Source organism: Podarcis vaucheri (genome assembly GCF_965113315.1).
Source record: "Podarcis vaucheri genome assembly, chromosome: 4".
NCBI classification, from domain to species: domain Eukaryota; kingdom Metazoa; phylum Chordata; class Lepidosauria; order Squamata; family Lacertidae; genus Podarcis; species Podarcis vaucheri.
Genome location: NC_138762.1, coordinates 21,983,260 through 22,271,617, shown reverse-complemented (window position 1 = coordinate 22,271,617; position 288,358 = coordinate 21,983,260). Strand labels below are relative to the sequence as shown.

At 42.1% G+C, this 288,358-nt stretch overlaps 2 protein-coding genes and 1 long non-coding RNA gene across 3 annotated transcripts; 2 read left to right on the top strand and 1 right to left on the bottom strand.

Moving 5' to 3' along the window:
• The first annotated feature begins 51,916 nt into the window (after positions 1-51,916).
• On the top strand, positions 51,917-55,699 carry LOC309530679. The gene is made up of 2 exons (XR_014218840.1): positions 51,917-52,227; positions 55,278-55,699. It is a non-coding gene; the product is annotated as an uncharacterized lncRNA (long non-coding RNA).
• A 37,701-nt stretch (positions 55,700-93,400) lies between these two features.
• DYNC2H1 (dynein cytoplasmic 2 heavy chain 1) lies at positions 93,401-253,865 on the bottom strand. The gene is made up of 89 exons (XM_082219683.1): positions 253,446-253,865; positions 251,338-251,508; positions 243,690-243,825; positions 243,022-243,140; positions 241,670-241,814; positions 240,286-240,518; positions 239,225-239,359; positions 239,013-239,126; positions 237,751-237,862; positions 237,212-237,336; positions 236,094-236,269; positions 234,639-234,834; positions 232,963-233,058; positions 231,792-231,932; positions 231,601-231,699; positions 231,012-231,151; positions 230,646-230,874; positions 228,984-229,111; positions 228,013-228,128; positions 227,337-227,464; positions 225,641-225,790; positions 224,034-224,239; positions 223,218-223,373; positions 223,014-223,128; positions 222,449-222,619; positions 220,266-220,648; positions 219,897-220,029; positions 219,236-219,353; positions 218,610-218,722; positions 218,405-218,524; positions 217,367-217,517; positions 215,818-216,020; positions 214,849-215,031; positions 214,087-214,269; positions 213,123-213,346; positions 211,064-211,179; positions 210,147-210,346; positions 208,065-208,329; positions 207,397-207,604; positions 205,836-205,965; positions 204,568-204,723; positions 203,300-203,559; positions 202,229-202,475; positions 199,771-199,922; positions 197,992-198,136; positions 197,232-197,334; positions 196,064-196,231; positions 195,822-195,952; positions 193,437-193,685; positions 192,506-192,614; positions 191,637-191,750; positions 191,127-191,269; positions 190,265-190,343; positions 188,339-188,493; positions 188,054-188,191; positions 186,666-186,779; positions 185,181-185,341; positions 184,417-184,540; positions 183,707-183,828; positions 182,232-182,318; positions 181,568-181,694; positions 178,827-178,968; positions 178,196-178,305; positions 177,448-177,546; positions 176,225-176,348; positions 174,258-174,421; positions 171,506-171,625; positions 169,850-169,984; positions 168,481-168,624; positions 166,167-166,256; positions 158,368-158,433; positions 156,913-156,963; positions 156,004-156,081; positions 154,638-154,769; positions 151,171-151,243; positions 149,932-150,092; positions 148,363-148,488; positions 147,601-147,711; positions 146,529-146,684; positions 145,212-145,287; positions 140,771-140,982; positions 139,915-140,019; positions 124,106-124,222; positions 115,769-115,978; positions 115,506-115,595; positions 107,533-107,642; positions 104,702-104,783; positions 99,499-99,615; positions 93,401-94,416 (listed from the first exon to the last, which is right to left on the bottom strand). Exons 1-89 carry the CDS (start codon positions 253,647-253,649, stop codon positions 94,258-94,260), a joined length of 12,915 nt encoding a protein of 4,304 aa, XP_082075809.1. The 5' UTR covers positions 253,650-253,865; the 3' UTR covers positions 93,401-94,257.
• Positions 253,866-255,508: 1,643 nt separating this feature from the next.
• Positions 255,509-269,722, top strand: DCUN1D5 (defective in cullin neddylation 1 domain containing 5). The gene is made up of 9 exons (XM_082221525.1): positions 255,509-255,982; positions 261,243-261,334; positions 262,594-262,664; positions 264,280-264,371; positions 265,098-265,206; positions 265,289-265,393; positions 266,177-266,279; positions 266,952-267,027; positions 267,126-269,722. Exons 1-8 carry the CDS (start codon positions 255,906-255,908, stop codon positions 267,005-267,007), a joined length of 705 nt encoding a protein of 234 aa, XP_082077651.1. The 5' UTR covers positions 255,509-255,905; the 3' UTR covers positions 267,008-267,027; positions 267,126-269,722.
• Positions 269,723-288,358: the final 18,636 nt, after the last annotated feature.

Below are 288,358 nucleotides of genomic sequence, written 5' to 3'. Positions count from 1 at the left end.
ACAAAACAATCAACTGATTCCAGTTGTCAGGGATTGTTGTCAGGGTTGAATCCTGACATCTCTAAGCCAGGGGCCACCCCACATGTTGCGGCATCTAACCCCGTGAATTGATAACATTTCCAGAGGCTGCCACTTAAAGGCAACATTTCACGAGCCCTTGTCCACATATAGCAGATTCTATATGTAACTTTGGATCCCAACTGAAGAATACTTTCAGAGGGCCTACGTGCAAGAGATTCAGCTCCTATGGTGTGTGGGGTGAATAATGTTGAAACATTTTTGTTTTGTTGATTGTCTTGAGATTGTTAACTGCATAAATCAGTAACTGTAAGTTTTATATCTTCCATCGTTTCTTCATAACCCGTATTAGATTGGCCTTAGTTACAAATCACCCTGGAACCTGTAAGGAGATGTGCATCCCAAACCTTTGCATGTGTTTACTCAGAAGTAAGGCTCGCTGAGTTGTATGTGGCATATGCTTAAGTAAATGTGTGCTGGATTGCAGCCTGAAGAATTTAGCATAGGATTAGGCTGTACAAACTTTTAACAATCAGCCACGGAGCCAACATTACCCAGGTCTGACTCATGAAGCTAATACAGGCATGCATCCCATGCTCTTTCTTTCTTTCTTTCTTTCTTTCTTTCTTTCTTTCTTTCTTTCTTTCGCCAGTGGAATTTCTATACTCCCTATGGCAAGTTACCCTAACCCTAACCAGAGGCCAGGCAGACAGCGTCAATTCCTCTAGGTGAATATGTGTGTGGATATAAACAACAGCTGGGGTGGACCAATTCAGGGAGCCATTTCTGTTCTCATGTTCAGTTACAAAGGATAAAGAGAAAAAAAGTGTTCTTGTGAACCTGATGTTGGAAGCCACCTTCCTCTCCTGTCAAACTCAGCCTGCAAGGCGTAAGGGAGATAAAGATCAGATGCGTCCAGCTCTTTAAATTCAATGTCCATTAATTTCAAGGTGGCTATTCAGAGTAAAACTTAACTGAATATCACCCTGGCTCCTGGCTCCTCCAGTGTCCTGATGCAACGTCACACACAATCTCCCTCACAAGTTGGCGCCTCCGGTCCTAACTTACTCATGCTCAATAATTCCAGTCAGCTCTTCCCCAACTAAAACAGCCTTTCTCAACCTGTGGGTCCCCAGATGTCATTGAACTACAACTACCATCACCCCCAGCTAGCAAGGCCAGAGCTCAAGGATGATGGGAGTTGTAGTCCAACAACATCTGGGGACCCACAAGTTGAGAACCACTGGACTAAAACTTAATTGAATAGCACGCTATGCGTAGAACATAGAATCGTAGAATTCCAGAGCTGGGAGGGGTCCAAAGGGTCATTTATTCCAACCTCCTGCAACATGCTGGTGTAAATTAAGCCAGGAAAAAGTTGCATCAGATCCAAACCCTGTTCAGCTGTGGGGCAGCAGTTGCTGCTCTAAAGGAGCCGGGCAGAGGGGAAACAAGCCTTTAAAACAGGATTCTATGCTGGGCTGCCAGTTCACATGACTGTACTGAATGGGCTTAGGATCCAGCTTCATCCCTGCTCTGTAGTCCTGCTTCTGCCATACCTCCAGAACACTCCCTTTTGAGAATTGCACCAGCTTCAATTGAGCCAGTTTCAGTTCAGCTGGGGAGCAAATTATGCCAGTGTACCTTCAGCAGGGGACGTGGGTGGTGCTATGGGTTAAACCACAGAGCCTAGGACTTGCCGATCAGAAGGTCGGCGGTTCGAATCCCCACAACGTGGTGAGCTCCCGTTGCTCGGTCCCTGCTCCTGCCAACCCAGCAGTTCAAAAGCACATCAAAGTGCAAGTAGATAAATAGGTACCGCTCCGGTGGGAAGGTAAATGGTGTTACCGTGCACTGCTCTGCTTCGCCAGAAGCGGCTTAGTCATGCTGGCCACATGACCCGGAAGCTGTACGCTGGCTCCCTCGGCCAATAAAGTGAGATGAGCGCCACAACCCCAGAGTCGGTCACGACTGGACCTAATGGTCAGGGGTCCCTTTACCTTTACCTTTTTACCTTCAGCAGACCTTGGTCAACTTAATGCCAACTGAGCCTGTCTGAGCCTGAAATCAAGCAGCTGAGCCAGGGATCCCAGTGCATCCTAAGCCGCTCATGCCAAAGGATCTTGCCATAGGATTGCCTCCTAAACAAATATCTATGAATGGGTGGTGGGGTGTTGTTGTTTTTAAGAAAACACCTATAGGCAAAAAGCATGCAACTCAACAGTTAAAGTGCCTGAAAGCTCAATCTCAAAAATGCACCAGAAACCTGCATATCTTAATTCTTATAATTAAGGAGGAAACCATCACTAATTTTCTCCAGAGTTTTCTTAATCAGACAAACGGACTTGCGGTAAAGTAAGGTTAATATCAGGCTTCCGTTAATTTGCAGGTGGGGAACCTTTGGCCCTCCAGATGTTGTATTGCATCATCCCCAGTCAAAATGGCCAGTGGTCAGGAGGGATGGGAGTTCTAGTTCAACAACATCTGGAAGGCGACAGGCTCCCCATCTCGGAGTTAAGGCGTATGCGTAAAACGCCAGTAAATTGTACACAAGCCTGAACTCTAGATCCTCTTTCATGCTGGCAAGATCACGGAGGTTAATTAATGGGAAGGGAACTGGAGGGACAACGCGGAAAGGGCCTTAATTTCCCTGTTGCTTCCTGCCGCATCATCGAGAAAGAATTAGGGGGTGTGTTGGTGGGGTTGCTAGGCAACAAATTATATACAGTTCCACACTCATTCCTTCCTTTCCCTATACCAGCCTTAGCCCTGCATAAATCTCGCCCTATATTGAATTTAAAGAAGAGGCAGCTTCAAGCGACACATTGTCGGCAGATTGGGAGGGTGGCCAGAGAACAAACTGCCCCTGCAAAGCTTGATTCTCAGTTGTTCCTCAGGCCAGTCTAGCTGCAAACTATGACACTAAAGCAAGTTGTGGGTCAAGGTAGTTTCTGTTCCTTTCCCTTTCTATTGATTTCGTAAATTTTTATTGATTGATTGATTGATTGATTGATTGATTGAACTTATATGCTACCCTACATCTGAGGAACACAGAGTGGCTTACATTACTTATGGGAGTTACAGCTAAGGAGAAACCTGAGCTTGATATAAGAACAACAACAACAACAACAACAACAACAACAACAACAACAACAAATTTTATTTATACCCCGCCCTCCCCGGCCAGAGCCAGGCTCAGGGTGGCTAACACCCATAAAAATACAGTAAAAACATAATAGGGGAAGAAGAAGAAGAAACAATTTAAAATACAGGTTAAAATACAATTTAAAATGCAGCCTCATTTTAAAAGCAGCCCATAGATCACATAAAGGGAGGGAAACATAAGGGTCAGACTGAGTCCAAACGGAAGGCCAGGCAGAACAGCTCTGTCTTGCAGGCCCTGCGGAAAGAAATCAGATCCCGCAAATGGACTTTACTCTGTTTAAAGTCAGGTTCATTATACGCCTTTAGGCACTGAGCAAAAATGTTCTTCAACCCAGCGTTTGGCTAATTAATATTCTATAGCCTTTAGGTAAAAGGTAAAGAACCCCTGGACAGTTAAGTCCAGTCAAAGGCAACTGCTTTCAGGTCGAGGGAGCTGGCGTTTGTCCACAGACAGCTTTCCAGGTCATGTGACCAGAATAACTAAATCACTTCTGGCACAACGGGACACCGTGACAGAAGCCAGAGCACACGGAAATGCCATCTACCTTCCTGCCGCAGCATTACCTATTTATCTACTTCCACTAGCATGCTTTCAAACTGCTAGGTTGGCAGGAGCTGTGACAGAGCAACAGGAGCTCACCCTGTCACACGGATTCAAACCACTGACCTTCTGATCGGCAAGCCCAAGAGGCTCTGTGGTTTAGACCACAGCACCACCCTCATTTTTTAACTATAGCCTTTACATGTGTTTGTGGGAGGGGATTATTAGGGGGTTTTTTGGTGCTTCTATCCTGTATTTTTATCTTGTGAACCACCCTGAGATTTTTGGATGAAGGGTGGTATATTAAAACAAACAAACAAACAAACAAACAAACATTATTTGTGACAGTTACCCTTGCAGCTATATAGTAATTGCATTCCTAACATAAGTTCTATTACTACTACTACTACTACTACTACTATTATTATTATTATTATTATTATTATTATTATTATTATTATTCCCAACCTTCATTGTGAGGTCCCAGTTCTCACATCACGGGGGTGAGGGTGCGATGTTTCACAGATTACCTTGTACCTGGGTACAAGTTGTCTGTACCTGGGTTCAGCCACTCCAAGAGTCTACACATTTGTAGTATCTTAGAATTGGAAAGGACTCCAAGGATCATCTAGTCCAACCCCTGCAATGAAGGAATTACAGCTAAAGAATCCATGACAAATGACCATCCAACCTCTGTATAAATACCTACAATGTAGGAGAGTCCGGTAGCCTCTGAGGGAGTCCACAGTGGCACACTTTGGTCACTAAAATTTTAGTGGTGCCCTGCACAAAGCCAAAATTTGACACACCCCTGCTTCTCATCTTCCATGCTGCTCAGTTCACGATGTTCTAGAACCCTGCAGCGCCCTCTAGAGTTAGCTCCCAGTGCGATGGAACCCAAATCCGCCTCTGGAGCCCAGTCACATCTGAATACCAGTGGATGGGCTTTGCAAGTGGGAAAAGTGCTGTTGCATTGTTGTCCTGCTAGAGGGCTTCTTATAGGCGTCTGGGTGGCCACTGTGAGAACAGGATAAGCATAAGATCTACCAGCCTAAAAAAGTTACATAGAAACATAAGACACTGCCTTATAGTGAGCAGACAATCAGTCCACTCAGCTCAACTGGCAGCAATTCTCTCCGGTTTCAGACATTCCCAGCCCTACCTAGAGAAGCCAAGACTTGAACCCAGGACCTTCTGCCTGCAAAGCAGATACTTTGCTCCTAAGCTACCTTTCACCAATCACACCCATGACTGGTCCTTATACAAACATGAAAGCTGCCATGTGAAGCTATAGTCGTCAGGGGATGCCATGCATGTATGAACCACCATTCTACAGGATTCACCTTGTTGACTTGAATGGGATGTGAAGCTGGAGGGTAAAAAAGAAAGAAAGAAGCATGTAGCAAGCTGCCAAAGAACCCCATCCCAATAGCAACAGAATGGCTTAAATCTTGATTCTCATGGCTCAGCCACGTCCCACTTAAATGCCCGCCATAGTGAATGTGAGACACGTGCTGATTACAAGATTTGTGCTGTTGGAGAGCCAGCAGCAGGCCTGTGGTTCAGACGTTAAACTCAGCGGCTGCCGTCAGTCTCTGAGACATTTAACTCGTTGCCAATTTGTAAACTGCTCAGCGTCTATCGGAGAGGATGGAGTTTGGAGAACAGAAGGTTCAGCCAGGCAGAGACGATGAAATGAGCTATCGTTTAAAAAGAGGAATTGCATGACTAACGGTTTAGGAGAAGAGGAGAAAACAAACCACTTCATCTCCCCAGCCCTCCTTCAAACTGACAAAGAAATATTCACAATGCAAAATGTATCTCAGGAAAGTAAATGGTAGACATGGGTACCGTTATTTAACTTCACTTCCACACACCACGGGGTCACCATTGGAGTCCTTGATCAACGCTTGTTCTTTATTTCATTTGGCTGCTCCCACCAAATATACAGCCACGATCTCGATTGCTTCTTTACAATGAGATTCTGTGATGAAAGGGTATTGAAAGGCTCAGCTCTTGGGCTTCTAGCTCAACAACCCCATTCATGAAACAGAGCACAGAAGTATGGAGGAACAGATGGAATGAGGATAGAAGCAGGATAGAATCGCTAGACCAATCTACCTGTTTGTCCATTTGATGCTTTATACCTGAAGGAGTGTCTCCACCCCCATTGTTCTACTGAGTCCATTGCCGAGGGCCTTCTGCTGCTTCCCTCACTGCGAGAAGCCAAGTTACAGGGAACCAGGCAGAGGGTCTTCTCGGTAGTGGCACCCACCCTGTGCAAAGCCCTCCCATTGGATATCAAGGAAATAAACAACTATCTTGACTTTTTGAAGACATCTGAAGTTTTTAATGTTTGTTTTGCTGTGCTTGATGTTTCAATTTGTTGGAAGCTGCCTAAAGATGGCTGGGGCAACCCAGGCAGATGGGTGGCATATAAATAACATTTTTTTTGTTGTTGTTGTTCTGTTTGCAACATTCAGTGAAGCTGAATGTTGGAAGATTCAGGAAAAACAAAAGAAAGTACATCATCAGACAGAGCATTGTTAAACTCTGGCATTTACTCCCATAAGCTGTAGCAGTGATGGCCACCAACTTGGGTGGCTTTGAAAGAGGATTAGACAAATTTGTGGAGGGTAAGGCTCTCAGTGGCTTCTAGCCACAATGGCTATGTTCTACCTCCACTATCAGAGACAGAAGGCTTTGCAATACCAGTTGTCAGGAATTGCAGAGTGATGTTTCTCTCAGGTGATTCTTGCAGGCTTCTCGGGGGAATCTGGTTGACCACCATGAGCACCAGATGGGTCTTGAGCCTGATTCAGCAGGCTTTCCTGATGGACGTACACCACACTGGCTCACACTGGTACAACCCAGGAAAAGCTTTCCTGTTCCTGTCAAGCAGACGTGCAAGAAGAGCAAAGGGAGGTGGGGAAAGATAACTTTTAGCATCTTGGACTTTGGACCTTGCATTAAGTCCACCTGGGGGCTGGAGTTGGTCACTTTGGTTTGTTTGTTTGTTTGCTTGCTTGCTTCTTTCCTTGTTTGTTTGTTTAAAAAGATATGCCAGACAGGGAAAGGAGGCATAACTAAAGATAGGGAGAGATCTTGCTGATTCAGGGGTGAAGCCAGAGCAGAATCTGGAGTGACAGATTGGGTTGTTGATGTTGTTGTTGTTTTAGTCGCTTAGTCGTGTCCGACTCTTCGTGACCCCATGGACCAGAGCACACCAGGCACTCCTGTCTTTCACTGCCTCCCGTAGTTTGGTCAAACTCATGCTGGTAGCTTCAAGAACACTGTTCAATCGTCTTGTCCTGTCTCCTTGTGCCCTCCATCAGGGTCTTTTCCAGGGAGTCTTCTCTTCTCATGAGGTGGCCAAAGTGTTGGAGCCTCAGCTTCAGGATCTGTCCTCCCAGTGAGCACTCAAGATTGGGTTGAGTTAATTGCAAATAACCTTTTGCCATTCTAGCTCTAAACATCAATGCCTGTTCAGACCCTGGCACTGACTTCCAGACGCTACTGATTTTTAACTGATGGGCCAATAGAAGACAAGCAGCAAGCAAGCGATTTATTATGGTCACAGACCAGGATAATTCAATACAATGATAAAAGGCACATTGAGGGGCAAATACAAATAATTATGCAATTAAGCAAGCACAATGATTTTGTCCTGATCAGCATCGAGGTCAGAAAAAAACCTGGTAGCCCTCTTAGTGGCACAAAAGGACACATTCTTTAAACAAATGAGCACCAAGTTTGCAGGAGATATAACTTTCTTTAGAAGAAGAATTAATCTTTCTCTACATTCACTATACGGGTTACAATGTAGGAGGACCTGTTCAACAAATTCTACTGCTCTATCTCGACACAAATTCGTCCATTCATTAGTCCAGGACTTATTAATTCATCTATTTAGCAGTGCTGATGGCAGCACATTGAAGCAAACCAGAGTTAATGCTGTTGTAGAATTTCAGATGGTTAATGTATACAGATACAAAGCTGTGGTGATTCCCTAATTTATAGGAGAACAAGTTTTATTGGCTGAAGTTCTCAGTTCCTGTAGATCTAGGTCTACTAGTCATGGAGCAACCAAAAGTGGAGCCTTCTGTGACCCATAATTTCCCAAAACACCACAAGAAAAGCCCAGTCTGTGTTCCTTGGGAAGTTTCTGGGCCCAACCCCTGGGTAGGAAACACAGCTACCTGGAAATGGGTACTCAAACCAATCAAAAGTAAAGCTTGAATTGATGCCCTCAACTGCTGGCCACATTTACATTTCTTAGCAGCACTTGATAGCTATCTCTTCTATTTTCCTTTTTTCCCTTTTTAATTTTTTTTATTTTATTTGCTCAACACATAACAACAACAACAACAACAACAACAAAAAGACCATATTACACCATAATAAGAATATCAGCAGCCACACATTACATAAAGAATTAATATAAATTCCATAATCCATAAACTGTAATGGTCTCTTCCTTTTAAATCTGACTTCCCATCTACTCCATAAATCTAATTACCGTTCTTTTCTGCCAATACAGTGGTACCTCAGGTTAAGTACTTAATTCGTTCCGGAGGTCCGTTCTTAACCTGAAACTGTTCTTAACCTGAAGCACCACTTTAGCTAATGGGGCCTCCTGCTGCCGCCGCATCACCGGAGCACGATTTCTGTTCTCATCCTGAAGCAAAGTTCTTAACCCGAGGTACTATTTCTGGGTTAGCGGAGTCTGTAACCTGAAGCGTATGTAACCTGAGGTACCACTGTACATGTTATTGCTATCATCTCAAATCAGTTCAAAACGTATTACACCATAGATAGCTATCTCTTCTTAGTGCTCTCACGTTCTTTTGTTCAAAATAAAAAAATTCTTTCCAGTAGCACCTTAAAGACCAACTAAGTTAGTTCTTGGTATGAGCTTTCGTGTGCATGCACACTTCTTCAGATACATCTGAAGAAGTGTGCATGCACACGAAAGCTCATACCAAGAACTAACTTAGTTGGTCTTTAAGGTGCTACTGGAAAGAATTTTTTTATTTTGACTATGGCAGACCAACACGGCTACCTATCTACTACTGTTCTTTTGTTCGTCATTGGACAAGTGGGATCTGCAGCAAATTGTTGCAGTGTGAACTTCTCCCATTCTGTGTCCCATCTATCCATTCTGCCTCTCCCTGGTTTTTCACCCCTCCCCATAATCCAGCATTCTGTGGCCACTGAGCTGTTTACTGTCTCTGATTCCCACTCCCAATTTGGGTTGTTCCCCCACCCTTTATTTTGTTTTTCTACCTCTGCAAATCTTGGGGTTTCCCCAAGTCTGCTCGCTCCCCTTATGCATAGATGGGACCATTTTAGCAACAGAAGGTGCCACACTCATAGAATAAGTTCAAAAACCTGTATATATAGGATTTATTGTGCAGCCTAAAAAGCAGAGACATCACCTTGCCAACAAACATCCATATAGTTAAAGCTATGGTTTTCCCAGTAGTGATGTATGGAAGTGAGAGCTGGACCATAAAGAAGGCTGATTGCCGAAGAATTGGTGCTTTTGAATTATGGTGCTGGAGGAGACTCTTGAGAGTCCCATGGACTGCAAGAAGATCAAACCTATCCATTCTGAAGGAAGTCAGCCCTGAGTGCTCACTGGAAGGACAGATCCTGAAGCTGAGGCTCCAATACTTTGGCCACCTCATGAGAAGAGAAGACTCCCTGGAAAAGACCCTGATGTTGGGAAAGATGGAGGGCACAAGGAGAAGGGGATGACAGAGGACGAGATGGTTGGACAGTGTTCTCGAAGTTACCAGCATGAGTTTGACCAAACTGCGGGAGGCAGTGGAAGACAGGAGTGCCTGGTGTGCTCTAGTCCATGGGGTCACGAAGAGTCGGACATGACTAAACGATTAAACAACAACAACAGTTATCTAGCCAGACTTGCTTCTGGATTGCATCCACGGCTACTGGACACAAAGACTAAATTCTACCTCTACTGCCATTATGCTTCTGAATACCAGATGCTGGAAATTGAAGGGGGCAGAGCAGAGTGCTGTCACTCTGAGGCCCTACTTATGAGCTTCCCACAGGTATCTGGTTGGGGTCTGTCAGAATAGAGCACCAGGCTAGGTGAGCCATTGGTCTGATCCTGCAAGTCATCCGTCTTATGTTCTTATGCTTATCATCTCCTCCCAGCCTGAACATTTTGAGAGAATTCTACGAGAAGTCACCAGTTTCATCGGCGGCGTCCATTCTGAAGGAAACTTACCACCAGGGATGGGGGATAAACCTGATCCGATTTTCATTTCATGGCAAACCTTCCTCAGCTGAACTTTCCAAAAACACAGACATCCTTTGAAACGGGCACTTCTCCAAATTTTGCAATGCTGTTCTCCAACCACTGGGATAAAAATGTGCATTAAAAATGCATATATGAGTGAAACGAACACATACAAATTATTTATATGGGGGAAAATGGCTTAGCAAAAAAGGTGCAAATTGGGAGAAACGGGAACCTAAATGAGGATGAATTTTCACGAGGACTCAAAACAAAAATCGCAAACCAGTGTGGAAATGCTGAGAACTGAACTCAAGGGTGGAAAAATGAGAAACTGAGAGAAACCAAAATTGACTGCTGCCCCCACCTCTACTTTCCACACAAAGGTTGCTTTGAACTTTCCAGTGCTTGGGGAAAGACCAACACAAGAGTCATAAAAACTCTTAAATTCTAAAGAAAACTGCAGATAAAACAGAGGAGGGCTGTTTTCCCTTGTCCAGATGAAAAATGACAGTAACTCTGATAATGAAGTAGCTCTTGGGCTGCATCTCATCTATCTTGCCAACATTCTGCTTTCTTTGTGCTGACCCGCCTCTGATGCAATACCACATAATGGAAAGTCTGGATGTGCAGAGGGGTAAAGGATGTTCTTGGGTTCTTTCTTTCTTTCTTTCTTTCTTTCTTTCTTTCTTTCTTTCTTTCTTTCTTCTTACTTTATTTGTTTTCTTTCCAACCAGTTGCCCAAAGGGAAATACCAACCAACTTTGGTATTTGCTATCAAAATAAAATCAATACAGTCATACGTTGGGTTATAGATGCTTTGGGTTGCGCGATTTCGGGTTGCGCACCATGCCTAACCTGGAAGTACTGGGTTACTTCCAGGTTTTGGCGCTTGCGCATGCGCAGAAGCGCCAAATCACAACCAGCGCATGCACAGACATGGTGCTGTGGGTTGCGGACACTGCAGGTTGCGAACGTGCTTCCCACACGGATCACGTTCACAACCCGAGCATCCACTGTATCTAAGAACAGCCAATTATATTACTATTATGATTATTGATTGAATTTATATATTACCCTATACCCATAGGTCTTAGAACGGTTCTCAGAATAAAATCAAAATAAAACCACAAAATACATAATCAAAATAAAAACAACAACCCAATAACCCCCGCCCAAAAAACCCCCCACATTTTAGGAAGACACAAGATTTACCCACCTGGGAAGAATGGCAGATGAAGTTGATGGACTATAAGGAACTGGCGGAAATGACTGGCAGAATCTGAGACCAGGGAGAAGAGTCGGTGGAAGAAGATTGGAAAAAGTTTAAAGACTATTTACAGAAATATTGTAAAATTAATGAATGTTAGAAAAATGTTGGAATGAAGTTATATGGCTTTAGTAGAAATGTTATAAGGAACTAAGTATAAAATTAATAGAGTATTAAAGGAAAAAATAAGGTTACAATGTGTTAAGATAATTATAAGATAGAAAACAGAGGAAGATGGAAAGGAATTGCTGAAACAATTAACAGAAGTGGAATACAAAAAGGGAGGTGTGAGGAGGTCGTTGAAATAAGTGAATGAAAGATAAGATATTGAAATTGTTTGATGTTGATTTGATGTTGTTTGATGTTGTTTGATGTGTTTTTTGTTTTATTTTGTTAGTTTAATGTGTTAGTGTTATGTAGTGTTTTTGTATTGTACTGAATTGTTCTTTTTTTGTAGTGTTTAAATTGCTGGAAAAGTAATAAATATTATTTAAAAAAACAAAAAACAAAAAAACCCCACATTTTAAAAGACCATAGGATGTCAATAAAATCAACCAAAGGCCTGGTTTCAAAAGGAAAGTTTTTTGCCTGGTGCCTAAAGGTGTATAATGAAGGTGCCAGGTGAACTTCCCTGGAGAGAACATTCCACAGACAGGGAACGACTGCAAAGAAGGCCCCTCTCTCATGTTGCCACCGTCTTAAGGAGGAGACACACAAAGGAGGGACTTAGAAGATGATCTCAGGGTCTGGGAACGTTCATATGGAAAGAGGTGGTCCTTGAGGTATAGCAGTCCTGAGCCGTTTAAGGCTTTAGAGGTCAAAAGCAGCACTTTGAATTGGGCCCAGAAACTAATTGGTAGCCAGTACAGTTGGACCAGGATGGGTGTGTTATGCTCAACCTGTCTTGCTCCAGTGAGCAACCTGGCCACTGAATTCCGCACTAGCTGAAGTTTCTGAACCGTCTTCAGAGGCAGCCCTATGTATAACACATTGTAGTCATCTAATCTTGAGATTACCAGAGCATAGACAGGCTACCCCTGTCCAGATAGGGGTGTAGCTGGGCCACCGGCCAAAGCTGACAGAAGGCACTCCAGGCAACTGAGGCCACCTGAGCCTTGAGTGACAGCAAAGGATCCAGGAGTACCCCCAAGCTAGGTACCTGCTCCTTCAGAGAAAGTGTAACCCCATCAAGAGCAATTGATCTCCCACCCATCTCGTCTAGGGAACCACCCACTAACAGTGCCTCAGTCTTATTTGGATTGAGTTCCAGTTTGTTGGCTCTCATCCAGTCCATTGCCTCACCTGCAGGTGCAAAGGAGAAATAGAGCTGAGTGTCATCAGAATACTGCTGACAATGTACTCTTAAGCTCTGGATAACGCCACCCAGCAGTTTCATGTAGATATTAAACAACGTAGGGGATAGGATTGAGCCCTGTGGAACCCCACATTGAAGGTTCTATGGGGCTGAAAAGCATTTCCCAAGCAACACCCTCTGGGAATGACCATCCAAGTAGGACTGGAACCACCACAAAGTAGTGCCACCAACCCCTAGTTTGGACAGTTGCTCCAGAAGGATACTGTGGTCAATGGTACCAATAGCCACTGAGAGGGCGAGAAGAATTAACAGGGACATGTTTCCCGTATCTCTCTCTCAACAGAGGTCATCATACAAGGTGATCAAAGCAGTTTCTGTGCCAAAACCGGGCCTAAACCCCAATTGAAATGGGTCCAGAACATTGGTTTCTTCCAAAAGCACCTAGATCGGTCTATGACCACTCACTCCAGAACCTTACTCAGGAAAGGGAGATTAGCAACTGGCTCTGGTAGTTAGTTAGGTTTTCTGAATCCAAGGAAGGTTTCTTAAGGAGTGGTTTTACCACTGCCTCCTTCAAACAGACAGGTTATATGTCATATAACTAACAGACTGCAGGATTTGTGGATGGCATAGCCGAAATCATCAGAGCCACATAGAAATCTGCTTACTCTGTCAATTCATTTCATGAGAATTTATATATACAGTATATTTATATAAAGCCTTGCTGGATAGGACCAAAGGCTTATCTCGTCCAGCACCCTGTTATCACAGTGACCAATCAGATTCCCATGCAAAATTCCTCTAATATACATTTTTGCAAAGCGATTTTCCCTAATGTAATGGATTCATTTATCTTTTCCCATTCATCTTTTCCCATTCATACGAGTCCCAAAAATGTCCCCATTTAAAGTTCTTTCCAAGCTACCTCACTTCCCTAGCATAGAGATAGACCACATGTTTGGCAAGTCAAAAAATTGTTTACTTACAAAACTCTTCAAAAGTCAGATTAATGTGCCTTTAATTACAGCAGTCAGAAAACATGCACAGGCAGTCAAAATGTTGCTTAGTTACAAAAGGTAATAGTTTCTAAATGATGGGTATGGAGAAAGGCTAGTTTCAGATTCCATTCTGATGTGAAACAAAAGAGGCTAGTTAAAGCAATGTGCTGGAGCAACCGACTCAGAGATACCAAAATCCACATGGAGAGAGAGAGAGATGACAAAGGCTTGGTGACCCATTTGCTCTCAAGGTGGGAAGTGATGTAGGATAAGCCTGGCAGGACAGTGTACTCTATGGTTTAACTCCTTCGTGCACTAACTAGATTCAAACATGCTAGAGTTATACAAGGCTAGAAACCTACATGCAGAAGGTCTCAGGTTCAATCCTTCGTCTCTCCAAGGAGGGCTGGTGGGACCCCCTGCCAGAGACTTCAGAGAGCTGTTGCCAGTCAGTGTAGACAATACTACACTAGATGGATAAATGTTCCAACTTGGTATATGGGGACTTCCTATATACTTTAGTCCAGTCTCCTTGTAAACGTTTCCTGTCTGAGTTCAAACAAAAGCAAAATAAATTTCTAGTTGCCCTAGAAATCTGAGAAGCAACTTTAACCAATTTCTGCAATAACACACCTTCCTACCTCCAGATTTGAGCTTGCCGCTTTCACCGCCTTTAAATGTCATTAAAACCACATAATGCGGCAGCTCTGTGTATGGAATAGCTTCCATAGGATTGATTTTATTATATTTTCATACAGGGGAAAATAACAACAGTAAAGCTGGAAAGAAAATGAACAAGCAGACTCAGCCTAAGGCCTGACTGTGCCTGGAACAAAGGACCGACAGCAGGCGGGGAGCAGAAGCAGAGCACTGCAACTGTAAAGAGAAAAGGAAGGATTCCTTCACTAGCAGCAACCTAAGAATGCAATCACTTCTTGGCTAACTGCTACCCCCTACCTGGTACTGCAGAAACCTGCACTCGGATATGATTTCTAGGAAGCAGAGCCAGGCAGGATGTATTACACTTTGGGTCCAGGCAGGATTCAAACCAGGACATCAGTGAGGAAGGAGGGCAACTCCACCAAGCCTGTTATGATTCTAACAGCTATCAAGGCAGCTGTCTGGGGCAAGATCCACATAGCAGGAGTTGGCTTGCTAGCCTGAGTGTTGTTGACATCAACTCTGCTAGATCTGGTCTGGGTTGGGTGGGTGCTTGCAAGCAATTGGGGTCCATTCTCGCATTAAGGGTGTTTGAGAATAGGATAATGGCTAAGGCTGTTGCTTGAATAAGAAAGCATTTTTTAAAAATAATATTTTATTAAGTTTTATCAATAGAAAAGTTTAGAAAAATTTAGAAAAATACATAGAGCAAAAAAAAGATACAAATTACAAAATACAAAGATACAGACATTAAACACAAAAATAGAGAAAGGAAAAAAAACACATATACAAAAAAAAACCAAAAATCCCTCTTTCTTAGTTTCTCATCTTTCATTAACTTATTTTCCTGACTTCCTCACGTCTCCCATTTTTGTATCCCTTTTAAAAATTGGTTCAGCAAATTCATGACCTATTAGTTTATCTATTATTAATCCCATCTTACATTTTACCTTGTTGCTAGAACCTCTTCAATTCTTTTCAATGTCATCAGCATTCAAAAATTTTACAACATTTCTGCAAATAAGTTTTAAATTTCCTCCAATCTTCTTCCACCAACTCTTATCCCTGGTCTCAGATTCTGCCAGTCATTTCCGCCATCTCCATATAGTCTATTAGCTGCATCTGCCATTCTTCCAGGGTAGGTCTTGTGTCTTCCAATGCTTTGCGATGAGAATTCTTGCTGCTGCTGTAGCATACATAAAAAAAGTTCTATCCTTCTTTAACACCGATTGGTCAACTATGCCCAGGAGAAAGGCCTCTGGTTTCTTCGGGAAAGTATATTTAAATACCTTTTTCAGTTCATTATATATCATTTCCCAGAAGGCCTTAATCCTTGGGCACGTCCACCAAAGGTGGAAGAATGTACCTTCAATTTCTTTACATTTCCAACATTTATTATCAGGCAAGTGATATATTTTTGCAAGCTTGACTGGAGTCATGTACCACCTGTACATCATTTTCATAATATTCTCTCTTAGGGCATTACATGCCATAAATTTAATCCCGGTGGTCCACAACTTCTCCCAGTCAGCAAACATAATATTATGTCCTATATCTTGTGCCCATTTTATCATTGCAGATTTTACCATTTCTTCCTCAGTATTCCATTTCAACAGCAGTGAAAGCTTTGAAAAAACTCAATATGGAGGCTAAATGGCCAAAATATTGGGAAATTTTAGAACAGGAAGGTGACAAATTGAAATTGCAGAGTTATGACAAACTTAAAGAGAAGGTGCGAGACTGGTTACATTATTTTCAAATTAGAGAGGTTTATAACTTGGACAAAAAAATTGGTTTCTAGGTGGAAAAATCAAAGTTAGAAACAGAATTGTTAGAACCCAATGCTAAGATACTTTCAAGAATGTATAATCTGCTGTTGAAATGGAATAAGAAAGCATTTTGTCACGGCTTCGGTAGCTCGTGGGTGGTGTTGTTTGGCTAAAATTGGGGTGATGGCTAAGATGTTTAGTTTTCGTCCAATTAAGGCTAGAAGCCAGTGGCCAGCAATATCAAAAGCAACATGATGGCCAGAAACAATAAGAATGTGAACAACTTTATGGAATAATTCAAAACATCAAAACTAACAAACTGAAGTCTCTGAAAGTCCTTAAATGAATACAGTGACTACATAATCGCATGAGCACTGTTCCAAAGTATTTTACATTATATCTATTCGAAAAAAGATTGGTTAATGAAGAAATTACATATCTTTCTACTTACAAGTGTTGAACTAATTGGCTGATGAAGAATTCAACAAAACAGTAGTTGTTATCCGGAAACACTGTTCAGCAGAGTTCAGAGTTGGGCATCAGAACTGGACATTTGCTGATTATACAAAGCTTCACAGCTTGCTCTCCGCCAGGTAAAGTCTGGCACCGTGATTCATTTAAAGATTTTCAGAGACTTCAGTTTGTTAATTTTGATGTTTTGAATTATTCCACAAAAGCCAGTGTGGTGTAGTGGTTAAGAGCGGTAGTCTCGTAATCTGGGAAACCGGGTCCGAAGTCTCCACTCCTCCACATGCAGCTGCTGGGTGACCTTGGGCCAGTCACACTTCTCTGAAGTCTCTCAGCCCCACTCATCTCACAGAGTGTTTGTTGTGGGGGAGGAACAGAAAGGAGAATGTTAGCCGCTTTGAGACTCCTTAAAGGGAGTGAAAGGCGGGATATCAAATCCAAACTCCTCCTCCTCCTCTTCTTCTTCTTCTTCTTCTTCTTCTTCTTCTTCTTCTTCACATTGTTATTGTTTCTGGCCATCGTGTTGCTTTTGATATTGCTGACTCATATTTTGCAACATAGAAGCCAGTGGTAATTGGCGGCGGTTATGATTGCTCCAATGCCCAGGTTGGAGATTATGATAGATATAATGAAAGGGTTCATTAGTAAAGGAGGGGGTTTGACCAACATTTTCGGGGTATGGGCCCAAGAGCTTTATTAGCTGACTTTACTAGTAGATAGTATGATGGGATCATGTTACAAATAGACTAATTGGGATAAATGTAAGTGAGTACATGTCTAGGACTAGGCTGATGTTAATATCTATGTTAGGGATGTTGGTTCATGCTAAGTTGGTTGTGGAAGATTCTATGCCTTAATTTATTAAGATGTCTGAGGGATAAGGCTGATTCAAAATGCTAGCTGGACTGCAGTTTTTGCATATGACATGTTGTTGTTGTTTAGTCGTTTAGTCTTGTCCCACTCTTTGTGACCCCCTGGCCCAGAGCACGCCAGGTACTCCTGTCTTCCATTGCCTCCCGCAGCTTGGTCAAACTCATGTTAGTAGCTTCAAGAACACTGTCCAACCATCTCGTCCTCTGTCGTCCCCTTCTCCTTGTGCCCTCCATCTTTCCCAACATCAGGGTCTTTTCCAAGGAGTCTTCTCTTCTCATGAGGTGGCCAAAGTATTGGAGCCTCAGCTTCACGATCTGTCCTTCCAGTGAGCACTCAGGGCTGATTTCCTTAAGAATGGATAGGTTTTATTTTCTTGCAGTCCATGGGACTCTCAAGAGTCTCCTCCAGCACCATATTTCAAAAGCATCAATTCTTCGGCGATCAGCCTTCTTTATGGTCCAGCTCTCACTCCCATACATCACTACAGAGGTACCTCAGGTTACATACGCTTCAGGTTACAGACTCCGCTAACCCAGAAATAGTGCTTCAGGTTAAGAACTTTGCTTCAGGATGAGAACAGAAATTGTGCTCCGGCAGCACGGCAGCAGCAGGAGGCCCCATTAGCTAAAATGATGCTTCAGGTTAAGAACAGTTTCAGGTTAAGTACGGACCTCCGGAACGAATTAAGTACTTAACCCGAGGTACCACTGTACTGGGACTAAAGGGATAGGGTTGATAGCTGTCAGGATCGGGTGTGCTAGAATGAATAGCTGAGTGTATATAGAATGAACATAGCTGAGTGTATGAGAAGGCTGTGCATACTACTTTCACATGGATGTCAGTTGTAACCTGGAGGACTTGTGCTAGGAGTCTGCTTTGCCCTCCTTCCTCCAGTGATGGCCAAACTTGGCCCTCCAGCTGTTTTGGGACTACAACTTCCATCATCCCTAGCTAACAGGACCAGTGGTCAGGGATGATGGGAATTGTAGTCCCTAAACAGCTGGAGGGCTAACTTTGGCCATCACTGCGCTTACACCCTGGAGCGAGTCAAGTTGGTCTTAATCCCAGCTCCTATTTGCCCTGCCACACCTTCAAGGCGAGGAGGGAGTTGCTCCTGGTTCCTATCCCCTCCAAGCCACAGAACTCTGAGTGAGTGGCTCAAGTTCACCAGAAAGGTTATCCATACCCTTTCCCATGGATCACAGAGCCCTGTGTGCAATCGCTGGACTCAATAATCACCTGAAACGTGCCACACCATTTCCTGTTCCCCGTCTCCCTTTCCTGTACACACCTGTAGTGCAGTGTTGAGTTGGCAAAAAAAACTTCCCCAGCTGCAAGCCATTTGCAGCTGAAGAAAAAAAATCCCTACTGGATCCCGCTATGCCAACCAGCCAATTTCACACTGCATACTAGGTGAGTTATCTAGGTGCTGTGACAACCTTTGAAGAAGGAGGTGGAAAGGATGGAAGGCCCTTTTATAGCTTCTGCCTTCCTCCACCCCACTGCTGGCAAATGACAGCGCATCAGGAACCAGAAGTGGCTTCCTTCCCCACTTCCTCTCTCACCACAAATGGGTTCCTGCTCAGACTCTTTCATGGGGGAGTGATAAAAGCAGAGCCCCTCCTGGGAAATAAAGGGGAAGTGTCGTGCTTCCCTGTGATAGGTTATCAGTGGGTTATATTTAGCAGGTGAGGCACATGAACGTGTGAAATTGCCCTGATTTGTGCAGTTTCTCAAAGCGAGAAATCCTAAGGGGAGAAATTGCTTAAGCAGGTAGAACCACGGTTCCTCCAGATATATTTGTTATGACCCAAGGGGATGCAATTTCACTTTCTGAAAACCCAGGAAATGAAAAATGCATATTCCTTACTAATATGTGTCTAGCTATGAGTGATGTCAGCTGAAGGAAGGCTGTAAGAACAGAAGGCAAAGATTAATGGCTGCTCTTATAAATCTGTTGCTTACATTATTGAAAAGATCAAGCCACACCAGGCAAGGAAAAAAGGGTGTGAAATCGTAGAGTCAAAGTTCAGGGCAAGAAATAAAAATGAGCCACGTGAGAGCAGCTAGGGAACTGAACACACATATTGAATTGGGAGGATTTGCACAGTGGAAACTCTTTGAATTCTCAAATATTGCCCTGCTTTGCAAGTGGCTTTTTAAAAAGAAATGCTTTGGGGGAAGGTTTTAAACACAGTTCTTTAAAGTACATGGCACAGATTGTACTATCAGAGCCTGCACACACAGCAGTCTTGACTGGTGAGAGGCTTCATCAGAAACAAACGTGCAGTAGTCAAAATATTGGCTAAAAAGATATTCATACAGAATATCCATCCTGCTTATAAACCATATAAATATACACAACTTCCACTTTGCTGCATTGAGGAAGAGACTACTGAAGATTCCAGTCTAGCAGCTCTGTGAGACTAGTTGCAGATCTACACTCATGGTTTATAACGTTAAGGAATCATTTTCATAACATAGATGGGCACATTACGTTTTGTTTGTAACGTTAATAATGTGTTATTAAAATGTGGCAGCAGAGTGTTGCAGAGCAACCAGAAACTGGAAATAGGGAAGCTGCATAATTATGGACAAAACAAAGCAAGGAATGTTTTTAATTTACCTTTCAATTATTATCTTGTACGTGCTTTTAGCTTTCTATGTTTTATTCCTGCTCCTTTTAATTTTGGAGAGCCGCCTTGATTCCCAGTTCTGGGAGGAAGACGGTATATAAATAAAAATAAAAATAATAGTGATGATGATATTTGCTGTCCAGTCAGGGGCTTACAAAGTAATGAAATGCCTGTTCTGGATCTGTGATGACACGGGACAGCACTGAGCACACAGCAACTGGAGGTTGTAAATTCATTAGTGCTCTTTCTAATTATATAATGGGCCTCTTGTCAGAGAAACAATCTTTATTAATGAGGCATCTGTATGGCTTTGCCTCGGGGGGTCTTAAAATGTGACAAGTTGACTACATGCAGCATACCAGCCTGTTAGGACTAAAAACTTTTTTTACAAAGCTCATAAGAAGAAGTCATAAAAAACATGTTTATGATCCAACCTTGATTACACTGGCATTTATGGGGGGTACAATAGGATCCCTATGACCTGTCACAAACTGCTGCTGCTGTTGTATGAATGCTAATATCACAACGAATGCTCATTCTAGAGGTATTGGTTCAGGGCGGAGGAAATAGGCATCCTTCACCTTTCCCAACCTTAGGTGTCCACATGTTGTTGGACTACAACTCCCATCATCCCTAGCTGGCAGGACCAATAGTCAGGGATGTTGGGAGTTGTAGTCCGACAACATCTGGGAACCCAAGTTTGAGAAAGGCTGCACTAGCACATCACCTGAGGGCTGACAAATGTGCACACCTGCTCTTCTCTGTCTTCTAATGTTTAATAATGCAAAATACACAATGTTTTGCCATTGTGTTCTGAATCTTACCACCCCTGAAACCAGAAGTGGCTCATCTGATAATTTTGTTATCAAGAAACGCATATGGAGCAATTTTAAAGGAATTTTAAAGATTATAATGTCAGATTATATCGCTCAAGATGACAGGAGCTTTACCAATGAAGATTTCTAACTCCTTAATGGAGAATGCTACTTAAAAACACACACACCAAAAAACCCCACCCTCTACCGAAGACTGTTAGGCACAGTCTCCATCAATCTCTACTGATTAAAATGATAGACTTTGTAAGCAATAGTCCATTAAATGAGTTCAGTGTGGGGAAAGTTGGAAATTGATGCATTTTAAAAGATTAGGGAGATCACAAGTTGGAAAAAAGAGCCATCCTTTGCTTTCTATGGCCCAACAAGAAATCAACAAAAGCAGCTACCGTTTAGTCCAAGAGGGCAATCCATGACATTTCCAATGCAGCAACAATCAACTTGCAAAATGACAACACTAAAAGAGAAGAGAAAACCACTTTCTTGGTGCTATTAATGGTCAAACTGGTTGGAAGATGGAGCAAGCAAACACAAAACTCTTTGAATGCGTTCCATGTTCCCTGGTGCTAAGTTAATTGCATACAGAGCCATTCTAAATATAAGAAATCAGCAGGAGGTATGTTGGCTTAAATTAAGATGGCTTAAATTCAGCAGGGATAAATTCACATTAAATAGTGAATAGTTTTCATGAGAATTTAAGAAAAAAAAGGAAACCAGCAGAAATGCTGCCAAAATATAGAGAACTGAATTTAAGATTGGAAAAGCAAGAAACTGAGAGAACCAAAATTGACAGATTCTTTCATCCCCACCCAGGACATAACTTTTCCAAGTAATTGTTCCACCACTGAGCTTGTGGCCTCCTTGTGGCCAGGAACAACTCAGAACATTTTATTGTGTGAGTACAAGATGGCGCCCATCTCCCCTATGTTTTGCAGGGAAGAACTCAAATCATTTTTTCGCCCATCGGAGCTGAGCAGAAGAGAGACTGCCCATCTCTGCTTAGCAACCATTTGTTGTTGTTTAGTCATTTGGTCATGTCCGACTCTTCGTCACCCCATGGACCAGAGCACGCCAGGCACTCCTGTCTTCCACTGCCTCCCACAGTTTGGTCAAACTCATGCTGGTAGCTTCAAGAACACTGTCCAAACATCTCGTCCTCTGTTGTCCCCTTCTCCTTGTGCCCTCAATCTTTGCCAACATCATGGTCTTTTCCAGGGAGTCTTCTCTTCTCATGATTTGGCCAAAGTATTGGAGCCTCAGCTTCAGGATCTGTCCTTCCAGTGAGCACTCAGGGCTGATTTCTTTCAGAATGGAGAGGTTTGATCTTCTTGCAGTCCATGGGACTCTCAAGAGTCTCCTCCATAATTCAAAAGCATCAATTCTTCGGTGATCAGCCTTCTTTATGGTCCAGCTCTCACTACCATACATCACTACTGGGAAAACCATGGCTTTAAGTATATGGACCTTTGTTGGCAAGGTGATGTCTCTGCTTTTTTAGCAACCATTAGCATGTCTTAAAGAAGCCCTGGCAGCCTTGAAGAGCACCTTCGTATGTTCTGTTTTCTTGGCAAATCAAGTTTGGCAGCTCCGTGGCTTTGAGAAGGTATTACATTTCATGCCTGCAGCTATGGAATGAAAGCGCAAATTTACTGAGGGGTTATGCCATCGCACCATGCTGAATGGCACCCCTCCTAGTTCATCATGGCTCTCGTAGGTCTGTTCTGCGCAGATGAGCCTAGAACTGGCTTTGAAGTGTGAGATTGAAAATGCATGCCCTGACACCAGTAATTAATGACAGGTTTATAATATTTGCGAACGACAGGATATTACAGAGGGGAAACACCGAGATGGTGGTGGAGAATGATATTGCTGAACAGCTACGGTAATTAATGGAATACTTTTAGAAAGATATAGCCCCTGGTTCAGCATTGATGAATAACCTGTCAGATCCCGAGTTGTCTTCAAACGAAATGTGACAACGGAAGCTGAGTTTTAGCTCTGAATCCATAGCCGGGATGTCATACTAAAGTTACTCCCTTGTAAAACACAATAGGCAAGTGAAGGTTTTCATGCTTAGATTGCAGTCTTTTTAAGGAAAGGAAAGGAAAGGAAAGGAAAGGAAAGGAAAGGAAAGGAAAGGAAAGGAAAGGAGAGGAGAGGAGAGGAGAGGAGAGGAGAGGAGAGGAGAGGAGAGGAGAGGAGAGGAGAGGAGAGGAGAGGAAAGGAAAGGAAAGGAAAGGAAAGGAAAGGAAAGGAAAGGAAAGGAAAGGAAAGGAAAGGAAAGTGTGTGCGTCTAGAAAGAAACAGCTTCAGTTCATGTACAGTTTTAAGCCAAACCATGGCTTAGTGTGAACATGTGAGCAAGTGGGGAGCACAGGTGGAGGAGAGAAGGGGAAATCCCATTGCACAAGTAGAAGTCATTCTGCTCATATAATTATTTGTTGAATGACACCCGCAGTTTGCAAGATATCCCTTCTGATGTCACAGGTTATGTTGGGGCACAATGCTTGTATCGTGCACAATTGCCAGTGAAATACGCATTTGTATTGCTTGTCCAATCCAGCTAGACTTGCTCAGAAAATGTGCAATATGGTACATGAACAGCATGATGGGGAGTGGGAAAGTAATGTGATATCATGTGACATCAGTGCTCTCTCTCTCTCTCTCTCTCTCTCTCTCTCTCTCACACACACACACACATACACACACACACACACACACCAATCAAACACTCAGCCAACCAGTGACTCTATAATAATAATAATAATAATTTATTATTTATACCCCACCCATCTGGCTGGGCCTCCTCAGCCACTCTGGGCGGCTTCCAAAAACATATTAAAATACTGTGATACATCAAACATTGAAAGCTTCCCTAAACAGGGCTGCCTTCAGATGTCTTCTAAAAGTCTGGTAGTTGTTGTTCTCTCTGACATCTGGTGGGAGGGCGTTCCACAGGGCAGGTGCCACTATTGAGAAGGTCCTCTGCCTGGTTCCCTGTAACTTGGCTTCTCGCAGTGAGGGAACTGCCAGAAGGCCCTCGGTGCTGGACCTCAGTGTCCGGGTAGAACGATGGGGGTGGAGACGCTCCTTCAGATATACTGGACCTAGGCCATTTATTGCTTTAAAGGTCAGCACCAACACTTTGAATTGTGCTCGGAAACGTACTGGGAGCCAATGTAGGTCTTTCAAGACTGGTGTTATATGGTCTCGGCGGCCACTCCCAATCACCAGTCACATGTTCTCTATTACACTCTTCCATAATTTCCATCATCTACCAAATGGTATCCAAGCAGAACATTGTGATCAGCCTAGAGACCATAGATACACCTTATTTTCTCAGAAACAACCACTGCTTATGGGTTGGTTTTTTTAAAAAAAAAATCCTAGCTCCATGGACTCCTATTTAAAATGTGTCTGAGCAAAGAATTAGCTTCTGTCTGTACCATGAACAGTTGAGCAAAAGAGGAAATTTCAGCAAAGAAATAACCCAGCATTGTTTACATCTGAGGAAGACTAGTTTCATGGACCACACCCTTGGCAGCTTGGCAAAGGCTGGTATAAACCATTTAACATGATTTCCCTCACTGCCACCTACAGGTATTGATCACCTGACAGTCTGCAGTCTCCAAATGCCTCATCATCGAGTTACATTCCTTAGCAATAACAGCAACAGCGAGCTAAGTGTTAATTTTGTGTCACTGTTTATCTTTAATCTGTCCGATTCGTGCATGCACAAGATTACTCATGCAAACACCTTGTCATAAGGCACACTTGAGCAGCACAGGTGACTTCATTTAATTCTTCAAAATTCGTTCTCCAATTGAGACACTTAATGCCCCACTGTGTGTCTCCTGGTTCTGCTGTGTTCTTGGCGATGGAACATCCCACTCAGACTTTCCCCACATGCTGAGGAAACTCTTAAAGTTTCAGCACGCAGGTCTCTTAACTGGCTGCACAGATGAATTGGAGGAGAAAGCTATTAAGGGCTACTAGCCATGATGACTCGACTCCACAGCTGAAGGTTGTAATGCTTCTGAATACCAGTTACTGGAAGCCACAGAAGTGGAGAGGGCTTTTGTGCTCAGGTCCTGCTTGGATCCTTGCTTCCCCATGGAGCAATAAAGGAACATGCTGGTTATAAAAATCCTTAGATCTCTTATCCCTAGATCTGCACAGACCTTCTTCTCCCATGAGTACACATACCACCCAAGAGAGGGACTGAAAAGATGATGCTACCCCTACCCCACCCTCAGCGCCAATTTTCTCACTGGCCATGTTCCCAGTTGGATGTGCATTTGGTGATACGGTGGTGATAGGGGCTTGGGAGATGCAGGCACACAGGACTCTCCCTCTGTGCGCATGCAAGCACATCTTCATGCTAACTGCAAGCGCGTCAATCCCCGGGGGCAGGTGTGCCGACCTGAATAAAATATTGTGGGGGCAGGTAAGCCCCGCCCTGCACAATCGATCACAAGATACACCATTTGAATAGCCATGGACATCAACTTTGGGGGGCCCTGGCCCCCTCAAATATTATATTGTGGAGGCAGAAGGGATCTCGGCCCCTAGGAGTTGGCTCCTAGGACTGGGGGCATGGCTGGAGAATGTGTGGAGATGGGAATAACAGGGTGATCATGTACCCTCCCTTGTGTGTCTGCAATACACAAGCAAAGGAAGGTTTCAGCCAGGGATGGTGAACTTCAGGTTCAAATGCTGTCCTCCAGTCCTCTCGGTTTGGCTCACAGGGCACTGTCCTTCAAAGACCATGTTCCCATTCTGTAGGGCCTACCCCTCGATCATGCTCTGTTAGAGGGATTTTGACTAGCTCGAATGTCTCCTGCCTGCCTGGTTGGAGAGATGTGTCTGTGTTGTGGATGAATATGGATGCCTCTGACATTTGCATAGCTAGAATGTAGCCGGATGTGCAATATTAAGAGTCATACATGTTGCCCACCCACTTTTGCCTCTGTCCCTGCCCATCACTGGCATATGGTCCCTGAAATGTTTGCCCACAATGCAGGACAGCCCTTCCCATTTTGCTGTCTGAGCTGAAATGGAAAGGTCCCACCCCACATGGCTGCCCGCCCCCCTGCTTACTGGGGTTACATGGCTGCAGCAGCAGCTTCTGGGTTCTGGTGATAACCCCACCATCACTACCACCACCACAGGAGAAGTGGTAATGGCTTCTCCTCACTTCTTTGGCAGCAGTGGGCACAGGAAGTGCCCATGGCGGCACCAGAGCACTGAGGAGAAGCAGTGACAGTGGTAAGATTTCGCAGGGCTCTCGCCAGAACTTGCCACTACTGCTTTTCTTTGATTCTCTGGTGGTGGCATGTGGGGGTCTGCTGCCCCTTCAGGATTCCACTGCCCAAGGCAGATGCTACAGTCAGCATAAAGTGTAAAGCTCTTGTGCTTTCCTTAGCTTAGTATTTCCCAAACTTCAGTCTTCAGCTGGTTTTGGACTACAGTTTCCATCATCCCTGACAGCTGACCCTGCTAACTAGGGGTGATGGAAGTTGTAGACCATAGAGAGATTCCAAGGCAAGAGGGGAACACTCTGACAAAACATCCACCACACCTCATCCCTCTGTGTAGAAAGAGTCTTTAGTTCCCATTTGTCAGTAACCTACCTGAATGAGTACTAGCTTCCAGCAGTGAGCTCTATAGCCCTTCCAACAAGGCTGAACTGAAACAGATCTAGAATAAGTTCTGAAAACTAAGCTTGGGGACAAGTCATCAGACAATTTTGCTTCCCTGATTAATTCCCATGCGGGAGCTTGCAACTTGAGCTCTCCCTTCTCCTTCTCTCCACTTTTTTTTTTAAGCATTCCCAATCTGACTTTTTTCCTCTCAGCACACTGGAACAGAGTTTAAAGTGGGTTAACCATGTTGCACCAATCCTGAGGGTATGCGCAACAGTTAAAGAGTAACCACTTAATTAAAAGTCAATTAAGAGTTCCCATAGCATTGAAGGAAAACAAATGAATATAATGGTGCTCCTAAGTGAGAGGAAAAAAGGTTAAAGTAATTGTTTCTGCTGATAGGGCTCTTTCAAGCTTCAGCTAAGTGCTGTGGGTAACAGGAGACATGGCAAAGTTGGAATTAAAAGGATGGTTCAATGCTCACTTCCAATCAAACCAGAAGGGTGAGAAGTCTTTGCGCTAGAGGAATAGTATCATTCATGCTGCTCAGTCATCTAACCAAAAGGGCTGTGTGATAAATTCAATTCTGTTTGCATTTACAGCCAAATCTACCAAATTTGCACTTTCTGAAACACTGTGAGGACTAAAACCCAGCCATCCTTTGAAATTCGCAACTCTCTGAATTTTGTAATGAGTTCTCCAATCAAAGAATGTTCACAAAAATGTATATTTTACAGGGGACATGCATAAAAACGAATGTATTTGGGTAAATATCATACAAAAACACCTTATATTAGATGAAATATTTCCATTCTACTCTCCTATTTCCATGCTCCAAGGATCATTTCACAACTGTTCCTCTTTCTGCTATCTCTGGCCTGAAGAACCATCTAGTCAGATTTTGCAGCTTCAACCAGCTATCCTTCAATTTCACTGTCTTTGAACCACTCCCGCTACCCTAAAATGTAAATACCATCATCACCAATGGCCCCACAATTGTGGAACGGAATATTTGGTCTGCTCTAGTGCCCAACTACTCATCTTAGGTTGTTGTAAGCTTGTGCTCAACATCCTAGTTGGATTTTGTGCTGGCCATGTTAAGTTACCCCACTGTTTCCCAGCAAAGCATCCGAGGCATTTGAGAGACAGAACAAATTATGGAATGCAGGTTGGTTGTCAAGGTAGCGGAATATGAAGCAGTGGATCTGTCAAGGGGTTTGAAAATGTATTAAGATGCAGATTGGAAAACAAGATTCTATTTAGTTCAGCAATAATGAAATCAGATGCAACACACTGACATGTTGCAATACCAATTCTGAATTTAGCCTTGATCTGTCTTCAACTGGAGTTGTTAGAAAGGCTCTGTCTTAAGAACACGAAAATTGCCTTGCTGGACAGATGAAAGGAAAGATGGCGGCCTTCCTCACACAGACATGATGTCACCTGAAAGCTCAGTAAGAGTTTGGTGATGCAGTGCAATGGAATTCCACCAGGGTGCTGACCTGTAGCCTTCTTCTGATTGGTTGTGGGTACCACTAGCCAGAAAGGGATGGAGTCAGCACTTTGTGGGGGGGGGGCTGTTGGAAAGTGAGAGGAAAGAGAGAGGAGAGTTGGGGTTCTTGGAGTTCAGCGGGATAGGAGTGCAGCTCCTGAGCTGTGTTTGTAAGATCCACTCTGAGGAAAATATATGTAGCCAGAAAAGGAAGTCTCTGAGCTTTGTTGGAAAGACAGTGATTCGTGTCTTTTTCAGAGTATTCATATAAGAGTTAACTGGCACTGGCAAGCTGAATTTGAGCAAGAAGTTGAGGTCTACTTGGGTCTCAATTCAGTGAGAAGGAGAGAGGTCTTCTGGAAAGAAGAGAACCCCAAACCAGTTAGGAGGGGTGTGGTGATCCCCTGGGTCAGTTATACTCCTAGAGGAGCCTTATAGAAGGCTGGGGAACTGACAGAAAGTCTCACCTTGTTTAAGGACCCAAGTATTAAGGCCTAAGCTGTAACCTCTATACAATTAAGTTTAAGGTACTGAAGTGAACTCATTGAAAAGAAGCTGTTTCTATACTTGCATTCACTGAAAATGGTCCCAGAGCAAAATAAGACAATTACAAAATTACTTGTTTTGCAAAAATAATAAATAGTAAAACATAATACATAATAAACAGAACATTACAATAATTATCATAAATTTACATGAAAACATAAAATAGCAGCAATATTAAAAACAACACCTTATTTCCAAACCCTTCGAAAGCCCCTTTTGTGTGCACACCAAACGAATTGTTCTGAATGGTGAGTGCTTGAAAAGGTGGCTCTCAGGATAGAATCCTAGCATTTGGGAAGATTAAATGAGGTGACCTGGATCCAAGCCATTCAGGGCTTTAAAGATTAAAATCAACACTCCAAATTGAGTTGGAAAACCTACTGGTAGGCAATGCAAATGGCGCAAAGTTCTGTATTCAGGTTTACTGCCTTCTTCCAGGAGGCAGTAAGAAGAAAGGACCACCCCTTCTCCACACACCATTAGTAATTTTCATGTATTGCCATCCAATCCAATCCAATGCCATTGGAAATCTCGATGACTTCCAGTTAACTTACTTCCAAGTGCAGTTTATATCAATGTCTGGGAATAGCAGGAGAGAGAGTGTTGTTAATGATCAGCCTCCTGCCTGTGGGCTTCCTATGAACATTTGGTTGTCCACTGTGAAATCAGGATACTGCTCTAGATAGGCTCTCTAGATAGAAAGGCAGAGTGGTGTAGTGGTTAAGAGTGGTGGACTCGTAATCTGGTGAACCGGGTTCGTGTCTCCGCTCCTCCACATGCAGCTGCTGGGTGACCTTGGGCCAGTCACACTTCTCTGAAGTCTCTCAGCCTCACTCACCTCACAGAATGTTTGTTGTGGGCGAGGAAGGGAAAGGAGAATGTTAGCCGCTTTGAGACTCCTGAAAGGGAGTGAAAGGTGGGATATCAAATCCAAACTACTCTTCTTCTTCTTCTTCTTCTTCTTCTTCTTCTTCTTCTTCTTCTTCTTCTTCTTCTTCTTTGGCCTGACCCAGCAGGCTCTGCTAATGTTCTTATGCTCTTAAAAACCCCTATGCATAGGACTGCAACCTTCCTGTGAAACCCTGTGCACACTTACTAAGAAGTAAGTCTCATTGAGCTCAGTGGGCCTTATAGCTGAGTAAACAGCTTTAGTCCTCCTTTTCTTCCCTATAATATGGAAAGCTCTAACCGCACATGAAGGCTTCACTTTGCAATTCTGACAAGAACTCACAGACCAGACTGACAGAAAAGTCAGCATTATCTAAGATTCCTGACCTAACAATGTCAGCCTGGGGAAAATTCGGGTCACAAATGGTTGACAGGAAGAGCAGTGGCTTCAAATGTCAAAGTTTTATTTATGTATCTGAATGCGGTATTAACTTCAGCTTCACCACACCCAAATGCACTATTTCTCTCAGAGCAGTTGCTCAGGAAAGCACACGAGAGGGCTGGCAATCCTACAGAAAACCTGGTTCCAAACTGTTTTAGGCCACCTTTGAAGTTTCATTCACGTAAAGAGGAGATTATGCTGATGATTACAGATCCCAGCTGGTATCCGTACTAGATTTTTTCAAATTGTTCATCGCTTTGAGCTGTTTTCATGGAAAGTGGATTCTTAAATTTGGCCATAATGATGATGATGATGCTCACAAGGTGACCTTGGGGCAGTCGCTCACTCTCATCCTAACCTATCTCACAGGGCTCATGCGAGGATAAAATAGGGAGAATTATATAGGACACTTTGAGCTCCTTGCAGGAAAGGCAGAATATAAATGCAATAAATTATTATGGTTATGGTTATCTGAAGTTCTACCCCACCTTTCGCCATATGCACTCAGGGTGGGTTGCAACGGTATAAAAACAGTTTAAACAATTTACTATGGGGTGGGTGCTAAAGATCTATATCCCGAGAGCCAAATGGGTCCATGCGATTGCACTTTCCATTGAAATGAATGGAGAGCACCCCACTAGCTCTTAGCCCAATGCACTTGTGGGGTGCTCTGGATCTGGGCACCTTAGTGTAAAATTCTTAAATGCTAAATGCTCTGTTAGAGACACGTTCTCTCTCTCTCTCTCTCTCTCTCTCATTGCCCACCTGAACAAGGTATGCTGAAGTCAATTCTAGTGTTGCTTAGAAAATGGAGCTATCATGGTTTCTATGCGGTAGAATATGCGTCAGAATAATGCCTGTTAGTTCTGTGCTAATGTGAACTGCCTTTGCATAAAGCCCAGGGAGAGCTTAGCTTTAAGAGGCTCAGATCTATAAAGATCAGACAATGGAAGTGATTAAATTTCCTACCACTTCCAAACTCTGTGGACTGGATGTCAAGAAAACACAGAGCTGAGAGGCAACGGGGGACCCCTTTCTCTTGTACATTATCTTGGCGGCCGTATGAAAGGCAGAAATAGCGAACGCAGAGATGACTGACATGTTTATACAAACCCGGGAAGCTGAGGGATCAACCCCCCCCACCCTCACCCCCACCCCCACAAAAATGGTTTCACAGCTTCAATCTTTTTGAAAAATCTTATTCCATAAAGAGAAAGTGCTGATAAAACAAGTTTCGCTCAGGGCTCTCCTCCGCAGTCTAAAAGGAGCAACACGATATAACACCCTTCCTTTCTGTGCAGGGAATGTCATTACAAGGCCTGTAGCTTGACAGTCGCAAATGGACATGTATTGAGGATCACATCAAAAAATAGAAAAACTTCAGGTCATCCAAGGGATGGCTGGAACCTTTGGCCAAGCACCCATTCTGCTATTAAATACTTGTCATTGGATTGTTATATATAGTCACAAAACCACAATATAACACCCCCCCAACACCCATAACAGTTATCTAGTTGTACATTAACATGGTAAAAAGGTAAAGGTAAAGGGACCCCTGACGATTAGGTCCAGTTGTGGCAGACTCTGGGGTTGCGGCGCTCATCTCGCTTTATTGGCCGAGGAAGCCGGTGGCCAGCATGACTAAGCTGCTTCTGGCGAACCAGAGGAGCACACGGAAACACCGTTTACCTTCCCACCGGAGCAGTACCTATTTATCTACTTGCACTTTGATGTGCTTTCGAACTGCTAAGTTGGCAGGAGCAGGGACCGAGCAACGGGAGCTCACCCTGTTGCGGGGATTCGAACTGCCAATCTTCTGACTGGCAAGTCCTAGGCTCTGTGGTTTAACCCACAGCGCCACCTGCGTCCCTTAACATGGTACTTATAGTCAAAGCTGTCAGGCAGTTAATAGATGATAATGTGGAGAAAGCACTTAAGTTTACAAATTTCAGTGAAAGGCACAGTTACCTGCAGGAACAAGTGAGGAAGCCTTGTAGCAGCCTCAACACATCTGTTTGCAAGCTTCCTGAGAATAGGGGGCCTTTACCCAGTATGAGAACACCTGTGAAGCAAAGGAGACTGTTCCGTTATATAAAAATATATCTATTGCATGTAGGTTTGTTTGGGGATAAAGTGTTCAGTCTGTAAAAATTGATCTGCCCAGGGATCAAGTGGGAAGGTAGTAGAATTTTCAGATCTTGTGGATGAGGAGTCATACAGCCCCAGGGTATATCTGATCACTAATGTGCTTTGGTAGGCAGATCAAGGTGTAATCTTGGACTAAAGATCAAATGCTATTCTAATGGCATCAAGGGTGCTGTTCTAACATAGTAGTGAGCTGATAGGGAACTTTTCGGCTAGAGGGAAAGTGGATGAAGTTTAACCCTATGTTCATTTAACTGTACTTTTTGCTCCAACCTCATCTCAAGGGCACCATGTTGGCTCCCCCTGCTGTAAATATTTTCCCCCTTTTTAATTGCCTCCTATGGCTGAGGTCTCTTAACCAACAGCTCACCCCTGCTGCTTCCTTGGCTAACAAAGATGTGTGCACCATTTTATTTGTGACTTGTGATTGTTTTACTGATGATTTGTTAAGCATTCTATATGATTTATGATTTATTTGTGATGTTTCATTATGGTGTTTTTATCTTTTATTTGTAAGCCGCTTTGGGATTTATTTGAATAAAAAGCGGCATAGAAATAAAATCAACCAATCAATTGCCTAATAGAAAGATTTTTTTAGTAAAGCAATCTAATAGCTTAGAACAGTTAGATCAGTGACACTTAACTCTTTATGGGTCATGGGCCCCTTTGACAATCTGATGTAAGCTATGGACTTGCTCCACAGAAAAATGCACACAAACCATACAAAGAACATTCTGCATACAATTTGTTTCATTGTATTTCTGGGGGAGGGAGGGGATTTGAGCTGGTTCATGGACCCTTGAAGTCCATCCATGGATCCCCATGGTCAATGTTCAAGGCTATTGGAAGGGCACCCTTTATCTAGGGGGTGGGAGTTCCATTATTCAAGAGCATTTCTCCATGGACTTTTAGCTATTCATTAATTTATTTTTGCCTATATTGACAGAACAGATGGAACGGAATGCTTCCTGGCAAAACCAAGTCAACAAATGCACGTCTCCAAAACTTTCTAAGTTCCATATTAGATATGGCAGAGAGTCCCGTCTAAAATATATTTATAATAGCCATGCTTCTTATTAGCTGCACAGTGTTCAGTGGTGGGAAGAGCCCACTTCATTCCACCAAAATGGAATCCAAAGAAGATGCCTCATTAAAAAAGAATTATGCCATCATTTTAAATTGATATAATAGGATTTTAAATGAGTTTGCTACCAACCTCCTTCACTGCCAGAGGACGTGAGACTAAATTAACACTTGCAAAGTGCTGTGAGATCCTGGGAGTCTCAATATTATCTCAGTGCAAAGCATTAATATGATAATTCCCTTATCCTACAAAATTCACCCCTGACTTAACTTCAATAGGTCTACATACCGGTAGGTTAGAGAAATCTGCCAACAACAACCCAAAAGAGGAAAAATGCAATAATGAGCATTACCATTAATTTCCCTTGGAACTTTGGCTGCGTACACAATTTATCAGCTTAAAATGCATTGAGGTCTCTTTTGACGTTTGCTATGTTTCACATTGCAACTGCATGTAGCTGTACACATGAGTGTGGTTTAATGAGCTTCTACCTGTAAGTCACCTGCTCTCTGTCCACACCATTGGGTGGAGAGGGGGCAGGGACGTCTTCCCCCACCAAAAAACCCCTCCTATTCATGAAGCTTCCATCTGTGCATGTAAGACCACCCATTCGTAAGAAAGGTACCTTTCAAAAGTATAGACCTTAGCTTAACTGAGAACTGAATGTGGCCTAAGTTTTCAATTCAGATCAAAGCTGATTTCAGGGGAAACAAAACAAGCCACAGAACAGTGGCTAATGTTGTCTGTACATAGCTTCAAAAACCAGCAACAGGATGCAGAGTAAACAGTAGTGTGGACACAGCGTTTCCATTTCAAGCAAAGAACCTTTATAAGAACTTGTTGGACTCCAGTTTCATAAGAACACAAGAGTCCTTCCAGATCAGACCACTGGTCCATCCATTCCTGTATCCTTGTTTCATAACATGCCTCTGAGAAACCTACAAGGTGGGAGCCTTCTTGGGTGGCTGCTCCCCAGCAACCAGCACTTCTATTTCCGGAGCCTAGAGGATGCATATAACCAACATCACCAGCAGCCATTTCCTCCATGAAACTATCTAATCATCTTTTAAAGCCAGCCAAGCATGTTCACTGTCTCAACCTGCTCCCCCCCCAGGGCATTTAAACCAGGGACAAGTCAAACCTGAGGGTCAGCTGCAAGTTTGAAGGGGGCCTGGGCAAGGTGCCCTCTGTGACATCGGTGGCAACGCTTGACCTTGGTTGCTGGAAATGCTTTGCCCGCCATCTCTGCTTGTCCACAGCAGAGGAGGCAGTGACTAGCAGTGCTATTCTGGGCTCCTAACCTTGCTTCCACCATCACTGCCAGTGGAGGCTGCACTACTGGGGCAAAAGCAGCATTGCTCCACCAACTGCAGGCTGTTTTGCAAAGCACAGTGCTGAGCTGTTTAGAAGTGTGTACCAATAAAGATATTTTCCTTGGGCTAAGAAATTTCCACCATCTCTTGCACTTTAAACACAAACAAAAACCAGTCTGGGTAATGCCCTGAGCCAAATATAATTGCATGCAACTTCCATTTGCCTGTCAGGTTCCATTGTGCATGTGCTGTATGCCTTTATTTATTTACATTATTGGTCTACGGCTCTTTATACAACTATATCCCAGGGTGGTTCCAATCCCTGATCATTTGCTGGCTGCAATAGTTCCTGTCAAATCAATAAAGATTCACTCCTAAGTTATATGCATCATAATCTCAATATGAAATACTGAAATACACAAAAATATGTTCAGTATATGGCTTAAATGTTTGTTCAGAAGTCCCACTGCTGTAGGATTTACTCCTTAAGAGAGACTTCCTTCCTTTCGATTATACCTTTCCCTAAGCATATATCCACTGCAGAAAGTTCTGTAATTCTCTCATAATAGCCTATGTCACTGCAGGAATTCTGGTTCTCCCTCTCTCTCTCTCTCTCTCTCTCTCTCTCTCTCTCTCTCTCTGTGTGTGTGTGTGGTCTGCAAAGCAACCTCTGAAATTTCCTTAAAGCTACAGCTCTAAATGTAGACTCTAATAAGTAAATCCCACAGAGTTCAATGGGACCTGCTTCTAAATAAACATGAGGCATTATCCAGCCAAGATTAAGCACTTTTAAATACTGTTGCTGTACATGAGGGAGATTTATTTCATTTCGTTTTGTTTATTTTTACATCCATGCACCACCTCCCTGTCTTACAAGTGCTCCCAAGGCAGGCTGCAGTATTAAAATAAATAAATTTGATAATAAAGAACACTCCAGCAACAAAAGCAATAAGGGGGCACAAGCAACAAAACAATCAAAATGGTGGCATCAAAACAACAATAAAAATCAGCAGCATCGAGGAATGTAGAAGAGTTTAGCTTTCTTATTTGAAAGAGAGAGACAGAGGCCCAGTGTGGTGCAGCCATTTCAGAGTGCTGCTGACCCTGGAGACCAAGTTTCAAATCTCCACTCAGCCAAGAACTCACCAGGTGACCACAGGAAAGCCACTGTCTCTTAGTCTAATCTACCTCAAAGGCTTGATGTGAGGACAAAATGGAGGGAGAGGGAGAACCACCTGAAAGGGGAGGGTATAAATGTGCCAGTTAATGAAACAAATAGATAAGTTTCATCTCCCCAAACTTTCAGGAGATCTTCTTACATTGCGTAGCCTGCATGTGAATTCTTCCCTGATGCAACTTTGAGCACATATTTGTAGGATAAGCGTCACCTTTTCCCTATACCCAAAGAAAAGCAAAATCAAAATGCAAATTGCTTATTAAAAACACACACACAGAGAGAGAGAGAACCTCATTAAGATGCCAACAGCAAAACAGAGGCGGAAGGCAAACCACTCCAGAGAAACAGTCGCGGTTCACGTGTTTGCAGAAATCTGACTGAAATGATGCCATGTTGCTTAGAATATAAATTAATGGCAGTTATTACAATCAAGGGCTGTAGCGTTCAAGAGCCAGTTTTATGATCTGATCAGGTACATTGCAATTTAGATCTTGCGCTCTCGCCATTGCTGTTTGTCATCCTCCTGCCTCTTCGATGCAAGCAGCTTGATCCTGGTGTCCCAGCAGACCCTGTCGCCATCTGCATCTGTTTGCCTGAAATAGCTTTGAAGCTGACAGCCTAAAGAGTGGAACAATTAGGGAGAAATCATAATGGGACATGAGTAAGGATGGAGGGAGGGTGCTCCAAGATGCTCCATTAGTTTCTCCATAAGAGCTATGTTCCATAGTCTATCCTGCCATGCCTCCAATGAGAGCCAGTGTGGTGTAGTGGTTAAGAGCGGTAGTCACGTAATCTGGGAAACCAGGTTCGTGTCTCCGCTCCTCCACATGCAGCTGCTGGGTGACCTTGGGCCAGTCACACTTCTTTGAAGTCTCTCAGCCCCACTCACCTCACAGAGTGTTTATTGTGGGGGAGGAAGGGAAAGGAGAATGTTAGCTGCTTTGAGACTCCTGAAGGGGAGTGAAAGGCGGGATATCAAATCCAAACTCTTCTTCTTCTTCTAATGTTAACTTAGTAGTCAGTGTGTCGACTTGAATAAAATATTGAGTCCCGCCCTGCATAAATGATCACATGATGCAGTGCACACACACCATTTCCCCCCAATTATTTTTATTAATTTTTTCCAAATATCTTAAACACAACACAGCTTAACAATATTATTCTCCTTTCAATCTATATCTTATCTGAATTAACTTCCCTCCACCCCTCTTCTGGCTTCTCTACATTGCTCTTACTTAAGCGTGATTACTATATATACATTCTATAAATGTCTATAATTCCTTAATAAATTTTTGTATTATACTTTAGACATACATTCCTTATTATATTACAGCATTACATCTTGTGGTCTAACCAAATGTTTACAATAAACATTACGAGTTTTATTTCGGTCCTGTGAGTGTCTTTATTTATGTACAGTTTTCTCTAAGTATACCATAAATTTGGACCATTCTTTTTGGAATTTCTCATCGTCCTGTTGTCGGATTCTTCCAGTTAACCTTGCTATTTCCGCATACTCCAATACTTTCTGTTGCCATTCTTCAATTGTCGGAATATCCTTGCACGCACACTATTTGAATGGCAATGTCCATCAACTTTGAGGGGGCCCAGCCCCCTCAAATAATTTATTGAGGGGCTGAAGACACCTCAGCCCCTAGGAGTTGGCTCCTAGCAGTTTTCCAGTATTGCATTCATTTATTTCTAGCTGCAGACATGAAAAGAATCAGTAGGTCCTTAAGCAGGAAATTCTTATGCTCATCTGAAAACAGCTTTAATACAGCTTGCCTTGAATCAGGTTGTATCACCTGTCCTGCAATGAGCGCTCACACCTTCCTTTGTGAGAGGCCTTTGCGGAACCGCACACAGCACCTCAGTCTACGTGGGACCCACCAGCTGGTTGGGCTGGCCTGCCTCCCTATGCTAGTCATTGGAGGTTCCCGCCAAACCTCAATTAGCCAATCAGCACTGCAGGGAGGCGGGGCCAGTTCCTTAAATAGGAGCTGGAGCCAGCAGCAGCTATGCAATTGACTCCGGAGCTTCACCCACCCAACCCTCCCTTTGTTTAATGTTTGCAGGTTAACCATTTTCCTTCCTGTTCAACGGGTGCTGCTACGGTCTTTGGATGGTTGTTGTTGAAGAGCCGGGAAGGAATTTCCCTGCATTGGCATGTTTGGCCTTCCCCATAGCAATTTGTCACAATTTTGGCGGTTTTAGGACTCCTTTAGTCTATCTTCCCTATATGGGGGGTGAAGTGGTGACTCACACCCCCCCCCACGGCAGCGATTCCAGGGTCCCCTCTTAAAGGGGTTTGTATATTGGAGTCACTGGCCATACACTGAAAGGTTGTCAGTGAACTCCCCTGCATTGCGGGGATATGGGGTGGGAGGCCAGCATACACAAGCGTCTTGCTGTGCACCCTCCCATATCCCATTCACCCTGAGGAGCCCCAATTCCCCCGGCTGGGGGGCTGGGAGGGATGCACGCCCAATGCCTAAGCCAAGGTCTTCCTACATCTGAAAGGTTTAATAAAGTTGTGGCCAATTTTTTATTCCATAACACATTGTCACGAGTCATTATTCCTTCTGGTGGTCTCTCGGGCTGGGAGGGGGGTCTCCACCTGGACACGCAATAGAAGAAACGTCTTCAAATACCATTTCTCGAAATAATGGTACAGGTTTTCAGCCCCACCACATCTGAAAATATGTACCTGACCTCTCCAACAAAAGGACTTCACCTGTGGCATTTCACAGATGTGCCGTGCCATCTGTGAACTGTGTCAACGCTATTTTCATTCTTGTCAACGCTGGTTTAAAAAGGTTTAAAAATAGTTCTGGTGCTAAACAGCTTCCAAGATGGTGCCACAAAAACAAGTTTTAAAGTTGTTTTTAAAAAAACCTGAAAGGATGCCCAGAGTAGGCATGAACAGTGAGCTTTCCCAGCCACTTAGTCTCTACAGATTTACCCGAGGAGCCTACATTTCAGAATCCATTTCCTGCCAATTCTTTTGGGACAAACATTTTGCTAGCACCATGCTGCTTGCAGCCACAGTTTGCTCTGACATCCTTGCACCAATAAAACCTGAGGGAGCCCTGGATAGGTGTTCTGAAATGCAGGCATGCTTTCCTCCAATCTGTCTACGCAGCACAAGTCAATGCGAAAAGGACAGTCTCCCCCAGCTCTGTTGGCCCTTTATATCAGGGAGTGTGTTTGCCAGCTGATATTTCTTCTCTTTTTTATCAGAGGGTGGAAGGAGGATAAGCCAGAGCGCCAGAGGGACTGAAATCCATTTTAGATAAATGTGTCAAATAATGTAAGTCTTCTTTGCCTCAAAATTAAATCACTATGGAATTATATTTTGAACATTACTCCAAAGGCCTACAAGGCTTTGATATGTTAAATTCTGGGGACAAGCGGTTGATGTTGAAGTTCAACGTGGGAAGGGAAATTGTGTGGATAAGAAAAGAAACACCATGGGGGGGTCTTTATATTCAGCATGTATGCCCTAGAGTGGTAGACCATGGTTGAGGCCAGTAGCTATTTGCCTAGCAAGGAAGGGCCACAGCAACAACCTTCCAGTGGCAGCACTGCTGTCAGATACCAGGAGAAGGATGTGGTGGCAAAGTCAAGGCTGTGCAAGTGCACCAGTTGAGCCAATCCAGCACTCCTGCAGATGGACCCACACAGTCCCCACCTTGCTGCTTCCTGTCCTCTACCCCTGCTGTTAAGCAGCAGCGACACCACTGGTGGGAGGCTATTGCTGCTGTCCACACACACTCCTGGTTAACATTGAGAAGGGAAATGACACTCGAGTGAATTCACACTGGAAGGCGTGCACTACACATTACAGTGGTACCTCAGGTTACAGACGCTTCAGGTTACAGATGCTTCAGGTTACAGACTCCACTAACCCTGAAATGGTACCTCGGGTTAAGAACTTTGCTTCAGGATGAGAACAGAGGCATGCTGGCAGTGGGAGGCCCCATTAGCTAAAGTGGTGCTTCAGGTTAAGAACAGTTTAAGGTTAAGAACAGACCTCCGGAACGAATTAAGTTCTTAACCCGAGGTACCACTGTACTGACTCTCAATTTCCAAGCTGCGATTTCACACTTAGCCTGTGTGGTTTTCTGCCATCTACCTGAAATTGCAAAGTATGCCGACATATTTATAGCTATGCTGCTGCATCATAAGCTATTCAGTCGATCAAAATGCCCATTACGTTTATCCACTATCATAATTTCCTTTGCTGCCAATGTCAAGGAACTGTGAGTGGATTCAAGAGTGCCTTTTGAAAGGAGCATGGCTGCAAAAGGCTAACTGGGAACAGAAATCATGTTTCTTGGTAAGACCAACAAATTGGACAGAATGGACCGGAACATGAAAACAGACAATGGGAAGTGACACTTGACATTCCTAGGAAGCGAAAGAGTGGTAATCTGGCCACAGAAAATGAATTCATCTGAAATAAAGCTGAAAGCTGAAAGGTTCATAAACTGACCTCAGCACCATGGACCAAAGAACTTGTCATACAAGTGTCTTCTGTGGGAATCAAAGATGCTCAAGTTTACCTCAGGAGGCATCTCTGGAATTATACTCTCCATAATATGAGGCAGGATTAAAAGGCAGAGAAAATGGTTAAACCACATAAGAAAAACCAAAAAGGGTTTCATGGTCAGAAATTGGGAGCGGTTTCAAGCAAGCAAGCCCTCCGTTGTTTTGCATATCTTGAAATAAGGATCTTAATAAAGAACCGAGAGAATTAACTCATTTTGAGAACTGAACTTTAAAAATAGGGAGCATCTGTTGCCAAAGAATTACAACTTATTTTTAAAATTCAGTATCAAACCTGAGCAAGTAAAGGGATTTAATATTAAGTGGCCACAAAAAATAAAGAAGAATGGAGTTTTATTATTTGTTTGTTTGTTTGTTTGTTATTAAATAGGTCAATATACAGGAAAGAGCACATATGTTTATTGAAACATATCAGTTGTAGGGTTTTGTTTTGTTTTCATTTACTCCTACTTCATTTTTGTAGTCGTTTCTAAAAACACAACAGTTTTACAACAGTGTTCCATGCTTCCTGTGTTTATCACACTGGGTTCCTAACTGCAGAAAGTTGAGATGTTAATTTGCTTAATCAGGGAATACCATTTTATTTACTTGAGCTCTAGGCAGGAAACCTTTATGCACAATAAACTGGGGTAAGGGAAGCTGGTATAAATCAAGCCATCATAAATTTACAACAGATCCAAACCCCTTTTAGCAGAGTTGATGCTGTTGCTCTGCCCTAAGCCTGGCAGAGGAAGCAGCCTTTAAAACAGTGTTGCATGCTGGGTTAGCAGGTCATGTGACAGAAATGAATGGACTCAGGATCCAGCCAAAGTCCCCACTCTCTCGTCCTGCCCTCACCATGCTCCCAGAATGCTGAGCCAGAGATCTGCTGCCAGTGGCATAGCATGGGGGGCTGTGGCCCCAGGCACATTATTGGCAGGGGGAGCGACCAGGCGCCCCCACAACAGGCTCTCACCACAGCCTGGCTCCAGTGTGTGAGGGAGCTGCCAAGGCAGTTTTCTTGCACCTAGCCACTGCTCCATTCCCGGGTCATGTCGGACCTGGGGGCAGAGTGAAGAAGAGTCAGTAGCAGCTTCACAACCCCTCTCCTCATTTGGGCTGTGTTGCATGAGTGTGTCCCCCGCTCTGCTTTGGGGGGCAAGCTTCAGCCGGCTCCCTCCGCACCCCTTGAGGGTACACCCTGTGTGTCCACCCCAGGCAGCAGTTGTGGATGCTCTGCCACTGTCCGCTGCATCCTAAGCAGCTCACCTGGTGGATCTTGCCCCAGGATTGCCCCATTAGCTTCCTTTCCAATCCGCTTGATGAGAAGTACTTTGTAGCTGAACCTAGAGTGGCCATGTGTCCTACTTCACAGAGGATGGTCCTCTATTTGAAGGACTGCCTGGTCCAAGTCCATTTTAAAGGTGAAGAACCATCAGAAAGAAGAGCAGGAAAGCTCCTGGAAGTTGCTCATCAACAGCTAGGAGCACCTGAGAGAAAGGGCCACGAGTACAAGTTGAAGAGGAGAAAAAGTCTCTAAGCTTTTGGCAATTTGGGGGGGGGGGTAGAAAAAGAAGGACCCCTTCCTTTAAAACAAAAAACAAAAACTAGGATGGAGAATCATGGCCAATAGGAATTGGGACTGGGAAATATGGAACTGGGTATGAATTACCGAAGACATAACAAGTAAATAATTGTGGACGAATACGCTGTTAAGATGGACTGCAAGAAGATCAAACCTATCCATTCTTAAGGAAATCGGCCCTGAGTGCTCACTGGAGGGACAGATCGTGAAGCTGAGGTTCCAATACTTTGGCCACCTCATGTGAAGAGAAGTCACCCTGGAAAAGACCCTGATGTTGGGAAAGATGGAGGGCACAAGGAGAAGGGGACAACAGAGGACAAGATGGTTGGACAGTGTTCTCAAAGCTACCAGCATGAGTTTGACCAAACTGTGGGAGGCAGTGGAAGACAGGAGTGCTTGGCGTGCTCTGGTCCACGGGGTCACGAAGAGTCAGACACAACTAAACGACTAAACAACAACAACAAGGCTGTTAAGAGTTGTTGGAACCCTTGGAGAGAAATTTATCATACAGTGGTACCTCGGGTTAAGTACTTAATTTGTTCCAGAGGTCCATACTTAACCTGAAACTGTTCTTAACCTGAAGCACCACTTTAGGTAATGGGGCCTCCTGCTGCTGCTGCACCACCGGAGCACGATTTCTGTTCTCATCCTGAAGCAAAGTTCTTAACCTGAAACACTATTTCTGGGTTAGTGGAGTCTGTAACCTGAAGCGTATGTAACCCGAGGTACCACTGTATTGGATTAGAGAAAGACTATTTTTGACATTTAGCAATGATAATAATGGAAGAGTTCCTTTTGGACTTTTTAGATTGAAAAAAGAATGAACGAACTTGAGATACCTGAGATTGCAAATTGGGAAAACACTGCTGAGCATATTGAGAAGCAGCTGGATATTCTCTTGGAACACAGCTAGGTGTTTTCCTGAAGTGTATATTTTGAATAGTCTTTCATTGGCAGATAGAGAATCTGAAGCATTTCACACTTCTTTTCCTTATTTCTTATTTTATTTTTATTTTCTATAACTTCTAATTTTCATTTCCTCCCCCTCCACTAACTCTATCTATATTTATGGTCTGTCTCTTTTTATGTTTCCTATGCCATGTTAATGAAGATACACACAGGAAGGTGCAGGATGGAAGACGAACAGCCTTGTGTGAAGGTCAGGGTAGGGACGATCTCCCAGGGTGGGAGGCTGGGGAAAGAGGGGGACGGTCCCAGGTGAGAGCTGAGAGGGCTCACCCTCCTTTGGGTGGAATAAGGGTAAAGTCACATCCTCTTCCTCATCCTGTCTTTTTTCTATCTTTTCTCTCTGTTTCATTTTTATTTAGATTAGTTTGGCTTTTATTGTATTATATGCTGGACCATAAAGAAGGCTGATCGCTGAAGAACTGATGCTTTTGAATTATGGTGCTGGAGGAGACACTTGAGAGTCCCATGGACTGCAAGAAGATCAAACCGATCCATTCTGAAGGAAATCAGCCCTGAGTGCTCACTGGAAGAACAGATCGTGAAACTGAGGCTCCAATACTTTGGCCACCTCATGAGAAGAGAAGACTCCCTGGAAAAGTCCCTGATGTTGGGAAAGATGGAGGGCACAAGGAGAAGGGGATGACAGAGAATGAGATGGTTGGACAGTATTCTCGAAGCTACCAGCATGAGTTTGACCAAACTGCGGGAGGCAGTGGAAGACAGAAGTGCCTGGCGTGCTCTGGTCCATGGGGTCACGAAGAGTCGGACATGACTAAACGACTAAACAACAACAATGCTGAAAACTTTCAATAATATGTTGTGTGTGTGTGTACACCCACACACCCAGGAACACCTGAACAGCAGATTGAGCAGATGCAGAGTTCCACCTCTTCACAGCCTTGTTCCTCACTATGGTGAGATGCATTGTATTTCTATTTAGAGTGATCGTTTCCAAAAATGCATCAACCCCTGCAAATTAGCATATGCATATTGTATATAAATCTGCATCCTCTTTTGCCCTGCTTTTTAGGGAATGTGTTTCCTCCTGCTCCCTCCCCCTCCTGGATGCCCAAGCGCGCCACCCAAACATAAACAGATGTCAGCTTGATAATAAAAATAATCCCTTTTTTATTATCTGCTGGGACCGACACAGCAACAACTGTCGATTCTTATTTTCTCGGCGTTGCTTCAGCTGCGAGGTGCCTGACAGGTATGCACTTTGTCTTCCTCATTTTTCCTTCTTCCCTGACAGCATCCTATTTGCATAGACACTTGTAGCCGGACGTCGAGGGTGTCCTTAGGAAGATATCCTGTTTAACTCATTTGCTTTGTGCGGCACGCAGCGCAAAAGGTGCCAATTAGAAGGCAGCGGGAGGCTAAGAAGATCCTGTCTGTCAGCTTGGTTGGGAGAGAGAATTTGTTATTAATTATTAAGGCTGCTCTGCCATGAAAGTATTCGCTCACAAAACACCTGTGCCTCAATGAACAGAGCGAAAGGAAGAGATCATGGGAAGGGGGCCAGGAGGAATAAAGAACTTCCTCCAGCATTGAAATATACTCTTATCTCTCTCTCTCAAGGTCCATTCTCATTAGCCACCTTCTGCTTTGCTCAAGCCCAGGAAGAATGTAAATGGAGCCCTGCTGGGTGAGGCCAAAGCCCATCCACTGTCCAGCATGCCACGTCCCGTTTAAGAGATGCCTCACTGAAGCCTGCCTGCAGGACACGAGGGTCAGGATGCTGTCAGCAGCTCCTGGCTGGTTGCCCAGGAAAGTATAAAGGCAAGGAACAGTTTCTTACCGTACTTTTTTATTTCAGTCTTTACCGAGAAAGGCTATAGGACCCAGCCTCTTGGATAATGGCATTGTCCTGAGTGAATCTCCACCCTGTTTCTCCCACGTCTTCACTCGTCACTTCTGTGGGTGCCACTAGGTGCCCTCTGTCTTTGAGTTCTTTGCTCTCCTACTTTTAAGGCTCGCCGGGTTCTGGGAGATGGTGATTCTGGAATGCTTTGTAATGACAATGTGCCAACCAGCTGCTCTGACTCTCCCATGATTTCCCAACTTTCCCCCTTATCTGCCTCTGAGCTGTGACCTCCCTCAAACCCCTGTTGTAAACCTATACTGTCTTCTACCTCCCCCTCCCTGGAATCGTCAGGATGGGGAGGTGGTCTCCACCATTCCTCCTCTGCCCAGTCCCTGACAATGAGTGCAACAACTTTTTATTTTTCTTGTTCCTCGGCAACTGGTATTCAGGAGCATGCTCCTAATCCTGGAAGTTACACATAGCCATCATGGCCTAGTAGGTAGTGGAGGTGGTCAAGTATCAGGGATTGCAAATAAAGTAAAATCCAAACTGTACTAAAGTCCACCTTTCAGAGACTGCCCTGCCTTCATTCCCATCCCACTGTGCTTTGGGTCTTCTGCTCCTAATCCACCAACCTTGATAGTGATCTGTATCTGACCCAGAAGATTCCCCCAGACCTACCAAATTCTGCCCTCCTCTGATTTGCTGGAGCTGTTTTGGGTTTGTCAGCTCTACTCAACCATGCTGCTAACTGCTCAACCATATATAACATTTACGCCCCACTTTCCTTTCAAGACAACTTGAGGCAGAGCTGCACCATACAAATAACAACAACAACAACAACAACAACAACAACAACAACAACAACAACAACAACAAATTATTATTATTATTATTATTATTATTATTATTATTATTATTATTATTTATACCCCGCCCATCTGGCTGAGTCTCCCTAGCCACTCTGGGCGGCTCCCAATCACATGTTAAAAACAATACAGCATTAAATATTAAAAACTTCCCTAAACAGGGCTGCCTTCAGATGTCTTTTTAAGATAGGATAACTGCTTATTTCCTTCACATCTGAAGGGAGGGTGTTCCACAGGGTGGGCGCCACTACCGAGAAGGCCCTCTGTCTGGTTCCCTGTAACCTCACTTCTCGTAATGAGGGAACCGCCAGAAGGCCCTCGGTGCTGGACCTCAGTGTCCGGGCTGAACGATGGAGGTGGAGATGCTTCTTCAGGTATACAGGACCGAGGCCATTTAGGGCTTTAAAGGTCAGCACCAACACTTTGAATTGTGCTCGGAAACGTACTGGGAGCCAATGCAGATCTCTCAGGACGGGTGTTATGTGGTCCCGGTGGCCACTCCCAGTCACCAGTCTAGCTGCCACATTCTGGATTAATTGCAGTTTCCGGGTCACCTTCAAAGGTAGCCCCACGTAGAGTGCATTGCATTCCCCCCAAAGCATATGAATTCCCCCAAAGCATATGAGAAACCGTAATTTGTTAAGGGTGTTGGGAATTGTAGCTCTGTGAGAGGGTGGAAATACAGTTCCTAAAATTCTTTGAGGGGAGCCACGTGCTTCAAATGTATGGTTTTAATCTGAGTTTGGAATGCTTGGTTAAAACCACAGTATGTCATACCTCTCTCCCATCACCATGAAGTGCTAGCATTAAATGTGCCTCTATTCTCACATTTAAACGTTTTGTGCCAGTGTATCGCTTTTCTGCAATTTTGTAGTAAGCCTGTTCCTCACACCTTCTTTAGCACTTTCTGTATTTATATAACAGCTGTTTATCTGTGAACATTTCATTTGACGAAGCTTAGGGATGGTGCCACAGCAGAAACTGAGAGGGCAAGGGAGGAGACTAGTGGAATCTAAACACTCATGGGCAGTGCCTGTCAAAGCATGGAATCCAATCCATTTTACACACACACAAAACACACACATATGCACACACCCTGTGTAAACTTGCCCTGAATGATTCCAGCCTTGAATAATGTCTGGTATCCACTGACGATTTGCATGTATGAATGGGTAACCACAGTTATAATACCAAGCACTTTCATATTGTCTTATATCCCCGCAAAAACAAATGCATTTCTCTGGAGATGGTTCCCCATTGCAGGGCTGAACCTAAACGTTCTCTCCATTTTTGCCACCTCAGCCACAAGTGATGGTAATAGTGGTGGTTGGGGCATTTTGGCATTGGCGGCATGCGTGTGTTGACAGCAGTTACCGAATCTGGGACAAAATTTGGGACCAAAACTCAGCTGCAGCAGAGGTTGTCCATGTGGCTGCTGATTGGTTCTCACAATTTCCCTTGGAATGACACTATGGCCAAATTCGCACCATACTTTTAAAGCACTACAATACCAATCAAAACAGTGATAGTTTCCCCCAAAGAGTTATGGGAGCTGTAGCTGTTATTAGGTGCAGAAAGTTATTAAAGGTGAAGGTAAAGGTAAAGGTCGCAGACGACTCTGGGGTTGCAGCGCTCATCTCTCTCTCTATAGGCCGAGGGAGCCGGCGTTTTTCCACAGAGAGCTTCCGGGTCATGTGACCAGTATGACTAAGCCGCTTCTTGCGAACCAGAGCAGCACACGAAAATGCCGTTTACCTTCCTGCCAGAGTGGTACCTATTTATCTACTTGCACTTTGACATGCTTTCGAACTGCTAGGTTGGCAGGAGCAGGGACCAAGCAACGGGAGCTCATCCCGTCGTGGGGATTTGAACCGCTGACCTTCTGATCAGCAAGCCCTAGGTTCAGTGGTTTAGACCACACGCTTATTCCACTTGGAGAGCTACAATTCACAGAGTTGTTTAACAGCTAATCCCTCTTCCCAGAGAACTTTGAGAATTTTAGCTGTTAGTCTTTAAGATACCTCAAGTCGATTTTCTGGTACCTTGTTTCTGGTACCTTTTCAGGAGGGCCCTATTTTGGCAACTGCTCCAGGGCCCAGGGCCACCTTAAGCCAGTCTAGTGCAAAGACTAGTATCATTCTATCCTAATCCAGTTATTATCTGGGAAGAAACGGCAAAGGACAAGGAAAAAATGAATTAATCTAGAGGCAGGCATGTCACCAAGTATTATTCTACCTGTCACCTAAAGCCATTTGCACAGGCCAGTAAATATATGGGATCCACATTGCTAAATGCTTTGCTTGTTTCCCTCTGCTGTGAGTCAGACATCTCTAATACAAATGGCTGAGAGGCTGCCTTAAGCTCTGACACAAACTGCTTCTGCAACACTGTCTTGTGACAATGACCAGGAAATGAATTTCTCTGAAACAGTATTCACTTGCTGTTTGGCTTAAATTTAGGACAGCCGTGCTCTCTGGACAGAATTTAGTGTTCTGCAACTACAGAAAATGCGGTAATAGAATTAGATGGTAGAATTTTGGACTCTACCACTTCAGATTTCAGTGAGGGGAGTTCTTCTTAATGCTGCCCTGATTTTTTTTAAAAAAATAGAAGCTTCCCCATAGTTGTCACATCAGGGAGAGGGTGATTCTAAAGGAAGGATGGGGAACCTGTGGCTCTCCAGATTATCTTGCTTCTCTCATCACCCCCAGACCATTCGTTGTGTTGGATGAAACTGATGGGAGTTGGAATCCAACAACACAGTAGCTAAGCTGAGGAACTTTTTCCTGCCAGAAGTACTGATGTCCACCAACTTAGATGGCTTCAAAAAGAATTGGGAAAATTCATGGAGGATATTGTGATTGATAGCTGCTAGTCACAATGGCTATGCTCCACTTCCACAGTTGAAGACAATTTATCTCATTTTGCTTTAGTGGTGAAGTAGACAGAGACTTTGTTTATGCACCAGTCTACGTGAAAGCTTTGCTCAGACCTGCTGCTGAACAGAAAGTGGTTGGGACTGTTGGGATTTCATTCCCCCGTTGCAGGATGGATGTGTGATTGTTTTCATCACATGTCTGTGTTGACATTCCATGCTGTTGGAGTCATGAGAACGGAAATTCAGTTGCACTGTTCCATTATGTTGTACTTTTGCTTTTCTGCTCTCTCGGAGATGAAGAAGGAGAGAGGAGCCATGATTTCCTTTGTTCTGTTTTGTACATAATAAAGTAGCTTAGAAATCCACACCTCCAATGCCTAGCTTCTGCTTGGACTCTGCTATTGTATTGTGTGCCTATATCTTCAGATATGTGTCACATATCTCTTCGTTGGGAACGAAGAGTAATGAATCATCCCAAGGGTCACTGGCGGAAATGACTGGCAGAATCCGAGACCAGGGAGAAGAGTCGGTGGAAGAAGATTGGAAAAAATTTAAAGACTATTTACAGAAACGCTGTAAAATTAATGAATGTTAGAAGGATGCTGCAATGAAGTTATATGGCTTTAGCAGAAATGTTATAAAGAATTAAGTAAAAATAGACTGTTAATGGGCCAAAGAAAAAAAAAAAGGTTAGATTGTGTTAAAATAAACTATAGGACAAACACTGGGAAAGATGGAAAGGATTTGCTGAAATAGCTAATTGAATACAAAAAAGGGAGGTGTGAGGAGGTCGTTGAAACAAGTAAATGAAAGACAAGATATGAAAATATTGGATGTGTTTTTAATTGTTTCTGTCTTTGTTTTGTTAAGATAAGCAGTGTTTTTCTTTTTTTGCTTTTTATGTATTGTATTGTTTTGCTTTGTTTAACTCTTTTTCTTCTTTTTGTAATTATTAAATTCTTAATAAATATAATTTTTTTTAAAAAAAAAAAACATCCCAAGGGTCACTTGTGGGGGACAACGTAGCTGCCTGGTGTTCTCTAGCTGGTGCAAGAAGCCCAGCGAGGTCTGTCTCTGTGTACTCAGGCACCAACAGGGACTGGGGGCCAGAGCATTCAGTCACACTTCCTCCCTTCAAATGGTCACGGAATATATAGAGACCATGAGGAGAAGCTCAGCAGATATTTGATTTTCCCAACCACTAAGGAGCTCCTGGAAGCCCATGGTGGTCTGAGTTGCTTAGCTTGATCAGGACAGGAAATAAATGTGGTTGGATTGTCCTGTGTTTTGATGGTAGGGTTGGTGGTTCAGAACCCCTAGTCTGCAGGCCTAATTTGGCTCCGTAGGCCTCCACATTTACTCCATGCGGCCATTTTGGCCAAGCCACGCCCATGTGTGTGACATACCTGATGCCAGGTGCAAGCATGGCTGTGCCCCCAAAAGCATTTACACCTCCTTCTGTGGAAACATGTTGAAGAAAAGATGGAGAATAAATAGTTTTCAACCTTTTTTTTCAGATCTAGCTTGGAAATGGTGGGGTGGTAGTTGCCTTCACGCCTTCAAGTCCTTTGTGGTTTATAAAAGCCATTTGTGGATTCCTAAAAGTACACCTTCTTCCAACTCTTCCTTCCTGAAAACTCATAACAAGTAGGTCATAGCTACAAAGGGGGAAGAAGGAGAAAATGTAGCTTGAGTTCCTGCCTGGAAGTTGTATCAGCAGCCAAAACTTACACTGTTTGTTATAGACCCTCGAGAGTCAAGGTATTTGACCTGCCCCATTTCTACCAATCAGTGGGATTTTCAAAATTTCTAGACTTTAAAATAGTTCTTTACTGTGAAAACACAAAGGGCTGCAAAGGATGAAAGGTCTCCCTGTAGTGTGAACTAACATGCCTGCAGAACCTCAGTAAAGGGAAAAGTGTGTTTTGGAAGCAGGCAGCTGGGAGAAGAGCAGAAGACATGTAGAAATACTTCAGCAGAGTCTCTGGGCCAGTAGATAAATTCCAATTTTAAAATGGAAAGAAGAAGAAGAAAGTACTATAAGTGCAGGTTTGTATATGGTGAGAATGGTCTTCCCTTATATCCTGGAGCTTTCTTTTAAAAGGCTTAAGAGGACAAATGCATGCAGGAAGTCCTTTGGAGAGAAAGGGCAACCCAAATGGTCAAGGTGATACAACAGCTCCCCTATGAAGAAGGGTCACAACATTTGGGGCAACATCACCTTGCCAACAAAGGTCTGTATAGTTAAAGCTATGGTTTTCCCGGTAGTGATGTACGGAAGTGAGAGCTAGACCATAAAGAAGGCTGATCGCCAAAGAATTGATGCTTTTGAATTATGGTGCTGGAGGAGACTCTTGAGAGTCCCATGGACTGCAAGAAGATCAAACCTCTCCATTCTGAAGGAAATCATCCCTGAGTGCTCACAGGAAGGACAGATCCTGAAGCTGAAGCTCCAATACTTTGGCCACCTCATGAGAAGAGAAGACTCCCTGGAAAAGATCCTGATGTTGCAAAAGATGGAGGGCACAAGGAGAAGGGGACGACAGAGGACAAGATGGTTGGACAGTGTTCTTGAAGCTACCAGCATGAGTTTGACCAAACTGCGGGAGGCAGTGGAAGACAGGAGTGCCTGGCGTGCTCTGGTCCATGGGGTCACGAAGAGTCGGACACAACTAAACGACTAAACAACAACAACAAAAGTATAGAGAATAGGTGAGTAAAGGATGGCATGGTAGAAGGGTATAGATTTATGCATGGCATGGGGAAAAGTGGATAGAGAGAAGTGTTTTTTCCCCTCCCCATCTCAGAACACTAGAAATCACAGTCATCCAATGAAGCAGAATGCTGGAAGATTCAGAACAGGTAGAAGAAAGGATTTCATCACAGTGCATAGTTGAACTATGGAATTCAGGAAGGGAGGGCCTCCAACTTGAATTAGACAAATTCCCGGAGGATAAGGCTAGCATGTGGCTACTGGCTACAGTGGCTTGATTCGACCTCCACTGTCAGGGGCAGTAAGTGTCTTCATTTCCAGAGGAAGAACTGTGAGGGGAGGGAGACTTTGTGCTGTCCACCAGGAAATGGCTTTTTCCACCTGCCTTGCCCCACCCTTCAGACCACGACAGCAGAAGCATCTTGGAAGAGAGAAGAATTTAGGGATTTTTAAATTGATTTTAAATATAAGTTGTGTGCCTTTTTTATCCATGTGATCCTTTTACACGGTTTCATGTAATATGGCATTTTATGCATTGTGACTTGCTGTTATTTTTATCGATTGTAGTTTGGTAGTTATTTATTGTAATTGTTAATAGTGAATTTCTGTTTAGTTATTATTTCTTGATATTTAATTTTATTGTGTGCTATTGAATAGTGAATAGTACTTAGTTTATTTGATATAAGTCGTTTATTTTAGTCGTTTATTTTACCACTGTACACCCAGCTCCAAATATGTGTGCAACAATCATAGGTATGCATATATATCAATCCTAAAGATACAGTGGTACCTTGGGTTACAGACACTTCAGGTTACAGACTCCACTAACCCAGAAATAGTACCTCGGGTTAAGAACTTTGCTTCAGGATGAGAACAGAAATTGTTCTCCGGCGGTGCGGGAGACCCCATTAGCTAAAGTGGTGCTTCAGGTTAAGAACAGTTTCAGGTTAAGAACAGACCTCCAGAACAAATTAAGTTTTTAACCCGAGATACCACTGTATATTTGTCAGAGAGTGAAACTCTATAGAGACATTATAGTTCTTGTGTTCATCAACATGGGATAAGGGACTGGGGATGCCCTGAGCAGGCTGCCTCCCAACATTGTGAGCTACCATCTCCCCCCAAGAACCAATCTGGTTGCTTGTGCAATACACAAATGTGGCCCTAGGTGAGTGTCTGAAGGCAGTTCATATGGGAGCTTTTGTGAATATAAAGGTTCCCATACAATCCGGAACCCCAGTTGTTTGGGATTCCAGATTCCATAATTATGAACATGGGAGCTATAAGGCCTGTGTCAGGCTTGATTCTTTATATACAGGTACACTGTTTCCCTTCCTTATTCTGCACACTACACAGGAAGGTCACTTAGATCACTGTTCCACACAGCTCACAGGAGCTCTTGCAGGAGCTCTCCAAGTTCTCAGACAGGAAACATTCCTAGCCCCACCTGGAGATGCCCAGGGATTAACCTGAGGCCTCCTGCAGGCACGGTATCAGCAGCGACTGGTGTGGTGGAGCAGAGACAAAGAGATGCCCATCTGACGCCAGCAGCCCCACAGATTATCTGTATGGGGATACGATGCAGCGGGGCAGTGATGAGGTCAGGAGCATGGGATTAGCTCCACCAGTGCACCCACACAGTTCCTGACCTCATTATTGCTCTGGCCCCATTCAAGCCCCACTCAAGTAAGCTGTACCACTGCCAAGCCAGGAGAGTAGCTCTGCCCGTACTTGCACCAGCCTCTACTGCAAAGCATCTGTTCTATCTCTGAGTTACAACTCTTCCAGATACTCTTGGATCAGGGCCGAGATCTTCTTCTTTGGTGATCACTCATAGCCAAGTAAGTTTGTCTTCCATAAACATGGTTTTAAAAGTGAGTCCGTAAGTGACTGTGGAAGCCAATTCTGGATCCCCACGTCCTTCCACAGTGGGGTTATAGGTTCCCGGGCAGGAGGTGATCACAGTGAGGGTTTGCCAAGCGTGCCTTCCTCTTAGCACCTTTCACCTTTTTGTCCTGAGATTGAGCGTCTTCAAAGCCGCTCAACAGAACACCTTTGGTAAAGGCTGTTCTCCAATTGGCCAGTGTTTCCCAGTTGTTGGTGTTTATACTACATTTTTTTAGATGTGCCTTGAAGGAGTCTTTGAACTTCTGTAGTTGACCACCAGCATTACACTTACCATTTTTTAAATTTGGAATAGTGTAGTTGCTTTGGAAGACGATGGCATCCACACAACATGACCAGTCCAACATGGACCACTTATAAATGCCATCTCCAACTCCTTGAAAGATTCCATCAACAATGTCTCCGAAAAAATTACACATCACCTGGGAAGACAGGCAAACTAATGCCAGTGTAGTGGAAGAACCGAATAGATCAGGGTGGGTATAGGTGGGTATCAGGGCACAGATCTACACCCACTCTTGTTCTTAACTACGTTTTCCTTGGATATTACCCAATGGAGCTTAATTCATATCAGCGAAACATCATGTTTCCTCCTATCAACATCTTTTTTGACCCAACGTCTAAATTAAGGGATATTTTTATTGCCATCTTTAAGGCCCCAGCCCAGCCAAAACCAAAAGCCTCTGATATGATCTGCAATCATCCATCAACAATCTCACAAAGAGCCAATCTGGCTGCTTAAGTGGTACAAAAATATGACTCTGGGTTTTTGGCATTTCTCTTTTTTAAAAAAACACACACAAATAAACACACATATTTGTCAGGTTAGTGCATGGAATAACTCCTCTGTGGCTGAAAACAGAAGTTTTCAGCAGAAACTGCAACTCATCCTTAACTATGCGGATGTGAACATTCTGTTCTAATATGTATGGTAAAAAGTTATAAAATTGGCGGGACTGAACGTTTAACTGCCGTAACTGGGTATTAACAGACAATAAACCGCACATCATTTATAGAAAACTCAGCTGGTTATAAATTCCAGGATTTATGGCCATTTTATAGCATCTATAATGAATATGAAGCTGTGATTTTGCATTCAAATTAGGCATGTAAGAAGCCATTCAGAGAACTGTTTACTGTTTTCATTAACACCAGGCTTGCATCCCCCATTCACTACTGCTTGGAGATTGCGTTGGGGGACAGCCTGCAACCTTCGCAGACTTCCCTACTTCCTTATAATCCCTCCATCAGTTACCAGATGTTAGTGACAACTAAATCATATCTATAGCACCAGCTGCTCTGTTTTTCAGTCCATTGTCCAAATTACAAGGCTCAATGAGGTATGGAAGGAAACACGGCGTCTTTAGGGAGCACTTCTTGCAGTTTCAAGAAGAGCTTCAGGGGAAGGCATGAGATGTACCCAACCCTTCCATCACCTCCTAAATGTTCTCTAGCCCACCTTGTGTCTGTGGTTAGCAGCTAGGCAGACTGCAAGATGCAGAGCCAATTGAGGTGGGGCAGGAAGGGTATTTGGTCTGGGGTCTGAAGCTGAAAAGGGGGCTTCCAATTTGGACACTTGCCCTTTTGGGGGCATTTGGTATGTTTTACAACTTGGTCATCAGGCCAAATTGTGACACAATTGTACAGATTACAGCTGCAAACTTAAACAAAGAAGTGATGTGCTTTGGTAAAAGACTTCATTTTGTTTTTCAACTGTTGTCATCAGATGTTTAATATCAAATGTGGCATTGCATAAATATGAGGTTTTATTTGCACAGAGAAAGCCTATAAATGCTCTTGTTACATAATAAAAGAATAAAATTACACATACACCCCCCCCCCCCGTCTTGGGCCTTATTTTGTTTTTGTGTGCTGCCACTTTTTATTATGGAGCCTTCTCCGTTAAGTGAAATACCAAGCAATTTTTAAATAATAATTAAGAAATCCCACCCCCCCAAATCTCAAAGCTGCACCCTTTCCAATTCCATACACTCTTCTGAAATCCATTTAGATGTATGTGAGGCTCCTCCTGGGGACATTTATATCTATCCCTCGTTCTCTGGAACAAGGGAAAACACAAGATGGCTGTGCAACAGATTGCACAAGAAGCAGCTGTTCGCTCAGCAACCTTCCACTAACACAACTGCTGTGTTGGATTCCTTTGTTGAGTAACCTGCAAACTCTGTCCTCCGTTTCTGCAAGGGGTCTTGTGCTAGTAGACAGAGAACATTGCCTACAACCCATAGTTCCTGCCAGAGGGCAACTGAAATGCCCTTTCTGCCTACTTTTTCCCCCCTTGGCCATGAGCTGCATGCAAAATAGGTCAAGCATTTGTGGCAGGCTGTCATATATCTTGCCAGCAGTGCTCAGGAAACAAGCCCCGTGAACACAAATGGAGTTTCAATGCATCCAGCAAGTCTTCCCGGGTACCTAATATTTTCTCTCTTGCTTCACTTTCATTAGGTTGATCCTGGGGTGACTGACAAATTCAGCTCTCAATAAATACAGCAAAAGTGACACAGCTAAAGAGAGGCAAGGTTTCTGTAATCAGATAGATATTTATTCACATAAATCTGAAGGGTGTTAAGCTTTATTATTTCTCAAGCAGCCCCCATGAGAAAATGCACAATGCGGGATTTGGATGACCCATGCATGGTATGTCCTGGTAAGGACCAGAAGTTGCTTTCTGCAGTGAAAATGACTTCCCAGACGATTTCCTGCTTCTGCTGTATAGCGAAGGTCACCATGACATGATACTCTCCATCTCTTGACTGTTTGCTCGTTGTTTTAAGCTGCCCTTACATGTTTATATTTCGAACATTACCAACTGTTTGGCTCCTTGAATGGGAATTTTGCATGTCACAATAAATTCCTTTTGCTGCTAATTTGGACAATTCATTTATGACTCCTTTGGCAGAACAGAACATTTTGTGTGTCCATAAAAGCCCACTTCATTACAAAATTGTCCTCTATAATACATTTGTTGATCATATTTCCTTGGTATTTACCTACAGTCACAGCCCTATTTTCCTGTAGATTTATCCCAGATTTATCCCAGGAATGGGACACGTTTTGCAGCCCAAGGGCCACTTTCCCTTCTGGATAACTTTTTAAAGGCCACATACCAGTAATGGGCGGGGCCAGAGACAAAAGTGCGTGGATCAATGGGTGTAGATTTTGCCTTTGTGTGATAGGCTAGTTTCTACACATGCTTGCACTCCCCTCTCTATCCCCCATGCGGAAAAGCAAGAGGCATTAGCAGAATTCAAGGCTACATTCCACCTAGGCAAAAACACTTTGGGTATAAAGCAAGACCATTAAGGGGTGTGGCCTGGGTTTAGGAGGTGTGGTCTAGAGAATGCCCTGAGAGGCCTGGAGGGCCACAATTGGCCCCCGGGCCCAAGCTTCCCCATCCCTGGATAAAGGGCACCTGTGGGAGGGATTCAAGGGTATTCTAGGAAATTTAGGTTTGCAGCATCAAAGTAGATTAAGGCACTCTGTCATCCCCGCACAACAAATCCACTTTATAAAAGAAACAGACCTTTAGCTTTCAGGGAAATGATGGGGAAATGCATCAGAAAGTGTTGAGTGGATGAATGATTGATGGGAAGATATATAAACACCCCATAAGCAAATTGGGATGCATGCAGTTTGAGTACTCATTGTTGCACAACCTCCCTGCAATGACATCAGAGCAAATGTTCAATAACAGCTGGATATAAGCTAACCTCTCTTTGCTCAAGCGAATGAGGATGAATGCTCAGTACATTGGAGAATCCCTTAGGTATTCCTGATCTCCCGGTCCTCCCTCTCTCTCTCTCTCTCTCTCTCTCTCTCTCTCTCTCTCTCTCGGCACTGCAGTATACATTCAATGATGCATGTTAGCAGTTCAGAGTTATTGTTGCATTTAATGATAGGAAGGCAATTTAGCATTATACTAGTCATCATGCAACTCATCGGAAACAGACTTAAGCAATTAAAATGCAATTCCAGGGAGCAATTCCAGCATGTGCAAATACAGGTGCATTGGAATCCCTGTGTTTGCCTTGAAAAGCATTGTGGCTTTGGGCATATTCTGAACAAATGCATACAAAAACACACCTCACCTCCATTTCCTCCGTTCTGTGGCTAAGAATCTTACCCTGGATCACGTGAAGGCAGAGACGGTATCTGGAGGGCATTTGCAGCCCCTAGCAAGCAGTCTTTTCCCATTCAAGATCTGTGACTACCAATCACAGAATCCCCAGTAGGAAAATATATTGTACCGGGAATCTGGAATTGTCCCCTCCTTGCCTACTTTTTCCATGCACCAAGGTAAGTTTCCTTGTAGTCAGCATTGACCTAGACTAGTTCTGTTAGCAGTTTTGAGATACTGCATGATAAGGTTGCCCAAGTTAATTAACCTCAAGGAGAGAGCCAGTGCAAGCTGACAGAGGTCTAAGGAGAGGTGAAGGAACAGAAGGTTAAAAAGGTTGCTCCCTCAGAGTGGAGAGAACAACCTATTAGGAGCAGCAAGTGGAAGGGAATGAAACCTGGCTGCTGCAAAAGATTACTGTTTCCTCCTGAAAAAAAGCAAACGTAGCTGTGCTGGACTCATAAAAAGAAGGAAAATCCCAGCATCCCTGACTCTGTGTAACACTCATGAGGAAAGATGGAATGGGAAGAAATTATAAGAATAGGTGCCAACACAATGCCTTCCAGATGCTAAGTACTACAACACCCATCAGCCCAATTAACAGGGATGATAGGTGTTGTAGTTCTGGAAGGTTGATCACTGCTGGGTCTCAAGCAGAGGTCTTTCTTATCAGCTGCTAACCAATCTAACATGCTAGGGATTGAACTTGAGAATTTTTGCATTCAAATCATGCACTCTTCCACCAAGTTATGGTCCCTCACCCAGTTGTCTTTTAAGATTGAGCCCACTACTAGGAGACTCCACCAACCACAAGATTTGCCTTGTTAGGAAGCAACCCATTCAGTTATGGGACCATTCTGTGTCTTTACAGTTTAACAATATTCAGGTCTGAATCAGAGCTACAGTGGTACCTCGGGTTGAGAATTTAATTTGTTCTGGAAGTCTGTTCTTATCCTGAAACTGTTCTTAACCTGAAGCACCACTTTAGCTAATGGGGCCTCCTGCTGCCGCAGCGCGATTTCTGTTCTCATCCTGAAGCAAAGTTTTTAACCCGAGGTAATACAGTGGTACCTCGGGTTACAGACGCTTCAGGTTACAGACTCTGCTAACCCAGAAATAGTACCCCGGGTTAAGAACTTTTCTTCTGGATGAGAACAGAAATTGTGCTCCAGCAGCGCGGTGGCAGCAGGAGGCCCCGTTAGCTAAAGTGGTGCTTCAGGTTAAGAACAGTTTCAGGTTAAGTACGGACCTCCAGAACGAATTAAGTACTTAAACTGAGGTACCACTGTATTTCTGGGTTAGCGGAGTCTGTAATCTGAAGCGTATGTAACTCGAGGTACCACTGTATTAAACCTGCAGTTCTGTTTCCTCACACTGATTATGATGGGGAACAGCTACAACTTTACATCCTTTTCACAGAAGTGGATGAAATTTGCAGGCAAAGGAGCCCCTCCAGACTGAATTAAGCTCCCAAATTGCAGGCAGATCAGTCAAGGGGTTTTCATGCAGGCAATGTGTAGCTGTATTTATTTTTTAAAAGAAAAAGCCTATGACCTTTTTATTTACTGTGAAAATGGGCACAATTTGAAGGCACAGATGTTCCTTCCAAATGGATAAAACCTGCAAACTTTCAGGGCAATATGTGCAGTGGTTCCCTCCACAAACTGTAGATTTTATTATATGGGTAGGTGGGTGTGGGTGGGTACGCACATGTATGTGTGTAGATTGATCAATTGATAGAGCGGTAGATAGTTGAAGGAAGCAAAGGGCTTGGGCCAATGCTTGGGCCAATGCAAAGGGCTTGGACCTGCTCTCCACCCATTGCTTCCTTCACCCACTTGTATGAACTAACTTCATTTAACATTAAATGTTAAATTCTATAGGAATTAAACATGTAATGTTAAATTCTATAGAATTACATGTTAAATTCTATAGAATTACATGTTAAATTCTATAGAATTACATGTTAAATTCTATAGAATTACATGTTAAATTCTATAGAAATTTCACTTCCCAGTGCAAGAATATTTAGCTCACACACATCCCCTTTTTGTCACCTACAATTAGCATCAATAATTTTTAGGATGTCATTTCTGCTCAACCTTACTTGGTAGAAATGTTCCAGTGATTGCAGTGGGACATGTCTGTAAACATGTCTGAGACTGGGCTGCACAGCAATCTTGATATGAGCATTTTATCTAGGAAATACATTTTCTCCCAATGCTTTCTTCTTCTTCTTCTTCTTCTTCTTCTTCTTCTTCTTCTTCTTCTTCTTCTTCTTCTTCTGTCAAGCACAGTCTTTTCACGCTGAGCTGCCATTGTGATCAAACAGATGGAGATTTGCAAATGATCTTGATGGCCGTTGTATTTTTTTTTTATCTTACTGAACTATTTTCTGAAGTATTTTAACCAGCATATGGCAAAGTCACTTTCTATCAAATAAAGGGATGGGGGAAGTGGAGGAAATAAAGAGCCGAAGAACAAAGATGCTCTACCTTCTGCCATTAAAATTAGGATAAGTAATGCTGCTACATATTAAATCAGACTCCTTTACAGCAACAGAATTTGCTTTGTAGTCACTCTAAAAAAATATGCAAACTTATTAAATGAAAGCATGCATTTAGTTCCTTTTGAGCTCTTCTCTATGCAGCAACTGGGGATATGCATCAGCTATGTCTCCCACTGGCTGCTACCAGTGGACTGGTGCCAGAAACACTCCTCTGATGTGGAGTTCTCCCACCTGTCCACCCAACATGTGAGTGGGTGGAAATGTTGCTGGTGGAATCCCCACGGGTGGCAAACAATGGAAGGCCTCAAAATGGGGCTTTCCAGGAGTGGAGAGGGAGTGGGGCTGAGGAAGCTGACTTTGAGTGATGGCATCAGACCCAAACCTTCCTGTATGCTTATGAAACATGGACCACTTATAAACCTCTTCTGTGGAGGTTTTTGGCTCAGAGGATGATCTCCAAACCATCCTAAATAGCTTTGCAGAAGCTTATGAACAGCTTGGCCTATCACTCAATATCCCAAAAACCAAAGTGCTGCACCAACAAGTACAAAATAACCCCTCTGCAGCACCACAATTCCAACTCAGTGGTGTAACGTTGTAAAATGTTGATCACTTCTCCTACCCAGGCAGTTATCTTTCCACAAGGGCCAACATTGATGCCAAGGTCCAGTGTCGCCTGAGCTTTGCGAGTGCAGCTTTCTCCCAACTGAAGTGCAGTGTTTGAGGACCAGGACATTCACAGGGAAATCAAAGTGCTTGTTTACAAAGCTATTGTACTGCCAGCCTTACTATATGCTTGTGAAACATGGACCACTTATAAACTCCAACTCCTCGAAAGATTGCATCAAGGGTGTCTCCGAAAAATTTAAACATCACTTGGGAAGACAGGTGAACTAATATCAGTGTACTGGAAGAAGCAAAGATCACCAGTGTTGAAGCAATGATTCTTCAACATCAACTTCGTTGGACTGGTCATGTTGTGTTGATGCCTGATGATCGTCTTCCAAAGCAACTACTCTATTCCAAACTTTAAAATGGAAAGCAAAATGCTGATGGTCAACAAAAGATGTTTAAAGACTGTCTCAAGGCAAATCTTTAAAAAATGTAGTATAAACACCGACAACTGGGAAACACTTGCCTGAGAGTGCTGCAATTGGAGAACAACCTTTACCAAAGGTGTCATGGGCTTTGAAGTCACTCGAACTCAGGATGAAAGGGAGAAACGTGCTAGGAGGAAGGCATGCTTGGCAAACCCTCACCGTGATCAACTCCCTCCCAGAAACCAATGTCCCCACTGTGGAAGGACGTGTGGATCCAGAACTAGCCTCCACAGTCACTTATGGACCTACTGTTAAAACCGTGTTTATGGAAGACCATCTTACTCGGCTACTGTAATCAAGGAAGAAGAAGGAGGAGGAGGAGGAGGAGGAGGAGGAGAAGGAGAAGGAGACTGCAATCTGCCTACTCCATGCCCCATTTTTTACCCCAGCCATTATGTGACTGTGGATGAGCAGTGGCCCCAACGTGCAATAAAAACCCAGCCAGTTAGATAGGGAAAGTGTGAGGATTTCTCCCTAAGCCTTCTGTTTTATCAGGATGAAAAATCTGTGCCCCAGCATAGGACTGTGTGGCCTCAGCTATATTCTCCAGAGTCAATATTACTTGCCTCGGCAGGTGATGGGGTTGTCTCCAATGCCGTGTATCAGGAGAAAAATGATAATTCCTTTTCAGCTTAGCCTCACTTAAAAAGGATCCACTTCAACAAGGAGCAGACAGGGGTGAAAACTTGATTCCTGTTATAAATCGAAGGATTGTTATTTACAGCATAAATAACTAGAGAAAGAACATAATGGATGAAACCCATCTGAGTTGCAGGGAGGTTTTTTATTATTATTTTGAGCTAAGTAAAAGTGAAATGATGCACTGACTCATTATCGGGAAATATTTCAGTTAATTCAGAGAGATCCCCATTCGGAAGCGACAAGGCCATCTCAAAGGCTGCCATCAGAAGAAAGCAATGGCTCTTTCATGCTTCATTTTTTGCTCCCCATCACAATATGTTCATGTCCAATGGCACTCTTCTTGATAATCATAAATTTAAAAATGAATTGACCTTTTTAGCTGCACTAATAAAACAGACTTCCTTTCTTATCCTTCATGCAAAATTCTAGGACCATAAACCTACCCGGGGTGCACCTTTCACGATGCAACTTACATATAAGTAGACCTACAAGATATTCCTTCTATGATGCTGCAACAAATTGTCACTTGCACACCATCAACACCACACATACACACACGACATAAAATGCTCTAGAAACATTGGATTTTGTGATTGGAGTGTGTTTATTACTCCAGTCAATGTTAGCAAGAGAAGGGTAGGAAAGTACCCTGTCATTTTTCCATAGACAATTTCATACTAAAAAAACAAGCTTCCTCCTTCTTCTGCCTCCTCCTCATCATCATAAATAAGATGGTTATTTCCACTGCACCCTCCATCCATGGTATCTGGCAGCATCAACCAAGGATGGTTGAATCAAACTTTTTCTGGACATTACCCATTTAGCATGTGTTCATCATAGGTCCACTCTGTTCCATTTCTGTAATAAGCTAAAAAAATTAAAACAAAAACTCCATGAAAATTTACATTTAAATGATATTTACATATTTAACCATATATTTAAATATTTAATCATATATTTAAATATTTAAACATATTTTCTCTCAAAATTAACATATGTAACAAGTAGAGCCTTGTACTCAGAAGGAAGTCTTATTGAGGTCAAGGGGACTGATTCCCAGTCCAGTCTTATGCTACCATCTGAACCACACTTACCTGGGAATAAGTCCTCACAGGACTCACTTCTGAGTCTATAAGGTTAGGGTAGCAAATGTATTTTGATACTTCTTTATTTGAAACTGAGAACTGTGTTAGGAAGTGCAGAAACCCATAGATAACTAAGCACATCAGTTTGGGAGATGCAGCGTGTAGGTCCATTCAGTCATACTGAAAGTCAGAAAGACTGGGTTCCTCAAGCTTCCCCAGTGTCAGTGGCTATGACTGTGAGGCATTCTAAGCGTGAGCCCCCACACACTATTTGAAATACTGTTGTAATATTGTGGAGTCATATATCTGCATTGTTCTCACTCTGCTCATCCTACGAGGCCTCTGGGAACAATATTTCAAGGTGTGATTGTCCTTAAGATTTTATGGATTATTTTAACGGACTATCAAATACCAGGCACCAAGACTTTTAACGTAGCTTGAGCAACTTTGCTGAGGATGACTGCTTCTCCCATTAATGATTAGTTCGTCTCAGGAGAAGATTGTTCCAACATGAGACTGGCTGGCTGATCACTTTATAAAGGGTTGTTTCAATAATCATTTCATGTTGAGCGAGAATAGAGAAGTGAATTCATGCCACTCTTTGATTAATGGAATAACGATGAAATGCTTCATTCCAACAGACAGAACAACGAGTTCCAGTGATGGAGCCATAAATGTTTTCAAACTAAAGAAAATTCTTCAGCTTTAAAAAAACTGCCTCCCATCCTTGGTCCCTGGAGCTCAATGTAGGGCTCTCACAGCAACCCTGAGAAGTAGGGTAGGCTTGGTGTGGAGACCTGACTCTCCACACCAAGATGTGGCGGGTCCTCATCTGAGACATGTTGTCTGCAGATGACACAGCCTTGACAGTTCACTCCAATGAAGCTCTCTACGGAGTCTTATCAGCTCTTCTGCCCAAGCCTGAAGGGAATTCAGTCTTAGCATCGGTCTGATGAAGACCAGTATCCTGAATTGGGATGTTGCCAGCACTCCATGTATCAGCATACTCAAGGTGGTAGATGATTTTGCCTACCTGGGCTCCTGTCTTGGGCCCGGTTCTGTCTTGGGCCCGGTCTTATTCAACATCTTTATCAACGACTTGGATGATGGACTCAAGGGCATCCTGATCAAATTTGCAGATGACACCAAACTGGGAGGGGTGGCTAACACCCCAGGGGACAGGGTCACACTTCAAAACGACCTTGACAGATTAGTGAACTGAGCCAAAACAAACAAGATGAACTTTAACAGGGAGAAATGTAAAGTATTGCACTTGGGCAAAAAAAATGAGAGGCACAAATACAAGATGGGGGACACCTGGCTTGAGAGCAGTACATGTGAAAAGGATCTAGGAGTCTTGGTTGACCACAAACTTGACATGAGCCAACAGTGTGACGCTGCAGCTAAAAAAGCCAATGCAATTCTGGGCTGCATCAATAGGAGTATAGCATCTAGATCAAGGGAAGTAATAGTGCCACTGTATTCTGCTCTGGTCAGACCTCACCTGGAGTACTGTGTCCAGTTCTGGGCACCACAATTCAAGAAGGACACTGACAAACTGGAACGTGTCCAGAGGAGGGCAACCAAAATGGTCAAGGGCCTGGAAACGATGCCTTATGAGGAACGGTTAAGGGAGCTGGGCATGTTTAGCCTGGAGAAGAGGAGGTTAAGGGGTGATATGACAGCCATGTTCAAATATATAAAAGGATGTCATATAGAGGAGGGAGAAAGGTTGTTTTCTGCTGCTCCAGAGAAGCAGACACGGAGCAATGGATCCAAACTACAAGAAAGAAGATTCCACCTAAACATTAGGAAGAACTTCCTGACAGTAAGAGCTGTTCGACAGTGGAATTTGCTGCCAAGGAGTGTGGTGGAGTCTCCCACTTTGGAGGTCTTTAAGCAGAGGCTTGACAACCATATGTCAGGAGTGCTCTGATGGTGTTTCCTGCTTGGCAGGGGGTTGGACTCGATGGCCCTTGTGGTCTCTTCCAACTCTATGATTCCATGATTCTAGGTTCAAACCCCAGCCCCGGCTCAGCTGGTCCTGGAGGCAGGGACTCCTCTGCAGGCTGGGATTCCTCAGGTTCAGCCTCTGAATCCGATTCCCAGGCCATCACAGCAGCCAATGGCAATGGCTCACCTCTCCAAAAGGGTACGGGAGAATGTGATGCTTATCAGCCAACAGCAAGATGAAGGTCTACCAGGCTTACGTGTTCAGCATGGTAGTGAGACATGGGCAACTTACTCCCACCAAGAGTGATGCCTTCCACATGCACTGTGTCAGGAAGCTTTAGGGCTTCACACAACAGGACAGAGTCTCAAACAAAGATGTGCTTTCCCAAGCCAACATTCCCAGCATGTTCACACTTCTGTATCAGCTATGTCTGTGCAGATTTGGTTATGTACACAGATCCCCAAGGACATGCTCTATGGGGAGCTGGCTGCAGGTCAGGCTGCTTGGCAGGCCAACTCTGCAAATGTGCTATGAAAGCTGGCGACATTAACCCTGCCATGTGGGAATTCCTTGCAGACAACTGCAATGTCTGGAGACAGACAGTCAGGCTGTGCATCCATAGTAGTGACCAGAGGAGGAATGGCTGCTGGGAGGAGCGCAGAGAGATGAAACGGCATGGTGCATTTGCAGCAGCACAACCGGACAACTTGGTCTGTCCCAACTGCAACAAAACATGTCTCTCTCATAGAAATCATGTTGCAATAATCCAGCCAACATGTAACTAAGGCATGTTTTACACCTCGCAATCGGATTTATTCTGGGCTAGTTTGAGGGTCCAGTAACACTTTGTCAGGTGTGCATGCAGGAGCCGGGCCCTGTGACCAATAGGACTTTGCAGGACTGGGGCCTTCCTAAGTTTGTTCTGTAGAGGCAAGGCCGATTGGTAACTCACAGCACCCGGTGGCAAGAGCCGGGAAGGGATATAAGGTCAGCATTTTCCCTTCGGCTCTTTGCCACAGCAACATGTTTCCTGCCTTGCTGCGTTTGACAACTTGACTCCTTGCTTCTTGATCCTCAGACCCTTGACTTTGTGTCTCCTTGCTTCCTGACTCTCAGACCCTTGGCTTCTTGGCTCTCAGCTCTCTGACCCTCGGAATATGGCTTTCTGACTCCTGGCTTCTGGACTCCCGTTCCTGCTCCCACCCTGCCATCTTGCCCCTGGTTCCGACGTCCCCAGCCAGGACTTTGATCGCCCTTGAACTGGACCGTGACACACTTTAGGTTGGAGTTTCATGAGTGGACTGCTCAGTCTAATTTTGTTCTTCAGAAACCAGTGGGAGGGAGCAATTTGAATTGGGGTTACAGCACGATAGGAAGGGGGTCCAACCTTTTACTACTACATAGTGCAGCCCTGATACAAATCTCTCCCCCCTCCCCAAGCTGCTGTTAACTTGTACCATGGCCCCAATGCCAATACTCCACCCATAACAGCTGCTTTTTGCATGGCAAATCTGTGTTGGGAGTTCCAGTTATACAACTCCAGGTTATTGGCCACAATACTCAGCTGAGGGACAAACCTGACCATCTCTACAAGTTGTGAGATATACCAGGCAGGAAGAAATGTTGCCAGGTGGTACTCTAACAGCATAGTCTAACAAGCACCGTAAGAACACAGCCCTGTATGAGTCTACTGAGAAGTGAGTTCAAGGGGTCTTCATCCCAGGGATATGTGTACTTATAGGACTGCAGCCTAAATGCAATTTCAACAGTGCAGGACTCGACTAAGTCCAGTTAGGGAAACTTTGGCAAAATCCTACTTTGCTTCACTCTCCCACTGATTCTTATTTCTCAGGGGGGAAGCACACCTGGGTTCCTCTCACGTAGATGAGAATACCGGCAGCAAATGTAATTAACCGAACATTTTACACTTCTCTAAACATGAAGCTTCACAAAATAATTTATTTTCTCTCTAGTGCTCTTGTTGGCATTCTATTTTTTTCCCCTTTCCCACTTAAAATAGATTTGGATTGCTCTCTTCCATATGTAAATCAGATTTGGATGCCAAGATCTGAGCTCCTACACATGATTGCACTTCACTTTTTCAAGGAGGCCCTCAATCGTTGCATCTCGAGTGATGATGAACGGAAATGCAGGATCCCCTTTCCCAGAGCTGTATCCCTGAGTGACCTGGGGGAAGGGCTGTAGCTCTGCAGTAGAGCATCATCTTAGCATGCAGATGGAAGCTCTTGGGTTCAATTCCTGGCACCTCCAGGTAGGGCTTGGAATGACTCCTGTCTGGAACCCTGGAGAGCTGCTGCCAATCAGTGCAAAGCGTGCTGAGCTAGGTGGAACAATGGCCAGACTTGGAGAGAGCCAGTGTGGTGTAGTGGTTAAGAGCGGACTCGTAATCTGGTGAAGGGGGTTCGCTTCCCCGCTCTTCCATATGCAGCTGCTGGGTGATCTTGGGCCAGTCACACTTCTTTGAAGTCTCTCAGCCCCACTCACCTCACAGAGTGTTTGTTGTGGGGGAGGAAGGGAAAGGAGAATGTTAGCTGCTTTGAGACTCCTTTGGGTAGTGATAAAGCGGGATATCAAATCCAAACTCCTCCTCCTCTTCCTACCTCATTATTTCTTTTCTAAAGTAGTTATCTGTGAGCTGGTTTAGCCTCATGTCTCCAATTTCACCTCGGCCCCCAAAAGTGCAATCGGGGGATAATAAGATCGTCAAAAGAATCCCTGAAATAACATAGAAGAAGTTCCTCAAGCACTTAAAATGCACTTTATGAGCGCTAAGGCTACCGTCTAGCCAAATGTTAGTACTTGTAAATCCCACTGATTTTCATAGGACAGATTAAAACCTGATCTGAACTTTCTCAGAGCAATCAATTAGACTTGCACTGCGTAATTTTGAGTGGCTCAGAGAAGTATTACAACACCAGGAAGAGCTTTCTAACAGTAAGAGCTGTTTGACAGTGAACTTCCTTGGGAGATGGTAGACTCTCCTTCCTTGGAGGGTTTAAGAAGAGGTTGGATGGCCATCTGCCGTGGATGCTTTAATTGAGATTCTTGCATTGCAGGGGGTTGAACTAGATGACCCTTGGAGATCCCTCCCAACTCTACAATTCTATGATTCTAGTATGTACATTGCTTACTCTATTACAGTACTCTTCACCTGTGCATCCATGGAGTCCTTGCATGTAGATGCTGCCTCGTTAAGCTGAATGAAGTGAGTCAGCCCAGGCATGCAATGGAATTCATGTAGATTTCTTTCTCCATTGAAATTCTTGGTCTATACAGCACTTCTGGAGGTAGGGACGCAAACAAGCTTCAAAGCCTCCTTTCTTCAGTCTTTGTTCAATGCTGGTTGGTTGCCAGTAAGTTCTGTATGGCAAAACTGGGAATGTCAACTTCATTGCCTTTGTTACTAAGAAGTGTTTCCCCTTCCTTCCCTTCCGAGTGTGGGCAATGAGAGGACTGAATTTGCACTCAGTTCCCAGGTAGCCAGATCTGATTGGTTATGCGGTGACATCAAGCAGTCAGTCTGAAAGCAAAGTCCTCTTATTTCCCCTATTCAATATCCTTGTTGCCAATGCAAGAGGAGGAGGTCCATCTTCCCTCCAACCAACGGAGAGAGGAAAAACAATGTATGCCACTCTGAACGTCTTGGTGGGAAATAAATGTAAAAGTATAAACAAACAAACAAATCTCAATCCACACTGTTCATTTCAAAGTCTCAGAATAATCTTCAAAGGGGGAAGTACTTATAAAAATATATTTATGATGTTACTAAAAATCACAGCAGCTTTATAATTTGATTAAGAATGTTTAATATCTCTATATATTATATTTGTACTGGCCTGTTGTCACACTGTAGTTTGTGTGGCAACCAGCAGATGGTGCTAGCCCTGTAACTAACAGCAGGCAATGTCTCCAAAACGTGGGTCTCCAGCTGTTTTTGGACTACAATTCCCACCATCCAAGGTCTGCTAGCTCAGGATGATGGGAGTTGTAGTTCCCACGCAGCTGGAGACCCAAGTTTGGGAAACTGTGACAGAGTAAGAGGAAAGAAAGGTGGAGGCTGAAGGAGGAAAGGAGTCTGAGGCAGAGGAAGAGGCAATGACTGAGGAGGAGACAGAGAGAATGGAAGGAAGACTATAGGGCCTGTTTTACGGACAGATAAATCAGTCAGTCCAGGGGATATGGACTTGCCAAAGACCACAAAACAAGATCACAAAAAACTGAATTTGAGCTAAGTGTAATGTAATTGCTAAAAATGAAAATGGGATTTGAAGGAGCATTCACTGTGACTCTTAATGAGACAAAAGGAAATACCTACAGGCAATATTCTGTTTCCTTGTTCTATATCTATATCTATATCTATATCTATATCTATATCTATATCTATATCTATATCTATATCTATATCTATATCTATATCTATATCTATATCTATATCTATATCTATCCACACACACACACACACAACCAGCTCCCTGTATTGTGGTCAAATATTGGTTTTCTGATTAAAAGAATTCAGGCCTTTTTGCCAAGATTTAAATCACGTTGCAGTTGTGGTTAGTGCCCCACTTTACAAATTACAAAAATCTACACAGGCTAACCTGCAACTCATATTTTAACCCTAGAGAGTTTTTTGGTTCCAGCTTCCAAAAAATTAATGATGCACTCCACATCGATTTCAACAAAAACTTATCTCAGGTGCTTACGGTATCAACTGCAAGAAGCTGTTCCTTTGGATCTTCTGATAAACAAATAAAGAACCATAATGGTTTATTACCTCACTCTCGTTCTTCTCCTGGAGTATACCCTGAGCGACTAGACATTCCATGAAATGCATTTACCGTTTTATGGACTACCAGATAATCCTGGGAGCCAAATATACTTCAGGTGCAACTTGAGATAGAATCCATGCAAAAATAACACATTCCTCTCCAGTAATTTCCCACAGCTTTTAAAAGTGTAGATCTTTACCCCCACAAATGCTGTTTTGTGAGCTTCGCAGTAACGTAGGACTTGCTTGCATCTAAAGGCAGCTTTTCATTTTCATTTTTTAAAAATCAAAATACAGTTCCTCCAGCAAGAATGGTTGTTAACATGCCAGAGCATAAATAATCACCTCAGCGCTTGGAGTATACCACACTTGATTATACGCCTCTCCTGCTCCAATAAGGCCATTTCCCCCTTTTATTTTCTTTCTTTCTCGTAAAGCTTTGTATCGGCTTTCTCTGATTGTGTACCACCACCGCTCATCTCTTTGAGGAGTCCTGGAAGATTGAAGCATGTCCTTATTGTGGAAGGTGCTAGGCAGGAGATTCCCCTCAGGATTAAATAAAATTGGATAACGGGAAACGGGGATGGCAATTATGCAGCAGAGTCGAAGTCGTTTGCATTTCAACCAGCTTTTCAAATACTGTTTTTTTGCTGGACCTTTTCCACTTGCCAATATGTGAAATGCAAATGCGTCTCAAAGATTACCTGACCTCGAGTGAAATCTGTTCCAGCTGCCCTAGGAAGATACAGAATTGGGGCCTTCACACTTGGTCGCTCCCTGCTTTCCCCGTACAGCTTGCCCAGAAAAGCTGAAGTTCCTGTGCACAGGAAGTCCCTTTCTTCACAGATGGAAATTCACTGCCTCGTTTGCAGAAGCTTCACTTGAGTCCCCGGGGAATTCCACAGAAAGTGAAAAGTCAGGCGCATTTGCCGACTCCTTTGATGTAAAAGTGTTTCTTTGTTTTACTCTAGTTTATTCATAGACCTGTCAACACCCCGTTCATCAAGGGCATGTAGCAGAATACAATATGCTAAGCAAAACGTACCATTCAACCAATTCTACTATTGAAACATCCCTCCGTTATCACGCACCAAGGAAGGGGCATAGCTTAACAGTAGGTATCTACTTTGCCTGCAGACGCCCACAGGTTCAACACATGACATCTCCAAGTATGAGCTTACCTGTGTATTTGGACATAAACCAAATATTACAAAAGTGCCGCAAGGAGTTTCCTTTTCTGCCATCCTCCCCATCTATTAATGTAGTATCGGCCCGGACACTGAGTTCCAGCACCAAGGGCCTTCTGGCAGTTCCCTCATTGCGAGAAGTGAGGTTACAGGGAACCAGACAGAGGGCCTTCTCGGTAGTGGCGCCCGCCCTGTGAAACGCCCTCCCTTCAGATGTCAAGGAAATAAGCAGCTTTCCTATTTTTAAAAGACGTCTGAAGGAAGCCCTGTTTAGGGAAGCTTTTAATACTTAATGCTGTATTGTTTGTAACTCTCGACTGGGAGCTGCCCAGAGTGGCTGGGGAAACTCAGCCAGATGGGCAGGGTATAAATAATAAATTAATAAGAAAACTATTAATATTGCTAATATATATATTCTTTTAAAAAGATCTCATATTTAATTTTCATTGAAACTCTTACCTGGCAGCCAGTTTTACTTGTTGTTGTTGCTAAAGTTTGTACATGACACATATTTTTTGTTCTTTTCAGTCATTTGTATTTTCTTTGAAAGAGGCCATTTATTGTCTGCATGGCTGCTTTCTTTTAAATATTTTAAAATTCAGTAAAAGCCTTTTAAAGGTTTTTCTGATCCCACCCCACCCCACCCCCCAAAAACAACCTTTCACTTGTCATTTTCAAATAAATAAATAATTTTTTGACCATACCCATATTTTCATTTTGCCTATATCCAGTCCTATTTTGTAGAAAATGGGGTGCCAGAACTCACCATCAGCATTCCCCGCTTTCCTCTTTCTCTTTGAATGGCAATGGGATTTTCCTGAGAGGTGTTGGAACTGGGTTCTGGTGAGTTCCGACTGAAAACAAGCCCTCCTTATAGCAATTTTAATAATTAGGACACACCCACTTTCACATGAGGTGCCCTGAGGTCAATGTGGCCCTCGGCTTGAAAAGTTTGCCATGCCCCGCTTTACCAATTATGCTCTTGTGCTGCATGAGATAAGCAAAACGAAATCACTGGCTCAATCCCTTGCACAACGGGAAGCGTCAGAGGTGGGATGGCTTATCTGTGGCACTCCAGATGTTGTTGGACTTCAACTCCCATCATCCTTCAGCACTCGCTATGCTGACAGGAGCATAACAATATCTGGAGGGCCACAGTTTAGCCACCTATGTGCTACAGAACCAATGCGCAACTGGCACTAATGGCTACTTTTCCTGCAGCTCACAGTTTTTTGAGTCCAACCCCTAATGACTTTGGAGCTCATCCATGAAAGCCACTTACATAAAGTCTGTACACAAAAACATAGTGTGGACCATATTAAGCCTTCATTCAAACGGTGTACAATCTTTATGGAGAAAATGGGCGCAGATGAGTGGCCTAATCATTTAAGTAATGAGAATTTTACACTTATCTAAGGAGATTTATGAGGACAATTATCCTAAGCAGGAGTTTCCAGAATGAGAATTATTAGCAGTAATAATTAACCTGCAACGGGAGGGGGAAAGAGAGACTGATTTCTCAGTGTGTTGGCTTAATCATAATTGAATGAATGACTAAATCTACCATTCTGAATATTTAAAATAAATTTGAACTCATGTTGATGATAATTATGACTAATGGAAAGGGAGGAGAAGAGAAAAATCCACACAACTTTGCACATCTAATGGGTTACCTTCCTGGGAAATCTGAGAACAGCAAACTTGAGCATTTGTTATGTGGCAAATCAAGTTGGTAGGGAACGAACGGCATCTTGGTATTAGACACAGTACATCCAAACTTTCTTCATTGTTTCTGTTGGATCCGCTCATTAATTTAAATTTAACCCATCCCTATTCCAAAAGCTTCAGGTGAGCAACCCACCCACCACCCCAGCAAAAGAGAAGAACATTTCATTCCCTACTCTACTCCAGTTGAACCCTGGTCCCCAAAGGTGAGCCTTAGGTCACTTTCAAAAGGTGCTGAAAATTCACCCTTTTCCATGGGATGGAGCTCCAGAATTTAGTTGGGAAAGGGCAATTAGAGAAGCACTACTCTTTATGATGTTTGAGCCTAACCACACAAGTTATGAGGATGTGACAGTAGTTCTTGAAGATTTTTGTAAAATATACAGAGACTGAACTATTTGGTATAGCTGATCATCCTCTCCTTCAGAGGACGGGCCATAGCTCAGTGCCATTCACTTGGCATGAGAAGGTTTCAGGTTCAATCCCTGGTGTCTCAAGACACGGCTGAAAATGACTCCTGCCTGAAACCCTGGAGAGCTGCTTCTGGTCAATGTAGACAATACTGAGCCAGACAGAAAAATGGTCTGACTCAGTTTCAGAATGCAGGATGTGTGCCCTCATTTAGAATGTTTTCTTTGTGTCACTTGTCTTCTTTCCTCATGAAATACTTTTGCACATGGGTTTATACTCTCTTGGCCTTTTGTAAACAAAAACAAAAGCAAACAAACAGTGCGGTAATCCTCAAATTCCATTGGCACCTTCCAGCTCTGGAGAAGACCCAAACCCATTCAGCTCGCAGTGCCCAAAAACTCCCATGCTGAGAAAATGAAGTATCATCCAACCTTTAAGGCGCAGAGAAAATGACCACAGTGATTGTTTGCTCAAACAAATACAGTAACTGCGTCTGGGAATGTAATTTAACAGCCGTGTTCGGACATTTCCTGTCATCCATCAATTACCCGGTCAGCAAGCAGAGCTGTTTTCCCACGGAGAAGGCTTGTTATTACCACACTAAATGGGCTTCTGCTTGCTTAATGCAGGGGAGACACTGCCGGGCTTCAGAAAGAGAACCAAAAGGAAATATTTCCGCCTTTCCAAAGTGGCAAAGTGAGCATGGAATGTCAATTTCCTTCCTCTTTTCTGATTCACATCCAGTTTCTGAAATATAACCTTCCTTGAACTATAACAAATTGCAAATGGAAGAGATGTATTAGTTCTTCGTGAGCCACAGATTCCCCCCCCCCTTTCCTTTTCTGTAACACATTTCAAAAGCAGGGCATTAGTCAGTTTTAAAATACCAAATGATAGGATTTCTATGAACTCCCCAGAGCCCACATCAGGCCACTATTTAATTCCTTGCCACGACCTTCCCTTCTGTTCTTGTGTTCACACAAGCTCTACCCCCTGCCCAAGTCTTCCCAATTACCTTCTTCAGCCTACTGAAGAAATGCATTTTTTCATGTTATTTCCCTCAAAGCGAGGCATGTTTAGCCTGTCCTAAGTGGCTTGTTTGCTGCTATGGGGGAACAAATAAGGCAAATTCGATGGGTGAAAATGCATCACTGCCCAGAGATCAGATGTGAAAGGTTTTCTTTTAAATGGGGTCCAACTGCTTCTATGTACTCCTCTATAAGTGCATGACTGAGCATCAAAGAGTTTAACTGGTTGCTTCTTTGTGTGGGGGTGGGTGGGTTGGGATTGCACAATAAACACACATCTGTCTCCAATTTGTTGCACACAGCCTGCTTGCTGTGTCTTACAGTTACCCCTTTATTGCAAGGTCACACTTTCACCGCAAGCAAATCACATTTTCTGGACACTCCAAGGCCACATGTCACACTTCCTCGGGGTGTTCTGTTCATTGCTCTTCTCACTGCTGTGTGGCTATGTACCAACTGTGATTCATTTGATGATGGATAATATAACCCTACCACCTTAGGAACATTGGAAAGTACCTTATACGGAGTCAGACAGACCATTGGTCCATCTGGGCCATTGCTGTCTACTTTGACTGGTGGTGGCGCTTCAGACAGAGGTCTCTCCCTAAGACGCCATGTGCTTGACCACTGAGCTACCTCTTCCCTACTTGCGGCCAGTGATTTTTTCCTGGGGGGACTTTCCTGGGCTTTTGTGAATCTAAGTCTGGCTTCATTGAGGGGCAGTATTTCAATATGGGGTGAAGTGGGGTAAAGTGAGGGCTTTGGGGTGTTCTTACTGTATCTTACTTTTGCATTTCTTTGTAAGCATTTGCTGCCATTTGCCTCCCTTGTTTGAAGCAATTTTATCTCCTACTTCACTGCAAGGGTCAAGCAGATCAGGAATCACGTAATGAGTGAGATTACAGGTGAAACTCAAAAAATTAGAATATTGTGGAAAAGTTCATTTATTTCAGTAATTCAACTTAAAAGGTGAAACTAATATATGAGATAGACTCATGACATGCAAAGCGAGATATGTCAAGCCTTTATTTGTTATAATTGTGATGTTTATGGCGTACAGTTGATGAAAACCCCAAATTAACAATCTCAGAAAATTAGAATATTAAATGAAATCAGCAAAACGAGGACTGCAAATAGAGCAATATTGGACCTCTGAGAAATAGAAGCATGCATATGTACTCAGTACTTGGTTTGGGCCCCTTTTGCATCAACTACTGCCTCAATGCGGTGTGGCATGGATGCTATCAGCCTGTGGCACTACTGAGGTGTTATGGAAGACCAGGAAGCTTCAATAGCAGCCTTCAGCTCTTCTGCATTGCTTGGTCTCATGTCTCTCATCTTTCTCTTGGCAATGCCCCATACATTCTCTATGGGGTTCAGGTCAGGCAGGTTTGCTGGCCAATCAAACACAGTAATCCCATGTCCACTGAACCAGGTTTTGGTACTTTGGCAGTGCGGGCAGGTGCCAAAGTCCTACTGGAAAATGAAATCAGCATCCCCATAAAGTCTGTGGAAGGAAGCATGAAGTGCTCCAAAATCTCCTGGTAGACAGCTACGTTGACCCTGGAATTAATGAAGCACAGTGGACCAACACCAGCTGATGACATGGCTCCCCAAATCTCTTTTCTGATGAGAGCAACTTTTGCATCTCATTTGGAAACCAAGGACCCAGAGTCTGGAGGGAAAATGGGGAGGCACACAATGCCAGATGCTTGAAGTCCAATGTGAAGTTTCCACAGTCTGTGTTGATCTGGGGAGATTTCTCTGAATCTTGAGACTTCCCCCCATCCCCTCCATGGATCCTATTGCCAACATTTCCAATTGCATATTATTTCATAGTCTATATTTTGTATCTATCCATAGTATTTGTTACACTACAAGTGAGGTTTAAATCCTGCAAATGCTTTCATCTGCTTACAGTGGTCTCCTAAATAAATTATATTCTTTCCCATTCTTTCTGAAAGTTTTTGTCTTCTTGGTTTCTCAGCTTTCCAGTCAGCTTTGCCATTTCAGCGTAGTCTAGCAGCTTGGTTTGCCCTTCTGGTAGGGTAAAACAGCCAAATTTCAATAAGGGGGAGAATTCCCTTCCTTCCCTGATCACCATAAAACAACAGTCTGTGGCTCCTACTAGCACCCATCATTGTCCCATTGACTTCTGCATGTAGAGCTTGCCCAAATGAACATAGCTTACTGCATTGCTACCCTTCTGATATTATCCACACCGATATGCCTGTGAAGGGGTAAATATTCATTTTCTAATTACATATACACTGTTTGCTGATGAAGGTTACAGGGAACCAGGCAGAGGGCCTTTTTGGAACGCCCTCCCAACAGATGTCAAACAGATAAACAGCTATGTGGTTTTTTAAAGACATCTGAAGGTTGCCCTGGTCAAGGAAGTTTTTAGTGTGTGATGTTGTATTGTGTTTTTATTATTTTTTTGTTGGGAACTACCCAGAGTAGATGGGGCATATAAAATTGTTGTTGTTGTTGTTCCTGCTTTAGTCCCCAGAGCCAGATTATAGATGGCAATCTTCTTCCACAAGATATGCAAGTTTCTCAGTTTTTTAGTTTTAATTCTGACATTTCTGTTGGATGTGGGGCTTTTTGCTTTGATTTTTTTTTTTTACAACTTCGCAATCATATAGGTGAAAACTTGTCCTAATGTGGATAACAAACATCTAATTTTATCCTGCAGTCATTCGCTTTTCTGAAAGATAAACCAGCAATAACCAAGTATAAGCTTTTTGTGCACTCAGTGGTTTTTGCCTTCCAGGATTTGGAGATCTAAGAACCATTCAAACATCATGTAACACAGGACTTCCTACCACACCATACTTTATATGATGATACAAATAGAAACTGTATTCAGGGCCAGCCCAAGAGACATTGGCACCTGAGGCGAACCACAAAATGGTGCTCCCCCTCCCTGCCAGGGAAGAAGAGGTGAGTGAAGCTCTACATTAGGAACAAGGATGGAATAATGATTGACATGGGATCTGCTGCTCTCGTGGGTTCTGCCTCCTGAAACATTTGTCTCACCTTACCTAATGGGTCAGCCAACCCTGACTGTATTGCCTGCAAGTTCTTAACCTTTTAGCAGAATCTTAAAATAAATAGCACGTTTCTTTACTTTACACATGTGCAGTTGCTTGGAGGCCCATCTAATCCAGGATCCTGTTCTGACAGTAGCCAACCAGATGCCCAGGGGAAACCTACAAGCAAGACTTGAGCATAAGAGAATTATCCCTTCCTGTGGTTTCCAGCCACTGGTCTTCAGAAGCATTCCTGCATCCGAAAGCTAGAAGGCTTTTGTTGAAAGGCAACCCACACAAAACTAGCTTCAAACTGAGCAAGTCACTACATTTACTCCAAGATCTCTTTCCTGTGTCAACCAGAGTTCAACCAAGTATTTGCAAATTAATTTAAGGACAATCCAACTGGTAAAAGCTAGGAAAAACTCAGGGTGCTTTCCCACCCTCCAGAAAAATTGCCCCTTCTCCTCATCATAAAAGGTAAAGGATCCCTGACAGTTAAGTCCAGTCATGAATGACTCTGGGGTTGCGGCGCTTATCTCGTTTTACTGGCCAAGGGAGCCGACGTTTGTCCGCAGACAGTTTTTCCGGGTCATGTGTCCAGCATGACTAAGCCGCTTCTGACGAAACAGAGCAGCACACAGAAACGCCGTTGACCTTTCCGCCGGAGTGGTACCTATTTATCTACTTGCATTTTGGCATGCTTTTGAACTGCTAGGTTGGCAGGAGCTGGGACTGAGCAACGGGAGCTCACCCCGTCGCGGGGGTTCGAACCGCCGACCTTCCAATCGGCAAGCCTGAGGCTCTGTGGTTTAGACCACAGCGCCATCCACATCTCCATTACTCCTCATCATAACAATATGTTATTATTGAACCAGGCTGTGAGTTGCCTTTGCTATCTCTCCATGCATATGCAGCCACATACCGTTGCATCATCAGTTCCGTCGGACTACAAGCCATTACTATGCATCCCACCACCTTGATGACTATTATGCAAATTTGCTGATGGCTCAGCTGCACAGCCTAGACAAATATTTATCATGCTTAAAGCCTCCCCTTGCAAATGGCAAAGCAGAAGGTAGGGGCCATCTAGTCATTTATCATGATCTGTTAGACTAACTCGCTGCCTTGACATAGGGGAACATCTGGGCCTGCTGTGCTTTGTTGCCACCTTCCCTTGTTGTTCTATAATAAGGAGAGGTGAGACTCATCTGCTGTCGTTGTCTGTTAATAATCTCACAGCTAATGACTGCCACATTAAGAGAGGCTGCTGTTAAGGTTCTGATGACAGCGATTTCTGCACGGGCCACTTCGATGATTGCATGTTTCCAGCACCGTGAAGAAATGTGTCAAAATGAGTTTCCTTTGCCCAGTATTAAAGAGCTGTGATGTCATGGGCTTTGAACGACAGGCCTAAGAAGAGACACAGATGGACTTCACCATGCTTGGACCCAGAATCAGATTTTAGGGGCCGTGTTTTGGAGCTAAGAGCCAACGTTGGCCCCATAAATAATGGTCTTAGGAGCAATCCATTGTATGGGGCTTTTCGGTTTAAATCTCCATCTGCCCAGAAAATCTTCAGACTGCTTTACATCAATGAGACTTACCCTTTCAGGAAACAGACCTAGGCAGTGTGGAGTCAATTGTTCTTATTTCCCAAAAGGGTTTACCAAAGGTGAGATGTGGATATCCCTGTTTTTGTACAATTCTGCCTTTTGCCTTTGAGCACATGGAGTTACCATGTGCTTCCTGTTTTCCTACTGTGTTTAGCATTCCTAGAAATTTGGCTGCAATTTCTCATTCCTCGCTGGTTGCGTAAAGGAAAGGGAAGTAATGCTGGCATTCCAGAGAAGTGTAATCCAGGCATAAGAGGAGAAGAATGGGAGATATCTTGGTTCCTTGGAATGCTCACCAGGATTGTAAGGTTTTATTTGGGCCGGGCCAGTAAATTATATTGAATATTTATTAATGTATTTTTATGTATTTATTTCATAAAATGTGTATACCACTTTATTACGATAGGAGAAAACCCAACAACCTCAATTCAGTTTTCAAAAAGAATAAAAATATCAGTCAAAAAGAGTAAAAATCTACTATTTTAAACATTCAAAAAATAATTAAAATCAACCATAAGCCAAAAGCCAGATTAAAACACATGTCAACATTCTACATTTCTGGATAGGTTCGCCCAGTGTTTTTCCCCCCTTCTAAATAAATGTTTAGGGGTACTCTCTTTTTGACTCAAGAAATCCACCATTTTATAGTTCAAATCAGGGGAAATAAATACAGTAAATGGACAAAAGGTCAAAGATTCACAAAATGTTTAGGGGTATGTGTACCCCCAGAAAAAAAGCACTGGGTTTGCCTAAACAAAAATGTTTTTAGCAGGTGTCAAGAATAGTAGAGTGAAGGCTCTGGCCTGATATCAATAGGCAGGGAATTCCAAATTTTGGGTGCTGCTGATTCCACAGTTGCTTTAGCTTCTTCTTCCTTGTTCAGGAGAAATACTATGAATGTTTGGGCACGGGAAGCAGACATGGTGGCATCAGTCTCTGGTTCCCAACCTACACCTATGTACATGTCTGCAGAGAGTCCACACACAAATGTAAACACACCTAGATCACTCACTATTATTATGGCTGCATACAGAGACTCTTCACTAAAGATGGGTGTGTTTGTCAATTTCAGTTTCTCACACTTTCTCGTTTTTCCAGTCTTAATTTCATTTCTCCCCACCATTTTCACATCAGGTTGCAAATATTATTATTTTAAAGCCTTCATGAATAATGTGTATGCATTTTCATGCGCAGCTCACTGCTGAATGCATGCATCTTTGGTATAAGCATTTTTGCAAGCAATTTCCCCGATATAATGCATTTCTGTGCATTATTTTCACAAATATAAGCATTTTTGTACAGTACCTACATTTCCCTAATATGATTTGGTACTTGTTTGTGAGTTTTGAAGCATAGCTACACAATCAGAGGAGAGAGAGAGAGTGAGATGAATGATTTTTGAAAGAAAAAGGAAATATTGAATATGCTGTGATTTTTTAAAACTTAAGTAACTTTTCCCTTTCTTCATTGCCACAAGTTCCAGTCTGGGCTAAACATCTCTGTAAAATTGCTTCGGTAAGAATTTAATTTCCCTGTTCACTAGTTTTATACCATTTAATTAAGGAGCAAATTCTCCATCACAACTTGTCTTAAAGAAAAATATCTCAGCCCAAACCTCTTTCAAGAGTGGGAGGGAATCTCTCTGCAGCTCAAAGAGATTTGTTCCCCTAACTCTCTTGCAGTTTAAGAGAGAAAGAAGAGGGGCAGGAGGAGGTTGCTTCTAACAGTAGCAAGCTGTGAATTTTTAATATATTCATTACCAGGGAGAATTGGGGCATTGTTGAAAAAGTATTTCACAAGCGTCTATGTATTTTATGGCTGCCTAGTACTACAGTTGGTGTGCTGCAGAGGTTGGAGTCATGGATTAGGGCTGAGGAGACCCAGGTTTATATACCAGTCTGGCCATGAAAGTCAGAGTATGGCCTTGAGCCAGTCACAATCTCTCAACTTAACCTCCTTGCAAGATTGTTGTGAGTATAAAATGGGCGGGCAGCATATAGACTACATTGATCTCCTTGGAGGGACGCTAAGACACTTAGAAGTGAGGCCGTGCTAGGGAACTTAGCATTTTTTGTTTAACAACTAGATATTCTGGGGGAATGTTAGGAGGGGGAACCCAGATTAGATAACCATATTAACCCATATACCCCCTGAAGTCTGGTACGGGCAAGGATAATGACTGCATAGCTTGACTCTTTGTCCACATTTTCTAAAGGTGTGTGACCATGTGAGCTGGTTTAGCTTCTTTTCAAAGAAGGAGATAATCACCCTGTATGTAAATGCTTTGCATGTTCTTTGGCATGGTAAAAATATAGCACTTATCACAGTAGTGGCCTCGCAAACAGCCTTTAAGTGCTGTTTGCTTAGCTGGAAGCAGATGCCACAGGCTTTGACAAAACAACCCTGCCCCATGGTTTGCAACTCTTAAAGGGCACACCTGGGGCTGCATTAGGAAAAACAGATGGACAAGATGTTATAGCGGCAAGAGCTAATTGGACATCCCACTGGTGGATGCTTGAAGTAATTGGGGGCTTATTGTGACATATGTTTACCTTTTCACTCGTGTTAAAGATATTGTTTTGCTACTCACCATGAAATAAGCTACTGGCCCTGCGATTTCAGCACCTGCAATTCTTCTTTGAATTTTCTGTACAATGTGGACGTAATAAAAAACATGCCTTTTCTTTTTTTTTTTTTTTTTTTTGCATTGACTCCTCTTTGTGTGTAAATATCCTGACCTTCAGAAAATCGCCGCCATCGTGTGAGCAATTAACCTTCAGCTGAAAATGGCCCCGTTGAGAGTCAACTACGGAAAATTATTCCAAACACTGCTGCACCATGATGGCTTCCACATTTGGAAGCCAAAAAGCAGCCGTGGTCCACTGCAAACCATGGGCTGAGATGCATTCAGTTCTGCTTCTCATGCATTCAGTTATGCATCTCCCCAGACTGAGCAGCATAATACCGTCAAGAAGCATGATGTTTCGTAACTTTAAAAGGAATGGGGTGGGGGGTGGCCTGCAGGTAAGAAATTGCAAATTGTGAATACATTGGAAGGGTATCTTTGCCTGCATCTGTGCAAGCTCTAGAGCAGAAGTTGGCAACATTTTTTAGCCACAGGCTGGTCCACTCTCCCTCAGACATTGTGGCGGGCCGGGGCTGGAAGAAGGGGCAAGGGGGGCAAGTAGCCCTCCTCCCCACCCCCCAGCTCCAGCCCCAGCCCCAGCCGCTGCGCTTACCTTCCCAGGGGTTGCCGCTGGCACCACCACCATTGCTGCTGCTTTTCGTAAGTAAGTAACCAAACCAAACAAACCCCTGTGTTGCAAAGAGAACGTCAGCAATGTTACATACGCTTCAGGTTACAGACTCCGCTAACCCAGAAATAGTACCTCAGGCTAAGAACTTTGCTTCAGGATGAGAACAGAAATCGTGCTCTGGCGGCGCAGTGGCAGCAGGAGGCCCCATTAGCTAAAGTGGTGCTTCAGGTTAAGAACAGTTTCAGATTAAGAACGGACCTCCGGAACGAATTAAGTACTTAACCTGAGGTACCACTCTACATTATTACATGAGCACTGTTCCACAGCATTTGATATTTTCATTTACATACATTCATTCGAAATAAGATGGATTTATGAAGCAATTGTTTATCGTCCCACCACGCTGACGAAGAATTCTATGAAACAATAATCAATATCCGGAATCGCTGTTCAGTGTTGGACATCGTATTTGCTGAATACACAAAGCTTCACAGCTTGTCTTTCATCATACAAAGTCTGGTGCCTCGCTTCATTTAAAGACTTTCAGAGACTTTGAGACTAAAGATTTCATTTTGTACTTGTTATGGTTTGAAGGAATTCTATAAAGATTGTCTATAGCGTATTTACGTGGTCATCATGTTGCCTAGACATTTCTGAGCTTCTCTTGGGTAGGTGAGTGAGCTTGTCCGCTCTGCTCCACTCTCTGGCCCACAGGAGCACCAGGGCGGTGGCAGTGGTGGAAGGAAGATGAGTGGCATGAAAGGGCTGCCTCTGGAGAGGGGCTGCTTAAAATGGCTCTCAGCCAGCTCTGCCCAGCCCCCTTCCTCCTCTAGGCAGGGCAGGGAGAAGCCAGGAGGAAGGGAGGGAGGGAGGAGGCGCCGCCGCGGTGTGTGTGTGTGGGGGGGGGGAATGGAATGGTGCAGGAGGGGGAATGGCGCAGCCCGAACGAACAGAATCCCTATGCCAATCCACGGACAGTCTGTGGGCCGGATCCTGAAGGCAATTGGGCCTGATCCAGCCCCGGGCCTTAGTTTGCCGACCCTTGTTCTAGGGATGCTGGAGAATTAGGATGAAAATGGAAGAGGAATGGGAAATTGCCGTGGTTCTTGCATTCACAATATAATTGTTGTTCTTTTCAAGTCTGCAAACAACACGTGATTAACGGCTGGGGCTTTTTCCACATTGTTTTGACTTTCACTTTACATTGAAATGAATTCGAATTACGTAAGTTAAGTTAAAAGGTGAGACAGATCATGAGTGTGGTGTTTGCTCAAACCAAGCTGCAGCTCAAGGGAAGCAGTTGCTCACTGTCACAAGTGGAGGTTGTATCGGCAACTGCTGTCTTCACATTTCACTCAGTGTAACTCTCATGTCATCTTGCTGGTGCCAATCAGAGGCACCATCTTCTCAAGTTGCGAGGAGCCAGGGAGTGGATCCAAACACCCTCTGAACACCCAGCCCCCTCAAAAAAAAATAGGGGGGACTGAAACTGCCTCAGCCATGTTTTGTTTATGCTTGACTCTCCCCAAAATATGAGTTGTGTAGAATATCAGCTCACTCTCACCAACCAGACCCCTTGTACAGTAGCTGGAATCTGCCCTGTCTTTCCTTCATCAAGTTCGATACAAACTCTCACTCTAAGCTATAAATGTGGTTTATTCTGGTTATAAAAACAGCCATGACTTTCAGCTCAGAGTTATGATTTCAGCTTGTTAGATTTAGACACCTCTATAATTAATCAAGGCTTTGGCTACAGCTATATGCATCGTGTGTGCATTGCTTTCACTTAGGCCTTAGGAAATTTCTGAGAATATGTTTGCCAGTTTCACAATATGACTTATCTGGAATCCAGGGCAATAGGGCTTTTTTAAAAACACACACACAAAAAAAAAAACACCATTCCTCCCTTGCGCTACCCGCCATGAGAATTACTCCTCCCTATATGAAGAAGAGGAAGAAGAAGAGGAGGAGGAGGAGGTGGAGGAGGAGGAGGAGGAGGAGGAGGAGGAGTTTGGATTTGATATCCTGCCTCAAAGCAGGTAACATGCTCCTTTCCCTTCCTCCCCCACAACAAACACTCTGTGAGGTGAGTGGGGCTGAGAGACTTCAAAGAAATGTGACTAGCCCAAGGTCACCCAGCAGCTGCATGTGGAGGAGCGGGGAAGCGAACCCGGTTCCCCAGATTATGAGACTACCGCTCTTAACCACTACACCACACTGGCTCTCAGAGGCAGCTGCCTTCTCAATACCAATAGCAGCTTTGGATGGGGGGTAGCAAGTTTGTTTTGCTTTTTGAGACTGGTAAAGACAGCACAAGGCATTGTACGGCTATTTTGAATGTATCTTTGATGCTTATGTTCTGTTTTTAAAGAGTTCTGCAAGTAAAAGTTTCAATAATATTTTCATGGGTCTGGACAATGATTTCTTCCAAAAGGAGTCAGTTCTTATGCTTCCAGTTACTTCAGACTGGAATGTTAATATCTGCAATATAGTGGCCTTCCTTTTAGTGGATAAACGACTTGCTAACATTTACAGTACTCTAGTGACCTTCTCAGAAGGATTAGTGAAAGCATCCAAAAGCTAAGAGGAGAGTCGTATTTAAAGGTGGATTTCAAATAGCCACATATTACCTAGATAATTTGCCCTTCTAAAAAGTCTACTGATATTCATATGGGGTGAGCTGCTCATAGCACTGACTTAATGCTGTTTGTGTGTGTGGCTCGCTAATTGAATAATTCACTCAAACGCCAGTGCTGCTCTTAAGAGAGGGATATCAGTAGCAGCTGGAAATATTGCAGTAGCTTTAGCAGTAGATACTTCTGGAGGGATTGAATCTGCTGTATATAAAATAGCAATCTTAGGATATATTCAAGAATCAGCTCGCTCACTCTTTTTTAAAGAGACCTTGCCCTCTTAGCAGGGCTGCAGCAGGATCAGTTGCCAAAAGAGACATAGCAAGTGAGATTACGGACTTGTCTACACTCGTAGTTTTTAACGCTAAAAATGAGTTTTAAAAGGGCTATGGTAACCATATAGCCATATGACTTTTTTTTTTAAGTCAATAATGTGTTATTGGGATGCAGGTGGTGCTGTGGGTTAAACCACAGAGCCTAGGACTTGCCCATCAGAAGGTCGGCGGTTCGAATCCCCTCGACGGGGTGAGCTCCCGTTGCTCGGTCCCTGCTCCTGCCAACCTAGCAGTTTGAAAGCACATCAAAGTGCAAGTAGATAAATAGGTACCACTCTGGGGGAAGGCCACATGACCTGGAAGCTGTATGGCAGCTCCCTCGGCCAATAAAGCAAGATGAGTGCTGCAACTCCAGAGTCTGTCACGACTGGACCTAATGGTCAGGGGTCCCTTTACCTTTAATGTTTTATTAAAATGTGACACCAGAGGGTGCTGCAGAATTCTCCCTGTCAAATAAATGGGTAGACCTTAAAGGAAGCGAAAGAGAAACAAAAGCCTATATGCTTTAGAACGATATCAAGAACATCGTTCTAGGAATGTTTAAAGAGTAAGCATAGATCCAGTCTGGGTGTTTTGTTGTTTAACATCCAACCAGGCAACAGGGATGAAATGAGCATTACCATGCATTGGAGCAGTCCTTGACCAGTCTGTCCTTTCTGCCTCTCGCTTATCAGTCCAGGAGGTAGAACTGCCAGTTAGGTACCTCCTCTTGAGCCTCAGTGTTGCTAGTGGCGGGGGGGGGGGCAGGGACAAAGCTAGAATTGGTTTGTGAGGTTGTGTCAGGGACCGTGTTGAGGAGGACTGCACTGAGGAGGAATGGTGGGAGCCACCCCTCCCCCTGATCCCGAATCTTCCCAGGAGCAGGAGGACAGTATAGATTTGGTAGAGTGGTTTGCAGAGGGGCTTAGTTCAGAAGGCAGAAGCTGGGAAATACTGGATGGGGAACACCTAAGAGAAGAAACACTGGGAGAGAGAGGGTTAACAGATTCACAGTCATTGGACAGCATTCCTCCACCGCCCTCCCCAAGGTCGAGAAGAGCTGAGAAAGTCTCAGAACAGAAAGCGCAGGGGGTACAAGCTCAGATTACAAGACATAGGAGTGACATAGATTAATAGGGACAGAGGGGGTGTAAGCCTTAATTGGGAGCACCACCATTTCTAGGGAGATGTCTTCTTTTGTCTCTCATTGTGATTATTAAATAATCAAACTGGTATGACGTTCCTTTCGTCTGATCTTCTTATTTACTTATTTACTACCACAGGGGAGGAAGCCTATTCCCCAAAGCCTGACAGGTTGCTACTTCTTGGGGGGGGCGGAGCTCAAGCCTTGTGTTCTTCAGTGTGGTTCCAAGATGGATACCAGACCAGAAACTGTGTAACAGAAACCAAGAGTTGTTGCTCGTCTTACTGGTATAGGCTACATACCATTACACTGCCAGTAACTGATTCTGGATCCACCTGCCGTTGATCTTTGACGGAACAAGTAGCCTTGACGCCAAACGCTCTTGAATCCGCTTGTCATTTCCATTTGAGATTTGCTTTTAGGGGATGTTTTTCCCTTTTGCCGGACTGCAAAAATCAGCCACAGGCTAATCTGCTTGGAATGTCAAGGAACCCTGGGCTGACGCCTTGATGTATGAATCGTCTATGCTGATAACTCTCCGCTGGGCTTTGATGAATGCATAAAGAGCTGGCGGACGAGCAGAGGTTTTGATTAACTCTGCCAGCCTGGGCATACTTAAACTTCAGCGCAATTGTGTATTGTCAGCCCGCTTGTCTCTTGTGTGCTGAATTCTCATCTAAGCTCTTAAAAAAGAAAAAGAAAAAAAGAAATATCAGTTGGAAAATGCCAGTTTCTCTTTCAGGCTGGCTTTTAAAATGAAGTCTGAATCAGGCATAATTTGCCTGGGTAATATTTTTCTTTCTCTCCAAGTAGCTTTGAAATCAAATTACCTTTAATGTTTATCACCTCTTGTATTCACATTTCCATTAATACAGTTTTCCTAACGAAATGAAAACGTTTCTCTGCCAAGCACATCCTCGTAGAAAACAGATAGTTCCTGTACGTAGCTCTGTGTTGCAGGGACCAACAAAGGCTGGCGGTTAATTTTCATTATGGGGGGGGGGGAGGAGGTGGTTTGAACATTCTGGATGCCAGTAAAACCAGCCTTTTATTTGAGTTGCATCATAATTAATGAAGGCTTTCAGATCATAGCAATCTGTATTGTTTTAGGGTCTCAACCTCCCTTGCTCTCTCAGATGTAACTCTTGGATCGTTGGCTTAAGTTTTCCATTCCAAGTTGTAATAGAATCAGAATGGGAAGGGACTTCAAAGGACATCTAGCTCAATCCCTTACCGATGCAGGAAATCCACGGCTACAGCATCTCTGATTGGTGTCCACCCAGCCTCTGCTTAAAAGCAATGGAAGGTCCACCATCTTCCAAAATAGTTTGTTCCACTGTCAAATAGCATGTGCCACCAGGAAGTTCTTTGTAATGTCTAGCCTAAATCCTTTGTCTTGTAGTGTGTGTCGGGATCTCCGCTCGGCCAAGCTGATAAAGCTCATTTTCCTCTGGTCGAGTACTTCAGAATCGCCCCCCGACGTGATTAACGACCTGAGCCTTTGATGAGGCCTCAGGCACATTCCCATCCAGCAGAGAATCCAGCAGCATGAGTGATGAGATTTATGGCTACATGGCTAAAGAGTTTTATTTCTCGCTATGCAGACAGCAAAGAAAAATACATCTTCTCTCTATGAAAGCAGAGAGCAACTGAACAAAGGAACAAAGGAACAGGAAACTACTAACGTCACATCCATCTCCCGTCTCCCGTGAGACTTCCAACAGTATGGAATGTGTGGAATGTAAACAGAGTCTTGTGACTCCAAAGCACTGCTCAGTGGCAAACAGAAACTAACAGTGTGAACCCATGGGTTTGAGTCCTACCCTCTGGAACAGAGGTGGAGAAACTTTTCTGGCCAGTGGGCCAGATCCTTATGTCTCCACCCCCGGGGCTTGCTCAATTCCCTGACGCCATAGTGATGTCAGGTGGCACTGCACTTTGATGCCTCCAACCTGTTGGGACGTCAAAGCCCAGTGCCACCTCTCCACTCACTGTTCTGTCCTTTGGCTTCTGTCTTTGTCCACGCCTCCCTCCTTCCAGATGAACATACGATGATGCATTGCGTCGTTCCATCGATTCATTTAACTCAGAATTGCACAATCTGTGCAGCAACTCTCCAAGTTTTCAAGTAGAGAGATTCTTCCTAGCTCTGTTACACAAGATTCTATTAACAGAAGATGCCAGGGACTGAGTCTGGAACCTTGTGCATGCCAGGCTCTTCCTGTTCTTCTCCAAATCATTCACTTGCCTTGGGGAACCCTGGGAAATGTAGTTCTGTGAGGGAGGCTGTGGATCTCTTACTGTAACTCAGAATTCTCACTACCTTTACCAAACTGCAGTTCTTTCGAGGAAGCTGTGTCAGTTGAACTGATATGAGGATATGCCCTTAGAGAAGATTCAGGTGCTTGACAAGCTACTTTTGAAGTTATGCAGAACACCTATGTTTCTCCAGGCTAGAAATATGTATGAATTTCTATATGTGCTTTTTAGACATAGGGGTGACACATCGGCTCATTCCAGTGTATTTCTGCAGCACATATTCGGCTCTGAAGTCTCTTGTGAACTACTTTCATACTATCAATGTTTAATGCTGTTGACTCTGAGTGACTGCACTGTGCGAACATCTAAATATTGCAGAGGTTTGCTAGGTTGCATCCTTTTTGTTGACTGAGAAGCTCATTAAGGACATCAGACAATGGATCACGGAATCCACCACGGTTCATCCTACCTGTGGCAATGACAACGGCAAACAGAGACGCAAAGTTCGAGGCTGCACGTTGAAGCGTTTGGAAGATGTCAGGTGAAATTTGTTGCACACCATGTTCTTCATGCCTGGGTGGATCATCTGGTAAAAACCACTTGCATTAACAAATTGCTTTATCGTATGCTATGTTGCTTCTGATTTTATGCTCTGTTAACTCAACTGAAGATTAATTAATACCAGTTGAAGCCACAGACACTTCCTGGAGAAAAGCTGTCTTCATAGCAGCCTCCACTAGAGCACGGGCGTTCAGCTGGCAGACCAAGACCCATAGTGGAAAACTGAGGAAGCAGAACTATGGACTGCTTGGACTACTGCAATGCGCTCTACGTGGGGCTACCTTTGAAGGTGACCCGGAAACTGAATTAATCCAGAATGTGGCAGCTAGACTGGTGACTGGGAGTGGCCGCTGGGACCACATAACACCGGTCCTGAGAGATCTGCATTGGCTCCCAGTACGTTTCCGAGCACAATTCAAAGTGTTGGTGCTGACCTTTAAAGCCCTAAATGGCCTCGGTCCTGTATACCTGAAGGAGCGTCTCCACCCCCATCGTTCAGCCCGGACACTGAGATCCAGTGCCGAGGGCCTTCTGGCGGTTCCCTCATTGCGAGAAATAAGGTTACAGGGAACCAGGCAGAGGGCCTTCTTGGTAGTGGCCCCTGCCCTGTGGAACGCCCTCCCAGCAGATGTCAAGGCAATAAACAACTATTTTACTTTTAAAAGACAACTGAAGGCAGCCCTCTTTAGGGAAGTTTTTAATGTCTAATGCTGTATTGTTTTTAATATTCAGTTGAAAACCACTCAGAGTGGCTGAGGAAACCCAGCCAGATGGGCGGGGTATAAATAATTATTATTATTATTATTATTATTATTATTATTATTATTATTATTATTATTATTATTATTCTGGATCAGACTCTTTGTCCAGCTCACCCACCAGTTTCCACTTGTGACTTTCTGCTTCCTTCCTAGGTCACAGGCAGAGGTTTCCTCATCTTCTTCCAGATCTTCCAGGGATTAGACCTATGTTGTACCACTGAGTTACAGTCCTTCTCTCTACTTGAAGAAACAACTATTTCTTGAAGGAACAACTATTTCTTGTTTTCTGGATCTGTACTAAGTATCAATACAGACTCTTGATGATTTGGGATAAACAGGGGTCTAAGGTAGAATATCTGTTCTAATTGCTCATGTATTTTTCTCAGATGCATGTGCCCAACTTTGATATATTTTACATAAAATACATAAATAAATTTTAAACTGAGTTGCCCCATAATTTTCTTCATTATAATATGATTAAATGTGAGTGTCCTCTTTTCCCACCCAACAATTGACCATCTTTTGCTTCCAAAGTGTGTTTTTTTAATATCCAAAATCTATTTCATTTCTAGCAGTCCTCTCAGTGCTGTAGAGTTAGGATTAACCAGTGTAGAGTTAACCGGTACCATCAAACGAAAGTGTCAAGTACTGTTAGAAGTATTAAAACTACAGTGGAATTAATTACCTTTGTAGAGGACCACAGAGTCGGGTCAATTAGATTGGCCCATGGTAATTAAAGTCTCAGATCTCGCCAGACCATCCTCCACGGGCAGTTCTTGAGAAGCAAAAGTGTCCAGCGTTCAACTCAAGGCCTTCTCTGTGAAACAGTAGGAGCTCATCAGGAAAAGCTGTCAAGATCCTACAGTCAATGTTAATTCCTTGAGTGACCTCCATTCTGGCGTAGGCAATTGCAGAATGTACAGGCTGTTCCATTACTTCTGAATGGCAGCGCAGGTGTCAAGATAAAGCAAAGCCCCTCCCTTTTCCTTACCTCTTCTCGTGCTGAACTTCTGCTTCTTACTCCTTAACTGCTCCATTTCAAAGGCTTGACAACTTGACAGGAGTATTACAGCAAAACCTCAGCATTACAGCTATCTCAGGAAGGAAAGTGGTTCATAATTTCAAAATGCCTGGAACTCTAAAAGTTTTCCCATTCAAAGGAGCGAGGGATGAGGCACCAGGCATTCAAACAAGGCTGCATTTAGTGCTATTTCCCTTGGAGGGAAATAGAGGCAAGGGAAGGGGAGAGGGGGTTGCTTTGAAAGTGAAACTGTGGCAGATCTTCCAAGTGTTCCTATTTTCCAGGGACAGTCCCAGATTTACAAAAGCCATGCTGGTTTCTGATTTGACCCCAGATTGTCCTGCCTTTCCTCAGGACGTCCCTAATTTCATCAGGGAAATGTTGGAGGGTATGGTAGGACGTCCCTGTTTCCTCGGAGAAATGTTGTATGGAGTTATGTGAGATAAGTGTGTGTGTGTGTGTGTGTGTGTGTGTGTGTGTATATATATATTGTGTGTGTGTGTGTGTATATATATATATATATATTTGCTTTCGTAGATTTTCACGGGTATAGGAATGCAGGTTTTGGTGTCTTCGGGTGTCTTCCCGTGTAAGAGTCGGGGTGTCTGTGCGACGTTTCGACGAGGTCTCACTCGTCATCTTCAGGCTGGTGCTTTCGGCTTCTTGTTTCGGCTTTCTTGTTTCGAGTGAGACCTCGTCGAAACGTCGCACAGACACCCCGACTCTTACACGGGAAGACACCCGAAGACACCAAAACCTGCATTCCTGTACCCGTGAAAATCTACGAAAGCATATATATATATATACTGGAAGCCACCCAGAGTGGTTGGGGCAACCCAGCCAGATGGACAGGGTATAAATAGTAAAATTATTGATATTCTTATTATGGAATAGGACATCCTTATTTTCATCGGATAAATGTTGGAGGATATGCTGTGGCAACAGGGAGAGAAATTGTGGTTGTGATGGGGACAGTGGGGCCCCTCAAACCTGCCATTGACCATTTCCTATTTCCACTGTGCCCAGGACTGCCCATTTGAGAATTCTGTGTCCTTCTTGCATGCACTCATAGCTTTGGGTTAGAACCAGTTGAAATTAAAAGAAGGTTTTATCCAGCAGTAGCCCAGGTGGCTACCCTATATTTCATTTGAAGACTCACTAAGAGCAGAGGTGCAGGATCCCAGACCTAGAGCCCAAGGCCCACACTTACCAGTGTCACTGCTTATAGTCTGCAAAAGAAGCTTCGAGAGGGTAAATAAGTAAATAAATAAATAACTTTCAACATTTCTACTATAATTTGGTAATATATCGGCAGGCATATATTGCTTACAAGTGTCTGAATATGTTTGCAGAATTCAGGACCAAAACACGCTTTCGGGCTTGAACAGAATTAGATTCTGCTAAAATGGATTGAGCAACTTGTTTCTGCACATTACATGCTGGGAACTAAGTCTATGTTGCAATAGGCAGGTTGAGACGCACAAGCTCCAATGAGCTATTCAGTATATGAATCTGTCCATGTCAGCCTTAAATCTTATGTTTAATAAACTATGCAGTATAATGCCTCTCTGTATCTCATCAAACAATGTTAGCCAAGATGAGATGGATGGAGTGACAGCCTATGATCAAATATATTTTTAAAAACCCATGTATTGTTTTCTGCATCCTTGTTTCCTTTTGTCAATTCCCAGTTTATTACTGACACCTCAAAAGGACTCACATATCTAGTTGGCATCTTCATTTCAACTACCAAAATGATCAGCAATTGAAACAGAAAGGTGTTGATGCTGAAATGCCACCGCCAGGCTGACACTTCGCTGAGAATAATCAGGAACAGAGGGGTTTGAAATCCAAGTTGCTGCTCCAAGCTCTCTACTGACACTATGACACCAGCTAGCATTCTGTTCACAGTTGCAAAGTCAGTGGACCCTGAATGCTAAAAATTCATTTGCAAGAAGAGAAGGGAAGATTTTCCGCAAACTGTGCCTGTCAGAGAGACAACCTAAGCTATATCATGTTTCAGGCCCTTGACGCGCAATACAAAATACTCAATAACCTTTGGGAAATGCTAGAACATGTTTTAGCCAAGTGAACATATTTTGTAGAAGTTCCATCACAAAAGTCCTGATAGCTTTGAAGGCAATGAAGCCTCTAGAGCTGTACCAACTTATTCCACACAGGCTAATATTATGCCTTGTCTTTGATCCATGTGCTGCTTTCATGAATCAGGTATAGTGGGGGCTGCTCCTAGATTATATTAGTTGTTGTTGTTATTTCTACACCACCCTTCATCCAAAGATCACAGGGCTGTTTACAATATAAAAAACACAAAACACATATCATAATATCATAATAACATACAAAAACAACAACACCCTCACAGTATTGTTATTTATTACTACTTAGAAGCAAAATAAAAAAATTCCTTCCAGTAGCACCTTAAAGACCAACTAAGTTAGTTCTTGGTATGAGCTTTCGTGTGCATGCACACTTCTTCAGATACACATGCACATGAAAGCTCATACCAAGAACTAACTTAGTTGGTCTTTAAGGTGCTACTGGAAGGAATTTTTTTATTTTGACTATGGCAGACCAACACGGCTACCTATCTGTACTTAGAAGCAGTGAGGCACACTGTTGAGATGGTGCAGTTTCTGAGTAAGCTCAGTAGCTGTTCTTCTCCATCTCAAAACTCATTTGCTGATGCAGCTAAAGGTAAAGGACCCCTGGACAGCTGAGTCCAGTCAAATTCGACCATGGGGTGTGGCGCTCACCTCCACTTTCAGGCCAAGGGAGCTGGTGTTTGTCTGCAGACAGTTTTCCTGGTCACATATGTGGCCAGCAAGACTACGGTAAACTGCTTCTGGTGCAATGGGACACTGTGACGGAAACCAGAGCGCATGGAAATGCGGTTTACCTTCCTGCCACAGTGGTACCTATTTATCTACTTGTACTGGTATGCTTTTGAACTGCTGGGTTGGCAGGAGGTGGGACAAAGCAATGGGAGCTCACTCTGTCGTGCGGATTCAAACTGCTGACCTTATGATTGGCCAAGCCCAAGAGGCTTGGTGGTTTAAATCACTGATGATGCAATAGGTCATTGGAAGAGAATCTAGATCTCTCTGAAATGGCAGCCCACAGCCGGCTTTGTTGGGTTAGAGTGCATTCATTATTTTTCATTTCCCCCACCCTCTACCCCAAAGTGAGGCATGTGATGTAAGAAGAATCTATCATTTTAATCTGGAGCTTATTAACATTCTCCTTAATTTGTGGATTTGTGTTCTAAATGTATTCAGATCCTGACTGGAATTCAGTCCAGTCCAGACATAAGTCTTTCTGCTGCAGGAGTCAGATAAAACAATTAATACACAGCACACGGAAGAATCTGGTTACTCACAAAACACACTCAAACAAAATAGCAACTGAAAAGCTACAAATGTTATTTAATGAGAGATTTATAATAAATATAATTGACATATATATATTTTCAGTAAATATATCAACATGACCTGTTTTTAAAATTTGTACCTAGACAATTCTAAGGTTTTTATCTTTTGCATGTGCACAAACAAATATACTCTTTAAAAAAGTGACAGCTCATAAAGATGGAAATGTAGAAGATGGAAAAATAAAGAGATCACAGGAATTTCAAAGACCAAATCTGCTAAAATACTGTAACACACAGCTTGAAATAGAGAGTATTACAACCTTGAGAATATGTAGAGTTGTGTGGATGATGTTTCGTAAACCACATGAGTAAAGAGTTAGTAAAGTTAACGGAAAGACTCTGCAAAGTACTAGTGATGCACAACCTTGATTCGTTTTAATGCCAGGATGCACAAAATGAATGGAGGTTGCACAGCACATGAATTCAATGGATTATGCATAATGGGCACAATCCACAGAGAAATTCAGGCCCCACTGAAATCCATGGGAGTTGTGCAGTGACGCTACTAGGTTTTCATGTTCAGATTCTGCTTATTTGAATTCAGCTTTTGCAGGAGAACTTCCTGGTGGATTGTGCTGCAATGAGTGATGTGTCCATTGACTAAAAAAGAAGTATTTTTAAAAAGTAAAATTTAAAAATGACCAAGACTTAAGTTATGCTGTCCGCCCATTGGAATGCAGTGTGAGAATTTCTTATGTACAGCTATTTATATAATCTTTGGATTTTTCACATTCTGGTTTTAAATTAACTTTGCAAACAGAGACAATTCTTATATAACAGAGCTCTATCTGGTGGCTAGCAGCAAGAACATTTATAGTCTTCCTTCTTCTTACTGATTTTTCAAAAATAAAGCAGCTCCACACTGGATCCACTGATTTTGGCTGCCTCCACATGGAACATCAATGTTTGTCACCACGCAATCCCTCTCAGCACTGGTGTAAACTGGCAAAGAGATGCATTCATCAGGAGAATAGGACCCATAAGCATTCTGTCAAGGAAAAAAAACCAATCCATTTGAATGCGAAGGCGTTAGATGAATTAATCTCATGACGCTCACGGATGTAAAGGCCAAGTGTGACCAATTCCTTTATGTTTAGATATCAGAAGAGAACTTGAGTAAGAGAGAGCAGAGTAGGAATGGATATGTCAACTGCTGGAAAGCCTTGCTAGCCAAATGCATTCAAGGTCACTACCAATTACCAGGACTCATTTCATACAGGGTTGTGAAATTAGGTAAGAATGCCAGGAACTCAATGAGGCTGACACCTGTGAAATTAGTCTCCACAGTTAGCAAGAGGGTCCTCGTGTGTGCACAGGTCTTTGATTTAAGGATGTGCAACCTGAATAATGCAGTGAATTGGGGTGATTCAGGTCATGGTTTCACATTACTGATTAATATGGTGTCTTTAGGTTGATCAAGGGCCTCGAAAGCTTCTGAGCCACTCTGTGGCTTGGGTTTTCCAAAAAGTTAAGCACACGGCATTTTTATTCTATTTTATTTTCTGCGATATATGATCAACCAGACTGGTGAAGCAGCCAGAGTCTGAGAAGGGAAGAGGTGGAGGTGTGTGCAAGAGAGATGTTTCATTTTGACCAGGTGTGAGGAACCTTTGGCCTCCTCAGATTTTGCTGAACTACAAGTCCCATCATCCCTGGCCATTGGCTACACTTGCTATGTCTTATGGGAGTTGTAGTTCATCAACATCTGGAGGGCCAAAGGTTCCCCACACCCAGTTTTGACAGACGGGTCTAGTTTAATCACAGAGAATTATTTTCTGAGGCCACTAAATCGGTGATTTAGGGGACAGATGTTAAAGTAAATAAACAGAGCAGGGCGTAAGTAACAGAGTGTGATTATGGGAGCAGCCTGCTTCTTTCCCAGTTATGCTTCTTTCTAAAAAACAATGAAAAATAATAACACTATCTTTTAAAAAATAAATAACACAATTCTATAAAAACAAGCCTTGCTGAATTCAACAGGGATTACAACCAGGTCTACAGCAAAAGAAACAGATTTGATAGGTGTGAACTGTGCCCCAATCATTTTATCCACCCTCTGTTTTCTAGTATGTCCCAGAAATCTGTGTTTCCTTTTCTTCAAGGACAAAGCAACATATATTTTTTCTGCAATAAAATTACCAGTTTATACTTTCATAGTGAAAACCCATGTTTAAGGAAATTAGCATGTAGCACAAATTATTTGAGACTTCCAAATCTGAATTAAATAAAGATTATTACTTTAATTGGAAAGTTGTATGGAGCACAATTCTTAATGTTCAAGGTTTTTAAAATCTAATTCTATGCATTTAAATAATATTTGGGATTTGTTTTTCTTTACGTATATGTAATACCAAACAACCCTTGTACACCGTTTATAGAACATTCAGTTTAAAATGTTATTTAAGGGCACATTCAAAACTTCTCACTTTGCTCCTGGCAAATTAGTAGCAATTAGGAGTGTGCACCAGCATCAGGATTCCTAACTTCCTACCCCTTGTGGATAGGAAGTGGATAAACTGTGCAGGTGTGGTAGCCCGTCTAGAGTAGATTAAGCCAGCCAGAAACATTCCACTGGGTGCCTTTAAAGTTGATTTTTAATGGAAATGTGTATGCCTCTCTTTTTCCCCCCTAGCAGAATTTGGAGAAATTTGCAGGCATGGTTGTCCAGTGCGAGCTGTAGTCGTTCTCCTTCAAGGGCAACATTACAGTTTCCTTATGAGCAACAGTTAAGGGAGTTGATGGTTAAGGGTATATGGAACAGTTAAGGGTATGCTGAGCCTGGAAAAGAGGAGGTATCTTCAAATATATAAAGGGCTGTCAATGGAAGATGGAGCAAGCTTGTTTTCTCCTGCTCCAGAGGGTGGTACCCAAAACAATGGCTTCAAGTTGCAGGAGATCTGACTAAACACCAGGAAGAACTTTCTGGCAGTAGCAACTATTTGACAGTCTCTCTCGGGGGGTTGTGGACTCTCCTTCCTTGGAAGTTTTTAAGTAAAGGTTGGATGGCCATCTGTCATGGTTGCTTTTACTTGAGATTCCTGCATTGCAAGGGATTGGACTAGATGACTCTCGTGGTCCCTTCCAACTCTACAATTCTATGATTCTATCATCACAAATAATATAGGACAGATACTGTAGGTGTGTATGAGAGAGAGTGGTAATAAATTATGGTAGACTAAGATTAAGCAATTCACTTTGGCAGAGTCAGAGAGAGGCACACACGCAACTAGGGGCTCACTTGAGTATACGAGAGAAGCAGGCTGAGCTAAAAATAAAATGAAATAACTCAGCTTAATTAAAAAAAAAGACTCATATACAAAGTCTCAAATCTAGAGGGGGCAGAGGAATGAAACTCTACCAAAAATGAAAGTACAGCAAGGTAAAAACGGAATGAAATAGAAACACAAATAATTCCAGCATTAAACTGAAGGGAAGAGTGCACTGTAATCACTGTGATCACTGCACTGTGATAAAACTTTGCACCAATTCCAATGAGAAAAGGATATTAAGAACAGACTGAAAAGGAACATTAATGCACCAACCCTACATACAACTAAGGTGTGTGTGTGTGTGTGTGTGTGTGTGTGTGTGTGTGGAGAATAGAACTGCATTTAATAAAACTGCACAAAAGTACTCAGACCAAAAAAAAAGAATGGATTTTTTAAAAAAGAAATTGAAAGTGTGGAGATAGGAAGAAAAGCTCAACCTAGTTCACTGAAAGCTTTTGCTTCTCACAATAAAATAAAATAGCAGTTTATTGCTACCAATTTGAAACAAGCCTTTTTGGAGACTCCTTTGACATGAGGGACCTTGCACAGATTCTGCTGTGGGAAAGCCCCAAAGGCTCTGAGACACTCCCGTTTGACCCACAGTTCATACAAAGCACATCTCCAACAACAATACACTTTACTGAGATCCAGTAGTGAATGCCGTTGTCCATGTCTTTGTATCAAATGTTCTTTTGATCTGCCCTTGCTGAGGTTTCCCCAGCTGATCTCTCAGAATTGCATTTAGGTGAAGTCTTATGGGATCATAGGAAGATTCTACACATCTCAAAACTGTCTTTGAACCAGTCTTGAAATTGCTTCTACATGTGCGCCAACATTGTTAATGGAAAATAAGATACCTGAAAATCATGACTTCGTTAAAAAAAATCATATAAAGATTCTTATCAAAGTGTTATATTCAGACTATAAACACAGGAAATACACACAGCAGCCCAAAAATCTGAGGGTCAAATAAATGCAGCTATGTGTCTCCTTTCCCTCAACTTAAACAAAAAGGGATAGCAGTTTTGAAAGCAGAAGGAGGTAGGTGTATGGAAGGGCTGCACAGTCTATTTCTTTCCAGCACTCTGTCAACTCAAAAGCACCCCAAACATGCTTTCCCCCTTCTGCAGAAAATATACAAGGTCCTTTTTCCCTGAGAATGAGAAAACAGGTTGGGGTGAAAAAGCAAAAGTGAGGTCTTGAGCAAATGAACTGCCATAGGGCAAAGAGTAAAATACTCCCTCCCTGTTCCTTACTGCAATATTCAATGCTGTTTTTAATTAAGAAAACACTAGAGGGAAAGAGTCATATGACTGCATATCACACCTAATTTAGTTCAGATTTCAGTTTTATGGGGAAATAAACTGCAGACAATCTGGCAATAATTATTCATCTGAGGTTAATTGGGAGAGTGTGATAAATGGCAGACAATGAACAAAAGTTATTCTTCAGGGCAGTTTTCTTCCCTAAGGATTTATCAACCAGTCATATGAAAAAGTCTGGAGTGCTATACTATATTCATCTAAGAGCTCTGTGATATTCAACAACTATTGATTAGCCAAATACAGTGCTTTTTTTCTAAAAAAAAAAAAAAGTTTAGGGGTACTCTCATTTTTCAACTCATATTAAAATACTGCCCCTCAATGAGGCCAAACTTAGACTCAAAGAATATTTAGGGGTATGTGTACCCCTGCATCCCCACAGGAAAAAAGCACTGGCCAAGTATGACTTGCACCTTGACAGACCGCTGTGTATACTTCCAGTTGCTCCTTGATTATTCCAAAGGCTGACACCTATTGTTTGGTTTCAGCCTGCTCTTGTCCACACAATTGTTTCTGCATCAGTACATAGGGAGATACCTGTATGACTGAATTGTTTCACTATGTAAAGCTAATGCAGCTGTGACCATCATGGTCTAGAAAAGCCTTAATATATCTGGCTTATTACATGATAGGAAAATTAGTCATTCATTCTATTCTTAGGGACTCTTCCTAGGGTTGCCATATTTCAACCTTTTGGGAGGAAAGTTGTTGAGCTTTTTATTATTATTATTTGTCAAAGCTGTTGAGCTATTTATAAGAAAAGTTGCCAAAATCTACACTTCTGACATGGGTTGCCTGGACACTGATTCTGACTACCATATTCCTGCTAAGTCCGGGAAATTCCGGATGTATGGCAGCCTTATCTTCACTCAATAATTATTTGCATGTTGGAATCAACTTTGCAGATTCTTTGCATGAAATTGTTCAAACAAAAGTTTGTATAAAGCTACAAACAGATCATAAAAAATAATTGGGAAATTTTACTGAATCAAAGTAAGCTGAATGTGATCCAGGCACATATGAAGCCTTGAGACTAGCTCAATAGGTGAATAGCCACTGAAAAGAACTAATTTAAGGTAGCATCAGTGACTTAAAAAAATAGTCATGAAAACTGGCTCTGGTTATGCAATATGGCTTTTGTGGTTAGTCTGGTTAAATGTTCCCAGCTAATATTTGAGGAAATGAAAATTATATTAACCTATACCAGGAATAGAACTCTCTATTTACAGGTCCACACTGCAACAACAAAGGGCGAATGAGCACCATGTGTTCTATGAAAACCTATTTCCTCTTCCCGAGAAGTATAGCTTTAGATAAAAAGAAAATCCACTTTTGAAGATATGAAGAATGGAGCTTATTAAACTGCAAGGAATCTGACCTCTTTTTTTTAAAGCAGGTCAGACGTCATACTGAAAACCTATTACAGCAAAGGAAACCAATTACAGAACTTAAAGTTTAGGACCCTTAATAATGAATTACCTGTGGAATCCAGGCCATGTAACAAGGGAGCACAGAGGACACACTGGGAGAATCATGCTGGTTTTCTGAAAGTCGATTTCCATCAAAACTACAGCCTTCCAGTTGAAGGCCACTGATCTGTCATGGAAACACATAAAATATTCAAATGTGTGTTAGGGATTGAAAATGTGAGCAGTGATCGTGTTATATCTTAGCATAGGCTAAAGCAGTTCTCTGAATGGTTCATGTAAATAACAAAAATCAGCTGGAAATAGTACAGAACAGAGTAGGAAGTGTGATTACAAAGTATGTTCTAGAATAAAGGGCACTTCCTATGTTTTGGATACAAATTCTTTATTATTGCTAGAGAAAAAATATCAGTCTATGTCAGTACTTGTGTCAGTGGCAAGTGTCAGGGCACTAGAGTAATGGAAATAGAGTAGCAAGAGCCAAATAAACATTAACAATGTCACATAAAGAGGAGAAAACAAATGCTCAAATAGGCATGGCTTTCCATTGAGAGGTTTGACATTCACTTTCAAAGAACGAATTCAGTTACTGCATGTTTTCTGCAAGTCATTGAAATGTTTGCCACTCTACTATGTGTAGAAATAATGCACAAGGGGAATGAATAAAAGAATAAAAGAAATCTTAAATGTACAAGGTCTGCTGCTCTCTTTATTTTTTTTTATTGTGCTAACAAATCCGGCACTCTAGAATTCTAGGGGTGGTGTGTTTTGAAAGCTTCATTTTAGCAATTAATTACTGAAGCAGCACATACAATTTCTGAAGGAAGTTTCTTATTCCTACATTTAGGGGAAGCTAATTTTTGCTGAAATTAATAATAAAGTAAATTGTATTTTTTGTCATTGGCATTCCCAGCTCCATATTTTTTTTGAATCAATTTCAATATGATTCTCAAAAGCAATGTATATAATAAAAAAATGTTGCCACTTGCCACTGTTACAGAGCTCAGTTCAATGGAAGTGCTGCACATGCCCCTCAAAACTGTGTATCATTTAGTTTCACACTGGAAGGGAGCACATTTAATAAGAGGACCCTCAAACCTACTTTGTCATATTCAAGTAGATCCCCAGTTGTTTGTTCCAAGGATGCTCCCCAGACTGATTGCTGAACATGAGATTTTCCCTGTGACAAATGAACCACCTTAATGCATGCCTAATTAATCCTATGGACTCTGTGTCATGTCAAATGCAGGTAAACACCTCAAATTCAGCTATTAATTATCCTGCGCGAATAATGAGCTATCTCCAGCAAACATGCTGCTCTAATTAAAATAAGCAACCTTGTTTGTATTTCCTTAGAAATCCAAGGTCAATCCCTGTGGTGTACATAGTCTTAAAGCATAATCTTGACTGGTGAAGTCACCTTTTGTGACTGGGGTGGGAAATGGAATTGCTATTACTCATGGCAGATCATTAACTGCACTTTTTGTTCTTCAGTGTCACCTGCGCTTATCCCAGACATGAATTAAGATGACCTTGCAAATTTAGGTTAAATGTCAGCTGATAAATCAATTCTCTCTCTTGCACCCCCAAGTTGTACAGCTTTTTTTAACCTAATCAGAAGGCAATCCCATGCCTCTCCTTTTCAAGATACTTTGACCCCATGACCTACTGGGGGAAAAGCCTTCTCCCTCCTACCTGAGCTTTAGCTAGCATCACTCCCTTTATCTCTCACTCCTGTATCTCCATGAAGTTGGATAAGGCCAGTCAAGGCCCACAATATGGAAGGTTGTGGTGGAAATAACTGAAGACATAGAGTTGGAAGGGACCACAAAGGTCATCCAATCCAACCCCCTGCAATGCAGGGATCATTCACCCAATGTGGGGCTCAAACCCACAACCTTGCGATTAAGAGTCTCATGCTTTAGTGGCTGAGCTATCCTCCAGAATACGGGGGGAGTTAGTTAATTCTCTGTTCTGAAAAGAAACCCCTTCCCACCCAAATCAGCAGTAAATCTCCAAACCCAGCCACAACAAGGCTCCAGCGGTAACAGTGAAATCTCAGGAAACTGCCTCTTAGTATTCATTCTTCTTAATATTCATTTATGAGACAGGGAGCCACTGTGTCCCAAGCCTCTCACTTCTTTCTGCCTTTCATATTTCATGAGTCTTATGCACCTACAGCTCCTGGGAGAGCTGAAAACCAGCTATTTGCATGTGAACTTTTCCTCCTCTTGGTTTATTTAGTATCTTTTTGCTTATGTTGGGTTTAAACATCCACCTCATAATCCCTTGTACAGCATGTCTTTTCCTATCTCTGTTGGGAATTGTTTTGGGCAGATAAGTCTGCATAATTCTATTCTATTTTCAGTATTTCTGCTTCCATCCATAAGAACTATTTTTTACTCTGTCAACCATTTTGAGTAAATAAACACATTTAAATGTAATACAGTGGTACCTCGGGTTACAGACGCTTCAGGTTACAGACTCCACTAACCCAGAAATAGTACCTTGGGTTAAGAATTTTGCTTCAGGATGAGAACAGAAATCGTGCTCCAGCGGCACGGCAGCAGTGGGAGGCCCCATTAGCTAAAGTGGTACCTCAGGTTAAGAAGAGTTAAGAAGAACGGACCTCCAGAACGAATTAAGTTCTTAACCTGAGGTACCAGGTTGTTCTTCTAATTCCCTGTGCAGTCAAGGTAATATAGACATTTATTGGCCATTGCTATATTCCCCTGACTTATCTCACTGCAAAACCTCATTGCTTTGTGTGTGTGTGTGGGGGGGGTCCTTGTTGGATCCCCAGGCAAATTTTGTGCCACTAGTCCTTGTATGAGGACTGGTGCCATCCAGGACAAATAATGCAGCAGTTTTGCCTTTACTGCTGGGAGTTGGGAACATGGAATGGCAGATAAGAGGCTATGTCTTCCTGCTGCTACCTTGACTGACTGTATGTACAGGCAGGCGGACAGAGGACAGAAATGAGGGAGAAAGAAAGAGCTCATCCCTTTTCTTTCCTCCTACGATTCAAAGGAAGGAATGATTTGCAGCACTAATGGAAAAATAAAATACTGTTGTGCCTTAAGTAGCAATGCAGCCTTCATTATCATTATTAGATAAATTTGCTCACACACATCAAGCTTCACTTTATTTCAAACAAATGTGTAAGCTGGCAGATTGCAAAGAATCTCTGATTTTCAGGGTTCAAGTTCTCCCCAGTAGGAACTGAATGATCATTAAGTGCGATCACAACTCAACTGGAAAGCCACCAGGAAGGCACAGCCATGCTTCTCTTTAGTTTATACAGAGCCAAGAGTCTGTATGGTTTTAATATTTGTGTGTATAAGCAGCACATCTGATGTTTGCAAAGCTTGAAGTCATAACTTGGGATATATTTTCTCTAAAGTCTTTATATTCTGTTTTCACTAAATTCATACTACTGCTAAAATGTCATTGGGAAAATCTATTTTTCATTTCCCAGTGATTTAAAATGATCACAAAAGGCATGTATTTGCATATGGGCATGAGATGTGTCAGGGTAGAGTCTCTGTCCAAGTAATTCTAAATGTCATTAAAAAGATATAATAATGTACAAATTGACTCTGAATCAAGAATTCCTCATAGCCTTAATAGGAAGGAATTGTTACCCTAATCATGCCTTGAGGTTATCTGGTGAATTAATTATCCATTTCAGGATTGGAAATCCCTCTGGACCAAGCTGTAAACTTGGTTCAGGTACCTGACTAATGAGCACCTGCACTTCAAATTGTCTTTCAGAGAGGATCCCAAAATTGTTAGGTGACCTTTACAGATACACTTGAAAACCGTATCAGAAGTCTGAATGTCTGAAAAATGCATTTGTAATTGTTGACAATCCGCTCTCAGATTTACAATCTGCAAGTCCTAGCCTTCATTAAGCCACAACAAATGCCTTTGCTCCTGTCAACTGGTCTTTTTCTTAATCAGTTCATTTTTAATCTAAACATCCTCTTGTTATGCATGGCATGCTGTCCCCCACAACCCCTCCCTGAGGATTCTGCCAGTCCTTGAAGTGTTATTTCTGCCTCAAGGTGATGACTTCTGCCAGGCTTCTATTGGCGCCAGGAGTAACAGTTGCTGAAGTGACAAGCTTTGTTTAGTCATTTAGTCGTGTCCGACTCTTCGTGACCCCATAGGCCAGAGCACGCCAGGCCCTCCTGTCTTCCACTGCCTCCCGCAGCTTGGTCAAACTCATGCTGGTAGCTTCGAGAACACTGTCCAACCACCTCGTCCTCTGTCGTCCCCTTCTCCTTGTGCCCTCCATCTTTCCCAACATCAGGGTCTTTTCCAGGGAGTCTTCTCTTCTCATGAGGTGGCCAAAAGTATTGGAGCCTCAGCTTCAGGATCTGTCCTTCCAGTGAGCACTCAGGGCTGATTTCCTTCAGAATGGAGAGGTTTGATCTTCTTGCAGTCCATGGGACTCTCAAGAGTCTCCTCCAGCACCATAATTCAAAAGCATCAATTCTTCGGCAATCAGCCTTCTTTATGGTCAGCTCTCACTTCCATACATCACTACTGGGAAAACCATAGCTTTAACTATACGGACCTTTGTTGGCAAGGTAGTGACAAGTGACAAGCTTACCTTTCTGCAATACTCACATGTTACAGCCAGCAGTGATCAGTGGAATGGCACAGGCAGGGCAGCATTGCACACCTGGCTTCCCACCGCTGCTGCTAACCGAGAAGGGTGGGGTATGGGAAGCTCAGTGTGGTGCAACCATTCAGATGTTCCTACTATTGCATTCACACCACATTGAGCTCCCTGTGCCCCATCTCTCCCGCCTTTAGTAAGCAGCAGTGATGCTCAGTGTTGGGAAGACAGAGGTGCAACACCATCAAGCTGGTTACTGCTGCCTATAGAAAGCACCATTTACCAGAGAACCACTCTAAGAGGAAAGCATCATAAAGGAACGGAATTTGGTTTGTGTGCTACAGCAGTGGATTCTAGTAACATTTTCTGTGGCCCCCATACTCAGCTTTTTGAATAATTTCTTCTGGAGACCTGCATGTTTGTCTTCCAGAAGTGGTGAAAAATGTTATTGGCTTTTGGTTCCCATAGAAAATAAGAGAGTGTCTAGGGTAATTAGGTAACCCACCACATGTTTGGGGACTGGGTAGGCTATAATTTCAATAGAACAAATGAAAGGACATTTCAATTGGCTTTCATAGAATTTCATGGAAGCTTCAGTGAATGAGAAAAACATGAACATGCAGAATACCTGAACTTGGAGCTTTGCTGCTCGTATCTGACCTTTCCAAGATGCTGTAAATTTTAGGCTGTCCACTGAACACCCCATCACCCTAGAAGAGAGAAATAAGATGAAAACCTAAATAATGTATTTCACAAGACCAGAAGAAACTTAAAATAACAGATTCATCTGCTGAGTAAGGGAGTTGGATTTTTTTTTATTAAAAAAAAGGAGCAAGAGAAAATACAGCATTCTGTAAAAGAAAATATTTCTGGCAATGAAAAATAAGATAGAAGTATTTTTTTTCAAACAATATTGTTTCAATTTGAATAAGAATTTAAGAGCCTAAAAAAACTACATGGTAATTTCTGAAGAAGCACAATCTCTTATTTCCTGGACTATGAATTCCTAATTTACATACCTACCGGTATGTTTAAGATAACATTTTCTGCACAAAAACATGTTCTGTCTCCACAAAACATTCCCCCGAGAGCTGTCTTCATGTTCTGGCTCCAAAGAGTAGAAATGCTGGGACTTGACCAGAAACCGCTAGCAGAAAATGTGGAAACCTGGCCTATGCATTAATGCAGCTACTGCTGCCAGGCAAGGGAATTCCAACCACAGGCACAAAAGTATCCACATGTTTCTGTTTTAACTAATTACTGATAACCATTGGCTTGACTGGTAAGGGAATGCTTTCAGGGCTGCACTGTCTGAACAATCCTACATATTTATTTGTTGGCTGCATCCCAATATATCATATGACCTTTGGCTTCTTTAGTATAGTCTGTTTTTGCTTCTTGTGTTTCAGCTCTTCTTGTGCCAGTGATGCTCTTCCGCAGTGGTTTTCAACCAGTGTGCCGTGGCACCTAGGGTGCCTTGAATGATGGTCAGGGGCAGCACTGGCCACTGTCCCTCTTTCCTTCCCTCCCTCCTCTGAGTGTCTCTTGTGTCTCTGCCTCCCAAAGGCTTGCATGGCTGTTTGTTGCAGCAGCCCTGGCTACAAGCTCCCCAAGCGAATGGTGCCTCTGGGGCTGGCCAGTACATTTCTGATTTTTAGCCATTTTGGGCACACATTTGAAGTAAGCCCCACAGGAATGGAAACAAGACAGCATGGTTCTTCTTGAACTTTTTTTGTCCTTTAGATAACCATTTTAGTTTGTAGTGGTTTGCAGACAAGCACATTTATTTAGATCATTGGTTTTCAGCCAGTATGCCGTGGCACCTCGGGGTGCCTGAATGGTGGTCAGGGGTGCTGCGGTAAACACTAGCCTCTGACCCTCTTTCCTTCCCTCCTTCCTCTGATGCATTCTTGAGTCTCTGCCTCCCAAACGCTTGCATGGCTGTTTGTTGCAGCAGCCCTGGCTACAAGCTCCCCAGGCAAATGGTCCTCTGGGGCTGGCCAGGGGGTGCTTCCCAGGCCCCTGTGGGGCAGTGTGAGGAGACACCTCTCTTTGGGGTAAGGGGGGCAGCTCAGAGACCGGGGCGGCAGCTGCAGCTGCCCAGAGGACTCTTAAGAAGGGGGGGGGCTGAGAGAACACTCCACAAAGGAGGGTGTTTGAAAAAGGGTGAGGGGCTGCAAGCTCTGCAGGCAAGGGGTGACATAACTGGGCTCCTGAGCCCCACAGGGGTGCCGCAGAAAGAATGTAATTGGTCAAGGGAACTGTGGACTCAGAAAGGTTGAAAACCTCAGCTCTACCAGATCAAACCAAACAACTATTTGGCCCAGCAACCTGTTTTTCACAGTGGTCAACTACTGCGCAAAGACTTACTGTCCCAGTACTTTCCCTCTTTAAAATATTCTCTCCCAAAGTGCCTTTTTTAAAGGGCACTTACTGCATGCGGATGAGTGTCCACATATAGCTAGTACTTAAGAACCAAGCATTATTAAAAGGTTCTTAAAGGATGAGTGCAACATATAGTTAGTACTTAAGAACTAAGCATTCTTAAAAGTTTATTTACACTTACAGATGAATAGATTTCACTGAAATGAATGGAATTTACTTTCAAGTAAGCCTGGCTAGCTTTGCTGTCCCCACTACGCCATTGGAACACTCATTTTTCAGGGTTTCTGCTTGAGTAACATCCACTTATTTCAGTTCAGTTGGTTGAGCCAGGAAGTTATGCCAGCATACTCTGGCTGTGCTTGGGAACTGGCCAATAGAGCTGGAGATCTGCTGGATCCTAATTTGCTCATCCTGGCGGGTTTTGAATTTGGGTTGCTCCCTAAAATAACACAGAAGCTGCTGCCAGAAAGAAGTCCTTATTATTGGAGAGAAAGTTGTACTGCGGGTCTGCACAACATCAAGCCAAGGATGCCAAATGTAGGCCTCCAGCAATGTACTGTGGTCCAATGGATGCTTGATATCCCTCCTCCATTCCTTCTCCTGCTTTTACAATGCCAGGAGATCAAGGTTTCTCAACTTATCTTACATGTCATGAGGCTTGGTGGCTAACAAGTTATACATGATTGCTATATTGGTTTTTCACCCATTTATTTAATTTAGGAAATTTATATCCTGTTTTGTTTTTTACATTTTCAGAAACACTACTCAGGGTGGCCCACATTAATTTTTAATGCAAAATGTATAATATCTTTAACATATATCTGAAAGAGAGTCCATAAAAGAAGATAAAAACCACAGGTTTCTAATGCAATTAACTAAAAGCTTCTCTAAATAGAAAAAGGTCATAACAAGTGGGCAGGAGAGAGAGAAAGGGGACCAACTGGGCTTCACGCAGAAGAGAATGTTTTTGATTGCTACCGTTTAGTATTTTCCTGGAAAGATAGGCAAACAGGAGGCAATAAAAGGAAAGCAAAGGCATTAAGAGATTCATAAAATGGCAACCAATTCACTTACCTTGCGGTCTCTTGTCGTAAGGCATTCAGAAATGTGTCAGGGTGGAAGAGTTCTGAGAGGTCGAGGGTATCTGAGAGCAAGACCTGCTTTTCTGCTTTACTCACCCAATTCTACAAAGGTAACAATATTGCACATTAATTGGGGAAAAACACCTAGTTTACTGTTGTAAATGGTCTTGAATCGTGAACACATTCACCCACCAATCCTCTATACATGATATGCTTATATGTCCCACTGACATCAATGCATATAACCAAGCCCAGGACTGTAGTTTTGGATGCAAATGATAAATGCACTTTGAACTTGATTTTAGTGTGATTGAAGGGCAAGAAAGATGAAGTTGATGCACAACATGACTAGGGTTTTTTTTATTCATATGGCAGCTTCAAGCTCAGGGAGCAAAAAATTCATGTTCAATGAGAATGGGGGTGACTTGTTATTCAAATAAATAAATAATTAAATAAATAAATAAATAAAATACTAATTTCCCATTCTGGAAAATGTCAGGAGGTACCGGTAAGTGAATGCTATGGGAAGTCACCCCTTTTACATCAGACTGCAAAAGAAAAGAGACTTAACTTGGATTGTGTTTTCCATTCAAGCAAACGTAGTCTCCATATAAAATGCTATTAATCCCCTAAATTGGATCGTTCAATTTATTTGTTTTGACATTTATACTTAATCTTTCTATGATAAAATCAAATTCAAGGCAGCTTAAAATGAATATATAAATCACACAAAATTAAAGTGATTGTGAGAACTGTGGACTGCATTTGCTAGGAAAAGACTCTTCCATTTTCTGTTCTCAGAAAGAATCTGCCAATCCTGGTATGTAGGTGAACCCTCAAGTGAAAATTTGGTGCTTGAGAGAGGAGCTTACGATGTAACAGAGTGGTCTGGGAAACTAGAAGGTCCTGATATGTGACAGTTGTTCTAAACAAGAGGAAATTGTGAAGTCTCATTTCTACTTAAAGGGGTGTTACTAATGTCCTAGGGGCAGATTTATGAGTGGGAGAACCCTGAACTAAGAATGTTTGATGTCATTCGTCTTCTTGTGGTGAGAAACACAGGAACATTGAGCCTGCATCCTTCTAGTATCTATCCTAGATTATTATTTTTAACGAAGTTAAGCTTTTTAGCTCTAAAATGGCTTATTTGTTCCTGATCTTCTTCAGAGAAGACAGACTGTAGGCCTTATGGAATGATAGAGTAAGCTCAGTATGTCATATCTAAAAGGTAAAATGAAGTATAAAAATCTTCTAGTATTATCTGGAAATGATTGTTTCCACGCTGAAACAAAAAAATACTTTTATGAAAAGAAGAACACTCTTGTTTGATGAATGGGACTTATTGGATACAAGCTGTGAACTGGCCCACAAATTCAAATTGGCTGCCTAGGCATGTCTGTATCCCTTCTTAGTACACAATATGTCACAAAGAACATTAATCTCTTCTCAAATGAATACGCCACTGTATATAACAATATTTACTATGATTCTGAGTAAGCCTTATAGTTACCATACATAAATTAGTTCACAAATTACACTGAATTTTATACACAGCTAATCATAATACATATGCGTCACTAAACATTATAGAAACATAGTACCCCACATAAATTTTGCATGTGAAGTGAAAGTTGGTGAATTATGGCAACAATGGTCACAATATATTATGAAATAAAATAGCGGAAGTGCCACATAGCTTTCATAAATACCTATCATTATCACACTCACATATCCTGTAACAGACATTTTCCTTCAGCTCAACACAATGCATTGGACAATAAGAGGCCCATTAGTTATAATTTTTGGGTTTTGAAGTGCAATATTTATCATAAAGTGAAATCCACATATGCCGTGCATCAGAATAAAGAGACCATGAAATTCTCAGTCATAAAATGAAATCTCACAACCAACCAAATTGCAACTAATTCATTTTCTGAAATCTATCCTTATCCAAAATGCATTGGATGGGTTCAGAAGTTCAGTAAACAACTGATAGAGAACATGTGAGTGTCCTCTGACCTCATATTTTTGGTACCTTTTTCTTCCAGGTCAATATGGATGAACGTCACATTCATGAGAGACTCATGCATCCCAGTGTTTCACTGAACAGAGCCCTCCATGCTATAGTCATATATCACATGCGCTTAAAGGAAGGGGACCAAGACTGGGGCTCCTCTTTATACCCTCATATGGATTTCTTCTTCCTTTATGCTTTGCACTCTTTCATAAAAAACAGCCCTCAAGTCCCCAAACAATAACTTCTTAACCATCTCTGCAGTTTCTATGCTGAGCAATGCATGTTGGTGTAGAGCCAACAACTTGCTCATAAATACAAGGGGGCAATGACAATAAAGATATTATTATTATTATTATTATTATTATTATTATTATTATTATTATTATTATTATTATTATATTCTGATCAGCAAAGAAGCACAGAATTCCCTGATGCAGGTAGATGTGCTGCCCATGGCATGCAGCCCCTTGCATTGAAGTGTCTCCTCTTCTCATCTAATCACAGCTGGAACATCTTAGGCTAGTGCCATCAGGATATCCTTCTCAATGGCTCACTAGTTGGCTCTGGTCACCTCCATCTTTTGTAGGAGCTGCCTGATTCATGTGACAAAGCGTGGGGAGCCAGCTAGCTTCATATAAAAAATATATCTATTTTTCAAAAAATATTGCTAGTTTTATAGCACTGAGTCATCGTTGAAAAAGCCACTGAAACAATAATATCACTAAATAAATTGTAATTTGCTTTTCTGTCAGGGTCAAAATATGTTGCTGTGGTCTTTCCCTCAGACACAGCCATTTAATCAGGTGACCTTTAAATGTGTCACAACACAGATTATGAATGTTCATCCCTGACAATTAAGAGTGATTTGATTTTGTTCCCCTTTTCTGTATTCATTAGTTGTACACTGGGCATCTCTGCATGCTCCTTTCAATGATTTAACAACAGTTCCTTTTATAGCATGGCCATAATTGCAATTCCCCATTAGAAAAACAGCATTTTGTAAATTGTTCAGTATCTAAGTGGTCATGGGAATCATTTTGTAATTTGTTTTTAATAAATTCATTTTAGCAGCGCCTTCAAAAACATTTAATTCAGTTCCTCAAGAAAGTTATGGGCAAGCAGTTATATTCAATAAAATTATAAGAGACTGCAATGTTTGACAATCACATGAAGTTTGAAGTAATCACTCCTAATTTGGTGTTTAATAAAATCTGTGAGCTTGGCTGGGAGATTGATATTTAAATACACAAACTTCACTATATTTTACTTTAATGCTGGAATTTTTCTTTTTAATATATATACTTATTAGAGAGTTAAATCCAATGCAGAATTCATTGTGAACTTCCCATTTTAGATTGCATTGAAATGACCAAGAGATTATATTAAAAAGCTACAGCAAAGGTGTTGAAATTTCCAGTTGAATTATTCCACAGTGCTTTTGTAAATGTCAGAAAATCCACACAGATAGTGCCTGGCCAGGAGGGCAACCAATCAGATGGGAACGACACATCACATTGGTCCACCCATGCGGTTTAAGTATTCACATGCATAGTGCTGTGGGATATTGTTACGGGCAAGAACTCCAGTGTTACTAGAACTAAAGGAAAATAAGGGATTAGAACTGACCTCAAGTGAGGCAGCAGCTTTTGGAATTGGGAATACGTATCTGTCACGGGCTCAGGAACAGAGGTACAGGGGAGAGAGGAAATGGAGAGCGAAGGGGAAGAATCTGAGGGCAGCATAGGGGAGTATGACAGTGGCCCGAGAGATTCCATGAGCTTCTCCAGCGAATCGGAAGATTCCCAGAAGGAGGCGCCAATGGTCAGGGCAAGGGGGGTCCCAGGGGAGACACACCAGAAACAAGGGGCCAGCGGGGACTCCCAAAGCAGCAGCGGGAGATCAGGACCGGCTTCCCCACCAGAGCGTAGTGGGGGGGGAAGAGTCCCATGTGTCAGGGCCAGCGTCTCCCCCAGCAGGGAAAGAAGATGAGTCAGGGCTGACCACGCCTCTGTCGGAGAGTGGGGGAACGGAGGGGAGGTCAGGTCCAGCTAGCCCCCCCGAAGGGGGAAGCAGTGACAGGAGCAGTGTAACGGTCAGGAGGAAGGTTGCCGGCTGGGCGCGTGCGCCAAGATCAAATGTACAGGCGCGTGGGACAGCAGAAAACCCGGATTGGGAACTAGGTCCTAAAGCCCGCCGGAGGCAGGGGGAAGACTCAGGGGACTCAGCGTCAGAAGAGTCTAGGAAGGGCGAGACCCCTGCTGACAGGCGGACCCAGAGGAGGAGAGAGCAGAGGAAGAGGTGGAGCAAGGCTAGAGTCTTAAACTGGTGTCTGGGGGGAGGAGATTCAGACGGAGCTTCGGCGGTCTAGAGTTTCAGACGTAGAGCTGCACGCTGCGGATGTAAAAGAGAAACTGAACTTCAATAAAGACTTTTGTATATAACAACGAACTGGCGTTGGTCCTTTGTGAGCTGGGACCTCGGGCAGCTCTGACAGTATCCTAGTCCTGGTTCTGGACATAATAAACTAGCCTGTCTGCGGCTTAAGCACATACAGCACACACATGGTGTTGTGACAGGAATCTTCTCCATCCTCTTCATGACATAGCTGTACTGTGCTAGGTTGCTGGAGGCAAGGTCGGAAGGCAAAACATATGTAGCATTGTCAGAGAGATTGTTTCCATAGAATTGCTGGTGGAAACTAAGATTTAGTTCTAAAATGCAGGAATTTGTAAGGTACATTGTAAGATCCACCTTTTCCAGCTTGAGATGGGTGCTTGCCTTCCTGGACTAGGGGAGGGGCCACTGCATGCTATAGATCTTCTTCCCTTGAGGGGAAAATGCTTCTTTCCCCTGGGGAACTGCCCAAAAATTCTGAGTCAGCTTTTTGTGGCTCTTTCTATTACATCATTGTCTTGGCTGTAGAGCAGAGAAGGGGCAGGGTCGACATTAGGCTACAGCAGCTGCTGTATTAGAGTCTGGATATTGTTAAGATTCCTGCTCTGTGACTGCAGTCATGAGATTGTTGTCTATCACACAACGGTGTATGTTTTCATTCCACAGAGTGGGAAGTGACGGAGACAGGATGTTTGTGTTACTGTGTTCCGCGAAGTGGGACTATTGTCCTTTGTTTGCTTGTTTTTGCTGTCTGATGCTAGAGAGAGAGGGAGCCATGTTGCAGTGCTCCGTGTATGCTTTATATGTAAATAAAAGTAGATTAGCCAAAATGCTGAGTTGCTGAGGTCTGTCACGCGAACCACGAAGACTCTGCAGATCCCTGAGTGTGCCGATGTCTGTTGGCATCGGTCGCTGTGATGTTCAGGCAGAAGAAAGCTTTTGAAACTCCCGAACATGCCAATCGGGCATGTGTCTCTGCCAGGGTCCTACTCAAGTGTAGGACAAGCTCCTGGCAGATATTAAGTAAGCTACAGTTTCCTATCCCCGTCCCCACCCGAATAAGTGTCTCTAACTAGGAAGAGGGAAGGATGTACAATTCCGGACTTAAGAAAAAGAAAACTATAGTCAGAATGTAGGAGGGATCACAGAAGCTTTGTGCCCGAGAGGTGGGGATAATCTGGGTACCCAGGAAGCCTCTCCTCCGCCCCCCTCTCCCAGTTGCCCTGTGGAACCAGAAGATTAAATCAGTGTTCAACAAGGAAGAGGTGCTATTCCCAGAAGCAGAGACTGCACTCTAAATGCCAGAGACAGAACACTGTAAATAATTCCCTCGGCGATGCAAATTTGGCTAAAATAACTACCAGAAACTAGCACACACAAAACATTATTGTCACAAAGCTTCCTCAAGGTTTAATAAGGTTTCATGCCTGTGGAGTGGCCTAATGTATCTAATAATCCTTAGCAATATGACAGGCTGAGATGTTAATTTGCTAGTGCATTCTTCATCTCATTACGTGTTCCCAAGGGTAAAGTCATTTTATATGAAAGAATGAAATTAAAACACTCTTTATTATAGAACTTCCTAATGCAATATGCATCACCTACAGACAATTCAAGGGAGCCTATTAAGGAAATGAATTTTGGAGCTGGCAATAATAACCTTTTGACTACAATATCTGTCATGGGATGTGCTAAGGTTGGATCTTCATAGAAGTTCCGAGAACCACCGTCAAGGTATTTTGTAGTACCAAAGGGAATGCTTGCATACAAATTCACCTCAGCTTCTGAATGAGTCAGATTCTTCAGTAAGAATGAAAAATGTTATCTGACTTTCAAAAACCACGACTAGAGTTTTGTGCATTTACTCCAATGTGCACTTTCATTTGTCTAAATAAAAGTTAAAATGTTTCTTCATATTTGTTAGTTTTCTTGGGAAACTATCCACTAAGTATTTAGAATACCCTAGACATGAGTTACTTTTTCAAATTAAATTACCTTTAAATGATTTTTTCCTGCCTCAAGCAACCAGAACACAACCCCACATGCTGGTATCCTAGTGCCCACTGAAAAAGGACACCTGCCAAATCATATTCTTCTTATCCTTATAACATCATGCCAGCTTTTGAAGTAGAGTAAGCCATATGAACTTAGTGGAGAGAGAAAAGCCACCTCTTTGTGTTCTGCTTGTGCTACCATGGTGAAATATAGGAATCAGAGTAACTCTCAAGCCTAGTGACAGCACACCACCAGCAAACCATCAACTCCTGAGAGGGAGAGCATAGCTCATAGGACAGGGCATGGGACTATATCATTCTAGCTTTGTGTAGTGTAAACTTAAATCACAGAACCATTACAGGACTCCAGGCACAAACACCCAACACAACCCCAACATCATTCCTGAAACTATGGATGCAAGGACAATATATCCATGTAAAAGCTTGGAAACCTTTAGTCACAGGGGTCCATACTACTTCAAGACCAGATTACAGTGGTACCTCCGGTTGCGGACGGGATCCGTTCCGGAGGTCCGGTCGAATCCCGAGGTTTCTGCAATCTGAGGACTGCTTCTGCGCATGCGCACGCGGCGGCAGACCGCTTCTGCGCATGCACGTGCAGAGAAACCCGGTCAAATACTTATGGGTTTGCCGCTTTTGCATCCTGAAGTTTACGTAACCAGAGGGTTATGTAAACGGAGGTACTACTGTACTGCAATGTGTTCTAGATGAGGCTTTGCTTGTGCTTGATCTGGAAGCTGCAATTAGTGTAGCATACTGCAGCCTGGTTGCTGGCAGGAGTGAGACCCTGCCAATGTCTGTGTTCAGAGACCTGCACTGGTTGCCAATTTGCTACCAGGTGTTATTATTAGTATATAAAGCCCTGAACGACTTGCAAACCGTCTACCTCGACTTGATGATTCGTGGAACTGACACTGTTACAGATGCCCAATAATACTTGTTCCACATTTCAAAGAAATAGATCTTTTGGTGTGGCAGCACCTACAATTTGGAACTTCCTGCCTATGGACATCAGACATGGGCCTGTTTTTTTGGCACATGCTCAACTTTTTATGTTCTACAGATGTGTAGAACATATATTTTAATCTGGGTGGTTTTTAAAATAATATTATCACTGATTTTTATTATTATTTGGGTGTTTTAAACACCCAACTATTGTTAACAGTTTGTATTGATAATTTTATTGTTCTATTCTTTTTGTAAACCACTTTGAGGTTTTTTACAATCAAGTGTTATATGAATTTAATGACATGTTGATGTTTTTTAAAAAAGTAAAGTGGGAATTTATGCTACAAGGTATAAACTCTACAAGTCTATGATTCTAGTCAGTTCTATGAAATAGGTTCCACATCTTCCACTCCCCCGCCTTGCTATATGTGAAAGTGTTATGTAGACAAAACTGTATTTGTGGAACACTCCAATACAAGCTACCTAGAGATTGTCTTTAATAAAAGAAAGGTATGAAATATAAATAGAACACACGTGAACTTTACTTTTTAATATTAAAATTCTGAATCTTAGAGAAATATTAAATTGTACCTGGATAGCATGTGCTCGTGCTACAACAGCTCTGAGATATTGCAAAGGATCTTCTGGGCCTTCCCATTTGCTCTGCCATGTTACGGGGCACTGAAAGAAGAAGATAATAATTGCAGGCGTTGCTGAGCTTTGTGAGTCACACAAGAACATAACTGAAGATTAAAACTTGCACTTATCTAAATTAGTTGGCTTTGATTCAAGCTTGCCATATTTACAGAATAAAGATGTATTATGTACAACGAGAATTTAAAAGAAGACCTTACCTTTTGGTTTAGCAAAGCACTTGCTAGTTGTTGTACTTCTGAACTCAACAGCGAGGTTCCTCTGATGACTTTACTGAGAGCAGCGAGAGACAGATGAATGCTCTGAACTAAGCGAATGGCATTGAACTGTTCAAGAATAATGAATGAAAGGATTGGAGATCCTTGACGCTCAGAAGGAGGGGACACCTTCTGATGAATCAGATTTGAATTCTAAAAGGGGAAAAAATGTTATTCAGTGGGGTGCCACAGGGTATTATTTTGTCCCTAATGCTACCCAACATATATATGAAGCTGTTGGGACTCGTCACTAGGGGGGTTTGGAACAGGGTATCATCAGTGATGCTAAATTCTATTTCTCCATTACACTGGAGTCAGGAGAACCTGTACAAGCCTTGGTCTGGTGCCTGGATGCATTGCTGGACTGGATGGGGGGGTCAATAAACTGAGCTTGAATCCTTGAAAGATGGGAGAATGTGTGGGTGGGTTGTTCCTGTGTCAAGGAGAACACAGGACTGCCAGTTCTGGATGGGGTGGCACTCTCTCTAAAGGAGCAGGTACACATTGTGAGGGTACTCCTTGACACATCTCTGTGAGCGGTGTCCAATGTGACCCACGTGGCCAAGAGTGTTTTTTGCCAGCTCTGGCTGGTACGCCACCTGTAACCATTCTTGTAATGTGACAGCCTGACCACAGAAGTGCATGTGCTGGTAACCTCAAGCCTTGATTACCATAACCTGTTTTATGTGTCATGCCTTGTATCTCATCCAAAAGCTTCATCTAGTGCATTAATGGTCACTGAATAATGCTCCTGTGCATTATGAGCAGACGTTGTTTGTTTTCTGAGACAGGTCAATTATGAAATTTGGTTTTATTCCTAGCTAAAAGCCTACACACACACACACACACACACACACACACACACATATATATCAGGAAGTAAACAATGTTTTAAATAGACTCTAACAAGTGAATTATACATGATGAACCTGAAACTCGTATTTTGGGGAAACATCTGATGCTGTAGTTTAAATGCAGCTAATTAGTGCTTCCTCTTCAATAATCAATGTTCTTAAATCCCCAGAACTCTGCAAATTGCTCAGCTAAAGCCATTAGCAGAAGATTACTTCAGATACAATTTTCTGTTTCCTGATTTCCCCCAAAATCAAGCTTTGAAATCATATTATATGTAATGGAAAAAAGCTACACAGGCTAAAAGTCTTTACATAAATTATACATTTACAGCATTAAATTTTCTTTTTTGATAATTGTACAATAAGATCACTCATTTTTATCAGCTGGTTTTGAGTTGGTTCTGATGATATGCCAACCTGACGTTTGTTTTAAAAAAGCTATTCACATATGCAAGTGAGTGTGTGCCTCTCTTCCAGCATTCTGGCCAATGCTTGTAATGGCACTGAGACAACTGGCAAGAACTCAGCACTTATTTTTAAATTTTATAAAACTACATTTTATTTAATTAATAAACCCATGGGAAAGCATGTTCAGAGATTTCTTCGTTTGACTCACAAACCATGGAGGCCAAAACATTTATGTATATGGCAAAAGGTTACATTAAAGCAAGCTCTTCTCACATTTTCATTAGAAACAGATTACATATATATGATTTTACCTATCTATTGTTTTAATGTAGCCTAATTTGCATATATATATATATGTGTGTGTGTGTGTGTGTGTGTGTGTGTATATATATATATATATGCAGGTTTTGGTGTCTTCGGGTGTCTTCCCGTGTAAGAGTCGGGGTGTCTGTGCGACGTTTCGACGAGGTCTCACTCGTCATCTTCAGGCTGGTGCTTTCGGCTTCTTGTTACTGGAACAGAGCTCTGTTCCAGTAACAAGAAGCCGAAAGCACCAGCCTGAAGATGACGAGTGAGACCTCGTCGAAACGTCGCACAGACACCCCGACTCTTACACGGGAAGACACCCGAAGACACCAAAACCTGCATTCCTGTACCCGTGAAAATCTACGAAAGCAAATATATATATATATATATATATATATGCTTTCGTAGATTTTCACGGGTACAGGAATGCAGGTTTTGGTGTCTTCGGGTGTCTTCCCGTGTAAGAGTCGGGGTGTCTGTGCGACGTTTCGACGAGGTCTCACTCGTCATCTTCAGGCTGGTGCTTTCGGCTTCTTGTTACTGGAACAGAGCAGAGTCTGGTGTTTGAGTTCCTATAAATACTGTTGAGGGGTGTGGTGTATAGCCTCCAACGTTCTGGGCAGAGAGGAAGAAGAACAGAAAGCACTCACCAACCTGAGGAAAGACAACAACATAATCATTCTCCCAGCAGACAAAGGCAACGCCACTGTTGTGATGAACACATCGGACTACCAAGCAAAACTATCAAATCTACTCCAAGACCCTACCTACCAACCTATAAAAACAGATCCCACCACCTATCTGGAAAAAACCACCAAATCCAAAATAAAAGCCTCTCCTATCAGTGAAGAAATCCAGCTAAGAATCATCCCCAGAGAAAAATCATCCAGATGCCCCAAACTCTACGGTCTCCCCAAGATACACAAAGAAGGAACACCACTCAGACCAATAGTCAGCTCCATAGGCTCACCTCTACAAAATCTCGCTAAATTTCTCGCTAAGCAACTTCAGCCCTATGCAGAATCCATCGCTTCACACGTTACTAACTCCTTCCAGTTCATAGAAACAATAAAGAAACAATACCTACATCCCGATGACCTACTTGTGAGCTTCGATGTTGTATCTCTCTTCACTCAAGTGCCCATTAATGAAGCCTTGACAGCCATTCAAAACAAATACAACCCCCCCAAATACATCCTGGACCTGACCAACCACTGCCTAACCAACACGTACTTCATCCACAATGGACAAAGATACAAACAGATAGAAGGAGCACCTATGGGATCACCCCTCTCACCGGTCATCGCAAATTTGTACATGGAACACTTTGAAACCAATGCTTTAGACAAGTCAGAACACAAACCCAAACTTTGGCTCAGATATGTTGACGACACCTTTGTAATTTGGCCACACGGGAAAGAAAAACTAGATAGCTTCCTCACACATCTCAACAGCCTACACCCCAAAATACAATTCACTATGGAAATAGAAGACAACAACCAACTCCCCTTTCTTGACGTCCTAATCTACAAAAAACCTGATGGCTCCCTAGGACACACTATCTACCGGAAAAAACACCAACCGCTACTTACATGCACAATCACACCACCACCCTGCACAAATAAACTCCGTAGCCAAGACTCTCATCTCCAGAACCAAACGCCTGGCTGACAAAGACCACTTGACAACTGAGTTACAGAATCTCTCAAATGTGTTAATCGCCAATGGATACCAGAAAAACAGGGTTACGAAGCTAATCCAAAAAGAAACACCCCCCAAAAACCAAGACACAGAAGAAAACAATGGCATGGCCCTCCTTCCTTATATCAAGGGCACTACAGACAAAATCAGCAAAATCCTCCATAAACACAATATCAAAACAGCCTTCTGCACCAACCAAAAAATAGCCAATATCCTCAGAAACCCAAAAGACAAAATCCAGCTGGAAAACCAAGGGGTCTATGAAATACCCTGCAAAGTCTGCCCAGCCACGTACATTGGACAAACAAACAGACGAATAAATGCACGTATCGCAGAACACAAGAATGCCGTCAAAAAAGAAGAAAAAACTTCCTCTCTTTTCCAACACATGAAAGAAACAGGACACGAAATTAATTTTGCAGATTCCAAATTGCTCTTTAACATGGAACATCACCACAAGAGAATAATCATGGAAGCCATCGAGATAGAGAAACACCCTCACAACATGAACAAGCGTGACGACACGTCCCGCCTGCCAGACATCTGGAAATTAGCCCTCCCCACAAAAACCGACACCAGAACCAGAGGCACACAGAACGTCGTCACCAATCAACCACACCAGACCCAAACCCAGACCCTCTCCACAGACATATTACAGACTCCATCCAGTAGCCAAACTATAGTGGCACCTCCGGATGCTGCACCCCCCTGCAATCCCTACACAGATCTGGCTGGCACAAGGCACAAAACCACAGCTCGCCCCTATACACGAAGCCAAGCCAGAGCACAACTAAATGCAGCACAGCCATCTTCTCAGAAAAACTCTTCACAAGCTCAAGAGGTCAAGACACGAAAGCTTTAGCAACTAATCTACACTTAATGACCCACCCAGTGGTATTCAGAATATCACTCATGTAATCACCCAAGATATCCCTCAAGTAATTAAGAAACAAAAGAAGAAAAGGCACACTAATCTAGGAACTTCCTCTCTGCCCAGAACGTTGGAGGCTATACACCACACCCCTCAACAGTATTTATAGGAACTCAAACACCAGACTCTGCTCTGTTCCAGTAACAAGAAGCCGAAAGCACCAGCCTGAAGATGACGAGTGAGACCTCGTCGAAACGTCGCACAGACACCCCGACTCTTACACGGGAAGACACCCGAAGACACCAAAACCTGCATATATATATATATATATATATATATATATATATATATATATATATATATATATATTACTCTGTGGAAAGAAAGTTACAATTGAACATGCCAAACTATTTCCACAATGGACTAATTCTTGCTATATGCGTACAAGTGTGCTGAACTAAATTTCAGAAGAGCACAGTGGCTGACTTATTTAGATTTTAATTCAATATGTAGAAAAAGGTTATCAATCACATTTACTATATGGTATAGCAGTGACAATACTTTCATTGCCTGTCAGTTTTTACCAAGAAGTTGCTTCAGAAAATGGCCTGACGGCTGCAACTGATTTAGGTGGCTTTTCATGGGCTTCATTTACCACTCTCTTTCCAGTCACCATTGTCAAAAGAAAGGAAAATAAATAGGAAAGCTCCGCCAGAATTTATTTTGACAACGTTAGCACACCACATTATTCTTGTTGTCAGCTGCGCTGTTCCCACATTTATATAGTGAGTTTCTTCACCACCAATCCATATCACTGATAACTACTAGTGGAAAAAAATCACTACACAATGGCTCACACAGTGGGTCCTACTAGATGGGGTCATGGGGTGGGAAATTCATCATGGTGATGCCAATTATTACATATATTTAGGTGCCAGGCAAAAACATTGTTCTGCCAAGCCTTTGGCTAATTCAATGATCTATGGCCTTTTAAACTATGTACGGGTTATTGTTTTTATTTGTTATTGTGGTATGCATTTTTGTGTTTTTATATTGTAAACTGCCTTGTGATCTTAGGATGAAGGTCGGTATAGAAATGTAATTAATTAGAAATTGTATAGAAATTATAATAATAGTAATAATAATAATAATAATAATCCATGTGGTGAATATAAGATCCAGTCCAGATTCAGTTATCATGTACAGTCATATCTTGCGTTGCGAACATGATCCGTGCGGGAGGTGTGTTCGCAAGCCACAGTGTTCGCAGCCTCAAGCACTGTATCTGCGCACGCCCATGATGCGTTTAGATTCTTCTGCGCATGTGCATGACATTGTTTTGCGCTTCTGCGCATGCGCCGAAACCCAGAAGTAACTCACAGCGTTCGTAACCCGAGGTATAACTGTACTCATTTCTAGTAATAGGAATTTGCTACATAGACACAAATACACAAACTTCGCAACACTTTTGCATTCCGTGTCTGGTTTCAAAATTATCCTATTCATGAACTTTTCTTGAAAACAGCACAGATGATCTGCGACTGCCACAATGTGTCTTCACTGACTACAAACTACAATAGGATAGAAGCCTTAGTGGTCAAGTTATTTTTTGTGTGATCAGCACCAACTCCAGGACTGCCAATTTTTAACAGTGAAAATCCGGACAGAAAAGTTATTGGGGGTTTTTTGAGGCAGTGGAAGACAGGAGTGCCTGGCGTGCTCGGGTCCATGGGGTCGAGAAGAGTCGGAAACACGACTAAACGACTAAACAACAACAACAAAGTTGTGCACAAGGGTTTGCTGGGGAGTTCCTGCAGTTCAGTGGCACTTAGAATGCCCCTATACGAAATGCAGCATAAAATCAGAGATTTATATTGCCACACCATGATCAGAGCATGATCAGAGGCAAAGAAAGTGACTGTGTGGTTGCTATGGTGACTAAATTTGTGGACCCTTGAAAAATCCTCACAAACTGTTGCAGAGACTCCTAGTAACAGTATCATGCAAATTACTTTTGTGGGGTACCTCCTGCTCAAAACAGGGAAATAATACTTTTAGAGAAACTTTGTAATGATAAGTGGTTCCACTTTAGTGCAGTACAATGAAAGTAATTTAGTTTATTGACTACAGAACTACACCCCAAGCATTACAAACATATGCATCATCATTATTATTATAATTTTTTTTTAAAAAAAGGCTACGCTTTGCAGAACTGTTCATTATAATATTTAGTAACAAAAATTCTGTAGTTTAGTAGGCTGTGGAGAGATGTCAAGTTTTCATAATTTTCTTAGTGAAATATATTTTAAATATACATTAATGTGTACTAAAGAGAACTATTAAAATTATTTCAAGTCTGCAATGTTTCCTCACTTAAAAATTAAAGTATTTCAAAATTAATTATAATTTTGAGGGGCACAAACGGCACTTAATGCTGATTAGTATTCTTAACTGAGTAATTTTTAATTCAAAATGACCATCAGAAAGAAATGTGTCTATTAGTTAATCATATTGATTTTAATAAAATATAAAATGCAGTGAGTAATTATGTAGATTAAAAATGGAAAGTGATTCATCCAAAGGAATTTGGAAAGAGGCATCTATATTAAAAAATATTCATAGTTTTTCAGGTATGAAAGTATAATTTTTGGTTGGCAGTTTCTACTAACTGAACCAGGAAGATAATAATTCTGGTCCTTACTTGAGCAGATCTGCATACATCTCCCACAACTAATGGTTTTCAAAGTCGGTTTTGACAGTGCCAGCAGTCAACCTGGATGATTTCCAAGCAATGATTGAAAATGTCCAAGCCCAGCACATCAACTCACAACTGAGATATTTGGCTACAACAGATAAAAGCTGCAATGCTGGCTTAAGAAAGGGAGCACCACAATATTTTTTTTCAGGTGTTACCTATATGCATTTACTAAATGTGCAAAGGGGAAGGGGGATCATCTACAGAGGTGTGCTAAAAGCTGGATTCAAGTGGAATCCTGTATGTGCTGGTCAATACTCATGACAGCATTTCCACACACTAATGCCATTGGCTTCTTTTTTTAAAAAAAAATAATTTTTATTAGTTTACAACAAAAACACACAATAATTTCACATCCAATTTTTCACAAATTATCTCTTTTCTGGACTTCCTTCAGCTTTTCCGTAAATCATCAATAGTCGTTATTTAAATTACGCATTCCTTAGATTTGTATTGTAATTATTTAAACCTTTCTTTTTCTATTCCCTTCAAACAATACTTCTCAAATTTCACAGTGCTTCTTTAAATCCCTCTAGCGTTATCTGTCCCTCACTTATACTTTTCAGATATTCCACAAATTTTCCCCAGTCCTTGATGAACTTTTGGTCTCTTAGATATCTAATTTTCCCAGTCAATTTATCCAACTCAGCATAGTCTAACAGCTTCATTCTCCATTCTTCATCGTCGGTATTTCCTGTTGTTTACTAATGCCATTGGCTTCATCCAATTCATTGCTTATTTGTTTACATTTATATTTCCCACTCACAGCAATGACTTAAGGTTGATACTGAAAGGGACATAATTCAAATTTTGGCTTTGGAAGTAACTTCATGTCAGCAGTATAAAACTAACATGTTTCCTTTAGGCCTCTGCCATAGTCATTATTGTCTCCTAAATGTACAGATTTCTCATCCATTCTCACTCCAGTTATCTAATTATTGTACTCATTTTTAAAACAATATACAAAGAATACATGTAGTATTCAAACAGATGATGAAAATCAAAACAAATTTACATAAACCTGTATATATTGCAGAATTTATTTTAGTCAAAATTTAACAAGGAACTGCAGATCCTTTGAATATGCCACAATGGTACAGAAAATAGAATCGACCCATACAGAAAATTAATTTTTTTGAAAAATCTAGTCCTTAGCCAATTATATTGAGCAGTGCTACTTCCGGAGATATGCTCACTACCTGTGAGGTGATATTACTTGTCTCTTGAAAAACTTGGTTCCAACAAAATATAATCTGAAATCCATGTTGTACTGGAATTCCCTTTCTGTGGAATGCCCATCTTTCAAATGAATGATACAGGCATTTTACCTAGACTGTTCTATTGAAAGTAACACTGAAAACTTTACCAACAAATGACCCTCTTACCTGATTAAGCTTCTTCCATAGATTGAGGACTGGAGAAAGCTCATTAGACCAGATTTCCCTGTCAAATTTGCAGCCAGCAGTTACAGACCTGCTCAAGATCCGAAGCTGTGAAATTACCTGTGAGATAAAAAGATAATATGACAGTGTGTGAACACTTAGACAATTCTCTAGTAAGGTTATGGGTAAGTCAAATAAACAGAATTGTCTTCTGGAGGTTGGGGTGGAATCAAGCACTTCAAATCCGACTCAAGGCTGCAGTACCCTAACTATACATATACATGAATATACATATACATGAATATACATATGCATGTATATTCATGATGGCAATGCAACTGTAGCAATCATAAATATGTGCAGGATTAAATCACATATTATTGAAATCCTTGTGATATGGTAGGAGAAGGAAGCAAGCATACATTGTCTTGCTCAGGGGTCGGCAAACTATGGTCCGCGGGCTGGATCTGGCCCAATTGCCCTCTGGATCCGGCCCGTGAATGGTTCTGCAACCACCGCTTGGATCGTTGCGATCACCATTTTTTCTCCGGGCGCCATTTTTTTTGCGATCCCCCCGACTAAATCTCCCAGCATGCTCTGAGGTTGCTCAGACTTCCGCAATACTGGCCAATCCGAAGCCTTAGCAACCTCAGGCCTCCCCTCCCCTGGCCGGTTTGACGCGAGCTGGCGGCCAATGGCGACCCTTCCCGAGACTCGCTGCTCCAATCGGGGCGAGGCGCAGGGCAGGGCGCCTTGTTGACATCTAGCTCCGAGAAGGGAGGAGGAGAAGCGAAGGGGCGGGAAGAAGCGGGAGCAGAGGGCCTGCGAGGAGGGAGGAGGAGGAGGAGGAAGAGGAGGAGGACTCTTCTATGCTGCTTGGTGGTGGCACATTAGCAGCATGGTCATGGACACCCCGGGGTAGGGGCCCTTCCCGGCAGGGTGACTGCAGCCTCTCCGCACAAACTGAGACCCTCCCCAGCCCAGCCCAGCCCAGCTCGCTCTGTCTGAACGTGGTGAGTAGAGGTATCTCAGCCGCTCTGTCTCTGAGGGAGGGAGTGTGCGCATGCATGCACACGTGGTCCGACCCACCACAAGTTCTGAGGGACAGTGAACCAGTCCCCCACAGAAAAAGTTTGCTGACCCCTGGTCTTGCTGCTATCACTATTGAGGCACAGATGCTGGCATTTGTTTGGGCCTATAGAGACCGTCAGCTGTAAGAATGCCATGCACACCCCTCATGCGCCTGTCTTGCAATAAGCCTTGCTAGAGGCTCTGGTGAAGGGGGGGGGGAATCTTTCCAACAAGGAATATTAAAAAATAAGCTGCATTTATTAGTTTTGATCGTAGCAAGAAATCAGTATTTTATCTTTTAAAGAAAAGTTCAACTGGGATTTTTGGAGGTTTAAGTGGGATAGTTTCATTTTACTTCACCCTTGTTGGAATAATAAAATATCTATGAATTGTTATGCATTTTTTTCACAGCAATGCAGTAGCATTGCCCACACTGACATTTATTTATCTTATCAATATTTACAGGCTGACCTGTAACAGAGCTGTCAGGGTAGCTCCCAAGAAGAAATGAAACAATTTTAAATTCAAGATCAATAAAATAGCGGCATGTTTATTTTCTGTTTACATGTTATTTAAAGTGGTTGTTTCTTCTAAGATTTTAAAACTACAGTGTAGTTCCTGTTTTGCTTGGCCACACAGAACTTTTGAAATAAATAAACATTAATCTTTCTCTAGAGCAAACTATTTAGTTGTTAAATAGTCAGAATTATCCACTTAAAGTCCACCAGTGCATTTTTGATTGATTTTCTAATCTTGAAAAATGTGTGATGATGCACTGTTTCATTTTCTTTGTTTGTCTGATAAATTATGTACTGTTGTTTGGTTCAGTGAAAGCAAATTAAAATAATTTATCAGAGTTGCTAGAACATGAAGCCTCACTAGTTGGTAGTCTGTGGAAGTATTATTTTAACTTTTATAATTGTTGCTATCGATTAATTTGCTAAACATTGAAGAAAACAAATTCAAGCTTTAAAAGGACCATAGACACAAATGGGATTTTTTTTTTAACATTTCCATTCTCAAACTAGATACAAATTTTTTTGAATTTTGATGGAAATGCATCACTTAACATATTGGGAATGTTTTGTTCCCTTGAAAATCGAAAATGCACCCTAGCTTTTTCTGAGCAGAAGCAATATTTCTGCTACTAGATAAAAGAGATTTATACTAAGCCATATACCGTATTTTTCCGTGTATAAAACACCCCAGTGTATAAGATAACCCCTAATTTTTGAGCCCAAAATTAAGAAATAAATATTTTAAACATTCCATGTATAAGAAGACCCCCAATTTTAAACTTTAAAAAATGGGGGAAAATATATTCTTATACATGGGAAAATACAGTAATTAGATGCCCCCTCTTATTCCTCCCAACATATATAAGATTACAAAAAAAATCCTGTCAAATGAGTATATTTTATTGCACTCATATTAGCCAAACTAATCTTTATCTGGTCTCTTAAGAGGAGCAAAATGAAGGTGAAGACTAGTAATTATTTCTTTCATTGGCCAAAACAAAAAAAAAGTTTCTCATGCCCTTAGCTGAGTGGTTAACATAACACCATTTTTTTAAAAAAGCTCAGGGTGAATCCTGGAAGTTACACACTGGTTACTTTAATGCTTGTTTCTGGAAAACTGAAAGACGGGAAAACACTCTAAACCACTATGAACCAATAATGCACTCTGTTTCTAAAGAAAAGAACCCTCAAACAAGCAAAGAAACCACCTTTGTATATAAAAAAAAATCTTAGCTTGTGACTGAAGTTCTTGCAATCTACACAACAATCTAAGTACTAGCAGAAAAAGTGCTGTGGAGTTCAAATGAGAATGCAAAGGGCAAGCTGGAAGCCTGGAAAGCAAACTTGGGGTTAGAAAGGCCAGAAATTGAGGAGGTGCTTGCACACTATTTCTTCTTAAGGAAAGTAGAGCCTTTTCCATGGCACAATGCAATGTTATGGCTGAAAATCCTCTCTCATCCTGAACTTCATAATACTATGTGGCAGTCCTAACCCGCCTGAGTGAAATAATTCTACCTTACATTCTAGTTCATGGGCAGGCAAACTAAGGCCAGGGGCCAGATCCGGCCCAATCGGCTTCTGAATCTGGCCCACGGACAGTCCGGGAATCAGCATGTTTTTACATGAGTAGAATGTGTCCTTTTATTTAAAATGCATCTCTGGGTTATTCTGTGGGGCATAGGAATTTGTTCATTCCCCCCAAAAAAATATAGTCCGGCCCCCCACAAGGTCCGAGGGACAGTGGACCGGCCCCCTGCTGAATAAGTTTTCTGACCCCTGTTCTTTCCCATCCATCAATGAACTAAGCCACTAGATGCAAAGGTTGATAGGAAAGGCTCTCTATACACATGAATACAGAAAGGGTTGATTTTCATAAGAAATGTACAATTTAAAGGATAAAATCTGAACTGGAAAATAATATATGAACTAAAAGTTGCTTTAATTTTTAGTAACTACATGCATATGTTTAAGTTAATTTTTATATATATTAAAAAATTGATTCTGTTCTGTCTGCAATGTAGCTTAGCTACAGATTTCCCCTACTCTATATTAAATATGGCTAAACCATTTGTTTATTTAAGCAAATCTACTCAACAGTTTTAACAAGTCACAGAATGTAAACATACATTAAATTCAAAGATAAGTGACAAAAATGAGTTTTGTACAGCTTCTGCAGAATTATCTCTTCAAAACTCTGTGGCAGACTTTTGTACTAAAGTACAAAATCTTTAATGACTTGATTATTTTTTTCTTATAAAATCAGCCAATAAACCTTCTTCTACATTTTCACCTCCCCATCAACAGGAAAATAAAAAGGCAAGTACTCTACTGCCACCTACCATATTTAGTTACTGTATAATATATGTGACAGAAATGTTATTTCCTCAGATTTTATCACCTCGCTTGAAAATATACTATTTTTTACCATGTTAATGGCAACAGACAGTTTTCAAAATAGGTAGCGGCATCTAAAAATTATGTTATGTGCCCTGAATAAACACTAGCAAAGAAACTCATGAAAGATGACCCTGATTCAATCCAAACACAGAAAAGCTATTTTCAGTCACATGGTCTACTTTTGATGAATGTAAAATGGAGCCTATTTTCCAATGCAGTGATTTCCTGCCTCTACTTAACTGCAAGAAAGACTCTTTGGGGAAGTACACATAAACAACTTATTCTTCTCCTAGCCTTTTGCTGGAGCAGGCTGAGGTGTCAAATGATATTTTGCTTCATCTGTACTTTACTGGCTTTCATCGTCTGAAAGAATAACTTTCTGACAGTAAAGACAGTGGAATGGACTCCCTCGGGAGGTGGTGGAGTCTCTGTCATTAAGCAGAGGTTGGATGTCAATCTGTCATGGGTGCTTTAGCTGAGTTTCCTGCATTGTGGGGGGTGTCCTAGATGCTCTGGGGATAATAATAATAATAATAATAATAATAATAATAATAATAATAATAATATAATATTTATACCCCGCCCATCTGGCTGGGTTTCCCCAGCCACTCTGGGCGGCTTCCAACTGAATATTAAAAACAATACAGCATTAGACATTAAAAACTTCCCTAAAGAGGGCTGCCTTCAGTTGTCTTTTAAAAGTAAAATTCCAACCCTACAATTCTATGGCTGTAACTGCTGTGCTTACTAATAAGTATAGGTAAAGGACCCCTTGGCCAGTTAAGTCCAGAATTCAACTATGGGGTGGGGCGCTCATCTCTGCTTCCAGGCCAAGGGAGCCTGGAAGTTTGTCCGCAGACAGCTTTTCCGGGTCATGCGGCCAGCATGACTAAACTGCTTCTGGTGCAACGGGACACCATGACGGAAGCCAGAGCGCAGTTTTACATTCCCGTTGCAGCGGTACCTATTTATCTTCTCAAACTGGTATGCTTTTGAATGGCTAGGTTGGCAGGAGCTGGGACAGAGCAACGGGAGGTCATTCCGTTGCATGGATTCAAACTGCCTACTTTTGATTGGCAAACCCAAGAGGCTCAGTGGTTTAGACCACAGCGCCACCCATCTATATCTACAGCCATACCTCGAGTTACAGAAGCTTCAGGTTGCGTTTTTTCAGGTTAAGAACCCGTCAAAATCCAGAAGTACTGGAATGAGTTACCGCTGGGTTTCGGGAGTTGCGCACGTGCAGAAGCGCTAAATTGCACTTTGCTCATGCGCAGAAGCACTGAATCGCAACCTGCACGTGCACATACGCGCTGCTGCGGGTTGCGAACGTGCATCCCACATGAATCACATTCGCAACCCGAGAGTCCACTGTATATCTATATCTATATCCCATATATATATATATATATATACACACACACACACACACATATATACATATATACATATATACATATTTGCTTTCGTAGATTTTCACGGGTACAGGAATGCAGGTTTTGGTGTCTTCGGGTGTCTTCCCGTGTAAGAGTCGGGGTGTCTGTGCGACGTTTCGACGAGGTCTCACTCGTCATCTTCAGGCTGGTGCTTTCGGTCTGTTTCAGAACAGACTCTGCTCTGTTCCAGTAACAAGAAGCCGAAAGCACCAGCCTGAAGATGACGAGTGAGACCTCGTCGAAACGTCGCACAGACACCCCGACTCTTACACGGGAAGACACCCGAAGACACCAAAACCTATATATACATATATATATATGGGTGGTGCTGTGGTATATGCTAGCACAGTACTTAGTTAAGGATATATCTGTACTGGACAAAATTATGGGTAGGTCCATATTGGAAACCTCAACTTATGCAGCGAGAGGAAGGTTAGATAAGAAGCAATAGTGCACTGTTCCATGTCAGGGCTGGCAGCTTGAAAACACACTCAAGGTGGTCAACCCTGAAGACAGGCAGCACATGGCAAATGAGTGTAGAGAGTGCAGGGTGAGGCAAAGCAGCTGGGGGACAAACAAGGTCTGAGGATCCGTAGAAGATTCTGAGGATTTTAGGCCAAGGTGAAAACAGAACACCTTCAGCTCTTGTGCCAGCTGACAAATGGCTTAATCATACTGGCCATGTCAGCAAAGAGACTGCAGTACTTCCTTCTGGCTCCCTTCATTGCCAATGGAAAACAGGTTCAAGACCCCAGCTGCTCGCTAGTTTGGCAAGCTGACACGAGTGTTGTTAACCAGCTCTCCTTGTCAGCAGTTCTACCATGAGAGAACCATATCTGAGGGAGTGTGGAAGAAACTGGCTGGATCAGGTACATAATTTGAGGTACAAATAATGTTACATGGAAGGAAAGCTTCAGTCAACATATTTCCAGAAAAGAATGCTAAAGACTTAAGCCCTAATGTTAAAATCCTTTGTCTCTTGTAATTTGACACTCCTGAAAATGAATTGTTTGTATTTTGGGAAGCTTCCTAGTGCTTGGTTAGATTTAATGTTTGTATTAAGTTAAGTATTTAAATCGAGGGTTACATGAAATCCAACGTTTTACAAATGTTTAAAAAAAGAAAAGTGGGATTCTTTCCGTAAGCCTGCCATGAAATGTGTTTTTAAGTATGAAAAATTAAACGGCATAAGCTTCCTCAGTGCTTACACCAAATGTCATTTACATTTTTTATCATTTATTTACTTATATCACTGAGAACTTGACTAAGGATCTGTAAGCATGAGACAGTACTAAAGATTCGTAACTACAATAATGGCACTCTTTGTCAGGATACTGAGAAACATAGATTGTCTCAGTATCCTTCCAATATGCATTCTAGTCTTGTGCATGTCCAAACTATAATTTATGGCAGTGATTTGCAAGATGAGGTTTTTACTAAGTATCAGAAGTAAAATGTGCAGGCTTTATACTATGTCAAGGAACTGCATCAGCATATTTTTCAAGGGAATTAGGTCTTAAAAGCTTGAATACAAATCACAGGAGACATGCTAGCTTATGCAATTTTAACTTAAGCAAACTAAAAGCGAACCTCTCTGTCACAGTGAAAAACCCATTCATTCTGCCAGCTGTGAATATGAATATCATCAAAGTTCAAAACTATGTGCCACTTGTTTCTGTGAAGAGGCCATGTACTGCATTTTATTAGGAATACAGTCAGTTAGTCTTTATCTGTATATAACCGTAAGTCATTATAAATAAGCCAAAAATGAAAATAAAAAGGAGACCAACAAGCAAACTGATGGATATACTGTGTGTGAACAAACCAAGGGAGTACATTCATTTGAACTGTCCCAGTTACAAAACACAGGGAGACATAGACCCGGTTTGCACCCCTCCTTGCACCTAAGAAACTTGTCAGACATGCAATGCCACTAGATGTTCCATGGCTAAGTAAAATATTTGAATAGGGCATATGCATGTAAAATACAGCATATGAAGGTCTACAGATCACATTGATATTCTAGATAAGATCCATTATTTGGCCATAAAGTCTGGGCCTACATACAATTGATTTTATACATGAACACTGTAATGAAGCATTACACCCATGACTGAAGGAGGAACGTCCTGTCAGTTGGGAAGGAGGCAAAGCACTTTCTAGCTCCACCACCATACAATAAAGTGAGGATGAGAGAGTTGCTGCTGGGCATGGATGCTGCTGTGAGAAGCAGAGAAAAAACTCTGCTAAAATTCAGGCTTTCTTCTCTCTCTGTGCAGCAGTGGCAGCAGGTGGAGGGGAGACAAAGGAGAGAAAGAAGCTTCTTTCTCCCTTTCAGCCCCCCCCAATGACTGCCACAAACTGCTCTCTGAAGTGCTCCCACTCCATTGAACATTGCTGCTGAAACAAGTGATGGAGGGGGGAGATGCTTCAGAGAGCAGTTAGGCAAACTTCTCTCTGAAGTGCCTCCCGCACTCCTTTAAAAGGGGGTGGGATAGCCTGTGAGAGGATAGGCAAATGGGTGGGTTAAGGTATAAAGAGAGGATGGGTTGGCCACGTGTTGGGAAAGGGGGGTCGGCAAAGGGAATGGCAAGGGGAGCGAACAGGGGAGGTAGCCCCTAGTAATAAGGTATATTTGTCTAGACCCAGCAGCAGCAGCAAAAACAGCACCTCTTCAGCATCTGTATAACTTGCAGGCAGAAAAAATGTCCTGGTTCTGTTCAGTCATTTGTTATATGGATTTATTCTGCTTTGCATCTCACTCCTCCAATTTAACTAAGAATGTATAGTAACTTTGTTTGCATGTAACACTAAGGCAACCGGGACGCGGGTGGCCTGTGGGTTAAACCACAGAGCCTAGGACTTGCTGATCAGAAGGTCGGCGGTTCGAATCCCCGCGACGGGTGAGCTCCCGTTGCTCGGTCCCAGCTCCTGCCAACCTAGCAGTTCAAAAGCACATCAAAGTGCAAGTAGATAAATCGGTACCGCTCCTATGGGCTTGCTTCGCAAGATGAAAATGTCTTGCGAGTTCCTGCGGGTTTTTTTTCCTTTCCCCCCTTTTCCTAAGCCGCTACGGGGTGAGCTCCCGTTGCTCGGTCCCAGCTCCTGCCAACCTAGCAGTTCAAAAGCACATCAAAGTGCAAGTAGATAAATCGGTACCGCTCCTATGGGCTTGCTTCGCAAGATGAAAATGTCTTGCGAGTTCCTGCGGGTTTTTTTTCCTTTCCCCCCTTTTCCTAAGCCGCTAAGCCGCTTATCCGCTAAGCCGCTAATAGCGCTAATCCGCTAATCCGTCAATGGGCTTGCTTCGCAAGACGAAAAAACCGTTAGACGAAGAGACTCACAGAACGGATTCTTTTCGTCTTGCGAGGCACCGCTGTATCTGAAATCTCAGTATCTTTATATCAGAATTTAAACTAACATGGGCTAAGGGCAGGTTTCACTTTTTCATAGTCATTTTTCATTATTATAAAAATGCACACCTTATTAATCAAAGACTTACAACTACTGTATTATCTGCTGTAAATGGCTGCTGCAACATGATGCGATGTTTCAAGGGCATCGTAAAGTATCTTTATGACAGGAATTTGCAAAGCTGAGGCTCAGAGCCGAGTTCAAAACTCCATATGGCAATAAGATAACTGAGTGTACGATTGAATAATAAAAAGCAAGCAGTGCTTTATAAATGATTTCTGTATCCTTCAATTATGTGGACTAGAAGAAAACAGTGTGAATTTCATGGTTCAGGTCACGTTTATGAAAGGGTAATTTGCAGAGATCCTTGCATACAGTGATAATCGTGTCTGTGTGCATTTATATACCAAAGGCACATATGCAGAGTGTCACTAACATTGCTTAGACAGAATACTGGAGTTTTCCTTTTGACTGACTATGCCACTCAGTTCGGAAATGCATTCGTGATGCAGTAAGATTTCAAAGGGGATCCCATGACTCTGCAGTCTGCTGCATTGTGCTGCAGCGTATATTTGTATTCTGCATCAAAGAAGGGCCAGCATGCTTCAACAATGGCTTTCCATGCAGAAAACACATTACAATTGAAATATAAAAAGCTAGAAATAAAAATGATTGTTTCAATGGTTAATTAAAGGATCACCAATATGATCCTTTCTCTTTTTGTTTAGGATGTAATGTTTAATACAGCAAAATGCATCCTGAAATAACCACCCCTTAATTCAGTTCACCTTTCTTATATGTTAAAGTAATTCATCAGAGGGCTGGATCTCCTGATAAAACAGGGGCTTTTCTATTGCTTCTGATATATCTTGTAAAGAGTGATTGTGTACAGTATTTCTTCAGTTAAGTAGCAGTGAATTGGACTCAGACTTTGGTAAGCTGCAAATGGGCTCACAAAGTGAACCAAAGAGTAAGGCTATAACTCCTTTCTTGTCAAAAATGATTTACGGCTATTAATTGTCAATTAATCTTCATTAAATCTCAGAGAAACTCATTACACCTCAGTGTAACTGAGCTCTAACACAGACATTCCAAACATTTTTCACAGAATAAATTTTAAGTACTTGCATTTTCCTGCTCTTTTTGAATCCGAGAACAGTGCACCCAATAGCCATCTCTCATGGATGGTTCAGCAGGATACCATGGCTGATGCTATCCAAAAGACCAACAAGGTCACATTTCCCCTCTCACTCTCCCTTTAGATGTCATCTATCAGCGCAACCAAGACAGATTCAGCCCCAAACAGATCTGGAGTGGATCTAGATAGTCACTTTCCTCCAGGAATGCCTTAGATAGCTCTATAGTAAAAGGTAAAGGGACCCCTGACCATTAGGTCCAGTCATGACCGACTCTGGGGTTGCGGCGCTCATCTCGCTTTATTGGCCGAGGGAGCCGGTGTTTGTCTGCAGACAGCTTCCGGGTCATGTGGCCAGCATGACTAAGCCGCTTCTGGCGAACCAGAGCAGCACACGGAAACGCCGTTTACCTTCCCGCTGGAGCGGTACCTATTTATCTACTAGCACTTTGTGCTTTCGAACTGCTAGGTTGGCAGGAGCTGGGACCAAGCAACGGGAGCTCACCCTGTCGCAGGGATTCGAACTGCCAACCTTCTGATCGGCAAGTCCTAGATCACCTGCGTCCCAGCACTATAGTAAATTTTGTTTAATCACTGAATTAAATTTGCAGTCATTGTTTTCCATTTCTTTCTGTTACCAGAATCAGAACATTAGAAAATACACCAGATTTAATGGAACTCATGTATGAACAAGGTAAACTGATACACAGCTTCATTATGGCCATCTTTATGGTTTTTCTGGTGAGATGTTAGCTGCAAAAGCATATCTCAGAAGCTAGCAGATTCTCACCTTCCATTTGCCTGGTGGAGAAGTGGATGCACACCACCAAAAGCAGCACTTTAATTGACTTACCCCAAATAGAAAGACATTAAACAATTGACTGGAGTCTAACATTGCACTCTAATCACTGTTGCAGAACCTTCTTTTGAGTATCTGTGCTGACAAGCAACTCAATGTACAATTAATATTGTTTGCACGCCACCTCCAACTTTGAGCAGTGCTTGATTCCAAGGTTCCAGGTGCGAAGGACAGCGAAGACTGGTGTCTTTATGATATATGACTTATTTACACGCTCACACATATACAACCTGAGCCTACGATGCAAGGGTTCACAGCATTAACACCCCAAGAGGGTTTTGCTTCTTCCATAGTCACAATCTTGGATTCTAGCAAAAATGTGGCAGAGCTCTGGCTCCCATCTGTCCAGCCTGCAAGCTTCTAATCGTCTATCATTAAATAGTTAGAATCATAGAATCATAGAGTTGGAAGAGACCACAAGGGCCATCGAGTCCAACCCCCTGCCAAGCAGGAAAATAGTTGAACTACTACATGATAATATTTTGTTTTAGGAAAAATTAGCTCAGCAATTTAAGATTTAGAGTTAGATAGTATGTATTGGAAGATGTTTTTTCTAGCTCCAATCTCCTTTTTGTATCCTAAAATAAAGCTGCAATCCCACACACACTCACCTGGTTCTAAGCCCCACTGAACACAGTGAGACTTACTTCTGAGTAGACAGACATATTATTTCACTGTAAAACTGATAACTATTTTCCATTCTCTGGCCATAGAACTGGCTCTGTGTCAATTGTTCTTAGTTTATTCCTTTGTGTGGTTCTTTCAATGTACCTGGACATATTCTAGCTACTTATATTCACATGAGGAATGTTTTGCCTGCTAAGTTGACTGAAAATATTTCTTTAATGTAGCTTGGAAATATTCAATAAAAACTACCCAATATTTGATAGGATATTTCATAAGATTCCAAGTAGCTGGGCTACCACTAATATAATGAGGAGTGAAATCTTCACAAAATTACAGAAAGGGGTCTTTATCATCACACTTCCCATTACTGTGATATATCAACATGAGAGAACCAAAGTTCCCCAAATCTATAGCAGAGAGGCTGTCCATGACTCTACTAACAGATAAGATTTCCTCCTCATATGAAGAGAGAAATTCCTTCTATATATAGAGTCCTGGATAAGACAGAAGAAGAAACCAACACCTTCCTTAGCATGGTCTATACAACACAGGTTCAACACAACTGTTCTGAGTATGAAGAGGCGTCAGATCCTTTATCTGAATCTCATCACCTTTGATCAATTATCCCTCAGAATGAATTATTTTCCTTTGTTGTTGTTTAGTTGTGTCCGACTCTTCGTGACCCCATGGACCAGAGCACGCCAGGCACTCCTGTCTTCCACTGCCTCCCGCAGTTTGGTCAGACTCGTGTTGGTAGCTTCGAGAACACTGTCCAACCATCTTGTCCTCTGTCGTCCCCTTCTCCTTGTGCCCTCCATCTTTCCCAGCATCAGGGTCTTTTCCAGGGAGTCTTCTCTTCTCATGTGGTGGCCAAAGTATTGGAGCCTCAGCTTCAGGATCTGTCCTTCCAGTGAGCACTCAGGGTTGATTTCCTTAAGAATGGATACGCTTGATCTTCTTGCAGTTTATGGGACTCTCAAGAGTCTCCTCCAGCACCATAATTCAAAAGCATCAATTCTTCGGCGATCAGCCTTCTTTATGGTCAGCTCTCACTTCCATACATCACTACTGGGAAAACCATGGCTTTAACTATATGGACCTTTGTTGGTAAGGTGATGTCTCTGCTTTTTAAGATGTTGTCTAGATTTGCCATCACCTTTCTCCCAAGGAGCAGGCGTCTTTTAATTTCATGACTGCTGTCACCATCTGCAGTGATCATGGAGCCCAAGAAAGTTAAATCTCTCACTGCCTCCATTTCTTCTCCTTCTATTTGCCAGGAGGTGATGGGACCAGTGGCCATGATCTTCATTTTTTTGATGTTGAGCTTCAGACCATATTTTGCGCTCTCCTCTTTCACCCTCATTAAAAGGTTCTCTAATTCCTCCTCACTTTCTGCCATCAAGGTTGTGTTATCTGCATATCTGAGGTTGTTGATATTTCTTCCGGCGATCTTAATTCCGGCTTTGGATTCATCCAGCCCAGCCTTTCGCATGATGAATTCTGCAAATAAGTTAAATAAGCAGGGGGACAATATACAGCCTTGCCATACAGTGGTATCTCGCAAGTCGAATGCCTCGCAAGACAAAAAACTCGCTAGACGAAAGGGTTTTTTGAGCTGCTTCGCAAGACGATTTTCCCTATGGGCTTGCTTCGCAAGACGGAAACGTCTTGCAAGTTTGTTTCCTTTTTCTTAACACCGTTAATACAGTTTCGACTTGACTTCGAGGAGCAACTCATAGAACGCGGTGTGGTAGCCTTTTTTGAGGTTTTTAAAGACTTTGGTGATTTTTGAAGCTTTTCCAAAACTTTCCCGACACCGTGTTTCGCAAGACGAAAAAAATCGCAAGACGACAAAATTCGCGGAATGAATTAATTTCGTCTTGCGAGGCACCACTGTACTCCTTTCCCAATTTTCAACCAATCAGTTGTTCCATATCCAGTTCTAACTGTAGCTTCTTGTCCCACATTGAGATTTCTCAGGAGACAGATGAGGTGATCAGGCACTCCCATTTCTTTAAGAACTTGCCATAGTTTGCTGTGGGCGACACAGTCAAAGGCTTTTGCATAGTCAATGAAGCAGAAGTAGATGTCTTTCAGGAACTCTCTAGCTTTCTCCATAATCCAGCGCATGTTTGTAATTTGGTCTCTGGTTCCTCTGCCTCTTCTAAATCCAGCTTGCACTTCTGGGAGTTCTCAGTCCACATACTGCTTGAGCCTGCCTTGTAGAATTTTAAGCATAACTTTGCTAGCGTGTGAAATGAGTGCAATTGTGCGGTAGTTGGAGCATTCTTTGGCACTTCCCTTCTTTGGGATTGGGATGTAGACTGATCTTCTCCAATCCTCTGGCCACTGCTGAGTTTTCCAAATTTGCTGGCATATTGAGTGTAGCTCCTTAACAGCATCATCTTTTAAAATTTTAAATAGTTCAGCTGGAATATCATCACTTCCACAGGCCTTGTTATTAGCAATGCTTTCTAAAGCCCATTTGACTTCACTTTCCAGGATGTCTGGCTCAAGGTCAGCAACCATACTACCTGGGGTATACGAGACATCCATTTCTTTCTGGTATAGTTCCTCTGTGTATTCTTGCCATCCCTTCTTGATGTCTTCTGCTTTTGTTAGGTCCTTCCCACTTTTGTCTTTTATTATGGAAATCTTTGTACAAAATGTTCCTTTCATATCTCCAATTTTCTTGAACAGATCTCTGGTTTTTCCCATTCTATTGTTTTCCTCTATTTCTTTGCATTGCTCGTTTAAGAAGGCCTTCTTGTCTCTCCTTGCTATTTTTTGGAAATCTGCATTCAATTTCCTGTATCTTTCACTATCTCCCTCGCATTTTGCTTGCCTTCTCTCCTCCGCTATTTGTAAGGCCTCGTTGGACAGCCACTTTGCTTTCTTGCATTTCCTTTTCATTAGGGTGGTTTTAGTTGCTGCCTCTTGTATAATGTTACGAGCCTCCATCCATAGTTCTTCAGGCACTCTGTCCACCAAATCTAAATCCTTAAACCTGTTCCTCACTTCCACTGTGTATTCATAAGGGATTTGACTTAGATTGTATTTTACCGGCCCAGTGGTTTTTCCTACTTTCTTCAGTTTAAGCTTGAATTTTGCTATAAGAAGCTGATGATCCGAGCCACAGTCAGCTCCAGGTCTTGTTTTTGCTGACTGTATAGAGCTTCTCCATCTTTGGCTGCAGAGAATATTATCTATCTGATTTCAATGCTGCCCATCTGGTGATGTCCATGTGTAGAGTCGTCTCTTGTGTTGTTGGAAAAGAGTGTTTGTGATGACCAGCTTGTTCTCTTGACAAAACTCTATTAGCCTTTGCCCTGCTTCGTTTTGAACTCCAAGGCCAAACTTGCCAGTTGTTCCTTTTATCTCTTGACTCCCTACTTTAGCATTCCAATCCCCTATAATGAGAAGAACATCCTTCTTTGGTGTCATTTCTATAAGGTGTTGTAAGTCTTCATAGAACTGGTCAATTTCAGTTTCTTCAGCACCAGTGGTTGGTGCATAAACTTGGATTACTGTGATGTTAAAAGGTCTGCCTTGGATTCGTATCGAGATCATTCTATCATTTTTGAGATTGCATCCCAGTACAGCTTTCGCCACTCTTTTGTTGACTATGAGGGCCACTCCATTTCTTTTATGGGATTCTTGCCCACAGTAGTAGATGTGATTGATGGTCATCCGAACTGAATTCGCCCATTTTAGTTCACTGATGCCCAGGATGTCAATATTTATTCTTGCCATCTCATTTTTGACCACATCCAACTTACCAAGGTTCATGGTTCTTACATTCCAGGTTCCTATGCAATATTTTTCTTTGGACTTTCCTTTCGCTTCCATGCATATCCGCAACTGAGCATCCTTTCGGCTTTGGCCCAGCCGCTTCATCAGCTCTGAATCTACTTGTACTTGTCCTCCGCTCTTCCTCAGTAGCATGTTGGATGCCTTCCGACCTGAGGGGCTCATCTTCCAGCATCATCACTTTTATATGCCTGTTGTCTTTGTCCATGGAGTTTTCTTGGCAGGGATACTGGAGTGGCTTGCCAGTTCCTGCTCCAGGTGGATCACGTTTGGTCAAAACTCTCCACTATGACCTGTCCATCTTGAGTGGCCCTGCACGGCATAGCTCATAGCTTCTCTGAGTTATTCAAGCCCCTTCGCCACGGCAAGGCAGTGATCCATGAAGGGGCTTATTTTCCTTACTTTTCCCTAAAAAGGGAACGAGCCTGGAAGCAATAGAACTCACTATCACAGGGAACCCTGTAAGATTTATTTTTGAACAGATATGATGTTTTTAGCAAGTGACATGTGACATCTTGATAATAAACAAGCAAACAAATGCTTACTAGAGAACTGGTCATTCGTTGAGATGAGCGAGCAATGTTGGCAGGCAAGCCGAAGAAATCAGGTTTATCATCTTCGGGAAGACTTTCAATAACATGACGGTAATCCTATGCAAAAAGGAAAACTGGTATTCAATATGTTATTAAAAAATCTCCAAGCACTCTTATTTTAATGAAAGGAAGAGAAACATGTGAGTAATATACTTTGGAAATAAATTTCAGATTTAGATTTCAGTCTTTTAGTTATGTTCTTAGCCAGCTGAGGTCTGAATACACTAAAAAATATATAATTTTGAATGCACCCATAGATATGGTTAATATTATTAATCAATCTAAGTGACACAAAATTAAAAAAAACTTAATAAGCTTAAACTTGATAATAAAGTAACTACTGTAACAATAAAATCATTAGGGATGTAATCCTATATACATTTCCTTGGGAGTAAGTTTGAGTGAGCTCAATTCAATTTACTTCTGAGTAAAAATTCTTAGAATAATGTGGTGGTTAATAGGAAAACAACAAGAGATGTTTTTAAAATGCAGGTTATCATATGCTCAAATCAGGAAAAGACATCTAATGATTACCCACAATCCAAAAAAACCACGAGCCCAGTATTTGTATTTTTTATAGCTGTACTACTAGTAGTGACAGAATAAGGTATCTCTAAGTCTCTAAGTCTGAGATTCTCTCAGTTCTGGTCAGCCTTCAGCATGCCAGCAGCCATAATAAAACAAGTCTTTAATAGTACTAAAGTTGGTCCACAATTAAGCAACAAGAAGCATAATCACCTGCCAATTTAATAAAGCCAAAGAAAATTAATATTATTTTAACATCTGATAAGAAGGGACACATACTCACCAATATATTGCAGGAGCTAGGGAGAGTGATAGAATATGGAAATCTGCTCATCTTCTTGCCCCGGAAATTTGAGTCAGCAATGACTCTGGAATTAAAAAACTGTTCCAGGTATGATCTAAGGACTCTCATATCAAAGTAATTATCTATACGACCTCCATAAATAGCATTTTCCAATAAACCATGCACGAATTCCCACTGAAAATCTTTGGCGCCTGTAAATTATTAAATATAAAGCATGTAAAAATATGGTACAATGGCTTGGTTTTGGATTTCATCAATAAAGCAATCTTTAATACAGTGGGCAAATATATTCTGCCATGCAGTGACTCATGTCTATGCAGATGACCTAATGTTTTCGTTTAACTATGACATTACCTCCATTATAGATCCCTAAGGAGCCTTAACCATTCTGGCCTCAGGGACATTAAACAGTCCCTCTTTCCTTATAGCAAATCATAAGTATCCCCAGCAGCTGAGGATACACTCTAGAAAGTGAAATCTATCCTGTGGTACTTCGGTTTATGAACTAAATCCGTTCCGGAAGTCCGTTCTTAAACCAAAACTGTTCCTAAACTGAGGTGTGCTTTCCCTAATGAGGCCTCCCGCCACCGGTGCCCTTCCACCGTTCAGATTCCGTTCTTAGACCGAGGTAAAGTTCTCAAACCAAGACATTATGTCCAGTTTTGCGGAGTTTGTAAACCAAATCGTTCTTAAGCCGGACTGTTCTTAAACCGAGGTACCACTGTATACCAAATAAGAGAATGTAAAGACAATTTCTTGGAGCATATTCCCAAAGCATTAGAACCCTCCCCTTCTCCAAAGTGCAGTAGGAATGAGAGACAGCCACTTCAAATGGAGAGTCCTTTTTTCTCACCTGTTTACCTTCCTTCCCCAGTCTCAACAAAAACCTACTTAAACTTTCTCTCTGTGTGTTTTTAACGTACTGTTGTAGCTCTGCCTAACTTGGCAGCTATCTTTTTAATTTCCAAGTGATCTATTTCCAGATGTGTTGAGAAGAAAAGCGTGACAGAGAAAAATAGTCTGGCTGGGATTTTTGGGAAGTTGTGGGATATGCCCTTTCCCCACACTTTTTGGTGTTTGCATCTGTGCCTGTTTCAGGCTTGAGTTTTGGCATTAGAGATACTTTTTCTTTCTTTCTGGAAGTGAGGCTTAAAGTCTTCACTTTCAAACAACCCACCACCTCATCAACCTGTACGCACTGATAACTTCCTCTGCCCAACCTCCCATAGTGTAACTTCCCACATAATGCGCAGGGTGGAAGCTTAGATTAGCTCCAGAGAAGTTGCTGATTTGGGATGAATTGTACCAACACAGAGGGAACTTGAGCTGTCTGATGCTTCCGTATTTCTTGAACAAGGAACATCTCTCGAAGAGGGAGTGCCCTGGGCATTATTTTGAGTTATGCTCAGTCTTGGAAACCACTTCCAATGTTATTTTTAGGCTTTAAAATATGTGAAGCAAGAAGAAGAGGTCTCTGAGCATATGGCGGGAGAGAAAAAACTGACAGAGGAGATGCCTGCCTCCCAGAATTCTATGCTGTCCTGCCTTGTCACCAGATGAGATCATACCCAACCAGGGAATGGATTCCGACCAACACAAATAGTGTTTTACCCTTGTTCCGGAGTAATTTCTATCTTACTGGTTACATGGGTGATGAACGAAAAGTGCTTCTAGGTGAAAGGAAGTGCATGGCACACCAAGATTCATACTAATAGGCATGGTAAACAGGTAAAGGGACCCCCTGACCATTAGGTCCAGTCGTGGCCAACTCTGGGGTTGTGGCGCTCATCTTGCTTTATTGGCTGAGGGAGCCGGCGTACAGCTTCCAGGTCATGTGGCCAGCATGACTTAAGCCGCTTCTGGCGAACCAGAGCAGCGCATGGAGATGCCGTTTACCTTCCTGCCGGAGCGATACCTATTTATCTACTTGCACTTTGACGTGCTTTCGAACTGCTAGGTTGGCAGGAGCAGGGACCGAGCAATGGGAGCTCACCCCGTTGCGGGGATTCGAACCGCCAACCTTCTGATCGGCAAGTCCTAGGCTCTGTGGTTTAACCCACAGCACCACTCGCGTCCTGATAGGCATGGTAAGGAGTTCAAAAATCCCCTATTCATCCACGCCCCTCATCTAGCCATCCCCATGCTGTGTTGGGAAGAAGAGTCTTCACCACAGAAACACAGTTTGCTGTAGGGTAGCAAAAGGCTGCTCTATTGTCTCCAGCAGCTTGACTTCTGTGTTGGGCAGGGAGGGAGGGAGGTTTCCTCTTTCCACCCAGCATGGACACTCAGAAAAGTAAAAAACTATTTCACACTGGCTTAAAGTTCACTGACAGTCCAGAGGTAGCATTATCAATTTACAGTGGTGTGGAAGGTTCACAGGCTATGAGGGACTTGCTCACAAATTTACTGACAGCTGCATGAGTTATTCTAGATAGGAAGTGGAAGGGGCAAAGTGAATATAAAATGGAAGAATGGTATAAGGAGGTGTGGGATATAGCTATGAATGATATTAATACGTGCTATTAAGGTAAGATGGGAAATATGGAGGAGAAATGATTTTGAGGAGATATGGAAGATATTCGTAGAATTTGTACCGTTAAAACGGAAAGGGGTCAAACCATCGCAAGAGGTGTTGAAATTATGGGAGGCTGGATGCTTACAATGGTAAGGTCTCAGGGGTGGAGTGCACATTTTAATTTATTTTTATTTATTATTATTGTGTTGTCAAAATAAAAATAAAATCAGGATAGGAAGGGTGGGAAGACAAGCAGAAACTTTGCATGTTAAAAAGAAATTGTATATGATGTTAAATGCTTTGAAATATTTTCAAAGACTTAATAACAATGGAGACTTAAAAAAACTATTTCATTAAATTCTGTCCTTTTGACAACAGTAAATTTGGAAAGTCAGTTGCTTTGTGACATATATTTTATTTGTATTCAAAGAATCACTTGCTGTACTAGATAAAGAGACCTTAGAGGCAACCAACTGCCCTTTGTAGCTGCAATGGAAAAGGAAAAAACCCACTCAAGGCAGCCAGCTGCTTATTGCTGGCTCTGCTGCAGCAGTGGCAAAAAAGCCCCCTGTAACAGCCAGCTGGACTTCACATTCCTCTTAAACTAATGGAACAAGTTCTTTGCAAGATTCAAAAGAATTACCGTATTTTCCCATTACAGATAGGTAGCCGTGTTGGTCTGCCATAGTCAAAATAAAAAAATTCCTTCCAGTAGCACCTTAAAGACCAACTAAGTTAGTTCTTGGTATGAGCTTTCGTGTGCATGCACACGAAAGCTCATACCAAGAACTAACTTAGTTGGTCTTTAAGGTGCTACTGGAAGGAATTTTCGTATTTTCCCATGTGTAAGACAATGTTTTTTGCTAAAAAAAAATAGTCAAAAATTGGGGGTCATCTTATACACGGATGGTGAATGCACAAGGTTCTGGGTTTGGGATCTGGTGCGAGCGGCCAGGTGGTCAGTTTCACTTGTCCGAACAGCCTGTACACATCCTCAGAGGTAACAGATTGGAACTGATCCTTTGCAACTTGACCAGACAGGACTCTAAGCACTCTCCCACCCTGGCCCCACTACCATGGTGGAATCTACCTCTTTCTGAATCTTAGCAACTTTATCTGCAAAAAGAAAAAAACTTTCCAAAATCATTGCAGGAGATCCTGATGTCCTCACCAGGCACCAATGGTGAAGGTGGTTCCGTGAACCAAGGAAAAATATGGCAAAAACCAATCCTATTCAGTGAGAAAGGAATGCAGTAGAATTTACCTCGGGCTAAGTGTGAATAAAAGTGCACCCCTGTCACATCCTGCCCGATCAGGCAATGGGGTACCAAACATCCCTGTTGAATCTAGTGAAGCAAAGTCCTCAAACTTTCTACACTGAGACTGAGCTGGCTTAAGTATCGTGACATCCTAATCTTTCAGAGAAGCATGTTTTAAATAATTAAACCCTCTAATTAACTTTGTACTGATACGTTTAAATGCATCCTTTTGGACATGATCAAATTTATCTGTCTATTATTTGGCATTTTTCGCAGTTATACATGCAGTTATGTTCATGCGACAAGTCAACCATTATTAGTCTTCATTCAGAGTTATCTGAATATCTATACATTTTTATAAAAATTGCCACATTATTTTCCAAATATTTTCTTACATAGAGAAAATTCATGAATTGTTAATGTAAATATGCTCGTGAAACCACCCTCAGAGGAAAGTCTTATTTTGAATTAGGACAATAAACAATATTTTTGATCAATGCTTTGGTGCTTTCCCTAGTCTTTTCCGCTATTGTTAGCCTTCCATTCTTTGTTAAGTTCAAATATGGGAAGCTCACACGGATTTATGGTTTTAGCAAAATGAAGTCAGACAATGAAATCAGAGTTCCCTGAGAACAAGATGACTCACCTTCAAAGAGTCTGTCAATAATGTCATACCCTGCACGAAGATCAGATAAAGAAAATTCATAAAATTTGGTCCAGCCCTGTAAGAGAAAAGGCAGTTTCTATTACTCATTATTAAATGTGCATGGCCATATGATGATAAGAAAATGTTCAAAAATATGTATCATGGAGAAACATAGTAAAAAAAATGTAAAAGAAAACAGTACTAAGGTGCCCTAGACCAAAAACGTTCTACAGGTCTGAGTGAATGATTACTGACCAGTAAATAATGAAAGAACTTCCAAAACAGCCTGCTAACCCATAGATTGCCACCACCCAGATTTCTAGGACTGCTAGCTATCCCAGAAAACACACAACACACTGAACTTCTTATGCCATTCAGGCCCTACATGCAAGGCAATGTTTCTGAGCAATGCAGAGATCCAGAATTCTTAATTAATTTACAATGCTTTTAGCCTGAATTTTAGGAAGAAGAAAAAAAACACTTAACATTGAAGAATAATGTTATTTTCAAATGCTTTAAAATTCAAAAGTCTCCGGGGGGGGGGGACCCAAGTGCGAGGATCCAAATTAATCACAGGGGCACCACACAAGACAACAAGGCAGGGTTAGCTTTGGCAAGTGAGGAAAGAGTCTTATTTCATTTAAGTCACAGTGACCTACCAAAGTAAAATAAGAGCAAGTATCAATTTTGTGGGGGGTAAAAAAAACACACACCAAACTTGCCCTGGACAGCTTTCTCAAGGCATAGGTCCAAATCAAACAAATTGTAAGAATTTATGACAGCTGCATGGCCTGCAGGCATTTAAAACAGCTTCTTTCAACCAAAACTCCAGTTTGGGAAAACAAACCCCAGTTACTACATTGTAACAGTTCATTTTAGTACAAGTAAACAGTGGAAGCTAGGGGGGTTTAGCATGGGATCTTCTGTTAGGTGGACATGGAACAACAGCTATTATATGAAACAAGCTGTTTCTTTATAAAGCTTCTCCCATACAACAGAAATAACGTTAGCTTACAAAAAATAAAAGTTCACTGAATTCAATTAGATCTACCCACCCCCCTACTTTTTCAGCACTGGTCTTTATGGTTCAATCTTTATAATAAATAATAATAATATTTTTTTTATACCCCGCCCTTCCCAGTTCAGAAAACCGGGCTCAGGGTGGCTAATAACAAATTTAAAACACTTAATTGATTTAAAACCAAGAAAGGGAAGGTGCACAATTTATTTTAAAATTAAAAATACATCTGAAATGAAAGGAAACAATTAGCAACCGAAAAACAAGATAAAAACATAAGCAATGAGTACGACTCATACCTGAGGGATATAATTCCTTCTTTCTTGACATGCTGCATGAAACCAAGCCAAGCTAAAGAGAGCATGGGCTCGAGACAAATTCCCTTTTTTGCTAATTTGCTCCGGACTCCAAGATTCATAAGTTCGCAGTAAGTTCTTTTTCAGGCCTGGAGGTGCCTATGGAAGAAAATAAAGTCTTAGTATAAAAATTGTATCTGCAAGCAGAAGTCATGCAATAGGGCTTTACCGTTCCTGTCCTCTCCTTCCCGCTACAGCCCATTGTGACACACAGCAGGGGACACAAAGAGTTACAATGGAGATGTTGTTGTTGTTTAGTCGTTTAGCCGTGTCCGACTCTTCGTGACCCCATGGACCAGAGGATGCCAGGCACTCCTGTCTTCCACTGCCTCCCGCAGTTTGGTCAGACTCATGTTGGTAGCTTCAAGAACACTGTCAAACCATCTCGTCCTCTGTCATCCCCTTCTCCTTGTGCCCTCCATCTTTCCCAACATCAGGGTCTTTTCCAGGGAGTCTTCTCTTCTCATGAGGTGGCCTCATGAAGTATTGGAGCCTCAGCTTCAGGATCTGTCCTTCCAGTGAGCACTCAGGGCTGATTTCCTTCAGAATGGAGAAGTTTGATCTTCTTGCAGTCCATGGGACTCTCAAGAGTCTCCTCCAACACCATGATTCAAAAGTATCAATTCTTCAGCGATCAGCCTTCTTTATGGTCCAGCTTTCACTTCCATACATAACTACTGGGAAAACCATAGCTTTAACTATACAGACCTTCGTTGGCAAGGTGGAAAAACTGAGAGCAGGAAGTTTGCCCCTCTTGCACAATCTGACTCCCAATGGTTTTTGCCGATTCTCCCTTCACGCTGCAGCCCACATAGCCAAGAACTTTACTGAGGGTCCCCAACTCCCAAAAGAGATTTTTCAAGGACTGCAGTGAGAAAGAAGGCACAGGAAACCCCAAATTCCCCACTGGACATCTGCTCGTATAACTCAGAATACAATCCTATGTGTTGCTTTAGGTGTCAATTTATTTGTTAATTCCCTACTATGTTATATTTTGCTGGTAATTTAATCTTGCCTCGTATGTTATCTTCAGACTTGATTGAAGCAAAATAGGAGAAAATTTAGAATGGACTTCAGCAGTCAGCCAAAGACGGAAGCCAGGCTGGGGATGCAGATTATTCAGTTCCTGTAGAAAAGAAATGTATTTATATAAACAAACAAAAATTTAAGCAATACCACTGATGCACACGATTCCTGTCTGAAAACTTTGGGCAATAATTGATATTTTAACACACCAAAAGGTATTAGTGGAAGCACAAGCCTTATTCATCCAAAAATAATTTCAGGTTAATTTTAGTGTTGACTTAAGCAAAGGATCTGAAACTATGGTTTGGTCTTGGCTTGTTGTCACAAACTATTGTTTAAAAAAAAATTCCATGAATTTGGATGTTATTGGGAACTGCAGTTATCTTAAAACTCACAGTACAAGCTTTCAATCTTCTGTCCCATGCAGAACAGGAGAATAGTAGGCAGCATGGAAGCACAAGGTTTGTGCAGACTCATTCACATAGTGGGAAAACAAAGTTTCTGGTTATGTCTGAATTCAGCTTCCAACAGATTCCTCTCTTCTTTTGTTGTTTGAGCGCTTGGAGCACAGCAAATTTTTCTAAGCAGCTGAAATATGTCATATTTTTCCTAAGGAAATTTAATGCATAGTATTTCAATGGTTTAGTATTTTAAAAAATAAATAAATTGGGGGGCACCATATTCTTTTTAATGCATAGGGCTTCTGGAGATCTTAATCTGGCTCTGCTGCTGAACATGTATATTCTCTTACCTTTTCTAATATGGGAAGCCATGACACAACCAGATGCAAATTCTTCAAGCAGAGCCATTCTCCATTTCGTGCACATTCTTTTACAGTCTGAATAGCTAGATCAGCTTGGCCCTGGCCCATAGCAACCTACAAAAAGACAATCAAATGTTCTAGTTTATCACAGATATATGGTTTTACGTATCTTTTTTTAATTGGACGATGGGTTTTAGCTGTGATTTATCTCCAATTTTATTTATAGATTGCTTGGAGAGATTTTTAAATAAACAGAATTCCCACACTATGACACTGTGAAAATGCACAATATGGTAAGTTTAGAATTGCTATTGGCAGTTATTTGTGAATCATTTTGGACCACATCATCTCTAGTTAATGGAGACAGATTGCAGCTCTGTTGGTCTCATTTACATTTGTGCTGTGTCTTTATTGTATACAAAATTACTTCAGTGTAAGCTGAAGGGTCCTTCCTCTTCACTTTACATCTTATTTTTAACACAGTTCCATCAGTCTCTGCGTAGTGTTGTACAACTTTCCATTTGGAAGATCTAGTTTTTAGCAGCCAAATATATTAAAGTAGACTTTCAGAAGAAGATATGACAAACAGGAAAGGATTTCTGGTTCATTCCAGTATATTTATTAATAAAACTTGTATAAAAATAGTGCATTTGCTGGCCCAATTCAAGCTGCTGGTTTTAAACTGATAAATATTTAGGGCACAGAGTATCTCACACAACATCTTTGCCCAAATATTCCCACCCACCCCAGCTTTGAGATTTGTTATTGGTGTCATACTAAGGATGACATTATTTGAAAACAGAAAGACTAGAATTCACCAGGTCCAGGGCCTTTTCAGCAGCTGCCTCAATTGTTGTGGAATGGCCTCCTTCAGGAGACTTTTTTAGCCCCAGATCATGTCTCCTTCCAAGGAAAATCTTTTATAACTCTTGTTTTGTCCTGTTACGGTTTCCGTAGTTTTGAAGTTGACTTAAAATTGCTTTATTCGTGGTATCATATTAAATCATATTGTAAACTAATTTGAAAACAGCAAATAGAGGTACCGTATTTTTCGCTCTATAAGACACACCAGACCACAAGACGCACCTAGTTTTTGGAGGAGGAAAACAAGGGGGGAAAAATTCTGAATCTCAGAAGCCAGAACAGCAAGAGGGATCGCTGTGCAGTGAAAGCAGCAATCCCTCTTGCTGTCCTGGCTTCTGGGATAGCTGCGCAGCCTGCATTCGCTCCATAAGATGCACACACATTTCCCCTTACTTTTTAGGAGGGAAAAAGTGAGTCTTATAGAGCAAAAAATACGGTATATAAATCTACTAAATAAGCAAACAGGTCTAGCCATCAATAATATTCATATTTCTTTAAAGGCCTGTGAACGGGGGGGTGGGTGCTCTGAGGGCTAAGCAGGGGAGGGGGGCCCTGCCAGGGATTGGGCACTTTTTTGTTTCTAACAACACTCCTGGCCCTAGGCATCAGACAAGCTCTGCATGTGCCTGCACGAACCCTTACCAGGCAAATAATTTGTGGGCTTTTTAATGCACTGACATATATGAAACTTACCTGATGGTAGCACTCCCCATTTCTTTCAACACCTGCAAGTTCTTGTAATTCCTGAGACGGATCAGCACCAGGAGAAATAATGATCAAGATAGGTTCAATTTCTAGTGTTTCTTTATACAAGCGTTTCAGATTCAGTGGAGGAGGTGACAGCTCTTTGATCCCTAGAAATGGACAAATATATATATATATATATATATATATATATATATATATATATATATATATATAAATTTTAAAATACCAGTAAAGTTGGGAATGCATTCTGAGTAGCTACCTCTTTGCATCAGTGGTTGGAATAGCTTCCCAAGTTCCCAACTTCACTTCAGACAAAACAGTAGATCTTTGATCTATAAAATATCTTGTTATACAAAATCACACTGCAAAAATCAGACAGTAAACTATAACAGGGTGGATACTGTCATAGATATTGACCTTCCTTTCTAGTAATATTGAAGCTGGTGATAAAAGTGCCTGTATTGGAAACATATTACTGTAGCTAAAAATACCATAATTCAACTCTTGAGTTCATATACACGAATACTAGAGCTGAAAAGGAGATACATTTTAGAACTTGAACACTACAAATCACACCACCTCTATTAGTAAAATGAAGAGAGAACGGTAAAAGGTATAATGATATGTTAAAAATGTACACAACCTCCAAGGAAACTCTAACACCAGCAAAAAGCAGTAATAAAAAAGCAAACTCATGCGCAGAACTACTGTGTTACAACTGTCGGGTCATTTGCTTGTCAGTGTTTTAAGAAACTACACCTTCCTGTTTAGTGTGTCTGATAAGCATTTTTCAGGCTTTCCTGAAAAAATCATGGGTAAGCACACACTTAGATTCTAATGACAGATTGTTACCATGTAGAAAAATAAACAGAAAAAGCGAGAATGAGAATAGCGACAACAGCTGCCTTTTGTATGAAGGAAAATATAAACAAAGCTGTCGCAAAAATTGGTTCATGGGCAAAAGGGGAGGGGATAGATTCCTAGGAAGAGATCCTGAGCAAACTTGAAACAACCACTGCCACTGCCTGGATTTTAGTTTTCAAAAATGGCTTCACATGTTGCCTCAGCTACTGGATCAGAAAGAAAAACTGTACGCAGCACCTAAATGTGCATATGATTCTCTGCATAGGGATATGCATGTACTTTGGAATATATAGTACCCATACCAGAATCAAGGTGTAATTGTTTTTTACCTCATGTTGTTCTAAAAACCGATCAACTTACCCAGAGCTTTACATGCAAAAAGGGCCATTGCGCTCTGTAGTCTATCTGGCCTGACAGCTTGGACCACAAGGACCTTGAAACAAATATAGTCACATTAAAATTCCAACATATTATCAAATACCGGTGTGCATTTTTTGATGTTAGCCGCCCTGAGCCCGGTTCCGGCCAGGAAGGGCAAGATATAAATAAAATTTATGATGATGATTACTACCACATGATTAACACAAGTGCAAGGATTCAAGTTAGCACAGACGGAATTCCCCCCCTCTCTTTGCCCTGCACCATCCTCCTGATAGGGGAGGAAAATGTAATACAAAAATCTTTAAAAGAAACTGGGTATGCTTTTTAAAATATGAGCTTTTAAAAAAAAACTAGACGAAGTTATTTTCAAGATAAGTTACAATGCCAATTTAAAATACATCAATAATTCAACAAATAAGAGAAACACAAGTTGTTATATATGTTGTTTGGTCTGTGTTATTTTGAGGTTACGATTTTTTTAAAAAAATCTTTACTTGTAGGTTCAGATTCTTGGTAATAGGAGGCACTCAATGAAAATAATTGGTGCTTGATTCAGAACAGGTAAGAGCGCAAAAGAGTTAATCTATCAAATTATCTGCCACATGATGTGGTGATGGCAATCAAATTGGATCTTTTTTTTTAAGGATATTGGATCTGCAAATGGGTATTAGTTATGACAACTGTAGTGGAATATTCATGTTCAGAATGCCATCGAATACCAGTTGATGGTGTATGTGGAGGACAGCAGTAAATGATTATTAACATGACTTATCAGTGTTAGTCCTGGAAACATCTGGTTAGTCCCCATGGGAGTAAAGAGACCTGGACTAGATAAATTTTAGTTTGATACAGCAGATGTTTTTGCATCATCTCAATTCAATATAAATTCTGCAGTATTTCTAGGCTTGTTAACCAATTAAAGTATGCTTTCTGGGTGATTGACTTTTGAAGTTAAGCAACTAAAATAAACACCAATTGGTGAGCTGTTGTATAGGTGAGATTGAAAAGCATTTAATGGAAAGAGTGCTTTATTTTAATAAAATGAACAGATAATCTTCTTAAGTAGTGCCTGAATTTTTTCAAAAAAATAATATTAACAGTTCCATCAGCACTGATAACCTTCTCACAGGTGACAGCTCCAATTAAAATCAATTAAAATGGCAGTTTTTAATATGTGACTAATACATTAATCTATCAATTCTGTTGCTCAGTCAGTCAATGCTTCCAGTCCTCTCTCTTTACAATATGGCAATCTGATGTAGCTGGTAGAAGCTGACAAAACAGTAGCACTGCAGGGGTAAATGAAACATTGTAGCACCCACTGTAAGATTGTAAGAGGAGCCCTGCTGGATCAGACCAAAGTCCCATCTAGTCCAGCATCTTGTTTTCAGAGTCATCAAACAGGTGGAAAGTCCACAAGCAGGACAAGAGTGCAACAGCACTTCTGCGATTCCCAGAGGCATACTGTCAGAGGCTAAGACCTCTACCTGAGGGATAGTTTTATTCCCCAGAAGATGTAGTAGATAATAAGGCTGCACTACTTACCTGTCCTCCCTTTGGCCAAATCGCCATGCATACTGAGACAAGAGAGGAGGAGGGGAGAGACAGAGACCCTGAAAACATGCTGGCAGAGCCAATCCAGTCCTCCTGCCAGTGCGTTTCCGCCATTCTGACCTTACTCCTCCTTCTCTAACCAGGTAGGTAGCAGTGACTAGGCTGGAGGGGGGTCAGGTAAGTGATGTGCCCCCCCCCAATTGTCTGCTACTGCCTGGAAGGTGAGAAGTAACTAACTTCCTCTTATCAAAGCCCGAAATTTACCTGCACAGGTGGGCTAACTCTATACAGAGATTTGCCTAGACAATCAGGAACAGTGGCCAATCTCCTTCTTATTATAGCCATTTATTATAAATTTATATATAATTGCATTTTAATAAGGCAAGCTGGATCAAAAAGTCAAAAGTAAGGATGGATTGAAAGTTTCTAGTCCTTGAAAATATAATTAATTTATTTATTTTACTTCTCGGGCAAGATCCTATCATCTTAATAATAAAAGTAGGCAGGCGGGCAGAGCACAGGCACAAGTGTGTTCTTATTTCCTTAAGTCTCATATCTTAAACCTTTTATTCCTCTCCTCACCTGGAGACGGTCTCTACCATTCCTCCTCTGCCCAGTCCCTGACAGTCAGACAGGAAGGAAAAAAACAGAGAATTCCCAGAATTCTATGCTCTCCTGCCTCATCACCACTGAGGTCATACCCAACCAGTGAATGGATTCAGACCTCCAAAATCTATTCTTCAGGTAAGACCAATCATACTTTCTCTTGGTGCCTGGTGTGAAAAACACAAGCTCCGTCTGGCCTTGCTACCTTTCAGACCGAGAAAAATCACTCTGCATGCTCCAAAACATTCCCACGAGGTCCACTGTTCACATTTTCACAAGCTGATTCTGGCTTAGTAAGGTGTGAACTTGAAATAACTTTTTAAATAAGATGTTAAATAATGTCAGTGCATCAAGTGTGGCTTCATCAAGAAAATCATTTTTTTAAGGGAATAACAATTAATTGAGGGAATGTTAAAATCGATCAATTAATTTATGGGGAGAATCAATTTCAAATTGGAAAAGGAATCAAAGGACAACAACAGACAGAAGAAACCAATGGACACTCACATTCAGAGGAAAAAATAAACTCAAAAGCCCTTAAATAAACCCAAGAAGTACTGGAATTAATACAGGGATAAAGGCACACCACTCACACCCGCATCTAATTCACAAACCACACAAATCACAGACTGAGCAACAACAAAGCAAGGCCAGAAACTCACAAGCATTTGCCATAGTGCCCACTTGAGAACATAATATTTATTTCCAAAGCACCACGGAAAAATCAGGCTGATGCTAAAAAGGGGGGCTCGTGCTATGGAGGCAAACGAGGATAAATGCTTGTTGGCAGAGCACTCTGGAAATTGCAGATTTGAAGATATGCAAAGCATAGATGATCTACCAATGAACTATGGATTTCCCCTATAAACATCTAGAGAGCAGTGGCCACACATGCACAGTACAGCATAGATCTGAACCTACAGCCCTGGTAGCACTTTGCACACTTAACAGTTATACTGTCTTGGGTATTTTTATATTGTTGCTTACTGTGAAGCTTGAATAAGTCTGCTTTGAATGAACTGTGGTCTACAGTGCTAGCCATCAGTAATTCTCTTTGTTTTATTGCTACTTATTAAAAAAAACTTCAAGCCATACTAAAATTGCATATTAAAACACCAAATTTAATTTTGACGAAGTTCCATTGCAAATGGTATTTTAGCAATGACAAACTTCTTGCACTGGTTTCAATGAGACTAAGGATGAGTAGTTTCATTGAACATGGCTGCCACGGCCACGTTTAGCTAGACTGTGGTCTAATATTTAAATAAGGAAATATTAAAGTATACCTGTTGAAACAGTGAGATTCTGTTTGCAATAATAGACGGAAAGTCTTGTTCACACATTGAACTCCGTGAGAAAGTCTGCCATAGAGGTGCATCTTGAAAGCAAATGGTCTGATACAGGTTTGGAAGAGAGATCTGAAGAGCAATTGTGCAAGTTTTATATTTAACAGCAAAAAAAGTAGTGATCTATTTTTAATAGCTGAACAAGGAATAATTTGAATAAAATGTCATATAATTGCAATTGTTGAACAATCCATTCTTTGCAGCCCTTTAACAAGCTACTTAGGAGTAACTTTTTTCATTGATTTCTAAAGAAGTGCACTCATGTGGCTTATAATGTACCCAATGTGTCAAAACAATATGCCAGTTATAAGACCACTGCTAATTTAAGAATGTGGTCCCATTTACATATATTTCTAGTGAAATGAAACCTATACCCCATGCATAATCTCACAGCATCACCAGTGATGAGGATCAGAATTGTTCCACTGCCATAGTTTTCCATGGAAAATGTTCCATTTCTAAAAATGCATTGCTTCATAAAATTAACAACTTAGTAAATTTTTACAATACCAGTCAAACTGAAAAACAGCTCAAAAATGTGACTAACTTTCCCAGGAAATGCATGCATGCAAACACACAGGCATAAATAATGCACAGCAATTTGGTCACCAAAATTGGTACGCTGATTTAGTGCCTTCAACTGTCCCAGCACCTTAATATAAGCACCTTCTGGTGGTTCCCTCACTGCAAGAAGTTAAGTAACAGGGAACCAGGCAGAGGGCCTTCTTGGTAGTCACTCCCACCCTGCGGAACACCCTCTCATCAGGTGTCAAGGAAATAAACAATTATTTGACTTTTAGAAGACATCTGAAGGCAGCCCTGTATAGGGAAATTTTTAATGTTTTATTGTGTTTTTAATATTTTGATGGGAGCCACCCAGAGTGGCTGGGGCAACACAGTCAAATGGGCAGCGTATTATTATTATTATTCCATATTTGTATATTTTTTTCTGCTAAAATATTACTTAATTAATGCAATTCATACTGTTTTGGTAAACTGAGAAATGAGGAAGCAAAACAGGGACTACAGAGAAGACATTCTGAAAAGTCAAGAGTACATATTACATATAAACATATATAACTGAACCTCAACAATACTAGATCAATTGCTGCATTATTATCTAGAAAAGGCAGCCACTCTGCAGAATGAAAATATATTATATGGGTGTGGTTTCAATGCAAGAAAGTGAGTGAAGAATTCATCTTGGAATAGTCAAATTTAAATTACCTAATCCGATCATATTAGCAAACGTCAATTTTCTTAGTGTTAAACTGATTTTTGAAGAAAACGTCAAGTGAAATAATACCTTTAGAGTTGCTACCGCCCATGCTCTTTCCTGTTCAATCCAAGAAGGAATCTGGTCTCTTATGCTTTTTTGGGAATCCTTAATAGAACAAGAACAGATTACTGTATTTTGAAAATGTTTCACATATACCAGCATGTTTTAAGGTATAGCACAGTAAAATTGAAACATTTTAACTTCCACTGGTTTCAAAGGCAGTGTTAGGCATATCTCAACCTTACTTCATTGAAATCAAAATAATTTGAAAATGCATATTTGTTATGGAAAGGTGCAGTAGAGAAGAAGACACAATGCTGGAGTTATAAAAATGCATAATCAATAATAGCTTTTGACTATTGCTTTTCTGTATTGATTGCTTGTAAAACTGAAAACAAGTGATGTGAACATTCCCTAATCACCCATGTTTTAGAGTTTTTTTCTCCTTCAATCATAGCGGGGGGGGGCAGGATTAGTTCTAATTTCAAAATGATATCTGTGATCTCATGAGTAACACCTACAGTATTTTCTATAGTAGGGATCTCTCTTAATAAAGCTGTTCAACATTGCTATGTCTTATGAAATCACTACAAAAGCAGTCTCCTCTTCCTATGATATTTGGAATCTCAGCTTGTCTAGAGTGATCAGAAGGAGCCACCCATGACAAGAACTTGAACTACTGGTTTGGCCCAATCAGGTACCCGCTTGGGGTTAAAGTCCGAAATTCTCATCAGCACAAAACAGTTAAAAACAAAAAAACCCCATGTTTTTAAGGTCTGAAGCCTCTGGGCCACGGAGGTGTATGGCATTTGGAAGATATAGTGGACTACTTTTTATGATAAATATCCGTTGCTTCTGAATGTCTGGTGTAGATTTTCAGTTTCGATGTTCTATATGGGACAATGACAATAAAGATAATCGTATCGTAAGACTCACGGATTTTCGTAACATGTCTCCAATGATCACACCCGTAAATGTGTCCCATTCCTATAAAACAATGAAAGAAACCCAAGTTAAAATATGCTGAAGTGTAACATACATAAGTGTAAATTCTGAAAGCCAAAAGGAAATGAATATTACATTTTCAAAGGGACTTAAGAAATGTAATACCCCAGTTCACGTGCAACGCTGAAACATGGAAAAGCTTCAAAAAGCCCAAATGAAATGTCACACCTCTGCTCTCCTCCTGCAGCATAGACAGGAGGAGAACTTCTCCTGAATTTAGTTAAACTATTAAAAGAATCTCAGCTTAGCATTGTGTTTGAAAGTAACCTTGGGAGAAGTCCTGGTCACGTGCAAGGAGTAGTAGTAGGGAGCGTGAAAGTGTGAAGAATCACTTGTTAAGGCTCATTCCTGGTTCAGTGTTACATGCGAATGTGACAATTATTGGCTAGCAATGACTAAAGCATGTGTTTGAAAGTTTGAAACCCTGTAAAAGGAAGAGAGTTGTGGAAAGAATTTGAAGTGCAGAGGTGGCAGGCAAGAGAACAGCTAAACCCATCCTATATCCAGCTGATAATTTTGTTCTTGGCTACTTTCTGAGATTCCTAGATCAGGAGGTCAGTGTGAAAGACTGGTGGCACTGGTGACAGTTCCAAGGAACATTTGAGCTGGAACATCTATAGTACCCATTAGTCAGAGGTAGACTGCTCCTACTAGTGTTGTGAGACAATCTTCTCTCCCAACCAGGGCAGGCCTGGAATCATTGAGAAGATACCCTTCTTGCTAGTCTCAAAATCATCTATTGAGCAAGCTAAGGCCACTGAGACAAGGCCTGCCAGTTTTGTACTGTCTGAACCAGAGAAGTCTACCACATGTGGAATCACAAAGCTTATATTGCAATCTGGAAAAGAAATTATTGAAATGTTTATCTCATCGTTGTTGATGAAAAAAACCTCTGCTGCTCTTTGCTTTCCTTAATAATAATATCCTGAATAATTTCCCCAAAACACATGGAGGACTACATGTGGTAGCTACATTTGTTTCATATGTTGTTTTATACTTTGAAGCTACAGGTCAATTTTTAGCCATATATTATGTAATCACAACTTCTAAAAGATCTCACGCCCATAACACACAGCTGTTCTAGCAAAATGTGGAGAGAGCTAAGGGCTGATAGTGCTAAGGAATCACAAGCTCTGCACACCACCATTTCATTTTGTCCTGTGGATCTCTCATATCCTGTGGCAATATTTCATCAGACATTACAACTGTCAGAGGAACATCCACCGGGGATGTTACAAGATGCCCCAGCGTCCTTAAGGAAAGCATTGTATTTGTTATGTTTATTTTTTATTTAGCTGGGTAGCTGGAAGATATTCTAGTGCTCATATTTATTTTCTGCTTATCAAATGATTCAAATGTAAAAGGAAGCATTTCTATATCACTTACATTATCTTGAAAAAGCTCAGGATGCATGCCTTTCACAAAATGCAATGCAAACATCAGTTGATCAGCCTACAATAACAAAAAGTTAGATACATTAAGGACAGTATGCTAGGCTACGTTTTCTAGGAATTTAAACCCTATAATTAAGTTTTCACATATGCACAGGAACTAAAGGCAATGTTAATTATAAGATCATATATTATTTTCAGAGAACTGGCAACATACTTTGAGGGGGGAACTAAATGTAGCTCATTTTCTTTTCATCAAGCCAGTTTGGGAGTGTGGTGTGAAGGCTTTAACTTAGGCTTCCTCAACCTCAGTCCTCCAGATGTTTTGAGACTACAGTTCCCATCATCCCTGACCACTGGTCCTGCTAGCTAGTGATCATGGGAGTTGTAGGCCAAAAACATCTGGAGGGCTGAGGTTGAGGAAGCCTGCTTTAACTCTTCGCTCCCATCATGGTCCCAATCAGAACTGCCCCACACACTTCCTATTCATAACGAGGGGAAAGCTACTGATGCCAATAAAAGATTTCATCCCATTGTGAATAGGAGCTTAGAGTTAAGTCTTAATTCCAATTACAGCATAGTCCTTATCCAGATTACATATTCCCTATGCAGAAAGAAAAATTAAACACAACCCCAAACTATGTGACAATCATGTCTTGTTTAGCTCTTAGTCACTTCTAAGGAATATCTCTGCTGACATGGCAGGGGTGGGATCAGAGCTTTAGGCAGAGAAGCAGCAGTCCCTCTGTTGAATGGGCTTTGGATCTGATGTAACTTTACACTAGCTTAGTTTACACTGGTGTACTTTATGCCAGCTTGTGCATACGACTGCTCTCTTTATTTCTTAAATCAAGTTTAAGAGAACATGCTATGTGATCACATGTTCCTCTCTCCCCTCTTGTGCAGATATTTTCCCCAACGGCCTTAACAGTGGCTGAGCAGTTACGACAAACTAGAACCATTGGTTAATGCTAACTAAGGTTGCGTTTGATCAGAATCTGAATTGTGCTTCAAATTATTCGTTTTTGTGAATAAGATCATATGCCCTATTTCAGTCTGTTACTGTTAACATGGTTACTATGTCTTTAAGTGTGTATTTGTGGATGCGGAGAAAGCTTTTGACAACATTTCTTGGAGTTTTATGAAAAAGAACCTTCATGGGATGGGGGTAGGACAAGGTTTTGAGAATGGTATGGGTGCAATATATTCCGAACAAAAAGCTAAGTTGATTGTAAACAATGTAATAACTGAGGAACTTAAGATAGAAAAAGGAACACGACAGGGGTGCCCAATTTCCCCATTGCTTTTTATTTCGGTCCTGGAGGTGTTGCTGAACATGATTAGAGAGGACCAGCAAGTTAAAGGTGTACAGGTCGGAGCAAAACATTACAAGTTAAGGGCTTTCGCAGATGACTTAGTTCTGACTTTACAAGAGCCATACACTAGCACGAAAAAGGTGTTGGAGATAATTCAACAATTTGGCCAGGTAGCTGGATTTAAATTGAATAAACAAAAAACTAAAGTCTTAGGGAAAAACTTGACAGATATGGAGAAGAATAAGTTTCAAGAAGAAACGGGTTTGATGGTGGTTAAGAAGGTGAAATATCTAGGGGTTAATTTAACATCTAAAAATCTGAATTTATATAAGGACAATTATGAAAAATGTTGGTTAGAAATTAAAAAAGACTTAGAAATATGGTCAAATTTGAGATTATCAATGTTAGGCCGAATTGCAGTAATTAAGATGAATGTATTGCCTAGAATGTTATTTTTGTTTCAAACTTTGCAGATTATTGACAAGATGGATTGTTTCAAGAGGTGGCAGAAAGATATTGCGAAATTTGTCTGGCAGGGCAAAAAGCCCAGAATAAAATATAAAATATTAACAGATGCAAGAGAAAGAGGGGGATTTGCCCTGCCGGACTTAAAATTGTACTATGAGGCAGCAGCATTCTGCTGGCTGAAAGAGTGGATGCTCCTCGAGAATACAGATATCTTGGACTTAGAAGGTTTCAATAACGCATTCGGTTGGCATGCATATTTATGGTATGACAAAATCAAAGTGCATAGTGCCTTTAAAAATCACATTGTAAGGAAAGCGTTGTTCAATGTTTGGATGAGATATAAAGATCTGTTGGAAAATAAAACCCCTAGATGGTTGTCACCCTTAGAGGCGAAGGCCCATAAGAAAGTTAACATGGAGGTCGGATGGCCAAAGTATTGTGAGATTTTAGAACAGGATGGAGAGAAACTGAAATTAAAGAGCCATGAAAAACTAAAACCCAAAGTACAAGATTGGCTCCACTATTATCAAATAACGGAGGTTTTTAAACAAGACAGGAAAATTGGCTTCCAGGTGGAAAAATCAAAACTCGAGACAGAACTGCTAGAACCCAATACTAAGAATTTGTCAAGAATGTATAACTTGCTGTTGAAATGGAATACACAAGATGAAACAGTTAAATCAGCTATGATTAAGTGGGCACAGGACATTGGTCATAATATTATGTCTGCTGACTGGGAAAGGTTGTGGAACACCGGAATTAAATTTACGGCATGTAGTGCCTTAAAGGAAAATGTGATGAAAATGGTATACAGGTGGTACATGACCCCAGTTAAGCTAGCAAAAATTTACCATTTGCCTGACAATAAATGTTGGAAATGTAAGGAAACTGAAGGTACTTTTTATCATCTTTGGTGGACATGCCCGAAGATTAAGGTCTTCTGGGAGATGATATATAATGAAATGAAAAAGGTATTTAAATATACCTTTCTTAAGAAACCAGAGGCCTTTCTCTTGGGCATTGTCGGCCAATTGGTGCAAAAAAAGGATAGAATTTTCTTTATGTATGCAACAACAGCAGCAAGAATACTGATCGCAAAGTATTGGAAGACACAAGATCTACCCACCGTGGAAGAATGGCAGATGAAAGTGATTGACTATATGACATTGGCGGAAATGACGAGCAGAATTCGAGACCAGGGAAAGGAGACTGCGGAAGAAGATTGGAAGAAATTCAAGATTTATCTTAAGGACTATTATAAACTTGATGAAGTTTAGAATGTCGAGATTCTATAGAGAGAAAGGGCTGCAGTAATATAAGATTAGAATAAGAAAGGACTATGACGAATTAGAGTGGGAAAAAACATTTATAAGTTGCTAAAAAATTTGGACATGAGGATGCAGAAAGGGGAGGTATGGGGAAGTCCGAGGAAAGAAGTTTATGAAATGACATTATGAAATTATACTTGTTTGTTTGTTTGTTTTCTTTTTTGTGTTTGTCTGTTATAAAAACTTTTGTAAAACTAATAAAAAAATATTATAAAAAAAAAAATACTATGTCTTTAAGTGTGGCATGCAATGATTTTGAAAATGATATGAAAGATGCAAAACAGATCTAATTAATTAATTTTGTAATGCACAAAGGCTTATAACTTTAGCTTGGAAATCTTTTAATATTGAATGGCTGCAGTGTCAGTGCAGTACACAGTCTTACATTACAGCCATATATCAGCTGAAGTGAAAGGGTAATTGAACTAGCTCATTTCTGAACCAAGCAACTACATAAATCCCTAACTACTAATTTATAGTTTTTCAATGTATTCACTTTCAGAGCTAACCAGCAGCATTTTAAATTCATCTACAGTACCCAGCTGAAACAAAGGGTCAGATGCAGCAATGTTGATGATATAAAGCACCATCATAACAAAAGCAAATGGTAATAATTCATTTTGATATCACAAAATTATATGTTTAACCTTCCATTCATCTTCTACTCTTCAGGGGAGATTTTGAAAACAAGAAATCTCTCATATACTGTATATTATGAAGTGCCTGGAATGTGCTATTTCATTCAACTTCTGTGGTAATGCAAAGTCATATAACATGCTAACAACATATGGAAGACACCAGTCTAACTATTTAGGTTGGTGAAGAAAAACTCCAATCTTCCAAAAGCACAGTTATTGTGCAACCCCATTCCGTTCAAGGGGACTAGAACAGAGCACAGTGGACTTGGTGCAAAGATGGGGATAATGAACAACAGCAGCCTCCTTAGACAGTCTTAGCTACTGAAGCGAAAAGCTTGCTTTCAATTGTTGGGGTAGCTTGAGGTTCCCTTCTGACAGATGCTAATAACGAAAAAAATAATCTAGAAAATAAATAAAAACACATTGAAGAATATGTTTAAGGATTAGCTGTCCACCAAAAGGAATCACACCAGCAAAAGTGCTGAGCAGCTCCAGAAATTGCTAGACGAACCTAAGCATTTTGACCCATTTAAATCTGTCAGCAGACTTTGGTTTGAAACTGCCTTGGTTGCCCTGATATATGAACTACACTTCAAGAGGCAGGAGAGTGAAGCTCTGTTGCTTCTACTGTATCAATTGTTGGCTTTTGATACTAGCAACAATAGTATCCTACTGGGAAGGTTCTTGCGACTGGGAACTGGATGGCTCTACTGGTTGCATGCTACCTGGAGAGGCTGTTTCAGAGACTGGTAAAAGAGTTGGAGAGTTCTGCTCATGAAATTTATCCAACTTGCTTCTGCAGGGCTCATTCTTGTCCCCGCTACTATTTAACATGTGCATGAAATGATTGAGTGATTTGTCACTTGATAATTTGTTTAAAATATATATATATGCTTTTTTTACAACTTATATATGCATCATACAATATTCATCATTTCTCTCTTATCCTCAGACTTCCCAGTCCATCTCTCCATGGCATTCTAGGTTGTCTTTTGTCGGCTGCATATTCTATTATTCCATCCATTTTCATCTCAAATCTTCCTTTCTTTAGTTTTATCTGCTGCTCATATGTTCATTCCTACTTGTAGGTTAAATTGACTATTATAGCCTCTAAGATACTGTTCAAAGAACTTCCACTCATCTCTTATCCATGGCTTATTCTTATTTCTTAATTTCACGGTCATAGTTACTAATTCAGTGTATTCTATCAATTTATTCTGCCAAATTTATTTCCATTTTTCCACATAAAACACTCTAGCTGTGGTGGTCGCATAGCAAAAGAGACTGAGTGCCTTTTTCAGGATATCATTACAGTACTTGTTATTCCTAATAGAAATGCTTAAGGTCTTTTGGGAAATGTGATCTTAAGTACTGTATCTTTTTTAAAATTCTGTATGATGTCACCTGAAAAATTGGTGTGAAATGTAATCAATGTGTGAATTGGTTTTTATATATATATCATCTTTCGGGATACAAATTCTTCCAAAACAGCTTGTAAGTAACATAAAATACCTCAATAAAATTACAGTAAAACAATATTAAAGCCCTCAAAATCCTCCCCATGGGACAGTTGGCAGCAGATGGTTCAGAGAGGGAGAGGGCAGTTCAACTAGAAACTGGGGTTATCATCACTTGCCTCTCTCCACCCCAGAATTATTTCTATAGACCAGGGGTGGCCAACTCCCAAGAGACTGTGATCTACTCACAGAGTTAAAAACTGGCAGTGATCTACCCCCTTTTAGGGGGTTCATGTCTAAATTGGTGAGCTTTTTTTAGGAAGGGAAGCCCTGCTTTCTGGGGTTCAAGTCAAAGTTGTTGAGCTTCTTTGGGGAGAGCCAGTGATTTACCAGTGATCACAATCTACCTGTTGCCTGCTATAGACAGTTGGTGGAAGGTAGCCCTGTCCTGTGGGCAAAGGGCAGTCCAGGCGAAAGAGGCTCTGAGGTTTTATTAACTTGCTTGCCAGCTGGAACAGAACTAGGCATCACCAGTGTTATTAGATGTGGGGCCTTCTTTGAAGACAGCTTGGAAAATCCAGTCACTGCTAGGCTGCTAACTGGGACTGCGCATCCAAATTACATCTCATCTGTGTTAAAAGCATAACTGGTTCTTGGTCGATTTCCAAGCTCAATTCAAAGTGCTGGTGTTGTCCAATCTGCCCAATCACTGAAATCATCACCTGAGGCTCTTTCTAGGTTCTGTGCCATCTGAGATAAGGTGCGTAGTGACTGGAGAGAAAGCCTTTTCAACTGTGGCAGTCCCTCTTTGCAATGCTCTTCCCAGGACAGCTTGCCTGGCAGCTATTCATGGTATTTCAGTGCTAGGCAAAGAGCTTTTCTTTGGTTTCCCAGACTTTGTAGACATTTTGATCTCTTGTAGGGTTTTATTATGTGCCATTTTCAGTGCTTTTATGCATACATTGTTTTAGTGCTTTTACGAATACACTGTTTTAGTGCTTTTATGAATACATTGTGGTATTGTTTTATTTCCATTAAATAAAATATTACTCTGCATTTCATTGCTGAAGGAACAATTAAAAAAATGCATAATAAATATATTTGAATCAGGGACTGCCTGACTCTTAGCTCTTTCTGACTACACTAGCTCTACAATATAGCCAATGAAATACACAAATAAGTATTTAGTTTGAATGATTTGCCTTGCATCATTTGTTATGTATAATCTTTTTCCGTTGGGAAATTTGTTCATTAGAGCTCAATGAAGCCTCTGCATGTACTCTGACTGTGAATACAGACAATCTAAAAACTGTATGCTTATTTTAACCATAGTAGATACAACCACTTCACTCTTTTCAAAGTGAATAATTAGGCAGTCCACTGGAAAAATATGAGCTGTATGGTCTGTTACAGAACAGGTCAATCATTTTTCAGTGCCAGGTAATTCCCTTTCAGTCTATAGTGTCGTGCATACAAAATTACAAAATCATGTGTTCCCTCTGTTCTCAGAAGGGTTATGGTCATGCAAGAAACATTCCTGTGCAATAATGCTTCTTAGTGAACTAAGCCAATAATGACAACCCGTTGCTCGTTCACCAAAATGGTTCTCAAATAATAAGGTACCACTTTGTGGTGATACTGTGCTTGAAGCTATCATGCTTGGGACTCTCACCCTTGACATACGGCAATCTGAAGAACAAATTCCTAAGTGATGAATGCAAGATTCCACTAAGGCCTGGAGTGGTTCCAGTGTGTATGACGGCTATATCTTCCCCACAAATTCAACTACAGTCCAGATGTTTGTTCCTTCCTCATCTGACACAAGACCTGTCGCAATGTTGCCCCAAGGTACCCTTCAGTATGTGTCTGGGGGTACAGTGCAGTGCATTGTGTGCTAATGTGAAGAACTGGTAAAAAATGCATATGTATAAATCAATTGGCTGGGCAGCACAGGATGAGGTGAAAGCAGCTCCTGCCCCTGATCAAGGTTTTTTATAGGACAGGTTATATACCCTTTTCTACTAAGTTTTATTTTGTTAGAAAAGGCAGAGAAAATGGGCTGCATCAGTTCTGGGGTGTCAGAAGGGGCTGATATGTTGCTCAGTACAATAGTTCCTATATATTACAGCATACAAAGATACCAGGATCCAGTACGACTCAAGAGATTGATGATTTTATGAACTAAGGCAATGTGCCCTTAATAAAAAAGAGTTATCAGTAAAGCCATAAGTGAATCCTGAAAGAACATTGTTTGTTTTGGGTACCATTCCTTTCCTTCTTTTTCCAAATACTGGTGTTTCTGAAGTTAATGGTGTCCCAGTGCTGTAATAAGGCAATAGTCCCAAGGTGAGCAAAAAGGCTGTTTATAAAGCAGGAAACTCATTTGTTCTGCCAAACAAGGCAAAAAGCTGCTGTGTACAGCTCTCATGAGTAAAAAGCAAACACCTCTTACTAACAAATAAGCAAATTTTAGCATTATTCTGTATCTACTGATCCATATATTCAAGCGCGCCAAGCTATGGCTGCAGTGGGAATATAATTTCACATTCAGTACTGTGAATCAGTGCAGAGGAAAATAAAATCTTACCTTAAACAAACAGCGACAGACATATTCATATACCATGTGTTTTAAGGAGCTGATAAGAGACTTGATTCTTTCCTCTGTATTCCCCAAGTCCTAAAAATAATGGTTAATAATAATAATAATAATTTATTTGTACTCCACCTATCTGACTCGGTTGCCAGTTAAAATGTTAACTATCACTTTACAGATAAAAACCTACATCAAGCGACTCAAATATTGCTTTAAGAAAATTTGGTGTGCTATATTGTCAACCTACGGAAATTGTGTATGTATACCAAGCAATAGGCTCCCCCTACAATCAGCAAGCATCTACTTCAGGCTTCCTCAAACTCTGCTCTCCAGATGTTTTTGGCCTACAACTCCCATGATCCTTAGCTAGCAGGACCAGTGGTCAGGGATGATGGGAATTGTAGTCTCAAAACATCTGGAGGGCTGAGTTTGAGGAAGCCTGATCTACTTCATTCAGAGAAGTAATTTAAACATGTCAGCAGTAACGCTGGGCTGAGAGAAGCTTGCCTGGGTATGGCCTACCAGAGAGGAGTACTACCGTGACAGATTATATAAACTTTTCAGAACACAATGTACAATTAAAGAAATACTGGAAAAATCTACCTGGACTCTCAAAGTTAGTTAGTTGGCAATATGAAGGAGGTTAGTTGGCAATATGAACTAAACCGGTTTTGGAACCTTTTCCATTTACAATCCTTAAGTATTTTAAGCCTGTATACTATTTTAATTCCTCTGTTTTACACTAATTCTATGGACCCATCAGGAAGAATTCATCCAAGTAAGCTGTGTCCTTTGATACTCTTTTTTCCTGAAAGTGGGAGGTTGGCTCATCATGCCTGAATCTTATTCTTCCTGCTCAGAGACAGAAATAAAGACTTGCATGCAGAAGCAGATGGTGTGCTGAGTCTGCCCCACTCATCTGACCTTATCCGGCTGAGTCAATGCAACATACTAGGATGAAGAGGAGGAGAGGAAAGGTAGCAGCAAGGCTGGCCCACCACTGTGCAAAGGCATTGGTGGAGTCAACCACGAGCTCCATGCCAACCCCACCACCATCCTGTTCCTCCCCTCCGCCAGCATGGTATGCAGTAGGGACTCAGCTGGATGGAGGTTAGGGGGGTGGCACAGCCCCGTTATGTTGTGGTCTGCTGCTTACATGTACATTCTATCGATTTCAGGATTCCTTAGAATCTGGACTTCTGCTTCCTAAATCTAAGAATTGAGATCCTTGTAAAACTGCCCCTTTGTTTCCCCGCCACACCAAAGCATTGCGATAAGCAAGCGGGGCTCGCGAAAGCTCCCATAGGAAGTAGTGGCAAGGGTGCAACACCCTGAATGCCTTTTGTGCTGCACCTGTATTAACAAGCCACAGTTAACGTGCACTAAAGCAAGATAAATACTTGTAAGACCGAATCCAAGACTGCATCTTCAAAGGAACTCGTTGGAGCAAGTGCTTTGCAGAATGTCACCAATGGCAGCTTACATTAAAAAAAAATAAAAATTCAGGGGAATTTCAGTCTGAAAACATAGAAACGCACAAGTTTTGTTGCAATTTGGGTCTTCCTTTGATAGAGATTTTAACACTTTATCTTCCTAAGATAAAGTGCTCTGAGTAAAAAGAAATTGAAGTGATTATTGGGAAGATTGCCCCTTGCTGGTCCCATGCTGCCTCACCACGGCTATTTAACCTTGACTAACTGAAAGATGCGTTATGCCTTCACAGTCCTAACTTCATACCCTGGGTCTTCAAAAGTCTCCCCTTACAGCTGCTCTTAACTTTGATTTAATAACATACGAGCAACTTAAAAAAAATCTTTGAAGCATGATTCCCTATTCTGACAAATACAAAAATAATTTGCTTTATTTGCAAATTAGCTACTAACTGGAGATCATGTATTTACATAAAATTCATCTTAATATCCTCATCTGAACTTGCTTTTTAGAATTTGTTATCTTTGCATCCAAGAACCTTTAGAGCTACAGTATTTTATTAAGACATTCTCTGGGAAGATTATGCAGTTCCCATAGGACAGAATTTCTCTTTATTCATACCCTGACAGTACAATGTATGCCACGTAATACTGCCAGTATTAATTTTATGTTCTTATTTAAAATATCCAAAGTACTTAGACATTTTGTGCTACCATTAATAGATTGCTTTCCCCCTTATTTCTTTCCTTTTTCTTTCCAATTTATTTCAAACAGCCCTATTCCTAGGACTTGAGGCAAGTAACAATTTAAAAGCAATACATATATAAAACTCTAAAAATAAATAACACATTGCCTGCTTCAGAATAATGGCACATACCAGTTCACTTTGTAGGGCCCTTTGAAAAAGTCTTAGGAAAGAAGCCAAGCTAAAGCGGTACATGTTATTAATTTTGGACAAGTCAGAGATAATAAAGTACATCTTGCTGGCACTTTCTGCCAGAGGGAGATAGGCGTCCCTTTCCTAAGAAAAAAGAAGAGTTAGCATTAGAATGCTACCGCCATCTACTGGTCACAAAAAATAAATTCATTTCTTATGAAATACGTAAAGATATATACAGTACAGTAGTCCTGCACATTGTAAGGCATATTATATGATCTCTCATTCTTATATACATTTCAATAAAATTTTGCAAACTTAAAATATATTTCACAAATGCTCAACTGTAGAACTGGGAAAGAAAGCAAGTGATGACGAATCTGGAAGAGAGGAAAAAAACTAAATGGAGATTAACATTGAGCAAGGAGATGGGGGATTTCCAAGAGGGACGCAAACCTATCTGCAAATTCCTGGCAGTTTCAAAAGCCATCTATTATTTGGTATAACTGCCTAGTGTAGAATGATGAACAAGTGAAATGTCCTACTGGCTCCACTACAAACCCTTAGATACATCTAGAATTGTTCTCTCTGGATTTGCATCTGTATATTAAGCCACTGAAGTTCTTTGAAAAGAACTTCTGAACACTGGGTTTGTGGGTAGAATTTATTCCATAAATCCTCTAGTTTGCATGTCCTACTGAAAATAAGTCTAGGCATGCATAACTACAATAATAACACATCTCCCCCCTGTTCATCTCTACCTCCTTTCCCTTTCACATCATCTTGTTGTGTTGAATTAAAAAAGTTAGTCCCTAACATGTGTGCAAATTTGATTTGTGACATATCAGGGAGCCAGTCATAGATGTCATATACCTTTAACGGCCTTCACTTCACTAAAGTATACCCAAACTTAAGAGATAAAATTTCAGTCCAAGAACACAAAAATGTCTCTGCTAGCGACTGAAGACACCAGAAAAGGTGTGTTCATTCTACAGGTTGAGAATATCAGTTACATCACCTGACTTGGCACTGGTGAAGGTAGAGAAAACAGTGTCCAGCTTAACATATGAATGAACAAGCCACTGCTTTCAATGGATGAATGAATCACCCTGCTGAACTCTGTCAATGAAATCACAGTGACATAGCAGGGCCAAGCATAATTCTGAGCTGGATAGTGCCCTATGTCTCTTCCTTGTGAAATAAAAGATTATTACTAGATATTTGTAATTGAAATAGTTCTACCAAGCAACGTAAGATATACTAACAGACTGCAGAATTAGGGCCAAGTTAATCAAATAGGAGCTATTATAAAATATTTTACTTAGCAAAAGTGCACCCAAATAAAACAAGTATAAGGAAGCCAAGTTACCTGATCGAGAGAAATCTGAAGTCTATGAAATTCAACAAGTGATTCTTGGATTAGAGCACTACTTGCTTTTGTCTGATTCAAGGATTCAATAAGATCTTTATTTTCAAGTATATTTCCCTGAGAGGTTGCAAGTGTCTGCAGGGAGGAAAAAGAGTTCAGTTTCCTTATAACTGGGCAATTTTAAGGAAAAGTGAGGTGTATATATGGAATATGTGGCAATACTTTAAAAATTAGAGAGATGCTGATGAAATCATTACATTTCTTGAATACTGGAACCAGGCTACCCTACCCTTCCATACTAGTCACAGCATTTCATTCACTTATTGCCAATTCACATTAAAATGAATTTGGGTATGCTCCTGAACTCATTTTGAAATTGGATTCTATTAGTCCCACAGCTTTCTCATCATCTCTAAATCTGGGTTTTCACATTAAGTTTGAACAAGCCCTGATAGGGGCTTGAACTGATAGGGTTCGATGAGTAAAATTTCAATGATTTATTGACATATTCCAAGAATATACAAAAATCTGCTGTGATTTTAAATGAGTTATTGACATAGTCAATGAAATGCTTCACTAATGATCAGCTAGGTAATTTTTAAGAAGTCATCATGCACAGATATGGATTGTGTTATTAATCCACAGGTAATGAGGCCTGCCTGAGAAACTCTACATAAAAAGATGAAAAAGGACCTCTACACTTTCAATCTTACAAAGCATATAATGTGTTTGCAACTGTATCAGTTATACAGTGGTACCTCGGGTTTCAAACATTTCTGTTGACAAACGTTTTGAAATTCGAACACTATAAACCAGGAAGTAAATGCTTCCGCTTTCGAACGCACCTCGGAAGTCGAACCTCCGAGGCAGCTTCCTGTTTGAGTTTTCCATATTGAGTTTTGAGACTTCCATATTGAGTTTTTGGTTTTTGAACATTTTGGAAGTCGAACGGTCTTCTGGAACGGATTACGTTTGAAAACCAAGGTACCAATGCAGAATAATTTTCTGAAGGGAGAAAAAAACTGCTGATCTGAAAGTGTTTTCCATACTTTCCCAAAGAAAAACATTCAAATTTAGCACTCTCTCGTTCTAAGCAGGCATAAGGAACCTTCGGCCCACAGTCCTAATTAGATCCATCAGGCCTCCCCATCTGGCCCACAATACCATTTCAGACAAGCCATGCCCACCTGCCCTATGCCTGATATCTTCAAAAGCCCCTTTGAAAACACTGTCTTGCCCAGGGGCTTCTGAAGACCTGACAATTAGCTGCACAAAACAGTACCTTGAAAGGGGCTTCTGGAGACCCCTTATAAGGCAAAAAGGTCACCTGATATCATTGCAGCATCAAGTGACTGGCAGGTGGATGGCTCTAGGCCACTTTCTGCTCCATATACAAGCTTGATTCCACATCCCCTTTTCCTTATGCATTGTTCCAGAGCACAGTGCAGCCTTTAGAAGCAACTTTCCAATGTTAAGTCTGTTGTTCTTTCTCCCCAACGCCCCCCAAGCAAGCAATCCATATTCTATGGGAAGCTGGCCTAAAATAGTTATAGTCATCAGATATTTAAACATATTTCTGGCAGTAACAGTCTTCTAAGTCTGTTGTTGTCTTTCATACAGAAACTCCTAAATAAATGCAGCCCATCTACATTTTACCTCCAAAAGTGATTCTTCAAGTTTTGCTAATTGTATCTTCTTATCTTCTTCCTGCTGTAACAATTTTGTCTTCTGTTCTTCCAAATCTGGTTTTTCATGTTGAATAGTCAAAGCTAGAAGCTGGCAGGCAATTAGTGAGATGTCAGAAGAGAATATCACAAGACGACGGAATTTTCAAGCAATGGTTTATCACAGAAATGAGAGGAATCCTGGAGGTTATCACAGCAGGATTCAACTATAGCTCCTGTCCAAGTTTCTCTTGCTATTTAGTTGAAATCTGCTCCCCTACAATTTTCATTCATTGGTTCCAGTCCTGTTCTCTGGAGCAACAGAGAACAGGTCTATTCTATTTTCCATGTGACAGGCCTTCATTTGCTTGAAAACTGCTATGTCTTTCTCTACTACAGGATAAACATACCAGTTCTTTCAACAGTTTCACACAGGATTGGTTTCCAGCCTAAGAATGAATTTGGTGTTTCATTTTGTTTTTAGCAGCCCGACTGCACAAATGGCTCATGTTAAGCTTGTGATTCACTACGATTCTATTCTTTATGTACTGCTAGCAATACAGGTCCCCCATTTCTTCACTTGTGCATTTATTATAATTTATAGTAAAATACAGGATTTTACATTAATCTCTCTTGAATTTCACCTTGCTGGTTTTGACCCAGTGGTTCGGCCTGTTAATATCCTTTTGTTCTGATTTTCTGATAAAATCAAGATATTTGCTTTTTCAACACTGGTTTGGGTCCAAAAGGCGCTGTTTGTATTAACTGAAAGGTGTTTCTATATGTTATAATGGACTCTATGTGTCTTCTTGCTTTTGAGCATTAGGAGAAGTCAAATCCACTTGAGTCCATTGCAACACCACAGGAAAAAGGCACTTTACTCCCCCAAACTTGCTCCCACTCAATACTATTGATTCCCTTGCCCTTCTCAGATACTGTGCCTATCCTACACTACTACAGAGAGCTCTCCAACCCCGAGGCAGATTTTTGGGTATTGCAGGGGACTACAGTGAAGAAGAGAAGGCACAGAAGCTCCTCTGATTTCACCACTCATGGCTCTCCAAATCTAAAGCACACTATTCAAGTTTTCAGTGAAAATGAATTGAATGTAATGGTAGCCACTGAAGCTCTGTTGTTGTCTAGATTCATAAATGCAAATGTACCAAACACAAAGAGATGTCTGGTTTATTAATATATTTTGTTTATCATTAACATGAAAAATGTTATCCCAAGACAATGTTTTTCATTCATTGCTTGGCTTATCAGTCACATAAATAAGCAAATTAATATCCATTGTTAGCACCAACAAGTGCACAATAAAATGAATGAGAAAATATTCCAGCACTATTTACTGCTTCTCCACCATTAGTCTACTCTAAACTGACCTTAAATAATTTTGATTTCTTATTCACATTAGACATATTTCAACTATATTGCCTTGGCCCACAGCCCTGTGGTTGTTCCAACAGGTTTCTATGTGACTGGGGTGCAACACTCATTTTAACAGAAAAAAAGGACATTTTATAGGCAGGGGAACTCTATGTGAATCAGAACCCACAAAAATAATTGGACTGTAAAGACTTTAAGCGTGACTTCCTAGTCCACAAAATCCAACTCAGCCCAGTGATTCAGATGGATTCTCACCCCCTGTTTTTCAGTATTAAGTACAGTAAGTTGCACACATTAAACTTTTGCACATTCAGCTTTGAGTGCATGGAAAAAAGTCAATTAAAAGGGAGTGGAAAGGAGACAGGGTTCTGGGGAAAATGGCCCTGGCAATCCTACTTGCCACTGAACCCCATGTGTTTTTACTCTTCATAATTTTGGCTTTAGGCACAATCTCCAAAATGTAACCCTCATATAAGCTGCATGTTATTTTCTATTATAACAGAACTTTCTAATCTAACCACTTAAGGACATGTTAACTAAAGTGAGAATATTTTTTTCTCTGTGGAGATTGCCAGCTTTGCAAGAGTGCTAAAAGGGATTAAGGCACCATGAGGAATGTTGCAGAAAAATAGCCATTCATTGTGTTTTGATCCAAACACTGCCTGGGGCTTCTTTATTACAATCATGTAGGGAGAAAGAGCCTAACAATTGAGGGCCACAAGCTGCTCGGCCCTAAGCAGAGAATGCCATGCTTATACAGTGGTATCTCGGGTTACATACACTTCAGGTTACATACGCTTCAGGTTACAGACTCCGCTAACCCAGAAATAGTATCTCGGGTTAAGAACTTTGCTTCAGGATGAGAACAGAAATCATGCTCCGGCGGTGCGGCGGCAGCAGGAGGCCCCATTAGCTAAAGTGGTGCTTCAGGTTAAGAACCATTTCAGGTTAAGAACGGGCCTCCAGAACGAATTAAGTACGTAACCAGAGGTACCAATGTATAGGGGGGAAACCCACTAACATGCTTCCCTATATCAGAGCACAATGTGTTTTTGGCACTAGCTCAAAATATGTTCATCAACGTAAACACTATTATTGTGGTTACAGAACCACCTGTATGTTCTCAGAACCTTCTCATTTTCTTCATTACCCATCCCATCTCCTTGTCACAAAACAGTGGTTGACCAAAGTTTAGGTACGACCATTTTTCCTTTACAGGTTTTTGTGATACAAGCATTAATACTGTTCAAAAGGGCCTCTCAGGGAAAGAAATCAGGATCTTCCTCGAGTGGTATAAAGCCCCGTGTCTTTAGGTTAAAATGAAGAGTATCATTCCTGGAGATATGAATGCCTACCTGCCCTCTTAAGCCACTCCGTGTTATTGTAAAGTTAACCTCCGTAACAATGGAAGCTGCATCGGGTGGAATGTCAGGATTTGGGTTTCGGGTTGATAGAAACAGGCGGAATTCTTCGTTATAGTCAATTATTTTGTCACCTATTTGTACAACGTATCGAGGACCTATGGGAGGAAAACATACCAAGTTGAACATTTTTTTTTAAGTGTTACAGGCTCAGAATTATCTAATAATTGTTATAATAATTAACATAATATCAGCTCCATTGAATTCACAAGAAAGTAAAGTATGCAAGAAAATGGGCAAATGACCCATTCACTATCGACAACTTCTTGCTGTATATCTAGTGGCTGCCTAGTATAACACAGTAGGCTGGACAATCAACCTGTAACCAATTCCCATTACTAATCTACCCAATGTGAACCAAAGTATGGTGTACTGATAGACACCATAGTATAAGGCACTAATAATGGAGTACCGTATTTTTCGCCCCATAGGACGCACCTAGTTTTTTTTGGGGGGGGGAAATAAAGAAAAAAAAATTATTTCCCCCCCTAGGCACTGGACTGGCGCGGGGGAAGCCCGAACTTCCCCCGACCCCAGCCCCCAGAACAGGCTGCTGCCTGCAAGCCTTGCGAGCCCGGGGGGCCTGCCGCCGGGCGCGCAAGGCTTGCGGACCCCTTCCCGAACCACGGGGCATCCTCCGGAGGGCACCCCGTGCTTCGGAATGCAGGCTGCCGCCCCAAGCCACGCGCGCCCGGCGGGACCTCCCACCAGGCGTGGGAGGCTTGCGGACACCTTCCCGAAGCACCGGGCATCCTCTGGAGGGCGCCCCGTGCTCCAGGCTGCAGGCTGCTGCCCACAAGCCTTGCGAGCCCGCGGGAACTCCCCCGGGCTCGCAAGGCTTGCGGATAGCTTCCTGAAGCCTGGAGAGAGAGAGGGGTCGGTGCGCACCAATGCCTCTCACTCTCCAGGCTTCAGCGAAAGCCTGCATTCGCCCCATAGGATGCACACACATTTCCCCTTCATTTTTGGAGGGGAAAAAGTACGTCCTATAGGGCAAAAAATACGGTACATCTGTGATATGCTATTGGTAACCTACCACCATATCCTGAACCAGATGCAAAACAGCACAAGTAGTCTTTGTGTACACTGACACAAGAAGATCCTGCTTCCTCTCTTGAAAGTAAGTATTCCTGGAACTGATTGGCAATCCAATTATAACAAAAAAATAGCAAACAATAATAATCTTAAACTCTGCTTAATTTGACCAACTGAACAAACATGGAATGAATCAGACTCAGGGTGAGTCCTTGCTGTGCTAACTGTGGACCAAAGATGGTCGTAATGAAGTGTCACTTAAAGATAATTGTGCAATTAAGAAAAAATGTCCAGGTGTGAAAAGGTCAATGTGAACCTTAGTATAATCTATCAGGCGGCAGATTGTTTCAGGTGAAGGACGTGCACTTATTTTACTTATTTACCACATAAATTTCACCTGCTTGTTGTAAAAATGTTGAATCCCAAATAGGATTTGTGGATGCACCAATTCACTGTAAAGTATAAATCATATTTTTATAACAAGCTGTGAAACATTACCAATGCATGATGGTCAAATGCAAAATAATAAAGAACCCATACTCTGTAGCTCGTGAAAAAGTGTCCATCTGCAAAGCAGACAGAGGGGAATTCTGCATAGCTGAATTGTTCCTATTTCCTCAGTTAAACAACATCAGAGTTTATTGTTTCATGTCCAGACCTGGGTGAACTAGAAGCCGGGCGAGAATTTTTAGAGATGATATAATTTTTAAAAATATATTGGATTTAAAAAAATATCCATGTTAAAAAAAAATCCATGCAAACAGCACAGTTACTTTTAAACTGATTTGTTCATTTATCTGACTGAGAAGTGGGCGGGAGGGTGGGAGAGTATTGTATTCCTGCCACAATTAAAGTTGGAAATTTACCTTGTGCAACAAGGTCCTTTCTGAGCAATGGATAAAGCACAGGTTCCACTCCATCCATTTCCTGTATAATGAGAGTTTTCCCAAATCGCACAGCCAGCTCTAGAGCGTTAATGAAGTTGGCATCCTGCACAAATAAAATTTTACCACCATTGTTCGATCTACGTCAATATTAACATATTAAGTCGACGATAGGAAAAATAAATAAATGGATCATCAAGACATTTTTCAGATCCAGTCAAGATGTAAACAAAATACAGTGAAACAATTTTTATCAAGGCTGTATTAAAACATACAGTCCCGGTTTGGAAGCATTGCCAAACTATGGGCTCTTGTGCTACACATCTCCTCCTCTAGTAACAGAAAAATCTGGTACAGTACTTCAACTGAGCAGCACCTCTGTCACCTGCAACATTAGCCACAAGGTGGAGGGGAAGGTGAACACTGGCCCTCTAAACAGCAGAAGAAGACATTTGGAGCGATATAAAAAAATTCCTTCCAGTAGCACCTTAAAGACCAACTAAGTTAGTTCTTGGTATGAGCTTTCGTGTGCATGCACACTTCTTCAGATACACTGAAACAGAAGTTGCCAGATCCTTCTATATAGTGAGAAGGTGGGGAGGGGTATTACTCAGAAGGGTGGTGGGAATGGGAGATTTGCAGATAGCTGAGATGAGCCTGTTGACGACTCTTAATGACTGTAATAGGTCTTACGGGAAAAGGCAAGGGGTGAGAAGGTGAGAAATGGCTTAGTCCTGTATAATGAGATAAGAATCCAATGTCTCTGTTCAGACCAGGTCTCTCCATGGTTTTAAGTTTGGTAATGAGTTGCAATTCAGCAGCTTCTCTTTCCAGTCTATTTCTGAAATTCCTTTGTAGTAAAACAGCTACTTTGAGATCTTGTATAGAATGTCCTGGGAGATTGAAGTGTTCTCCTACTGGTTTCTCTGTTTTGTGATTCTTGGAGCGATATGAATGCCTCTGTCATTTAAATGCCTTTGAACCCAATGAGGAAGAAGTAAAATTGGGTTGTAACAACTCCCACCCCCAAATTGGGAATAAAACACTGCAGATGTAGACAATTCTTTTCAGATCAGGTATTTGCGTAAGCAGGCTCATCTTTGCTGGATCAGTGGAGGGAAAATTTATAATTTAAAAAAGGTTTAAGAGAATAAGGGGATCTCTTTTCCAGTATTAAAGAACCATCTGAAAGATTCAAATAGGACCTGTTGGTTGACGATTTCCAAGCGTGATTCTTTCAAATGAGTTTTCAGCCATTCAGTAGCTCTGGAAGATGGGTCTATCAAAAATGGGCAAACTTTACTCTGTTAAAAAAAAAAAAAGGAGGGGGGAGAAATGTGTTTCAATCATGTTTGAAAGAAACTACACAACTATATAATTTGTATGAAAACACCCCATTAATCATCCTAAAAGGAAGTAATGAAAAGCTGAAAATGTTTTCATTGGGTACAGCAATCATAGTATATAAAGAAAAAAAGGTATCACAGGAAGGGGGAGGGAAAGATAGGAGATAAAATTACATGTGTAAAGCATTCCCAATTTAACATTGCAGTATCCTTCTTAGATATTCAACTATTACCAGGATTTCAAATGCAGGGAAAGAAATTTTAAATGCTTAATAGTTCACTTGGGGAGACACTGTTTTACTTACTTATTATTTATTAAATTTATATCCCACCCTTCCTCATGAAGGAGCCCAAGATTTCCTAGATAATCTAATATAGTATTCATGGGATCATGGGTCTACTCCGCAGACAACATTGAGTAGAGGCAGAAAATTATCTAAAAGACTGCACAGAGGAGAAAAAGTGACAGATAACCTCATTCTTCACTTGCACCCCCTAGACAGTCAGGTTGTAGCCTTCCCCACTGCACACACTTATCTCAGTATGACAGTACTATCATGCTACACAGGCAGTGCCTCCAAAAGAATAAAAAAGCAATACAATTTACCTGTAAAATCACAAGGGCATTTTCTATTGACAGATCATCCGAGGGCAACCCTTCACTTTTCCAAATCAATTGCTCACTCTCTGTGCTCAGGAATCGCATAAGATCAAATTCTAACAAACAGAAGACGCTTCTTTTAATTCCATTAAATTTGCTAGAGCATTTTATGTTTGTACGGCTTCTCACCATTTGGATGAGCATCTAGGGCATATTAAATTGTGGTTACCTCCCCATATGTGTGTGTTATTTCATTAAGGGGCCTCATACCTAAAATAAATTGATCACTGAGAGCTGGTTGGAGGGACAACCGCTTATATAGAACACATAACTTGCTTTCATTGGATTGTAAAGCACAATTCACACACCAAAGTCAAAACAGATTATCTGTTTCTAAGCAGAGAGTAGCTGATATTATTTTGTTCAAGTTCTACTTGAAGAGGTTTCAGGAGTCCCCCCCCCCCCTTTCCCTTGATGTAGAGAGGTTCCCTATGACTATGTTTGAATAAAGGAGTTACAACTCTGGCTTCCCAGAACAACACTACTGACTAATCAATGTTCAATAGCACATAATTCTACCTTATAATTCTGATTAATATTTTATTTATTTTCATATCAAAGATATAGCAATACCTACTTTCCAGATTAGCTGATTTTGTCCATGAATCCAAACTTGCTTTTCTTTGATCTTCAGGCGCAGCAGAAAGATAAGTAATGAATGCAGCAGACAGTTGAGCTCTCATTGGCAGTGTGCTCAATTCATCTGCTATCTCTGAAACCTGAAAATAGATTTCCAACATGATACTGTATTTCTTTGTGTACTTAAGTGATTTTTTTTACATGAGTAGAGCAGTCTTATTAAATAATAATATAGCCACACTAGTAATTTCGTCAGCCTTGAATAATTTTCCAGGTGACAAGACAGACAACATGTAGAAATACATACTGGACCCATCACACATCTCGTCCACTCCATCTTCACATGCAACGACTTCAGCTTAAATGCCTGTGAAAATACTGCAGGCAAGTATAGGCTAGGCATAGTTTCTTCACTATCATGTGCTAAAGCTTTTATAGAAGGATTTTTTTTGTTCTCTAGTGAATCTCAGGGGACGCGGGTGGCGCTGTTGGTTAAACCACAGAGCCTAGGACTTGCCGATCAGAAGGTCGGTGGTTCAAATCCCCATGACAGGGTGAGCTCCCGTTGCTCTGTCCCTGCTCCTGCCAACCTAGCAGTTCGAAAGCACGTCAAAGTGCAAGTAGATAAATAGGTACCGCTCTGGCGGTAAGGTAAATGGCATTTCCGTGCGCTGCTCTGGTTCGCCAGAAGTGGCTTAGTCATGCTGACCACATGACCTGGAAGCTGTACGCCGGCTCCCTCGGCCAATAAAGCGAGATGAGCGCTGCAACCCCAGAGTCGTTCACAACTGGACCTAATGGTCGGGGTCCCTTTACCTTTACCTAGTAAATCTCTACTGAGCACAGAACATCACTGGGGATTGGGAAAAGCATAGTAGATAACTGTGTGAGCTGAATCTTGTGTTAGACAAGTTCCAAGTAATTGTAAAATGAGAGAACTGTGCTACCAAAACCTTTGAAAATAGCCCCAAAACTGAGGTAAGGCCAAGAAGTAACTTCCCAAAGTGGTACCACTGGATACTGTAGATGAAGTGGAGGTCCTTTCTATGGAATAGGTGAACTGGAAAATAAAAGTATGCCTCCCAAAGTCAGTTCAGGGCCTTTAAATAGTTTTTAATACTTAAGGCAGTGTTTTTCAACCACTGTTCCGCGGCACACTAGTGTGCCGCGAGATGTTGCCTGGTGTGCCGTGGGAAAAATTGAAAAATTTGAAAGATTTTTTTTTATTAAAAAAAATTCAAATTTTCGCCCACTAGGCGGGCGCCGGACTGTGTCCTGGGTTTGGGGTGGGGTTTTTGACCCCACCCTCGGCCAGCAGGGGCGCTGATTGGCGCTCCTCAGGGTGACACCCTCCACTTTTCTGATGACTCCAGCCTGGACCTATCACAGTAGGACATCATCTTCCGACTTCCTTCCCGCCCGAGCACAGTGTGCGCAGCAGCGGAGAGAAGAGGACGTCGCGACTCGAGTCACCAGGAGGACCGGAGAAGTTGTCATTTTATTTCTCTTCAGTCTCCACTGAATGCCTTGACTGGGTTAGGGACCCTTATAGCTCAGCATCAGTTGGTGGAAAGGACATGACTTTACAGGAGCAGGAGGAACTAACTGAACTGAGACAAAATCGTGGTTTCAAGCTAAGATTTGCTGATCTACCTTTGGACAGTTTTTGGTTGGATACTGCCAAGGAGTTCCCCTTTCTGGCAAACAAAGCTATTTTGACATTGCTCCCATTTTCCACTACATATCTGTGTGAGATGAGCTTTTCAAGCATGATTGCTATAAAAACTAAATACAGAGAGAGACTGAGAGCTGTTGACAAAGAGCTACGTGTGTGTCTTTCTTTGATTCCAGCCAGAATATCAACTTTGTGTTCAGCCAAACAGCCCAGGTTGCGCACTGAATAAAGTATTTTATAATTTTTCATATTTCTGTTTACTTACTATTTCATAATAAAGTAATTATAAAATACTTTGTGTTTATTTGATTCCTATTCAAGAGAATTATTTTATATATAGTCAATATAGGCACAGAGTTAAATTTTTTAACATTTTCTAATGGTGGTGTGCCTCGTGATTTTTTTCATGAAACAAGTGTGCCTTTGCCCAAGAAAGGTTGAAAAACACTGACTTAAGGCAATCAAACCTAGCATAGAGATGGGCCACAGCCTATAGTGTCACAACAGAAGACAATAAATTCATTGTTCATGTTGCCTGCTATTGAAGGCACCTATTGCCTTCACTAGAAGATGGGTGTGTGAAATGAAGCTATGCTTATTCAACAGTAAGGAACCCCAAATTAATTGCTAAGAAACCAAAATCAGAAAAACTAAAACTGAAAGTAAGAGGTGAACACCAAGGAATATGCAACAGTAAAATAATTCCACACAATTGCTCTACTGTAGAATGTCATACTTTACAGAATAAAATAATAATAATAATAAATTGTCCAGTGGCACCTTATAGACCAAGTAAGCTGTATAAGCTTTCGTGCGCATGTACACTTCTTCAGATACACACGAAAAGCATGCACATGAAAGCTTATACCAGAACAAACTTAGTTGGTCTATAAGGTGCTACTGGACCATTTTTTATTATTTTTATTTTGACTGCATCAGACCAACTTGGCTATCTACCTGAATCTAGAATACTGTACAGAGATATTTAAGTTTTCTGAAAATAAAACACTGACTTAAGTTTGAAGAAGAAAAGGCATATTTTTATTGAAGCTTAAGCAACCAACCTGTGAGTTCCATCTTTTATGCTCCCTATCAAGTTGTTTGATCAATATTTCTGCAGCTTTCACTGTCTCTTGTGCTTTAGCAACTTCTGCTTCAAGCTTAGCTGCCTCACTTGTTCTGGCCTGGAACCTGTGGAGCAAATGAACTGTTAAGACTTAAGGAACAAAAGAATGTGTTTCAACATAAGGCCTTTTTTAATTTCAAAAGGATAGCAATGGTCACATTTTGTAAAACATTTCAAGGCAATTTAACAATGAAAAAACATCAACAAGAATGTACATAATAATAATAATTTAAGTCCAATACAGATACAGCAGGTGGAGAAATTTCCACTTAAAAGGCCTATTGGAAAACAAAAGTCTTCAACTGGTGCTGAAAAGATAAAAGATAGGACCTGTCTGGTATGTAACAGCAGAGATTTGAAAGAGTAGATGCCACTACACTAAATGCCTAGTTGCTACATCTTCTGGAGGAATCCTGATGGAACCGTGGCTGCAGGAGGCCCTCTTCTATAGATTGCTTTGTTTGGTTGAGATATATATTTGGTGAGATTATTTTTTAGGTATTCTTGTCCCACTCTGTACACAAGTACCAATAGATGGGACATAATTAAAAGTTCTAATCAGTTAATTAAAACTGTAAAGTGTTTGGATGAAAAATACATACCTATCTCTTAATTCTGCAACCCTTTCACCAACAGAATTAACCAAATCTTCTAGCTTCTTTTTTCTGTCTTCTGTTTTCCTAAGATTACTGAAATATATTAAGAATAATAATTGAGATCCTTACCAATCAACACACACACACAAACACAAGTGTAGGCACCTTTCAAAGATGGATGTTTCCAATGTTTGGGATCAGTAGCATATGGATTTAACCCTGCTGTGTGGGAATCTCTTGGGCTGAAGATGGGATATGCCACATAGACAAAACGTAAGCAAAGAAGGAACCCTCAAGTCCTGGTTTTCTCCACCTGCATCAGTCTCTACCTCGGTGGCAATACCAGGCCTGAGAGATCTCAACATGGCAGCAAAACCCCCCAGTGAAGCTAACAGGTGGTTGGCCAGAAAGATGCAGGCAAAGAAGGTGAGACCAAGGCCATGGCAGGACTAGTCTCCCAAATTAAGAAAGAATTAGCATAAGACTGGGCAAAGGCTTTAGGTCACAGTGGTTCTCAACCTGTGGGTCCCCAGATGTTGTTGGACTACAACTCCCATCATCCCTGAGCTCTGGCCTTGCTAGCTAAGGGTGATGGGAGTTGTAGTTCAATGACATCATTGAGAAAGGCTGCTTTAGGAGAAGACATCTCCCAACCAACTAGCCTCCAATCCACTTCTTCTCCTTTCTTAGCTAGGGATCTCAAACCATGCCAGATCACAATAGATCTAATGGGCCCATGACACTATGCAAGCTTACTTGAAAGTAAGTCTCAGAATGACACTTGCAGTATGCAACATTAGCCACAAGGTGGAGGGCCTAATGAGATACCTATTATATCTAATTGGATTAATACGTTAACGAAATATTTTCCTAGTGCCAACAACTGTTGGTATAGACCAAGAGTAGATTCCAAGCTGTATTTCATAGGGATGCTGAATTTATTTTTCAGACTTGAGTCAAACTCTTCTTCCATCAGATTAGTCCCATGCTTCAAATGTAAAACTAAACTAAACCATGCCTTGATCCCAGGTTAACGCAGCAGGAGGACCAGGGAAAGAGAACTGTGGCCGTGGTCTTCACTTCAGGAACCCAAACATTGGTTTCATATTACTTTCATATTACTGTCGAGGAATTAAAAGCAACTGTAAAAAAATGTGCATTACTGTAAAAAATGTTTAAAAATGTAAAAAAAATACTGTAAAAAATACTGTAAAAAATGTGCATCAGAGCCAGTGTGGTGTAGTGGTTAAGAGCGGTAGACTTGTAATCTGAGGAACTGGGTTCGCATCTCCGCTCCTCCACATGCAGCTGCTGGGTGACCTTGGGCCAGTCACACTTCTCTGAAGTCTCTCAGCCCCACTCACCTCACAGAGTGTTTGTTGTGGGGGAGGAAGGGAAAGGAGAATGTTAGCCACTTTGAGACTTCTTAGGGTAGTGATAAAGCGGGATATCAAATCCAAAACTCTTCTTCTTCTACTTACGCTTCAAGGCCTGCCTGTTCAGTTTCCAGAGGTTGAATTCGTTCCAGGACATAAGAATATTGAACATTGGCTTTAACCCATGCAGCTAAGGGTGCCGCTGCAATACTGGCCCTTTTAGCATTCTGAAATATTGAAACATACTCATATTATCGTGAGAAGGCATGCATCCATTTTAACTGTTTAAATACACTTCTATACTGTAAATATAGTGCTTCCATCCCCACACATAAAATAAGCAATACAGAATCACTGGAAATTGTATCCTGCATTAAACCAATAACATGATTAACTTACAAAGCAGCACTGTCATTTCAATGTATAAAAATAAAGTTTTCCCCTTTCCCACCATTTCTGTAACGTTGGATGATGAGTGATTCCAAAATGTAATTCATTTAATCAGTATTTATTATTTCATTTTATAGTTCTTTTTTACTAGCTCTTTATTCTGCCTTTCAATGTACTAAACCACAAAAATGTTTACAGCTTCAAACTGTGTTACAATATATTTAAAAATAAATTGAAAATTGAGTAGTCAAGCATAACAGTACAGAGTAATTTTATGTGTGTCTTCTGTGAAGTAAGTGTTGCTTAGTTAAATGGAATTTACTCTCAGGGAAGTGTGTATAGGATTGCAATTTGAGGTAGAAGCAGCAAATAAGCAGTTTGAAAAGCACACTTTCATAAAATTGTTAAGTTCACAAAGAAATTACCTTTGGATCAAAAGAGCCCTTATTTTTAGCTAGAAGTTCTTCCACACTCTCACGGATTTCCTTTGGAATATTTCGAGCATCAAAGGTTGCAATATCTTCCCTCACGCCTCTTTTGGCAAGAAAACTGCAAAATATATTAAATGACTGAATACAAAGGCAGAAATGGGCACTTCATAACAGGTATCGCTATGGTCTTTCTTTGGTATTCAGAATAAAATACATAATCTTTGGAAAAGATATACAACCAAGTTGTTTTTCTTAATAATAGTTTCCCCCCGCCCCTGGATTTTATTCCTAGGAGAGGTAGGCAAGCAAGCAAGGTGTCAGAGCAGCAGCAGACAGCATGACGGCACTTACCTGGTCTCCCAATATCTCATCACTGCTGCTTCCTGAGGGGAGAGGGGGCAGGGAGGTAAGTGTGGTGAAAATGCACCAGCAGGGCCAGTCTAGCACTCCTGCCAATGTGTTTGCATTGGACTGACTTCCCCAACCCCTTTGTCCCCATAAGCAGCAGCTGGGAGGTCAGCAAACTCAGCTGCTGGGAGGTCAGCAAAATGCTACCACCCTGAAACACCACCCGCTAAGGGATCAGATTCTGCTTGATCTGGACTATTCCCAATCCTGATGACATGGGTTTCAATATTTTTATTGTGATTTTATTAATATGTATTTGTTGACGTCACTTGTAAGCAACCTTGGAAGGATTTCTGTCCTGAGAGGCAGACTACACAAAATGAAATAAATAAATAAAATCTTCAATTTACCTCTTCATGCTCACCCACGATGTATCAAAGATGCCCATCAACCGCAAGACACCCTCTAGTATATCTCTAATTATGTCCGGTGGCATACGCAGGGAGCGGATTTCTGACAGAGATTCTGGTTTGATATTTCCAACAGCTAGCTTAGCTTCATTAACCAGCGGCTAAAACAAGAAAAATAAGAAAGTTACCAAAGCTGATTAGTTTTAACAAAACTTTAACTTCACCTTTTTAACTGCAGCTACAATGTCTCAATAATCTCAAAGCTTAATTAAAAGCAGGTGGCAATAAGTGGGAAATATTAATTTAGGTCTTATGGTCACTGTTTATGAAAAATGGATGAGAGGGGATTGGGCAGAGGGTGCAATAATAAGCAATACAGTGGTATCTCAGGTTAAATACTTAATTTGCTCCGGAGGTCCATTCTTAACCTGAAACTGTTCTTAACCTGAGGTACCACTTTAGCTAATGGGGCCTCCCGCTGCTGCCGCACCGCCAGAGCACAATTTCTGTTCTCATCCTGAAGCAAAGTTCTTAACCCAAGGTACTATTTCTGGGTTAGCGGAGTCTGTAACCTGAAGTGTCTGTAACCTGAAGCGTATGTAACTTGAGGTACCACTGTACTCCCTCTCCTGTCCAATTTTCCCACTGTGACCACTAACAACCTTTCCACGTTCTGCTATGCTCCCAACCCCACCCCTTGGTCCCTTGCTTATTAAGTGTGCTCTTTCCGTTCCTCATTTCACTGCCATAAACGTGGCTAGTTTCTTTACTCCTTGTCGGGTGTGAAGCTGTTGGTTCATGCTGGGGCCAGAATTTGCATAGTTCCACAATACAGCTGAAGGGCCATAAAAAGTACCAAAAAGGGAAAGAACTGGACTGGGACCAGAACACTAGAAAATAAGGAGACTGCTAAGAGAAAGGAAAGATGAAGAAGAAAAGATAATGGAAAGGAGAAGTAAGGAGTCAGTGAGGAGCCACAGCTATGTACCTTCCAGGCCGAGAACTGAGAGCATGTCACATGACAGCAGAGACCCCCTCAAAAAGTGATAAGAAGCAACATGATACTAGCCTGAGAGAGGCTTCTTACCCCAATACTCATCTCTTCCTAACTTCCTGCCCCTCCAATCACTCCAAGTCTTGCTGCTCCGTCAGAAAGAAAATAATCCTATTCCCATTAATTTAATGGCCTATCCCGCCATGCCATGGAGATTATCTCTACGGGGACCAAAGTTAGCTTTAAGAAGCTAACATGAAAATAAATGGAGATGCTCACATCCTTTTGTTTTTACTCTAGCCAACATTCAAAGCCATTATGCACTCAAGCATGTCTTTTTCAGTACTTGTCCCCTTAAAATATACATAACTCATTCTTGATTGCACATCAAGAAAATAATGGAGCACAAATAAAAGCTCCACGAAGCTCCATTATGTTCTTTGTGTTTTATAAACCAGGATCTAAAGCCAATAAAGTTCCATTGTTATTACCTGAACCTCTCTCAGTTCATCCTCAATTATCGTTTTTCTTTCTTCGATTTTTACAACTTCTTGCGCTATTTTTTGTTTTATTTTCTCCATTTCTGATTTCTGTTCACTTGCATCCTATAAGAAAATAGGTATTATCCACAGGAGCTAAGAACATGGGGTCCCCCCATTTCTTGGGTTTGAATACTACACCACAACATGAGGACTTTTACCCTTTATGGTGATTTTGTACTAGTGCCCAGATCAGTCTGGTGCATTGATGCAGAGGCTCACAGGATCAGACAAAAGCCCTGCTTCCCCTGGCCTTAAGACTCAACCCAGTCCTTATTATAGCACAGCAGCAGTCACCCACAGTTAGGTTGCTCTCTCTCTCTCTCCTTATAAATATATATACTGATTGATTGATTGATTGATTGACTGATTGAATTTATATACCACCCTATACCTGGAGGTCTCAGGGGAGTTCACAGAATAAAATCAAAATATAAAACCTCATATATTTCAAGATAACAGATCTAATATTCAGAAGTCCTACAGCCCTAAGAACAATTTTATATTAGATCCAACATGTTAAATCTTGCAATGTTGACAATGGCAATAAATTTTGCCGTTTTTCTCTGCCAATGGTGGCTTCTGCAGAAATCTCTTATCAGTTTTTGCTTCATGCTATTCTCTTCCTACCACCTTATCTTTATTTTTATTTATTTCCAGATTTCCATGCACTCTTTTCAACAGTAGTGGACATCGCGGTAGAAAGACTTTTCAACAACTTACTGGGAGGAAGAGGGCAGGCAGGTAGGTCATTGCAGTGCGTACACATCTGTGAAGCCAATCTGGCGCTCTTGCCAGTGTGTTTGCACCCTCCCCACCCTTTCCCTTCCTGATAAGAGCAGTAGCTCATCTGTCGGGAGGTTAAGTGAGCAATGCCACCCCGGCACATGTCCACTGCTGTTTTTAGAAGGAAAGCACTCTCAATGCAGCTTGCATTAACCACTTGTCAAATATACAAGAAAATTAAACCAGCAGTTAAAACACTGCAAAAAGCAGCAGAGTACTCTTATGAAATTAAAGGGAGTAATTTACAATCGACATGTTTAAAACCAGCAATATAACCCTTTAAAAAATTCAAAACAGCACCATCATTAAAAGCAGCTCGGAATAAATAGGTTGTCAAGGCTCATTTAAAAGCCAGCACTGAAGGGGCTGCTCCCCTCTCTCCAGAGAGTTCACCTTTCTTTACTAACTGCACTCTTTTTCTCCACCTTTCTATGCCTTGTTGATTACTTCATTTAATCTTTTTTGAGCATCTTTACTAGCATGCTATCAACTGGACAGTCTCCATTCTCAACCTTCCTGTAATGCATTTGGTACTTTATGTTTATACACATTACCTGCATAGAAACAGTAATTTCTTGGAGCGCAGCATCAGCTTCACCTTGCTTCATTTTCAGCAATATACTTTGTTCTTCAGCTTTCCTGTTCAATTCATCAACAAGAGCTTTCGCTTCATTCAGTTTAGCTACTCCAGCCTAATTGACAAGTGGAGAGTGAATAAATGTCATTTAGCTAGTAAGAAATATACAGAAACAACACCTTATTTGGAGAGAAAAAATCCAAGACAAACACATTGTTTTGGAAAGATAATGTAAATCCAAAGTAACCTATGTCTTATATACCTGCAAATGGCTTTGCCTTTTTATCAGCTCTGCTCTTTTGCCATTATGGATGGCACGATACATATGAAGGAAAGTCAAGTATCTTCTGGGCGTAGCTCCATAGGGTTTACATGAGTTGTGGATCATCAAAAATGACTTAAGGAACTCAGAATCACCTATGAAACATGTTTAGAATATCAGCATTTATATGTCGGCAAAGAATATACAAACACAACTATAACAAAAAACCAAATTATCTGAAGCATGGCAGAAAAGGAACTGTTGTTCTCATCTAAAAGGTGTTTCTCCTTCGATGATTTGAAGCTCTCAAGCGGGAATGAGTTCCACCTGGTGCTCAAAGGCGGAACACACAGTAGTTTTGAGGAAGTAGGTGGCTCTCCTCTCCTCTCAGGAGCCAAGTCAAGTTACAGACAAATAACACAACAATGCCTTTTATGTCTTTCAAAATGTCTGTGTTTAACCTGAAAAGCCTGAGGGGTATGGAGTGGTAATGCAGTCAACAGCTTGACAAGGCAAGAAAGAAAAACTTGGGCAATCCTCCTCAAAAGAACCTTGAGGGGACTCAAATAGCCTGGGTTGAGTGAGGTATATTACATCCTCTGCGTCATCAGAGCTGTTCCTCCATGTGCCTCTCATCTGCCAATCAACTGAGGAGAGTAATCCTACCCCCCCCCCCAGTAGGCCCAGGCTTCTTTTCAACAAGCTGCTGTATAGTGTACATGAGCAACCTCAGCCCTGCCTGAGACCTATATGGCAATGGACACTGCTAGCAAACAAATGTTAGTACAGTCGTACCTTGGTTGACAAACGCCTTAGCAGTCAAACGTTTTGGCTCCTGAACGCCGCAAACCCAGGAGTGAGTGTTCCGGTTTGAGAATGTTCTTTTGGAAGCCAAACATCCGGTAGGGCTTCCAATTGGCTGCAGGAAGCTCCTGCAGCCAATCGGAAGCCACACCTTGGAAGTCAAAAAGACTTCTGGAACCGATTCCATTTGGCTTCCAAGGTACGACTGTATCCGATTGCTGGTGTAATTTGGAACAATGGATGAAACTGCAGTAAGTGCTTGGGCCAGGTCTTGAGCAGCCGATGCCCCATCTGGATTCTGTTTAGAGAAAGACCCAGCCGCAAGTGGGTGGTTAGAAACAGTGCAAAGCCAAAGGGTCTACAACATGACTCGTCTATTGTCCATTTCTCTAACAAAAGTTTGTATATGCGGGGGATTCAGCAGCACTTGGCAGGAGTGTGAGATATTTGCTCAGTTGAAGGTATCAGCTTTGAAGCGGAAAGTTGCAGGCTTCATCTTCTTTGACGATCATTCGTAGCCGAGTAAGTTTGTCTTCCATGAACACTGTCTTAAGATTAAGTCCCAAAGTGACTGTGGAGGCCATTTCTGGATCCACATGACCTTCCACAGTAGAAGTGGGGATGATTAACATTGATTAATTTCAGTTGGTCAACTCTGAGTAGGATGTAGCTGAATAGACTCATAGGATCTACTCTGGACAAAGGCAGGAAACAAACTGAAACATAGGAGAGCTACTTCCTCAAACTATCTGTGTTTCTTGCCTTCAGACACTAGGTTGAACTAGATTCCACTTGAGGATCTTCATCATCCATGGGAGAAGAAAATGTCATCCCAGGCATTTTCTTTTAAAAGTATTAGAGTAAATTTAAAGCTGCTGGTTTTAGTTTCTAGTACTACCCATCTTGACTAGAATTGTGCTTATTATGTATCTTCTGCATATACATTATCTCTGCAGGTCACTTTTCCTACTGAAATTCTACTCAAGGTTGATAAAATCAAATTATCTACTAATTTTGTATACAATGGATCATAATTTAATGTCTAAATGTCTTCAATATTTCTTGTTACTTACACAACAATTTTGAAAGTTACTCTAACTGCTTAATAAGCAAAGATCTCACCAGAATTCTTCTTTCTGCGTTCCTTTGAAGTTTTAGTTTTTTCTTTTTCATCTGATTCAATAAACAACATTTCAGGTATCTAAAACATGAAGTTTAAGATAAAAACAAATAGTATCACTGGATATTTTTATTGCAAGTAGATATTTACCAAGAAACTATCATTGCATGGGTGCCACCCATTCCAAGCTTAAGAAAGAATCCTGGATGCTCCTCGAGTGGTTAGTTCTAAGAAAATGGAGCTGAGCACAAGGAAAAGGCTTATTAAGGCTGGGACACTTAGAGTAACTGTGCTGTATCTCAAGGTTACACTGCTTCCACGCCTTAGAAGCAGATGCCGAAATGAAGAAGTAGGTGTAGGCATTCATAGTTGTGGGTAAAAGGATGATGAGTGAAACGAGTCTTGAACCATTTAGGATGAAATAAAGACTACATCTACATAGAATAGTAGTCCTCTCGCTCACTCCTAGCCTGTCATTCACAATAACTGCTATCCCTCTACTTCAGTAATTAAATAAAATTACGCAACTTTGAATACAGTGGTACCTCGGGTTAAGAAGTTACTTTGTTCCGGAGGTCCGTTCTTACCCTGAAACTGTTCTTAACCTGAGGTACCACTTTAGCTAATGGGGCCTCCCGCTGCCGCCGTGCCGCCACTGTGCGATTTCTGTTCTCATCCTGAAGCAAAGTTCTTAACCCGAGGTACTATTTCTGGGATAGTGGAGTCTGTAACCTGAAGTGTCTGTAAACGGAAACGTCTGTAACCCGAGGTACATGAGGTATATGAATACAGAAGCAACAGAAATTAATCCTAGAGGGCATTAAATACGCTGATTGGAACTTCAGTATTTCTCTCTGTGCTTACCTTTTTCATACTGTTTTCAGACCAACTCTCCATCCAGAGGACCTGACATTTCTTATGAAGGGCAGGATTACTTTCACAATTTATTGTGAAGTTCAGATTAGTAGAATCCATAATCAACACAACATGAAGGTTCTGTTGAATTCCTAAAATGTATTTGTAAATGTATTTGTAAGTGTATTTGTAAATCATAAACATTGTGTTTAACACTTTACATAACATTTTATATGATATTAGGGGCTGTGCACCTGCTTGCTTCCTTTACATCACAGCCACAAGCTGGAGACAAACAAGATTTGGAACCCACCTCTGGGCTACATGGATTCTGTTTTGAAAAAGTATCCAGTAGGACGGCAATTATTATGTGTTTGTATAACCTAATGCATATCAAATTTTAGTAATAGATCATTTTTATCATATATACTTGTAAAATTGCCGTGTTTCTCCCCAGATTCTTTTGTAATGACTCACATACATACATACACAAATACATACATACTGTGATTCACTTACTGTAAGTGAAATAGTTAAAAACTGGTCCTGTAAATCCATCTTGTGATGCTTGATCTTTCAGAGGAGACAGGAGTGGCTCTAATTCCTCTATTGTGTACAAGCCAGGAACCTCACCTATTTCAGGAACAGGTTTTTAAAAAAAGTCTAAAATTACTAAAATCATTTTCAGTATTCCATTTTGTGAACAATTAAATAAATGTTTTATAATTTCTTTACTTGAAAATATTTTAATTCGAACATAAAACCAGATAAAGGAAAATACAATAGTCGTATATTTTTCTCCTTTTTTAGCTGAAATTTTAAAAATTTGTACAGGAAAAGCCAATACTCTTCCATAACACTATAAAATAAACAATTAATTTACTATTTCCTTAAGAAATCCTAACTAGCCTTTTGCTTTAGGATAAAGGCTCCTTAATCCTTCTCTTTTGTAAGCCACGATGATGCCAGGAAATGTCCAATTGGCCATGGTTTCCCAGCCACAGTTACCAGGAAACTCTGACAACCAGCTTCTGGAACAAGCCAAGATCTTAAATCATAGTTCAAAGTTGTTTGAGATTCTGGCTAGTTCTTAATTTAAGAGTAACCACAGCCCATATTGCTGCAGGCAACAATACAAACAACAGTTAATCCACAATGGAAGCAAAAGCTTCCAAAAAACGTGAGGAGGAAGAAGAGAACACAAGCCAGGGCTGGGGGAAATCACATACTGTAGATCAATTATTGTAACACTGAACTATTGACAAGTGATATGTTTGAAGGCCATTGTACTTTACAAGACACAACTAGAATTCAGTGCCTATTGAAATTTGCAGCCGCCATCACATCAGGCCCTATTGTAGGCCACTGACCTCTTATTTTAATCTCACCTGACGATAGTAAGCTGTTGATCATCTCAAGAAATGTGGATTGGACAAACTGATAGTCCTCAAGCAACAACACAACATGTTGAGCTTCAATTCCCGCAAGCTGCATCACCTGGAACAATGGAATAGATTGTTTATGGGAAGATATATCAACCTGCCTGTAGAATTGAAACATCACTAATAAATTATCTGAAATAATGAAACTAAAGTTCTCAAAATAAGATCTGTTTCACACTTCAACCTGGGATTACATAGGATCTATATTTTCATGGTATAAACAAATGCAGCAAGCCACATAATATTTCAACACATAAGCTATAAGCACATGATTTGAGGCTAAATGCAGCGAGAGGTGCCTGGCCTCAACTATTTTACTGCAGTTTTTGGTTTATTTACTGTGTTTAACATCACAAATCAACAAAGGTTTATTTGACAAGTTATAAAATAATTAAATAATTCAAAATATTTTAAAGAAAAAAATAGTTTATGATGTGAAGTTACTGAGACCGTTGATATATTTCTAATGATACTCTCCTCCTCATAGTCAGATATACACCTCAAAATAGAACAGACAAGATTGAGGAAAAAAAGAAACAAAACACAAAAGTATCGGAGGGATAGATAACACTTTTAAAAGGTGAATGGTATTAATCCAGAAATTTTGTCCAAACTAAAGCAGCTAATGGATAAACAAAAGAAACTGAAAATCCCTGAATTTCTACTCATTTATAAAGACCACTTTAAAATAATTTAAGAAGGTATATATAGCACCATCCAGTTCAGCTTGGCACGTATAAATAGCACACAGCATAATGTTTCAATTCCTATAGACAACAGATAGTCCGATATGGAATCTTTCAATAGTGATTTTCCTTTATTTAAGTTTTTTGAGAAGCAAGCTTGAATAACATAAAATATATATATTGTAACTTACATGTTTCAAATCATTTTTAAACTGCTTCATTTCATAGCCTCTGGAAATTTTGGGTGTAATGAGAACAGCTCCATGCATGTGACTAACCAATGAAGTAACAGTTCGACGGCCCACTCCACTTTGGCCTGCTAACAGAAGCGACCCTCCAGGAAAACTCAGTACTCTGTCGATTCTAGATACATAATCAAGGACTTCTGGGAACAGCAAAATTTCTATTTCGTGGTTGTCACGCCCATAGTGAATAATGCCCTGAAGAGAAAGAAGTAATAAGTAAACAAATGTAAATGCAACCATTAAATATAATGATATGCAACAGCAGAGACATAATACTGGTTTGTTCTTGAGATATACTAGCCAAAATGTAGAATTATAAAAATCCACTTTTATTCTAGAGGATAAAGTTAAAGGGACCCCTGACCGTTAGGTCCAGTCAGGGACGACTTTGGGGTTGTGGCGCTCATCTCACTTTACTGGTCAAGGGAGGCAGCGTACAGCTTCCGGGTCATGTGGCCAGCATGACGAAGCCGTTTTCTGGTGAAGCAGAGCAGCACACAGAAATGCTGTTTACCTTCCCGCCAGAGCGGTACCTATTTATCTACTTGCACTTTGACGTGCTTTCGAACTGCTAGGTTGGCAGGAGGAGGGACAGAGCAATGGGAGCTCACCCCGTTGCGGGGATTCGAACCACCAACCTTCTGATCGGCAAGCCCTAGGCTCTGTGGTTTAACCCATATGCCACCTGCATCCCTATTCCAGAGGACAGAAGTTGCTTAATTCATTCATAGGCTTCTCACCTCAATTTGTATTGGGGAAAAATGTTTGTACAGCTGGAAAGTTTGGGTGAGTGATGAAATCTGGTGGCATGGTGTGAAATTATCTTGCCAGCTATACAAATGGCTTCTATGTTGTTATTATAATACCAAAGACGTGTCTAGATCTCCCTGATTAGGAATAGAAGAACAGGTGATTCATTGATTCACACCTGTTCATCACTCAATAAGCAGCAAGAAGATATGAAACTGCTATCACAGACGAAACATCACCATTAGTAGCACATTACATCACCTCAAATGGGACCATTAGTCTTATCTGAAAGGTGCTATTGAGTGGCCATTTGGACACCACCAAGTAGGTTGTGTTCCTCCAGTTTCCTAAAGGCAGGGAAAGATTCACACTCTTCAGGAAGCTTTTGCTCAACCCTCTCTTGGCTAAGTGTATAAGACACCTAATACTATGGTATATTATTCACATACAGCAGGAGACAATAATTTACCATAAGAAGTCTTGGAAGTTAGTATGGGCATTGTGACAGGTGCGGCGCAGGGCTTCAGCCAGAGTTTGGTGCGCCTGCTGGCCCTGCGCCTGGCACCCAGCTCAGCGCTGCTGCTGGTGGCACGCTCGGCGGCCACGCTGGAGGGTGAGCTGCGCGCCGCCTCCCCAGCGATCTGCATGCATAGCCTGTCCGCCAACCTGGCCTCGGACGACGGGCCACAGTGCGTGGTGCACACTACCTGGGAACTCCATGGGGACAAGCCGATGGAGCGGCTGCTGCTCATCAACAAAGCCAGTGAGCAGATGGCACCAAGACGCGCTCCTGAGCACGTGCAGAGTACATTCCTCCTCCAGGTCCGGAGGCAGCTGTGGGACCAGCTTGCAGGGTATTTATATTTTTCAAAATATAGTCCGGTCCCCCACAAGGTCTGAGGGACAGTGGACTGGCCCCCTGATGAAAAGTTTGCTTGATCCTATGCATATTTACACAGAAGTAAGTCCTACAAGTAAGTTTATGAGGGACAACCTTAGCTGTATAAGATGCTGCCTTTAGCAACTGTTTATAGAATAAGCAGCACTGTGTGTTTTTACAGCAGTTGGGGGACTCTTCAGAGCAAATTTTGGGGTAGTGAAGGTGCTACAAAAAGGAAGAGAGAAGGGGAAGTCGCATTGAGTGAGGGAAAGTCTGTCTGTACAAGTTAGTATTCAGTCCCATATGAATTTCTGAAATACATATACAGTGGTGCCCCGCAAGACGAATGCCTCGCAAGACGAAAAACTCGCTAGACGAAAGGGTTTTGCGGTTTTTGAGCTGCTTCGCAAGACGAATTTCCCTATAGACGTGCTTCGCAAGACGAAAACGTCTTGCAAGTTTGTTTCCTTTTTCTTAACACCGTTAATACAGTTGCGACTTGACTTCGAGGAGCAACTCATAGAACGCGGTGTGGTAGCCTTTTTTGAGGTTTTTGGTGATTTTTGAAGCTTTTCCAAAACTTTTCCGACACCGTGCTTCGCAAGATGAAAAATTCGCTAGACGAAAAAACTCGCGGAACGAATTAATTTCGTCTTGCGAGGCACCACTGTATATAAATATCTTGATCTGTTTTGATATACCTTTTTGATGACATCTTTTAGGTCTGCTGAGTTAAGTTTGCCAAGTGGCCTTCCATGGGATGGCAATGTTTGTCCTGGGGCCATAGTGGTTCCTAGTTCATGACGAGCTCCCCATGTTACATAGAAACTATCTGCGAAAATATAATGAAGGTGGGGTCATATTATATTTTATATAAATTTTATTTCAATGCAATAAATATTGGAAACATGAAAACAAAACCAACCATTTTATTTTATTTTACCTGCCATGTTGTCCAAAATATCTGAACCCCAATCTCCTTGAAAAACTTTCATCAAAATATTATCAAATACATGAAGTTCCTTGGATCCAACAATTTTGTCACGAAAGAGACGGCGGGCTTCATAAGCAACAATTTCCAAAACAGTATCTACCGTGTGTGTTGATGACCCTATGAAGTATAAATTAATAATATACATTATTGAGTTTAACCTCTGAAATTCTGCATTTCAACAGAAAGTCAAAATTAATGCAGCAATATAGGTTACATACCAGAAGGAGACCATCAAGAAGCAAAGGGGGAAATAAAAATCAAGAATGAAAATGAAGGCTTCAAAACTATTCTAATTTCAAAAGTACATGGTAAAACCAGGCTCTCCATTAGCAATACACAAAAACAATACAATGGCACTTGGTAGGATTTTTTATTTAAGCCACTGGCAGGATAGCTGTCCAAGTATAGTTGCTCCTCATCTTAGCAGCAAGTAAGACAGCAAAATGGTGTGACAAATAAAAGATGTATGCTACATGTACATACTGTCTCTTTTTCATAATGCGAGGAAAGACTTCAGTAGATGTTGCTGCATATGTCCCTGACTTGTAATTGAGATAAAATAATATCTATTTATCTATCTGTCTCTCTATCTATAAAATAAAAGCTTTGCCTTTTGCTTATTTAAACTGATGTATCATTTTTTTCTGCCAGGGCTATTTGCCACAGCTCACTGTACCAAGAATTCAATGTCAAAAGTTCTGCAGTTTTCCATATTTTGGTTATCACCCTGCAATAAATGAACAAAGTAAATCCTATTGGTTCCTTAGATATTAATTTCTCATTTTGCTCCTCTCAAATGGTTAAAAGAGCTACTTCTGGCGTGGCATATAGTTTGCTGTGTAATGTTTGCCATTTCTGCAAATGGCAGGTTCCAAAACTTGGATACAACGGGACATGGTCACCACATATGCATGTCACCATACTGACCACAATGTTTACAACCTTTTATACTGTTTGCATTTATTATCTTTGCCAGACATACTGACAATAGTATTGAACCTGAAGCAGCATATGCATCAGAACAGTCTGCAGAGATTAAGAAGCAGCTTGGCAACTTCAACTCCAGCAAAAACCTAACTAGGTGCTTAGTCATAGAGAATAAGTCAGAGTTACTCACCTCCTGCTAAATCATATCTGAACAATCCTAGAACCCACTGAGTAAGAATGCATGGTGTGAATAGGTAGTGGCTATGGTCATCTACTGTGAATTTTGCTCGAATCTGGAAATATAAATGATGTCAAAACTACCTCTTTTACTACAAGACTAACACTTGTTTTCAACAATATATTATCGTAATTTCCTACAATTTTTCTACAAAATATATGTATATACATTTACATGCCTAGAAGCACAATTGTGCACAAGTTTACTTCCTACCAAATTCAACAGGATTTGCTCTCAAGTAAGTGTGCACAGGACTACAGAATTGTTTCATTAGTGAATAGACAAAATAACAATATTCAGGATATAATTCTTAATCTCAAGGTCGAGGGTTCGAGCCCCACATTGCAGGGAGTTGGCCAAAATGACCCTCATAGTCCCTTCCAACTCTATGATTCTATGAATCTTGCTTCCAGATGTATTGTATGCAGCGCAGCTGCATTGTTCTAAAAGACACTGGGGCATTCAAATATTCACCATTATAAATATGACTACAAAGTTTAAAATCATTAAAACTTGGATAAAAGTGAATCTGGTATACATACAGAAACAGCACAGAGGAAACACTGAATGGGAGACACAATTGAACAGACTCATTTGCGCCACTAGGTATTTTGCTATTTCACCAGGATGTAGAAACTCTTAATACAGGAGACATAAATTCTACACCAAAGTTTATACCGTTTCATTAGAATCCAAATTAAATCATTTGTACCTGCTCATATACTTGAACCATAGATCCTGCCAACTGATGGATTTTCGCCAAAGATCCCCAAGCAGGATGATTCTTTAGGTTCTTGTGTAGAACAGGTTCTAAATATGCACTATAAATTGTTTGCAGCTGATCTCTTTCTGGGTAACTAGAAATTGGAATTATAAGTATCAAACTTTCACAGTTATTTTAAATCACTTTGTATTGTTTATTTAGAACTATAACCATCAGTATGGGCCGAACAGACCAAAAATGAAATGAAGTTTGGCTTCTTTGAAGATCTTCATCCAAAAGATTGTTCCAGTAACTGGTTAAAAATGTTAATTTATAAGATCATTACATACAGTGAGCATTTTGCACAAAGGTTCCGTTCCTGGACCCCGTGTACATCGGTGGAGTGTGTATAAGCCTGCCCTGCCCCCTTCCGGGACCCAAAGGACCTGTATATCTGAAGTCTCACATCAGTTGTATAGGCACAAAATGGTTGCTGCCTGTACTATTTTTCATCCAGTAACCAAAAGATGAGTCAGAACCAGACTGCATTAGCTATGCTTTCAATTAGATTAATGCAGGACTACCTTAATATGGAAGGGACGTGGGTGGCGCTGTGGGTTAAACCACAGAGCCTAGGGCTTGCCGATCAGAAGGTCGGCGGTTCGAATCCCTCAACGGGGTGAGCTCCTGTTGCTCGGTCCCTGCTCCTGCCAACCTAGCAGTTCGAAAGCATGTCAAAGTGCAAGTAGATAAATAGGTACCGCTCCGGCGGGAAGATAAACGGCGTTTCTGTGCACTGCTCTGGTTCGCCAGAAGCAGCTTAATCATTCTGGCCACGTGACCCAGAAGCTGCACACCGGCTCCCTCGGCCAGTAAAGCGAGATGAGTGCCTCAACCCCAGAGTCGTCCACGACTGGACCTAATGGTCAGGGGTCTCTTTACCTTAATATGGATGGTATCCAAGTTTAAGATCATATGACTTTAAGATAACAGGGAGGATTCTACATGTGTGCACCCAAACATTCTTAGAATCTCCCTTCATACTTTCCATGCTGAGAGGCAAGGTATGAAATTGAGCCAGCAGAGGCTTGCATGTGCAACACTGCCTGCTCCCTTCATTAAAGAGTGGACATGTTCACCCCAAATGTCTAAAGAGAACATATAAATAAAAATTCTATTCTCCGTAAGTGTCAAGACTCCGGGGAATTCTCTCCCTTCCCCGGTGGCCGCAAGGAGCAGAGAAGAACACAGTTCTTACTAATGAGTTTATTCAACCATCACGGCAAAAGACAAAGAATGCAGTCTGCCTCCCATTAATAGCATTGCTCCTCCCACCTCCCTTCCTACCAACAGCACTTCCCCTTACGGTGGCCGCCAGGGGCTCATTGTCTCTGAGTCCTTTGCTCTTGCACCCTCAATGAATGCTAAGTTCTGGGAGAAGGGGGGTCAGAAATACTCTCCAGTGATAACATCAGCTGGCTGCTCTGTCTCCCCGCTCCCTTCTCCCAACACCTCTCAACTCTTCTGTTCGCCTGTCTCTGAGCTGTGACCTTCCTCAAACCACTGCTGTAATTCCTCTCCTCTGGAAGCTCCAGGAGACCTCTACCATTCCTCCTCAATCTTTCCCCCTTAAGTCCAGGCCCTGACAATAAGCATACTACTTTTCTGAGGATAATGTACGTTAAGCTATAATTTAGAGAACATAGATGTGTAGAGGAATAAAAAGAGTTCATAAATTCAGTTAGTCTAATATATGGAAATATTAAGAATTATCAAGAAGATACTTACTCAATTGCACACAGACGAACAATAGAAGTAAACCTGGAAGTAAGTTTATGCTTTCCCAGTGTTCCCCCAGCAGACATGGAAGCCACAATTTGGATGTTTTCTAAGCCCACCCATTCAAGATTTTCATCGTAAAATCCCTGATAAGTCAGCACCTTGGGATAAGATAAAATTTACAGAACAGACACATACAATAAGCAGAAAAAATGTTTAATATTTGTAAGAGGCTTTTTCAAAGACTATGCGAATAGCAGTAACTATGACTATGTGGTCTAATAAAGGTTAACTCTATGCGAAATGTATGTATGCACACATTTCAAGGAGAAATGCTGAATTATGTAAACAAAATCTACTATGGAAAACACATAAATTTCCTTAATTCATTAATTCTGAATGTATGAAATTTCTACAGTATATGAAGGTGCACAAGAGGTCGGTAACACTCAAAATGGAAGGCACTTTGGGGAGAACTAGTCACTGGGAAAAGAGGGAAGACATGATCTTGTAAGTTGGGAATGCTACAGCAAGCCCACTGTTAGCTGAAGACACTGCCCAAATCACTACTGGTGTTAGGAGCCCCATAGAGATATCTAAACAGGGCTGATCAGAGCAAAAGGAAGAATGGGTTGATTGTGAACTGGATCCTGGACAGGAGCCCAGCAACCTGGGAGGCACTGATATAGATGCTGGGAAGGGACCTGGGAAGGGTTGCCAGGAGAGTCCCGACTCAAGGTCATTGGATGCCCCAATTGCCATAGTGGAGCTGCCTGATGACTCGCGACACTTGTGGGGTGCCTCAGGGTTCTGTCCTCTCCCCCATGCTTTTCAACATTTACATGCGGCCGCTGGGAGAGATCATCAGGAGGTTTGGGCTGGGTGTTCATCAGTATGCGGATGATACCCAGCTCTACCTCTCTTTTAAATCAGAACCAGTGAAGGCGGTGAAGGTCCTGTGTGAGTGTCTGGAGGCGGTTGGAGGATGGATGGCGGCTAACAGATTGAGGTTGAATCCTGACAAGACAGAAGTACTGTTTTTGGGGGACAGGAGGCGGGCAGGTGTGGAGGATTCCCTGGTCCTGAATGGGGTAACTGTGCCCCTGAAGGACCAGGTGTGCAGCCTGGGAGTCATTTTGGACTCACAGCTGTCCATGGAGGCACAGGTCAAATCTGTGTCCAGGGCGGTTGTCTACCAGCTCCATCTGGTACGTAGGCTGAGACCCTATCTGCCTGCGGACTGTCTCGCCAGAGTGGTGCATGCTCTGGTTATCTCCCGCTTGGACTACTGCAATGCACACTACGTGGGGCTACCTTTGAAGGTGACCCGGAAACTACAACTAATCCAGAATGCGGCAGCTAGACTGGTGACTGGGAGCGGCCGCCGAGACCATATAACACCGGTCTTGAAAGACCTGCATTGGCTCCCAGTACGTTTCCGAGCACAATTCAAAGTGTTGGTGCTGACCTTTAAAGCCCTAAACGGCCTTGGTCCAGTATACCTGAAGGAGCGTCTCCACCCCCATCATTCTGCCCGGACGCTGAGGTCCAGCGCCGAGGGCCTTCTGGTGGTTCCCTCATTGCGAGAAGCAAAGCTACAGGGAACCAGGCAGAGGGCCTTCTCGGTAGTGGCGCCCGCCCTGTGGAACGCCCTTCCAGCAGATGTCAAAGCGATAAACAACTACCTGACATTCAGGAGACATCTTAAGGCAGCTCTGTTCAGGGAAGTTTTTAACGTGTGATATTTTATTGTATTTTTGGTTTTTATGGAAGCTGCCCAGAGTGGCTGGGGAGGCCCAGCCAGATGAGCGGGGTATAAATAATAAATTATTATTATTATTATTATTCTTTACACTTTAGCTTGCTTTAACTGATTTTAATATTAATATTTTAATTATTGCAACCCCCTGCTGGAACCTTAAGGTGAATGGCTGGTAAGAAATAAAACAACACTAAATGGAAGCAATTTGAAGTGCATATAAATGTAGGTTTTCTTACATGTGACCTGTTTTCCACAATAATTGAACCAAAATGCTGCACTACAAACACTCCTGAACTTGTTATTTAAACCAAACATTGTGGATCATAACTTGTCTTGCTTACTCTTGTCAAGCTGCAAATTTTATTCTGCACCCATGTTTAATGGACTGCGTAATTTCCTATTTGGAGAAAGGACTAATGTCAGAATTATGACCTGAGACGGTAATAAATGAATAGATAGCCATGCAGCGCACCCAAAAGCTCACCCTCCTGAACAATAAGTCTTCTACTGACAGGCACACAAATGTATTCAGAGAAACATGCTTTTTAAAAAATACACAAGGATTTTCAAGAAACAAATATTATACCAGATATTATAGTGCAATTTCGTGAAAACATCAAATGTGACTCAAAGCAGAACAGGAAGTGTGAAGTTCCTTCCTATACTAGAATTCTGAAAGCAACATTTAAACCAAATTCTATTCACCTGCTGCAGGAAAGCCACAAGTGTGCTCGTCCCCCATTTATCCGGTTTGGGCAAATTGATATCCTTTAAGTATAAAACCAGTCTTTCACAATCCTTTGGCCTGTATACGCGCCCAGTATTGGTGCTGATCACCAAGCATGTCTGGCTTAATTTTTGGAGCAGATGTCGAGATGTAGTCTGTGCGCTGCAGTGAACTGTGGCAATTTGAGTGGACCGAAGCTGGGAAAAGGCATAACGAAGCAGCATTCTGGTGAGGGGAAATGAAAAGATGCAAATACAGCACACTGGGGAAAAACATCTAAAGTCTGTCTTAGCCATGTGAAATGAACATGCAACAACTAGAAAGCAAAACATTAACCTTGGACAAGTACATGGTTTTCACATGAGTATTCATTACAGCACAGTTAGTAAGATAAACTTTAAAATTGCTCTAATCCTTCAGGCTTCTTTGAATTTTCATTTATTTGTGAGGTTGACTGTTCTTGCACAGCACTTCATTTGGAAGCTCTCATTTTGCTAGCTCACTCCAAATCCCACCCACAACTCACCCTCAAGGCAAAGCTCCAACCATTTCGGACTCCCTCTAGCTCAGCTAGAGTTGGTTCCTTAAATGTGAGGATAAGCACTAGGCTTGCAGAAGCAACATATAGCCTAGTACCTGGGAATAGTTGCCTAGGCGCTAGATTGGTGTGCATAGGTATTCAGAGCCATAAAAATGACTGTAGGTGTTCTCTTTGACAATGAAGAGTTAACTATCTGCCGTCTGCATTCCTTTGGCTGGGGAGCATCCCTGACACCATGCGACAGCCTGACATGAATGGGAAACCCACAGCAACCTGCACATTATATTTTAGGAATATTCTTAGTTAACCTGCAATTCAGAAGGAGTGGAGCACAGGGCAGTGATGTCATGGTATAAAGAAACAGAAGGAGGAAATCCACATGCCTGGAGTAGTGGAACAGATCCATCAGAGAACATATGATTTTCAAGTAATACTGCCATCAACATCATTTTAAGTATTAGTAGGCCTGCATTGATATCACAGTTAGTATGAAAATGAAAATCCGTACCCTTTTCCACATCCTTCAGGCCCAACAAGAAGAAATGGCTGCTTACAATGAAAGCCTAGCCAAGGTTTAAAGTAATCCAAGCCTCTTTGCATATCAGGCGTTTGAATGACTGGAAGAGTCTGGACATTGCTGAAATCATCAGCAGTCAGGTTTTCAGGCTTTTTCAATTGGTATGACATTAGGCGTTCAGTATCTGGATCATAATAGGTGTCCAATGGTTTGTTGGGATTCGGTGGAGACTCACGTGCCCAAGCAAACACCTTTCAAAAATTATATTAAAACATTGTTAAATGTACTCCTAAAAATACCAAACTTAATTGCTATAAAACACATCCTTCACAAACACATCTATTTATTTATTTTGCCAGATTTTATTTAACACTTGATTGAAATAAAACCTCAAAGAAGTTTACAAAGTGAATAAAACAATAAAATTATCAGTAAAAACAGTTAAAAACCAAAACATTCTATATCTAGACCATATGTCTGGATATAGAAACTTAGATACAGAAAATAACTGTATCCTCTTTTCATCTAGAAAATTATCTCCCAAGTTTGAACATGTCAGTTCATGCTCAGAACATAAAAAGCATGTTCCCTTCTAATGATTCTAGAAAGTTAGATCTAGACTGGTAGCCACATTTTAGTCCTATTGAAATCAATGGGACTAAAGCATGACTTAGTCTGGATCCAAAACACCGACTCTTCATTCTCCACCACATGTAAAATAAGTTTCTGCTACTCAGGGTATTATTTCATTATTATTTTTTAGACTTATTAGTCTCCTTTCTTTCTTTCTTTTCTTTTAAAAAATTCAATGTGACTTTCAACAATAAATATTCACAGTGATGTGGCTAAAATGACTTCACCGCTGTTCTTCTGTCCAAACCCTCTAAATAAGTTCTCTTGCTTCTGCCTGAGAGCCAACAATAAAAAGCTTAGCTTCAAAAAAGAGTGTACTAATCTTTTTGTACTGAGACATGCAAAACTTGTACAATGCTTTATCTTCATATGCTATCTAGAAATCACTATACATTTTTCCTCATCACATTGTTTGTTATGTAAGAAATTTTGTTGCACTTCACATCTGATGTAGACTATTGGGTTTTGTTTTTGGTGGCACAACTGAGTGCCAATGTAAGTTTTTGGCTATTTTTCTTCTTCTTGAGATATATTTTTAATTTTAAACTCTCTATCTCCCACTCTTCCCCTCTATGTCTACCCTGAAACTGCTAATGATTAGAATAATTTTGTCTTCCAAATAATACCTCTTTTGTAAATTCCTGCCGTGATTTCATGTTGAGATTTCCACCCAATCCTCTTATCAGGCTAATTATAAATTGTCCACGTTCAGTGCACTCATGAAGATGAGACAAACCATTCATCACTGTTCCAACCAAACTTGTTTCTACCACATAGTCATTCTGTAAAATAGAGCATGCAGTAAGATACTTGTAAACTAGCTTGCAACAGCAGGACCAAGTTTTAGTGCAGAAGCCTATTTAAGTAGGGAGGTAAATATTAACAGAAACTTGAGAGTGGCCAAGACAGCACTCAAAAGTACATATACAATCTTAAAACATCAATCTTTAAAAAGCAAGATGTCTGGTAGAACATCTGTCTTAAGAAGCAACACATAGGTTCTATCTACTATCTTAAAACATTTGCTCTGGTAACTACACAGTGACTATAGTTAATCCTCATACGCTCCACAATCAGCAGAGCAATGGATAAATCATGAGCAAGAAGAAAAGATAGGATGGGACTGACTCACTCCCTCCTTCTGCCTCTCCAGTCTCTCACACCTCAAATGTGCTCTGACCTCAGGGATACCAGACACTTCTTGGCCCAGGAGATCAGGACTGTCCCCTCAAAATAGAGAGACCCATTTTGATATCCCCTTGCCTGTTGAGGCTTTGGTCACAGTGTTATCCATGCAGATGAGCAAGATAGAATACATGTACAGAGAGCCATGTGGGTACTGTTCCAAGCAAGGAAGGAATTGAAACTGGAGTTCAGCAGAGGGGGAGGCTATAAACAAGAAAATGCTAATATCATTTCCTGCCTTTCAAACAGGAGGAGGAATTAGAACCCACTTAAACACCTCCGACACTCAACTTAGAATTTGTCCATTTAAAATATTTATATACAGTGCTTTTTTTCTAAAAAACAAACAAACATTTATCCTACTCATATTGAAATAGTGCCCCTCAATGAGGCCAAACTTAAGACACTGTTTATATATACAGTGGTACCTCGCAAGACGAATGCCTCGCAAGACGAAAAACGCGCAAGACGAAAGAGTTTTCCGTTTTTTGAGTCGTTCCGCAAGACGAATTTCCCTATCGTCTTGCGAGTTCTTGCGAGTTTCTTTCCTTTTTCTTAAAGCCGCTAAGCCGTTAATAGCCGCCAAGCCGTTAATAGCCGCTAAGCCGCTAATAGCCGTGCTTCGCAAGACGAAAAAACCGCAAGACGAAGAGACTCGCGGAATGGATTAATTTCGTCTTGCGAGGCACCACTGTATATTATCACTCACCTGTTTTAGGACCCAGTTTAGAGCTTTCTCAAAATAATCCCCAATCCAGTTTTCAAGATTTTGTCTGCATTCTTCGGGTTGGTTCCTTAGCCAGGATTTTATCAGTGAATTAAGATCAGTATCTTCATCACTAGAATGGGATATACCTCAGATTAAAGCAAGAATATATGTTGCCATAAACCAATACATAAACAAGTATAGGAAGAGCACACACAGCCTCCTTGCCCAAGCCTACAAACGAAGGATAACCGACACCCAGGGCGGGGCAAACCGCCGGCTGCGCACGCGTTGTGCTGCTATGTACGACGCATGCGTGGTGTCGCTACATAGGGCGCATGTGTGGCGCCGCTACGTACAGCGCATGCGTGCAACACCGCACATGCGCTGTACGTACCGGTTTGCCGCCAGTGCTGCCCGAGCGCCGAATGGACGGTGACTGGATCCTCTGCTCACGGCTGCCGTGGCGGAGAAGGGATCCTCCGCTTGTGGCTGTAGCGGCAATGGAGGGATCCCACCACCGTCCGTACGGCGCTCAAGCAGTGCCAGCAGCAAACTGCTATGTACAGCGCGTGTGCAGCATCGCTACGTATAGCGCATGCGTGCGACATTGCACATGCATTGTACGTAGCAGTTTGCCGCTGGCGCCGCTCGAACAACGTATGGATGGTGGCAGGATCCTCTGCTTGTGGCTGCAGCTGCGAACAGAGGATCTTTCACATGCGGCGGCATGGTGGCTGTTTGCACCGCTGTGCCCGGGGGTGGAGGGCAAGCACCCCATGGGGTGCCTTGTCTCACACACACAACATGGCACCCAGGGCACACCGCCCCCCTGCCCCCCTTGTGACGCCCTACAAACAAGCCCAGAAGTCTTATATTTGCTTTTTGAATTGCAGCTAAATGGTTTATTTAAATAAAATAATCTTCCATGTCATCAGTACTGAAAATTATGTTTGACAGCTGCAGAACAAGCCAAGCTATTAAGAATACTTCAAACTACACCTTCATGCCTTAGCATGTTCCAAAGCTGATAATTACGATTTCCTGGTTTTGGATGAAATGGAAAACCATAGTTTACTGAAGACTTCCTGGCTTGTTCACTTGCTCATGCAAAGGAAGAACCAAAAAAAAAAAAAACCTATGTGGCAGCTATGTCTTCTTCATATCTCAGCTTATTAAACCCAACATGGCCAACTAGCTAATTGGTATTTCTTTGAAGCCCTCTTTGAAGTTGTTAATATGCATAAGAATCCCATTACAGTTGCTGTCAGACCCACAACTCAATTTAAAGGGAACAATATGGAGAGGTCACCAATTCCATGTATGTAGTGAAGCCTGCCAATAACATTTGTGCAAGAGTTTTGTGCTTATAAGAAACACTACCTACCTTCCAAATGAGCAACAAGCAAATGGAAACAATGAAGGCACAATGGAATGAAGCAATGGCTGGTTAAAATAATTTGTGTATTTTAAATTAACTACCTCAAATTTTGTTCAACCTTCCTTAGCATGTATAATCACTGAAAAGCACTCTAATGCACATTTATGTCAAATGTCAAATTACCTTAGGAAGATCATCCCCATTCGAGATATTGTGGCAGGAGAAGCACAACTCAAATCGTGGGTTTCAAAAACAAAGTTCACATTTGGGCCAAACTGAATTCTTTCTCCACTGGGCATAGTAAGTAGACGGTTGTCATCAAGGACAGAATTCAAGGACTCAATCCACTCGGGATCTATGTCACCATCACATATTATCCATGAAGTAACATCTATTTACAAACAGTAACCAAACATTGTATCTCAAACTAGTCACTTTTCAGTAGGAGTTCAAATTAGATTTTAACATTTGCAATTGGAGTGGATACAGGGGACAGCAAGTATAAATTCTGAGGAATTCCAATGTGTGCAACTGCATGTATGAACAAACAACTAGATCAAGCCAGATGAATATGCTCTCTCTAACCACGTGCTCTATATAAATGGCTACAATGCAAACAATTCTTATTGTCACCATAGTCATTTTCTTGTTTACTTAGTGTCTTGTAAGTAAACACACATAGTGACACTACTCCTCTTATGGTGATATCATAAGATTGACCAAACTTAGAATTATAATTCTATACACACTTTAATACGTACAGTGTGTCTTATTTCAGAGTAATCAAGATTAGGATCTAAAAATAAAACTCCTTATTTATGGAAGCCAAGATTTCTAATTCACAGACGTACCTGCTGGTTCACGTACCACTTGTCGAGCACTGTTTGTAAGCACACCATCAGACCATTCTCTGGTGTCCATGTCTATATGACCTAGTAACTGGCGGCGAGGCATCGCTTTGGGGTTCATGGTATATTGCTTCACTACTTTGCCAACTTTCCCAAGTGCAGCCCTCAACATTCTCCAGAGGGTTGATTTGCCTGCCCCGCTTGGGCCTACAATAACTACCCCCATCCTCTGGCGTAGTTGCTCATACAATTCCAGAACTTTCTTGATCTTTACCAAAAAGAAAAAGTAGGATAAAACACACTTAAATGTTTATAGATGTCATCCCTCAAACAAATAAGGAGCAGATAATAAGACATTTTCAAGTTTTCGTTTACCTTTTAAAAACAAAAAGGAACATCAAGTACTGGTTCCTTTCACTTTTGGGTGAACAAGGCACTTGATATTCTGGATTAACTCATCTCACAACCCAAGGAAGAAAGGAACATGTAACCAAGTTATGCCATTTAGTCCAGATCAGATGATTGCTCCCTAATTCTGTCCCATGGCCAAGCTTAAGAAAAAAGACTGAGGAATATCCACAGCCATTTAGATAATGACATCTGAGAATAGAACCTTGGTCCCGCATCCTGCCTCCCAGGGGACTGGCACAAGTCAAAGCTCTCTGCCAAGTGAAGCCTAGTTGCTATGTGTATAAAATGCTAGCTGTTGGCTACAGCCAAGTGTGCCCTGGATGCCTCATTCATCCCAAACCAGAATGAATCTTCAAAGCCAGGACCCCATGTTCCTGTGTCCATTTACAGTGGGAGAGGCATCCAATAGTGTGGAATGTGCCCTAGTTAACCCTGGTCTCTAGGGCGAGAACAGGATACAGTATGATTCCTCTTTTTTTTCTTTTTCTTTTTTTTGCAGGGTTTGCGAAGAAGAAGAAGAAGAAGAAGAAGAAGAAGAAGAAGAAGAAGAAGAGGAAGAGTAGTTTGGATTTGATACCCCGCTTTATCACTATTCAACCTCTGGAAACTGAACAGGCAGGCCTTGAAGCGTAAGTAGAAGAAGAAGAGTTCTGGATTTGATATCCCGCTTTATCACTACCCTAAGGAGTCTCAAAGCGGCTAACATTCTCCTTTCCCTTCCTCCCCCACAACAAACACTCTGTGAGGTGAGTGAGGCTGAGAGACTTCACAGAAGTGTGACTGGCCCAAGGTCACCCAGCAGCTGCATGTGGAGGAGCGGAGATGTGAACCCAGTTCCCCAGATTACGAGTCTACCGCTCTTAACCACTACACCACACTGGCTCTCACCACATTGACAGAGGGAAACCATAAGAGAAGAAAAATAGCAGAGAGAGAACAAAAGACTCCCCCCCCCATCTGAATTAAAAGAGGACAGTGTAGGAGGGGGAAAGGAAATGACTGACCAGCAAATAAAAGTGAGTGAGTAAAGATACCTAGTAGTTTGAGACCATGAATACAGTTCTGTCCTGGGCTAAGGCAAGTAACTTTTACGTTGCAAACAACGATCACAGGGTTGTTTGCAACATAAAAACACTAACATAACATAAGAGGGGGGGGGAAGGGAATTAACACCCCCCCAAAAGGAAGGAGTCATCTGACCAAATCTAGAACACAAAATTAGTTCACCTGCTCCGTTTTGCTGAGAAATGTGAGGAGGTAACTAAAACAACTGGATGCTTCTTTCACACAACTAGATAATAAAATCATTGCTTTTAGTGTCTTTAAATTGCATGGAGGGATTTTGTGTCAAGCAATTCAAATCAGATCAAAAACCGTCCTAAATTATTTTGACTCTAATCTTACAGGTTTGCAAGGGTAAGTGCCACAAGAATCAATGAAGCTTATTAAAATGTAACTTAGTAAAATATTTTTACGTTTGATTTTACATATATACATTTTGCATATATTCATTTACATAATCCGCAAACGTATTTCCAATAACTATGGAATTAAGATTTTTGCCCTTTAGTATTTTTATAACCACAACAGATTCACTATAAGTTTCTTAAGACTTTTAGGCAAAGACCAAACTCAAGGTATTCAGTATCAGTTAGGGTTGTAGCTGATACTTACCTGAGTAGATATAATTTCCAAATTGGCCTCCTCAAAGACTTCTCGTAAAGCATTATTTAGCTCTGCATAATCTACATCCTTGAAATCAATACCAGGAAAGACATCTCTGACTAATGCATCAAACCGTGCACAATCTGCAAATGTAAGCTTTGACATCGTATTGAGTCGCAGTGCTTGGACTACAATATGGCTTTCATTAACTACATGGGAGAAAAGATAAGAGGATACAATTTAATTTCTCCGTGCTTCAAGATGTAAGAGAAACACACTAGCTGGTGTCTAGCATCACAAGATAATGCAATCCCTACAGATGGTGGATTTGTAGTGCCTTAAATTTCACGTGGAAATTCAGCGACAAAAGGATAAGAGCTAGATGATATACTGAGTATGAAAATATTCAGCAGTGTGGTGAAGACATTGATTCTTAGGTTTATGCCACAACTCATAAGAAAGCTATGGTCTTTTTAACAATAAGCTCAACAACTCTGAAAAAATTAACTAATTGTTAATGCAAACCCACTGTGCCAAGCATTGTCTACTGTTTGACAGGACGCCAGATTCAGCAAACTAGTTTTTATATTTCCCTATGACTTCAAAAGACATTAGGATTCCCGCAGCCATGTTAGATAATATGCTACTGTGAAGCAGCATCCAACTTTGGTCTTATTTGAAGCAACTAGGTTCCTAATGGAACTAGGAATCAAGAGTACTGTGGGTATTACCAGCGGTCATGGTAATACATCAACTCCGTGTGAATCTGGCCCCAGCTCTTGCAATGACTGTGGGTCAGTTGCAGGATTCTAATTGTGGGGCGGGGGGATTTTACATCTGCTGACAAATAGATTCCCACAAAAACAGAATGCTTGAATTTGAGAAGTCATATAAAGATATAAAGAAAGACAACGTCCAAGTTTTACCTGTCTCTTTCATTCCATTTTTTTTCAGCTGTCGAAGAAGGTTCCCACATCCCCTCAGAACAGTCTTCAGTGCTCGCAAGCCCCAATCATAATGCTGCTGAGGTGTCAAGAGTTCCCTGATTTTTTTTTATAAAAAAGTCATATTTTAATGCTTTCTCCATGTACAATCATTGATCTACTTCCCTTTAGTACTTGAGAAGAAATCAAAAGCTTTAATAGAGTAACGAAGAGATGCAGAACCAGGGGCTAAGTTAGAAACCAACATTAAACCATGGTTAGTTCAGCTTAACTCCACTGTCAGAGGTGGTATGCTTCTATTATTCCTGTATTGCAGGAGATGAACTCAGGATCCCACTCAACAATCCCGTGATTCTATGATTCTGAATGCCAGTTGCTAGAAACCACAGAAGGGGAAGAGTGCTGTTGTGCTCAGATGCTGGTAAGGGCTTCCCATAGGTATCTGACTGGACACTGTGAGAACCAGACAGGCCAATGGCCAGGCTCACTAACTGCAGTTCATCTGAAACCATGTTTCCTGCTTGGCAGGGGGTTGGACTCGATGGCCCTTGTGGTCTCTTCCAACTCTATGATTCTATGATTCTATAGTTTGAAACTGGATTATGAATCTCAGCTTGCATTAACTATGGTATATTATTATGTTAAAGCACATAATAATCATAATTTGCTGTGTCACTCTGTGCCTTCTGCCTCAATGGCTACAGAGATTAAAGGGAAGAGCAGCTGGAACACAAAACTAATAGCGTAGCTAAGAGACTTTCACCAGCACTTTCACAAAAATTTATCTCTAATCTCTCTACCCAGCAGTTGGCTCCTTTCTCTGTCCATACCCCTCATTAACAAGAGTCTCCAATCCAATTGCCAGTTATAATTATTACAATAACTTTATAATAGGGGTGGGGAGCCTTTTTTGGCTTGTGGGACCAGATTCCTATCTCCCCCCACTGCATGGGTCAACTTTGACAGGTGGCTGAGCCAGCCAATCATCCTAATGGCAACAGGTGATTGATTGACAGTTGGGTGGACTGCCCTCCCTTTCAAAGTTGGTCAGCAAGGGTGGGGGAGATAGTTACAGAGCAGGATTTAACCTCATTCATTCCCTGATGGGACGCGGGTGGCGCTGTGGGTTAAACCACAGAGCCTAGGACTTGCCGATCAGAAGGTTGGCGGTTCAAATCCCCGTGACGGGGTGAGCTCCCGTTGCTCTGTCCCTGCTCCTGCCAACCTAGCAGTTCGAAAGAATGAAGTGCAAGTAGATAAATAGGTACCGCTCTGGCGGGAAGGTAAACGGCGTTTCCGTGTGCTGCTCTGGTTCGCCAGAAGCGGCTTAGTCATGCTGGCCACATGACCCAGAAGCTGTACACCAGCTTCCTCAGCCAATAAAGCGAGATGAGCGCTGCAACCCCAGAGTCGACCACGACTGGACCTAATGGTTAGGGGTCCCTTTGCCTTTACCTATCCCCTGATGGGTGTGGAGTTGAGCTATGTGGAGGAGTTCCCTGAATGGAACTGGCATCAGCAGCAAACCTAGCAGGATTTAACACCACCACATCAGTCAATGAGCAGGGAACTACCACATGCAGCTCAACTGAGCTGATCCCACTATCAGCTGACATCAAGGTGACATCACTTAATTGACAGGTAGGTATGGCTTCAAAAGGACGGCCTCATGAGCCAAACAGGAGCCCCTGACAGAGGTTCCCCACCTCTGCCCTATAAAGTTAGTCAGTATTACTATGCTTGTATTGGGGAAGGAGATGTAAGTCAGTAATTCCCCTAAAGCCAGTCAGCAAATTGATGCATGGGCTGGCATTTGAACCTGGGTCTTCCAGCTCATAGCACCTACCCTTAATGAATATGCAACACTAGATCAAAACAACAACACAAGAATGCTTCACAGCCATGACTCCCTCTATGATTTTTAGTATTCAGGAATAGCAAAGTACCATATGAGCTGATATTAAAGAATTAGCATGCATCCCAAAGAGCCAAAGTTTATATTTCTTAAATGGATTGCCTGGAGATAGAATAAAACACCTACCTTGCTAAATTAAAAATATCCACTAATTTTCTTCCCAGAGTTTTTGCATCTTTGAAACCTTCTGAATATAAAATCACTTCTGCAATGAGTTCATTATCAGGCCGAGTCATAGCAACAGGCCTAAAAAGTTGTTTGAGATTGTCGGGCAATTTTTGTCTGCCTCCATAGCCCTTTCCAGCAGGATTCATTGTGATAAAAATTCCAGAGTTGTGATCCATTTCCACCTGACATTTAAAAAAGGCATTCATAAGGGACTTATGAAACAATTGTATATCTAATGACTATTTGGCAAAGTGACCATTTCCCCATGTATTCTCATTCCCCATTTGCCAGAAATGGCAAGAAACAGCTCTACCCTGAAGCTATTTCTTCATATCTTCCATTGAAGCACCAGCACCAGCCACTGACCCAAACAGGACATTGTACTAAAGAGGAAGTTGCTCTGATCCACTGGTGCCAAACAAATACATTTTAGATATCTATCTAGTTTTTATGTTCTTTCTCTTTATGAGAGCCTTCTAAAGATAATTGTTGACACAAACAAGCTGAAAATTCTAATTACTAAAATCCTTTGAATTATACTAGTTTACAGTTAGGACAATTCTTTGACCTTTGCAGTTTATCTCATGAAAAAAAAAGGTTTCATAAGAAATTTAGAAGAACGAAAAAAGTAGATGGGCTCCAAGGATGATTCTTTCACTCATTAAGATCCTACAGATTAGAGAAGGCATCACCAAACTCGGCCCTCCAGATGTTTTGGGACTACAACTCCCATCATCCCCAGCTAACAGGACCAGTGGTCAGGGATGATGGGAACTGTAGTCCCAAAACATTTGGAGGGCTGAGTTTGGGGGTGCCTGGATTAGAGTGTCACTGCAAGAGTACAGGAACGGACAAGGTACATAACTCAAAATAAAGAAAAAGGCAGAACTGTTGTAAAAGAGGATAAAATACCATACTTTACCTCCTTTCCAAGTAACTCACACACAGGTTGGTGTTTCTTTAAAGCATGTTGAATTGTCTGGATCTGCATAGATACAGCAGACAGAACAGCTTCCTCCAGCCGGTTGAACTCATCAAAACAGCCCCAGGCTCCACATTTCACTAAACCAACAAATATTCGCCCCATAGATTTCACATCAATGCCCTTGAAATAAGAATGTTAGTTAAGATATGGAACCTTCAGTATTAAATTTCCTATTTGAAAAGTTTTAATAAATGTATTGAAGGGGAGAGTAATGGTAATCTGAGTAATCTGAAAAATACATTAGGGCCTATTCAAACATTGCTTCCCTCTCCCGCTCCTCATGCATGGGGGGACTAGTTTGCACACAGGTCTTAGTTTTGCATACTTCCTACTCCACTCCTGTTACTAGAAGATAGCACACAAACTAGGAGATTCTGCCTTAATTTAAACATTGGCTCTGTGTTTCTCTTTCACATGCTTACAAGGAATCACTGGGGGAGCAAAAGGAAACATGAGAGCCCAAGACTGACTCTTGAGTTCATCACATGCAGAGGTCTGCAGCAGTGGCAAATACTGTCTGAACACTGTTATATTTATTAATACAGTAGCATTATAAATTATTGTTAATTCGGGATAATTTTACTTTGCTTTTCACAACCTGACTTCAAAAGGGACTTGCAAAAATACAGCATTAAAAATAAAGCAGCAGTAGTTTATAAAGGCCAAAACCAGGACTTTGAATTGAATATGCTGCCTTACCTCATCACAATTAAAAACTAAAACTTGTCTTCCAAGCAGTCCTCCCAGAGCCTTTACAGATTCTGTCTTGCCAGTTCCTGCTGGACCATAAGGATTCCCTCCGAGGCCCATCTTCATAGCTTGGGTAAGCGTGAGGTAACACTTATCAGTTAATGGCGTGTAAACAAGCTTTGGCAAATTACCCTAATGACATAAAGAAACATATCTTATCACCCAGCACAATAAGATCAAATTTAGAGTTTGGATTTGATATCCCACTTTATCACTACCCTAAGGAGTCTCAAAGCAGCTAACATTCTCCTTTCCCTTCCTCCCCCACAACAAACACTCTGTGAGGTGAGTGGGGCTGAGAGACTTCAGAGAAGTGTGACTGGCCCAAGGTCACCCAGCAGCTGCATGTGGAGGAGCGGGGAATCAAACCCGGTTCACCAGATTACAAGTCCACCGCTCTTAACCACTACACCACACTGGCTCTTACAATCCTAGCTCAATCGTACAGATGTAAACTAGACAACAGAACTGCAAACTCCAAATAAGTAATAATCTATGCTTGTCAAATATGAGGGAAACCATGCAAATGTGCATAAGTCTATATTTCTTGAAGTCGCCCACAAATCTGTTAGCTCGCCATGGAAGGAAGGAAGCACACCTTATGTATGTCATATGGCCGGACAGTGCATGATTTAAAAAAGCTAAACAAAAATGGCTATTACAGTTGATGGGGACCATGTTATCAAGAGCAAACACAAATGAAAATAATTATCCATTCATTCTGGGATACAGGAGTTAAGAAGTGTTTCAAGCACTTCAGCTAGTGAGCAAGGGTGACTATAGTTTTTGCTCCCCTTAAATAATATGGAATGTGCTATGAAGGAGGGATGGGGAAAGCAGTAGTATTTCTGAATGCAAGAAAAATGCTGGATTAGGAGATCCCTGCAATAAATTTTGAAACTGAAATGAGAACAGTACCTGATACTCATAAGTGTACTGGAGTTCAGCATCCACCATTTGAATGTAGCATCTTTGATTCTTTAGATAAAACCTGAGTTGCTTCTTCCAGGCCCAGTCATCATGGCTCTGCACCTGGGCTTCATTTAGCTGCCGCACAGTATCAATGTTATGAATAACATCAAGAATAAGAGCTTTAAGCTTCAGCTCAAGGATCCCAGATTCTGAAGATAAATAATATTATTTCCAGGAGACCATTAAGCAGACCATTAAAAGTATAAAAGCAATTATATTAGTCTCTTATTTATCTTGCTTTATCCAGTCATTACCTTCTCGTTTACTCTTACAAATGAAATGTAACAGAAGGGGGGGAATTTAACAATCTCACGCACTGTATACAATGTAACGATTTAACATAAGATGTGATTTTTTAAGGATTTGAATTTAGAAGAGCAAGCAGCTTGCCAAGTGGCTTGTCTTACAGTATTAATTTTTAATAATTTTATTATTTATACCTCGCCCATCTGGCTGGGTTTTCCCAGCTACTCTTATGGTATACATTAAATGGTTTACATTACAGTTAGCATTGGAACATCTAATTCAAATGGATTATTAGAGGATCAAACCTCTCACCCAGCAGATGCCCAGAAGTCATATCCATTATTTTTAACCTAAAATTATTGGTTGTGATAAACGGATGAGATAGTAGTACACCTCTGAACTGAGAACTACCACCCCATCACCAACTTTCCCTTTTAGGACAAAATGCTTCCCTTGGGGAAGCGTAAGTACCACCTGAGGACACCTTACATGAACAAGGAATCCTACATCCCGTGACCTGGACTTTGAAGTCAGCAGAGGGGGGTCTTTCTGGGTGTTCTAGGCGAATCAAAATGTTAGGATGTGCTGAACTGCGATGGTTTCATAGTTCACTGATGATATTTGGCAATTCATTAATAATGTTAATTGTTCAATTGTAATTTCTCTCTCTAATATATTGTTTTATACTATTTTGGAAGCCACTGTGATACCTTTGCAATATAGAGCAGTCAAAATGCAATACTACGCATTAATCACATACAAAACAGTTCTGGATTACAGTCAAAATGGGTAAAGGTAAAGGTAAAGGTACCCCTGCCCATACGGGCCAGTCGTGTCTGACTCTAGGGTTGTGCGCCGATCTCACTTAAGAGGCCGGGGGCCAGCGCTGTCCGGAGACACTTCCGGGTCACGTGGCCAGCGTGACAAAGCTGCTCTGGCGAGCCAGCACCAGCGCAGCACACAGAAGCGCCGTTTACCTTCCCGCTATAAAGCGGTACCTATTTATCTACTTGCACTTAGGGGTGCTTTCGAACTGCTAGGTGGGCAGGAGCTGGGACCGAACAACGGGAGCTCACCCCGCTGTGGGGATTCGAAAATGGGTACAACCATATAAAATTACAGCCGTCATTCCGATTGTACAATTAGGGGGATAAAATTTTTAATATAATTAGTAACAGCAAGTGTGCTTCAGTTATGAGAAAATAATTTCAAGCCTGAGGGAAAAAGCCATTGCAATCCTCTTTCATACCTGTATTGCCTGAATCTTCTGTATTAGTGTCTATGCTGGTGTAATGCTCCAATTTAGCCATCAGTTCTAATTCTAACTGTTGCAAATTACCTTCTTTGATTGCACATTCAACATCTTCTGTGAACTGAATTTGTTCAGCTAAACAAATAATCTATTGGGAAAACAATATTCATAAGCAAGAATGGATTTATATGTATCCAGTGATAGATGCTTCAACAAATCTTAGCACTTTATTCAGTGTTAAGCAAACTTCAAACCCACACTACTCCCCTGCTAAAACATACTAATAAGCAAAGAGCTCTTCAAGTAGCTGGTTAACAATCTAATGTATGTTTTTTTAAGAAGCAAATTGCATTGAGTTCAATGCGGCTTAGTTCCAGCTAAAGGGAACTAAGTCATTTTTTTAAAATGTATGGAAATAAAGGGTTATGTTTATTTGTTTGAAGACAGTAACAATCTGGAGGTTCAAAGAACAGAGCTGCTATGCAACAGCTACATGCTACAGGAACCATAGGTGATTGGTAAGTCACCCACCACTCAGCCTGGAGTAGAGTGACTCAAACAGGCAGCTCTTGGCTGCAAGCTGTAGTAGCTCACTGCACCATTCACAGAAGCACTGGGAGTTGTTTGCAAAAACCAGGAGACTTCAATCCTGCCTGGGTTCTGGGAACAGAAGGTAGCAACGCAGTAAGTTTATGGTCTTGCCCTTAACTTTTAGGTTTCCATTAAATATTATTTAAAGCCGGTCTAGATGAAGCTTCAGTTACTATTGTGCTTCTTAAAAATACCGTGTTCCAACAAACAAACAAAGGTGTTCCCACCTTTACCAGTACCAAAACTCTGCCTGACCTTTAAAGATAAATGAATAAAATCCAATACAACTATCTGTTAACCTCAGTAGATAACCTCAGCCCGTTAGCTTTAATTCAAAGTGCACAAAAATATTATTTCTTGTCAAGTCAGATATTCCTCCAAATGCAGTCTCTCCTTAAACAATTTTAATAACTACCATATTGCAAAAGAAGGAAGAAGAACTACCTGTGAGGGGAAAAGTGATGGATCAATTGAACCCTGAGTTCTTTTCCCAGCAGTTACGCAGTCACACAGTAATTGTTTCAATGTTTCTTTCATCACCGAAGAAAGTTTGTTTAGCCAAACCTAGCAAATAATATAAAAGGAAACATCACAAATCACACTTACTTCTCCCAGCTTGTGGTATTATGTTTGGAGTCTACTTTCTTACCTCAACATCATTTGATAGGAGGATTTTATTTTTTAAAGGTACAACTTCGCCTTCTAAAGATTTCATTGCAAGAATGTTTTTAAAGTCCTCATCAAAGCTCACACTGTGAATTCCTGTTAATTAACAGCATAATATTCAATTAATGAAATATAGTCTACTCCATTGTTATTAGTTTACAATAAAGCTTTTATACTACAGTACTATGTTTCATAAGAGAGGATTCAGTGTCTAAATAAATGTGTTCGTAATTAATGACATAATTTTGTTAAAAGGTTCATCATTGTTATATGCATGCACGCATAAATGACAAGACAATTATTATTTTTTAAAAGCAAGACTTCTGAAGAAAGATTTTCATCAGCCTTCTGTGGCTCAGGTGTTATACTTGAAGTATTTTCCAATTTTTCCATATCAACTGCTAAAAAGGAACTCTTTTTTATTATTTGAAAGTGAAGATGATGGTAACTAAAGGTGCTTTTGAAGGCTTCTATTGCCAGGAAACTAAGAACTGACTGCCAGCTGTTCCTAGATATATACAGGTTTGTAAAACCCTTGCACACAACATTGTTTTATGCATGAATTGCTTCTCATGTGGCATCCTGAAGCAACGAAATGACTCAACTTACCAGCAAAAAGCTTCTTCAGGTGAGACTGAATAACTAAAGGATTGGTAGACTGTCCCAAGATTTCTAGAAGATCATCGTCCCCAATAAAATAGAATCTAGGAAATGCAGAGCGCTTTTCCTGTTTCAAAATAGATGAAGTCATCCTGATTTTAATGCTAATATCATATTCCACACTTTCTTACAAATGAAAATAGGCATAGTCTGTACTTTTAACCTTGCTATCTGTGCACCAAGGTATACTGGCCAAATAGCCCACCCATTCTTATAGATTGCTGCAAGCACCTCTCTGCTTGTTATATGCTGCATGTATTTGATACGGCAATTGCTTCTCCTACACTGACAGTAGTTTGTGTTAATAAAATACCCCAAACAATTTATTTTTAAATAATATGTATCTAATAGAACCAGAAGCCATTCTGTGCTGCCTGCTTTTCTGCATGCCCCCCTGCCCCCGACATTCACCAGCCTGCAGCAACTAGGCTCGCTCAATCCTCACGGGGCTGTTTGGGTCTTTCGCTTTTGTTTTTTGCCCTTTTAGGTTGCTTCTATTTTTCCCTACTTCCACAATCCTTGGGATGCACCAACACATTCTTTCTTGTTTCTCAGTGACCCTATTCTGACTCCATCTATGTCAGCTCACTATTAGATTAGAAATGTTTACCTCCAAGAATTCATTTAAGGATTTCTGACATCTCTGAAGCTGGTCAAGAATAGTGATCAAGGCATTTCTTATTCCTGCTCGAGCATTCAAGGATGTTATACGGTTGTCAAGCTTGATATCTAACAATATTGATCTTTTAAAAGAACGGGGGGGGGGAGGTAAAAATATGTCATTGTAATGTGAAAGGTCATAGATTAATTCCTAAATTATTGCTGCAGTTGCATCCATGTTATAAAACTATTAATTCTGTTCCTGGGTATGAAAATGCATGAGATTAAAATAAGCTTTGCATACTTTTTTGCATTGTTTCATTCTGAAGAATGTTTTGAGATATTTGGATTGAGAGACATTGTGCAGCATAAAACTGACCTGAAGTCTTCATCGACTCTGTTGAAGCGGGCTTGCTCACGAGGTAAAGCTCCACGCCCAAAAATGGGTTCCAGATAGACCCACTTCCTCTGAATTTGATTTAAATTTTGAAGGTACTCATCCAGCTCAGCAAGTTTCTTCTCCCAAACAAAAACTTTATCTTGAAAACCTTTGTAATATGGAGAGTCCTTGAGTGACTGGAGGAGGCAACGATTGTCACCAACCTGGTTGACAATGTCCTTCCAGTCCTTAATCAATTTAATCATCCGGCTCTGGCTGTCTTCATAATCTGTCAATGAAAAGACAGCTCCAATTCCCCACAGCTCGAGCTCACGCAGGGCTTCTCGGATCGTGACTTCGCCATGAGCCCGACTGTTCAAATCCTGTTTTCAGACACAAATCACATTCAAACAAATGTTTGACTCTCATTTCTACTACAGGCAAACTAAAAACAAAAGGAGATTTCAGACAAATGACAAGTCATGAAATATAATTTGTTCATCAATGCAAGATGATCTTTTCAAAATCAAACACTATGGAACTAGCTACATATTGCTACACATGTGAATGATGATTTAAGGAGCTAAATATAAGGTTCTATGACAAACGGCACTTTTTCATTCACACAACAGCCACTCCCATGAATCTTATGGAATCCACAATGTGGCTATGAATACCAGTTGCTGTGAATCACAGCTGAGCAGAATGCTGCTGCACTGAAGTCCTGCTTGCATGCTTCCCGCAGGCATCTGAACTAGGTGGGCCACTAGCCTGATCCAGCAGGATCTACTTATGTTCACACCGTGAGCCTCCTGTAACAATCTGGGAGAAACACGCTCCTCCACTTCCGTTCTATGCGGCCAAGGACCCACGTACCTACGGGACCTCCTCTCCTGTTATGCCCTGCGGAAGCCTTAAGGTCCACAAATGACATCACTTTGGAGGTCCCAAGTCGCAAGGTGGTTAGATTGGTCTCAACTAGGGCCAGGGCCTTTTCAGTACTGGCCCCGACTTGGTGGAACGCTCTGTCACAAGAGACTAGGGCCCTGCGGGACTTGATATCTTTCCGCAGGGCCTGCAAGACAGAGCTCTTCCGCCTGGCCTTTGGTTTGAACTCAGTCTGACCCTTATGTTTCTGATCTATGGGCTATTATTAGAACGAGGCTGCATTTTAAATTGTATTTTTAACCTGTATTTTAAATTGTTTTTTCCCCTATTATGTTTTTATTGTAATTTTACTGGTGTTAGCTGCCCTGAGCCCAGCTCTGGCCGGGGAGGGCGGGGTAATAATAATAATAATAATAATAATAATAATAATAATAATAATAATAATTCTATCACTCCACTCTCCTTCCAGTAACTTAGGTGTCAGGAAATGATCTAAAGGAATTTGAAACCTGCTGCTCATTCTCCAGGCAGCAGTCACTCACACACTCATAAAACTAGAAAAACAGGACCACAAAATAGGAGTGTGTATACACACACACACACACACACACACACACACCTGATCCAGGCAAAAGACAGGAAATTGCTGAGCTAGATGGACAAATGGCCTGACTTTGGATGGCTATTTGTCATTGGTGCTTTAGTTGAGATTCCTGCATTGCAAGGGGTTTGAACTAAATGATGCTCGGAATCCCTTCCATCTCTACACTTCTATGATTCTATGATCCAAAGAGTAAGGTAAGGTAAAGGTAAAGGATCTCTGGATGGTTAAGTCCAGTCAAATGCGACTATGGGGTTGCGGCACTCATCTCGCTTTCAGGCCAAGGGAGCCAGCGTTTGTCCACAGACAGCTTTCTAGGTCATGTGGCTCTTTACCTCCCTGCCGCAGCAGTACCAATTTATCTACTTGCACTGGTGTGCTTTCGAACTGCTAGATGGGCAGGAGCTGGGACAGAGCAAAGGGAGTTCACCCTGTTGTAGGGATTCGAACCGCTGACCTTCTGACCGGCAAGGCCAAGAGGCTCAGTGGTTTAGACTACAGCGCCACCCGCGTCCCTCTGATCCAGAGAGTTACCCACTGAGAATGAACTGTGTTTCCCAGCTTTGGACACTAGAAGACAACTTTGATCCACATGCCCTCCATTCAGCACCACAAAAGAACGGAAACTACAAAAATGTTTCAATAGCCAAGTAATTTTCTGCTTCACAGTACAACTTTGAAAAGTAATTCTTGCCTTCAGTTCTGCTGCTTTTTCCACGATGACATCAGCCACTTTTAGAAGGTCTCCAAACACCAAGTTCTCTAGACTAGTACCCTTGGGAAGACCAAGAATACGAAAGAGGTCCAGCCAATGATCTGGCGACAGATGTTCTCCTCTAACGTATTTCAAGACAGGAAGTGTCATCTTTGGCAATAAATAAATAAATAAATGTATATGTATGAGTCTACCTCGTTTTAGTATATCCTTGTTACATTCAGACACATAACTAGATTATTCTTCTGAATACTTAACAGTTATATGCATGCAAAGTATTATTAAAATCTGGAAGGAAGCTCAAAATTTATCTAACTTTCTACATGACAGAACAATTCCTTATCTTCCTGGGCTCCTTTTGCGAGAAAGGGTTGGTTAAAAATAAATTAATTAATATGAGATGCCTTCTTCTTGCACAACTATTGAACTTAACCCTCCATAAACACATATACATTTATATATAAAAACACCTCTCATAAATTTGGTACAAAGTATTCCAATACATCCTTTTTGCTTTCTTCCCCTTTTAAATTCAGCACCTTACTTTGTATGTGTCAACCTCTTTCTGCAACTTCACAGTCATTATAGTGTGTTCCTCAATCTTTCTCAGTTTGTCATGCCAGTTCAGTAAGAATTCTTCAAACAAGTAGGTCTTGCTTCTGCAATGGAACACATGTCAAAGAAAGTTCACAATGGGTCAACTACTGTTATAACCAAGGAATGCCAGCAGTTCGAGAAAAAGACAGACCTGAATGTAATCCAGTCTTCATTGGCTTTTTCTTGAAAACCTTCATGGAATTGTTCATATAATGCCCAAATTTCTGCACAGCTCTCAATGTCTCTGCGTATTTCATCGGCTAAAGAGAAATCAGGCTCTTCTAACTCAAAGTGACAGCAGTCATTGCTGAAGGAAAAGAACATGGCAATGTTAAAATTGTATCCCAGATAAAATTTTATCTCCCCCTCTTCCCTTAAAGAGCTCAGACTGGGCTAAATGGGGCTTCTGTCCACATGGCTTCAGCAATGCTGAAATATCAGCTGCTCTCAAACCATTAACTGGGCCATTTTATTTTTATTACATAACTAAAGTTCTCTAGGCAACAATAGTATCCTGGCCAGGTGAACAATTTAAGGTTCTGCTAATGTGGATGTTTGCATTCACGATATATCTTTTACGCAAAGCTATATAAAATTCAAGATCTTTCCATTCCAAAATTATCATAATTACCACATATATTGCCTTGCTATTTAAGCATTATAAGACAAAGAATTGACAATTTCAGGAAATGACACTTTATACATGGCTATATTTTGCTCATTATTGTCTAACTTGCTTTCAAAAATTGTATTTACAAGACTTTATTATTTTATTTATTATTTGTTTATATTTATTAAAACCTTCATCCATAGATCTCAGGACAGTTCACAACATAAAAATACAAGATAAAAAACACAAAATGCATAATAACAAATACAAATCACTAACCCCACCACCCCCTCACCTGTCCTAGACACCACTTCTAGGGTAATATTTATATTCATGCAGATGGAGAAATCAACATACATTAACTTTTGTTTTGTGTTCTCAAGTTCATCAAACTCAATTTTCTTTTCCTTTATGGTCTCAGCACTCTTCTGCAGCAAATCATGATGACCTGTTTCGATTACATCATCCTTGGGTTTTAACTGGTCCCAGCGAGCTTTAAACTTCTCCAGCTCTTGAAAGTATGTATGAATACGTGACATCACATTACTTTTCATCACTTCAATCTAAAGAACAAAGAGTGAGGTTTAAAATGAAAATCTTACTACTTTCCTTGGAAAGCTTATACTAAAAGCAGACAGATGCTATCAGTCTGCCTAATAGTGCATTACAGACGTATTAGAGTAGCTATTATTCAAACTAGCATCGCCATATTTTATATTTCATAGAAAAGGAATTATGTAGATACACTTGTCACAGAGCCAACTCACGACAGTAAAATGTGGATTTGGTGGCAAAATCACATTTGGTGCTGTGCAGTGGGTCAAGTGGTCCTCAAAGAACATGTTATTGAAGCATCTGTGTTCACAGCTATAGGCTTTTATTAATGATATTTTTAGATTGTCTGATGTAAAGTCAACCTCTGGACATATTTTTCTGCCATGTAAAAATTCATGGGGGGTCCCAAACAACATTCCCTCCCCACTTCCTCTCTTCAACTGTCCTTGCTCCAAAATCCTGTTGCAAAACATGTTGAGCAGTCCAGAACACTCTACAGTGGTACACTGGTTGTGGAATGGCTTGGCTCCCAAACGCCGCAAACCCAGAAGTAAGTGTTCTGGTTTGCGAACGTTTTTTGGAAGCCGAACATCCGATGTGGCTTCCGTGGCTTCCAATTGGCTGCAGGAGCTTCCTGCACTCAATCAGAAGCCATGCCTTGGTTTTCGAACAGTTCCAGGAGTTGAACAGACTCCCGGAATAGATAATGTTTGACAACTAAGATACCACAGTACTGGCAAAAGCATTATGGCCCTCTAAACCAAAGTTACACTGTCAAAGGGGTCGGGAACTGAAGGCCTGAGGACCAACTACAGACCTCCAGGCCTCTCTATCTGGCCCCTGCAACTCTCTCTACAGCTCTGCTTCACATGCAGAGCACTTTTGCATGGCTTGAACGTGTCCTTGAATGTTATACCAGTTGCTGGGAATCACAGATTGGGAAAACGTTGTGCCCAGTTTGCTGGCTTCCCACAGGCATCTGGTTGGCTACTGTGAAAACAGGATGCTAGACTAGATCATAGCTGTCAACCTTTTCTTATGAGGAAACCTATTCGGAATAAGGGAATTTCCCTTTAAAAAAGGGAAACATTGACAGCTATGGACTAGATGGGCCATTGGCCTGATCCAGCACACTATTCTGTTAACAACTCTTGCTTGCTTGATGAAGACTAGGGGGGGATGTGGGTGTGCAGGTAAAATTTACACGTGTTGCTCTCCCCACTCTTGCCTCGAGTCCCTGGCCGCTATTGGCATGTGGCCCCCAGAAAGTTGCCCCCAAGGAAATACTGCCCTCAAGCTGAAAAACGGTCCCATCCCTACAGAATCATCTGACAGAATCAAAAGATGTTCATGCACAACTGAAAAAGGTAAGTCAAAGGAGGGAATGTTTACAATTCACCCCAAATTACCTGCTCTCTTATCATAAGCTGATGACTTTCCATCATTAATTCAAATTTATCCCACGTAGCTCTCAGGTTGCCAATTGTTTCAATGCCCCCACCAGCCACAGTTCGCAGAAGTTTGTTTTTACCTTCTGCTTCTTGAAAGAGACGGAAGATCTAAACAAAGAAGGTTTTTTAATGAGTAAAATTGTCAACGCCAACGTATTTGTTTATGCCAGTAAATGCTACAACATTAACCTTTGTTTTAGATTTTTTCAAACTGCAATAAACTGCCCCCAACAGTTTTCCAAGTTTCTTTAGTTTTCTTTATATTGAGCAAGACTTTGGGTACAATTGTCATTCAGACACAGATATGGCAGCTTAAGTCTCTCACTCTGGCTGATCAGGGCATCAGTTAGCTGATCCTGGTGGATCTCAGGTCAGTGTAGGTCCTGAAAAGGCGAAGGCTCCAGGTGAGTGATGGGAAAGGGACAGGAATGGGGGGGGGCTTATACTAGGTGCTAAACTAATTCGCCCCTTCATGGATCACTGCCTTGCCATGGCGAAGGGGCTTGAATAACTCAGAGAAGCTATGAACTATGCTGTGCAGGGCCACCCAAGATGGACAGGTCATAGTGGAGAGTTTTGACCAAACGTGATCCACCTGGAGGAGGAACCGGCAAGCCACTCCAGTATCCCTGCCAAGAAAACTCCATGGACAAAGGCAACAGGCATATAAAAGTCATGACGCTGGAAGATGAGCCCCTCAGGTCGGAAGGCGTCCAACAAGCTACCAGCATGAGTTTGACCAATCTGCGGGAGGCAGTGGAAGACAGGAGTGCCTGGCGTGCTCTGGTCCATGGGGTCACAAAGAGTCGGACATGACTAAACAATAACAAAACCAATTCAGCTTGGTAACATGATCTGGCAACCTGGCATAAGTTCCACCAGCAAAAAAGGGTACTGTTAAGTCAAGCCACACAATGAAATCAATGGAGTGGCCCTCATAAAACAGGCCCAGGCTCATCCAGCAGTCCTACTCCCCATGCAAACACCACACTCTTTAAACCACAAACAAGCACAGAAAAAACTCTCAGCATGAAGGCAGAAGTAAAAACTGGTAGCAGGTGGCCAGGTGACAGCAGAAATCTCTTATTCGACTGAAATCCTGCCTGCAAAAACTAGATGGCGCTCACCCCACCTGAGATACACATTCACTCAAAGGACAATAGACCTGTAATCACATCCCATATCCCCTACCTGGCCAGGCACCTGCATTTGGTCAGGGAACAAGAGCCTGATGTTTGTGTCCTTGACCAAGCAGAGCGAGGAGAACTGTACAGGGATATGAAAGGTCTCCCATTCACCATGACCACTTGGCATGTTGAATGCCCATATGCAATGCCAAGAGGAGGAGGAGGAGTTTGGATTTGATATCCTGCTTTTTCACTACCCGAAGGAGTCTCAAAGCGGCTAACACTCTCCTTTCCCTTCCTCCCCCACAACAAACACTCTGTGAGGTGAGTGGAGCTGAGAGACTTCAAAGAAGTGTGACTGGCCCAAGGTCACCCAGCAGCTGCATGTGGAAGAGCAGAGGCGCGAACCTGGTTCACCAGATTACGAGTCTACTGCTCTTATCCACTACACCACACTGGCCCTCTGTTGTATCCTACAACAACCCCCTCTGTGCGGGACAGACTTGGTAGTACAGAAAAAAAATTACCTCTTCTTTTTTGTCTTTTAGGTTTTTATATTTTAAATTATCTTCTGTTATTTCATCTACAGTTTGGGGCCTTGCTATCAAAGTTTTCATGGCATCATTGAGAAATGAAGAAATATCATGTAGATGACCTAAACAAAGGAAAATAGAAAACAAAAGTTTTGGTTTAACACAACACAAATGATTAAACCAAGGGGATAGTCTTTTCTTTCTTTCTTCCCACAAGGAAAACAGCATAAGCAACCGGACAAAAGCATCGTACTGGATTTTAACAGTTTTTAAAAACTGGGGCTGTAACTAGACATAACGCACAGCCCTTAATAACAGTACAACCCAAAACAGTTTAATTGGTGAAATATTACTTAAAAATGCTTAGTTCCACTGCAGTTAATATTACTTACTGAGCAGCAAAAGATGGATGTGGGATAAGACTGTTTAATATACAAAATCATCGCTCTTATTATGAAAGGTTATTATGGATGATGCAACCAAGTGAACAAATGTTACTTTTCAAAAGCCAGGCCAGCACGCCCACCAGAGTCACTATATGTCACAACATATCTGATATCTAAAATAATGCTATGCAAGGTAACTGTTTTTCACAGAGGGAGCAGGAGTGAACAATTTATTGCTATTTTCTAAAACTTTAGCAAGAATGTTTCTCTCTTTTGAGCATTACCTTGTATGGACTTTCTCAAAGACATCACGAGAACATCATACAACTTCTGGATAAGATCATCAATCATAGACTTCACAGGGTTGCAATTCACTATTATGCAATCAACCTTCACAGTGCTTCAAGAATTAAGACAACCAATTATATAATAATATAGAATACAGAGTTTAAAATAAACTTTAAACTGTACAGATTTGAAATATGGTCCATTTGTAACAACAAACCATGGGCTGTCATTATAAGCATGAGCCTGAACAAACCTTTGACTCTTCTCCCACACCTCCATCATCTCTTTTACATTCAAGTAGAGATTACTGAAAGCTTCTTGCATTGCTTATGAATAAATAAACCTGTTTGTGGTTTAATAGCTTGGTTCATTAATTAACCACAATTAGAAGAAACTAACGTCTCTCAAATTTGACTATAACAAGAAACTAGTTTATTTGAAAGCTCTTCTCATGTATGCAGGGCAAAGGGAGGGGAGTACAGAGCATGAAAACTCAAATTCAGGGGAATGAGTACTGATAACATTCATGTGGATCCCCAAGTTGTTCAGCTTTTTGGGACACCAGAAGGCTGCCCCACATTGCTCTACATCAGACACTCCAATCATTCCAATTATGGTTTAACTTTCTTTAGAGAGGTTTTGACTAGACTGACCTGGCACTAGCTTCTCTGATTTTCACTTTATCATGAGACTCAGTTCAAGATTCTGGTTTTAATCACTATAGCCCTAAACATCCTGTGACTAAATTACCTCAATAAGTACTTCCCTGCATGAGTATGCCTAATAACTTTGATCTGTTCCACATCCGCTCACACTAAAAATTACCCCAAATGAGATTCCTCCACCTCCCAGTTTCCACTGACAGATTATTCAGGCATAAAATGAATTTGCTCATACAGTCCATGCTATCAAAACTAACACATGCAGGAACTTATTACTCATTTATAGTTCTTCCAGGGTACAATACCTTGGAAGGCGCTCCACTTCTTTTCCTCGCACTTTTAGGGCTTTGAAATTTTTTTCCCAGTCCTGTTCATTGAAAAGATGATTCTCCACCAGAGCTTCCATATCGACTTGTCCAATTATAACCCACTCCTTTGCCGTAGCATCCATATTTTTATAACAGAGAAGATGAAAGGTCCTTTGTGTAAGATACTCAACATATTTTTAAAAACAAAATGCTAATTTTCTAAACAGGCAAACAAAGCATGACTCAAATAACTCTGATGAAGTCGGTTCTTACCTACATGAACCCTTGACATCATAAATCAAAGCACAATCCCATCTTTTCATACCAGAAACTGTAGGTATACACTCCCTGCAGTTTCACTGTCCATGATGGCATCTCATGCTAGATAGAGGAGGTACACTGTTTATTTAAATGGCCACGCATTCATGGGGCCAAAAAAATGAGAACGAACTGCAGGACTCCAAAGGCCTCTGTGTTTGCAAGTCTCAGATCACTGTCCTACCATCTATCTGGACATTTCAGAAATCTTACAGCCTGTCTACACACACAGTGTATACTTAAAGCCACCTCTGGTGAATTAATCATTTTAAACACAATAGCTGAGATTCATATGTTCCAGCTGTTTCTTAAGCAGCTGGTCATGAAACAATGTCCACATTCCCACAGCTTCTTTTCAAATTCCTCCTCCAAAACTCTACACTTAAGGTCAGACAGCTAATCCAAAAGAAAATTCTGAAAGAACTCTAGTTCACAAGTGCTGACATTCAAATTAAGTGCCTTGTGGGATTGAAGCTCATAACAGAAGTTCCTTTATACACCATATTTGCACTGCTTCAGCCAAATCCGACTGGTTAGCATGCCATAGCCACACCTAAGAACCTCCTACTAAACATTTGTTGAATATTTGTGGGCAATCCATCTCTAATAATCATAAAATTTGAACAGCAACTATTATATTTCATATTTGATATATAGAACAAAAGGCTGCAGTTCTAAGCAAATTTACAAATAACTCCCATTGATCTTAGTGGAACTTACAGTGGTACCTCAGGTTACATACGCTTCAGGTTACATACGCTTCAGGTTACAGACTCCGCTAACCCAGAAATAGTACCTCGGGTTAAGAACTTTGCTTCAGGATGAGAACAAAAATTGTGCTCCGGCAGCGCGGCAGCAGCAGAAGGCCCCATTAGCTAAAGTGGTGCTTCAGGTTAAGAACAGTTTCAGGTTAAGAACGGACCTCCAGAATGAATTAAGTACATAACCCGAGGTGTTGTTGTTTAGTCGTTTAGTCGTGTCCGACTCTTCGTGACCCCATGGACCAGAGCACGCCAGCACGAGGTACCACTGTATATTTGAGTAAGTAAGTTCAAGCAAATAGCAGATGTGCATCAATTAGCATGCAGCAGCCATGTACTAGGAAGACACAGCCAATCAGCACACTCTAGTGCATGCCCTTAAGAGATGCATTTCTAATCTATATACCTTACATGTTTATTGCAAGCAATATAAATACATGACCTGCAACAAATGTGATTGCAACATGAAGTGAAGAAGCACTCAGGTGCTTGACTAAGCAGAATGGAATATAAATGAAGGTTAAGCTGCTTCTAAGCCCATGTTTAAAAGCCCTTGAAGCAAATGCAACTATCTCTGCACCTTAAATGGGTCCGCAACTTCTGCCAATCTTCGGAACAAGTCTTCCGCTTTACTGAAAGTGGTGAGAAATCCACTTGCGTTTCTTTCAGTCATGACAGAAAAAATGCACTCCTCATCGGTTTCACTCACGCCCCTAAATTGGTTTGGAATAGATATGAATCTCTTCATTTCTCTATAATATCTTGCTCGTACTTCTTCAAAAGGAGGTTTAAACTGTATTCTTCCTTGTCTGAAAAAAATGTTTTTAAAATACATTAGCGATTAGAATCACAGACCATGGACCAGCCAGGTTGCAATTACTATATTAGTAGGTATGGAAATGTACGTATTGTTGTTGATTTTGCTAACTGAAAGAAATAAACTTACTTGTAAGTTAGATCAATGTTTATTTCTGGTAAATTTTCATTAAGTGCTTCCAAGCCCATTTGATACTGATGCTCCAGAGCTTTATACAATTGATGGTTCCAGTGCAGCCTCCATGCTTTCATGTCACGTGCAAGGAAACCCTATCATTTGACAATATTAGAACACAGTCAAAGGTTAAGAAGTCCTAACCATAGAAGCCGTTCACCATGAGAACTAATTGACTCAGAAAACTGCCTAGAAACCACCTTCCTTTTCAAGAAAAGATTATCCCGGCAACTAAGAGGATTTGGTATCTATGGTATATCTTACAGTACAGCAGAGAGTTGAACTAATCCCTCTGGCTTATCTAGTTTTTGAATCTTCCCAGGAACAGTAAGGAAAGTATGGTTCAGGCCAGTCAGTGAGTCGCAAAGCAAGCAGGATCCTCACCAATGAACCTAGTCTATTTCCAAATGTATCCATATTCTTGATGAATTGACAGCTTTTAACAAACATTTTGTACAAAAAGTTCCGCACGTTCACCTATAAATACACGTGTATTTATTTTTGCTTAAATAGTACTGGCAGTTAAGTAACAATGCAAGCATGCCTGGGACTCAAGATTGGAAAACACCCCTCGGAGTTCCTGCAAGCCATCTTTCCAGCGCTGCTGTTGCCGAAGCAGATCTATGTTCATCAGCCCAACAACCTATCAAGAAGAATTCAAAACATACTAAATGTGGTCATCAATCAAGTGGAAGGAAATAATACAGCAAATTAATATATGCCAGTCAAGCATACCTTTTCTGTGAAATTAGTATGCCATTTCCTTAATTTTCTGTTTTCAGTAGCAAGCCGTTCTGCTGCAATTTGAAGCTTCTTGATATATGCTTCAAGCTCTTTAGGATTATCCCATGTTATCTGTCCCTCTGCTTTCGAATGCTATCAAAGAAAGGAAGCACATGCAAATGAAGAAGTAGAAATATTTACTTGTTTGTTCATAAAAGGGAGAGCTGCCAATGCTCAAGGCAAATAAAATTACTCTCAATTGAGTTCCTGTTAGTTGCTGCTAGAAAAACATTCCCTGTCCTCTCATGTGCCAATGCAATTGCTGCTCCACAGAGAAATAAGAGGAGAAACAAGACACAGGGGATTATTATTTTTTCCATGAAATTGTAACTGGGCTATTTGCACAGACGATGATCAAAGCTGTGTAAGTATAATACTGCTGTAGTCTGGCTATACACATGACATACATGAATGAAAACATGAAACTGACAAGTTTTCCCCTTTACCACTGCAATTCTGCTACAGTTTCAAAGCTTTATGAATTCCACTAACAACCACCTTATCAATGTCACTGTTCTGCCTTGACACTGTAGTAGGACCCCTTTATAGTTTCAACTCCAGGACTCCATAATAGATGGATAGCATATATGAACATGCAGTTATGGAGGGAAGGGGCATATAATTGATATTAAAGTATCACCAAGCATGTCATCTCCAAAGGAGTTTTAAAACACCAGGACAACAATGGGTAAATGTGAATAGGATTGCAGTCCCAGTAAATAAAGCAGACATGACTGGAAACCGAGTAAGATCTCCACTAACAGAAGCTTAAATATTTGTAGTGACTGACATAGAGCAAGTAGGGGTAAATCCATTTTGGGATAACTTGCTCCAGTGAAGGAGAACTGATGCTCAAGTCCACTTTCCCTAAGAATGGCTTTCAGAGGAAAACAAAGTGGTGCAAATACGTATGTTTCAAACAACATGATTACTACAACAAAGGCATTTATTTCCTCCTCTACTTCTTCTGAAATTTCATACAAACCATCAATACCCATGGACAAGAAGAGATGCAATCAGACACACTGAACAATAACAGACAGCAAAGGAAATATACAAAACAGGAAATATACAAGACAGTTTCCATGAATAATAAAATATTGAAAAATAAAAATTATATTACTTTAATTATCTGTTCAAATGCTAAAGCAGACTGTAGCATCATTGGCTTCTGACTTGGAATCATCTGCTGATCAATACTGTTGTAAAAATGTGCCACCTATAAACACAAAGCAAATGAAGTCTGTTATGCATAAGCACCACGTCTAAATTTAAATGTATTTTTCTCTATTCTTTAGAATATTGTTTCCATTTCATTTAAACAGAAAAGCAACTCATAGTGCAAGCATATGCATGTTTAACCACAGGTTAAGTCTTACTGTATTCAAGGGGGCTTGCACAAGATTGCAACGTCAATCTAATAACTTGAAACACCATGAGACTCCGATACAATGGCCACATATATATCCACTTCTTTATTGCTTCTATATCTAAACTAGATAAACATTTACAGCTAATACTCTACAATAAGTGCTTGAAATGTTAGCCTCAATCACAAGACACCAGCATACATTCTGCCACTATTTATTACTAAGCCATTTGCCTTGCATATAAAAATCAGTAAGACAATCCTCAAAATTGTCTGTGTCCAGGATATGCTCAGACTTTTTAATTTATTTACTTGCACTAGGGAGAGCCAAATCACTTGAGTCCATTATAACATTACAGTGAATGGTTGAACATTACAAGAGGGAAGCATAACCCATCACACCATGTGTTCATCACCTTCGGAGAAAAGATGTTTTCAAACTTTCTATCTCCATGGTGCTCTCTTTCATCCATCCTCTCTGCGTCTTTCATATTCTTCTTCCTACTATAACAACTTCCTTCTCTTATCCCCTTCCTCTCTGTCCTCACTTCATTTTTATTTATTTATTTTTAAATATTAACTTTTATCTTTCAAATTCCCTTCAGTGCCTCCTCTGGTCCTTTCTCTGAAGAAGAGAGACCATTCCCCTGCAATCTTCCCTGTCCCCTAATCACATTTACTCAGTTCCATCTTTTCTCCCCACCCACCTTGCCACACACACACACACATACACTCTTGCCCAAAACCAGGCTGTTCTGACAGACAGCAGATAGCTGTTGCTGCAAAATTAGTCAACAGAAGACCAGGTGGGTAAAAGGGAGCACTGGTTTGTGTGACGGGAGCAGAAGGCACAGCAGAAATCCCAGGCTCTTGTCCTGTTCCTCAGTCAGTCCATCCATCCTTTTTTTTGCCCTCTACCTCCACTTTCCATTATTTCTCTCAGACTTCATTTCTCCATCATCTGTTTACTGTCTTTCTTTTCTTCTCATCCCTCCAAATTTCCAGGCCACAGCCTCACTCTCGCACATGACTATGTACTTGCATTCAGGGAATCAAAAGCTGCAGCACTACCAGCGGGAAGGGCAGGCAACAGAGGATGCAGTGAGCACTGAGGACCACCATTTGACAAATATTACTGTAATTTACATCAAGTATGTATCTTCTGGTAGAGAAATAAACGGCACATCTATGTTTGGGTGCAAAGTTTAGTTCAAATTCCACCATACCCTTTGATTTGGTTTCAGAACTAGATATAATTTTAACACCTTTTGGGGCTGAACTTACTCCCTACTCTGTACTCTCATAAAATATATTGTAACAGAAGCAGACACTCAAGGTAAATTTATCATGAGCCCCATCCTAGATAGAACCAATCCATTCAGATTGACAGTGCTCAGCAGAGTCAGAACTTGTAGCTCGTGGTGTCATACCTGCTTGAGAATAACTGCTTGTTTGCAGAATTTTTGTGCTGTGCTTGAAGTTTGCTGTATTTTGGCAGGAATAACAAAGCCAAGCGCAGACAGTTGACGCACTTCTCTTAGGAGCACCACCAAGCGATCCGAATAATGTATTTTTAATGCTCCATCAGAGTGATCAAGTTCCATAACAGGACTGCTGGCCTGTAAGCTAAACCAAAACATTTCCATTACTAGACATTATTTTTCAGTAGCAATATAGCCTGCACTATAAACTGGAGTGTAGGGGCTGAACTGGCTATCACCTATGCCAGCTGTTTCCATTCTAAGCCACCGCTATAATAAAGGCATAAAATATACTGCACAAGCCAAACATTTTTACCGCTGCGACCTCTTCTTCTGGTTGGAAGGATTAAGAATGTGCCGCAGTCGTGGCTTCCTTATTTCACATGGGCACTTGAGAATGCAGGCGGCTATTCTGCTTCCTGGCTTTTTGGCAGCCCTTTATGGATGTCCAGCTACTCTGCCTACACCACCACCCCCACCTTATTTCTCTCTAACATGCAACAAAGCAACTAGGATCCCAACCCTCTCATGTTGAGCAGGGTTACCACCCATGGAAGAAGCAGTGAAGCCTCTTCTCCTTTGTGGATCTCACCTAGCGTCTCTGCAGCTGCCATCTGTTAACCCTCCCCTTCATGAGGAGCTGGTAGTAGAGGCAGTCAGGTGAGTGAGAATGAATTTATGTGAGAACTTGCACTTCCTCTCACTACTCAGAGCACTGTGAAAGAGGCAGCCCATAATGAGGAAAGCAGTGAAAGCAGCTACAGCTTTTTCAGTGGAAGCAATGGAATGCATCCACTCATCATTTGTGTTTCACACACATTTCTACTGAAGGAGGCTCACCCCTCTCCTCAATGAAGTAACGAAGCCACACTGCTTTTTTGCTCCTTTCTTTGCTAGGCACATTCAAGGTAGTGCAAGTTTCCCTCAGTTCAATGTCCCCTACAGTAAGCTACTGGAGTGAAGGTCTTCAAACTCTGCCTCATGGCGGAAGAGGGTCTATGAGCAAAACAGATGGAGTCATTGCACTGTTCTCAATGCTGAGCAACATTGCCATTCCCCCTGTTAAGCCAATACTTCCTACTCTACAACTTAACAGCTCATTTCAGAAGAAGAACCTCATGCAAGAAACACAAGAAGTGTGAAACAAGAATCAAAATTAGTTTTCGCATCTGCAATTTGCATGGACACCCACAACAGTTGTAAATCGTTCTGTAAGTGTTCTACCGTCATGATCTGGGTTCTTTAGTCCTCTAGAGAGATGCTTTAGATATTTTTTTTAAAATGCACTGCTTGACTCAAACCTTATCCTACTAAAATGCTTAACTACAGGTTCTAGAGTTGCTCTTTGAATCATAGAATTGTAGAGTTTGAAGGGACCCTGAGGGCAATTTTTTTTACACTTACCAAAGACCAGACTTGGGGTTTGACAACCCTGCCTGAATGTCCCTGGACCAATAATCAAATTGTTCCTGTTCGTATACTTTAAAATGTTCTAGAAGATCATCTGCAGTTCGTCGGAAATTGTGAAATCCAGACAGGTCTGAAAGAAGGGCCTCTGCGATCTTAATGGCATCATCTACCTGAAACGTTCAAAGATTGGAAGTTCAGCGTGTAGTTTAGCATGTAGACAATGATTTATTATTCAGAATATCAGACTACAGACTGCCTAAACCTGCTCGAACTATCAGGTTCCCTTACACTTGTGGAGAGCTGTACACCTACATTTTCTCTCACAGAGCACGATCTAGATTGTGTCCTATATGAGACTTGAAATAATGCAACCACCACTGAAGTACCTGGCCATTTTCAGTAAGAGGGTCACACCAACCCATGGTCAACCCTCCAGGAGACAAATGTCGCAATGTAAAAGTCAATGTAGCCAATTAAAAAAGGTGTGCATATTTTGTGAATCGGTGGGTCCCGAAAAAGGAGGGGGCATCACAGAATCACAGCAATGGACTCACAGGAGTGATAGATAGATAGATAGATAGATGATTGACAGATAGACAGACAGAGAGAGAGATATCCTTTTTTAAATAAAAAAGTGGATGAATATTGAAGGACCACAATAAAAAATTTTTGGTACTACTTTATCTCAGCAGGGACCTAGAGAAGCAAGCAGTAAAAATAAATACATATTTTTTAAAAAGGGGGCTTTGGCATTAGTTTATTGTACTGAGGAACCCACAACAGCAGTTTTAAAAAAGAACAAAATAACCTATTTGGGTCCTCCTGACCATACAATAACCTGTAGATGCCATCTGATAGGGGTGTGGAGGAGAGCCTATTCCATTATTAACAGGGTTCAAGATGGCAGCAACTATGGAGTGCTTTGGATGACTATTATATATATATTCAGGTATTTCATGATCCTTGGTACTGGCTCTTTGATTCTCTGGTTACAGTGGTGATATGTAGTGCCAAATACTGAGTTGAATTGGACATTTTTGTGTTTTTATGATATTGTGAACTGCTATTTATTTATTTATTTATTTAATCTGCTCAATGATTTTAATTGGTACCTTTAATTCCAGCTGGCGCACCCAAACAATATTATTCACAACTTCAGAAAGATTTTTGCCAGCAAGTGGTCCTGATGCTTCACCAGGAGTACCATGGCATCGTGTCTCAAAATCTGTTTGATAATCTGTATAACAGTAAAAAGCAAATTGTTAGTGAATATTACTGACAGCTCTAGAATCACTGAACTTCTTCTCCTTATGCCCAGCTTAAAAAGGCTTGAGTTTGACTAACATTTTGAAAAAGTTCTATACTGGTATGTCCTAGCTTCTGCTGAATTTGTTAAACTGCAAAATTTAAGTATGAATATGCATTCCTTCCATAAAATTTCAACCCTGATTTTCTCACCATGTGATCTTTCACTCATAACCATTTTAACCTGCTCTTCTTTTCCAAGCAGATCTCAATGTGGGGTACATCATGAAAGATGCAATTAGATTTATCCGAATTGAAAAACAAGCATGATACATTAATGAAGTGAACAATCAAACCTTACAATATTTTAATGCATATTTTCAAAAGTAACAATTGTATTTCTTACCTTTGACCGAGTCCTGTAGTTTCGCCAACAAAGTTTCTCTTTCTAAAATCAATTCTTTGCTAATGCTTGGGCGTCTTACTAACTCCTTATATTTCTGAAATGCTTGAAGAAGCTAGAAATATACATTAAAAAAATTGCTACTAAACCAAATGCAATGGATCATCATGGACTGGTGTCCATTAACTATTATCTTTTTAATTGGTAGTGGAGACCATAACCCATGACTGATCTGGAGGCTTCCCACCCAACACCCAGAGAATGGTGAACACACCCAACATAGCAGCTTGACTTTTCAATACATACTTCAGCCTTGTAGCTAATTAGTGAGCCCCTAAATAAAACCAGGGAATGGTTTATCTAGAGCAGGGGTGATGTATGTGCAGCCCACACGCAGCCTGTGAATTCACTTCCAATGGCCTGGCAGCCCTCCCAGAACCAGTTCTTGTCCTCACTTACTTGCAAAGGCTTCTCTTCTCCCTCTCAAGTGGCACCAAGCACAGAAAGGAACATGTCTTCCTGTATGCTAAGACCTAGGAAGTGCACAGTCCCAGGGGGCAGGAGAGGTGCCTTTGTAAATAAGGGAGGGGATTTGCTCTTCATCACAGAGCTGGGCTGGGAGGAAAAGTCCCTCTCCTCCTATCCCAGCAGTACAATGAGGAGAAAATATTGCCTCTTCATTGTCAGGTATCTGTGTGTAAAGGCAAAAGTAAAGGGACCCTTGACCGTTAGGTCCAGTCGTGGCCGACTCTGGGGTTGCGGCGCTCATCTCACTTTATTGGCCGAGGGAGCCAGTGTACAGCTTCTGGGTCATGTGGCCAGCATGACTAAGCCGCTTCTGGCTTCAGCGCACTGAAACGCCGTTTACCTTCCTGCCGGAGCGGTACCTATTTATCTACTTGCACTTTGACGTGCTTTCGAACTGCTAGGTTGGCAGGAGCAGGGACCGAGCAACGGGAGCTCACCCCATCGCAGGGATTCAAACCACCGACCTTCTGATCGGCAAGTCCTAGGCTCTGTGGTTTAACCCACAGCACCACCCACGTCCCCTCTGTTTGTGTGTACAGGCATGCATATATGTTTGCTGTGCTTCCCCACTACTGCCATGCAGCACTCAAGAGAGGTGGCTGACTTTTAATGTGGCCCACAAGGCAAAAAAGGTCAGCCGCCACCCCCTAATCCAGAAGCTTGAAGCATCCATTGTTTTTAGCAGGTATTTCTTTAAATGCCTAGTTATGCCATTTTCTTGTTGTTTTTTAAAATACCTGTTGTGGACTGTCTTGAATTTCTGAAATAAATGTTTTCAATTTGCTTGCTATTTTTTGTTCTGCAGGAGAAATAATCCTTTCATACTGGCATACTGCTGCTTTCCATAAAGGCTAGGGGAAAAGAACACCCATTTAGTTGGGGACATTTTCATCAAAACTATCAAATACAATCTAAAGGGGGTGTAACAATAAGATGTAAGTGTGAATACCTCTGTATAAGGATTATAGTGCACAGGATTCAAACCAGCAAAGGGCTCAAAGACCTGGGCAAGGTGCAGTGCTTGCTGTTCACCAGTTGGCAAAAAATATGTAAGTTTCTCATGAAGCGTTCTAATAGTTAGCACCTATACGAGAAAAGGAATATTTTAACTATACATATGAACCCCTCACCTGCAACAGGCTATCAACTAACAAAACTGCATGCAACAAATCCTAGAGGCAATAAAAGAGCATTTTAAAACCTTCTCTTAAAAATTATCAACAAAGCTTTCAATCTAGTGAAAATTACATTAACCCATTATCATATTAACATTTAGATTTGTGATCATATCTATAATTAGAATAATTTATTATAATTAATGTTGCATTATCTGAAGTAATAAATACAACAACACATCACTGAGGCCAGGAGTAAACTTTTTAATGGGAATTCCATAAGAGAATAGAACTCTCAATAATACAGTTTTGACCCCCAAAAAATCCTTGGAATTGACCATATGAAGCTCCTTTATACTGAGACAGATCATTGATGTTATTAACCCAATATTGTCTATTTTGACCAACAGCAGCTTGGTCTTGCAGCCGCACTAGAGATCCAATCAGCATCCATGATTATCTCCCTTACCTGCTTAAATATTGCAACAGTGCTGGAAAGGATTAACCTTTTCCTCCTCACAGCACCACCTTGATTTATTGATGAAAATCACCCCAAATATGAAGTTTCTACTGCCCCCTTTAGAGAAACTCAAACATGGAAAGGGTTTAAAAAAGTGTTTCTCCCCACCCCCACCCTTCAGCATCAGGGTTCCAGTCTGAATAAGGTCCCCTGCAGCAGCTTTTTGCAAAAATAGAGATGCAACTCACTGATCTCATCATTCATCAAGTTGCTTGATGCTCAAACATAAGTCTTTATTAGAACCTGCTCCCAGATGCATGGGACTGAACTTTGCTCTATCATTAAGCTATGGGCCATCCCCAATAGAATGCATTATGTTTAAAAGCTTCAACTCTTCCCCCTCACCCTAAAAGAGAAAATAAAGCAAACTGATACCTCTTCAAGTCGTTTACCAAGCTTCCCTAGCATTTCAGGAACGTATTTCTCATCTTGCCATACATGTGGGGTATAACGCTGCCAAAGCTGCCCAGTAAGGTGATCACAGGCTGCTACCCATTGTTCACAAATCATGATGCCAGCCTTTAGATTTTCTTTCACAATGTGGAAGGAATCTTCCCATAGATTTAACGTTCCTAGTTTCTTCTGAACAAATCTTCCAAGAGAGCCAGCTGAAATCACATACAGATAGTGCAAAATTACTTACAAGCACTGTACCTTCTCTAGCTGAAAGAAATGTTCCCCATCACTACTTATGGCTTTAGACCTTTCTTCTTAACATACTAGACAGGTGTAATAATTCAGCTCAGAACATGGCACCTTTATGCTGTCAGTATCAAGCAGCTATCACAAAAAATTTAATACCACTGAGTCAAATACTTCGTATAATTGGATGTAATATGCAGCCTCCATCAGTCAAGGGACAACACAGATACTTTACTTAATAACTGACTACCAGTACAAGATTATCTAAAAACTACCCCACCCCAAAGTCCAACCCAATCAATGTCGCCCCCACTAAATTGGCAAACCTGCCATAGCTGCAATTCCCTATAATCATGTTTACTACTTTATCTTTTTTAGAACTTTCAACAGAAATATTTGTTCCAAATCTGCGTTCACCAACACAGTGAAGAAGATTGTACGGGCAGAGCAATACCACAAAAGGTACAGAGATAATAGTCGCCAATCCATGTTGCAGACTAGAATTGTATCTTAGCTGGATTTTGACTTGACATGAGGAGCATCAAGCATCATTACAGATTGTTCAATGACTTGGGCTGAAGGGTCAACTAGAGATGTCTTTATCTGATTCAGGGGCACATCTAGGCAGACCCAAATAAGATTTACCTCGAAAGCTCTGAGTAGCAGCCATGTCAGCACACAGGTTACATGTAGAGGAGCCAGTAAGATCCTTGTAAGGGTTGAGGAATAATGCTAACCCCCAGATTTTCGCGTTATATTTAACATTGGCTCAGCAGACTATGGGTATGTTCACACAGAACTGCCAAATACCCAGTATCCTCATTTAATAAATCTGATTCCCTAAAAGGCACAGAGGATCTGTGTCCAGTCCATGCAAATCTGCAACACACTGGAGACAACTTGGAATCTCATACTGAGCAGAATACATTAGGAAGAGGAGTGACGTAGGCTCAGATAATTTTATTCCATATTACCTTCCCTTTTCAGGCACTTCTCCACGCACTTCTAGAGAAGCACATAAGTACTAAAACAAAATGCTAGAAATTCCTCAAAGAGCAACAACCTATATTTTAAGCATCTGTTCATCGCAATCGAGTTTCTCTACAAACAACTTTACCTATGACATCCAAAAGATTTTGCATGCGTGGCTGAGGAAAAGGTTCATGTTCCGGCTGTCTCCATACATCATCTACAGTATCCCGTGTAGTCTCGACTAAATCCACAACTTCAAATAAAGATAAGCTGTCCAAATTGTAATAATCCTAGAGATACAATGTGTATTTTAAAAACATAACTTCCTACCCAAAGAACAGGGCTACAATCTACACGGGACTTTACCTGTGAATATTTTAATGAAAATACTGTGTAAGAAACTTGACTGCAAATGCTTTGGGATTTTGCCATTTTGATTGTTATTTGCTCACTACTTAACGTCAGCCTTTGCCAACCTAGTGCCTTCCAGATACTGCTGGACCATAACTCCCATCAGCTCCAGCCAACCCAATGGCTGGGGCTGACCAGAGTTGTAGTTCATCAACATCTGGAGGCCACTAGATTAGTGAAAGCTGACTTGCATCTTTGAAGGCATGACACACAGTAAAATCCTAATACAACAAGAACTGACAACCCTGTTCGTTTTTGTGAAAATATTGTTTTTTATGCAGTTACATGCAAATGTATTTTATTTTCTTGAAATTATTTGTAGCCCATTTTTCAAATGCATTGTCTGAAGCAGCTTATATTAGGAAACAATGACAACTAGTGACTGGCAGTGAAGGAAGAGGTGGCAGAAGAGGAGGGGATTCCCAATGTCCTTACCAGACAGTACTGCAAGACGGCAACAGCTGCATAGCTTTGTCTGGTCATTTATGAGCTGTGTGCTGGCAATGCTAACCTAGCATGCCCATGCCTCTGCTTCACAACATTTCAGATAAGGAATCAGGAGCCCCTCCCACACAGATGCTGCTTATCAATGGTAACCACTTTCCTTCCAGCATGCCACTTCACCAGCCACCACATCTCACAAACAGAGCTCAATCAACCAAACGTTTATGAATGAATGCACATTCTCAACTATCTCAGGGATGTCACTGGGTGCCACAGGGCACGTGATGTCCCACGTTATTCCTAAATATTTGAAATGGAGCCAGATAACAACAAGCTCAAACATTTGAGAGTACCTGCTGATTTCTGTAGAGAGCAAAAACATTCAAATGGGCAAATTCCTAATGGGCAGAGTACCCAATCCTTCAAACCCTTCTTTGCGGTTTCAAGAAATCACTGAACTATGCTTCCAAGCAAAGACTACACTCCAGTGAAGCCAAATCCCTGAAGTTGCAAAGAGGGTTTCAATCTCTCAAAGCTGGGAATAGTAATCAAGCATGCATGTGGAGCTGTTGGCTGTGACTATTGTGCTAGACTGGAGCAGGTTTTATATAGAACATCACTGAATAAATAAAAGTTACACACATATGCAATGACTTCAAATAATTCTTTAAAATGTGAGGCTCTCTCCTTGCTAGATGACTTGCTTCCACGTTGAGCACGCTCTGTCCAGAACTGAAACTCGTCATTTGGACAAAGTATTGCTGTAAAAAAAGGAAACAAATTCAGCAAATACAACATTCAGAGTTGTGTCTATTAATGTATATGAAACAGACTGAAGATATGCTACGGGATTTAATCAACTTCTGTTAAATCTCAGTAAATTTATACTCTGCAATGCAGTTCAACACTGAATTAAAATATATTCATATGGAAATATACAATGTGAAGAATGACTCAGAATTAACTAGCATTGAAGCCTTACATCATAATTCTCAATTTGCTTATTTCAAAGTCTAGGGAACTTTGATATCAAGGGGATACATTTACAAGTGACACTTGGAATGGCAGGTTGCTGTATCACACAAATTACAGATTCATTTCTAATTTACATTCCACTGTCTGTAAATAAGTGCCTCGTGATTTTTTTTATTTTTTAAAAAAACCTAAAGCCCCACTCTTCATTGGTACTGATACCAGGGCAGGGTATAACATTAAAAAAGTTCTAGACAACCATAAATATTTTTTAAAACCTTGAAAACATTAGCAAACAACAGTAACAAAAACCAATTAACCAGAGTTAAAACACGTACCTTGAACATCATCTTCCCGGTATTTGGCTCCTGCGTAAGCAGGATCTGTTCTCCTCAGAACAGCACCTAAACCAGCCTCTAACTCTCGTAAAAGATTCTGAAGCTTGGGATCAAATTCTCTACTCCATTTCTCATCCTGTAATAAGAATTTCAGATGTCAGGGAACTGACATCAGAGGAAAGGGAGTTGGTAGGGCTCCCAGAGACTGGGAGAGAGTCAGCAGCCAAAGCAGGGACAAGGAGGGGGAGCGAGGGGTCTCTGGAGGAGGATCTCAGTAATGCTGAGAGAGACGCAGCAGCCCAGGCAGGAAACAGCAGGGGAGAGAAAGGGGTGAGAGACACATCCAGCGAAAATAGCGGGGAGGTGTCAGAAGCAACTGCAGGGAGACCCATGCTTCGCCGGAAGCTGCCACGTCGTGAGTCCAGGAGACGCGTTTCCGTTAAGGAACTTCTTTGCTGGAAGCGCTTCCGCAGGCAGCCACTGTCAGACTCTACTAGTGACTAGAGCAGACATGTCTGAGGAGCTCTGTCACACACAGAGGTTTGTGGGGCCGCACAAACTCTGAAGGGGCACAATTTTAAGCACAAGCAGCTAATCATCCCCTGACAGCAGTCTGACAGTCTTTGTACGCTGCCTGTGCAGGAGAAAGCATCATGAGCAACCCAGCCGGAACCGGAGAGGCAGGGGTTGGAGCTGGTCCAAGCTTGGAAGAAAGGTATCAAGCTCTGGAGGTCCAACTTGCGCTGCAGACAGCGAGGCTCGAGGAGAGAAGGGCTCAGGATGCTGACAAAAAGGGGAGAACCACTCAGTTCCCCAGAAAGGTACCAGGATTGGTGCAGAAGTTTGGGGGGGACCCCAAGGATTACCATGCCTTTAGGACCGAGATGCAATATGCCCTGAATGTGCAGTTTGATGAGTTCCCTGATGAGGAATCGCGAGTTGCTTTCGTAATTGGGCATCTTGAGAAGGGGGCGCGGGACTGGGTTCGACCCCTGATGGCAACGCACAACGATATCCTAAAGGACACTATGAAATTCTTTCGTGCAATGGATATCATGTTTTCCAGCGATATTGAGGAAAGGGTGGTGCGCAGACAGCTAATGGCTTGCAAGCAGGGAAGCCGATCTGTCCGTGAGTACTGGACTGAATTTACCATGCTGATTCACAGATTGGGGTGGGATTTATCGGCAGCACCCATTCAGATGCTATTTGAAGAAGGTCTTTCTTCGGCTGTGAAAGACGAGCTGTCCAGGAGCCCCAGGGCGGTGTCTATGGATCAGCTGACCAAATCTGCGCTGACCATTGGAGCGCGCCAGGAGGCAAGAGCCTTGGAGAGGCGGGAAGGGAGAGGGGAACGTTGGAAGGAGTTACGCATTCCAGACATTCCTGAGCCAGCTTTCCCGCCGGCAGAGCCGATGGAAATCGGAACAGCCCGCGCGCGAGCAGTTTCAAAGCCCAGTGAGGGGGCGAAGAAGGAGGGAAAGGGAGCCCGGAAATGCTATCTCTGCCAACAGCCAGGCCACTTTGCCAGAGTATGCCCCCAGAGGAAGGAATGGCAAGGGATGGTGGGAGCAGTTGAGGGGGGAGAGCAGGGAGAAACGGAGCAGGTAAAAGCCAACGCCTGGTTGCCACCGTCAGGGCACTGCAGCCAGGCCAAAGAGCAGTGAAAGTGCCCGTGCCAGAAGCTCCTCGACCTGCTCTAGTGATTGAAGTGTCGCTAGAGCTGCAAAATGGACACCCCCTAAAAATAAAGGCGCTGTTGGACTCAGGCAGCTCCTGCAATTTTATGAGCAAGGAGTTTGCTGCTGAACATCAGATACAGACTATCCCTTTAAGCAACCCCCTGCAGGTGACCACGATCGATGGCAGGGAACTGTTGGGAGGAGGAGTTAGCTTGCAGACCGTCCCAATGATAATGAGGGTGGCAAGGCACATAGAACTGATAGCGTTTAATGTGGCCACCTTGGGAGGCGCTCCCATTATTTTGGGGATGAGCTGGCTAGCCTTACATGATCCGCTGGTGGGCTGGCATCAAAGAGTGGTTTCCTTCGGTTCAGCACATTGCTTAGAACACTGCAGGGGGGGAAAGGGGTCAGCAGGGGCCCAAGCCACCCTAGCAGGGACGGAAGTGATGGAGAAGGGGAAGGTGCCACCACAGTATGCTGATCTCAGCGACGTGTTCAGCGAGAAGGAAGCTGACCAACTACCCCCGCATAGGCCCTTTGATTGCCAGATCAATTTACTCCCTGGAGCACAGCTTCCTGTAGGCAAGTTGTATGCCATGTCAGACAGGGAAATGCAGGAGTTGCGAGCGTTCATTGACAAGAACCTGAAGAGAGGCTTCATCAGAGAGTCCAAGGCAGCGGGGGGTAGCCCAGTGTTTTTTGTGGATAAAAAAAACACGGACAAGCCGAGACTTGTATGTGATTTCAGGCGGTTAAATGCAGTGACAGAGCCGGTGGCTTTTCCTATGCCCAGGATTGATGATATTTTGACCAGGGTGCGGAAAGGAAAGATTTTTACAAAGCTGGACCTAAGGGGGGCGTACAACCTGATACGTATAAGGAAAGGGGATGAATGGAAGACCACCATGTTTACCCCTTTGGGGGCATTTGAATACCTCGTTATGCCTTTTGGATTACAAGCAGGCTCCGCGTGTTTTCAAGCCTTCATGAACCACGTACTGGGGCCTTTGCTCTACAAGAATTGCGTGGCCTTCTTAGATGACGTGTTGGTGTATTCGGAGAATGAGGAGCAACATGTGAGAGACGTCAGAGAAGTGTTGAGCAGGCTGCAAGCCAACAGGCTGTGGGTGAAACTGGAGAAGTGTCAGTTTCATACCAAGGAGGTGGAATTCCTGGGGTACCGCTTGTCAGACAAGGGGTTGGCCATGGACCCCGGCAAGGTTCAAGCGGTGCTGGAATGGAAAACATCCAAGACCAAGAAGGATGTGCAGAGGTTCCTAGGGTTTGGAAACTTTTATCGTAAGTTCATCCGAAACTTCGCCCACCTGACGGCGCCCATCACGGACTGTCTCAGCAGTAAAAAGAAGTTTGTTTGGACGGGGGAGGCGGAGCGAGCGTTTGAGGAACTGAAAAGGGCCTTCGCCTCTGATGAACAACTTCTACATGTGGATTTACAAAAAAAGCTGAGGGTCGAAACAGACGCTTCTGACAGAGCCATAGGGGCGGTGCTTCTTCTGCAGCCGGGGAAGGAGGGGTCAGAGTGGCGACCGTGTGCCTTCTTTTCGCGAAAGCTGAACAAATCTGAGAGGAACTACACGGTGTACGACCGGGAACTTCTTGCGATTCATGAGGCCTTCCGGAGATGGAGGCACCTGCTAATTGGTGCACAACAGAAGGTGCAAGTGTGCACGGACCATAAGAATCTAGAGTATTGGAGAACTGCGCGAGTGCTCAACCAACGGCAGTTGAGATGGGCCCAGGAGTTCTCCAAATTTAACTTTGAGATTTGTTACGTACCAGGCCCAGAGAACGTTAGGGCGGACGCTCTCTCACGCAAACCTGAATATTTGGAGGGAGAGGGTGCACCCGAAGAGACCCATGTCATTCCCGAGGACCGCTGGGTGTGTGGGGCGGCATTGGTGGGGCAAAGGGAACTGGTAGAGGGAACGGTGCAGGATGAATACGCCCAGGACAAACTCAGGGGTCTCAGGAGGGAGGGAGACAAACCCGGGGGTTTTGAGGAGAGAAACGGGGCGTTGTACTACAAGGGAGCGTTATACATACCTGAAGGGGAATTGAGGGAAAAGGTACTCAAGCAACTGCACGATAGCCCCACAGCAGGGCATTTTGGGCAACACAAAACCATGTGGCTGGTTACCAGGGAATTCTGGTGGCCCAAGGTCAGGGAAGATGTGCGGGAGTATGTGAGGGGGTGTGACCAATGCCAACGAGCCAAGGGGGAGAGGCGGGCACCGGCAGGTTTATTAGAACCACTACCCACGCCGGAAAGGCCATGGGAGGCAGTGGCAATAGATTTCATGACTGATCTGCCCAGGTCCAAAGGGAAAACAGCCATCATGGTTGTGGTAGACCTGTTAACCAAGATGGCCCACTTTATAGCCTGCTCACATGCGGTCACAGCGGAAGAAACCGCTAAATTGTTTGTGGAAAATGTGTTTAGGCTGCATGGCGCCCCCTTGAGGGTGGTTTCTGACCGAGGGAAACAATTTACTTCCAGGTTCTGGAGGAAGCTCATGAGCTTATTGCATGTAGAGGTGAATTTCTCAACTGCCCGTCATCCAGAAACCAACGGGCAGGCGGAAAGAGCTAATGGTGTCCTCCAGCAATATTTGAGGTGTTATGTGAATGACAGAGAGAATGATTGGGTGGAGAAGCTGGCGTTGGCAGAATTTGCCTACAATAATGCAGAGAACGTGTCCACGGGGATGAGCCCCTTTTTGGCTAATCACGGGTGTCATCCCCGAGCCTTCCCAGGGGGGGAAGGGGAGAACTGGAGCGTTCCAGCCGCAGAACAGTTCGTTGAAGAAATGGAAGCGATCCATCGCCAGCTCCAACTTAATTTAAACAGGGCGAAGGAGGAATATAAGAGGCAGGCAGACAAAACCAGAAGGGAAGGGGAAAGCATTAGGGTGGGGGACCAGGTGTGGCTGTCCACCCAAGGGTTACCATTCAAAGGAGGTTGTAAGAAGTTAAGACCCAAAAGGCTGGGCCCATTTGAAGTCACGCAACAGGTCAACCCAGTGGCTTTCAGACTCCGGTTACCGAACCACATGAAGTTGCACCCAGTGTTCCACAGGTCGTTGCTGTCACCGTATAAAGGGGACAGAGAGGGGAGGGTCAATAGGGGACCAGCTATGGAGGAAAAAGAACACAGCTACCATGTAGCGGAGATTCTCGATTCCAGGTGGAAGGGAGAGCAAGTAGAGTATTTGGTAATGTGGGAAGGGGAGCCGGAGTCGGAAAACACCTGGGTCAGGGCAGAGGATGTAGATGACGAGGTTTTGATTGAAACTTTTCATCAGAGATTCCCTCGTAAACCCCAGCCAGTGGCGAGGTTCCGGAGGGAATACTTCGCCACCACCGACGAAGAAGAAGAGTTGGAGGGGTTCTCTGATTCCGAGGTGGAGAAGGATTCAGCGAGTCGGAACGAAGACCGATGGAGGGAAATGTTCGAGACGTCTGAAGATGAAGAGGATTCTTTTCGGGGTTTCAGCTCCTCACCGCCCAGAGGAGAGAGTAGGGGCGGGGGAGAAGGGGGCCCTGGAGGGGAGGTGGATGTCAGGGAACTGACATCAGAGGAAAGGGAGTTGGTAGGGCTCCCAGAGACTGGGAGAGAGTCAGCAGCCAAAGCAGGGACAAGGAGGGGGAGCGAGGGGTCTCTGGAGGAGGATCTCAGTAATGCTGAGAGAGACGCAGCAGCCCAGGCAGGAAACAGCAGGGGAGAGAAAGGGGTGAGAGACACATCCAGCGAAAATAGCGGGGAGGTGTCAGAAGCAACTGCAGGGAGACCCATGCTTCGCCGGAAGCTGCCACGTCGTGAGTCCAGGAGACGCGTTTCCGTTAAGGAACTTCTTTGCTGGAAGCGCTTCCGCAGGCAGCCACTGTCAGACTCTACTAGTGACTAGAGCAGACATGTCTGAGGAGCTCTGTCACACACAGAGGTTTGTGGGGCCGCACAAACTCTGAAGGGGCACAATTTTAAGCACAAGCAGCTAATCATCCCCTGACAGCAGGTGACAAAATTTTCACACTAAAACCATCCCTTATCCAACACCTCCCTCAACCCTTTCCGCTTCTACTCCATCCTGATCTCCCTTAATAAGTTGCCTTCTCTGTGGTCCTCATCTGATTCCCCCATGTACTCTCTTTTACCCATCCCATCTCATAGTTGCCATCTGCCATACCATTATCCCTCCTCTTCACCACACCCTCTCTCCCTTCTGTTGTTTCCCTCCAAACTCTTTTGAGCATTCCCACTGGCTACAGACTATGGGGCCATGGCTCTGTGGTAGAGTCCAGGCTTTGCATTCAAAAGATTTGGGCTCTTTGGACAGGGCTGGGTAAGATTCAAAAGCTGAAAAGCTGAAAGCCACAGTCAGCGAGTTTAGCTATGGGATGAAAACCTGAGGCTCTCCAGATGTTGTCAAACTCCAATTCCATTGGCCCCAGAAAGTATGGCCAATTGTTAGGGATGATGGGACCTGTGGTCCAACATCTGGAGAGCTGCAGCCCCCCCCCCTTGGTACAGGCCATATTGAGCTACATAGAGCAACAATATGACACAGTAAGGCAGTCCCCTATATTCCTTTGTTTCTCTAACTTCACTTTCCATTCCCTCCAATACAGCTGCTGTCTCCTGCAATGAAACCATCTTTTGAAAAATAATCGATGACCTCCTCACTGCCCAGTTCTCGTTCTCTCTCTCTCTCTGCAACTGTCTGCTGTCCTTGATACATGTTTGGTCTCTTACCTTTTCTTGGCTACCTCTATACCCTAAGACTAAGTCTCAGTGATTCTTTCTTCCAATGATTCTCTTCCTACCTAATTGTTTATGTTTCCATAGTGCGAAACTCTTCTGCTTTCCCTCCCTCTAGTAAAGTCCCCCAGGATTTTATTCTGCTTTTCTCACTACACACTCTTCAGAGGTGAGCTCATAAAATCATGGCTTTCTGTACCACATATACACATCATCCAGTTCAATCTGTCTACCCCAGACCTTTCTCTCATCATCTCTGCCTCTGTGACACTTCCATTTGGATGTTACATTGTCATCTCAAGCTCAAGACTAAACTTCTAATCTTCCCTCGTCCCCTTCTTCTTGAGTATTTTAATTTAATTTAACAATATCACCATGCTGAACAGGTAAAAGCTCTGCCTCTCCCTCCTTTGTTCCCATTATTTGTTGCAAGGTTGCACCACTTTCCTCTTTACAACACTGCAAAAATATGGCATCATCCTCTATCTATGCAGGAAAAAAATTGGTTTATGCCCTAGTCGTATCTTGACTTAATGAATGCACCCTAGTCCTCTCTGATCTTCCACCATCTCATCTTGGTCCTATCAGCTCTACCCTGTCCGCTCCCAAACAAAACACAAACTTCTTGTCCTTGCATAAAAACTCTCCATGGTCTTGTGGTGGAGCTGGAGGGGTAAAGGTCATGGGGCAGAACTTTACTGGCCCTTAGGAGTGGAGAGATGGGAGAGACAAGCTCTCTTGCAAACATCCATCCTGCCAGGGGTTAAGGCATCACCCAGAGTGCTGTTCTGCACATTACTCAAGAGTTTCCAAGCCACTCTTCTGTTCCTCTTGCTATGTCAGGGAAGAAGTAAACTAGATGCTGACTTCACATTATGTGCAAAGCAGAACTCATGGTTTGTTTTCATCAAACCAACCAGAGTCAGGAGGCCAAAAACAAACCTTGGATTCCCAAAATGTGGTTTGTTTAAGGGAAACATAAAGCCAGCCTCTGATTTGTTTCATCCCCAGTGTGGAAGGAGTAGTGGAGGAGCTATTCAGGAACTTCAACTCATTCACATTAAAGCATTTAAACCCCCCCCCACTATGGTTTAATGTGAAGTGTGAACCAGACCACAGTAAAATAGCAGCAAAAACAAACAAACCTGCATGTGTATTGAAATAAGTTGAATATTGCATTACTCACCCTCAACAATACTGGTGCAAATACCTGCCGTACTGCCTGATAAAGCATATTTATAGGAGAATCTAGCATAGATGATACAAGAATATTGCTATGAAGGTTCTCTTCTGTGATTATATCTGGTCGTAGTTTGAAGAATACCAGCGTTCTGTCTTCTGAACTGCCAGCTTCAACCTATACAATCAAGAAACACAAATATTCATATAGTCTAAAGAAGAAAACTTCTTAACCAAAGTGGTAGTATTTATAAGCCACTAAAATTTTAGTACACGTAAATTACAAGTATAGTGATGTGCTTCTTGCTCATACTCTATATCAGCGGTTCCCAAACTTTAGTCGCAGAGCACTTTTCTGGAGGGAAATTTGTCACAGAGCACTATTGTTGCTCTTATGCCAAAGGCATGTATGTGCATTGTTCTTTCTAATCTCTTCACAGAGCACTGGAGATGCTTCACAGAGCAGTTTGGAGACCACTGCTCTACATTATATACAAGAATCAGTAGTATGTTGCCTGAGTGTTTTGTACAGCATATGGGAAGACTCACTTCAGGTTTGTAACTTGCTTTTTTGTTTTGCTAAAATCCCAATCGTTTTCCAATGCTTTGGAATGTAACCATGAATACTTAAGATCACTTATCAATTAAACTGCAGCTAATTTGCGTCAATGCAGCTACTTTATACCAGGGAAGGTTATTTGTCTACCTAGCCCAGTCTTCAGAGTTTTAAGCAGAGGTCTTTCCCATGATCTGCAACCTGCTATTTTTTCCTCCTTTTAAAAAAAACAAAGGTGCAAGTCTTTTTGCTTAAGAATCTGGCTTGTTTTGCTGGATCTGACCATCTAGTTCAGCATTCTTTATAATAATTCCAACAAATAGTATGCAACAGGTGATCCACCTGAAGGTGGTCGTGGTCAACTTCCTTCTGCCCACCTCAGCTTATACGTATGCAATAAAAACAGTGGAAACAGATTAAAATAAGTGTAGTCTAAGCACTGCAGCACTACAGTCTAAGCTCCATTAATTTCAGGGGGAAATTTGTAGGCCTCCTATAAAATCCTAAATGAGAATGCACACAGCCTCAGTCTATCTATCCACAAAGGATGAGCACCTACTCAGGAAGAGTTCTGCACACCCATTTCTCTAGTATGTTAAGTAACTGGATCATACATCACATACTGTGGTATACTTGGATGTTTTATTGCTGTAATCTAATCTCTCTCTTATATATATTACTGCAGTGCATTACATGTGGGGCTGCCTTTGGTGAAAGTCCAGAAACTACAGCTAGTGCAGAATTCAGCAACCAGATTATTGATAGGAATCAGAAAGCCTGAGTGTATTACATCGATTCTGGCCTGACTCCGCCAGTTTCCAGGTTCAATTCAGCTGAAAAAGTAGTAAGGGAGGAAAAACTTCCTCTGACAAATTTCCACTTGTCAGTCATCCGCCCAGCTGTTATAAAAGCACAGGAGCCCTGGCAGGGCAGAGTGGCAGACTTGTAAGAGGCATACCAGATAGTATCCCAGCATTCAAGTGCCTAGAAGCCTGGATTCACAAGGGGATCCTCAAAACATGCAAACATGCTACAAAGCTGCAATCCTCCTCCTCACCCTCAGTTCTCAGGATGCCAAAGAATCATAGAATTGCAGAGGGGGAAGGGACCACAAGGTTTCTGCATTGCCCAACAACCCTCAAATTTTAGACTCTTGTGCTCTACCAACTGCACTGCCCCTGCTGTATAGCAGGCTGTAGTCCTAACAGTGCAATCCTAGGAAGCCGAAGCTACATTTGGCCGGGGGTTTGCCCCAGATGAAGCCTCCAGAGGGACACCATTGGGGCTCCCAGCCTCTCTCTCTCTCTGTGTGTGTGTGTACGCAAATGTGCAAGGAAGGGTGCCAAACTGGGTGTCTGGCCCGGCTGAAATAAAGCCTCGTTTCGTTCCTGGCTTGTTTCTTGGGAGCAAACCCAACTTTTTCAAGCCATCCTGCCCCAAGCGCCGGTGCGATCCTAAACTCGGGGGGGGTGATCCCCCTTGGATTCCACGGGGCTCCGCCGTCGGGCTCGACTTGCGTTGCTCGGAGCCGCAGCTTCTCAAGAAGGCAAGCCCCGTACCCTGTTGGAGACCACGATCTGGTGGTCCTCCGAGTGCTGCACGCACAGCAGGAACTCGTTGCCGTCGTCCAAGAAGTTGGCCAGCTCGGGGCCGCCCGAGAGCGGGGCGAGGCTGGCGGACGACGACAGACCGAAGTAGTTGGCGGCCGTGGCCGAAATGAAGATCTTCCTCTTGTCTCCATCGCCGTCCCCGTCCAGAGGCATGGCGGCCGGCAGAAGCGCGGGAGGCTCGGGGGACCTGGGAGGAGGAGAGCTCTTCAGACGGGCATCACGTTGGGGACTCGACCCGGGATCTGGTGAAAGAGACGGGGGGGGGGCGATTTTCCAGGCCTCGTTAGGATTGCCTCACGATGCGAAACAAAAGTGGGCAGTGAAGGCTATTTAAGTAATATTCATAATAAAAGCTGCCCTGAAACCGGTGTCGAAGGGGAAGGGGGCCCGGCAAGGCATACCAAGCAGGGAGCGGTTCGCTGAGAGGCGGGGAGGTGGGGTGGGTGGGCGATAGAGCTGCTACTCCACGGCCCAGCCTCAAGAGACAGGAGAGAAGCCGGGCTGGGAGGCCCGGCGGCGATGCGAGGCCCGGTTGCTATGGTAACGCGGGGCAAAACATGGCGGCCGCCAACCCCCGAGGAAGCCGTCTGCGCGTGCGCGCGCGCCTTCCCAGGCCAGAGCAAGCGACGGCCGCTTTCCAGAACGCGAGATCGGCAATCGCCAGGCAGGTTCTGCGCGCCACGTGAAATATGAAAGCAAGCGGGGCTCGGATCGCCCAGGGCTAGTGTAGCGGCACTCCCGTTTGCTACTCCGGAAAGAGCCCGAGGGAACTGCTGGGTTGTCGTTGGTTTTTATTTATTTATGTTAAGCAACAGTTTAACTGAATGGATTGTTTTCTCTTTAAAAGTCTTTTAAAAACAAACAATTGTACAGTACTGCGAGTTTGCATCATTGAATGAGTAACCAACATGCTGTTTCCTGAACAACATAAACTCTTTGGGCAACTAAGTTGCAATTGTTAACTTGCAGAGGTTGATGAATGGCAGGCAGCCAGGATGAAGCACACGACCCTCTCTCCGTTTATGGAGAGGACCATCACTGATTGTTATATTGTAGTGAAGCCCCGAACGCTGCCTAATCATATTGGGAGTCTAGTTGGTGGTAGCCCCGAAAGTGGCCTTTTCAGGTGCAAGGCAGAGCTGGGCTGGCTCAGGAGCCACCGGATTGTGAGGCCGGGGTGGACTTTAGCGATGCGGCGCCCTGAGCGAGGACAAAATTTGCCCCCGCCAAAAAAAATATTTCTTATTTTCACAGTACTGTACTGTAGATCCTTTTGTAATTTGCTTTTTACACGAATATTCTTCCTATTGCTATTCTGTACCGCCTGGGCTCGGCACACTGTATGTGGGGGAACTAACCGCAGGACCCTCAATCCGGCGCTGCTAAGGCTAAGGGCAAAAAAGAAAAGCCACCCCACACCCTCACTTTCCACTTTGACCAGCAGGAGCCGGCTGGGCTTCAGATGCTGCTTCCCCGTAGAGACCTTGGGGCAGAGTGAAGCTTGCCTACAGCAAGCTTATTATTTATGACATAAGCCCGCCTTTGCCAGCCACTTTGGACTACAACTCCCATCAGCCCCCGTCCCCAGGCAGGCTTATGGGAGTTGTAGTCCAAAGGACCAGATAGTGGGCTACAGCTCGCTTCCCCAGATGCGATGTCCTTGGGGTGCAACACCCCCTCCCCTTGACCTCCACTGGGCTTCCTCCTGAGTAAACATGCCTACGGCTAACGGTGCTGCTTAACTAAGGGGGTGTGGGGGGCTCGAGTCCTTAAAAAACACACGCGCGCGCGCGCAATTTTATTTTTTTAAAAAAGTAACGGGAGAGGGGAGCTGGGCGAAGCGCATGCTTATTGTCGGCTCACAACGCCCCGCTGTCCCCTCAGCGGCCCTGAGGCGGGCTGCGTCACGACCTTCCCCGCCGGCGGGGCGGGGCCAGCGTGTTGGCTCCGCCCCCGTCTATTAGCTCCGCCCGGCGACGGGGGCAGGCTGGACGAGCCTTCGCTGCGAGGCGCGCGCGCGCGCGTTCGAGGCGCGCCTCTGTCACTTCCTGCTCCCGCCTCTCCGGGGCGGCGCGGCGCGTCTCCTCCTCTTCCGCTCTTTACCGGCGTTGCCGCCGCCGCCGCCGCCGCCGCTTCTCCCTCAGGAAAGCTCTTTCTTTCGCTCTCCCCCCCCCCATATTCCTCCTTCCCACACCTGAATCTACCAGGCGCGGCGGCGGCGGCGGTGGCGACGAGCTGAGGGGAAGGAAGGCAAGAGCCGCGACGGCACCGGCAGCTTCTCCGCCGCCTCCTCCGCCTCCTCCTCCTCCTCAGCCGCGAGGGAAGGAAGAGGCGGCGGCTCCCTCCCACTTTCCGAGGGGCCCCGCGGCCCTCCGCCTCCGCGCCCCCGTCCGGGGCGAACCGAGGGAGATGCCCGTGAAGAAGAAGCGCAAATCCTCGGGGCAGGCGGGGGACGAGACGGGCCTCAAGAAGTGCAAAATCAGCAGGTACCAACAGCCACCGCGGCGGCGGACGGGCCCAGCTCCGCGGCGGGGGGGGGGCAACCGTGGTGGGGACCGAGCGGCTTCCCTTTCCCCCTCCTCACCCGTTGCCTTGGTGACACAAGGCGGGAGAGGGTCTTTTGTGATACCAGGAAGGCAGCCTTTAGCGAGGGGGGTTCCCCTCCCCTCTTGCATTTGCACCCAGAGGTGCCATCTTAAATATTTGGGGGGGCAGGTAAGCCCCTTCCCACATAAATCACACAATGAGGCACATGAATGCTATTGGAATGGCAATGGCCTACAATTTGGGGTGGCGTTCCCCTCAAATATTTTAGGGGGGGCTGAAGGGACCTCGGGTCCCTAGTTGGCTACTATGTTTGCACCTCACCTTTTCTGACACATAGGCCAGGTTGTACCCTATCCTTGCACCAAGTGAAGCTTCCATAACTTATTGCAGGTTATGCATATCCTTTCATTTTTCACCCTTATATCTGCCCTGCCCTGAGCAAAACTTGGTATGTGTCTTGGGGCACCTTCACATACACACATGCACGCGCACACACTCCTTCCCGTGTGTACCACTGAAGCAGTGTTGCGAACGTGCAGCTGTAGTTCTTCTATCAAGCAATGCATAATGCTGCAGTAGGCCTTTGTCAAATAGTTGCGCCTGCTTGTCTTGCGGCGCTGGTTCTGAACAGAAACACCAACAGCCTTTCTTTGTACCACCAGCCAGGCCCTATCTCATGTATGGACTTGATTCACTTTGTGTCCCCGGCCTGTAGATCTTGAATTGGCATTGCCTCATCGGAAGCCAGCTGATGCAAAGTCAGGCCATTCCTTCATGTAGCTTAGTATTGTCTACCAAGACCGGCAGCAGATCTGCATGGTTTTGAATGGGCATTTCCCAACCTTGTTCAATGACGCCAGTGGTTTAATGTGGGACATTATGTGTGCAAAATATGTGCTGTAGCTCTTCCTCTCTAAGCTCTTGCCAAGCTGTGTCATAACTGGGTCATGTTGTGCTGGTTTATGATGCCAGACTGACAGCATCTCTAAAGAAAGGAGGTTCCCCACCTACTATTTCCAACTTCCTCCATGCAACAGAATGAATCACTTAATGCTTTTATAGTGGTCTGTTCATGTTTATATAGTATTTTCAGAGTAACAGGATAGGTCTCTGCTCCAAGGTGCATACGTTCACTTCTCCTGTGAGACCATTTCCCTGTGACAGAAATGCCTGTGTGCTTTATCTGTCCAGAGATAATCAACTCAATCCCTAAAGTTCTATCTACTTATCCTCTGCATGTCACATATGCTAATTCTATACAGCAGAAAGATGCAACCACCACTGCAGGAGCGCAGTCTGACTTCCAAAGACCTCCCATTTGGCTTCCACCATAGCATCTATACCAAGGTCTTACCCATCTCTATTATATATCTCAACCGTTTTCTCTAATGTAAACTAAGATACAGGGAAACAGTTCTTCAAATTACCCTCCACAGTTATTTCTCAGCACCCTTAACAAGCTGTAGTTCCCAGGATTCTCCATCACTGCTCAAGTAGTATACATGTGCTCTGAAATTGTGGTGTATATGTGACCTCCAAGAATGACCTTCTACAAGAAAGAAGATTCCACCTAAACATTAGGAAGAACTTCCTGACAGTAAGAGCTGTTTGACAGTGGAATTTGCTGCCAAGGAGTGTGGTGGAGTCTCCTTCTTTGGAGGTCTTTAAGCAGAGGCTTGACAACCATATGTCAGGAGTGCTCTGATGGTGTTTCCTGCTTGGCAGGGGGTTGGACTCGATGGCCCTTGTGGTCTCTTCCAACTCTATGATTCTATGATTCTAAGCGCTTAATGCAACCTTTATTGCTACCTTATTTTGCATGCTACTCTTATTTGAACAGTAGCAGTCAGTTGGGCAACATGGACAGGGCAGAGCAGTGTTGGTCATGTGCCTTCCCAACACCAGTGATTGCTGCTGGTCCCTGAGATGAGTGGGAAGCACAGCACAGTGTGGGTATGCTTGCAGGAGCACTGGATTGGCTTCACAGCATGCTGAGCTCCCTAGGCCTCTTCCTCTCAGGAACTGGCAATGATATTCAGTTCTGGGAAGGCACATGAACAACCCTCCCCTCCCTGCACCACCCCATGCACTGCTTTGAGAAACCTTGATTTAGTGGCTTTTGTGTCAGACAAAGAACAACTATTTGTTCCATAATTTAGGGTAACAGTTCTGCTTATGCTACCAAACTCTAGATAGTCTCATATATCTAGTATAAAGTCTGTCTGGGTGTTAGGCCATTAGTTTCTCATGGCCATGCCCTACACATTGGAAAATCATGTTTTGTTTTATGTGTGGTAAGAAACTGTGTTCCCTACAAAGAGATACTTGCCATTAGATTTCTTATTACACATATAGCCAAATGCTTGCACAAATCAGTATCTGTTGCTAAGTGCAAGTAACACCATTGTTCTACATTCAGACTATTGGATTTTAATTTCCTGGAAGCAGTTTTGTTTTTTTACTTAATATGCACCAATGTAATATAATCAAATAGGCTGGTATTGCAGATGGAAGCAGTGGCAGAAATATTCAACCAATCTCCTTTACTGGCATAAAAAGTGCATTATATACATGGATCAGAACACAACACAGTTAATGAAACATGGTAGGAGATACTTTAGGATAAAACTGACCAGACATCATGAGGTACGAAGATGGCTCTTAGGATCTATGGTGACGTAATTTTATAGGGCCACTCAAAAATCTTGCCACATTCCAGATAGCAGAAATATTTAGGATGATGCATTGAAATACATTTGGGATAGCCAGGTTGCAACTTTCATCTCTTGCCTGCCCCCCAGCTCAGAATATAGATTCAGGCATCCCCTCCACGTTCTGCCATCTGTCTTCCCTTCCAGCTTGCATCAGGACAGATTTCTTAAATAAGAGGAAGGAGAAAATGGTCAATGAGTGGAGTGAGAAGTGGCTGCAGCAGAACAAAATTTATATAGTTCTTTCAGTGTCCACAGCATTTTAGAGTACAATAAAGCAAGTCCTTGCCCATAGGAGCTTACCATCTGACATTCAACGTGAGGGATACTAACAGAGCATTAGGAGGAAAGTGGAGACAGAGGCAAATAGTGAAGCAATTTGGGGCAGCTTTAGCTACATATGTGTTGGCTGTTAGTGGATGAGTTTCTGACAATCCAGTTACCCAGGTTGCCATTTGTCATGCGCAGAAGTCAACATGATTCTAAAGGCATCTGTGCAGATATCATATGCACAAAATTGGCAAGACCATGAATAGTAAATTCTTGCACTTTGCTTTTCTGTACTTGAAGCTATGTTTAATTATCCATTCAGGAACAGAATGGATTAGATGCTTCACTTTAAACATCAAATTGCCAAGTGCTTGTTAGCAGCAACAGTTGAGTGAAGTGCAGCACTGTTATGACTTCCATTAAAATACTCACTTCATGGGGTATGAGTGTTCAGCAGCACCTGGGATTCAGACTTTCAGTTAAACCTGAAACTTTGTTTTCAGATGAAACTGCTAGTCACAGATACCATTATTACATGACATGTAAAAACCATTGACTCTTAGCTGCCATGTACAGTTGAGAAGACATATGTTTTTAAGGCTGAAAACTAGAAAAACAAGTCCCTTTGCATTTAGTAGGGCATACAGTCAAGGTAACATAATTAAGATGAAACCATTACAACAATTTTATTCTGTTCCCTGCCTTTAGGATAAGGTTTCAAACTGCCTACAAAAGACTTGAAACATTAAAAACAGCACTCAAGGCACCATAACATAATATAAAGGCAGGGATATAAAGTCATCCTGAACTCATTCAGTTGCCAGTCCACCACCAAATTAAACAAGTAACTTGCTTTCCTGAGTGAATGGATAGTAAAAGCTAGAGTCCCCTTCAGGTTGTAACAGATTTCACACAGTTTGAGGTTCTAGTAAGTAGCCAGTCCATTTCCATGGCCAAAGAACTTCATTATGTCAAATAGGTTAGGTTCAGAACAACAGAGGGTTTAATTTTAGCGATTGCTGAGAATATATTTTGCATAGTTCATCAACATTAATTTACATCTATAGATTTCACACAGTTTGAGGTTCTAGTAAGTAGCCAGTCCATTTCCATGGCCAAAGAACTTCATTATGTCAAATAGGTTAGGTTCAGAACAACAGAGGGTTTAATTTTAGCGATTGCTGAGAATATATTTTGCATAGTTCATCAACATTAATTTACATCTATGATCACTGCTACTGTCAGGCCAGAAAGCAATAGAAAACGCTTATCCGAGGGCAGAGCTTTTTCCTCAATTTCCCATGGATCATTTTGTTTATCCTTTGTTCTACAATTAAACTAGTACTTGCAAGCAATGTTGTGCATAACAGTTAGTGGCCATGATAGGGATGCAGATCCCCATATTCTTCAGAAGGCACATCCAGTAGTTTGCCTAGAGATGTACATCAATACATGCATCAGTTATGGTTACTTCCAAATCCAGAGCTCCTTTGCTCAGCGGTGTATCTGAATGGCAGTGCAGTTTTCAAAGTTTTCTAAGATACTTAGTTATTTTAACTATTAAGTGCACTTTGTGAGGACCTAAATTATTTCTGATTTCAAACATATAGTGGCCCAGTTTGTGTGCTGCCTAAAACTATAGTTTAAAACAAACTGGTTTAATGTGAATGAGCAGCATGTTGGTGCACACTGTTCAAAAGTTCCCATGTTGCTCCTGCTGCTGCCACACCACAAACAAAATAAGCCAGAGGTTGGCTTGTCGTGTCATCCAAACCCCAGCTTGTGATTTCTCTCCAAGCAAGCATTTAACCAAGGTTTGTTCTGGTTCATGGTTTAGTTGGAGAGAAACAAACCCTGAGCCTGAGTTTTGATGACATGACAAGCCAGACTCTGTAGCGGGCGGTAGGAATGAAGCTGGAATCTTTGAGCAGCCTGCATTGTATTTCTCTTTGTTTCTTTGAAATGTGGAATACCTACGTGTTTACTTAAAGACGAAGAAGCAAGGAATACTCTCAATCTGACATTCTGAAACTGTAAACACTCTGAAACTTTTAAAACTCAGCAAGTCATGATCAAACAGTAAACATTCATTTTAGGTATACTTTGGGGTGGTTGCTGGTTTGTTTTCTTAAAAAGTGTGCCTGTTTTTAATAACTTGCTATTGGGAATTTTCCCAAGAAGTGATATTTACTGTAGGCTTTTCTTATGTCTTCATAAGCTACTGCAGGTCTCAAGCTTCTAGTAAAGTGATAAGTGGGGAGGAGCATTTTTCAAGCAAGAAGTGCCTGGCTTGGTTTTATGAATATGCAGGTATGAAGCTGGTACATTTCTAAACTCTAGTTTTGGCTTCACTTATTTAGTAATAATTGATAGCTGTTTCTTTCCTCCTCAAAATAACTATGTATTTTTTGGTCTTATGGAGCGAATGCAGGCTGCGCAGCTATCCCAGAAGCCAGAACAGCAAGAGGGATCACTGCTTTCACTGCGCAGCCATCCCTCTTGCTGTTCTGGCTTCTGGGATTCAGAATATTTTTTTTCTTGTTTTCCTCCTCCAAAAAACTATGGGTTTTGTCTTATGGTCTGGTGCGTCTTATAGAGCAAAAACTACGGTATTTCACTTACACGTACTTAAGCATAATAGGGTGAGGGGCATTTGTCCACAGTGTCCAATTTTTTGAAACCGCTTGAAGCTTGCAAGACGGCCTTGCAGACAATAACTGAAGGAATGATTGCTTACCTTAACATTGTTTGCCTGTCCCTTCTACCCAAAAGTCCATGAGGTTCACTCCTTGTCAGTCAACAGTAAAAGGCCATTCTTATCTGAGGCTCTGTTTTTGTTTCACTCATAAACATCTACTGACCCTTAAGGAAATACTGAAGCATCAATAATTTGGAGCCTCTTGAGAAGAACACCAGTTTGGGATGATTATATCTTGCTCCAAACTGCAGAATTATTTTAATGTGTCTTTGTATGTAAGTGAATGAGAGCCTGTTTTGTGTAATCAGATACGCTGCACTAACCGCTTGGCTTGTTTAAACCTCTGTGCTTTCACAGAAAAAGGGGTTAATCTGAGGCTGAACTGAAAGCATTGAAGAGAGTCCCTTGAATAATTGCCTCTGTTTGTTCAGAACTGTAAACAGTGGCATGACATTCCCTCAGGCATACTGAGGTGGTTGAAATTTGGCTATCTCACTCCAAACACACAGTGAACTGAGTTGATGAACTGGAGGACATGCTTCTCAGTTAGGACTCTTGGTTCAGGATAGTAGTCCTAAACCAAATATATCCAACAATGTATTGCTTGAATTGGTCTTGTGACATTTGCAGCCGTGTGTTCAGTGGCATTGTTCTAGGTCCAGGGACCCCAGGTGTCTGAACAACTGGGTTAGGGACAATTTATAGTAGATAACTGGCACAAAGGCAGGGAGTGCTTAACCCTTCCTGTGTCTGTTAATATCTCTGAGCCAATCCAAATATGGATGTGCTGCCAAGCATTTTGTCAGATCAGAAGTAAGACTAGTACGATATTTGTATGGCATGTGTTAGCTTGATTTCTTTTGTTTTGAAGGTGATGATGAAGTGGTAGGGCCAGAAGGAATGGAGAAATTCTGTGAGGACATTGGCGTTGAACCTGAAAATGTAAGTCTTGTCCCTAAAGACCAATAATCATTAGACTCAGATTTTCAAGCTTTCCTCCTCCTCCCCAACAAACGTCTTCTTCACTTGCATTGTTCATTAATTTTACTGATGGAAATTGATGTGCTTAACCCCTCCCCATTCACCAGTTCTCCAATACACATGCCTCTTCATCAGATTTCTATGCTGCCTTTCCATAAAATGATGTTTACAGTGACTCACAGTAGCTGTACAAGCAGCTACAAAATATTGAAGTAGACCAAAAATATTTATAACTCTCTCTCTCTCTCTATATATATATATATGTACTGAACACACCAAATTCTTAATAGAAATGGTTGTTTAATAAATAACAATATCTAGGGGTCTGTAATTTTGGCTGGCTTTGGTATCCAAATCAGAGATTGTGATCACCAGATTTCTCTCCCCTCCCATTTCAATAAATCCTCCCCAACACCCTTTCTGTACGAGAGGAAGGTGAGGAGTCTGTTGTTAGTTGAGTGCCTCCATGCATCTACAGCCAAGACAGCCTTCTACCAGCCATTCCTACAGGAAAAGCCAGGAAGGAGCAGACCAGCTTGGGAGCTCAGAGGAGTGTTAAACCAGACAGCTCCTCAGTGAAGCAGCCAAACAACCCCAGTTTACCTTGCAATCTTGGATCACCCCGTAACTGCTAGGCTGATATATACTGTATTTGCACACCCCTCCACAGCGTCAAATTTTACAAGAAGTCTGGTCACTTGTCTCCTTGTTCACAAGGCAGCTGCACAGTTGCCGTGATGACCAGAAATATTGAGACCTGACATTACAATAATGTACACCTTTAGTTAACGGTTACTTTGTATCTGAAAACTCAAGAATAGCAATTGGTTCATTTTCTTACGTATGAAACTATATATTGCAATAACTACCTAATAAAATGGTTTTGCATTATCTACAAACTCAGGTTTGGTTACGTCTTTGCCAAGATAACGCCACAAAACTTAAGGGGGAAAGTCTTCTACAGTTGAGCTAATTTTAAATCACATCTTCATTTTGAATCCTTATGGATTTGTATTGCTGTTCAGAGAAAATAAACCAGGTGTTAAATAGATAGTGTTTTTCTTGTAAACATATATTATTAAATTATTATTGGAGCATCTTTCCAGATGCTGGTCTGAAGCTACTTACATAAAAATTACAAAATATCATCAGTACAACAAACATAAAACTATAAGAATCCCCCCCAGAACAACCAGGCAGTAAGACAATTAAAATCAATAGCAAAAAATAGTCAGGATGCGAAACAACCATCATCAATATATTTCTGTCCTGATTGGTCTACATTAGTACCTGCGGGACAACAGCATGCCTGTCAGAAGAGGTATGTCGTTAGGACCTTCCAAAAGGCTTGAAACATAGGAGCCTGCCATAGATCTGCTGGCAGGAAGTTCCAAAACCATGGAACAACCATGGAAAAGGCTCTCTCCCTCATGGCGCCCAACCTTGTTGATGTAGGAAACCAACACATGAGGAGGGCCTCCATTATAGATCTCCATGTGCAGCAGGCGGAAACAGGTGCAGGCAGTCCATCAGATATCTTGAATTTTAATTTCTCCCTTTTCCCATTCCCATACAGATTATTATGCTAGTTTTAGCCTGGAAACTGGAGGCTGAAAGCATGGGATTTTTTACAAAGGAAGAATGGTTAAAGGGGATGACCTCATTACAGTAAGCTTTTTATATTTGAAATCATCTTCATGCATGGCTGAAAGTGCAAACTTTTTCTACAGAACCTTAGCAAAGAGCACGACAGATGGAATGTTGGGCACTATTATCAAGAGGGCTTTTGGCTTTGACTGGAAAGGTCCTGTCACTTTCTGGTGCTCCTAACTTAAACACCACTGAACTTTGTGTTGAACTCTACTTTTAAAAAAATATCAGAAAAGCAAGTACTCCTATGAAGTATTGCTGTGTGATTTATACAGTTGTAAAAAAAAAATCAACTTGCAGGCTGTTTGATGCATAATAATATTTCTCCTATTTTATCTGGCTGGGGCTGATACGAGTTATAGTCCAAAACAAATTAAGAGCACCACGTTGAGGAAAGCTGAACGAGAGTAATAATGTCCTCCCCACTGAAGTCCTAGGTCAATTGGTGGTTAGAGCAGGCATCTTTTTGGCAGCCAAGAGGGAAGGAAGCTCACTGCAACTATTTCTTCACTGGTCAGTGAGGCCAGACAGGGTACAACCTTCCAATATTCCTTGTTCCGAGAATGTCCTTTGAACCTCTATTTGTATATTCTCTGTAGAAACAGCCCTAATCCTGGTAGTTTAAATGCTTTTCTACTATTTTGTTAAAAGTGTGCATTGAAAAAGTGTATTTTATATATTTCTGTCTCCTCTCCCCCCAAAAAAGAATGTTTGGCGTGTAATTTTTTAATCTTTTATTTTAAGATGTGACTGCACAGAAAAGCTGCAGAGTAAATTTGATTTTTTGCGCTCTCAACTGAATGATATTTCAACATTTAAGAATATCTACAGATATGCCTTCGATTTTGCAAGGGTAAGTGCATCTTCTCCTTATAAAAACATGCAAGGAACTTGCCATTTATATCTGAGTGCTGCCTTTTTTAAAATCTCTTTAGGATAAAGACCAGAGAAGTCTGGATATTGACACTGCAAAATCTATGTTAGCTCTTCTACTTGGAAGAACGTGGCCTCTGTTTTCAGTATTTTACCAATACTTGGAGGTAAGCACACATTAAAAAAAAAATAAAAGGTGTTGCAAATTTCATTTGCCTTGTGAATAGGTCTACAAAAACACCGTAAATAACAACAAAAACAAAATCTCAGCTGATCTCCAGTTTATGAATGTGTACCTTCTTGGTCTCACTATAGGCAATCCAGTGAGGCAGTTTAAGCCTTTTTTCATTTCCTCTTTGCTTTTGGAATGGGAGACAGTGCCTCTATTTCTATACGCACTCAGTTCCTTAGTTTCATTTCTGTACTGACCATCAACCAAATTTCATCTGCTGAGTGGTTATGTCCACCCTACCTTCATTATTTCACAAGAAATGTTTGGGTTCCTACATATGTTTCAACCCCTTAAAAACAAAATATTTTATGATTGTTGGAACTACTTTAGAATGGACAAGCAGAATTAGATTTGCATGACATCACCACTAGGTGGGTCTTGTGGATAAGATGTTGGAACTTCCTGTGCTTTCTATATCAACTTCAGCTCCTGGTGCTTATGCATATCAACCCCATTGCCTTTCTGCGTCACATGATGTCATTTGCTACCAGCTGCCCTTTTCCACGTTTGCATGCCTTCCTTTGAGCCTTGCACAACATTGTTCCCCATTCCCAGGCAATAAATCTTCAAGGCGGCTCCTCCACCCCACACCTGCTTCTTCCTCAAACATTTCCTCAGCTACTGTAATAACTTGGCTTGTGCAAAGAAAACTGAACACATTATTGTTCCTAAATGCAACACATTGCGGGCTGAGACCTGATGTCTTATTTTTCTGCAGCAGTCAAAATACAGAGTAATTAACAAAGATCAGTGGTACAATGTGTTAGAATTCAGCAGAACTGTCCATGCAGATCTTAGCAACTATGATGAAGATGGGGCATGTGAGTATTCCCATTTCAATTAAAATACTCTAAGTGATACTTTAATCCCCACAGATTTATCTCTCAGTCTCATGCACTGAAATCAGGAAATAAAAATCCGTCTGCCTTTTCTTTGGAGATCCTCTCTAAATAGGCAGAGTTATCCTCTCTGAAGAGCAGGCAGAGGAATCTTTTACCCCCAGTGTAAGCACTAAGCAGTGCTAAGATTGAAGGGAATGTCCCCTGCCTCCTCTTTAAAGGGCAGGATCCTCCCCCCAACCCACCACTGGAGAGCAGGTGAGTGGGAATGCTGCCTTTTACGTTGATCCTTCTGTGCAAATGAAAGGCAGGAATTTCTCCCACTCCCTCCGCAGTACTGCAATGGGTAAGGCTGGAAGTGCTTCCAGCGTACATGCATCTCTGCATATTTGTGTGAGAGTGTATGTGTGAGTATATGTGAGGTGGTATATGCCTAGCGAATGTGGGTGCTGCATACGTGAGAGTCGTGTAGTATGTGCACACATACATTAACCTCCCCACTGCTGAGATGTGGCCCTCAGGGGTGACTGAAACAGGTTAGCCACTCCTGAGCAAGAGCTACATGTTAAGATGATTTAAGACGTAATTCTTTCTGTCTTTGTTATGATTCAACTAAAACGCAACATGTTATAACTGGCATTATTTCTTCTGCAGGGCCTGTTCTTCTTGATGAATTTGTGGAGTGGCAAAAGGTTCGCCAAGCATCATAGCAAGAGCAGCTTTAAAGAAGGTGCTGGATCTTGTGATGTTGCAAAAACTGAGTCAAAACCAAGGGTTGTGTTCACATCCTTATGAACTTTAGTCATTTTTTTCCTTTTATTTTTAAAGGAAGCCTTGTTACATGTGAAATGGGCATTGAACCACACCTCTTCTGAGACTGAAAATTGGAGGGTTTCGTCTTAAGTTTCTAGCATTTCAGAACAATAAAGATTCAGATTTGTAACAGTCTTAAAAGTGAAGGATATCCCTTGAATATGACTGTGGTTTCCATGTTCAAAACCAAAACATTGTAGAGTGCATCAGAAGTATCTTGTATGAGTGTTTGAATCCTGGAGATGTGTTTAAAATTGTAGTTGTAAAGGAATCTGATATGGTAGGTCGCTGATGAAATGATTGTTTTTAGGAAGAAATGTTAACGTCGAAGCCTTGGCTGGTGTTTTGCCAACACCCACCATCGCTTGTGCCATAGTTTACAGCTTCATATGGAGACATGGCCTTAAAATATTTTTTTCTGCCGTTCCCAACATTTTGTCTTCTAATGAAACATTCATAATTGTCTTAATTATGAATTAACTTAAAAGGTACTAAAAGGATGGTGATATCTGTAGCATCTGTAGGACCTTGAAAACATTAAACTTGTGTTTGATTAGAAATTGGCCTGAATATTTAAAAAAAAAAAAACCCTAGGAAGGCAGAGCTAGAACTTCAATGAAAACACTGCAGATGATCCTCCTTCCTCTTCATCTCTTAATGTGGGACCTTTGGTTTTATTACCTGATTTCATGTGTCTACTTAGCCTGAACTAAGAAAAGTTGCCGTATCCTCATGTGTTTCATAGCCATTTAGCAAGAACGTGAAAAGGCACAGTTGTGTGTGCTGAGTTGCATTGAAAATCAAGGCATGTGCGGAAAGCTGAACTCAGCTATCTCTCTTGTTTATTATTTGAGCACCATCATAACTGCCATAACCTTCAAATTCTACTTCCATATATCTTGAGACAGAGAGATTGGCTGTTTAGTCTGTCAAACATAGGAATTCCCAAGGCCTATTTTGTAATAAATAAATGTATGGGGTGAAATGGCAACAAGTTGGCATGGTGAATGTTAAAGAAATCATTTGCATCCCTTCTTCCACTCAGGATGCTATTTCTGTTTACATCATCATCCTTTTAGCAAATCTAGGTCAACTTTATTAATTACCCCCATAGCTTACCATGCTAGGTGAGACATGGTAGTATTTGGCTCAGGATAATGAGAAATGTGCTGTGTGCACTGTAAGCAGGTTCAGGTAGTACAAGATATCCAGAATGTTTTGTCCAGACAAGATGTTGCTTTGGTGCATTTCCCTCCTTCTGATCATAGAGTCCTTAAGTATCTGTTTTGGGTATTCAATAGAAAAGGGCTATTTCTTTTGCAGCTCTGCCAGCTGTTCAGGTGTATGTGACCCAAGTTAGTCATTGGAATTGTTTTGCGTCATCTTATAGGGATGACCTTAACACTGTGTTATTTTGCTTTTCTGTAATTCTGCACAGGAAAAAGGAGATTGGAGTGAGGGGAAGCATCTTAACATTTCAAACTTGCTGCTCTTACTTCATTGCTTGTGTTAATGTGTATGCCATTACATTTTAGATAACCTTGGGGGAGTTCTTAGCCTCATATGAACATGGTCTGTACCAGTTTTTGTTTTTGTATTGACATAGCCACTTATTAATATTTGATGCCATACCATCCTAAGTCTGCAGTCTTAAGCATATTTCACCTGGGAGCGAGTCCCATTGAACTTGGTGGTTCTGGGCTGCAAGTTTGTGCATCAAAAGAACACTGTTGGACAGTACAAGATGGCTATTTGATTACCTCCAGAGTGCGAGTGAGCAGAAGAAAATGCATTATCAGATTAATAGCATGGATATGAAAAATGCTGCAGTGTGTCTAAATGAGACATGAGATGTTTTCTTTAAGAGATTGCTTTTGCAAAGTGCTATTTACTGTTCCAAACCCAAATCCTCAGTAAAATCTTTTTTGGTGTTTCCCAGGACAGGCTATGATTTAGGATGATGTCTTTCCCAAAAGAGGGCAATGCAGGCTTTAAAAGAAGTACAGCCATGAGGGAGGCCTGTCACAGTTGGTGCTGGACTGGCCTCTGGTATGGGCACTTTCTCGCGCTCTGATACCAATGGGATGGAGCAGCTTGAAATTGCATCTAGTGATAAGGCACAGGTCGCCACAAGGTCATTCTCCTCCCCTGGTTTTTTGCCATGGTGCTTCCCCTCCAACATGTCCCCATCCTAATTACGTCTACCAGTGATATGCACAATCTCTTGGGGATTAAACCCCGAAGAAAATGGGGCAGACCTCAGAGCAAGCATGCATAGGATTGAACCATCAAGTCATCCTAATGGGCATCCAGTCCTTTGTGTTGTGCTTTAGAAAACCTTTCTCTCAGGTTTTATAAAGTCTCAAGATACGAATCAGGAAAGCGCAACTATGTTTATAATGTAAACAAAACCATCTTTTAATTCAAGTGATTAATTAAAAAATAAAAAACTAGCCCAAAGGAGCTGGTATTAACATGGTAAATCGACAGACTGTTGTTTCCACCATTGCCAGTGTCTTTACTTAATGTGAAGGTATCAACTTGCTGTGTATGACTTGTATCTCTGAGGTTTTATCACTATTCTTCTAATAAAACCATGTTTCAGGGATTTAGACCTTGTTTTTTGTAAGTGGTTTTTAAAATACCAATATACTATTAAAATGATAAGGGGTGTATGTTACATGTTCAGAGCCACTTCTGCAAGAAGATAGAATTTCGTTGAGAGAAGCTTTTCCATATTGCTTTTTTTAAAAAAGTAAAGACAGAAAGAAAAGTATTCAGTGTTCAGTTATCAGACACTAATTAAAACTGGAATACTTCCAAATGCTGTGGTAGCATAAGAGGGTTTGATTTGTAAGACAAGAATTTTTTTAACCAAAACTAATTTTAAAGGGGGGCTCAACATCTGCAAACTCCAGGCCTTTTTTGGGAGGGGGGATACTTATACAACTCGTTCTAAAGTCAATCATGCATGTTAACTATTGACAGTGGAAAATTATGGGTAAGGTATGGATACCCACTCACGCGGAAGAAAATCTCTCAACCATCAAGGTGATAAATTCTCCATAAATCTTCATAGGTCCCATTTGACTAGATTGGTGAAATCCAATCTAAGGCTTCTATTAGTTTATTCATTCCAAAGTACAGTGGTACCTCGGGTTAAGTACTTAATTTGTTCCGGAGCTCCGTACTTAACCTGAAACTGTTCTTAACCTGAAGCACCACTTTAGCTAATTGGGCCTCCTGCTGCTGCCGTGCCGCTGGAGCACAATTTCTGTTCTCATCCTGAAGCAAAGTTCTTAACCTGAAGCACTGTTTCTGGGTTAGCGGAGTCTGTAACCTGAAGCGTATGTAACCTGAAGCGTATGTAACCTGAAGCGTATGTAACCTGAGGTACCACTGTACAAACTTACTGGTTTCCATCACTTTATTTTAGTCAGGTGTTTCTTTTTGTCCATCAAATTTGTAGAGCACCCGAGTCCTTGAAATGGACAAGCATGGGTCGGAGTGGGGAGCTTAAGTATTTAAATCCCTGTGAAACAAGCAACTTACAGATACCAGATACCGAGTCTCCAATTGATTTCATCACAGAATAATGGAGTTATTCTCCGTTTCTTTGGTGTGATGGGTTAATTTAGCAAAAGCACTTGTTGCCAACTGTGGAAACGATGGTACCAAACAGAATAGTATTCCCATGAAGATGTTAATAATTACTGACACACAGTGAATGAGTTTGTTGTGGCAAGAACCTGAAGCCATGGTTCAGCTGCCTGAAAGAACTGCATTCATTAGGCTCAATTGTCTTCAATGTTTTATCTTTGAGAGGTCAGTGCTGGGACTGCTTACAAAATGTACTGCACAAATTCAACAAATTCAGGGACACGGCTGATTGACTTTTTGTAAAACCTTTCTTTTTTTTTAAAAAAAAAAAAGTATGCCGAAATGCAATTTGTATGTGTCTTTAGCTTTCTGGAATGTAGAAGGTAGGAGCTCTAGTGATCTTAAGTCTTGAGACAACTAGAAAGTTTCTGCTAGTAGCAGAAACGGAAACGTGCATCCAGCATTTTATGAACAACTATAAACAAATCTGTAATTTAGGCTTGACTCAATTCCAAATATGGTCTTTCCATCCCACAAGAAGAAAATCAGTTGCCAATCATATGTATATATTTACGGGGAGGAGGGTGAAAAGCAGCTCAGAGGTTTTGTCTAGTTATAAAGCCGCACATTTGAGCTTTGATACTGTCGTGTCATTTCTGCCTTTGTTTTTACCACATGTCATGACATAGGATGGATAACTTGATTAGGTGGTTATGATGCATGATGTGGTTTGTTGAGAAGTTGCTCCGAATTTATGTCAAGATTTTCAAGTTTTCCACAGGATTGTAGACTGAGATTGAAACCAGTGGGATAAAAGTTTCCATTGACTATAAAAATTCCTCATTAAAAACGGTTGTGCATTTTAAATCCAGACTTGCATGCAGATGGTCCCAGTTTCAAACCGCAGCATCTCCAGGTGGGTCAGGGAGAGCATCTTGTCTGAAATCCTGAATATCAGCTGCCTGTCAGTGTAGATAGTACTGAAATGGGAGAAACAATTCTCTGACTCAATATAAGGCACCTATGTATTCCGCTTTTCCACTACCTCGGGTACAGTGGTACCTCGGGTTACATACGCTTCAGGTTACACACTCTGCTAACCCAGAAATAGTGCTTCAGGTTAAGAACTTTGCTTCAGGATAAGAACAGAAATCGTGCTCTGGCCGCGCGGCGGCAGCAGGAGGCCCCATTAGCTAAAGTGGTGCTCCAGGTTACGAACAGTTTCAGGTTAAGAACGGACCTCCAGAACGAATTAAGTACTTAACCCGAGGTACCACTGTACTCTTAATACTTCCTCAAGTGAACAAAAGGGTCTTTGTGACCTCTTTCCCTATTTGCATTGTTCCCTCAACAGAATGAACATCACTCACCTGAACTCATCACTCACCTGATCCTTCAGCAGTTGCTCTTTAATAATTCTTGTCAAGAGCATCCTTTACCAGTGAATTCTTCCCCTTAGTGCAGGGGTAGGCAACCTAAGGCCCATGGGCCACAAGCAGCCCACAGGGGTTGTTTAACCGGCCCACGAGCTGCCCGCTTGGTGAATCCCTGCACGCTGCAATAATAATCCCTGCGCACAGCATGGCACGGGGACTCGCTTCCGTGGCGCCGGAAATTGCCTCTGCGCGGACGCCGGAAATCACACACACAATCTGGCCCACAGAGGGATCTCCGCTGGAGTGAACCGGTGAGGTAAACCTTGCCGACCCCTGCCCTAGTGGATGCTGATCTTATTTCTCTCCTGTAAAGCAGTGGCGTAGCGTGGGTTCTCAGCACCCGGGGCAAGGCAAGTAATTTGCGCCCCCTAACCCGTGGATTTTAGCAGTCGAGTCTCTTCCGCGCGCCCCCCAGATGTTGCGCCAGGTGCGGCAGGCCCCCCCTGCACCCCCCACGCGACGCCACTGCTCCCACCACAAGTCTTCAAGACAGCCATCCAAAGGCTGGCGCGGGGAGAAGGTCTCTCCGCCCCACCGCCAGGCTTCGGAGCAGCCTTCCGAAGGCTGGTGCGGGGAGAAGGTCTCTCCGCCTCACCGCCAGCCTTTGGAGGAGGTCCGAGGACAGTGGGGTTCCTGCTTCCTCGAGGAGGGCCGGCCAAACGCGCCCCCCCAAATGTTGCGCCCGGTGCGGCTGGCACCCCTGGCACCCCCCACGCTACGCCACTGCTGTAAAGTTGCCAACCGTTTGATATTTTATCTGTCCCATTGGTATTTTTGCCTCAGAGCTGGTACTCAGTATTTCGAGTTGTTAAAAAGCACAGTTGTACCTGTCAGCCTTATGGAGCCTGGCCCACCAAGACTGTCCCTTGCTCGTTCGTCTTACATTTATATTCTGCCTTTCTTTTATCACTGTACCCAAGGCAGCTTATGTGTGGTTCCCAGCCAGACACAGAGCAGACCTAGATGAGCTTAGCTTCAGGAAGGTGGTGGCCTTGCACGCCTTCAGACCACACCCCAGGATTTATTTATTTATCTATTTCTACCCCCACCTTTCCTCCAAGGTGCTAAAGGTGACATACACAGGCCCTCCCCACCCTTCGCATCTTATCCTCACAACCCTATGAGGTGGGTTAGGCTGAGAGATTGTGACTGGCCCATCATGGCCGAGTGGGGATTTGTACCCTGGTCTGCCAGTTCTAGTCCAGCACTCCAACCACTGCTTGCAATACAGCTTCTGCTTGTCTATTACTGGAAAAGCAAAAATCACCTTATGTCATATGACAAGCTGCTACCACTAGAGGTCTTCTAGTACTTTGGCAGACTAGACTATTGTATGTGAACATACGCAAAACAAAAACATAGAAGAATCCAAGGAATCTCAAATAATTGAGGTTATTAGGTTAGGCTGAGAGAGAGTGTGATTGGCTCAAAGTTACCCAGTGGACTTAGTTGCCCAGCCCGGCCGCTGGTGTCTATTGGGGTTGGTTGGGTGGAAGACAGGGAGTCCAACAGTAGATGGTGCTAGAGCCCCATGATAGGCAGAGCCAACAAATTCTCATTTGGTCCCCCCTCCCACCCAGGGGGAGGAAACTGACAGGCTGCACCACCCCTGCACTGGACGCAAGTCACAAAGCATATAGGTGTGGGGTCTAGTTGAGGGCAGACTGAAGTTGTTGGGGCAGCACCTCATTTTCCCTAATGGACCAGCCTCTACTATGTTTGCTCTCACTTGCCTATCTTTATGCTGGTTAGGGATTCGTCTGTTGGAAATAGCATAGCGTCCGGGCGGAATTTGCAATAATCACAAAATTGTCATGGAAAACCCGGACAACCTATGTTGGAAGCTCAGCAACTTTAGTCTGGTTTTACATTCTTTCCCAGCATCAGGGTCTTTTCTAGGGAGTCTTCTCTTCTCATGGGGTAGCCAAAGTATTGGAGCCTCGGCTTCAGGATCTGTCCTTCCAGTGAGCACTCAGGGCTGATTTCCTTCAGAATGGAGAGGTTTGATCTTCTTGCAGTCCATGGGACTCTCAAGAGTCTCCTCCAGCACCAGAATTCAAAAGCATCAATTCTTTCGCGATCAGCCTTCTTTATGGTCCAGCTCTCACTTCCATACATCACTACTGGGAAAACCATAGCTTTAACTATACGGACCTTTGTTGGCAAGGAACGTCTTTTATAGTGGAAGTCATAAGCCACCATGTGGGCCATAAAAAGCCACGCTGCTAGGATTAAAACCGCAGCAGACCCCCCAGTTCCCATTCTTTAGAATACCAACACAGTCCATAGAAAGTAGCTCTCATCTGAGCAGGGTCTTGATTTACAAATGCCCTCCCTCTTTCTTGCTGTCTGTATTTACTAATGTCTCCCTTGGTGAGCTCAGGTTTTTGTTTTGCTTTTTGCTACGCGAGCCGTTTAGTTCGCATCAAGGCACAGCATGGGCTAAGGAGCTGAACAGCCAAAAAAACTGTGCTGAATTCTAGGATGGGACTAGATCAGATCACTTTTCATGCCCCATTGCAGCAGAAGTACCAGGCTGCTGTGAGCTTTCCGCATTAAAACAGTCGCCGCTTTGTGCTTGCCAGATGAGCCCAAAGCCACTTGATGTTCCGCCAGCTTCGATGCCGACTCGCAGCTGTCTGCTGCAGAGCTCCCAATGGCTGGCCAGCCTCTCCAAATTTAATTGGAGAAATGTTGCACTGTGCCCAGTGGTTGCCCTGCCCTGTAGGCTTGAGCCAAGAAACACTTGGCACCCCAATTCCACAGAGCTGCAAAAGGATGCTGTCCTGGTTTTTTTCTGAATGGGCCTTTCTTTTTAGGTGAAAACAAATGCTGTTTTTATTATGTGTTGTATTACTGGCACTGATTAAGCCCGGATTTTAAAATTGTACTACTGAGGCATTTTTCCTGTTGTGTCAGGGCTGCAGCCAAGGCCTCTGCAACCCCTGGTGCTTGTTTATTACTATTGTTGTTAATTTATTATGTCTGTATCCCACCTTTCATCCAAGGAGCCCAAGGTGGCTTACATAGTTCTCCACACACACACACACACACACACACATTTTGTCATCACAACAAGCCTTTGAGGTAGGTGAGGCTGAGAGTAAGAGCCTGGCCCAAGGTCACCCAGTGGTTGAGTAGGGATTTGAAGTCTGGTCTCCCAGATCCTTGTATGACATTCTAACTGTTAGCTTCTGTTTGCCACTGTGCAGTGCTTTTGGAGTCACAGGACTCTGTTTACATTCCGGGGATTTCAGACTGTTGGAAGTCTCACGGAAGACAGGAGACGGATGTGATGTTCCTGGTTTCCTGCTCCTTTGTTGTTCAGTTGCTCTCTGCTTTCACAGAGAGAGGATGTGTTTTCTGTCTGCATAGTAAGAAATAAAGCATAGCGGTGTAGCCATAAATCTCATCACTTCCGTGTGCTGCTTTGATTCTCTGCTGAATGGGAATGTGCCCTAGCCTTATCAGAGGCTCAGGTCGTCAATCACAGCGGAGGCGATTCCAGAGGACTCGGCCAGAGGAGGATGAGTTTTATCAGCTCAGTCGAGCGGAGATTCCAACACTAACCACTACGCCAACTGGCTTCCCACTCCAGGGGTGCTGCCTATGCGTGAAAGGTGAATGCTGAAACAGCCGTCTCATCATTTGGGTTCATTGCAAGACATGCTGAGCCAGCACAGGACAGAATGCAACCCAAGGGGTCTGTTCATCTATTTAGAAAAGATTTAATTCCACGAAAATATTTAACTTATAGGAATTGTGCATATTTCAATAATTTCAAGAGACCACTTTTATTTTGGCAAAATATACGTCAGCTTATTACTGATGCTTATTATGGTGCTGGAGGAGACTCTTGAGAGTCCCATGGACTGCAAGAAGATCAAACCTCTCCATTCTGAAGGAAATCAGCCCTGAGTGCTCATTGGAAGGACAGATCCTGAAGCTGAGGCTCCAGTACTTTGGCCACCTCATGAGAAGAGAAGACTCCCTGGAAAAGATTCTGATGTTGGGAAAGATGGAGGGCACAAGGAGAAGGGGACGACAGAGGACGAGATGGTTGGACAGTGTTCTCGAAGCTACCAGCATGAGTTTGACCAAACTGCGGGAGGCAGTGGAAGACAGGAGTGCCTGGCGTGCTCTGGTCCATGGGGTCACGAATAGTCGGACACGACTAAACGACTAAACAACAACATTACTGAGAATCAGTGCCTAATTATAATAGTGTGAAATATGAAAAGCTATCTTTATAGATTTCTTAAATTGCAGAATAACAAGCGTTTGCAACTAAAGTCCACTCACTCATGATTCATCATACATTTCCAGCCCCTCCTTTGCAGTTTTCACAAAATTACAGCACCGTGGACTTTTCCTTATTTTTCTTGGGGTGTTTGTACACTTTCAAGGCCAGCTTCCACCACAACATGTGCAGTTAAAGGTGGGATCTGGTTCAAAAATTCGGATTGGGGGAATGAATCCAGATTCCTGCCGCCGTTAGGGGCGGGGAATAAGAAGGGAAGATTGAGCTTCATCCTTGTTGCCCTTTCAGTTAGGTGATAGTAATTGTCAGTGCTGAAAGTGATGACCTTCTGGTGTTGGTAGATATTCCAGGGTCAATGGTCAAGACCCAAAGAACAGAAACTAGTTCCATGAGCCCAATTTTGTTTAGAGCAGAGTAAGGAGGTTTGACTTAATTTCCTTAGACAGTAGTTCTCCTTCACCACTATGTGACAAGCTACTTTTGAAAGAGATGGTTTCAAAAGCATTGTTTGATGCAGGGTCAACTGTTAGAAGAGGGGCAAAACATCAAATTTGCTTACAAAGGGGTGAGGAACTTCCAGCCACTGAGCCAATCCAATTTTGTCCACAAGGCTATTCCCCCCAAAATCATGTCAACCTGCCAGCAGCTGGTGTCCCTGGGTGACGCTAGCTGGTGGGGCAGGGTTCATTTGGCCAGGTATACCTGAAGGAGCATCTCCACCCCCATCGTTCAGCTCCGAGGGCCTTTTGGCTGTTCCCTCTCTGCGAGAAGTGAGGTTACAGGGAACCAGGCGGAGGGCCTTCTCGGTAGTGGCACCCGCCCTGTGGAACACCCTCCCACCAGATGTCAAGGAAATAAAAAACTGCTTGACTTTTCAAGTTTTCAATGTTTGGTGTTTTTAATATTCTGTTGGGAGTCACCCAGAGTGGCTGGGAAGACCCAAGCCAGATGGGCAGGGTATAATTAATTAATTAATTAATTAATTCCTGCCATGTGCTTCCCTGCAGGAAATGCACTGGCAAAGCAGAGCCCTGCACAGAGCAGGCTTGAACCCTCTGCTCATCAACTGGTGAGTGGAGAGTTCAATCCTGCAGGATGCTGCTTCAGTAGCATGCTTACTGCCAGGAGGTAGAGATCTGTATCAGGGCATTCCTGGCAGAAAACATGCTGGCGAAGCAGCATCTTGATAGTTTATGAGAGAGTGGTATATAACTACTTTTATGCATAAATCTTCAGGAATGCACAATGCAAGGCTCATCGGCTGATTGTGGCACCTTCCCCCCGCCCCTGATTATTTGTGGCTCCTGGAAGAATTCCAAATGCCCAGTTTTGGCAGGCTGATTCCACCTTGTTGTGAGGAAATCTGTGCTATCACACACAGGCACATCCACAGAAAGAGAGAGGTGGCAAAGTATCTGTCTCAGCCTTGCATAGGATGTCCACTTAAAGGTAATGGGACCCCTGCCCATTAGGTCCAGTCGTAGCCGACTCTGAGGTTGCGGCACTCATCTCGCTTTATTGGCCGAGGGAGCCGGCGTACAGCTTCTGGGTCATGTGGCCAACATGACTAAGCCGCTTCTGGCGAACCAGAGCAGTGCACGGAAATGCCGCTTACCTTCCCGCTGGAGCAGTACCTATTTATCTACTTGCACTTTGACGTGCTTTTGAACTACTAGGTTGGCAGACCCTTTTTAGGTTGGCAGAAGCAGGGATCGAGCAACAGGAGCTCACCATGTCGCGGGGATTCCAACCGCTGACCTTCTGATCGGCAAGTCCCAGGCTCTGTGTTTTAACCCACAGCACCTCCCGGGAGACCAGAGTTCAAATCCCAGCTCAGCCACAATGAACCTCTCTAGGTGAACCATGGGTGAGGCACAGTATCTCAGCCCAATTTACCTCGCAGGGTTGTTGTAAAGATAAAATGAGGCAGAAGAGAACCATGTGCACCTTGAGCTTCTTGGAGGAAAGATGGGGCATAAATGCAGCAAGATAAACAAACAAAATCATCTTGGAGACCGTTTCAATAAAAGTGAAGCGCTTAATCCGAAAGGTGCAGATACGAATATTGCACTTGGACTGAAATACAGACACTGCTAGCTGTAATGAGATTTAAGAAAGTGCTTGTGGGGCATGCAACAAAATGTTGGAGTGCGCAGTGCTCCTGGTCAGAATTCCAGCAAACCTGTTTCATTCTCCCTCTCTCCCCAGCCCGGTTTTCCATTCCTTATCCCAGGCCAGCCTGAGGCCAAGAACAAGATGGCGTCACCGCCATTCCTTGTACACAAGCCAACTAGGCTAGCAGCTGAGTCTTACTTGAATACTGGTGAGTGAATTGTCAATACCCTCCAACATTCCTCTGATGGAAAATAGGGACTTTTCTGACTCCCCGCCCCCCAAATGACCCTCACTGACTGTCCATTTTTCTCCCTTTCCCCCTGCAGAGCACTTCCTGTCAGAAGAAGGATGAGAACTACCACTGCTACCCCAAGAAGACACAGCACACATACCCTCCACCGTCCTGAGAAAACCCCCTGATCCCTATTTTATTTTATTTTTTACTTTGGTAGATTTACAAAAAGAAAAACCCATACCAAAAAATAAATTTTAGAACGGGGCAAGATTAGACGTGGATGCACAAAGCACCTCAATGACCCCCCCCCCGTGCAAAATAACTCACTGAGCCATAGGTGGCTTCAAGGTCTTTCTCAATTATTTGCTGTTTATCATTCCAGGACATGTTGAAATCCTTTGCATTTATTTGACTACACTCTCCAAATTCTTGCTTAGGCTGGCTCTGGTCCCCCTCCCTTTTTCCTCCCCCCTTTTTTTGCTGGGGTTGTAAGATAATCTCACGGCTGCCAGCTCACCCTTACCCTATAAACATGGGGTTGACATTCCTAGAAACTCAACTTTGCCAGGAATGGCAACCACAAAAATTGTCGCTGTCAGTACTTTGCAGTCAGGAAAGGCAAACCACACATTTCTGTCCTTCTCCAAGTGGGAAGCGGAAAGGGTAGGCCTGGGCCATCTCGACCAAGAGGTGACTTGGTTTCTGTGTCACGCTGCAGGTGGGGAGAGAGACATTGCCCACAGGAAATAACTGATTTCCCAGTTGCCAGGAAAGAGTGAATAGAGCATAGCTTCTTAGCTGCATCACGGAACCAAGAGTTTCTCAAACAAGGCACACAAACTATTGTGTACATTTTGTGTACAAGTCCCCCAAAATCAAACAATGGGACCTGTGAGAGGCTTAGACGGAAAATTGAGAACCTGTCAAATGACGTTCCTCTATTTGAAGGGTTGTCCAGTCCATAAGAACACAAGAAGATCCCTTTTGGATTAGGCCAAAGGCCCATCTTGTCCAACACCCTGTTCTCACAGCGGCCAGCCAGATGCCTGGGCAGGAGCCCAGGCCATTTTCAAGATGAAGAACCAAAAAATGGGAGAGCAGAGGCCTGGATGTTGCCCGTCAGCACCTAGAGCCCAGGCAGAGGAGGCACATGGGTTAGGTCACATGGTCACAGCCTTCTTCACAAGGGCAAGATTTCTCTTTATTAAATCATCACCATTCTTTCCAGATTTGTGCCTATACTTTAGCATATGCACACTTTAGCTGTGTCCTCTTTTTCAGTGATGCTTTGCCTGTTTCTCTTCTCTTCTCTTCTCTTCTCTTCTCTTCTCTTCTCTTCTCTTCTCTTCTCTTCTCTTCTCATCCCTTTTGCAATGGGTTAAGTGGTTCGGTCCCAGCTCCTGCCCACCTAGCAGTTCAAAAGCACATCAAGTGCAAGTAGATAAATGGGTATCGCTCTGACGGGAAGGTAAACGGCATTTCCGTGTGCTGCTCTGGTTCGCCAGACGCGGCTTAGTCATGCTGGCCACATGACCCAGAAGCTATACATCGGCTCCCTCAGCCTACAGAGCGAGATGAGCATTGCAACCCCAGAGTCGTCTGCGACTGGACCTAATGGACAGGGGTACTTTAGGACCTTTACTCCCAGGTCCTATTCTGCCTCTCTAACCACTACACCACCCTGCCTCTCTCAACATTTTATGGGATGATGATATCGCTCCCCCTTCTATGGCCAATGCCGTAAACACATTTTATTTTACTTGCGTAGAAATGTATGTTCTGAGTGGTGCTCCACTTCCTCTATGTGGCATTGCAATAATATTATTTGTGTTTGTGGTTTTTGCTCCGGTTTTTATTTTCGTTTGGTGGCATTTCATGGCGGCTTGCCAATGTTGTCTCCGAAACATGAATGTGACTATTAGCCTGAGGTCACCATGAATTGAAGATGAGCCAGCCGTGCAGAAAGAAGATATCTTGGGGATATTTTGTGCGTGTTTATGTTATTATTTCCAACGTCTGGCAAAAATGCAGAGTCAGAAAATATTCCCTGCTGGGAATTTCCAGTGCAGGGAAAAAGACTCCAGTCTTTCTACATCCATCGCAGAGATGCCAGCCAACTCCTATGCAGCAGAACTGACTGGGTTTGACTGGGTGTCAGCTGACTCCCAGATGGCATTGTGGTTTTTGTATACAGAGAGAGGCAAGTTCCCACACATTTGCTCCTGGTCAGATTAGGCAGCAATTTAAGAGCTGCTGTAACATGTCAGTTGGTATTAACAAGTATGGCAGGCACCACTTTCTACCTAGGGTAGATCAATTCTATTCACATCTGAAGGAAAACTTACCTAATTAGTAAAATGAGAGATATGTTGCGGCCCCAGCAGCATACCTCTATTTTCTCGCATCAAGAAATACAAGAAGGGCCTTTACTCTAGTCAGAAGCTTGGCCTTGCCTTCACCGGTTTTGGAAGGAACATTTGGAAAAGTCCTGTATGCTCAGAGACTTTGCATTTGCCCATTAGTGGAAATAGGAAGCCCCAATAATTTATTTTTTAGATGTCCCTTTTATGATGAAATACGCAGAGATACCATTGACCCTCAGCTGGAGAGGCTTGCTAACCTTTCGGATAAGTCTAAACTCAATTTTCTCCTCTTAGGCAAAGACCACAAGACGACCTGGATGGTTGCCAGATTCTGCGCGCAGATTTGCAGGCACAGACCACTCCCTGAAACAAATTATTTCACTAGGAAAACAGTCAAAGTCGGCCTACATGGTGGCAAGGCCAGTTTGAATGGTAGCCCAAATTTTAGGTCTTTATGTGTATATGCATTTATCTCAAATTTTAATCTTTAAGCTGTTGTTGTACAATGTTTTAAATGTATATTTTATTCTTGTGAAAGCTGTCCAAGTTGTGGTTTTCGAGCTGATCTTTGACCGTAATAAAATTATGAAATTACCTAATACCTACTTTCTGAAACAATAGGTGAAGCAAAACACAACCATCCTTTGACATTCATCTGAATGGTGCAATGCAGTTCTGCAGCAAAGTAATGTCTACGAAAAGGCATACACTAAAGTAAGGTGTGCATAAAAGAGCACATATTCGTGAACATACTATAACAACTGCTTATATTGGAGGAAACTGCTTTGAAAAACATGTGTATTGGGCTATAATTGGATACAAGATATTGTACCTTAAGAGAAATTTGCACTGAAATGAATTTTCACAAACCAGTGTGAAAATGTGGAGAGCTGAACTGAAAACTGGAAGAAAGGGAAACTGGAAGAAGCTGAAATTGGCACATGTGCCCACCCTTGTCTGAAGCATAGGTGAAAAGTATTCTTTCCCCTTTCCTTCTCCTTCTGAAATATACCTGCAACACATCAAAGGACAGGAGTGTTTTAACCTCACACCAGGGCAGTGTTAAAAACTGGGATAGAAAAACTAGGAGCCAAATAGCTTCTGGTTGTGGGTGCCAAGACAGAATGTCTAGGCTCCACTGGGGGGGGGGTCGGTGACACTTTTTATTTATTATTTTGATATGCATGAATTAATATGCATATCACATAAATCACACATAGCTAATATCACATTTTTTTAAGCAGAAATTGTTAATACAAGTTTAATTTGGTGTTGACAATAAAAATCTTGGTACCATACTTCAGTTTTCAAAACACTCTTTATTGTTGAATTCCTTAACATGTTGTCTGTCCTTAAAATATTCTCTGAGGCTTCAAAGCACATATATTTCAGTAATCCTTCAGTGTCGGCCAGGCACAAAAAAATGGCACCCAGATTTTTGCAGGTGCTTGCAAATGGAGAATCTTTAGGGGCAAAATGTGTCTGATTCCCTGCTAATTTTGAACCCTGCACCGGGGATACTTGAGGAATTTGTAAATTGAGATGGGAACTGACCTGACTCATCCCTCCCAGACTATTGAGTGGATTGGAATGTATTTATCCTTCAGATTTTGCACATCTCCACATTTTGCAATTTTATTTATTCATTGGAATTTAAACATTCCAGAGTTGTCCTCTCCTACCACTATGAGTGGTAAGAAGAGCCCACCATAAATAGCAGCAGAGGCAATAAGGAGACAGGTACGCATTCTATTTAAAGACTGTGGTGTAACAGTAGACAAGCCACTGCCCCACAAAGCAGCCTTTCAGGAAGAAACGAAAACAGCTGAGGCTTGGCATTCAGCTCTTGCTCAGAGCATGACCTTGTTCCTTGACCATCCTAGCCTTCTTGACATAGGTGATGGTGTGTGACCTACATAGGCCATCTCTGCTGGGAAGCAGTGATTTTTATCAGCTACGCTTGCTACAGACCAGAGATGGCTGGCTGGTGATCCCTGAAGCCACACTTGACCCCTGAAGCAATGATTCTGATCTGTGGGATAGAGAGATTTGTGGGCATCTTATTAAGACGAGATTATGGGACGTGGGTGGCGCTGTGGGTTAAACCACAGAGCCTAGGGCTTGCCAATCAGAAGGTCGTGGTTCAAATCCCTGCAATGGGGTGAGCTCCCGTTGCTCAGTCCCTGCTGCTGCCAACCTAGCAGTTCGAAAGCACGTCAAAGTGCAAGTAGATAAATAGGTATTGCTCCGACGGGAAGGTAAACAGCGGTTCTGTACACTGCTCTGGTTTGCCAGAAGCGGCTTAGTCATGCTGGCCACATGACCTGGAAGCTGTACGCCAGCTCCCTCGGATAGTAAAGTGAGATGAGTGCCGCAAACCCAGAGTGGTCCATGACTGGACCTAATGGTCAGGGGTCCCTTTACCTTTAAGATGAGATTGATTAGAGCTGCTTGGCTTGCTTGATGAGGCCAGGAGGAAGCTGCCTTAATAGTTCATTGGTTCACTGGGCTCAGTCACAGAGGCAACTTCAGGGTAGTGTGAATGGTTCAGCCACACTGGACACTGGTGCTGCAGAGGGCGACACAATAATGAGGTAGAATGGAGCGAGAGAGGCACCCCCCCAAATAAGAATTTTAGCATCACACAGGGTGCCCCTGAAATTTGAAAGCCCAAAGTCTGCCACTGTCAGTGGTCTGCAGAAAACTTAGGGAGGTACACACACTATAGTCTTTCAACAGCAAGAATGGCTGGAGGGCTGAGGCCATTTCCACAACCCATCAGCCATCATAATTTGCCACCTGAAGCAGCTACCTCCCTCTGTCTAATGGTAGGGCCAGCTGTGACAAAATGTTTGCCTCCATAAGTTTGGGGAACAAATATCACAACTGGAGAAAGATCTGTTGGAATTTAATGTAGAAGTGTTGGCTAACATGTATAAAATATTATTGGAATGGGAGACAAAGGATGAACAAGTAAAATCCTCAACGATACATTGGGCAATAGATATTGGTCATAATATCGACATGGAAGCTTGGGAATGATTGTGGAATAATGGATTCAAATTTTACAGCATGTTATGGACTAGGAAAAATTATATGAAAATGATATATCAATGGTATCTAACACCAAGCAATTTGGCAAAAATGTATAAATCTAAATCAAGTAAGTGTTGGAAATGTAAAGAGAAAGAAGGTTCTTTTTATCATATGTGGTGGTCTTGTAGTAAGAATAAAGCTTACTGGGAAATGATATATAATGAATTGAAAAGGATGTTTAAAATAAAGTTTGTAAAAAAACAAAAAAACCAGAAGCTTTTCTTTTGGGAATTACAGGGACAGAACTTCCTAAATTGTATAGAAACTTATTCATGTATGCAACTACAGTGGCAAGAAAGTTGCTTGCCCAAAAATGGAAAGAAGTCCCAACAAAGGAAGAATGGATACAAAAACTTATAGAATATGCAGAAATGGCAAAACTTAGCGGAAAAATAAGACATCAAGATAACAAACTTTTAATAAAAGAATGGAAATGGTTTACTGAACATTTGCGTGGACAGGCGGAGTCCCCAGATCCCAAGCGGTCCCCCCCGTCATGTGGAATAACGACTCAAGACAACGTGCTATGGGATTAAATTGGCCACAACTTTATTAAATTTCAAATGTGGGTAGACCTTGGCTCAGGCATTGGGCGTTCTCCCTCCCCGGTCCCCAGCCAGGGATCTAGGGAGCTTCAAGGTTATCCAGTGTGTGTGGGGGGGGGGATGGGCCGGCTCTGGAGAACATATGTTCAAGCAGAGATAGCCGCCCCCGTTACGTCGCCGCCGCAGGGGAGAGCAATGACGACCTTTCGGCGTACGGTCAAAGCCTCCCTTCAGAAACCCCTTTAACGGGCAACCCTGGTATCACCGCCGCAAAGAGGAAGATGGACAAAAGGATTCCGCCCAAGGCATGATACCGCCAAAGTTGTGACGTTTTGCTACGGGAAAGGCGAAACCTGCCAATGCAGGGAAATTCCTTTCCGGCCCTTTGACAGCGACCTTAACGTAGCAGCACCCGCATACCTGTGAAGAAAAGTTAACCTGCAAAATAAGACTTTAACTGAGGGTGGGTAGGGTGGGAGAAGCTCTGGAGCCAAGTGAGGATTCCCAGGTAAGATCCTCCCTCTATTGTGTGGGCAGGTAATCCCTCCCCCTACCTGGCCTGGTCTCCTTGGCAACGCTTCCCCCAGGTGGGATTGGACAACTGACTGAGGTAGGCGGGGACCTCCAGGTATCCCACCTGAGGGAAGGCAAAGCCAAGCCTATGCTGAATGGAGCCGCTCCAGATCTAGGGCTGCGCGCGTCCACGCAAAGGGCGCCCCCCGTTTTAAGCGGTCATTACAGATAAGTTGTAAACAGATAAGAATATTGGCTGGATTATTGTAATAACCAGCAATTACGTAAGAGTATATATATTTAAAGTAGTTGAATAAATGAATAAATTAAGTTGACTTAGATGTGCAGAAGATGTTTAAAATAAATTTAAGGAACTGCAGAAAGAGGGGGAAGGAAGTCAAGTTTCGAAATGTTAAAATGACTGTAAAATTATTGAAATGTATAAACTTGAAAATCATAAATCTTTTTTTATGACAAAATGTTTGCATCTATTTTGAGATGGGGCAGCTTGGTGCAATGGGGCAGCATTAAATGGCTACTCTCCCAACACACCAGGTGGGGCGGGGGTGCTACAGGGTGGTTTTGGTTTAGTTCAAAAGTTTTGGTTTTGGTGCCATCAGTGAGTTATTTTTAGCTGTGGAAAGCCCAGTGGTGAATCACAGATATATGACCACATGGGAGAGGTATCTCGCACACTTCTCCCCCCCCCCAGGGGAATATTAGAAGATGGAGTTTCAGGTTCCATTGGACTTCCTGTTGTTTGACAAGATTAGCCAAGCATGGTCTGACTTGATTCAAGATCTTACATGACTCAGGTTTCCTTGTAGTACTGCCTTATCAGTTCACAAGAGATTAGATGTAATGAACGCTAGGTCAGCATAAGTGAAAACAAAATAATGGCCGTGGTGCTGAACTGGGTACCTCACAAAGCTTTGGTTTTAGGTCTCGGTAGCAGTTTCTTTGGGAAGGAAATCATATTTTAATTTGTTTGAAAGATTTTTACAACATGATTTAGAAAAAAAAACTATTAGGGTGGCCAATAGAGTTGAAATAAAACAAAACAATGATTTAAAACAGAAAGCAATGCAAAAGCAACAGCATTAAAATACAATGTTAAATTGAAAGTAGCGTTAAAACCAATTGGCAAAACATGCTGAATGTCGGGTGAGATACAAGCTCCTCTTTACCTTGCACTAGGGTGACATCAAGGGACACGGGTGGCGCTGATCAGGACTTGCTGATCAGAAGGTCGGTGGTTCGAATCCCCGCGACGGGGTGAGCTCCCGTTGCTCGGTCCCTGCTCTTGCCAACCTAGCAGTTCAAAAGCACGTCAAAGTAGATAAATAGGTACCGCTCTGGCAGGAAGGTAAACGGCGTTTCCGTGCACTGCTCTGGTTCACCAGAAGCGGCTTAGTCATGCTGGCCACATGACCCGGAAGCTGTATGCCGGCTCCCTTGGGCAATAAAGCGAGAAGAGCGCCGCGACCCCAGAGTGGTCCGCGACTGGATCTAATGGTCAGGGGTCCTTTTACCTTTACCTTTAGGGTGACATCAGAATTGGTGCCAGGTGAGCCTCTCTGGGGTGCCGTGGCTGAAAGGGAATACAGAGTAGAGCCTCTGGATGAACAGAGTGTTTGGCAGGACCAGTCCAGCCAGGAGGCAAGGTGAGGTGGCTGCCTCAGGCGGCAGAATCCACCAGGGCAACAGATCCTGATGTCCATATTTCTTTCCCCCCTTGTTCCTAATGCCGCTTCCCTTGCCCCTTCTTCCCTGGTAGGAAGGGGGATGCCATTTTGATGTCCACTTTAGGTGCCAAAATGTATTGGGCCATCTCTGGTGTTTGGGTTAGGCTTATGCAATAGATCATGGGTAGGCAAACTAAGGCCCAGGGGCCAGATCTGCCTTCTACATCCAGCCTGTGGATGGTCCGGGAATCAGCGTGTTTTTACATGAGTAGAATGTGTCCTTTTATTTAAAAAGCAGCTTTGGGTTATTTGTGCGGCATAGGAATTTGTTCATTTCCCCCCTTCAAAATATACTCCGGCCCCCCACAAGGTCTGAGGGGCAGTGGACCGGCCCCCTACTGAAAAAGTTTGCTGACCCCTGCAATAGATCATGGAGATCTAATGCTGCATGTTTGGGAAATGCTTGTGGTTGATCAAATTGTATGGACAATTTTATATAAGACATGTAGCTTGATTCATCTCTTATCTGCAAGCAAACAGCACATTCTTTTTCCAGGTCTAGGCATTATATCACATTGTTTAACAAAAAAACCATGCCTGTGGTTAAGAGATTATTGTTCAAGCCAGTTGCTGACACTACAGCAAGATACTTTTGCAAGACCGAGCTTCAAGGAAAATATCTTACCTTAGGTGCATGTAGTTTTTATGACATTTTAAAATGTCATGTCTATTTTGACTTAGGGAGATTTAACTACTCAATTTCAGGCCTTTTCTCTCACCAGGTTATGAGTTGCCCACACAAATGGGAATCGTTTATTGTAAAAAATAGTTTCACAAAGCACTCTAAGAAGTTCATCATCCGTCCTAAACCCAGATTCAAACTGTCCTCTTTGCTATCTCATCACTCAACCATACACCTGGATGGGGCAAGGCAAATCCATTCGCCTCCTAAACAGTAAAGGATTTGTTGTACCATACTGCATAGCAATAAATCACATAAAGATGGTCGTAATCCTAATATGTCTTTCTTGGCATATATGTTCTGTCAAGAAATAGCAACAAATGAGTCAAAAAGCTAAGACGTACAGAGATTTCTCCTAACCTGAAATCTGTCTCGAATTCAGCTTTGTTCTAGTATTATAAGAGGGCATCAAAACATTTCCCTTGTGCTTTGTGAATGGCAGTCATGCCTCGTTTCTCTGTTTTTCATTTTTCCAACCTACATTTCCACATCAACTTGCACTATTTTTAAAAAAACTCCATATTAAAATTCAGCAGCATTTTAGTGGATATTTCTCCTTATACTCTTTTAAAAATGCAATTCCCCCTAACATTTTTGCAAGCAATTTCCCCTAACATAATGCCTTAATGTATGCATTTTGTGCCCCTTATTTGCTTG

What these genes read in the sequence shown, in the direction of transcription:
- DCUN1D5 (XM_082221525.1), top strand. Translation starts at nt 255,906, where the DNA reads ATGCCCGTGAAGAAGAAGCGCAAATCCTCGGGGCAGGCGGGGGACGAG. An exon ending in TTGGCGTTGAACCTGAAAAT is followed by an intron (nt 262,665 to 264,279) that starts GTAAGTCTTGTC and finishes ATTCCCATACAG; the next exon opens with ATTATTATGCTAGTTTTAGC. An exon ending in ATGCCTTCGATTTTGCAAGG is followed by an intron (nt 265,207 to 265,288) that starts GTAAGTGCATCT and finishes AAATCTCTTTAG; the next exon opens with GATAAAGACCAGAGAAGTCT.
- DYNC2H1 (XM_082219683.1), bottom strand. Translation starts at nt 253,649, where the DNA reads ATGCCTCTGGACGGGGACGGCGATGGAGACAAGAGGAAGATCTTCATT. An exon ending in AAGCAGTTATTCTCAAGCAG is followed by an intron (nt 233,059 to 234,638) that starts GTATGACACCAC and finishes TTGTGTTTATAG; the next exon opens with GTGGCACATTTTTACAACAG. An exon ending in GTTGCAGAATTAAGAGATAG is followed by an intron (nt 181,695 to 182,231) that starts GTATGTATTTTT and finishes TTTGCTCCACAG; the next exon opens with GTTCCAGGCCAGAACAAGTG.